At 48.1% G+C, this 288358-nt stretch overlaps 1 protein-coding gene across 1 annotated transcript; it reads left to right on the forward strand.

The window, feature by feature from the left end:
* Positions 1-77489: 77489 nt before the first annotated feature.
* On the forward strand, positions 77490-196307 carry LOC138279156 (vomeronasal type-2 receptor 26-like). Its single transcript, XM_069219378.1, has 5 exons — positions 77490-77510; positions 117447-117663; positions 121630-121640; positions 124951-125074; positions 195406-196307. The coding sequence occupies exons 1-5, from the start codon at positions 77490-77492 to the stop codon at positions 196305-196307; spliced, it is 1275 nt and encodes a 424-aa protein (XP_069075479.1).
* The last annotated feature ends 92051 nt before the right edge of the window (positions 196308-288358 follow it).

Raw genomic sequence — 288358 nt, forward strand, 5'->3', positions numbered from 1 at the left:
AGGAGACGATGGCAACGGTACTGGCCAAGTTTCAGGAGACCCAGTGGCTGCAGGAGGAACAGTATTTGGGGATCAGGGAGAACTTGAAGTCCATTAACACCACCCTGGTCACCATTGTAGGGGTGCTGAAGGACCTTGTGAACACCAGGAGGGACACTGTGGGACAGCAAGGGGCCCCTGACACTAGCCTCGATGATGAACTGCTCACCACCTCCACCGGCGCTAGTGGACAGGAGGCACCACCACAGGACCACGTCACCAGCACCCCACCCCCTGCAGATGGAGAACCACCCCGCAAGCGGTCCCTGAGATCCAGGACAAAGACAGAGAACAATGCCAAGACCCCTGCTAATAAATGAGACCACCCTGAATGTCATCCTTCTGTCCCACTTCGTCACCCTGTCCATCCATCAACTGCCCTAGCTCCACTTCCTATGCCCCTTTGGACAATGCACCTGTGAGACTAATAACTGGACTCTGCCATGGACATTCCTCCACCATCACCCCTGACCATTTTCCAACCCCCTCCACTAATTTGCACTGAAATAAACACCCTTGAATCACAAAACAATCTAGAGTCAGTCTGTGCTTTCACAAATGTGTATTTTTTGTAACTAACAAAAATAGCAATGTCCATTGAATTGTCAACATACCTATGTCACACAGCTCTAGTCCATGAGGTAACATAGCAGAAGTCACACAGTGGGACCCATATCTGTGAAATGGAAAGGCAAAGTGACAGGTCAGGGTCCATACACTGGGTGAAAGTGACAGACATATGATAGGTGTAACAATTGTATGAGATGTAGGAGGCAGTGCTGTATTCTTGCCTGTGTCTCACTGGAAGTATTGCTGGATCACGTTGTTTCTGTTGTCGATTCCTCTTCTTCTGCCTCCTCTTCTTCACTGTCCACAGGCTCCACAGCTGCCACGAGACCTCCTTCTGGACCATCCTCCTGCAGAAAAGGCACCTGTCATCACAAAGCCAGGTTGTGCAGCAGACAGAAGTCCATAATGATCTGGCACACCTTCTTTGGTGAGCAGTAGAGGGAACCACCTGTCATATGGAGGCACCGGAACCTGGCCTTCAGGGGGCCGAAGGTCTGTTCGATCACCCTCCTTGTTCGCCCATGTGCCTCATTGTAGCCTTCCTCTGCCCTTGTCCTGGGATTTCTCACTGGGGTCATTAGCCATGACAGGTTGGGGTACCCAAAGTCACCTGAAAATGTCGAGGGACAACTGTTAGACAGATACTAACCCTTAGGGACAACCCCAGACCCAGACAACTATTCACAGGGTATAGGGTCCTTGTCCTCACCTATTAGCCACAAACTGTGCCTCTGGAGTTGCCCCATCACATAAGGGATGCTGCTATTCATCAAAATGTAAGCGTCATGCACTGAGCCTGGACACTTGGCGTTCACATGGGAGATGTACTGGTCGGCCAAACACACCATCTGCACATTCATTGAATGATAGCTCTTCCTGTTTCTGTACACCTGTTCACTCCTCCGGGGGGGGTACCAATGTCACATGTGTCCCATCAATGGCCCCTATGATGTTGGGGACAAGTCCCAGGGCATAGAAGTCACCTTTCACTGTGGGCAAATCCTCCACCTGATGGAAAACGATCCCTGATGCAATGGCCATTGTTGTTTGAAAAGACCCACTTGCCAAGAAATGGAGTACTGACAGGACTTGAACTAGAGGGGGGATTCCTGTGGGTTGGCCGATAGCTGACATCAGGTCTGGCTCCAACTGGGCACACAGTTCCTGGATTGTGGCACGATCAAGTCTGTAAGTGATAATGATGTGTCTGTCTTCCATTGTCGACAGGTCCACCAGCGGTCTGTACACCAGAGGATTCCGCCATTTCCTCACCTGCCCCAGCGGACGTGCCCTATGGACGCGAACAGCGAGTACAGAGTCAGCCAACACTGAGGTAGTAAAAAAAGAATTTATTGCACACATTTGTCAATCTGCTATGTGCCTGTCACTGTGTGTATGCAAGGCCTAGATATGTGTGACATATTTAAAAATAATGCCATGTGGCCCCCTGAAATGGCGGCTGCCTGACCTGTAATGTGGGACAAGGGGATATGAGGTAACTGCGCTGGCGTTGTACACCATTGCGGTAGGCGGTCGAAGACCGCTGCGCTATCCTGCATTGGTTAACATTGGGCCCTATGGGTCCCAGGAGCCGATGACGATGTACGCCGGCGGTGATGGTACGCACCGCAGCGGACGTGATCGCCATTTCCTCTCTGTTCACTCACTTGATACCTGACCTTCGACAGGAGAGGACCTACACTGCAAGTGCTGCTGTGACCTGTGTCTAGAAGAGACGATGGCTCATGTGTCTGGGGAAAGGGCTCCAGCCTTCACTTTGGAGGAGTTGGAGAAGTAAGTGGATGGGGTCCTCCCCCAGTACACGCTACTCTACGGTCCTTCAGACAAACAGGTGAGTACACTGTGAGCATGCTGTATGGGCAATGCCTGTTTGGAGGGGTGTGGATGGAAGATACAGGGGGGGACTGAGGCCTGCATAAGCGGACGGTGAGTGTACATGCATCAGGACAAGGTTGGGAACGTGGGCCAATGACTGTGACGGTCCGAACGGTTAAAGATCATCCTTTTCCCTTGTACTATTCCTCAATGTCAGTGCCCACCGGAAGAAGGATAGTTGGCGTGCCATCGCCAAGGACGCTCGGACCCTGGGGGTCAACCACAGACGGAGCCCCCACTGCCGTAAAAGATGGGAGGACATTCGTTCCTGGAGCAAGAAGACGGCGGAGGCCCAGCTGGGGATGGCCTCCCATTGTGGGAGGGGTGCCCGTCACACCATGACCCCCCTGATGTTCCGGATCCTGGCGGTGGCGTATCCGGAGTTGGATGGGCACTTGAGGGCATCACAGCAGCCACAAGGGGGTGAGTACAGTCACATCCATCTTGTACGAGGCTGGCCTGGCTTGTAGTGGGTACCAAGGGGTACTTACACCTTGCACCAAGTCCAGGTATCCCTTATTAGTGTAGAGGGGTGTCTAGCAGCTTAGGCTGATAGAAAAGGTAGCTTAGCAGAGCAGCTTAGGCTGAACTAGGAGACGAGTGAAGCTCCTACAGTACCACTAGAGTCATATGCACAATATCATTAAGAAAACACAATACACAGATATACTAAAAATAAAGGTACTTTATTTTTATGACAATATGCCAAAGTATCTCAGTGAGTACCCTCAGTATGAGGATAGCAAATATACACAAGATATATGTACACAATACCAAAATATGCAGTAATAACAATAGAAAACAGTGCAAGCAATGTATAGTCACAAAAGAATGCAATGGGGGCACATAGGGATAGGGGCAACACAAGCCATATACTCTAGAAGTGGAATGCGAACCGCAAATGGACCCCAAACCTATGTGACCTTGTAGAGGGTCGCTGGGACTGTAAGAAAACAGTGAGGGTTAGAAACATAGCCCACCCCAAGACCCTGAAAAGTGGGTGCAAAGTGCACCTAAGTTCCCCAAAAAGCACAGAAGTCGTGATAGGGGAATTCTGCAAGGAAGACCAACACCAGCAATGCAACAACAATGGATTTCCTGACGAGAGTACCTGTGGAACAAGGGGACCAAGTCCAAGAGTCACGATCAAGTCGGGAGTGGGCAGATGCCCAGGAAATGCCAGCTGTGGGTGCAAATAAGCTGCCACTGGATGGTAGAAGCTATGGATTCTGCAAGAACGACAAGGGCTAGAAACTTCCCCTTTGGAGGATGGATGTCCCACGTCATGAAGAGTCGTGCAGAGGTGTTTCCGTGCAGAAAGACTGCAAACAAGCCTTGCTAGCTGCAAGGGTTGTGGTTAGGGTTTTTGGATGCTGCTGTGACCCAGGTGGGACCAGGATGTCACCAATTGCGAGAGGAGACAGAGGGGACATCCAGCAAGATAAAGAGCCCACTCAGAAGCAAGCAGCTCCTGCAGAAGGGCCGGAACAGGCACTACAAAGTGGAGTGAAATGGAGCTCACCCGAAGTCACAAAGGAAGGTCCCACGACGCCAGAGGACAACTCAGGAGGTCGTGCACTGCAGGTTAGAGTGCCGGGGACCCAGGCTTGCCTGTGCACAAAGGAAATCCTGGAAGAGTGCACAGGAGCCGGAGCAGCTGCAAAACACGCGGTTCCCAGCAGTACAGTCTAGCGTGGGGAGGCAAGGACTAACCTCCACCAAACTTGGACGGAAGAGTCACTGGACTGTGGGAGGCTCTTAGACAGAGTTGCTGAGTTCAAGGGACCTCGCTCGTCGTGCTGAGAGGAGACCCAGAGGACCGGTGATGCAGTACTTTGGTGCCTGCGGTTGCAGGGAGAAGATTCCGTCGACCCACGGGGTATTTCTTCGGAGCTTCTAGTGCAGAGAGGAGGTAGACTACCCCCACAGCATGCACCACCAGGAAAACAGTTGAGAATGCGGCAGGATCAGCGTTACAAGGTCGCAGTAGTCGTCTTTGCTACTTTGTTGCAGTTTTGCAGGCTTCCAGCACGGTCAGCAGTCGATTCCTTGGCAGAAGGTGAAGAGAGAGATGCAGAGGAACTCTGATGAGCTCTTGCATTCGTTATCTAAAGAATTCCCCAAAGCAGAGACCCTAAATAGCCAGAAAAGGAGGTTTGGCTACTTAGGAGAGAGGATAGGCTAGCAACACCTGAAGGAGCCTATCAGAAGGAGTCTCTGACGTCACCTGCTGACACTGGCCGCTCAGAGCAGTCCAGTGTGCCAGCAGCACCTCTGTTTCCAAGATGGCAGAGGTCTGGAGCACACTGGAGGAGCTCTGGGCACCTCCCATGGGAGGTGCATGTCAGGGGAGTGGTCACTCCCCTTTCCTTTGTCCAGTTTCGCGCCAGAGCAGGGCTGGGGGATCCCTGAACTGGTGTATATTGGCTTAAGCAGAAATGGGCACCATCTGTGCCCATGAAAGCATTTCCAGAGGCTGGGGGAGGCTACTCCTCCCCAGCCCTAACACCTTTTTCCAAAGGGAGAGGGTGTAACACCCTCTCTCTGAGGAAGTCCTTTGTTCTGCCTTCCTGGGCCAAGCCTGGCTGGACCCCAGGAGGGCAGAAACCTGTCTGAGGGGTTGGCAGCAGCAGCTGCAGTGAAACCCCGGGAAAGGTTGTTTGGCAGTACCCGGGTCAAAGCTAGAGACTCGAGGGATCATGGAATTGTCTCCCCAATGCCAGAATGGCATTGGGGTTACAATTCCATGATCTTAGACATGTTACATGGCCATGTTCGGAGTTACCATTGTGACGCTATACATATGTTGTGACATATGTATAGTGCACTCGTATAATGGTGTCCCGCACTCACAAAGTCCGGGGAATTTGCCCTGAACAATGTGGGAGCACCTTGGCTAGTGCCAGGGTGTCCACACACTAAAGGTTAGACATATAGGTGACTTATAAGTTACTTAAGTGCAGTGGTAAATGGCTGTGAAATGACATGGACGTTATTTCACTCAGGCTGCAAGGGCAGGCCTGTGTAAGAATTGTCAGAGCTCCCTATGGGTGGCAAAAGAAATGCTGCAGCCCATAGGGATCTCCTGGAACCCCAATACCCTGGGCACCTCAGTACCATATACTAGGGAATTATAAGGGTGTTCCAGTATGCCAATGTAAATTCTTGAAATTGGTCACTGGCCTGTTAGTGACAATTTGGAAAGAAATGAGAGAGCATAACCACTGACGTTCTGGATAGCAGAGCCTCAGTGAGACAGTTAGTCATAACACAGGGAACACATACAGGGCACACTTATGAGCACTGGGGCCCTGGCTGGCAGGGTCCCAGTGACACATACAACTAAAACAACATATATACAGTGAAACATGGGGGTAACATGCCAGGCAAGATGGTACTTTCCTACACTGTCCCTGAACATCTGACAGTATTTCTCAGGTGTCAGCCCAAACCTGGCAAGCAAAGCAGTTTTCATGGGTGTGTATGTGTGTTAATCCCTTGGATCCAATGCAAGGAGTGGGTCCCTCCCCACTACTGGTGCATACCAACACAAGGCTGTCCCCCATTGCTCTTCACAAACCCAGCGAGCCCTTATTGCCACTTCATAAGCTGCCAACCACTTATCAATGTCATCTCCCACCACGCAACTTGGCACCACATCTTTGGGTATACAAACCTTCCTTTCCCCAGCAGGTCCTGCATGTATGCTGCCACCATTGCTGCTGGACTCAGACTGCCTAGCTTTGATATCCAGCTCTTTGAGACTAAGTTCATGAACCAGAAGAATCTTCTTCTCAACCAAAGCCCTTTCAGCTTCAGCTTGTTTGGCTTCCATCTCTGCTTTCCTTTCCTCTGCCTCCATGTTTAACTTTGCCTTTTGCAGCTGAACTTCTCTCTCCTCCCTCCTTTCCTCTGCGGTCAGGCCATGACTAGAGACACTGCTCCCTGGTTTGGCAGGGGCACAATTTCATGGGTAACATCCCCCACTGCTGGAAACAAATCCTCTAAGGGGCCTTTATCTGGCTCCTCCTCCTCAACATCCTCCTCTGAATGGGCTTCTGCCCAGGCCCCCAGCGCCTGTTGGAACTCCGCCTTTCTGGAGGCGCCCCGGGTACGTACTCCCATCCCCTTGCAGAAACCCTTCAGCTGGTTAACAGTGCATGTCTCCAGCTTGGCTAGGTCAAAACCTTCAGCTCCTGCTTGAGACCCAGCCAGAGACATGTTAAATGAGGATTAAGTTTAAATGTCAGGTAGAAAACGAAATTGCAGAAAAAGATAAAAAATCAAGTTGACCTTCAACTGTGGGAAGGTAGTGTATGTCACTGCACAATTACAAGTCCTATCCTCACCGCTGATTTACCAGTGTTAGAAATGGGGTCTTTGGTTGGCAGTCAGGTTACCCCCTGTCCAAGCAAGGACCCACACTCTAGCCAGGGTAAGTTACACACAGTCCAAATGATCCTGTGTACACCCTCTGGTAGCTCGGCACTGAGCAGTCAGGTTTAACTTAGAAAGCAATGTATAAAGTACTTGTGCAATAAATCATGCAATAACAGAGTATAAACACAATAAAAATACAACACACAGGTTTAGAAAAATATAGAATATTTATCTGATTAAATGCATGTCAAAAAGATCAAGATTTGATAAGTACACGTTGAAATACCACTGTAGAAAATGATAAAAAGAGTCTTAAGTTCTTTAAAAACAACAAGTGTCTCTTGCAAGCAAAAAGTACCTGGTTTATGTCTAAGTTATCCGCAACGGGCGCAGAGGAGGAGATGCGTGGAAAAGGGGGAGGTGTGCGTGGGTTTTTCCGGGCTACACAGGTACATGTCCTGCTTTTACCTACATAACACCCTGCCCTAGGGGTTATCTAGGGCCTACCTTAGGGGTGACGTATATGTAGAAAAGGGGGAGTTAAGGCTTGGCAAGTACTTTTAAATGCCAAATCGAAGAGGCAGTGAAACTGCACACCCAGGCCTTGCAATGGCAGGCCTGAGGCATGGTTAAGGGGCTACTTATGTGGGTAGCACAATCAGTGCTCCAGGCCCAGTAGTAGCATTTAATCTATAGGCCCTGGGCATATGTAGTGCACTTTACTGGGGATTTACAGCTAGATTAAATAAGCCAATTGGGTATGAACCAATGTCACCATGTTTTAAGGGAGAGAGCATATGCACTTTAGCACTGGTTAGCAGTGGTAAAGAGTGTAGAGTCTTAAAACCAGCAAAAACAGTGTCCAAAAAGTGGAGGGAGGCAGGCAAAAAGTTAAGGGTGACCACCCTGAGGCTGTCAGGTCTAACACCCCTCATCTGCATTAACCATCTGAGGGGCCTGTGGTCGGTCTGAACACGGAAATGAATCCCAAACAAGTAGGGTCTTAGCTTCTTCAGCGCGCAGACCACAGCAAAAGCTTCATACTCTATTGCACTCTACCTACATTCCCTGGGATGTAAGTTCCTGCTAATGAAGGCTACAGGTTGATCTAGGCCCTCTCATTAAGCTGTGAGAGTACTACTCCTATACCATGCTCTGAGGCATCTGTTTGCACAACAAACTTCTTGGAGTAGTCAGGTGCCTTCAGCACAGGTTCTATGCACATGGCAGCCTTCAGGGCATCAAAAGCTGTCTCACAAGCCTCTGACCCCAGATCACCTTCCTTGGTTGCTTCTTGGAAGTCCACTCATGCAAGGGGGCAACATGGTGCCATATCCCTTGACAAACCTCCTGTGATAGCCAGTTTGGCCTAAAAAGGCCCTAACCTCAGTCTGGGTCTTGGAGGCTGTCCAGCCTGAATGGTATCAATTTTTGGCTGTAGGAATGACACCTGGCCACTCCCTACCTGGTGTCCCACATACACTGCAGAGCCCTGACCTATTTGGTACTTGCTTGCCTTAATAGTGAGACATGCCTTTTGCAGGGCCTCTAATACTCAGAGTTGCTGCAAGTATTCCTCCGAAGTGGAACTGAACACTGCAATGTCATCCGGGTAAGCTGCACTGAAGTCATCCAGCCCAGTCAACACCTGGTTGACCAGCCTCTGAAATGTGGCAGGGGCATTTTTCATCCCAAATGGTAGCACTGGAAGTGCCCAACTGGGGTAGAAAATGCTGATCTCTCCTTGGCTCCCTCATTTCTCGTTTAGGGAAATCTGCCAATACCCAGATGTCAAATCAAATGTGCTGAGGTATTTGGCAGCTCCAAACCGATCAATGAGGTCATCAGCTCGGGGGATAGGGTGTGCGTCTTAGTGACTGCATTGAGATCATGGTAAGGCGAAGCCGCGTCTGGAGCTCCCATCATGCTTCGCGGTTAATGCCGAAGTGACGGAGGCATTGGCACACCAACTCAGCCCCGGAGACTGCGGAATCTATGCTGCTGATAAGTTTTGACCTGGCAGGAGGTGGAAAGCTGTGGTTTAATGAGGAAAGGAACCGGTCAGGTTGCTATTGTCACTCAGAGGCGCCTTGTAGCTTTTATTCGACCAACAAAGCCTATGAAGGCCCCCCCTTGAACTCGTGCTGGAGCCGGAGCTCATTTGAAAAAAAAAGGGAGAGTGATTAAAGCCACGGAAGGCAGGAGTAATAACAGCATGATCCTGGTCACAGGCACGGAGACCTGGGGTGAGTGAAAAACAAATACTAAATAAAAAAGGAGAAAAATGTTTGCTCTTCCTCCTCAACTTGGTGGTGTCTGGGTTATCAATTAACTTGGACAAATTAATATAAAAGAGTTTCCATAGACTCTATTGGAATCCAGTTTTTACTGCATTTTGACAACATTTGGCACATTAGCTTCCATCAGCTTACTCCAGAAGATGCTCAACCTACTAAACAACTTTACTGATACTACTTGTGAGTGTTCTACACTCTCCCAATTGTTCTTCCACATATTCTCAGTGCCTGCTACTACTACTGCCACCTATGGTGTATCACCTTCTGTTGGCAGACGGAGACAGAGGGAGCCATTAGGGAACACTGCAATCATGGAAGCTGAGGGCAAGGAACAGGTAATTAGTAGCTGGATAGAACACCAGTGACAACCAGAATTGGCTGCGAGACCTGCACCCTTTCGAACTGACACAGCTAGGTCAGATTACCACCCAACAAAATAGCAATGTGCAACTACAGAGGTTTCCGTTATTTACCGTGGCTGAACCTAAGGAGCTCAAAGAACCACCAAACTAGCACTCCCAGCATAAGGTTTAAAGAAGTGGGGGCATGCAAGACTCAACTCAGTACCTATTTGCCAGTCTCCATCCCCCTATAATTTATTTAATACTCAGCGACATTCAGACCCTTACATCTCTTGCGGGTTAATATCTTATTCGCTGACGTCAGACTCAATTCAGATGGGGGTCACAGCAGGGCAACAGGAAGTTGGCAAAATAGTCAACAATATGAGCTCTTCATCTTATTCAGGTTCTGGGCATGCTGGGCTGACTTCTCATAATCAGGCAGAAGGGGGACAAGGTGATGAATGCTCCTCAGCTACGGAGACTATGCTTCTCCAGATTCTTACTGAATTTAAGGCAAATCGTAATCTGGAAACTCAATTTAGCTTCATAAATAATAACATACAGCAATTGAGAAGTCAAACAACAAGTATAAGACCTGGAGGACCGCAGATCACAGATGGAGTTGCCAGATAACAAGCGGAATCAACCAACCTTCAGATCCAAGTCGGTGATGTGTAGAATCGCTCCTGCCGCTCTAATTTGTTCCGAAGGATACCAGAAGGGAGAGACTTAGGTCAGACGGTTATTAAATTAGTCACAGATCTGATTAAACAGTACGTTCTAACGGAGCCAGCCGACAGCAAGGTGGTAACATACCAAAAAGAGGGTACTTTCCTACACAACCTCCCCAAACGAGGTAGAATAAGGCTAACTCTTCATTGTCTAAGTGCAAATATCTGGAGAGTCCATCTGCATTGGAGTGGTTACTCCCAGGTCTATGTTCCACTGTAAAGTCCATCCCCTGTAGGGAAATGGACCACCTCAATAATTTAGGGTTTTCACCTTTCATTTGTTTTAACCATAAGAAAGTTTTGTGGTCTGGCTGAACTATGAAGTAGGGTCTTAGCTTCTTCAGGGCCCAGACCACAGCAAAGGCCTCCCTCTCCATGACTGACCAACACTTTTCTCTAGGGGTCAACCTTCTACTAATAAAAGCAACAGTTTGATCCTGGCCTCTGAATTTAGTTGTGATAGCACAGCCCCAACCCCCAACTCTGAAGCATCTGTCTGGACAATAAACTTCTTAGAATAGTTTGGGCTCTTTAGGACAGGTGCAGGACACATAGCCTGCTTTAGCTCCTCAAAAGCTTTCTGACAGCTAGCTGTCCATAATACCTTTGTGGGCATTTTCTTGGAAGTGAGGTCATTAAGAGGGGAAACAATGGAGCCATGATTCTTAATAAAACTCCTGTAGTACCCAGTGAGACCAAGAAAGGCTCTGACGTGGGTCTGAGTAGTAGGGAAAGACTAGTCTAAAATAGTCTGGATCTTCCCCAATAGTGGTTCTATCTGTTCCCCACCAACTAGGTGTCCCAGATAAACCACCTTCCCCTGCACTATCTGGCACTTTGAGGCCTTGATAGTGAGGCATGACTTCTGCAAGACCTCCAAAACTTTCCATAGGTGGTCATCCCCGGTGGAGCTGAATACAGCAATATCATCTAGATATGCTGCATTGAAAGATTCCAGACCTTGGAGGACTGTTTTTACCAGCCTCTAGAAAGTGGCAGGTGCCTTCTTTAATCCAAAGGGCATAACTGTAAATTGCTTATGACCTCCAATGATAGAGAATGCAGTTTTAGATGTTGCATCTCCCTGTAGCTTGATCTGCCAGTACCCTGCAGTAAAGTCAAAAGTAATTAGATACTTGGCAGATGCCAGTGTATCTCTCAGCTCACATGCCCTGGGTATAGGGTGAGTATTAGTCTTTGTGACTGTATTGAGCCCTCTATAATCTACATAAATCCGCATCTTCCTTTTCCCATTGTGATGATGAGGCTTTGGTACTAGCACCACTGTGCTGGCCCAGGGGCTATCTGAGTGCTCAGTCACTCCTAAGTCCAACATTTTCTGAACTTCTAATTTAATGCAGTCCCTGACATGGTCAGGCTGTCTGTAAATCTTACTTTTGACATGTAAACTGTCTCCAGTATCTATGGTGTGTTCTCACCAAGTGGTCTGACCAGGTGTCAAAGAAAACAGATCAGAAAACTGCCTAGGAGGTTACTGCAGTCCTTCTTTTGCTCTTCTGTAAGGATGCCATCTGCAAGGACAACTCCTTCCAATGAGCCATCAGCTGCACTGTTGGAAAAGAGGTCAGGGAGAGGGTAACGCTCTTGTTCCTGTCCCTCATCAGTGGCCATGAGCAGGGTTAAATCTGCCCTATCATAGTAGGGTTTCAGGCGGTTCACATAAAGTAGTCTTAGAGGACTTCTGGGAGTGCCTAGCTCCACTAAATAAGTGACCTCACCCTTCTTCTCCACTATCAGATGTGGACCACTCCATTTGTCCTTGAGTGCTCTGGGTGCCACAGGCTCCAGTACCCACCCCTTCTGTCTTGGGCGGGACTCAGTCAGGACATCCTTCCGGTCATGCAACTCTTGGCTACCCTGAAGTTTTCTAGTGGCCTTTTCATGTACTCAGCCATTGTCAGGATCAAGGCTTTGCATGGTCCAGGTCCTACCCGAAGGTCCGCTGCGCGGATTTGCGGCGCTTTATGCGCACCACTGGTTATCTCTGCTTGTTTCAAGAACGGCCAGAAGTGCGTTTGCCCTGTGGTAAAGCTCACATGGCTGTGGGTTCAAGCCATTGGTGGTCAAGATGCACTTATCAGTGCTCTCCTATGAAGAGACTACATTTCCCATGTTTTTAGATGCAGCAGCCATCTTGGGGTGTGGCTGGCCTATAAAGCCCAGCCGCACCCAAGCTCGTGGCTCATTATTTTGAAGACTTCGATGCAGTCAGACGTCAAGGGACATTCCTCTGGAGCAAAGCAGAATTTCTTCAAAGGCAGCTTGCCAGAAACTCAAAGGTTTCTATTATTCCATTTGGAATTCAGACACGAGTAGGTCGTACTTGTGGGCGGTAAAGTCGTGAAGGGCCCAAGTCTGAAGGTGTAGGAGGCTGGACTGGCTTGTAGTGAGTACCAAGGGGTACTTGCACCTTGCACCAGGCCCAGTTATCCCTTATTAGTGTATAGGGTGTCTAGCAGCTTAGGCTGATAGATAATGGTAGCTTAGCAGAGCAGCTTAGGCTGAACTAGGAGACGTGTGAAGCTACTACAGTACCACTTAGTGTCATATGCACAATATCATATGAAAACACAATACACAGTTATACTAAAAATAAAGGTACTTTATTTTTATGACAATATGCCAAAGTATCTTAGAGTGTACCCTCAGTGAGAGGATAGGAAATATACACAAGATATATATACACAATAGCAAAAATATGCAGTATAGTCTTAGAAAACTGTGCAAACAATGTATAGTTACAATAGGATGCAATGGGGAAACATAGGGATAGGGGCAACACAAACCATATACTCCAAAAGTGGAATGCGAACCACGAATGGACCCCAAACCTATGTGACCTTGTAGAGGGTCGCTGGGACTATTAGAAAATAGTGAGAGTTAGAAAAATAACCGTCCCCAAAACCCTGAAAAGTGAGTGCAAAGTGCACTAAAGTTCCCCTAAGGACAAAGTAGTCGTGTTAGAGGAATAATGCAGGAAAGACACAAACCAGCAATGCAACAACTGTGGATTTCCAATCTAGGGTACCTGTGGAGCAAGGAGACCAAGTCCAAAAGTCACAAGCAAGTCGGAGATGGGCAGATGCCCAGGAAATGCCAGCTGCGGGTGCAAAGAAGCTTCGACTGGACAGAAGAAGCTGAGGTTTCTGCAGGAACGAAAAGGGCTAGAGACTTCCCCTTTGGTGGACGGTTCCCACTCGCCGTGGAGAGTTGTGCAGAAGTCTTTTCCCGCTGAAAGGACGCCAACAAGCCTTGCTAGTCGCAAATCGTACGTTTGGCGTTTTAGGACGCTGCTGGGGCCCAGGAGGGACCAGGAGGTCGCAAATTGGACCTGAGGAGAGAAGGGACGTCGAGCAAGACAAAGAGCCCTCAATAAAGCAGGAAGCACCCAGAGAAGTGCCAGAAACAGGCACTACGAGGATGCGTGAAATGGTGCTCGCCGAAGTTGCACAAAGGAGTCCCGCGTCACCGGAGACCAACTTAGAAAGTCGTGCAATGCAGGTTAGAGTGCCGTGGACCCAGGCTTGGCTGTGCACAAAGGATTTCCGCCGGAAGTGCACAGGGGCCGGAGTAGCTGCAAAGTCGCGGTTCCCAGCAATGCAGCCCAGCGAGGTGAGGCAAGGACTTACCTCCACCAAACTTGGACTGAAGAGTCACTGGACTGTGGGGGTCACTTGGACAGAGTCGCTGGATTCGAGGGACCTCGCTCGTCGTGCTGAGAGGAGACCCAAGGGACCGGTAATGCAGCTTTTTGGTGCCTGCGGTTGCAGGGGGAAGATTCCGTCGACCCACGGGAGATTTCTTCGGAGCTTCTGGTCCAGAGAGGAGGCAGACTACCCCCACAGCATGCACAAGCAGGAAAACAGTCGAGAAGGCGGCAGGATCAGCGTTACAGAGTTGCAGTAGTCGTCTTTGCTACTATGTTGCAGGTTTGCAGGCTTCCAGCGCGGTCAGCAGTCGATTCCTTATCAGAAGGTGAAGAGAGAGATGCAGAGGAACTCGGATGAGCTCTTGCATTCGTTATCTAAAGTTTCCCCAGAGGCAGAGACCCTAAATAGCCAGAAAAGAGGGTTTGGCTACCTAGGAGAGAGGATAGGCTAGCAACACCTGAAGGACCCTATCCCAAGGAGTCTCTGACGTCACCTGGTGGCACTGGCCACTCAGAGCAGTCCAGTGTGCCAGCAGCACCTCTGTTTCCAAGATGGCAGAGGTCTGGAGCACACTGGAGGAGCTCTGGACACCTCCCAGGGGAGGTGCAGGTCAGGGGAGTGGTCACTCCCCTTTCCTTTGTCCAGTTTCGCGCCAGAGCAGGGGCTAAGGGGTCCCTGAACCGGTGTAGACTGGCTTATGCAGAATTGGGCACATCTGTGCCCAACAAAGCATTTCCAGAGGCTGGGGGAGGCTACTCCTCCCCTGCCTTCACACCATTTTCCAAAGGGAGAGGGTGTCACACCCTCTCTCAGAGGAAGTTCTTTGTTCTGCCATCCTGGGCCAGGCCTGGCTGGACCCCAGGAGGGCAGATGCCTGTCTGAGGGGTTGGCAGCAGCAGCAGCTGCAGTGAAACCCCAAGAAGGGCAGTTTGGCAGTACCAGGGTCTGTGCTACAGACCACTGGGATCATGGGATTGTGCCAACTATGCCAGGATGGCATAGAGGGGGCAATTCCATGATCATAGACATGTTACATGGCCATATTCGGAGTTACCATTGTGAAGCTACATATAGGTAGTGACCTATATGTAGTGCACGCGTGTAATGGTGTCCCCGCACTCACAAAGTTCAGGGAATTGGCTCTGAACAATGTGGGGGCACCTTGGCTAGTGCCAGGGTGCCCTCACACTAAGTAACTTTGCACCTCACCTTTACCAGGTAAAGGTTAGACATATAGGTGACTTATAAGTTACTTAAGTGCAGTGTAAAATGGCTGTGAAATAACGTGGATGTTATTTCACTCAGGCTGCAGTGGCAGGCCTGTGTAAGAATTGTCAGAGCTCCCTATGGGTGGCAAAAGAAATGCTGCAGCCCATAGGGATCTCCTGGAACCCCAATACCCTGGGTACCTCAGTACCATATACTAGGGAATTATAAGTGTGTTCTAGTAAGCCAATGTAAATTGGTAAAAATGGTCACTAGCCTGTCAGTGACAATTTGGAAAGAAATGAGAGAGCATAACCACTGAGGTTCTGGTTAGCAGAGCCTCAGTGAGACAGTTAGTCACTACACAGGTAACACATTCAGGCACACTTATGAGCACTGGGGCCCTGGGTTACCAGGGTCCCAGTGACACATACAACTAAAACAACATATATACAGTGAAAAATGGGGGTAACATGCCAGGCAAGATGGTACTTTCCTACACAACCCCCCCCCAAACGAAGGACAATAAGACTAGCCATGACCTGATGAGTCTTCATTGTCTAAGTGGAAATATCTGGAGAGTCCATCTGCATTGGAGTGGCTACTCCCAGGTCTATGTTCCACTGTATAGTCCATTCCCTGTAGGGATATGGACCACCTCAACAATTTAGGATTTTCACCTTTCATTTGTTTTAGCCAAAGTAGAGGTTTGTGGTCTGTCTGAACAATGAAGTGAGTGCCAAACAGGTATGGCCTCAACTTCTTCAGAGCCCAGACCACAGCAAAGGCCTCCCTCTCAATGGCAGACCAACGCTTTTCTATAGGGGTCAACCTTCTACTAATAAAAGCAACAGGTTGATCCTGGCCCTCAGAATTAAGTTGTGATAGGACTGCCCCTACTCCTAATTCAGATGCATCAGTTTGGACATATAATTTTTTAGAGTAACAAGGGCTTTTCAGGACAGGTGCAGAGCACATGGCCTGCTTCAGCTCCTCAAAAGCTTTCTGACAGTTTGCTGTCCATAATACCTTTTTAGGCATTTTCTTGGATGTGAGGTCATTAAGAGGGGCTGCAATGGAGCCATAGTTCTTAATGAACCTCCTGTAATACCCAGTGAGGCCTAGGAAGGCTCTCACCTGAGTCTGAGTGGTAGGGGGGACCCAATCAATAATTGTTTGGATTTTCCCCTGAAGTGGTGCAATCTGTTCCCCACCAACAAGGTGTCCCAGATAAACCACCTTACCCTGCCCTATCTGGCACTTTGAAGCCTTGATAGTGAGGCCTGCCTTTTGCAGGGCCTCCAAAACTTTCCATAGGTGGACCAGGTGATCATCCCAGCTGGAGCTAAAGACAGCTATATCGTCTAAATATGCTGCACTGAAAGCTTCCAGCCCTTGCAGGACTGTGTTCACCAACCTTTGAAAAGTGGCAGGTGCATTTTTCAAACCAAAAGGCATTACAGTAAACTGGTAATGTCCTCCAATGGTAGAAAATGCAGTCTTAGATTTAGCATCTTCTGATAATTTGATCTGCCAATACCCTGCAGTCAAATCAAAAGTGCTTAGATACTTGGCAGATGCCAGTGTATCTATAAGCTCATCTGCCCTGGGTATAGGGTGAGCATCAGTTTTGGTTACCAAGTTGAGACCTCTATAGTCTACACAAAACCGCATTTCCTTCTTTCCATCTTTAGAATTGGGTTTTGGTACCAGTACCACAGGAGAAGCCCATGGACTGTCAGAGTGCTCAACTACTCCTAGTTCCAACATTTTCTGAACTTCTTGCTTTATGCAGTCACTGACATGGTCAGGCTGCCTATAGATCTTACTTTTGACAGGTAAACTGTCTCCAGTATCTATAGTGTGCTCACACCAAGAAGTGGTGCCTGGCACAGTAGAGAAGAGTTCTGAAAATTGTCCTAGGAGATTTATGCAATGGTCTTTCTGCTCAGCAGTAAGACAATCAGCCAAAACTACACCTTCCACAAGAGCATCTTGTTCTGTGGAAGAGAAGAGATCAGGTAGAGGATCACTGTCTTCTTCCTGTCCCTCATCAGTTGCCATGAGCAGGGTGAGATCAGCCCTGTCATAGTAGGGTTTCAGGCGGTTGACATGGAGCACCCTAAGGGGACTCCTGGCAGTGCCTAAGTCAACCAAGTAGGTGACTTCACCCTTCTTTTCAACAATTGTGTGGGGTCCACTCCATTTATCTTGGAGTGCTCTTGGGGCCACAGGCTCCAAGGCCCACACTTTCTGCCCTGGTTGGTACTGAACCAAAACAGCCTTCTGATCATGCCATTGCTTCTGGAGCTCTTGGCTGGCCTTAAGGTTTTTACTGGCCTTTTTCATGTACTCAGCCATCCTTGATCTGAGGCCAAGTACATAATCCACAATATCCTGCTTAGGAGCTTTTAAAGGTTGTTCCCAACCCTCCTTTACAAGTGTGAGTGGACCCCTAACAGGGTGTCCAAAAAGAAGTTCAAAGGGGCTGAAGCCCACTCCTTTCTGGGGTACCTCCCTGTAGGCAAAAAGGAGGCATGGTAGAAGGATATCCCATCTCCTGCGGAGTTTTTCAGGGAGACCCATAATCATGCCTTTGAGAGTTTTATTAAATCTCTCCACCAGTCCATTTGTTTGTGGATGATAGGGTGTTGTGAACTTGTACGTTACACCACACTCCTTCCACATGGCCTTTAAGTATGCAGACATGAAATTGCTTCCTCTGTCTGATACTACTTCCTTTGGGAAGCCCACACTGGAAAATATTCCCAGGAGGGCCTTTGCCACTGCAGGTGCTGTAGTGGTCCTTAAAGGAATAGCTTCAGGATATCTTGTGGCATGGTCCACTACCACTAAGATAAAACTATTGCCTGAAGCAGTAGGAGGGTCAAGGGGGCCAACTATGTCAACCCCTACCCTTTCAAAGGGAACCCCAACCACAGGCAGTGGGATAAGGGGTGCCTTTGGAGTGCCACCTGTCTTGCCACTGGCTTGATAGGTTTCACATGACTTACAAAATTACTTTGTGTCCTCAGACATCCTAGGCCAATGAAACAATGGAACCAATCTGTCCCAAGTTTTCATTTGACCCAGGTGCCCAGCTAGGGGAATGTCATGTGCCAGTGTTAGGAGGAACTTTCTGTACTCCTGAGGAATCACTAATCTCCTGGCAGCTCCAGGTTTAGGATCCCTATGCTCAGTGTACAAGAGGTTGTCCTCCCAGTAAACTCTGTGAGAGTCACTGACATCCCCATTAGCCTGTTTGACAGCTTGCTGTCTGAGACCCTCTAATGTGGGACAGGTTTGCTGTGCCACACTCAGCTCCTCTCTGGCAGGCCCCCCTTCACCCAAAAGCTCAGCAGTGTCTGCTTCCAGCTCCTCTGGTGTAGGTTCTGCACAGGGAGGGAATTCTTCTTCCTCAGAAGTTGAATCCACTGTAGAAGGAGGGATAGTAGGAAGTGGTTTGCTTCTACTAGCCCTAGCTTTAGGGAGCACTTGGTCCATTGTTCCAGGATCCAAGCTTCCCTGTCCTTTTTGCTTTTTGGCCTGAGCCCTTGTCAAAGCAAAAATATGCCCTGGGATGCCCAGCATTGCTGCATGGGCCTCCAACTCCACATCTGACCAAGCTGATGTCTCCAAATCATTCCCTAATAGACAGTCTACAGGTAAATCTGAAGCTACCACAACTTTCTTTGGACCAGTTACCCCCCCCCAGTTGAGATTTACAACAGCCATGGGGTGGCTTTGTGTTATGTTGTGAGCATCGGTTACTTGGTACTGGTGTCCAAGTATGTGTTGTTCAGGGTGTACCAGTTTCTCAATCACCATTGTGACACTGGCACCTGTGTCCATGTAGGCCTGGACCTCAACACCATTTATTAGGGTTAGTTGCTTGTACTTCTCCAAGTTATGGGGGCAAGCAACCAAAGTGGCTAAATCAATAGCCCCTTCAGAGACCAAAGTAGCCTCTGTGGTCTCCCTAATCAGACCAACCCCAACTAAATTACCAAAAGTGAGCTCAGCTACTCCCTTGGATTGGCTATTAGTAGGTTTGCTCCCACCACCACTGCTATTAGTAGGGACACTAGGTGTAGCAGTAGGGGTTGTAGTGGTAGGAGCTGTGGTGCCTTTCTTTGGACAACTGGGATCTGTTGTCCAATGGCCTTTTATTTTACATAAATAGCACCATGGTTTCTTTTCCTTGTTCTGATTAAAGGAGGATTTGGACCCACCACCCCCACCAGAGTGTTTTTGTGGGCCTGATGAAGACTCATTTTTAGATTTGTCCCCACCCTTGTCAGAAGACTTACCATCCTTCTTTTTGTTGCCATCTTTGTCACCCCCTGTATGAACTTTTCTGTTCACTCTTGTTCTGACCCATTTGTCTGCCTTCTTTCCCAATTCTTGGGGAGAGGTCAGATCAGAGTCCACCAAGTACTGGTGCAACAAATCAGACACACAATTATTAAGAATATGCTCTCTCAGGATTAAGTTATACAGGCTGTCATAATCAGTAACTTTACTGCCATGTAACCACCCCTCCAAGGCCTTCACTGCCTGGTCAATGAAATCAACCCAGTCTTGTGAAGACTCCTTTTTGGTCTCTCTGAACTTTATCCTGTACTGTTCAGTGGTTAAGCCATAACCATCCAGGAGTGCATTCTTAAGAACTTGGAAATTATTAGCATCATTTTCTTTCACAGTAAGGAGCCTATCCCTACCTTTTCCACTAAATGATAGCCATAGGATAGCAGCCCACTGCCTTTGAGGGACATCCTGTACAACACAGGCCCTCTCAAGTGCAGCAAACCACTTGTTAATGTCATCCCCCTCCTTTAAGGGGGAACTATCTTGTGCAGATTCCTGGAATCATGCTCTTTTGCAGGATGACTATGGGGAATACTGCTGCTGCCACCATGGGTATCCAAACCCAACTACTGTCTTTCCTTCTCTAATTCAAAAGACTGTCTATCCAAATCCAGCTGTTGCTTTTTAAGCTTCAGTCTGGTTTGTTCCACCCTCAACTTATTGAGTTCCCTCTCTAACATTCTGTCATCAGGGTTGGTGGGAGGGACATTTCTAGAAACAGAGCTATGATGGGAATGAACAGAAGGAGACCTGTCCCTTACAGAAGGCACCCTAACAGCTTGGTTTACAGAAACATTACTACCAGTATGGTGAGAATAAATGCTTTTGCTATGATGTGAGTGTAGGAAAGTACCATCTTGCCTGGCATGTTACCCCCATTTTTCACTGTATATATGTTGTTTTAGTTGTATGTGTCACTGGGACCCTGGTAACCCAGGGCCCCAGTGCTCATAAGTGTGCCTGAATGTGTTACCTGTATAGTGACTAACTGTCTCACTGAGGCTCTGCTAATCAGAACCTCAGTGGTTATGCTCTCTCATTTCTTTCCAAATTGTCACTAACAGGCTAGTGACCATTTTTACCAATTTACATTGGCTTACTGGAACACCCTTATAATTCCCTAGTATATGGTACTGAAGAACCCAGGGTATTGGGGTTCCAGGAGATCCATATGGGCTGCAGCATTTCTTTTGCCACCCATAGGGAGCTCTGACAATTCTTACACAGGCCTGCCACTGCAGCCTGAGTGAAATAACGTCCACATTATTTCACAGCCATTTTACACTGCATTTAAGTAACTTATAAGTCACCTATATGTCTAACCTTTACCTGGTAAAGGTTAGGTGCAAAATAACTTAGTGTGAGGGCACCCTGGCACTAGCCAAGGTGCCCCCACATTGTTCAGAGCCAATTCCCTGAACTTTGTGAGTGCGGGGACACCATTACACGCGTGCACTACATATAGGTCACTACCTATATGTAGCTTCACAATGGTAACTCCGAATATGGCCATGTAACATGTCTATGATCATGGAATTGCCCCCTCTATGCCATCCTGGCATAGTTGGCACAATCCCATGATCCCAGTGGTCTGTAGCACAGACCCTGGTACTGCCAAACTGCCCTTCCTGGGGTTTCACTGCAGCTGCTGCTGCTGCCAACCCCTCAGACAGGCATCTGCCCTCCTGGGGTCCAGCCAGGCCTGGCCCAGGATGGCAGAACAAAGAACTTCCTCTGAGAGAGGGTGTGACACCCTCTCCCTTTGGAAAATGGTGTGAAGGCAGGGGAGGAGTAGCCTCCCCCAGACTCTGGAAATGCTTTCTTGGGCACAGATGTGCCCAATTCTGCATAAGCCAGTCTACACCGGTTCAGGGACCCCTTAGCCCCTGCTCTGGCGCGAAACTGGACAAAGGAAAGGGGAGTGACCACTCCCCTGACCTGCACCTCCCCTGGGAGGTGTCCAGAGCTCCTCCAGTGTGCTCCAGACCTCTGCCATCTTGGAAACAGAGGTGCTGCTGGCACACTGGACTGCTCTGAGTTGCCAGTGCCACCAGGTGACATCAGAGACTCCTGCTGATAGGCTCCTTCAGGTGTTAGTAGCCTATCCTCTCTCCTAGGTAGCCAAACCCTCTTTTCTGGCTATTTAGGGTCTCTGTCTCTGGGGAAACTTTAGATAACGAATGCATGAGCTCAGCCGAGTTCCTCTGCATCTCTCTCTTCACCTTCTGATAAGGAATCGACCGCTGACCGCGCTGGAAGCCTGCAAACCTGCAACATAGTAGCAAAGACGACTACTGCAACTCTGTAACGCTGATCCTGCCGCCTTCTCAACTGTTTTCCTGCTTGTGCATGCTGTGGGGGTAGCCTGCCTCCTCTCTGCACCAGAAGCTCCGAAGAAATCTCCCGTGGGTCGACGGAATCTTCCCCCTGCAACCGCAGGCACCAAAAAGCTGCATTACCGGTCCCTTGGGTCTCCTCTCAGCACGACGAGCGAGGTCCCTCGAATCCAGCGACTCTGTCCAAGTGACCCCCACAGTCCAGTGACTCTTCAGTCCAAGTTTGGTGGAGGTAAGTCCTTGCCTCACCTCGCTGGGCTGCATTGCTGGGAACCGCGACTTTGCAGCTACTCCGGCCCCTGTGCACTTCCGGCGGAAATCCTTTGTGCACAGCCAAGCCTGGGTCCACGGCACTCTAACCTGCATTGCACGACTTTCTAAGTTGGTCTCCGGCGACGTGGGACTCCTTTGTGCAACTTCGGCAAGCACTGTTTCTTGCATCCTCGTAGTGCCTGTTTCTGGCACTTCTCCGGGTGCTACCTGCTTTAGTGAGGGCTCTTTGTCTTCCTCGACGTCCCCTCTCTCTTCAGGTCCAATTTGCGACCTCCTGGTCCCTCCGGGGCCCCAGCAGCGTCCAAAAACGCTAAAAGGCATGATTTGCAGCTAGCAAGGCTTGTTAGCGTTCTTTCAGCGGGAAAACACTTCTGCACGACTCTCCACGGCAAGGGGGATCCGTCCACCAAAGGGGAAGTCTCTAGCCCTTTTCGTTCCTGCAGAAACCTCAGCTTCTTCTGTCCAGTCGAAGCTTCTTTGCACCCGCAGCTGGCATTTCCTGGGCATCTGTCCATCTCCGACTTGCTTGTGACTTTTGGACTTGGTCCCCTTGTTCCACAGGTACCCTAGATTCGAAATCCACAGTTGTTGCATTGCTGGTTTGTGTCTTTCCTGCATTATTCCTCTAACACGACTACTTTGTCCTTAGGGGAACTTTAGTGCACTTTGCACTCACTTTTCAGGGTCTTGGGGAGGGTTATTTTTCTAACTCTCACTATTTTCTAATAGTCCCAGCGACCCTCTACAAGGTCACATAGGTTTGGGGTCCATTCGTGGTTCGCATTCCACTTTTGGAGTATATGGTTTGTGTTGCCCCTCTCCCTATGATTCCCCATTGCATCCTATTGTAACTATACATTGTTTGCACTGTTTTCTAAGACTATACTGCATATTTTTGCTATTGTGTATATATATCTTGTGTATATTTCCTATCCTCTCACTGAGGGTACACTCTAAGATACTTTGGCATATTGTCATAAAAATAAAGTACCTTTATTTTTAGTATAACTGTGTATTGTGTTTTCTTATGATATTGTGCATATGACACTAAGTGGTACTGTAGTAGCTTCACACGTCTCCTAGTTCAGCCTAAGCTGCTCTTCTAAGCTACCATTATCTATCAGCCTAAGCTGCTAGACACCCTATACACTAATAAGGGATAACTGGGCCTGGTGCAAGGTGCAAGTACCCCTTGGTACTCACCACAAGCCAGTCCAGCCTCCTACAGTGAGACAACACTATTTATTTGGTGTGGCTCATCATCATTACCATCTATGCAAGATTGTCTAGTAATGGGCAGGCTAGGAAGTTTCTTTCCTGAATCTTTTCCTGGGGGAGTCCCTGAATCAGATTGAGAACTATTAGGTACTTTTTCAACAGATGGGGCACCTATGGCCTTATCCTGTTCTCTAAGCATGTTAAGTAACAGTTCCAAGGAAGGATTCTTCCCTACACTCAAACCTCTCTCTATACAGAGACTCCTTTCTCTTTTCCAGCTAAGGTTGTCATATGCAAGTTTGGACAGATCAACACTTTGGCCTGTGCCAGACATTTTTTAGAGAGAGTTAAAGTGATAGAAAAAGAGAAAAAAGTTTTCAGAACTTTTTGGAAAGACAGAAAAAACTTTTTAAACTTTTAAGAACTTTTTGAAAGTTTAGAAGTACTTTTCAGCACTTAGAAAAGAGTGAAAAGAGGAAATGCAAAACTTTTTGGCTATGTGTATATACACTGACCTTGTTTTGTATATTTTTCTCTTATGAAAAGTACAATGACAAGAGTGGTAAGTAGTCTCAAGCACTCATCCCACCACTGCACAACCAATGTAGGAGGCTGGACTGGCTTGTAGTGAGTACCAAGGGGTACTTGCACCTTGCACCAGGCCCAGTTATCCCTTATTAGTGTATAGGGTGTCTAGCAGCTTAGGCTGATAGATAATGGAAGCTTAGCAGAGCAGCTTAGGCTGAACTAGGAGACGTGTGAAGCTACTACAGTACCACTTAGTGTCATATGCACAATATCATAAGAAAACACAATACACAGTTATACTAAAAATAAAGGTACTTTATTTTTATGACAATATGCCAAAGTATCTTAGAGTGTACCCTCAGTGAGATGATAGGAAATATACACAAGATATATATACACAATAGCAAAAATATGCAGTATAGTCTTAGAAAACAGTGCAAACAATGTATAGTTACAATAGGATGCAATGGGGAAACATAGGGAGAGGGGCAACACAAACCATATACTCCAAAAGTGGAATGCGAACCACGAATGGACCCCAAACCTCTGTGACCTTGTAGAGGGTCGCTGGGACTATTAGAAAATAGTGAGAGTTAGAAAAATAACCCTCCCCAAGACCCTGAAAAGTGAGTGCAAAGTGCACTAAAGTTCGCCTAAGGACAAAGTAGTCGTGTTAGAGGAATAATGCAGGAAAGACACAAACCAGCAATGCAACAACTGTGGATTTCCAATCTAGGGTACCAAGTCCAAAAGTCACAAGCAAGTCGGAGATGGGCAGATGCCCAGGAAATGCCAGCTGCGGGTGCAATGAAGCTTCGACTGGACAGAAGAAGCTGAGGTTTCTGCAGGAACGAAAAGGGCTAGAGACTTCCCCTTTGGTGGACGGATCCCACTCGCCTTGGAGAGTCGTGCAGACATGTTTTCCCGCTGAAAGGACGCCAACAAGCCTTGCTATTCGCAAATCGTGCGTTTAACGTTTTTGGACGCTGCTGGGGCCCAGGAGGGACCAGGAGGTCGCAAATTGGACCTGAAGAGAGAAGGGACGTCGAGCAAGACAAAGAGCCCTCACTAAAGCAGGTAGCACCCAGAGAAGTGCCAGAAACAGGCACTACAAGGATGTGTGAAACGGTGCTTGCCAAAGTTGCACAAAGGAGTCCCACATCGCCGGAGACCAACTTAGAAAGTCGTGCAATGCAGGTTAGAGTGCCGTGGACCCAGGCTTGGCTGTGCACAAAGGATTTCACCGGAAGTGCACAGGGGCCGGAGTAGCTGCAAAGTCGCGATTCCCAGCAATGCAGCCCAGCGAGGTGAGGCAAGGACTTACCTCCACCAAACTTGGACTGAAGAGTCACTGGACTGTGGGGGTCACTTGGACAGAGTCGCTGGATTCGAGGGACCTCGCTCGTCGTGCTGAGAGGAGACCCAAGGGACAGGTAATGCAGCTTTTTGGTGCCTGCGGTTGCAGGGGGAAGATTCCGTCGACCCACGGGAGATTTCTTCAGAGCTTCTGGTGCAGAGAGGAGGCAGACTACCCCCACAGCATGCACAAGCAGGAAAACAGTCGAGAAGGCGGCAGGATCAGCGTTACAGAGTTGCAGTAGTCATCTTTGCTACTATGTTGCAGGTTTGCAGGCTTCCAGCGCGGTCAGCAGTCGATTCCTTATCAGAAGGTGAAGAGAGAGATGCAGAGGAACTCGGATGAGCTCTTGCATTCGTTATCTAAAGTTTCCCCAGAGGCAGAGACCCTAAATAGCCAGAAAAGAGGGTTTGGCTACCTAGGAGAGAGGATAGGCTAGCAATACCTGAACGAGCCTATCCCAAGGAGTCTCTGACGTCACCTGGTGGCACTGGCCACTCAGAGCAGTCCAGTGTGCCAGCAGCACCTCTGTTTCCAAGATGGCAGAGGTCTGGAGCACACTGGAGGAGCTCTGGACACCTCCCAGGGGAGGTGCAGGTCAGGGGAGTGGTCACTCCCCTTTCCTTTGTCCAGTTTCGCGCCAGAGCAGGGGCTAAGGGGTCCCTGAACCGGTGTAGACTGGCTTATGCAGAATTGGGCACATCTGTGCCCAAGAAAGCATTTCCAGAGGCTGGGGGAGGCTTCTCCTCCCCTGCCTTCACACCATTTTCCAAAGGGAGAGGGTGTCACACCCTCTCTCAGAGGAAGTTCTTTGTTCTGCCATCCTGGGCCAGGCCTGGCTGGACCCCAGGAGGGCAGATGCCTGTCTGAGGGGTTGGCAGCAGCAGCAGCTGCAGTGAAACCCCAGGAAGGGCAGTTTGGCAGTACCAGGGTCTGTGCTACAGACCACTGGGTTCATGGGATGGTGCCAACTATGCCAGGATGGCATAGAGGGGGCAATTCCATGATCATAGACATGTTACATGGCCATATTCCGAGTTACCATTGTGAAGCTACATATAGGTAGTGACCTATATGTAGTGCACGCGTGTAATGGTGTCCCCGCACTCACAAAGTTCAGGGAATTGGCTCTGAACAAAGTGGGGGCACCTTGGCTAGTGCCAGGGTGCCCTCACACTAAGTAACTTTGCACCTAACCTTTACCAGGTAAAGGTTAGACATATAGGCGACTTATAAGTTACTTAAGTGCAGTGTAAAATGGCTGTGAAATAACGTGGACGTTATTTCACTCAGGCTGCAGTGGCAGGCCTGTGTAAGAATTGTCAGAGCTCCCTATGGGTGGCAAAAGAAATACTGCAGCCCATAGGGATCTCCTGGAACCCCAATACCCTGGGTACCTCAGTACCATATACTAGGGAATTATAAGGGTGTTCTAGTAAGCCAATGTAAATTGGTAAAAATGGTCACTAGCCTGTCAGTGACAATTTGGAAAGAAATGAGAGAGCATAACCACTGAGGTTCTGGTTAGCAGAGCCTCAGTGAGACAGTTAGTCACTACACAGGTAACACATTCAGGCACACTTATGAGCACTGGGGCCCTGGGTTACCAGGGTCCCAGTGACACATACAACTAAAACAACATATATACAGTGAAAAATGGGGGTAACATGCCAGGCAAGATGGTACTTTCCTACAGAAGGTAGTTGTTTCTCCCTAACTTTCAGCATTCCACTAGCCTAACGAGCATGGCATTTAAGGCCTTTTGAATTTAGCTGTCCAGTGCACACCAGTATCGCGCTCAGGAAAGGCGGTTCAGTTCATGGCAGCAACGCGCTCGGTAAAGCGTTTCAGTTAACGGCAGCAACGCGCTCGGTAAAGCGCTTCAGTTCACCGCAGCAACGCGCTCAGTAAAGCGCTTCAGTTCTCGGCAGCAAACGCGCTCCGTAAAGCACTTCAGTTCACGGAAGCAAATGCGCTCAGTAAAGCGCTTCAGTTCACGGCAGCAAACGTGCTCAGTAAAGCGATTCAGTTCATAGCAACAACGCGCTCAGTAAAGCGCTTCAGTTCACGACAGCAAACGCGCTCAATAAAGCGGTTTAGTTCACGGCTGCAAAACGCTCAGTAAAATCGCTTCAATTCAAGGAAGCAACACACTATTGATAAAGCGCTTCAGTTCACAATAATAACGCGCATTGACATAGCGCTCCCATCAAAAGGAAGGAACGCGATTTGGCATAGCACTTCAGTTCCAGAGGAGAAAAAGGCGCTTTGGCCACAATATTTGGAAGCACTTCATTTCACAGAAAGAAAAGTGTCCTTGGCCCAATACTTAAAGCGCTTTTCATGTATAGGAGAACATTTATTTGAAAAAGGGTTTCAAAGATAAAAAAATCACAGTTTCATTATTTTAGGATGCATAATATGTGAGATACATATTAAGGTGTTTTATATTATGGGAAAATACCTCTTTAAGGGTTTTATGAGTTTTCTAAAACTGAGATCAAATGTTTAGAGTTTTATCAATGCATACATGGTTCTGTGATTGATATTTAAGAGAGTGTCCATGGTCTAAAACTCTGGTCTTCTTTGCACTCTGAGGTCTCAGTTCATTCTGGTGTTGTGATTTACAGAAGGGGCTATTGCCCAATCACAAAGAGTTTCAATCTGGTGTTATGGAGATGCATGTACGCAAAGGCTCTAATGGTGAACTAGATTGTCATTAATGAGTATATGCATGTTCGTTCTAACCTTTTCCTTTTCAGATCTCTCTCCCAGCTGTTTGCTACCCTAATTCCCTTCCAACCACCTGGCTTCATCATAACTCTGTGCTATTAAAGCTTTCTGAGTTGGTGACACCAGGATGTGGGCATTCTTCTTCGGCAGCATGCAGATCGTGAGGAAAAGACACAGTGACAGACATGCTGGATATTAGGCCAAGTACATAGTCCACAATATCTTGTTTGGGGGCTTCAATGGTTGCTCCCACCCCTCCTTCACAAGTGCAAGTGGACCCCTAACAGGGTGACCAAAAAGGAGTTTAAATGGGCTGTAGCCCATTCCCCTCTGGGGTGCTTCCCTGTAGGCAAAAAGGAGGCATAGCAATAGTGTAGGAGGCTGGCCTGGTTTATAGTGGGTACCTGATGGTACTTACACCTAGTGGCAGATCCAGTTATCCCTTATTAGTAGATCAGTAGTGTTCTAGCAGCTTAGGCTGATATCGGTAGCTATAGCAGAGCAGCTTAGGCTGAACTAGGAGACATGCAAAGCTCCTACTATACCACTTATATCACATAGCACTATATCATAAGAAACACAATACTCAGAGTTACTAAAAATAAAGGTACTTTATTTTAGTGACAATATGCCAAAAGTATCTCAGAGGATATACTCCCTTAGGAGGTAAGTAAAATACACAAAATATACACACAAACCAAAATCAGGTAAGTAAACAGTTAGAAAAGTAGTGCAAACATTGTAGAATACAATTGGATGAAATAGGCCCAGGGGTGTAGGAGGCTGGACTGGCTTGTAGTGAGTACCAAGGGGTACTTGCACCTTGCACCAGGCCCAGTTATCCCTTTTTAGTGTATAGGGTGTCTAGCAGCTTAGGCTGATAGATAATGGTAGCTTAGCAGAGCAGCTTAGGCTGAACTAGGAGACGTGTGAAGCTACTACAGTACCACAAGTGTCACTTGCACAATATCATAAGAAAACACAATACACAGATATACTAAAAATAAAGGTACTTTATTTTTATGACAATATGCCAAAGTATCTCAGTGAGTACCCTCAGTATGAGGATAGCAATTATACACAAGTTATATGTACACAATACCAAAAATATGCATTATAGTCTTAGAAAACAGTGCAAACAATGTATAGTTACAATAGGATGCAATGGGAACACATAGGGATAGGGGCAACACAAACCATATACTTCAAAAGTGGAATGTGAACCACGAATGGACCCCAAACCTATGTGACCTTGTTGAGGGTCGCTGGGACTATTAGAAAATAGTGAGAGTTAGAAAATTAGCCCTCCCCAAGACCCTGAAAAGTGAGTGCAAAGTGCACTAAAGTTCCCCAAAAGACAAAGAAGTCGTGATAGAGGAATAATGCAGGAAAGACACAAACCAACAATGCAACATCTGTGGATTTCCAATCTAGGGTACCTGTGGAACAAGGGGACCAAGTCCAAAAGTCACAAGAAAGTCGGAGATGGGCATATGCCCAGGAAATGCCAGCTGTGGGTGCAAAGAAGCTTCTACTGGACAGAAGAAGCTGCGGTTTCTGCAAGAACTAAAAGGGCTAGAGACTTCCCCTTTGGTGGACGGATCCCTCTCTCCATGGAGAGTCGTGCAGAAGTGTTTTCCTGCCAAAAGAACGCCAACAAGCCTTGCTAGCTGCAAATCATGCGGGAAGCGTTTTTGGAAGCTGCTGCGGCCCAGGAGGGACCAGGAGGTCGCAAATTGGACCAGGAGAGAGAGGGGACGTCGTGCAAGACAAGGAGCCCTCTCAGCTGCAGGTAGCACCCAGAAAAGTGACAGAAACAGGAACTACGAGGATGCGTGAAATGGTGCTCGCCGAATTTGCACAAAGGAGTCCCACGTCGCCGGAGACCAACTTAGAAAGTCGTGCAATGCAGGTTAGAGTGCCGTGGACACAGGCTTGGCTGTGCACAAAGGATTTCCTCCGGAAGTGCACGGAAGCCGGAATATTTGCAAAAGACGCGGTTTCCAACAATGCAGTCTGGCGTGGGGAGGCAAGGACTTACCTCCACCAAACTTGGACTGAAGAGTCAATGGACTGTTGGAGTCACTTGGACAGAGTCGATGGATTCGAGGGACCTCGCTCGTCATGCTGAGAGGAGACCCAAGGGACAGGTAATGCAGCTTTTTGGTGCCTGCGGTAGCAGGGGGAAGATTCCGTCGACCCACAGGAGATTTCTTCGGAGCTTCTAGTGCAGAGAGGAGGCAGACTACCCCCACAGCATGCACCACCAGGAAAACAGTCGAGAAGGCGGCAGGATCAGCGTTACAGAGTTGCAGTAGTCGTCTTAGCTACTATGTTGCAGTTTTGCAGGCTTCCAGCGCGGTCAGCAGTCGATTCCTTGGCAGAAGGTGAAGAGAGAGATGCAGAGGAACTCTGATGAGCTCTTGCATTCGTTATCTAAAGTTTCCCCAGAGACAGAGACCCTAAATAGCCAGAAAAGAGGGTTTGGCTACTTAGGAGAGAGGATAGGCTAGCAACACCTGAGGGAGCCTATCAGAAGGAGTCTCTGACGTCACCTGGTGGCACTGGCCACTCAGAGCAGTCCAGTGTGTCAGCAGCACCTCTGTTTCCAAGATGGCAGAGGTCTGGAGCACACTGGAGGAGCTCTGGACACCTCCCAGGGGAGGTGCAGGTCAGGGGAGTGGTCACTCCCCTTTCCTTTGTCCAGTTTCGCGCCAGAGCAGGGGCTAAGGGGTCCCTGAACCGGTGTAGACTGGCTTACGCAGAATTGGGCACATCTGTGCCCAAGAAAGCATTTCCAGAGGCTGGGGGAGGCTACTCCTCCCCTGCCTTCACACCATTTTCCAAAGGGAGAGGGTGTAACACCCTCTCTCAGAGGAAGTCCTTTGTTCTGCCATCCTGGGACAAGCCTGGCTTGACCCCAGGGGGGCAGAAACCTGTCTGAGGGGTTGGCAGCAGCAGCAGCTGCAGTGAAACCCCAGGAAAGGCAGTTTGGCAGTACCAGGGTCTGTGCTACAGACCACTGGGATCATCGAATTGTGCCAACAATGCCAGGATGGCATAGAGGGGGCAATTCCATGATCTTAGACATGTTACATGGCCATATTCGGAGTTACCATTGTGAAGCTACATATAGGTATTGACCTATATGTAGTGCACGCGTGTAATGGTGTCCCCGCACTCACAAAGTTCAGGGAATTGGCTCTGAACAATGTGGGGGCACCTTGGCTAGTGCCAGGGTGCCCTCACACTTAGTAACTTTGCACCTAACCTTTACCAAGTAAAGGTTAGACATATAGGTGACTTATAAGTTACTTAAGTGCAGTGAAAAATGGCTGTGAAATAACGTGGACGTTATTTCACTCAGGCTGCAGTGGCAGGCCTGTGTACGAATTGTCAGAGCTCGCTATGGGTGGCAAAAGAAATGCTGCAGCCCATAGGGATCTCCTGGAACCCCAATACCCTGGGTACCTCAGTACCATATACTAGGGAATTATAAGGGTGTTCCAGTAAGCCAATGTAAATTGGTAAAATTGGTCACTAGCCTGTTAGTGACAATTTGAAAGAAATGAGAGAGCATAACCACTGAGGTTCTGATTAGCAGAGCCTCAGTGAGACAGTTAGGCACCACACAGGGAACACATACATATAGGCCACAAACTTATGTGCACTGGGGTCCTGACTAGCAGGGTCCCAGTGACACATAACAAACATACTGAAAACATAGGGTTTTCACTATGAGCACTGGGCCCTGGCTAGCAGGATCCCAGTGAGACAGTGAAAACACCCTTACATACACTCACAAACAGGCCAAAAGTGGGGGTAACAAGGCTAGAAAGAGGCTACTTTCTCACAAGGGGCAACACAAACCATATACTAAGAAAGTGGAATGCGAACCACTTAGGGACCCCAGGCCTGTTGTAGTGTATAGAGGGTCACTGGGAGTGTTAGAAAACACTAAGGGTGTCCAAGATACCCCACCCCAAGACCCTGAAAAGTAGGAGTAAAGTGACCCTACTTCCCAAGAACACACTAAAGTCGTGATAGGAGATTCTGCAAAGACCACAACAGTCTGCAAAGCACTGAAGATGGATTCCTGGACCTGAGGACCTGTAAAGGAAGAGGACCAAGTCCAAGATTCACAAAAGTGTCCAGGGAGCAGGATCCCACTAAACCCCGGATGAAGGTGCAAAATGGCTGCCTCTGGGTGGAAGAAGCCAAAGATTCTGCAACAACGGAAGATGCCAGGAACTTCTCCTTTGCAAAAAAGATGTTGCACGGCGTGCTGGAGGATGCAGAGTTGTTTCCACACAGAAAGACCGCAAAGAAGGCTTGCTAGCTGCAAAGGTCACAGTTGAAGAAAATGTGTGCTGCCTGGGCCCAGGAAGGACCAAGAGGTTTCCCCTGGGAAGAGGAGACAGAGGGGGCGCTCAGCAATACAGAGAGTCCACACTGAAGAAGGCAACACCTGCAGAGGTACATGAACACGGTTCAAGAAATCTGAGCACAGCGGTCGTCTCAACACTACAAAGGAGGGTCCCACGAAGCTGGTGGTCAACTCAGCGAGTTGAGCAATGCAGGACAGAGTGCTTGGGACCTGGTCTGTACTGTGCACAAAGAATTCCTTGTAAAAGTGCACAGAAGACCTGGCAGCTGCAGTTTACACAGTACACAGTATTACTGTCTAGCGTGGGAAGGTAAGGACTTACCTCCACCAAATTTGGACAGATGGACCATTGGACTGTCGGGGTCACTTGGATCTAGCTCCTGTGTTCTGGGGACCACCTCATCACGATGAGAGGGTGTGAGAAGGTAGCCTCTTTCTAGCCTTGTTACCCCCACTTTTGGCCTGTTTGTGAGAGTATGTCAGGGTGTTTGTCACTGTTTTCACTGTTTCACTGGGAGCCTGATAGCCAGGCCTCAGTGCTCATAGTGAAAACACTATGTTTTCAGTATGGTTGTTATGTGTCACTGGGATCCTGCTGGTCAGGACCCCAGTGCTCATAGGTTTGTGGCCTATATGTATGTGTCACTGGGACCCTGTCACACAGGGCCCCAGTGCTCATAGGTGTGCATGTATATGTTCCCTGTGTGGTGCCTAACTGTCTCACTGAGGCTCTGCTAACCAGAACCTCAGTGGTTATGCTCTCTCATTACTTTCAAATTGTCACTAACAGGCTAGTGACCAATTTTACCAATTTACATTGGCTTACTGGAACACCCTTATAATTCCCTAGTATATGGTACTGAGGTACCCAGGGTATTGGGGTTCCAGGAGATCCCTATGGGCTGCAGCATTTCTTTTGCCACCCATAGGGAGCTCTGACAATTCTTACACAGGCCTGCCACTGCAGCCTGAGTGAAATAACGTCCACGTTATTTCACAGCCATTTTACACTGCACTTAAGTAACTTATAAGTCACCTATATGTCTAACCTTTACCTGGTAAAGGTTAGGTGCAAAGTTACTTAGTGTGAGGGCACCCTGGCACTAGCCAAGGTGCCCCCACATTGTTCAGAGCCAATTCACTGAACTTTGTGAGTGCGGGGACACCATTACACGCGTGCACTACATATAGGTCACTACCTATATGTAGCTTCACCATGGTAACTCCGAATATGGCCATGTAACATGTCTATGATCATGGAATTGCCCCCTCTATGCCATCCTGGCATTGTTGGTACAATTCCATGATCCCAGTGGTCTGTAGCACAGACCCTGGTACTGCCAGACTGCCCTTCCTGGGGTTTCTCTGCAGCTGCTGCTGCTGCCAACCCCTCAGACAGGCAGCTGCCCTCCTGGGGTCCAGCCAGGCCTGGCCCAGGATGGCAGAACAAAGAACTTCCTCTGAGAGAGGGTGTGACACCCTCTCCCTTTGGAAAATGGTGTGAAGGCAGGGGAGGAGTAGCCTCCCCCAGCCTCTGGAAATGCTTTGTTGGGCACAGATGTGCCCAATTCTGCATAAGCCAGTCTACACCGGTTCAGGGACCCCTTAGCCCCTGCTCTGGCGCGAAACTGGACAAAGGAAAGGGGAGTGACCACTCCCCTGACCTGCACCTCCCCTGGGAGGTGTCCAGAGCTCCTCCAGTGTGCTCCAGACCTCTGCCATCTTGGAAACAGAGGTGCTGCTGGCACACTGGACTGCTCTGAGTGGCCAGTGCCACCAGGTGACGTCAGAGACTCCTTCTGATAGGCTCCTTCAGGTGTTAGTAGCCTTTCCTCTCTCCTAGGTAGCCAAACCCTCTTTTCTGGCTATTTAGGGTCTCTGTCTCTGGGGAAACTTTAGATAACGAATGCATGAGCTCAGCCGAGTTCCTCTGCATCTCCCTCTTCACCTTCTGATAAGGAATCGACCGCTGACCGCGCTGGAAGCCTGCAAACCTGCAACATAGTAGCAAAGACGACTACTGCAACTCTGTAACGCTGATCCTGCCGCCTTCTCGACTGTTTTCCTGCTTGTGCATGCTGTGGGGGTAGTCTGCCTCCTCTCTGCACCAGAAGCTCCGAAGAAATCTCCCGTGGGTCGACGGAATCTTCCCCCTGCAACCGCAGGCACCAAAAAGCTGCATTACCTGTCCCTTGGGTCTCCTCTCAGCATGACGAGCGAGGTCCCTCGAATCCAGCGACACCGTCCAAGTGACCCCCACAGTCCAGTGACTCTTCAGCCCAAGTTTGGTGGAGGTAACTCCTTGCCTCACCTCGCTGGGCTGCATTGCTGGGAACCGCAACTTTGCAAGCTACTCCGGCCCCTGTGCACTTCCGGCAGAAATCCTTCGTGCACTGCCAAGCCTGGGTCCACGGCACTCTAACCTGCATTGCACGACTTTCTAAGTTGGTCTCCGGCGACGTGGGACTCCTTTGTGCAACTTCGGCGAGCACCGTTTCACGCATCCTCGTAGTGCCTGTTTCTGGCACTTCTCCGGGTGGTACCTGCTTTAGTGAGGGCTCCTTGTCTTGCTCGACGTCCCCTCTCTCTGCAGGTCCAATTTGAGACCTCCTGGTCCCTCCTGGGCCCCAGCAGCGTCCAAAAATGCCAAACGCACGATTTGCGTGTAGCAAGGCTTGTTGGCGTCCATCCGGCGGGAAAACACTTCTGCACGACTCTCCAAGGCGTGGTGGATCCATCCTCCAAAGAGGAAGTCTCTAGCCCTTGTCGTTCTTGCAGTATTCACAGTTCTTCAGCCTAGTAAGAGCTTCTTTGCACCAACCGCTGGCATTTCTTGGGCATCTGCCCATCTCCGAGTTGCTTGTGACTTTTTGACTTGGTCCCCTTGTTCCACAGGTACCCTCAGTCAGGAATCCATCGTTGTTGCATTGCTGATTTGTGTTTTCCTTGCATTTTCCCTCTAACACGACTATTTTGTCCTTAGGGGAACTTTGGTGCACTTTGCACTCACTTTTGAGGGTCTTGGGGAGGGTTATTTCCCTAACTCTCACTATTTTCTAATAGTCCCAGCGACCCTCTACAAGGTCACATAGGTTTGGGGTCCATTCGTGGTTCACATTCCACTTTTGGAGTATATGGTTTGTGTTGCCCCTATCCCTATGTTTCCCCATTGCATCCTATTGTAACTATACATTGTTTGCACTGTTTTCTAAGACTATACTACATATTTTTGCTATTGTGTATATATATCTTGTGTATATTTCCTATCCTCTCACTGAGGGTACACTCTAAGATACTTTGGCATATTGTCATAAAAATAAAGTACCTTTATTTTTAGTATAACTGTGTATTGTGTTTTCTTATGATATTGTGCATATGACACTAAGTGGTACTGTAGTAGCTTCACACGTCTCCTAGTTCAGCCTAAGCTGCTCTGCTAAGCTACCATTATCTATCAGCCTAAGCTGCTAGACACCCTATACACTAATAAGGGATAACTGGGCCTGGTGCAAGGTGCAAGTACCCCTTGGTACTCACTACAAGCCATTCCAGCCTCCTACAGAGGGGACCCAGAGGACCAGTGAAGCAGATGTTTGGTGTCTGCGTTAACAAGGGGAAGATTCCGTTGACCCACTGGAGATTTCTCCTTGGCTTCGAGTGCAGGGTGAAGCCAGACAGCCCCCAGAGCATGCACCACCAGGAAACAGTTGAGAAAGCCGTCAGGATTAGGCGCTACAATGTCGCTGTTAGTCTTCTTGCTACTTTGTTGCAGTTTTGCAGGTGTCCTGGAGCAGTCAGTGGTCGATCCTTGGCAGAAGGCGAAGAGGGAGATGCAGAGGAACTCTGGTGAGCTCTTGCATTCGTTATCTGACGAGAAGCCCACAACAGAGACCCTAAAAAGCCCTCAGAGGAGGAATGGCCACATAGTCAGGTAAGCACCTATCAGGAGGGGTCTCTGATGTCACCTGCTGGCATTGGCCACTCAGAGGCCTCCATTGTGCCCTCATATCTTTGGATTCAAGATGGCAGAGGTCTGGGACACACTGGAGGAGCTCTGGGCACCACCCTTGGGGTGGTGATAGACAGGGGAGTGGTCACTTCCCTCTCCTTTGTACAGTTTCGCTCCAGAGCAGGGGCTGGGGGATCCCTGAACTGGTGTAGACTGGTGTAGGAGGCTGGACTTGCTTGTAGTGAGTACCAAGGGGTACTTGCACCTTGCACCAGGCCCAGTTATCCCTTATTAGTGTATAGTGTGTCTAGCAGCTTAGGCTGATAGATAATGGTAGCTTAGCAGAGCAGCTTAGGCTGAACTAGGAGACGTGTGAAGCTACTACAGTACCACTTAGTGTCATATGCACAATATCATAAGAAAACACAATACACAGTTATACTAAAAATAAAGGTACTTTATTTTTATGACAATATGCCAAAGTATCTTAGAGTGTACCCTCAGTGAGAGGATAGGAAATATACACAAGATATATATACACAATAGCAAAAATATGCAGTATAGTCTTAGAAAACAGTGCAAACAATGTAGAGTTACAATAGGATGCAATGGGGAAACATAGGGGTAAGGGCAACACAAACCATATACTCCAGAAGTGGAATGCGAACCACGAATGGACCCCAAACCTATGTGACCTTGTAGAGGGTCGCTGGGACTATTAGAAAATAGTGAGAGTTAGAAAAATAACCCTCCCCAAGACCCTGAAAAGTGAGTGCAAAGTGCACTAAAGTTCCCCTAAGGACAAAGTAGTCGTGTTAGAGGAATAATGCAGGAATGACACAACCCAGCAATGCAACAACTGTGGATTTCCAATCTAGTGTACCTGTGAAACAAGGGGACCAAGTCCAAAAGTCACAAGCAAGTCGGAGATGGGCAGATGCCCAGGAAATGCCAGCTGCGGGTGCAAAGAAGCTTCGACTGGACAGAAGAAGCTGAGGTTTCTGCAGGAACGAAAAGGGCTAGAGACTTCCCCTTTGGAGGACGGATCCCACTCTCCCTGGAGAGTCGTGCAAAAGTGTTTTCCCGCCGAAAGGACGCCAACAAGCCTTGCTAGTTGCAAATCGTGCGTTTGACGTTTTTGGACGCTGCTGGGGCCCAGGAGGGACCAGAAGGTCGCAAATTGGACCTGAAGAGAGAGGGGACGTCGAGCAAGACAAAGAGCCCTCACTAAAGCAGGTAGCACCCGGAGAAGTGCCAGAAACAGGCACTACAAGGATGTGTGAAACGGTGCTCGCCGAAGTTGCACAAAGGAGTCCCACGTCGCCGGAAACCAACTTAGAAAGTCGTGCAATGCAGGTTAGAGTGCCGTGGACCCAGGCTTGGCTGTACACAAAGGATTTCTGCCGGAAGTGCACAGGGGCCGGAGTAGCTGCAAAGTCGCGGTTCCCAGCAATGCAGCCCAGCGAGGTGAGGCAAGGACTTACCTCCACCAAACTTGGGCTGAAGAGTCACTGGACTGTGGGGGTCACTTGGACAGAGTCGCTGGATTCGAGGGACCTCGCTCGTCGTGCTGAGAGGAGACCCAAGGGACAGGTGATGCAGCTTTTTGGTGCCTGCGGTTGCAGGGGGAAGATTCCGTCGACCCACGGGAGATTTCTTCGGAGCTTCTGGTGCAGAGAGGAGGCAGGCTACCCCCACAGCATGCACAAGCAGGAAAACAGTCGAGAAGGCGGCAGGATCAGCGTTACAGAGTTGCAGTAGTCGTCTTTGCTACTATGTTGCAGGTTTGCAGGCTTCCAGCGCGGTCAGCAGTCGTTTCCTTATCAGAAGGTGAAGAGAGAGATGCAGAGGAACTCGGATGAGCTCTTGCATTCGTTATCTGAAGTTTCCCCAGAGACAGAGACCCTAAATAGCCAGAAAAGAGGGTTTGGCTACCTAGGAGAGAGGATAGGCTAGCAACACCTGAATGAGCCTATCCCAAGGAGTCTCTGACGTCACCTGGTGGCACTGGCCACTCAGAGCAGTCCAGTGTGCCAGCAGCACCTCTGTTTCCAAGATGGCAGAGGTCTGGAGCACACTGGAGGAGCTCTGGACACCTCCCAGGGGAGGTGCAGGTCAGGGGAGTGGTCACTCCCCTTTCCTTTGTCCAGTTTCGCGCCAGAGCAGGGGCTAAGGGGTCCCTGAACCGGTCTAGACTGGCTTATGCAGAATTGGGCACATCTGTGCCCAAGAAAGCATTTCCAGAGGCTGGGGGAGGCTACTCCTCCCCTGCCTTCACACCATTTTCCAAAGGGAGAGGGTGTCACACCCTCTCTCAGAGGAAGTTCTTTGTTCTGCCATCCTGGGCCAGGCCTGGCTGGACCCCAGGAGGGCAGATGCCTGTCTGAGGGGTTGGCAGCAGCAGCATCTGCAGTGAAACCCCAGGAAGGGCAGTTTGGCAGTACCAGGGTCTGTGCTACAGACCACTGGGATCATGGGATTGTGCCAACTATGCAAGGATGGCATAGAGGGGGCAATTCCATGATCATAGACATGTTCCATGGCCATATTCGGAGTTACCATGGTGAAGCTACATATAGGTAGTGACCTATATGTAGTGCACGCGTGTAATGGTGTCCCCGCACTCACAAAGTTCAGGGAATTGGCTCTGAACAATGTGGGGGCACCTTGGCTAGTGCCAGGGTGCCCTCACACTAAGTAACTTTGCACCTAACCTTTACCAGGTAAAGGTTAGACATATAGGTGACTTATAAGTTACTTAAGTGCAGTGTAAAATGGCTGTGAAATAACGTGGACGTTATTTCACTCAGGCTGCAGTGGCAGGCCTGTGTAAGAATTGTCAGAGCTCCCTATGGGTGGCAAAAGAAATGCTGCAGCCCACAGGGATCTCCTGGAACCCCAATACCCTGGGTACCTCAGTACCATATGCTAGGGAATTATAATGGTGTTCCAGTAAGCCAATGTAAATTGGTAAAAATGGTCACTAGCCTTTTAGTGACAATTTGGAAAGAAATGAGAGAGCATAACCACTGAGGTTCTGATTAGCAGAGCCTCAGTGAGACAGTTAGTCACTACACAGGTAACACATTCAGGCACACTTATGAGCACTGGGGCCCTGGGTTAACAGGGTCCCAGTGACACATACACCTAAAACAACATATATACAGTGAAAAATGGGGGTAACATGCCAGGCAAGATGGTACTTTCCTACACACCCCCCCCCCAAACGAAGGACAATAAGACTAGCCATGACCTGATGAGTCTTCATTGTCTAAGTGGAAATATCTGGAGAGTCCATCTGCATTTGAGTGGCTACTCCCAGGTCTATGTTCCACTGTATAGTCCATTCCCTGTAGGGATATGGACCACCTCAACAATTTAGGATTTTCACCTTTCATTTGTTTTAGCCAAAGTAGAGGTTTGTGGTCTGTCTGAACAATGAAGTGAGTGCCAAACAGGTATGGCCTCAACTTCTTCAGAGCCCAGACCACAGCAAAGGCCTCCCTCTCAATGGCAGACCAACGCTTTTCTCTAGAGGTCAACCTCCTACTAATAAAAGCAACAGGTTGATCCTGGCCCTCAGAATTAAGTTGTGATAGGACTGCCCCTACTCCTAATTCAGATGCATCAGTTTGGACATATAATTTTTTAGAGTAACAAGGGCTTTTCAGGACAGGTGCAGAGCACATGGCCTGCTTCAGCTCCTCAAAAGCTTTCTGACAGTTTGCTGTCCATAATACCTTTTTAGGCATTTTCTTGGATGTGAGGTCATTAAGAGGGGCTGCAATGGAGCCATAGTTCTTAATGAACCTCCTGTAATACCCAGTGAGGCCTAGGAAGGCTCTCACCTGAGTCTGAGTGGTAGGGGGAACCCAATCAATAATTGTTTGGATTTTCCCCTGAAGTGGTGCAATCTGTTCCCCACCAACAAGGTGTCCCAGATAAACCACCTTACCCTGCCCTATCTGGCACTTTGAAGCCTTGATAGTGAGGCCTGCCTTTTGCAGGGCCTCCAAAACTTTCCATAGGTGGACCAGGTGATCATCCCAGCTGGAGCTAAAGACAGCTATATCGTCCAAATATGCTGCACTGAAAGCTTCCAGCCCTTGCAGGACTGTGTTCACCAACCTCTGAAAAGTGGCAGGTGCATTTTTCAAACCAAAAGGCATTACAGTAAACTGGTAATGTCCTCCAATGGTAGAAAATGCAGTCTTAGGTTTAGCATCTTCTGATAATTTGATCTGCCAATACCCTGCAGTCAAATCAAAAGTGCTTAGATATTTGGCAGATGCCAGTGTATCTATAAGCTCATCTGCCCTGGGTACAGGGTGAGCATCAGTTTTGGTTACCAAGTTGAGACCTCTATAGTCTACACAAAACCGCATTTCCTTCTTTCCATCTTTAGAATTGGGTTTTGGTACCAGTACCACAGGAGAAGCCCATGGACTGTCAGAGTGCTCAACCACTCCTAGTTCCAACATTTTCTGAACTTCTTGCTTTATGCAGTCCCTGACATGGTCAGGCTGCCTATAGATCTTACTTTTGACAGGTAAACTGTCTCCAGTATCTATAGTGTGCTCACACCAAGAAGTGGTGCCTGGCACAGTAGAGAAGAGTTCTGAAAATTGTCCTAGGAGATTTATGCAATGGTCTTTCTGCTCAGCAGTAAGACAATCTGCCAAAACTACACCTTCCACAAGAGCATCTTGTTCTGTGGAAGAGAAGAGATCAGGTAGAGGATCACTGTCTTCTTCCTGTCCCTCATCAGTTGCCATGAGCAGGGTGAGATCAGCCCTGTCATAGTAGGGTTTCAGGCGGTTGACATGGAGCACCCTAAGGGAACTCCTGGCAGTGCCTAAGTCAACCAAGTAGGTGACTTCACCCTTCTTTTCAACAATTGTGTGGGGTCCACTCCATTTATCTTGGAGTGCTCTTGGGGCCACAGGCTCCAAGACCCACACTTTCTGCCCTGGTTGGTACTGAACCAAAACAGCGTTCTGATCATGCCATTGCTTCTGGAGCTCTTGGCTGGCCTGAAGGTTTTTACTGGCCTTTTTCATGTACTCAGCCATCCTTGATCTGAGGCCAAGTACATAATCCACAATATCCTGCTTAGGAGCTTTTAAAGGTTGTTCCCAACCCTCCTTTACAAGTGTGAGTGGACCCCTAACAGGGTGTCCAAAAAGAAGTTCAAAGGGGCTGAAGCCCACTCCTTTCTGGGGTACCTCCCTTTAGGCAAAAAGGAGGCATGGTAGAAGGATATCCCATCTCCTGCCGAGTTTTTCAGGGAGACCCATAATCATGCCTTTGAGAGTTTTATTAAATCTCTCCACCAGTCCATTTGTTTGTGGATGATAGGGTGTTGTGAACTTGTACGTTACACCACACTCCTTCCACATGGCCTTTAAGTATGCAGACATGAAATTGCTTCCCCTGTCTGATACTACTTCCTTTGGGAAGCCCACACTGGAAAATATTCCCAGGAGGGCCTTTGCCACTGCAGGAGCTGTAGTGGTCCTTAAAGGAATAGCTTCAGGATATCTTGTGGCATGGTCCACTACCACCAAGATAAACCTATTGCCTGAAGCAGTAGGAGGGTCAAGGGGGCCAACTATGTCAACCCCTACCCTCTCAAAGGGAACCCCAACCACAGGCAGTGGGATAAGGGGTGCCTTTGGGGTGCCACCTGTCTTGCCACTGGCTTGACAGGTTTCACAGGACTTACAAAATTCCTTTGTGTCCTCAGACATCCTAGGCCAATGAAACAATGGAACCAATCTGTCCCAAGTTTTCATTTGACCCAGGTGCCCAGCTAGGGGAATGTCATGTGCCAGTGTTAGGAGGAACTTTCTGTACTCCTGAGGAATCACTAATCTCCTGGCAGCTCCAGGTTTAGGATCCCTATGCTCAGTGTACAAGAGGTTGTCCTCCCAGTAAACTCTGTGAGAGTCACTGACATCCCCATTAGCCTGTTTGACAGCTTGCTGTCTGAGACCCTCTAATGTGGGGCAGGTTTGCTGTGCCACACTCAGCTCCTCTCTGGCAGGCCCACCTTCACCCAAAAGCTCAGCAGTGTCTGCTTCCAGCTCCTCTGGTGTAGGTTCTGCACAGGGAGGGAATTCTTCTTCCTCAGAAGTTGAATCCACTGTAGAGGGAGGGATAGTAGGAAGTGGTTTGCTTCTACTAGCCCTAGCTTTAGGGAGCACTTGGTCCATTGTTCCAGGATCCAAGCTTCCCTGTCCTTTTTGCTTTTTGGCCTGAGCCCTTGTCAAAGCAAAAATATGCCCTGGGATGCCCAGCATTGCTGCATGGGCCTCCAACTCCACATCTGACCAAGCTGATGTCTCCAAATCATTCCCTAATAGACAGTCTACAGGTAAATCTGAAGCTACCACAACTTTCTTTGGACCAGTTACCCCCCCCCAGTTGAGATTTACAACAGCCATGGGGTGGCTTTGTGTTATGTTGTGAGTATCGGTTACTTGGTACTGGTGTCCAAGTATGTGTTGTTCAGGGTGCACCAGTTTCTCAATCACCATTGTGACACTGGCACCTGTGTCCCTGTAGGCCTGGACCTCAACACCATTTATTAGGGTTAGTTGCTTGTACTTCTCCAAGTTATGGGGGCAAGCAACCAAAGTGGCTAAATCAATAGCCCCTTCAGAGACTAAAGTAGCCTCTGTGGTCTCCCTAATCAGACCAACCCCAACTAAGTTACCAAAAGTGAGCCCAGCTACTCCCTTGGATTGGCTATTAGTAGGTTTGCTCCCACCACCACTGCTATTAGTAGGGACACTAGGTGTAGCAGTAGGGGTTGTAGTGGTAGGAGCAGTGGTGCCTTTCTTTGGACAACTGGGATCTGTTGTCCAATGGCCTTTTATTTTACATAAATAGCACCATGGTTTCTTTTCCTTGTTCTGATTAAAGGAGGATTTGGACCCACCACCCCCACCAGAGTGTTTTTGTGGGCCTGATGAAGACTCATTTTTAGATTTGTCCCCACCCTTGTCAGAAGACTTACCATCCTTCTTTTTGTTGCCATCTTTGTCACCCCATGTATGAACTTTTCTGTTCACTCTTGTTCTGACCCATTTGTCTGCCTTCTTTCCCAATTCTTGGGGAGAGGTCAGATCAGAGTCCACCAAGTACTGGTGCAACAAATCAGACACACAATTATTAAGAATATGCTCTCTCAGGATTAAGTTATACAGGCTGTCATAATCAGTAACTTTACTGCCATGTAACCACCCCTCCAAGGCCTTCACTGAATGGTCAATGGAATCAACCCAGTCTTGTGAAGACTCCTTTTTGGTCTCTCTGAACTTTATCCTGTACTGTTCAGTGGTTAAGCCATAACCATCCAGGAGTGCATTCTTAAGAACTTGGAAATTATTAGCATCATTTTCTTTCACAGTAAGGGGCCTATCCCTACCTTTTCCACTAAATGATAGCCATAGGATAGCAGCCCACTGCCTTTGAGGGACATCCTGTACAACACAGGCCCTCTCAAGTGCAGCAAACCACTTGTTAATGTCATCCCCCTCCTTATAAGGGGGAACTATCTTGTGCAGATTCCTGGAATCATGCTCTTTTGCAGGATGACTATGGGGAATACTGCTGCTGCCACCATGGGTATCTAAACCCAACTTCTGTCTTTCCTTCTCTAATTCAAAAGACTGTCTATCCAAATCCAGCTGTTGCTTTTTAAGCTTCAGTCTGGTTTGTTCCACCCTCAACTTATTGAGTTCCCTCTCTAACATTCTGTCATCAGGGTTGGTGGGAGGGACATTCCTAGAAACAGAGCTATGATGGGAATGAACAGAAGGAGACCTGTCCCTTACAGAAGCCACCCTAACAGCTTGGTTAACAGAAACATTACTACCAGTATGGTGAGAATAAATGCTTTTGCTATGATGTGAGACAACACTATTTTTATGGTGTAGCTCATCATCATTACCAACTATGCTAGACTGTCTAGTAATGGGCAGGCTAGGAAGTTTCTTTCCTGAATCTTTTCCTGGGGGAGTCCCTGAATCAGATTGAGAACTATTAGGTACTTTTTCAACAGATGAGGCACCTATGGCCTTATCCTGTTCTCTAAGCATGTTAAGTAACAGCTATAAGGAAGGATTCTTCCCTACACTCAAACCTCTCTCTATACAGAGACTCCTTGCTCTTTTCCAGCTAAGGTTGTCATATGCAAGTTTGGACAGATCAACATTTTGGCCTGTGCCAGACATTTTTTAGAGAGAGTTAAAGTGATAGAAAAAGAGAAAAAAAGTTTTCAGAACTTTTTGGAAAGACAGAAAAAACTTTTTAAACTTTTAAGAACTTTTTGAAAGTTTAGAAGTACTTTTCAGCACTTAGAAAAGAGTGAAAAGAGGAAATGCAAAACTTTTTGGCTATGTGTATATACACTGACCTTGTTTTGTATATTTTTCTCTTATGAAAAGTACAATGACAAGAGTGGTAAGTAGTCTCAAGCACTTATCCCACCACTGCACAACCAATGTAGGAGGCTGGACTGGCTTGTAGTGAGTACCAAGGGGTACTTGCACCTTGCACCAGGCCCAGTTATCCCTTATTAGTGTATAGGGTGTCTAGCAGCTTAGGCTGATAGATAATGGTAGCTTAGCAGAGCAGCTTAGGCTGAACTAGGAGACGTGTGAAGCTACTACAGTACCACTTAGTGTCATATGCACAATATCATAAGAAAACACAATACACAGTTATACTAAAAATAAAGGTACTTTATTTTTATGACAATATGCCAAAGTATCTTAGAGTGTACCCTCAGTGAGAGGATAGGAAATATACACAAGATATATATACACAATAGCAAAAATATGCAGTATAGTCTTAGAAAACAGTGCAAACAATGTATAGTTACAATAGGATGCAATGGGGAAACATAGGGATAGGGGCAACACAAACCATATACTCCAAAAGTGGAATGCGAACCACGAATGGACCCCAAACCTATGTGACCTTGTAGAGGGTCGCTGGGACTATTAGAAAATAGTGAGAGTTAGAAAAATAACCCTCCCCAAGACCCTGAAAAGTTAGTGCAAAGTGCACTAAAGTTCCCCTAAGGACAAAGAAGTCGTGTTAGAGGAATAATGCAGGAAAGACACAAACAAGCAATGCAACAACTGTGGATTTCCAATCTAGGGTACCCGTGGAACAAGGGGACCAAGTCCAAAAGTCACAAGCAAGTCGGAGATGGGCAGATGCCCAGGAAATGCCAGCTGCGGGTGCAAAGAAGCTTCTACTGGACAGAAGAAGCTGAGGTTTCTGCAGGAACGAAAAGGGCTAGAGACTTCCCCTTTGGTGGACGGATCCCTCTTGTCGGGGAGAGTCGTGCAGAAGTATTTTCTCGCCGGAAGAATGCCAAGAAGCCTTGCTAGCTGCAAATCGTGCGGTTAGCGTTTTTGGACACTGCTGAGGCCCAGGAGGGACCAGAAAGGTCGCAAATTAAACCAGCAGAGAGAGGGGACGTCGAGCAAGACAAAGAGCCCTCTCTGAAGCAGGTAGCACCCGGAGAAGTGCCAGAAACAGGCACTACGAGGATGCGTGAAACGGTGCTCGCCGAGGTTGCACAAAGGAGTCCCACGTCGCCGGAGACCAACTTAGAAAGTCGTGCAATGCAGGTTAGAGTGCCGTGCACCCAGACTTGGCTTTGCACTAAGGATTTCCGCTGGAAGTGCACAGGGGCCGGAGTAGCTGCAAAGTCGCGGTTCCCAGCAATGCAGCCCAGCGAAGTGAGGCAAGGACTTACCTCCACCAAACTTGGACTGAAGAGTCACTGGACTGTGTGGGTCACTTGGACAGAGTTGCTGGATTCGAGGGACCTCGCTCGTCGTGCTGAGAGGAGACCCAAGGGACCGGTAATGCAGCTTTTTGGTGCCTGCGATTGCAGGGGGAAGATTCCGTCGACCCACGGGAGATTTCTTCGGAGCTTCTGGTGCAGAGAGGAGGCAGACTACCCCCACAGCATGCACAAGCAGGAAAACAGTCGAGAAGGCGGCAGGATCAGCGTTACAGAGTTGCAGTAGTCGTCTTTGCTACTATGTTGCAGGTTTGCAGGCTTCCAGCGCGGTCAGCAGTCGATTCCTTATCAGAAGGTGAAGAGAGAGATGCAGAGGAACTTGGATGAGCTCTTGCATTCGTTATCTGAAGTTTCCCCAGAGACAGAGACCCTAAATAGCCAGAAAAGAGGGTTTGGCTACCTAGGAGAGAGGATAGGCTACTAACACCTGAAGGAGCCTATCAGCAGGAGTCTCTGACGTCACCTGGTGGCACTGGCCACTCAGAGAAGTCCAGTGCGCCAGCAGCACCTCTGTTTCCAAGATGGCAGAGGTCTGGAGCACACTGGAGGAGCTCTGGACACCTCCCAGGGGAGGTGCAGGTCAGGGGAGTGGTCACTCCCCTTTCCTTTGTCCAGTTTCGCACCAGAGCAGGGGCTAAGGGGTCCCTGAACCAGTGTAGACTGGCTTATGCAGAATTGGGCACCTCTGTGCCCAACAAAGCATTTCCAGAGGCTGGGGGAGGCTACTCCTTGTAGGAGGCTGGACTGGCTTGTAGTGAGTACCAAGGGGTACTTGCACCTTGCACCAGGCCCAGTTATCCCTTATTAGTGTATAGGGTGTCTAGCAGCTTAGGCTGATAGATAATGGTAGCTTAGCAGAGCAGCTTAGGCTGAACTAGGAGACGTGTGAAGCTACTACAATACCACTTAGTGTCATATGCACAATATCATAAAAAGACACAATACACAGTTATACTAAAAATAAAGGTACTTTATTTTTATGACAATATGCCAAAGTATCTTAGAGTGTACCCTCAGTGAGAGGATAGGAAATATACACAAGATATATATACACAATAGCAAAAATATGCAGTATAGTCTTAGAAAACAGTGCAAACAATGTATAGTTACAATAGGATGCAATGGGGAAACATAGGGATAGGGGCAACACAAACCATATACTCCAGAAGTGGAATGCGAACCACGAATGGACCCCAAACCTATGTGACCTTGTAGAGGGTCAGTGGGACTATTAGAAAATAGTGAGAGTTAGAAAAATAACCCTCCCCAAGACCCTGAAAAGTGAGTGCAAAGTGCTCTAAAGTTCCCCTAAGGACAAAATAGTCGTGTTAGAGGGAGAATGCAAGGAAAACACAAATCAGCAATGCAACAACGATGGATTCCTGACTGAGGGTACCTGTGGAACAAGGGGACCAAGTCCAAACGTCACAAGCAGCTCGGAGATGGGCAGATGCCCAAGAAATGCCAGCGGTTGGTGCAAAGAAGCTCTTACTAGGCTGAAGAACTGTGAATACTGCAGGAACGACAAGGGCTAGAGACTTCCCCTTTGGAGGATGGATCCCCCACGCCTTGGAGAGTCGTGCAGAAGTGTTTTCCCGCCAGATGGACGCCAACAAGCCTTGCTACACGCAAATCGTGCGTTTGGCGTTTTTGGACGCTGCTGGGGCCCAGGAGGGACCAGGAGGTCGCAAATTGGACCTGCGGAGAGAAGGGACGTCGGGCAAGACAAAGAGCCCTCACTGAAGCAGGTAGCACCCGGAGAAGTGCCAGAAACAGGCACTACGAGGATGCGTGAAACGGTGCTCGCCGAAGTTGCACAAAGGAGTCCCACGTCGCCGGAGACCAACTTAGAAAGTCGTGCAATGCAGGTTAAAGTGCCGTCGACCCAGGCTTGGCTGTGCACGAAGGATTTCCGCCGGAAGTGCACAGGGGCCGGAGTAGCTTGCAAAGTCGCGGTTCCCAGCAATGCAGCCCAGCGAGGTGAGGCAAGGACTTACCTCCACCAAACTCGGGCTGAAGAGTCACTGGACTGTGGGGGTCACTTGGACGGTGTCGCTGGATTCGAGGGACCTCGCTCGTCGTGCTGAGAGGAGACCCAAGGGACCGGAGATGCAGCTTTTTGGTGCCTGCGGTGGCAGGGGGAAGATTCCGTCGACCCACGGGAGATTTCTTCGGAGCTTCTGGTGCAGAGAGGAGGCAGGCTACCCCACAGCATGCACAAGCAGGAAAACAGTCGAGAAGGCGGCAGGATCAGCGTTACAGAGTTGCAGTAGTCGTCTTTGCTACTATGTTGCAGGTTTGCAGGCTTCCAGCGCGGTCAGCGGTCGATTCCTTATCAGAAGGTGAAGAGGGAGATGCAGAGGAACTCGGCTGAGCTCATGCATTCGTTATCTAAAGTTTCCCCAGAGACAGAGACCCTAAATAGCCAGAAAAGAGGGTTTGGCTACCTAGGAGAGAGGAAAGGCTACTAACACCTGAAGGAGCCTATCAGCAGGAGTCTCTGACGTCACCTGGTGGCACTGGCCACTCAGAGCAGTCCAGTGTGCCAGCAGCACCTCTGTTTCCAAGATGGCAGAGGTCTGGAGCACACTGGAGGAGCTCTGGACACCTCCCAGGGGAGGTGCAGGTCAGGGGAGTGGTCACTCCCCTTTCCTTTGTCCAGTTTCGCGCCAGAGCAGGGGCTAAGGGGTCCCTGAACCGGTGTAGACTGGCTTATGCAGAATTGGGCACATCTGTGCCCAACAAAGCATTTCCAGAGGCTGGGGGAGGCTACTCCTCCCCTGCCTTCACACCATTTTCCAAAGGGAGAGGGTGTCACACCCTCTCTCAGAGGAAGTTCTTTGTTCTGCCATCCTGGGCCAGGCCTGGCTGGACCCCAGGAGGGCAGCTGCCTGTCTGAGGGGTTGGCAGCAGCAGCAGCTGCAGAGAAACCCCAGGAAGGGCAGTCTGGCAGTACCAGGGTCTGTGCTACAGACCACTGGGATCATGGAATTGTACCAATAATGCCAGGATGGCATAGAGGGGGCAATTCCATGATCATAGACATGTTACATGGCCATATTCGGAGTTACCATGGTGAAGCTACATATAGGTAGTGACCTATATGTAGTGCACGAGTGTAATGGTGTCCCCGCACTCACAAAGTTCAGTGAATTGGCTCTGAACAATGTGGGGGCACCTTGGCTAGTGCCAGGGTGCCCTCACACTAAGTAACTTTGCACCTAACCTTTACCAGGTAAAGGTTAGACATATAGGTGACTTATAAGTTACTTAAGTGCAGTGTAAAATGGCTGTGAAATAACGTGGACGTTATTTCACTCAGGCTGCAGTGGCAGGCCTGTGTAAGAATTGTCAGAGCTCCCTATGGGTGGCAAAAGAAATGCTGCAGCCCATAGGGATCTCCTGGAACCCCAATACCCTGGGTACCTCAGTACCATATACTAGGGAATTATAAGGGTGTTCCAGTAAGCCAATGTAAGTTGGTAAAAATGGTCACTAGACTGTCAGTGACAATTTGGAAAGAAATGAGAGAGCATAACCACTGAGGTTCTGGTTAGCAGAGCCTCAGTGAGACAGTTAGGCACCACACAGGGAACATATACATGCACACCTATGAGCACTGGGGCCCTGTGTGACAGGGTCCCAGTGACACATACATATAGGCCACAAACCTATGAGCACTGGGGTCCTGACCAGCAGGATCCCAGTGACACATAACAAACATACTGAAACCATAGTGTTTTCACTATGAGCACTGAGGCCTGGCTATCAGGATCCCAGTGAGACAGTGAAAACAGTGACAAACACCCTGACATACACTCACAAACAGGCCAAAAGTGGGGGTAACAAGGCTAGAAAGAGGCTACCTTCTCACACAACCCCCCCCCAAACGAAGGACAATAAGGCTAACCTTGGCCAGTTGAGACTTTATTGTCTAAGTGGTGATAAGTAGAGAGTAGCTCTGCAATAGACTGGTTACTCCCTTTATCATCCACTATATGGTTACTTCCCTGTGGGGATGTAAACCACCCTGTTTGAAGTTTTTTAGCTAAGCAACAATGTGAAGATGTATTTTCAGAGTTTCTATCAGTAAGTTTTAGTTTAGAGCAGTGGGAATTGTCCACTGAACCTATTTGTAGTGATGGAAATGCCAGACAGGGATGCTGTCTCAGAAAAGCCATAGCTGGGCAAAAACTTTGTCCATATGGCTGGAAGAGAGAACAGGGATGCTGTTTCTCTTGGGTTGGAGCAGGGCAGGGATGCTGTCCTATCAGCTCCACACTAGGGCAGGGATGCTGTCCTAAGTGTTGTGAGGCAGTGCAGAGTTTCTGCACTAAAGTTTCTCTGGGAGGGTTGGAGGGATGCTCCATGTTAACTAAAATGGTGCTCTTTTTCTCACCAATGTTAGTTATCCCACAGAGAGGTACTTCCACCTCAGGGAGTCCAGCTTTGCCAGCTGATGATTCCCTTGGAACAGGTGCCACCCCAGGAGAGGTTTCTCCCACCACAGGAATAGTATCCTGAATGGTAGGGTGGTTAGGGGATACTGTGATACCCTTTTTACCTGTTGATGGAGAGGGGTCCTGAGTTTTCAGGCCTTCTCTCCTTTGCTTTTTCATTTCACTTGAAATGAGAGGGAACAATTCCTCAGGGATGCCCAGCATGGCTGCATGGGCATAAAACTCTACATCAGCCCAACCTGAGGCCTCTAGGTCATTACCTAAGAGACAGTCTACAGGTAAGCTAGGTGATACCACCACTTGCTTAGGGCCAGTAACTCCACCCCAACTAAACTGAATTATAGCTAAGGGAAGAAACTTGGTGGAGTTATGGACATCAATAATCTTATACTGTTGTCCAATGATGTGTTGTTCAGGAGGCACTAGGTTTTCAGTCACCAAAGTGAAACTGGCACCTGTGTCCCTGTAGGCCAAGGCCTCAACACCATTTATTGAAACTGTCTGCCTGTACTTATCCATTGTAAGGGGACAAGCAGCCAGTGTGGCAAAGACAATGCCACTAGGTGTGACAGAAACTGTCTTGGGACTGATTACATCAGTTTCCACTATGGACCCATAAGTGAACCCAACTACACCCTTTGCTTGACTGTTGCCAGCAGTCCCACCACTAATACCACTACTGCTAGGGGCACTAGAGCTTGATGTATTAGTGGTGGTAGGCTCAGGGGGTTTACCTGGACAGGACTTATCCCCTGGCCTATGGCCTCTATTTTTACACACAAAGCACCAAGGCTTTTTAATGTGTGCAGGTTGGGAAGAAGAGGAAGAATTTGTTTTATCCCCACCCTCTGAAGAGTGTTTAAGATTTGAAGTGGGATCTTTGGTTTTACCCTTATCCCCATGCTTATCTTGAGATTTTTCACCATCTTTCTTCTTATTGCCATCTTTGTCACCCCCTGTATGAACTTTTCTGTTCACCCTTGTTCTGACCCATTTGTCTGCCTTCTTTCCCAATTCTTGGGGAGAGGTCAGATCAGAGTCTACCAGGTACTGGTGCAACAAATCAGACACACAATTATTAAGTATATGCTCTCTCAGGATTGTGTTATACAGGCTTTCATAATCAGTAACTTTACTGCCATGTAACCACCCCTCCAAGGCCTTCACTGAATGGTCAATGAAATCAACCCAGTCTTGTGAAGACTCCTTTTTGGTCTCTCTGAACTTTATCCTGTACTGTTCAGTGGTTAAGCCATAACCATCCAGGAGTGCATTCTTAAGAACTGTAAAATTATTGGCATCACTTTCTTTCACAGTAAGGAGTCTATCCCTACCCTTTCCACTAAATGATAGCCATAGGATAGCAGCCCACTGCTTTTGAGGGACATCCTGTACAGCACAGGCCCTCTCAAGTGCAGCAAACCACTTGTTAATGTCATCCCCCTCCTTATAAGGGGGAACTATCTTGTGCAGATTCCTGGAATCATGCTCTTTTGCAGGATGACTATGGGGAATACTGCTGCTGCCACCATGGGTATCTAAACCCAACTTCTGTCTTTCCTTCTCTAATTCTAAAGACTGTCTATCCAAATCCAGCTGTTGCTTCTTGAGCTTCAGTCTGGTTTGTTCCACTCTCAATCTATTGAGCTCCCTTTCTAACAATCTGTCATCAGGGTGGGTGGGAGGGACATTTCTAGATACAGAGGTATGATGGGAATGAACAGAAGGAGACCTGTCCCTTACAGAGGGCACCCTAACAGCTTGGCTACCAGCATAATGTGAGATCACATCATCAGTATGGTGTGATTCAACCTCTGTACCAACTATGCTAGACTGTCTAGTAATGGGCAGGCTGAGAAGTTTCTTTCCTGAACCTTTTCCTGGGGGAGTCCCTGGATCAGATTGAGAACCATTAGCTACTTTTTCTACAGATTGGGCACTTATGGCCTTATCCTGTACTCTAAGCATATTAATTAACAGTTCTAAGGAAGGATTCTTCCCTACACTCAAACCTCTCTCTATGCAGAGACTCCTTGCTCCTTTCCAGCTAAGGTGATCATATGCAAGTTTGGACAGTTCAACATTTTTTCCTGTGCCAGACATTTTTTAGAGAGAGTTAAAGTGATAGAAAAAGAGGAAAAAGTTTTCAGAACTTTTTGGAAAGACAGAAAAAAACTTTTTAAACTTTTAAGAACTTTTTGAAAGTTTAGAAGTACTTTTCAGCACTTAGAAAAGAGTGAAAAGAGGAAATGCAAAACTTTTTGGCTATGTGTATATACACTGACCTTGTTTTGTATATTTTTCTCTTATGAAAAGTACAATGACAAGAGTGGTAATTAGTCTCAAGCACTTATCCCACCGCTGCACAACCAATGTAGGAGGCTGGACTGGCTTGTAGTGAGTACCAAGGGGTACTTGCACCTTGCACCAGGCCCAGTTATCCCTTATTAGTGTATAGGGTGTCTAGCAGCTTAGGCTGATAGATAATGGTAGCTTAGCAGAGCAGCTTAGGCTGAACTAGGAGACGTGTGAAGCTACTACAATACCACTTAGTGTCATATGCACAATATCATAAAAAGACACAATACACAGTTATACTAAAAATAAAGGTACTTTATTTTTATGACAATATGCCAAAGTATCTTAGAGTGTACCCTCAGTGAGAGGATAGGAAATATACACAAGATATATATACACAATAGCAAAAATATGCAGTATAGTCTTAGAAAACAGTGCAAACAATGTATAGTTACAATAGGATGCAATGGGGAAACATAGGGATAGGGGCAACACAAACCATATACTCCAGAAGTGGAATGCGAACCACGAATGGACCCCAAACCTATGTGACCTTGTAGAGGGTCACTGGGACTATTAGAAAATAGTGAGAGTTAGAAAAATAACCCTCCCCAAGACCCTGAAAAGTGAGTGCAAAGTGCACTAAAGTTCCCCTAAGGACAAAATAGTCGTGTTAGAGGGAGAATGCAAGGAAAACACAAATCAGCAATGCAACAACGATGGATTCCTGACTGAGGGTACCTGTGGAACAAGGGGACCAAGTCCAAAAGTCACAAGCAGCTCGGAGATGGGCAGATACCCAAGAAATGCCAGCGGTTGGTGCAAAGAAGCTCTTACTAGGCTGAAGAACTGTGAATACTGCAGGAACGACAAGGGCTAGAGACTTCCCCTTTGGAGGATGGATCCCCCACGCCTTGGAGAGTCGTGCAGAAGTGTTTTCCCGCCGGATGGACGCCAACAAGCCTTGCTACACGCAAATCGTGCGTTTGGCGTTTTTGGACGCTGCTGGGGCCCAGGAGGGACCAGGAGGTCGCAAATTGGACCTGCAGAGAGAAGGGACGTCGGGCAAGACAAAGAGCCCTCACTGAAGCAGGTAGCACCCGGAGAAGTGCCAGAAACAGGCACTACGAGGATGCGTGAAACGGTGCTCGCCGAAGTTGCACAAAGGAGTCCCACGTCGCCGGAGACCAACTTAGAAAGTCGTGCAATGCAGGTTAAAGTGCCGTCGACCCAGGCTTGGCTGTGCACGAAGGATTTCCGCCGGAAGTGCACAGGGGCCGGAGTAGCTTGCAAAGTCGCGGTTCCCAGCAATGCAGCCCAGCGAGGTGAGGCAAGGACTTACCTCCACCAAACTCGGGCTGAAGAGTCACTGGACTGTGGGGGTCACTTGGACGGTGTCGCTGGATTCGAGGGACCTCGCTCGTCGTGCTGAGAGGAGACCCAAGGGACCGGAGATGCAGCTTTTTGGTGCCTGCGGTTGCAGGGGGAAGATTCCGTCGACCCACGGGAGATTTCTTCGGAGCTTCTGGTGCAGAGAGGAGGCAGGCTACCCCACAGCATGCACAAGCAGGAAAACAGTCGAGAAGGCGGCAGGATCAGCGTTACAGAGTTGCAGTAGTCGTCTTTGCTACTATGTTGCAGGTTTGCAGGCTTCCAGCGCGGTCAGCGGTCGATTCCTTATCAGAAGGTGAAGAGGGAGATGCAGAGGAACTCGGCTGAGCTCATGCATTCGTTATCTAAAGTTTCCCCAGAGACAGAGACCCTAAATAGCCAGAAAAGAGGGTTTGGCTACCTAGGAGAGAGGAAAGGCTACTAACACCTGAAGGAGCCTATCAGCAGGAGTCTCTGACGTCACCTGGTGGCACTGGCCACTCAGAGCAGTCCAGTGTGCCAGCAGCACCTCTGTTTCCAAGATGGCAGAGGTCTGGAGCACACTGGAGGAGCTCTGGACACCTCCCAGGGGAGGTGCAGGTCAGGGGAGTGGTCACTCCCCTTTCCTTTGTCCAGTTTCGCGCCAGAGCAGGGGCTAAGGGGTCCCTGAACCGGTGTAGACTGGCTTATGCAGAATTGGGCACATCTGTGCCCAACAAAGCATTTCCAGAGGCTGGGGGAGGCTACTCCTCCCCTGCCTTCACACCATTTTCCAAAGGGAGAGGGTGTCACACCCTCTCTCAGAGGAAGTTCTTTGTTCTGCCATCCTGGGCCAGGCCTGGCTGGACCCCAGGAGGGCAGCTGCCTGTCTGAGGGGTTGGCAGCAGCAGCAGCTGCAGAGAAACCCCAGGAAGGGCAGTCTGGCAGTACCAGGGTCTGTGCTACAGACCACTGGGATCATGGAATTGTACCAATAATGCCAGGATGGCATAGAGGGGGCAATTCCATGATCATAGACATGTTACATGGCCATATTCGGAGTTACCATGGTGAAGCTACATATAGGTAGTGACCTATATGTAGTGCACGCGTGTAATGGTGTCCCCGCACTCACAAAGTTCAGTGAATTGGCTCTGAACAATGTGGGGGCACCTTGGCTAGTGCCAGGGTGCCCTCACACTAAGTAACTTTGCACCTAACCTTTACCAGGTAAAGGTTAGACATATAGGTGACTTATAAGTTACTTAAGTGCAGTGTAAAATGGCTGTGAAATAACGTGGACGTTATTTCACTCAGGCTGCAGTGGCAGGCCTGTGTAAGAATTGTCAGAGCTCCCTATGGGTGGCAAAAGAAATGCTGCAGCCCATAGGGATCTCCTGGAACCCCAATACCCTGGGTACCTCAGTACCATATACTAGGGAATTATAAGGGTGTTCCAGTAAGCCAATGTAAGTTGGTAAAAATGGTCACTAGCCTGTCAGTGACAATTTGGAAAGAAATGAGAGAGCATAACCACTGAGGTTCTGGTTAGCAGAGCCTCAGTGAGACAGTTAGGCACCACACAGGGAACATATACATGCACACCTATGAGCACTGGGGCCCTGTGTGACAGGGTCCCAGTGACACATACATATAGGCCACAAACCTATGAGCACTGGGGTCCTGACCAGCAGGATCCCAGTGACACATAACAAACATACTGAAACCATAGTGTTTTCACTATGAGCACTGAGGCCTGGCTATCAGGATCCCAGTGAGACAGTGAAAACAGTGACAAACACCCTGACATACACTCACAAACAGGCCAAAAGTGGGGGTAACAAGGCTAGAAAGAGGCTACCTTCTCACACTCCTCCCCTGCCTTCACACCATTTTCCAAAGGGAGAGGGTGTCACACCCTCTCTCAGAGGAAGTTCTTTGTTCTGCCATCCAGGGACAGGCCTGGCTGGACCCCAGGAGGGCAGATGCCTGTCTGAGGGGTTGGCAGCAGCAGCAGCTGCAGTGAAACCCCAGGAAGGGCAGTTTGGCAGTACCAGGGTCTGTGCTACAGAATACTGGGATCATGGGATTGTGCCAACTATGCCAGGATGGCATAGAGGGGGCAATTCCATGATCATAGACATGTTACATGGCCATATTCGGAGTTACCATTGTGAAGCTACATATAGGTAGTGACCTATATGTAGTGCACGCGTGTAATGGTTTCCCCGCACTCACAAAGTTCAGGGAATTGGCCCTGAACAATGTGGGGGCACCTTGGCTAGTGCCAGGGTGCCCTCACACTAAGTAACTTTGCACCTAACCTTTACCAGGTAAAGGTTAGACATATAGGTGACTTATAAGTTACTTAAGTGCAGTGTAAAATGGCTGTGAAATAACGTGGACGTTATTTCACTCAGGCTGCAGTGGCAGGCCTGTGTAAGAATTGTCAGAGCTCCCTATGGGTGGCAAAAGAAATGCTGCAGCCCATAGGGATCTCCTGGAACCCCAATACCCTGGGTACCTCAGTACCATATACTAGGGAATTATAAGGGTGTTCCAGTAAGCCAATGTAAATTGGTAAAATTGGTCACTAGCCTGTTAGTGACAATTTGAAAGAAATGAGAGAGCATAACCACTGAGGTACTGATTAGCAGAGCCTCAGTGAGACAGTTAGTCACTACACAGGTAACACATTCAGGCACACTTATGAGCACTGGGGCCCTGGGTTACCAGGGTCCCAGTGACACATACAACTAAAACAACATATATACAGTGAAAAATGGGGGTAACATGCTAGGCAAGATGGTACTTTCCTACAAGGCCCCTCACTCTTGCCAGGCCAATGTTGATACACACTTAGATAACCCCTTCTCACACCCTTGTAGCTTGGCAAAAGCAGTCAGGCTTATCTCAGAAGCAATGTGTAAAGTATTTGTACCAACACACATAGTAATACAGGATGGCTAAATACATGGAAAAAGATTCCAAAAATCATTAGGCCAGCCAGGAGCTCTAGAAGCTCTGGTATGACCAAAAAGCTGTACTGGTGGAATTTCAACCTGGGCAGAAGGTATGGGTTCTGGAGCCTGTGGCTCCTAGAGCCGTCCAAGACAAGTGGAGTTGACACTACCCCATTCTAGAGAGATGAGGGGAAGTCACGTACCTGGTAGACTTTGGCTCTTGAAGAAGTCCCAAAAGTTTATCCATGTAAACTGCCTTAAACCCTATAATGACAAAGCTGAAATGACCATGCTCATTATCACTGATGAGGAACAGAAGGGAGAGAGTGAGCCTCTCCCTGATCTCCACTCCAGCAACCCAAAAGATGGCTCAGTTGCGGGAGTGGTGTTTTCAAACACCCTCTCTAGTCAACAGCCAGCTGACTGTAAGCAAGTCTTGCTGAGCTCTTCTCCTTGACCCCTGGTCGGACTGCCGTGTGCACACATGATGTAGACACTGGGGACAGCTTTGCCAGTCACAAACAAAATTTACAGACAGTCTGGCCATGTTACAGAGAGCATCAAAGCTGAAGTGAACAAGATGCTGGAACTGGGAGTCATTGAGCGCTCTGTTGTCCCCGGGTCAGTCTAGTGGTTTTAGCCCCCAACCCTCATTCCCAGGGTGGAAAGAAAGAACAGAGGTTTGGTGTGGAATGACCTGTTTGTGTGGTTCTGATCAGTGCCCAGTACTTTCCTTAACTCACTGAGATGGGCTTTGTAATACTTTGTTAACTCTGTGTGTGAGAAGGTAGCCTCTTTCTAGCCTTGTTACCCCCACTTTTGGCCTGTTTGTGAGTGTATGTCAGGGTGTTTGTCACTGTTTTCACTGTCTCACTGGGATCCTGATAGCCAGGCCTCAGTGCTCATAGTGAAAACACCATGTTTTCAGTATGGTTGTTATGTGTCACTGGGATCCTGCTAGTCAGGACCCCAGTGCTCATAGGTTTGTGGCCTATATGTATGTGTCACTGGGACCCTGTCACACAGGGCCCCAGTGCTCATAGGTGTGCATGTATATGTTCCCTGTGTGGTGCCTAACTGTCTCACTGAGGCTCTGCTAACCAGAACCTCAGTGGTTATGCTCTCTCATTACTTTCAAATTGTCACTAACAGGCTAGTGACCAATTTTACCAATTTACATTGGCTTACTGGAACACCCTTATAATTCCCTAGTATATGGTACTGAGGTACCCAGGGTATTGGGGTTCCAGGAGATCCCTATGGGCTGCAGCATTTCTTTTGCCACCCATAGGGAGCTCTGACAATTCTTACACAGGCCTGCCACTGCAGCCTGAGTGAAATAACGTCCACGTTATTTCACAGCCATTTTACACTGCACTTAAGTAACTTATAAGTCACCTATATGTCTAACCTTTACCTGGTAAAGGTTAGGTGCAAAGTTACTTAGTGTGTGGGCACCCTGGCACTAGCCAAGGTGCCCCCACATTGTTCAGAGCCAATTCACTGAACTTTGTGAGTACGGGGACACCATTACACGCGTGCACTACATATAGGTCACTACCTATATGTAGCTTCACCATGGTAACTCCGAATATGGCCATGTAACATGTCTATGATCATGGAATTGCCCCCTCTATACCATCCTGGCATAGTTGGCACAATCCCATGATCCCAGTGGTCTGTAGCACAGACCCTGGTCCTGCCAGACTGCCCTTCCTGGGGTTTCTCTGCAGCTGCTGCTGCTGCCAACCCCTCAGACAGGCAGCTGCCCTCCTGGGGTCCAGCCAGGCCTGGCCCAGGATGGCAGAACAAAGAACTTCCTCTGAGAGAGGGGTGTGACACCCTCTCCCTTTGGAAAAAGGTGTGAAGGCAGGGGAGGAGTAGCCTCCCCCAGCCTCTGGAAATGCTTTGTTGGGCACAGATGTGCCCAATTCTGCATAAGCCAGTCTACACCGGTTCAGGGACCCCTTAGCCCCTGCTCTGGCGCGAAACTGGACAAAGGAAAGGGGAGTGACCACTCCCCTGACCTGCACCTCCCCTGGGAGGTGTCCAGAGCTCCTCCAGTGTGCTCCAGACCTCTGCCATCTTGGAAACAGAGGTGCTGCTGGCACACTGGACTGCTCTGAGTGGCCAGTGCCACCAGGTGACGTCAGAGACTCCTTGTGATAGGCTCCTTCAGGTGTTAGTAGCCTTTCCTCTCTCCTAGGTAGCCAAACCCTCTTTTCTGGCTATTTAGGGTCTCTGTCTCTGGGGAAACTTTAGATAACGAATGCATGAGCTCAGCCGAGTTCCTCTGCATCTCCCTCTTCACCTTCTGATAAGGAATCGACCGCTGACCGCGCTGGAAGCCTGCAAACCTGCAACATAGTAGCAAAGACGACTACTGCAACTCTGTAACGCTGATCCTGCCGCCTTCTCGACTGTTTTCCTGCTTGTGCATGCTGTGGGGGTAGTCTGCCTCCTCTCTGCACCAGAAGCTCCGAAGAAATCTCCCGTGGGTCGACGGAATCTTCCCCCTGCAACCGCAGGCACCAAAAAGCTGCATCTCCGGTCCCTTGGGTCTCCTCTCAGCACGACGAGCGAGGTCCCTCGAATCCAGCGACACCGTCCAAGTGACCCCCACAGTCCAGTGACTCTTCAGCCCAAGTTTGGTGGAGGTAAGTCCTTGCCTCACCTCGCTGGGCTGCATTGCTGGGAACCGCGACTTTGCAAGCTTCTCCGGCCCCTGTGCACTTCCGGCGGAAATCCTTCGTGCACAGCCAAGCCTGGGTCCACGGCACTCTAACCTGCATTGCACGACTTTCTAAGTTGGTCTCCGGCGACGTGGGACTCCTTTGTGCAACTTCGGCGAGCACCGTTTCACGCATCCTCGTAGTGCCTGTTTCTGGCACTTCCCCGGGTGCTACCTGCTTCAGTGAGGGCTCTTTGTCTTGCTCGACGTCCCCTCTCTCTGCAGGTCCAATTTGCGACCTCCTGGTCCCTCCTGGGCCCCAGCAGCGTCCAAAAACGCCAAACGCAAGATTTGCGTGTAGCAAGGCTTGTTGGCGTCCATCCGGCGGGAAAACACTTCTGCACGACTCTCCAAGGCGTGGGGGATCCATCCTCCAAAGGGGAAGTCTCTAGCCCTTGTCGTTCCTGCAGTATTCACAGTTCTTTAGCCTAGTAAGAGCTTCTTTGCACCAACCGCTGGCATTTCTTGGGCATCTGCCCATCTCCGAGCTGCTTGTGACTTTTGGACTTGGTCCCCTTGTTCCACAGGTACCTTCAGACAGGAATCCATCGTTGTTGCATTGCTGATTTGTGTTTTCCTTGCATTCTCCCTCTAACACGACTATTTTGTCCTTAGGGGAACTTTGGTGCACTTTGCACTCACTTTTCAGGGTCTTGGGGTGGGTTATTTTGCTAACTCTCACTATTTTCTAATAGTCCCAGCGACCCTCTACAAGGTCACATAGGTTTGGGGTCCATTCGTGGTTCGCATTCCACTTCTGGAGTATATGGTTTGTGTTGCCCCTATCCCTATGTTTCCCCATTGCATCCTATTGTAACTATACATTGTTTGCACTGTTTTCTAAGACTATACTGCATATTTTTGCTATTGTGTATATATATCTTGTGTATATTTCCTATCCTCTCACTGAGGGTACACTCTAAGATACTTTGGCATATTGTCATAAAAATAAAGTACCTTTATTTTTAGTATAACTGTGTATTGTGTTTTCTTATGATATTGTGCATATGACACTAAGTGGTACTGTAGTAGCTTCACACGTCTCCTAGTTCAGCCTGAGCTGCTTTGCTAAGCTACCATTATCTATCAGCCTAAGCTGCTAGACACCCTATACACTAATAAGGGATAACTGGGCCTGGTGCAAGGTGCAAGTACCCCTTGGTACTCACTACAAGCCAGTCCAGCCTCCTACATTGGTTGTGCAGCGGTGGGATAAGTGCTTTGAGACTACTTACCACTCTTGTCATTGTACTTTTCATAAGAGAAAAATATACAAAACAAGGTCAGTGTATATACACATAGCCAAAAAGTTTTGCATTTCCTCTTTTCACTCTTTTCTAAGTGCTGAAAAGTACTTCTAAACTTTCAAAAAGTTCTTAAAAGTTTAAAAAGTTTTTTCTGTCTTTCCAAAAAGTTCTGAAAACTTTTTTCTCTTTGTCTATCACTTTAACTCTCTCTAAAAAATGTCTGGCACAGGCCAAAAAGTTGAACTGTCCAAACTTGCATATGATCACCTTAGCTGGAAAGGAGCAAGGAGTCTCTGCATAGAGAGAGGTTTGAGTGTAGGGAAGAATCCTTCCTTAGAACTGTTAATTAATATGCTTAGAGTACAGGATAAGGCCATAAGTGCCCAATCTGTAGAACAAGTAGCTAATGGTTCTCAAACTGATCCAGGGACTCCCCCAGGAAAAGGTTCAGGAAAGAAACTTCTCAGCCTGCCCATTACTAGACAGTCTAGCATAGTTGGTACAGAGGTTGAATCACATCATACTGATGATGTGCTCTCACATTATGCTGGTAGCCAAGCTGTTAGGGTGCCCCTTGTAAGGGACAGGTCTCCTTCTGTTCATTCCCATCATACCTCTGTATCTAGAAATGTCCCTCCCACCCACCCTGATGACAGATTGTTAGAAAGGGAGCTCAATAGATTGAGAGTGGAGCAAACCAGACTGAAGCTCAAGAAGCAACAGCTGGATTTGGATAGACAGTCTTTAGAAATAGAGAGGGAAAGACAGAAGATGGGTTTAGATACCCATGGTGGCAGCAGCAGTATTCCCCATAGTCATCCTGCAAAAGAGCATGATTCCAGGAATCTGCACAAGATAGTTCCCCCTTATAAGGAGGGGGATGACATTAACAAGTGGTTTGCTGCACTTGAGAGGGCCTGTGTTGTACAGGATGTCCCTCAAAGGCAGTGGGCTGCTATCCTATGGCTATCATTTAGTGGAAAGGGTAGGGATAGACTCCTTACTGTGAAAGAAAGTGATGCCAATAATTTTACAGTTCTTAAGAATGCACTACTGGATGGTTATGGCTTAACCACTGAACAGTACAGGATAAAGTTCAGAGAGACCAAAAAGGAGTCTTCACAAGACTGGGTTGATTTCATTGACCAGGCAGTGAAGGCCTTGGAGGGGTGGTTACATGGCAGTAAAGTTACTGATTATGAAAGCCTGTATAACACAATCCTGAGAGAGCATATACTTAATAATTGTGTGTCTGATTTGTTGCACCAGTACCTGGTAGACTCTGATCTGACCTCTCCCCAAGAATTGGGAAAGAAGGCAGACAAATGGGTCAGAACAAGGGTGAACAGAAAAGTTCATACAGGGGGTGACAAAGATGGCAATAAGAAGAAAGATGGTGAAAAATCTCAAGATAAGCATGGGGATAAGGGTAAAACCAAAGATCCCACTTCAAATCTTAAACACTCTTCAGAGGGTGGGGATAAAACAAATTCTTCCTCTTCTTCCCAACCTGCACACATTAAAAAGCCTTGGTGCTTTGTGTGTAAAAACAGAGGCCATAGGCCAGGGGATAAGTCCTGTCCAGGTAAACCCCCTGAGCCTACCACCACTAATACATCAAGCTCTAGTGCCCCTAGCAGTAGTGGTACTAGTGGTGGGACTGCTGGCAACAGTCAAGCAAAGGGTGTAGTTGGGTTCACTTATGGGTCCATAGTGGAAACTGATGTAATCAGTCCCAAGACAGTTTCTGTCACACCTAGTGGCATTGGCCTTGCCACACTGGCTGCTTGTCCCCTTACAATGGATAAGTACAGGCAGACAGTTTCAATAAATGGTGTTGAGGCCTTGGCCTACAGGGACACAGGTGCCAGTTTCACTTTGGTGACTGAAAACCTAGTGCCTCCTGAACAACACATCATTGGACAACAGTATAAGATTATTGATGTCCATAACTCCACTAAGTTTCTTCCCTTAGCTATAATTCAGTTTAGTTGGGGTGGAGTTACTGGCCCAAAGCAGGTGGTGGTATCACCTAGCTTACCTGTAGACTGTCTCTTAGGTAATGACCTAGAGGCCTCAGGTTGGGCTGATGTAGAGTTTTATGCCCATGCAGCCATGCTGGGCATCCCTGAGGAATTGTTCCCTCTCATTTCAAGTGAAATGAAAAAGCAAAGGAGAGAAGGCCTGAAAACTCAGGATCCCTCTCCATCAACAGGTAAAAAGGGTATCACAGTATCCCCTAACCACCCTACCATTCAGGATACCATTCCTGTGGTGGGAGAAACCTCTCCTGGGGTGGCACCTGTTCCAAGGGAATCATCAGCTGGCAAAGCTGGACTCCCTGAGGTAGAAGTACCTCTCGGTGGAATAACTAACATTGGTGAGAAAAACAGCACCATTTTAGTTAACATGGAGCATCCCTCCAACCCTCCCAGAGAAACTTTAGTGCAGAAACCCTGCACTACCTCACAACACTTAGGACAGCATCCCTGCCCTAGTGTGGAGCTCATAGGACAGCATCCCTGCCCTGCTCCAACTCAAGAGAAACAGCATCCCTGTTCTCTCTTCCAGCCAAATGGACAAAGTTTTTGCCCAGCTATGGCTTTACTGAGACAGCATCCCTGTCTGGCATTTCCATCATTACAAATAGGTTCAGTGGATAATTCCCACTGCTCTAAACTAAAACTTACTGATAGAAACTCTGAAAATACATCTTCACATTGTTGGTTAGCTAAAAAACTTCAAACAGGGTGGTTTACATCCCCACAGGGAAGTAACCATATAGTGGATGATAAAGGGAGTAACCAGTCTATTGCAGAGCTACTCTCTACTTATCACCACTTAGACAATAAAGTCTCAACTGGCCAAGGTTAGCCTTATTGTCCTTCGTTTGGGGGGGGGTTGTGTGAGAAGGTAGCCTCTTTCTAGCCTTGTTACCCCCACTTTTGGCCTGTTTGTGAGTGTATGTCAGGGTGTTTGTCACTGTTTTCACTGTCTCACTGGGATCCTGATAGCCAGGCCTCAGTGCTCATAGTGAAAACACCATGTTTTCAGTATGGTTGTTATGTGTCACTGGGATCCTGCTAGTCAGGACCCCAGTGCTCATAGGTTTGTGGCCTATATGTATGTGTCACTGGGACCCTGTCACACAGGGCCCCAGTGCTCATAGGTGTGCATGTATATGTTCCCTGTGTGGTGCCTAACTGTCTCACTGAGGCTCTGCTAACCAGAACCTCAGTGGTTATGCTCTCTCATTACTTTCAAATTGTCACTAACAGGCTAGTGACCAATTTTACCAATTTACATTGGCTTACTGGAACACCCTTATAATTCCCTAGTATACGGTACTGAGGTACCCAGGGTATTGGGGTTCCAGGAGATCCCTATGGGCTGCAGCATTTCTTTTGCCACCCATAGGGAGCTCTGACAATTCTTACACAGGCCTGCCACTGCAGCCTGAGTGAAATAACGTCCACGTTATTTCACAGCCATTTTACACTGCACTTAAGTAACTTATAAGTCACCTATATGTCTAACCTTTACCTGTTAAAGGTTAGGTGCAAAGTTACTTAGTGTGTGGGCACCCTGGCACTAGCCAAGGTGCCCCCACATTGTTCAGAGCCAATTCACTGAACTTTGTGAGTACGGGGACACCATTACACGCGTGCACTACATATAGGTCACTACCTATATGTAGCTTCACCATGGTAACTCCGAATATGGCCATGTAACATGTCTATGATCATGGAATTGCCCCCTCTATACCATCCTGGCATAGTTGGCACAATCCCATGATCCCAGTGGTCTGTAGCACAGACCCTGGTCCTGCCAGACTGCCCTTCCTGGGGTTTCTCTGCAGCTGCTGCTGCTGCCAACCCCTCAGACAGGCAGCTGCCCTCCTGGGGTCCAGCCAGGCCTGGCCCAGGATGGCAGAACAAAGAACTTCCTCTGAGAGAGGGTGTGACACCCTCTCCCTTTGGAAAAAGGTGTGAAGGCAGGGGAGGAGTAGCCTCCCCCAGCCTCTGGAAATGCTTTGTTGGGCACAGATGTGCCCAATTCTGCATAAGCCAGTCTACACCGGTTCAGGGACCCCTTAGCCCCTGCTCTGGCGCGAAACTGGACAAAGGAAAGGGGAGTGACCACTCCCCTGACCTGCACCTCCCCTGGGAGGTGTCCAGAGCTCCTCCAGTGTGCTCCAGACCTCTGCCATCTTGGAAACAGAGGTGCTGCTGGCACACTGGACTGCTCTGAGTGGCCAGTGCCACCAGGTGACGTCAGAGACTCCTTGTGATAGGCTCCTTCAGGTGTTAGTAGCCTTTCCTCTCTCCTAGGTAGCCAAACCCTCTTTTCTGGCTATTTAGGGTCTCTGTCTCTGGGGAAACTTTAGATAACGAATGCATGAGCTCAGCCGAGTTCCTCTGCATCTCCCTCTTCACCTTCTGATAAGGAATCGACCGCTGACCGCGCTGGAAGCCTGCAAACCTGCAACATAGTAGCAAAGACGACTACTGCAACTCTGTAACGCTGATCCTGCCGCCTTCTCGACTGTTTTCCTGCTTGTGCATGCTGTGGGGGTAGTCTGCCTCCTCTCTGCACCAGAAGCTCCGAAGAAATCTCCCGTGGGTCGACGGAATCTTCCCCCTGCAACCGCAGGCACCAAAAAGCTGCATCTCCGGTCCCTTGGGTCTCCTCTCAGCACGACGAGCGAGGTCCCTCGAATCCAGCGACACCGTCCAAGTGACCCCCACAGTCCAGTGACTCTTCAGCCCAAGTTTGGTGGAGGTAAGTCCTTGCCTCACCTCGCTGGGCTGCATTGCTGGGAACCGCGACTTTGCAAGCTTCTCCGGCCCCTGTGCACTTCCGGCGGAAATCCTTCGTGCACAGCCAAGCCTGGGTCCACGGCACTCTAACCTGCATTGCACGACTTTCTAAGTTGGTCTCCGGCAACGTGGGACTCCTTTGTGCAACTTCGGCGAGCACCGTTTCACGCATCCTCGTAGTGCCTGTTTCTGGCACTTCCCCGGGTGCTACCTGCTTCAGTGAGGGCTCTTTGTCTTGCTCGACGTCCCCTCTCTCTGCAGGTCCAATTTGCGACCTCCTGGTCCCTCCTGGGCCCCAGCAGCGTCCAAAAACGCCAAACGCACGATTTGCGTGTAGCAAGGCTTGTTGGCGTCCATCCGGCGGGAAAACACTTCTGCACGACTCTCCAAGGCGTGGGGGATCCATCCTCCAAAGGGGAAGTCTCTAGCCCTTGTCGTTCCTGCAGTATTCACAGTTCTTTAGCCTAGTAAGAGCTTCTTTGCACCAACCGCTGGCATTTCTTGGGCATCTGCCCATCTCCGAGCTGCTTGTGACTTTTGGACTTGGTCCCCTTGTTCCACAGGTACCTTCAGACAGGAATCCATCGTTGTTGCATTGCTGATTTGTGTTTTCCTTGCATTCTCCCTCTAACACGACTATTTTGTCCTTAGGGGAACTTTGGTGCACTTTGCACTCACTTTTCAGGGTCTTGGGGTGGGTTATTTTGCTAACTCTCACTATTTTCTAATAGTCCCAGCGACCCTCTACAAGGTCACATAGGTTTGGGGTCCATTCGTGGTTCGCATTCCACTTCTGGAGTATATGGTTTGTGTTGCCCCTATCCCTATGTTTCCCCATTGCATCCTATTGTAACTATACATTGTTTGCACTGTTTTCTAAGACTATACTGCATATTTTTGCTATTGTGTATATATATCTTGTGTATATTTCCTATCCTCTCACTGAGGGTACACTCTAAGATACTTTGGCATATTGTCATAAAAATAAAGTACCTTTATTTTTAGTATAACTGTGTATTGTGTTTTCTTATGATATTGTGCATATGACACTAAGTGGTACTGTAGTAGCTTCACACGTCTCCTAGTTCAGCCTGAGCTGCTTTGCTAAGCTACCATTATCTATCAGCCTAAGCTGCTAGACACCCTATACACTAATAAGGGATAACTGGGCCTGGTGCAAGGTGCAAGTTCCCCTTGGTACTCACTACAAGCCAGTCCAGCCTCCTACACTGTGTTTACTAAATATTGTTTTCTTCCATAGGATAACATTGAGAGGAACTCTGAAAACTGCACAATATTGATTTTTGGAACTGCAAAGTATTTATACTTAAAGGTCTACTTACCTGATTACAAATTTCTTGGGTTTGAAATATATATAAAAATAATTATTTTTACAAATTCTTCTTGGATTTATTTGTTGAGTGTGTGTCTCATTTATTGCGTCTGTGAGTCCAACACATGTTTAGCACTACGCTCTGATAAGCCTAACTGCTCGCCCATGATACCACTAAATAGAACATTGGTTCTTTCTACTTTTGCCTCTGCAAACCAATTCTGGATCCACTGGACGTTCTGCACAGTGTACTTTATTTGACTGCACTACATAGAGAACCAGCAAGGTTGTTACTATATCAATTGGAAATATTCAAGCACTATGTTTCAGTCATTCTCTTCATTCTTCTGCTTCCCTGCTCCTTCAGGTTCCTATGATTAGAAGTAGCCACCATTGTGCTCATTTCTTTGTTTACATTGCAGCCACACAAAGAGGTCTCATACTCTGGGATACTTCAGGAAATTAGCCAAGACCTAGCTATTTAATCAATTATGGATTCTTTAGTTGTTGCTCTTGACTGTTTGGTTTGATTCTACTCCCCACCATTGCCAGAACCTTCTCCTCCTCGGAGAGGGAGCTTTATAAAATTTTGTTCATTCAACAATTACTATTTGGAAATATTCCAGCTACCCCACATACTTTCCAAAATGGAACACACTGTCCAAAGTGAAATCTAAAAAAACAGAACTTTCATACGGAAAAAAGACAAAGAGGCCTTAGTAGGGAGACTTTCATGAGAAAATGAAAAATTCACAGTATTTGCAATATTTGCTCTCATGTATGCAAGTCTCTCTCTCTCATACACACGGTCTCTCTCTCACACACACTCTCTCTCAGACACACACACAACGCACACACACAAAACACACACATGCACAGAATGTACCAGTCAGACGGACACAGTAAGCAGATTCAAGGTTCTAGAATTCCATTTGACCATGCCCAAGCAAGGCCCACTGTCACCCCATGTGTGTTACTCTGCCAGTACAGATAAAACAGTTCTCCAATGGACACTGTATGTCTTTTGTGATTTCATTTTTAAATGGCAAATTTTGGCTCTGTGTGCAACAAATGAATACAGCCACAAAGTACATTCCATTTGAAAGATTTGTCAGAACAGATTAGACCTCAAGTGTAGTTCTAATGCTGATTTGGTGAATTTTGATGCTGTTATCAATGAGTAGAGTTTTGAGAGTTTTCATGTTGAGGTGAACATGACAAGGACACAATGGAACCATGAGCTGCCCCTCAGATGAAAGGGTTTATGTGCGACCTGGTAGAGCCCAGGGTAATAGCTGGATAGGTCTTAGAAGAAAGATTGAAGGATATTACCTCCAAATCCCATTTGAAACTTCACAGTGTGGATGATGGAGTGATGATTGACAGTGTTGATGGTACATGACAGATCCATCAGGAGTAAGAAGAAGACATTACCTACGATCTATGGTATAGTCATCTCCATGCTGTAGTTTACTTTAATGCTGGATTTGTAGTCATGCAGAAGATGCTTAACATATGTGGCCTTTCAGCTGTGTATATGCTGCTTTCTTGATGATTGTACTTATGAAGGACCATTGAGTGATGGGCTGGTAATTTCTTTTGTCATTGTGGTGTAGTGTTGGCTCAAGAGTGGGATGATCTGGCCCATCCTGAGATCCTACCATATTTAAGCATGACTCCCCCTTCTCCCCTTCTGGCTCTGCTTTATTAAACATCTGAGATCACATCACACTCCATATTATGCATAGTGCCTGCCATGTTTCATGTGTATGAATATCAACCTTTTTTGGTTTTACACAAACAAACTCCCAAAGCAGTGCCAATATGCCTTGTCAATGCAAGATCTCTAGCCGTTCTCAATGTTTTTGAGCCATGCTGTACAGCTGCGCGTTTGCGGGCAGCATGGTTGAGAGTGAAAACAAGCGCTAAGACATGGCTTGTTTTGATCATCTCATACCACTTTTTTACTTTCAGCTATGCTTCACAACAGCTGTGTTTCTGCACAGTATGGCTAAAAACATTTACAAAACCTCAATAGATCTCATGGAGGCGAGATCTATTGTCTTTGGAATGGCTGTTTTGGTATTAACGACCTGATAGTAATAAGGTGCCGCTTAAATCACTGGAGTACAATTCTGTGGATTAGTTTTGCACCCACACAAACTAAATCCTGCAGTATTGGAAACCCATCAGCGGTAATTCTCATCACTTTATATTGGAAGAGGAAAATCATCTCTTATAGCCTTAGAACCCGCCGTAGCTCCGTGAGGCTTTGTTCACAGCTGTTGCGGTGAACAAAGCGAACATTGGAATGTTGGCGCTGCGGGCTTTTACCGGCCAGTAAAAGCCCGCAGCACTCCATTGTTTTCAATGGAGCTGCCAACGTTCAAATGTTCTAATATAGGCTATGACATTTTTAATGCAGTAAACAAGATATCCGTCACTTTTGTGATTGAGTAACTCCTCCGTCAAACTCTAAAGCAGGCCCGTAGTACCTGAATCACAGTGTGAGCAGGGGATGGACAGTGCATGGACACTAATCAAACTAAATTGATCTTTGCTTGATCCAAACGCCACAGAAAGAAACGAAAGTGACTCATGGCAAGCGCTGTCCCATTAGAATACAGTAATGAAGATTGACGATAATGCCAATGAATGGCAAACGAAGGGTGGGTTCCAAGCCCATTAATGAACACAGAAGTCTTGCAAGCGAGAGCTCAAGCACAAGCTCATGGGCAAGCAGGCTCGATTAAAAAACGAGTAGTATGTTTAGCACTGCACGTGTCCATCCACAACCACTGGCATTCCAGCACTCTCCCATAGAAAACAATGGAGGTAGGACCCTAAGAGAATACCACTAAGGAAACAATGGTAAATTAAAGTATTTCAAATAGTTGAAATATAAATCCATATAAATGAATGTTAAAAAAATATAAAAGGCGTACATATTTAATATTTAATTATTACATATTTTAATACACTAATTTAAATGATAAATGAACATTAAAATATTTATTTTTCTATTGGTGTGTCTCTTTTTTACTGTGAATTTCAGAAAAATAATTCAAAATATTTCCGTAGTTTATTAGAATATGACGTTGAAATAAAATTATTTTCTGACTTTTAAATGAAAAACATTTCACCTTAAAAATATTGTGATGCATATTAATCATTATTATGAGTGGTGTAATGGAAAATATTTAACTATCACTAATAAAATGTAATGTTACATTATTGAATACATTATTGAAATATTTTATATACTACTAATAAATATGTTCAATAATTATAACTATATTTACTACAATAATGGATGTTTATTTATATTTTAACTATTTTATATAATTTCATTTCGCTCAACATTATTTCCTATGGGGTTTTATTTTAAGTCCCTCCCTCCATTATTTGCTGGTGGAGGGTGTTGTACGACCAGTTCTTGGCCATGTACTGTGGTGGACTCACTACTGTTGTTTGTTTTTACAAGTTACTTGCACTTGGAGTTTGTGAATACTAAATAAATTTTAAACTTACTCAGAGGTGTAAAGTTACTTACAAGTGTAAGTTATCATTATTAATCTGGGCCTAAATAAGGCCATAATCTATCCAACACACCATGATATTATATTCATGGTTTCAGCCCAGTTTATTCAGATTTTCTTTTTTGACAACTACACCTTTCTTTCTCAGTGTTGCCAGATTTCATCTCACTGTTCTTGCCTCATTTCTTTCTTCTTTGCAGATCAGTTATGGGGCTCAGGACCCTGTACTCAGTGACAGACTGAGATTTCCATCTTTTTACCGGACCGTCCCAAGTGAGCTCTCCTTCTTCATTGGAGTTGCTCAGCTGTTGAGACATTTCGGGTGGACCTGGGTGGGGATCCTGACAACGGATGATGACAGCGGGGAGCTAGCGCTGCGAGAACTTAGAGAGGTGATTGGCCAGGTCGGAGGCTGCATCGACTTTTTCCATATGATTCCCCCTTACCTCTCTAGCGCTGACCCCCTGAACCTGGGTAGAGTCATAGAGACTGTGAGGGCATCAACGGCGCAGGTCATCATTCTCTACTGCAGTTCACTAAATGCTATTCATTCTTTCTCCCCCACTGAATGGGAAACACTGCCCCCTAAAACTTGGATTTTGTCATTGGCTATATCTAATTTTTTTTAGTATAAATTTATGATAAATTTATTTCATGGAAGTCTGGCATTTTTTAATCCAAAAAGAAGAAATTAAGGGATTTAAAGATTTTCTCCATGATGTTACCCCATCAAAGTTTCCAAGTGATACAGCCCTGGAAAATCTATGGGAGATAAATTTTCGGTGTCTTCTAATGGATAAAAAAAATATCAATGAGACAGACGCTCCATCTGATGATTATTGTTCAGGAAAAGAGACATTTGAAATGTTGGATGGATATCAGAACATCAACTATAGTCTGATAAATTCGATTCGTACTGCTGCCTACTTATTGACACACGCGTTACATAACATGTACTCATCTGATCCCAGACCAGGACCAGGAGGTGCTGCTTGGAGCTTAATGAAGGAACAAAAGCCTTGGAAGGTAAAGTGCATCACATGCAAAATGGAGACAGAGATACGACTCCTACCCTTTTAGGTCTCACGTTAGCCAAGACATTTTGAATATATTACAATTACACATGTAATATACTTGTTTACAAATACTTCTCTTCATCTATTGGTATGTTGTTGTGTCTTTCACATTTGTATTCTGACCACTACAGCATGGGGTAGTGGGCCAGCCCAGTTTACCCATTGGTTAACCTCACTGTGAGTGGCGGCATCTTGCCCTCTCAAGAGGAGCACATCTGCACACAAAATAGCTCTCGCTATGCTAGTGGTCACAATAGCAGTGCGTGCTTTTTGAGCAGCAGATTAGTGAATTTACTGAAGCACAGCTGCCAAGTTTTCAGATATGTGTGTCATTTGCATGATTTCAAGGCACTTATAAGTGACATTTAACTGCTGAATGTGTCACACAAAGGGCCAGATGTCCACACATTTGGCTTTGCAATTTCCTAATTGCAAATTTTTGTAATTCGCAATTAGGAAATCACAAACATTCATGTATTAATGTGTCTTTGACACATTGTGCAAGTCGCAGTGGGTTGCAAATATGTCTACCTCATTAATATTCATGAGGTAAGTGTTGCTTTGCAACCCATTCTGAATCGCAAGAATCACAGGGATAGTGGCTTGCTGAGATCAGCAGCCCACCATGTGTGTGATTGCTTTTCCAATAAAGCATGTTTTTTAAATGCAGCCCATTTTCCTTAAATAAAAACAGGATCCATTTCATGAAGAAAACAGAAAGGTTCATTTTTAAGAGCAGGCAGTGGTCTTTAGGATCACTGCCTGCTCTTAAAAATGTTTACACCCACATTCATAAAGGGGAAGGAGTTCCTTGGGACCCCTTCCCAATTGTGAACAGATTACTACCTCCTTTAAGAAGCATTAAAATGTGAATATTTTGCAACCTCATTTAAGTTACAAAAGATTCACACATACCAATGCAACTCAGTGTTAGGAATGGACGCCCTAAACACTTCTCTTCCTAATATCGAATTGCAAAAGCGATTCAGTAACAAGTTATTGTGTCACATTTTCCTTCTGTACATTGCAAACATCATTTTTCTTTGTGAGAACAATGCTTTGTACATCTGCCCCCTAGAGTGAGACTTTCTCATGAGTAAAACCAAGCAATGAAGTTCATAGAAAAAGATAAGTATGATATATTACACCCTTTTAGGTAATGAGGTCTAAAACGTGAAACTGCTGGAAAATCCTAACCTAACCTACTGCCCTATTTTAATATCATGAGTTGCATGTTCATAGTGCAGTATTCAGTTATTCAGTTGCAAGCTGGTATCTCATAGCACTATAAATACACAAATCTCATTTCCCACTCTACCAACCCGGTGGGAATTCTGCTTCTCTCTGATTGCACACACATTCACCCCAGCAGAGATCGCAGGTTTCTAACGTAAAAGAGTCCATTAATCTAACTCAAGCTGACAGCGAGCTGGTAAATTCTAATGCCTGCATGTCTGAAGGTTCACTCCCCCAGTGGTGGGTCAAGCTAGATCCCTCCAGTTTTCCACCGTTGGAGGTGTAATAGAGTAGTGTGTAATACATATAGACTCACACGGGGTGTAATGATGCGCGGTGTGAGCCCGCCCCCACCCAGGCCAATTGTTGCTCTGTAGTAAGTCTCCTCCTCTAAGCGCTACACATTAGATATTAAAGATCCTCACCAGTGATTTGTCGCTCTTTGTAATTCCTGATTGATTGACCAAAAAGGTTAATTGAAAGCCAGCAGAATCATTTAACCCTCTGAAGCATTCCTAATGATGAAATAGAATTCAATATATTAAGAAAAACAGGTAATAACCTATTATATTCATTTTCTTCTAATTCTTTTATGTATCACAGTGGATGGGATTGAAACAGACGTTTGTGCTTCAAAAAGTTGAGACTAAGTGAAGAGAGCATCTCCCTCTGAGTACTTCTCTATCAGTGTAAAGTGTGTGCAGGGGTATTATATGCAGCAGTTCCACTGGTGGTCACATCTTTAAAGGGACCCTTCCGGCACCTCACACTACCCTCCGTACCCTCAGAGAGTGGCTTGTGCCGGACTCACTGCCGACTGAGGAGGTCGCTTTCAGTAATGACTCTGAGGGGGGTCACCAGATTCAAATAATGATTCAGTGGGGGTGCCCGTGCTCCAGTAATGATAAAATGGGGGTCCACAGAAGTCAAAAGGTTGGGAACCGCTGAGCTAAAGAATCCGAAAGGGATGATCTTTAAATGTTCTTCCCAAGGGCCTGATTACAACCTTGGCAGAGGGAATTACTCCGTCATGGATATCCCACCCGCCGTACTTCACGTTCCATTATATTCTATTGAACTACAATACAGCGGACGGGATATCCATCGCATTTGAGATGCAGTAATCCCCTCCGTCAAGGTCGTAATCAGGCCCCAAATGCCGCTCCTGTGTTTATTCTTAAAACCAAATCGCGATTCAGGACCATGTTACAGAATCACAGTGTGGGTTTGGTACATACAAAATGTTCAGAATTGTCCTTTGCCACAGTAAAATCACTGATATTTCAGGTCCAGCTTGTGCTGGTGCAGGTTCTTTTGCAGTGAGTACTTAGTACATCAATATTGATCCCATCTTCTGTGTGTGTCATTGGAATTGGCACACTTTGGATGAACTTCATATATATATATATAGAGGAGAACCCTGATGCAGGACTGCTCCCTCCTTCTTCTCCTTCAAACATATCTTTAGGATTTTCAGCGATGAGCACACTTCTAATGTCTTTGATGTTGAACCACCTTTTTATATGTTGTCATAGTCCCTTGCTGTTTTTACTCAACATTTCAAGTGCATTGTTTTGCTTTTAGTTTATGTTTAGCATGAACTTTGTAAATACAATAGCAAGCAACTTTGCTTAAAGATCCTAGAGAACCAGCTTTTATGTGGAGATTTTGATTTTGTTCATTGAATGCATATTTAGGAGCTATAGATTGACTTAAGTTTAGAGCAGACAGAAAAAATTCTATTTTGCTATCATTTAGGTGTTACAGGGCAGAATATATTTGATCGTGTACCTGAGTGCTCTCCAACCGAAGATGAAGTTATTGATAAATATCAGATGGCTCTGAAGCAGCTTCACATCTGTTTTGAGGGGATGGTCAATATAGGTGTCCATAAGTGTTATTTTTATTTCCAAGGTTACCAGTCGAACCAATGATTCTTAATTAACAGCATTAAATGATTTAGCATCATATAGTGACTTTGAGATTTTTACTTCACAACTATTAACAGATCAACACATTTCAATATGACATTTAAAGAAGGCAGAAGAAAGACTATTGCCTTGTAAAAATCATACTTTAGATGAGGTTGTACATTTTGCCAAGGGTATCGAAAGTTCATGGAAAAATGCTTAATAACTTGAAAGTTTCTATTTAATGATTCAGGTAGCAGCAATTCAGAAAATGTTCAGAGGCCCTATATATTTACTGAAATGTAAATTGGAGGATACAGATAATTGGGTGAGTTTGTTAATATACTTAGGGGGTCATTCTGACCCTGGCGGTCGTTGACCGCCAGGGTCAACGACCACGGGAGCACCGCCAACAGGCTGGCGGTGCTCCCAAGGGCATTCTGACCGCGGCGGTTCAGCCGTGGCCAGAAAGGGAAAACCGGCGGTCTCCCGCCGGTTTTCCGCTGCCCTAAGGACTCCTCCATGGCGGCGCAGCTTGCTGCGCCGCCATGGGGATTCCGACCCCCATACTGCTATCCTGTTCCTGGCAGTTTCGGCCGCCAGGAACAGGATGGCGGTATGGGGTGTCGTGGGGCCCCTGGGGGCCCCTGCAGTGTCCATGCCAATGGCATGGGCACTGCAGGGGCCCCCGTAAGAGGGCCCCACTCTGAATTTCAGTGTCTGCTTAGAAGACACTGAAATTCGCGACGGGTGCTACTGCACCCGTCGCACCCTTCCCACTCCGCCGGCTCTATTCAGAGCCGGCTTCCTCGTGGGAAGGGGTTTCCCGCTGGGCTGGCGGGCGGCCTTCTGGCGGTCGCCCGCCAGCCCAGCGGGAAACACAGAATAACCGCGGAGGTCTTCTGACCGCGGTGCGGTATTCTGTTGGCGGAACTTTGGCGGGCGGCCTCCGCCGCCCGCCAAAGTTAGAATGACCCCCTTAGTGTAGTAACGTTATGATGTTTTTGGAGTTTTATAAAGAAAATGTATTCTGTAATTTCAATAATTAAAATCTACGTTTCAGCCAGATATATGAAAGGCTTTGGAAATAATAGGGAGCACTGACCTATATATTCAGAATCCCGTTAGAGTTTGGAAGGTATGATTATTAAGAGACTTTTTTGATCACACAACTGGGATTATAATTGGAGATGAATAGGGTGTTTGGATTGCTTCACAGCTATGGTGTTTGTGTTATGCATGTTTACACACACATACGGAATGATTATGTATTACTCACTTTCTTGTGTTGAAAGGCCAATTTTGATCTATGTTAGGAATTATGGTGACATAAGGAATGTATTAATATGGTTCCCACTATCTAATACATAATTTATTTTAATTTAATTTAATATAACTTTGTAATATATTCTGGGATGTAATGTATTAATTGTTTATTATAATATTACTTATAAGAAAATATTATTATAGAAGGTCCTGATGAAATCCAGGGGTACGCCCCGGATGAAACATGTGTTGACGACGTTGGATGAACGGGAAATGGCAACTTTATGTAAAGGACTATACTGGAGGAATGGAGTAAATTTCTGGATTATTTAAACTTTGATTTATGATGGACTTGCAAATTCGTGGAGGACTGGATCATTTACATTTTGAAACTTTACCATCAGGAGAATACTAAGTTTGAAATTTTGTATAATGCAAATGTACAGGTGGCTTGTAAGAGAGTTTTAGTTACTTTTGGAGATTATAAATCTTCTCTAACAATTTGTGTTCACGTGTGCTAATACACATAGACCAAGGGTATCGAAAGTTCATAGAAAAATGTTTAATAACTTGAAAGTTCCTATTTAATGATTCAGGTAGCAGCAATTCAGAAAATGTTCATGTCTGGTCAAGGACGTACTTATAACACATCTTGAAATCAGACTTGTCAGGTGGCTAAATTCCTGTTTATTCGAAGGTTATCACTTTCAACTTTAAAAACTGTCCTACTTCAGTACAAGAAAGTTGGGAATGTAACAAGATTGGCCATTTTGGAAAATATGTAGATGTGGTAAGAGAATAAACATTGGGAGTGTATCAGTCGTAATTGAAACTGTCTTAGCAGAAAGGAAAGTGAATTAATTGATTCAGTTCCTTACTAACAAAGGTACTCTTTACAACTTTGGAGGTCTTTCGAAACGCCGCTCGAAGACTACCATATTACGACGTTGTGATGATGTCCGTCCAATTTCGGGCAGCAATCAGACCCCGTTGGGCTAGACAACTTCGTAACAGAGGCAGTTTCCACCGCCAGCACCACCACACCAACAGGACGCCGCCTGAAATATTACGGTCCGTAATAAAGTGCAGCGGTTTCCTGCATGGCGGTGTGTGCCGGTGGTGGAAAGCACAGGACCATCCCCTCCCGGATGGCCACCTTACGGAAGCAAGTAAGTTGATCTTCTGAAAGGGAGGTGGTGGGAGGGTGGGGGGTGTTGTGTGAATGTGTGTGTTAGCTGCATGTCTGTATGAATGTGGGGGAGTAAAGGGGTGTCTGTGTGTGCGTTTGTGAGTCTGTGTATGCCAAGGAGGGGGCGTTGTGTGTGTCTATGAGTGCTTGTATGTTTGTGTGAATGCAAGGGGGGTGCCTGTTTGAGTGCAGGCATTCAGGTGTATGTGTCTGTTTGAGTGCGTGTGTGCTACTGAATGGTGCGTGTGTGCGAGTGAATGGATGTATCTGAGTGCATGTTTGGGTGCAAGTGTGTGGGGGTGTATGTAAGCGAATGCGTGGGTGAGTGGGGGTACATGAGTGTAGGTGTGTGGTCATGTGGGTGTGTGTCTGCTAGCGACAGGAATGAAGATTCCTATCACCAGGTGCATGACCACCAACAGTTTCATGGTGGTGCAACCGCCACAAAAATTCCGGCGGTCTGCAGAGTTGTAGTACAGATGGTGCTTGTAGGAGGGTGGCCTGGCTTGTAGTGGGTACCAGAGGTACTTACAGCTTGTGCCAGGTCCAGTTATCCCTTATTAGTGTAGAAGAGGTGTTTCTAGCAGCATAGACTGATAGGAGGTAGCTATAGCAGAGCAGCTTAGGCTGAACTAGGAGACATGTTAAGCTCCCACTATACCACTGGTGTCATATGTACAATACCATAAGAAAACACAATACACAGATATACAAAAAATAAAGGTACTTTATTTTTATGACAATATGCCAAAAGTATCTCAGTGAGTACCCTCAGTATGAGGATGAGAAATATACACAAGATATATGTACAAAATATCAAAATTATGCAGAAATAGCAAAAGGAAGTAATGCAAGCAGTATAAAGTTACAATAGATTGCAATAGGAGCACATAGGTATAGGGACAACACAAAGCATATACTCCAAAAGTGGAATGCGAACCACGAATGGACCCCAAACCTATGTGACCTTGTAGAGAGTCACTGGGACTGTAAGAAAACAGTGAGGGTTAGAAAAATAGCCCACCCCAAGACCCTGTAAGGTAGGTGTAAAGAGCACCTATAACCCCAAGAGAACACAGAAGTCGTGATAGGGGGATTCTGCAAGGAAAACCAACACCAGCAATGCAACAACAGTGGATTTTCAGACCTGAGTACCTGTAAGACAAGGGGACCAAGTCCAAGAGTTGCAACAGTGTTGCGAGTGGGCAGGAGCCCAGGAAATACCAGCTGAGGGTGCAAGAAAACTGCCACCGGATGGAAGAAGCTTGGTGTTTTGCAAGAACGAAGAGGACTAGGATCCTCCCCATTTGAGGATGGATGTCACACGTCGTGAAGAAGCTTGCAGAGGTGTTCCCACGCAGAAAGACCGCAAACAAGCCTTGCTAGCTGCAAGGGTCGCGGTTAGGGTTTTTGAATGCTGCTGTGGCCCAGGAGGGACCAGGATGTCGCCACTTGGATGAGGAGACAGAGGAGGCACCCAGCAAGTCAGGGAGTCCTCACAGAAGCAGGCAGCACTCGCAGAAGTACTGGCACAGGCACTTAAAAGAAGAGTGAACCAGAGTCCACGCAGAGTTACAAAAGGGAGTCCCACGATGCCGGAGGACAACTCAGAAGGTTGTGCACTGCAGGTTAGAGTGTCAGGGACCCAGGCTAGGCTGTGCACAAAGGAAATCCTGGAAGAGTGCACAGGAGCCGGAGCAGCTGCAAATCACGCGGTACCCAGCAATGCAGTCTAGCGTGGGGAGGCAAGGACTTAGCTCCACCAAACTTGGACTGAAGAGTCACTGGACAGTGGGAGTCACTTGGACAGAGTTGCTGAGTTCCAGGGACCACGCTCGCCGTGCTGAGAGGGGCCCAAGAGGACCGGAGATTCAGTCTTTATTTGCCTGTGGTTGCAGGAGGGAAGATTCCGTCGACCCACCGGAGATGTCTTCAGAGCTCCTGGTGCAGAAAGGAGGCAGGCTACCCCCAGAGCATGCACCACCTGGAAACAGTAGAGAAAGCTGGCAGGATGAGCGATACAAGGTTGCTAGTAATAGTCTTTGCTACTTTGTGTAGTTTTGCAGGCGTCCTGAGCAGTCAGCGGTCGATCCTTTGGCAGAAGGTGAAGAGGGAGATGAAGAGGAACTCTGGTGAGCTCTTGCATTCGTTACCTGAAGAATTACCCAAAGCAGAGACCCTAAATTGCCAGAAAAGGAGGTTTGGCTATGGCTACCAAGAGAGGTAAGAGCCTATCAGAAGGAGTCTCTGACGTCACCTGCTGGCACTGGCCACTAAGAGCAGTCCAGTGTGCCAGCAACACCTCTGTTTCCAAGATGGCAGAGGTCTGGGGCATATTGGAGGAGCTCTGGGCACCTCCCCTGGAAGGTGCAGGTCAGGGGAGTTGTCACTCCCCTTTCCTTTGTCCATTTTCTCACCAGTGCAGGGCTGGGGGCTCCCTGAACCGGTGTAGACTGGCTTATGCAGAGATGGGCAGCATCTGTGCCCATCAAAGCATTTGCAGAGGCTGGGGGAGGCTACTCCTCCCCAGCCATCACACCTATTTCCAAAGGGAGAGGGTGTTACACCCTCTCTCATAGGAAATCCTTTGTTCTGCCTTCCTGGGCCAGGGCTGCCTGGACCCCAGGAGGGCAGAAACCTGCCTGAGGGGTTGGCAGCAGCAGCAGCTGCAGTGGAGACCCCGGAAAGGCAGTTTGGCAGTACCCGGGTTCTGTGCTAGAGACCCAGGGGATCATGGAATTGTCTCCCCAATGGCACTGGGGTGACAATTCCATGATCTTAGACATGTTACATGGCCATGTTCGGAGTTACCATTGTGACGCTATACATAGGTAGTGACCTATGTATAGTGCACGCGTGTAATGGTGTCCCCGCACTCACAAAGTGCGGGGAATTTGCCCTGAACAATGTGGGGGCACCTTGGCTAGTGCCAGGGTACCCACACACTAAGTAACTTTGCACCCAACCTTCACCAGGTGAAGGTTAGACATATAGGTGACTTATAAGTTACTTAAGTGCAGTGGTAAATGGCTGTGAAATAATGTGGACGTTATTTTACTCAGGCTGCACTGGCAGGCCTGTGTAAGAATTGTCAGATCTCCCTATGGGTAGCAAAATAAATGCTGCAGCCCATAGGGATCTCCTGGAACCCCAATACCCTGGGTACCTTAGTACCATACACTAGGGAATTATAGGGGTGTTCCAGTATGCCAATGTGAATTGGTGAAATTGGTCACTAGCCTGTTAGTGACAATTTGGAAAGCAGAGAGATCATAACCACTGAGGTTCTGGTTAGCAAAGCCTCAGTGAGTTAGTCATCACACAGGGAACACATACAGGGCACACTTTTGAGCACCGGGACCCTGCCTGGCAGGGTCCCAGCAACACATAGACTAAAACAACATATATACATTGAAATATGGGGGTAACATGCCAGGCAAGATGGTACTTTCCTACACAACCCCCCCCAAACGAAGGACAATAAGACTAGCCATGACCTGATGAGTCTTCATTGTCTAAGTGGAAATATCTGGAGAGTCCATCTGCATTGGAGTGGGTACTCCCAGGTCTATGTTCCACTGTATAGTCCGGTGTAGGAGGCTGGACTGGCTTGTAGTGAGTACCAAGGGGTACTTGCACCTTGCACCAGGCCCAGTTATCCCTTATTAGTGTATAGGGTGTCTAGCAATATAGGCTGATGGATAATGGTAGCTTAGCAGAGCAGCTTAGGCTGAACTAGGAGACGAGTGAAGCTCCTACAGTACCACTAGTGTCACTTGCACAATATCATAAGAAAACACAATACACAGATATACTAAAAATAAAGGTACTTTATTTTTATGACAATATGCCAAAGTATCTCAGTGAGTACCCTCAGTATGAGGATAGCAAATATACCCAAGATATATGTAAACAATACCAAAAATATGCAGTATAGTCTTAGGAAACAGTGCAAACAATGTATAGTTACAATAGGATGCAATGAGGACACATAGGGATAGGGGCAACACAAACCATATACTCCAAAAGTGGAATACGAACCACGAATGGACCCCAAACCTATGTGACCTTGTAGAGGGTCGCTGGGACTATTAGAAAATAGTAAGGGTTAGAAAAATAGCCCACCCCAAGACCCTGAAAAGTGAGTGCAAAGTGCACTAAAGTTCCCCAAAGGACAAAGAAGTCGTAATAGGGGAATTCTGCAGGAAAGACACAAACCAGCAATGCAACAACTATGGATTTCCAAACAAGGGTACCTGTGGAACAAGGGGACCATGTCCAAAAGTCACAAGCAAGTCGGAGATGGGCAGATGCCCAAGAAATGCCAACGGTGGGTGCAAAGAAGCTGCTACTGGACAGTAGAAACTTAGGATTCTGCAAGAACGACAAGGGCTAGAAACTTCCCCTTTGGAGGATGAATCTTCCACTCTGTGGAGAGTCATGCAGAAGTTTCTTCCTGCGGAAATACAGCCAACAAGCCTTGCTAGCTGCAAATACTGCGGTAAAGGTTTTTGCATGCTGCTGTGGCCCAGGAGGGACCAGGATGTCGCCAATTGCGTCTGGCGACAGAGGGAGCGTCGAGCAAGAAAAGGAGCCCTCTCAGAAGCAGGCAGCACATGAAGAAGTGCCGGAACAGGCACTTCAAAAAAGAGTGAAACAGTGCTCACCCGAAGTTGCACAAAGGAGTCCCACGCCGCCGGACGACAACTTAGAAAGTCGTGCAATGCAGGTTAGTGTGCCGTGGACCCAGGCTTGGCTGTGCACAAAGGATTTCCGCCGGAAGAGCACGGAAGCCGGAGTAGCTGCAAAAGTTGCGTTTCCCAGCAATGCAGTCTGGCGTGGGGAGGCAAGGACTTACCTCCACCAAACTTGGACTGAAGAGTCACTGGACTGTGGGAGTCACTTGGAAAGAGTTGCTGGAATCAAGGGACCTCGCTCGTCGTGCTGAGAGGAGACCCAGAGTACCGGTAATGCAGTTCTTTGGTGCCTGCGGTTGCAGGGGGAAGATTCCGTCGACCCACGGGAGATTTCTTCGGAGCTTCTAGTGCAGAGAGGAGGCAGACTACCTCCACAGCATGCACCACCAGGAAAACAGTCGAGAAGGCGGCAGGATCAGCGTTACAGAGTTGCAGTAGTCGTCTTTGCTACTTTGTTGCAGTTTTGCAGGCTTCCAGCGCGGTCAGCAGTCGATTCCTTGGCAGAAGGTGAAGAGAGAGATGCAGAGGAACTCTGATGAGCTCTTGCATTCGTTATCTAAGGAATCCCCAGAGACAGAGACCCTAAATAGCCAGAAAAGAGGGTTTGGCTACCTAGGAGAGAGGATAGGCTAGCAACACCTGAAGGAGCCTATCAGAAGGAGTCTCTGACGTCACCTGGTGGCACTGGCCACTCAGAGCAGTCCAGTGTGCCAGCAGCACCTCTGTTTCCAAGATGGCAGAGGTCTGGAGCACACTGGAAGAGCTCTGGACACCTCCCAGGGGAGGTGCAGGTCAGGGGAGTGGTCACTCCCCTTTCCTTTGTCCAGTTTCGCACCAGAGCAGGGCTAAGGGGTCCCTCAACAGGTGTAGACTGGCTTATGCAGAAATGGGCACCAAATGTGCCCATGAAAGCATTTCCAGAGGCTGGGGGAGGCTACTCCTCCCCTGCCTTCACACCATTTTCCAAAGGGAGAGGGTTTGGCTACCTAGGAGAGAGGATAGGCTAGCAACACCTGAAGGAGCCTATCAGAAGGAGTCTCTGACGTCACCTGGTGGCACTGGCCACTCAGAGCAGTCCAGTGTGCCAGCAGCACCTCTGTTTCCAAGATGGCAGAGGTCTGGAGCACACTGGAAGAGCTCTGGACACCTCCCAGGGGAGGTGCAGGTCAGGGGAGTGGTCACTCCCCTTTCCTTTGTCCAGTTTCGCACCAGAGCAGGGCTAAGGGGTCCCTCAACCGGTGTAGACTGGCTTATGCAGAAATGGGCACCAAATGTGCCCATGAAAGCATTTCCAGAGGCTGGGGGAGGCTACTCCTCCCCTGCCTTCACACCATTTTCCAAAGGGAGAGGGTTTGGCTACCTAGGAGAGAGGATAGGCTAGCAACACCTGAAGGAGCCTATCAGAAGGAGTCTCTGACGTCACCTGGTGGCACTGGCCACTCAGAGCAGTCCAGTGTGCCAGCAGCACCTCTGTTTCCAAGATGGCAGAGGTCTGGAGCACACTGGAAGAGCTCTGGACACCTCCCAGGGGAGGTGCAGGTCAGGGGAGTGGTCACTCCCCTTTCCTTTGTCCAGTTTCGCACCAGAGCAGGGCTAAGGGGTCCCTCAACCGGTGTAGACTGGCTTATGCAGAAATGGGCACCAAATGTGCCCATGAAAGCATTTCCAGAGGCTGGGGGAGGCTACTCCTCCCCTGCCTTCACACCATTTTCCAAAGGGAGAGGGTGTAACACCCTCTCTCAGAGGAAGTCCTTTGTTCTGCCATCCTGGGACAAGCCTGGCTGGACCCCAGGAGGGCAGAAACCTGTCTGAGGGGTTGGCAGCAGCTGCAGTGAAACCACTGAAAAGGCAGTTTGGCAGTACCCGGGTCTGAGCTACAGACCCGTGCGATCATGGGATTGTACCAACAATGCCAGGATGGCATATAGGGGGCAATTCCATGATCTTAGACATGTTACATGGCCATATTCGGAGTTACCATTGTGAAGCTACACGTAGGTAGTGACCTATGTGTAGTGCACGCATGTAATGGTGTCCCCGCACTCCCAAAGTCCGGGGAATTTGCCCTGGATGATGTGGGGGCACTCTGGCTAGTGCCAGGGTGCCCTCACACTAAGTAACTTAGCACCCAACCTTTACTAAGTAAAGGTTAGACCTATAGGTGACTTATAAGTTACATAAGTGCAGTGAAAATGGCTGTGAAATAACGTGTGCATTATTTCACTCAGGCTGCAGTGGCAGGCCTGTGTAAGAATTTGTCAGAGCTCCCTATGGGTGGCAAAAGAACTGCTGCAGCCCATACGGATCTCCTGGAACCCCAATACCCTGGGTACCTTAGTACCATACACTAGGGAATTATAAGGGTGTTCCAGTATGCCAATGTGAATTGGTGAAATTGGTCACTAGCCTGTTAGTGACAATTTGGAAAGAAATGAGAGAGCATAACCACTGAGGTTCTGGATAGCAGAGCCTCAGTGAGACAGTTAGTCATATACACAGGTAACACAGTCAGGCACACTTATGAGCACTGGGGCCCTGGCTGGCAGGGTCCCAGTGACACATACAACTAAAACAAAATATATACAGTGAAAAATGGGGGTAACATGCCAGGCAAGATGTTACTTTCCTACACAACCCCCCCCCCCCCCAAACGAAGGACAATAAGACTAGTCATTACCAGATGGGTCTTCATTGTCTAAGTGGAAATATCTGGAGAGTCCATCTGCATTGGAGTGGGTACTCCCAGGTCTATGTTCCACTGTATAGTCCATTCCCTTTAGGGATATGGACCACCTCAACAATTTAGGATTTTCACCTTTTATTTGTTTTAGCCAAAGTAGAGGTTTGTGGTCTGTCTGAACAATGAAGTGAGTGCCAAACAGGTATGGCCTCAACTTCTTCAGTGCCCAGACCACAGCAAAGGCCTCCCTCTCAATGGCAGACCAACGCTTTTCTCTAGGGGTCAACCTCCTACTAATAAAACAACAGGTTGATCCTGGCCTTCAGAATTAAGTTGTGATAGGACTGCCCCTACTCCTAATTCAGATGCATCAGTCTGGACATAGAATTTTTTAGAGTAACAAGGGCTTTTCAGGACAGGTGCAGAGCACATGGCCTGCTTCAGCTCCTCAAAAGCTTTCTGACAGTTTGCTGTCCATAATACCTTTTTAGGCATTTTCTTTGAAGTGAGGTCATTAAGAGGGGCTGCAATGGAGCCATAGTTCTTAATGAACCTCCTGTAATACCCAGTGAGGCCTAGAAAGGCTCTCACCTGAGTCTGAGTAGTAGGGGGAACCCAATCTATAATAGTCTGGATTTTCCCCTGAAGTGGTGCAATCTGTTCTCCACCAACCAGGTGTCCCAGATAAACCACCTTCCCCTGCCCTATCTGGCACTTTGAAGCCTTGATAGTGAGGCCTGCCTTTTGCAGGGTCTCCAAAACTTTCCATAGGTAGACCAGGTGATCATCCCAAATGGAGCTAAAGACAGCTATATCGTCCAGATATGCTGCACTAAAAGCTTCCAGCCCTTGCAGGACTGTGTTCACCAACCTTTGAAAAGTGGCAGGTGCATTTTTCAAACCAAAAGGCATTACTGTAAATTGGTAATGGCCTCCAATGGTTGAAAATGCAGTTTTAGCTTTAGCATCTTCTGATAATTTGATCTGCCAATACCCTGCAGTCAAATCAAAAGTGCTTAGATACTTGGTAGATGGCAATGTATCTATGAGCTCATCTGCCCTGGGTATAGGGTGAGCGTCAGTTTTGGTTACCTGGTTGAGACCTCTGTAGTCTACACAAAACCACATTTCCATCTTTCCATCTTTGGAATAGGGTTTTGGTACAAGTACCACAGGAGAAGCCCATGGACTTTCAGAGTGCTCAACCACTCCCAGTTCTAACATTTTCTGCACCTCTTGCTTTATGCAGTCTCTGACATGGTCAGACTGCCTATAGATCTTACTTTTGACAGGCAAGCTGTCTCCAGTATCTATAGTGTGCTCACACCAAGAAGTTGCGGCGCGAGCCGAGAGCTCGACTTCTGCCGGGCGTTCGGCTCGGGCCGCGCACCGCGTTATTAAGATGCGGCGCGCCCCCAGCCTCTCCTGCGCGTTTCGAGGCCCCAGATTTGCTTGGGGCCTCGTTCTTCCTTCTGCCTTTCACTGTCCCAGGGGTCTCTGAACCCTCTTACCTGTTTTTCTTCGTTTCTTTGTCCTTTCTTCTTTTTGCAGTCTGTTGTGTGCCTTTCTTTATGTTTTTTCCTCCTTCCCAGATTCCTGTGCTTTCCCAGCATTCCTTGTTCCCTATTCTCTATGGTTCCTCTACTATTCTGTTCTATGTATTGTTTCCCTATCTAAGATGGTGTCCTTTTACTTCCTGTGGGTCACTTCCTGTTTTTTGGTATATAAGGGCTGTGTTTTTCCTCTTTCTTTGCGCTGCAACACTTTCTGCTCAGTTAGTGTCTTCGCTCCTGATTTCCTTGCCTTTTGGTTTTGGATTCAGCATTCTGTGTTTTCTGATTTTTGCTCCTTTTGGATTCCTGTTTGTTTGTTCTTGTTTTTCTCCAGGAGTCTTCCTGTTTGGAGGTTTTTTCCCCTTTTTAAGGGGTTTTTTCCCTCTTAAACCTGGGCCTTCGGGAGGGGGACCTACTGTCGCGCCGCACCGCGCGGCGCGAGCCGAGAGCTCGACTTCTGCCGGGCGTTCGGCTCGGGCCGCGCACCGCGTTATTAAGACGCGGCGCGCCCCCAGCCTCTCCTGCGCGTTTCGAGGCCCCAGATTTGCTTGGGGCCTCGTTCTTCCTTCTGCCTTTCACTGTCCCAGGGGTCTCTGAACCCTCTTACCTGTTTTTCTTCGTTTCTTTGTCCTTTCTTCTTTTTGCAGTCTGTTGTGTGCCTTTCTTTATGTTTTTTCCTCCTTCCCAGATTCCTGTGCTTTCCCAGCATTCCTTGTTCCCTATTCTCTATGGTTCCTCTACTATTCTGTTCTATGTATTGTTTCCCTATCTAAGATGGTGTCCTTTTACTTCCTGTGGGTCACTTCCTGTTTTTTGGTATATAAGGGCTGTGTTTTTCCTCTTTCTTTGCGCTGCAACACTTTCTGCTCAGTTAGTGTCTTCGCTCCTGATTTCCTTGCCTTTTGGTTTTGGATTCAGCATTCTGTGTTTTCTGATTTTTGCTCCTTTTGGATTCCTGTTTGTTTGTTCTTGTTTTTCTCCAGGAGTCTTCCTGTTTGGAGGTTTTTTCCCCTTTTTAAGGGGTTTTTTCCCTCTGGCGCTACTTTCTGAAGGGCACGGTCTGTTCTTGGTGTCTCCATTGCCTACAGCACCGTGGCTACCAGAAAGAGTCGCCCCTTTTTGGGCCAAAGCCGAACATTGAAGATTCACGCCACCAGATCTGCAAATTCCAGGCGCAAGCAGCACGTGAGTCGTGACAGAAGTGGTACCTGGCACAGTAGAGAAGAGTAAAGAGAACTGACCTAGGAGATTTAAGCAGTGGTCTTTCTGCTCAGCAGTAAGATAATCTGCAAGTACAACACTTTCCACTAGAGCATTTTGTTCTGTGGAAGAGAAGAGATCAGGTAGAGGATCACTGTCTTCTTCCTGTCCCTCATCAGTTGCCATGAGCAGGGTGAGATCAGCCCTGTCATAGTAGGGTTTCAGGTGATTGACATGGAGCACCCTAAGGGGACTCCTGGCAGTGCCTAAGTCAACTAAGTAGGTGACTTCACCCTTTTTCTCAACAATTGTGTGGGGTCCACTCCATTTATCTTGGAGTGCTCTTGGGGCCACAGGCTCCAAGACCCACACTTTCTGTCCTGGTTGGTACTGAACCAAAACAGCCTTCTGGTCATGCCATTGCTTCTGGAGCTCTTGGCTGGCCTGAAGGTTTTTACTGGCCTTTTTCATGTACTCCGCCATCCTTGATCTGAGGCCAAGTACATAATCCACAATATCTTGTTTTGGAGCTTTTAAAGGTTGTTCCCAACCCTCCTTGACAAGTGTGAGTGGACCCCTAACAGGGTGTCCAAAAAGAAGTTCAAAAGGGGCTGAAGCCCACTCCTTTCTGGGGTACCTCCCTGTAGGCAAAAAGGAGGCATGGTAACAGGATATCCCATCTCCTGCGGAGTTTTTCAGAGAGACCCATAATCATGCCTTTGAGAGTTTTATTAAATCTCTCCACCAGTCCATTTGTTTGTGGATGATAGGGTGTAGTGAACTTGTACGTTACACCACACTCCTTCCACATGGCCTTCAAGTAAGCAGACATGAAATTGCTTCCTCTGTCTGATACCACCTCTTTTGGGAAGCCCACCCTGGAAAATATTCCTAGGAGGGCTTTTGCCACTGCAGGAGCTGTAGTGGTTCTAAGAGGAATAGCTTCAGGGTATCTTGTGGCATGGTCCACTACCACCAAGATAAACCTATTGCCTGAAGCAGTAGGAGGGTCAAGGGGGCCAACTATGTCAACCCCTACCCTTTCAAAGGGAACCCCAACCACAAGCAGTGGAATAAGGGGTGCCTTTGGAGTGTCACCTGTCTTGCCACTGGCTTGACAGGTTTCACAGGACTTACAAAACTCTTTTGTGTCCTCAGACATTCTAGGCCAATGAAACAAGGGAACAAGCCTGTCCCATGTTTTTATTTGTCCTAGATGCCCAGCTAGGGGAATGTCGTGAGCCAGTGTTAGGTGGAACCTTCTGTACTCCTGAGGAATCACTAATCTCCTGGCAGCTCCAGGTTTAGGATCCCTTGCCTCAGTGTACAAGAGGTTGTCCTCCCAATAAACTCTGTGAGAGTCACTGACATCCCCATTAGCCTGTTTGACAGCTTGCTGTCTTAGACCCTCTAATGTGGGACAGGTTTGCTGTGCCACACTCAGTTCCTCCCTGGCAGGCCCCCCTTCACCCAAAAGCCCAGCAGTGTCTGCTTCAAGCTCCTCTGGTGTAGGTTCTGCACAGGGAGGGAATTCTTCTTCCTCAGAAGTAGAATCCACTGTAGAGGGAGGGATAGTAGGTAGTTCTTTACTTCTACTAGCCCTAGCTTTAGGGAGAACTTGGTCCATTGTTCCAGGATCCAAGTTACCCTGTCCTTTTTGCTTTTTGGCCTGAGCCCTGGTTAAAGCAAAAATATGCCCTGGAATGCTCAGCATTGCTGCATGGGCCTCCAACTCCACATCTGACCAAGCTGATGTCTCCAAATCATTTCCTAGTAGACAGTCTACAGGTAAATTTGAGGCTACCAAAACTTTCTTTGGACCAGTAACCCCCCCCCCCCAGTTGAGATTTACAACAGCCATGGGGTGGCTAAGTGTGTTGTTGTGAGCATTGGTTACTTGGTACTGGTGACCAAGTAGGTGTTGTTCAGGGTGGACCAGTTTCTCAATTACCATAGTAACACTGGCACCAGTGTCCCTGTAGGCCTGAACCTCAACACCATTTATTAGGGGTAGTTGCTTGTACTTATCCATGTTAAGGGGACAAGCAACCAAGGTGGCTAAATCAATAGCCCCCTCAGAGACTAACACAGCCTCTGTGGTCTCCCTAATCAGACCAGCCCCAACTAAGTTACCAATAGTGAGCCCAGCTACTCCCTTGGATTGGCTATTAGTAGGTTTGCTCCCACCACCACTGCTATTAGTAGGGACACTAGGTGTAGCAGTAGGGGTTGTAGTGGTAGGAGGCTTGGTGCTTTTCTTTGGACAACTGGGATCTGTTGTCCAATGGCCTTTTATTTTACATAAATAGCACCATGGTTTCTTTTCTTTGTTTTGATTTGAAGAGGATTTGGGCCCACCACCCCCACCAAAGTGTTTTTGTGGGCCTGATGAAGACTCATTTTTAGATTTGTCCCCACCCTTGTCAGAAGACTTACCATCCTTCTTCTTATTGCCATCTTTGTCACCCCCTGTATGAACTTTTCTGTTCACCCTTGTTCTGACCCATTTGTCTGCCTTCTTTCCCAATTCGTGGGGAGAGGTCAGATCAGAGTCCACCAAGTACTGGTGCAACAAATCAGACACACAATTATTAAGAATATGCTCACTCAGGATCACGTTATACAGGCTGTCATAATCAGTAACTTTACTGCCATGTAACCACCCCTCCAAGGCCTTCACTGAATGGTCAACAAAATCAACCCAGTCTTGTGAAGACTCCTTTTTGGTCTCTCTGAACTTTATCCTGTATTGTTCAGTGGTTAAGCCATAACCATCCAGGAGTGCATTCTTAAGAACATGGAAATTATTGGCATCACTTTCTTTCACAGTAAGGAGCCTATCCCTACCTTTTCCACTAAATGATAGCCATAGGATAGCAGCCCACTGCCTTTGAGGGACATCCTGTACAACACAGGCCCTCTCAAGTGCAGCAAACCACTTGTTAATGTCATCCCCCTCCTTATAAGGGGGAACTATCTTATGCAGATTCCTTGAATCATGCTCTCTAGCAGGATGACTATGGGGAATACTGCTGCTGCCACCATGGGTTTCTAAACCCAGTTTCTGTCTTTCCGTCTCTAATTCTAAGGATTGTCTATCTAAATCCAGCCGTTGCTGTTTAAGCTTCAGTCTGGATTGCTCCACTCTCAATCTATTGAGCTCCCTTTCTAACATTCTGTCATCAGGGTGGGTGGGAGGGACATTCCTAGACACAGAAGTATGGTGAGAATGGACAGAAGGAGACCTGTCCCTTACAGAAGGCACCCTAACAGAAACATCAGTTCTACTGTGGTGAGAAACAATGCTCTTGCTATGATGTGAGATAACACTATCTGTATGGTGTACCTCTACATCAGTACCAACTATGCTAGACTGTCTAGTAATGGGCAGGCTGGGAAGTTTCTTTCCTGAATCTTTTCCTGGGGGAGTCCCTGGATCAGATTGGGAACCATTAGCTACTTTTTCAACAGATGTGGCCCCTTTGGCCTTATCTTGTTCTCTAAGCATGTTAAGTAACAATTCCAAAGAAGTATTCTTCCCTACACTCAAACCTCTTTCTACACAGAGACTCCTTGCTCCTTTCCAGCTAAGGTGGTCATATGCAAGTTTGGACAGATCAACAGCTTGGCCTGTGCCAGACATTTTAGAAAGAGTTTAAGTGACAGAAAAAGTGAAGAAAAAGTTTTTCAGAACTTTTAGAAAGACAGAAAAAACTTTTTAAACTTTTTAAGAATTTTTCGAAAGTTTAGATGTACTTTTCAGCACTTAGAAAAGAGTGAAAAGAGGAAATGCAAAACTTTTTAGCAATGTGTACACACACTGAACTTGTTTTGTATATTTTTCTCTTATGAAAAGTACAATGACAAGAGTGGTAAGTAGTCTCAAAGCACTTATCCCACCGCTGCACAACCAATGTAGGAGGCTGGACATGCTTGTAGTGAGTACCAAGGGGTACTTGCACCTTGCACCAGGCCCAGTTATCCCTTATTAGTGTATAGGGTGTCTAGCAGCATAGGCTGATAGATAATGGTACCTTAGCAGAGCAGCTTAGGCTGAACTAGGAGACGAGTGAAGCTCCTACAGTACCACTAGTGTCACTTGCACAATATCATAAGAAAACACAATACACAGATATACTAAAAATAAAGGTACTTTATTTTTATGACAATATGCCAAAATATCTCAGTGAGTACCCTCAGTATGAGGATAGCAAATATACACAAGATATATGTACACAATACCAAAAATATGCAGTATAGTCTTAGGAAACAGTGCAAACAATGTATAGTTACAATAGGATGCAATGGCGACACATAGGGATAGGGGCAACACAAACCATATACTCCAAAAGTGGAATGCGAACCACGAATGGACCCCAAACCTATGTGACCTTGTAGAGGGTCGCTGGGACTATTAGAAAATAGTAAGGGTTAGAAAAATAGCCCTCCCCAAGACCCTGAAAAGTGAGTGAAAGTGCACTAAAGTTCCCCAAAGGAGAAAGAAGTCGTGATAGGGGAATTCTGCAGGAAAGACACAAACCAGCAATGCAACAACGATGTATTTTTAAACAAGGGTACCTGTGGAACAAGGGGACCAAGTCCAAAAGTCACAAGCAAGTCGGAGATGGGCAGATGCCTAAGAAATGCCAACGGTGGGAGCAAAGAAGCTGCTACTGGACAGTAGAAACTTAGGATTCTGCAGGAACGACAAGGGCTAGAAACTTTTTCTTTGGAGGATAGATCCCCCACACCGTGGAGAGTCGTGCAGAAGTGTTTTCCTGTGGAAATACAGCCAACAAGCCTTGCTAGCTGCAAATCGTGCGGTAAGGGTTTTTGCATGCTGCTGTGGCCCAGGAGGGACCAGGATGTCGCCAATTGTGTCTGGGGACAGAGGAGGCGTCGCGCAAGACAAGGAGCCCTCTCAAAAGCAGACAGCACATGCAGAAGTGCCGGAACAGGCACTTTGAAGAAGAGTGAAACAGTGCTCACCCGAAGTTGCACAAAGGAGTCCCACGCCACCGGAGGACAACTTAGAAAGTCGTGCAATGCAGGTTAGAGTGCTGTGGAACCAGGCTTGGCTGTGCACAAAGGATTTCCGCCGGAAGTGCACGGAAGCCGGAGTAGCTGCAAAAGACGCGATTCCCAGCAATGCAGTCTGGCGTGGGGAGGCAAGGACTTACCTCCACCAAACTTGGACTGAAGAGTCACTGGTCTGTTGGAGTCACTTGGACAGAGTTGCTGGAATCAAGGGACCTCGCTCGTCGTGCTGAGAGGAGACTCAGAGTACCAGTAATGCAGTTCTTTGGTGCCTGCGGTTGCAGGGGGAAGATTCCGTCCACCCACGGGAGATTTCTTCGGAGTTTCTAGTGCAGAGAGGAGGCAGACTACCCCCACAGCATGCACCACCAGGAAAACAGTAGAGAAGGCGGCAGGATCAGCGTTACAGAGTTGCAGTAGTCGTCTTTGCTACTTTGTTGCAGTTTTGCAGGCTTCCAGCGCGGTCAGCAGTCGATTCCTTGGCAGAAGGTGAAGAGAGAGATGCAGAGGAACTCTGATGAGCTCTTGCATTCGTTATCTAAGGAATCCCCAGAGACAGAGACCCTAAATAGCCAGAAAAGAGGGTTTGGCTACCTAGGAGAGAGGATAGGCTAGCAACACCTGAAGGAGCCTATCAGAAGGAGTCTCTGACGTCACCTGGTGGCACTGGCCACTCAGAGCAGTCCAGTGTGCCAGCAGCACCTCTGTTTCCAAGATGGCAGAGGTCTGGAGCACACTGGAGGAGCTCTGGACACCTCCCAGGGGAGGTGCAGGTCAGGGGAGTGGTCACTCCCCTTTCCTTTGTTTAGTTTTGCGCCAGAGCAGGGCTAAGGGGTCCGTGAACCGGTGTAGACTGGCTTATGCAGAAATGGGCACCAAATGTGCCCATGAAAGCATTTCCAGAGGCTGGGGGAGGCTACTCCTCCCCTGCCTTCACACCATGTTCCAAAGGGAGAGGGTGTAACACCCTCTCTCAGAGGAAGTCCTTTGTTCTGCCATCCTGGGACAAGCCTGGCTGGACCCCAGGAGGGCAGAAACCTGTCTGAGGGGTTGGCAGCAGCAGCAGCTGCAGTGAAACCCCTGAAAAGGCAGTTTGGCAGTACCCGGGTCTGAGCTACAGCCCCGTGGGATCATGGGATTGTACCAACAATGCCAGGATGGCATAGAGGGGGCAATTCCATGATCTTAGACATGTTACATGGCCATATTCGGAGTTACCATTGTGAAGCTACACATAGGTAGTGACCTATGTGTAGTGCACGCGTGTAATGGTGTCCCCGCACTCACAAAGTCTGTGGAATTTGCCCTGGATGATGTGGGGGCACTCTGGCTAGTGCCAGGGTGCCCTCACACTAAGTAACTTAGCACCCAACCTTTACTAAGTAAAGGTTAGGCATATAGGTGACTTATAAGTTACATAAGTGCAGTGAAAATGGCTGTGAAATAACGTGTGCATTATTTCACTCAGGCTGCAGTGGCAGGCCTGTGTAAGAATTTGTCAGAGCTCCCTATGGGTGGCAAAAGAACTGCTGCATCCCATAGGGATCTCCTGGAACCCCAATACCCTGGGTACCTTAGTACCATATACTAGGGAATTAAAAGGGTGTTCCAGTATGCCAATGTGAATTGGTGAAATTGGTCACTAGCCTGTTAGTGACAATTTGGAAAGAAATGAGAGAGCATAACCACTGAGGTTCTGGATAGCAGAGCCTCAGTGAGACAGTTAGTCATAACACTGGTAACACAGTCAGGCACACTTATGAGCACTGGGGCCCTGGCTGACAGGGTCCCAGTGACACATACAACTAAAACAACATATATACAGTGAAAAATGGGGGTAACATGCCAGGCAAGATGGTACTTTCCTACATCCGGTCCCTGTAGAGATATGGACCACCTCAACAATTTAGGGTTGTGAACTTTCATTTGTTTTAGCCAAAGTAGAGGTTTGTGGTCTGTCTGAACAATGAAGTGAGTGCCAAACAGGTATGGCCTCAACTTCTTCAGTGCCCAGACCACAGCAAAGGCCTACCCCTCTATGGCAGACCAACGCTTTTCTCTAGGGGTCAACCTTCTGCTGATAAAAGCAACTGGTTGATCCTGGCCCTCAGAATTCAGTTGTGATAAGATTGCCCCTACTCCTAATTCAGATGCATCAGTTTGAACAATGAATTTCTTGGAGTAACATGGGCTTTTTAGGACAGGTGCAGAGCACATGGCCTGTTTGAGCTCCTCAAAATCTTCCTGAAAGCCGGTTGTCTACAATACCTTGTTAGGCATCTTCTTACTTGTGAGTTCATTAGGAGGGGCTGCTATGGAGCCATAGTTTTTAGTGAATCTCCTGTAATACCCAGTGAGGCCTAAGAAGGCTCTCACCTGGGTCTGTGTTGTAGGGGGATCCCAATCCATGATTGTCTGGATTTTCCCCTGAAGTGGTGCAATCTGTTCTCCACCTACCAGGTGTCCCAGATAAACCACCTTTCCCTGCCCTATCTGGCACTTTGAGGCCTTGATAGTGACACCTGCCGTTTGCAGGGCCTCCAAAATTTTCCAAAGGTGGACCAGTTGTTCGTCCTAGGTGGAGCTAAAGACAGCTATATCATCTAGATATGCTGCACTAAAAGCCTCCAACCCTTGCAGGAATATGTTCACCAACCTCTGAAAAGTAGCAGGTGCATTTTTCAAACCAAAGGGCATCACTGTAAATTGGTAGTGCCCTCCTATAGGTGAAAATGCAGTTTTAGGTTTAGCATCCTCAGCCAATTGGATCTGCCAATACCCTGCAGTCAAATCAAAGGTGCTTAGATACTTGGCAGATGCCAGTGTATCAATGAGCTCATCTTCCCTGGGTATAGTGTGAGCATCAGTTTGTGTTACCTGATTGAGACGTCTGTAGTCTACACAAAACCTCATCTCCCTTTTTCCATTTGTTGAGTGAGGCTTTGGTAGAAGCACCACACGACTCGCCCATGGGTTTCAGAAGGTTCAACCACTCCTAGATCAAGAATTTTACTGAACCTCTTGTTTTATGCAGTCCCTGACATGATCAGGCTGCCTATAGGTTTTACTTTTGACATGCAGGCTGTCTCCAGTATCAATTGTGTGTTCACACCAAGATGTGGTGCCTGGCACAGTTGAAAAGCGTTCAGAAATGTGTCCAAGGAGATTTATACAGTTGTCTTTCTGTTCTGCAGTCAGACAATCTGCCAAAACTACTCCCTCCACTAAAGCATCCTCTTCAGTGGAGGAGAAGAGATCAGGGAGAGGGTAACTCTCTTCTTCCTGTCCTTCATCTGTTGCCATGAGCAGGGTGAGATCATCCCTGTCATAGTAGGGTTTTAGGCGGTTGACATGAATCACCCTAAGGGGACTCCTGGCAGTGCCCAGGTCTACCAGATAGGTAACCTCACCCTTTTTCTCAACAATTCGATGGGGTCCACTCCATTTGTCCTAGAGTGCTCTTGGGGCCACAGGCTCCAATACCCACACCTTCTGTCCTGGTTGGTACTGAATCATAACAGCCTTCTGGTCATGCCATTTCTTCTGGAGCTCTTGGCTGGCCTGAAGGTTTTTACTGGCCTTTTTCATGTACTCGGCCATACTGGATCTTAGGCCAAGTAAATAGTCCACTATGTCCGGTTTGGGAGCTTTTAAAGGTTGTTCCAAACCCTCCTTCACAAGTGTTAGTGGACCTCTTACAGGGTGTCCACAGAGGAGTTCAAAGGGGCTGAAGCCCACTCCTTTCTGGGGTACCTCCCTGTAAGCAAAAAGGAGGCAAGGTAACAGGACATCCCATCTCCTTCTGAGTTTTTCAGGGAGTCCCATTATCATACCTTTGAGAGTTTTATTAAAGCTCTCTACCAGTCCATTAGTCTGTGGATGATAAGGAGTGGTGAATTTGTAGGTTACACTACATTCCTTCCACATAGCTTTCAAGTATGAAGACATAAATTTGCTACCCCTGTCTGATACAACCTCTTTTGGAAAACCCACCCTGGAAAAGATTCCCAGGAGGGCTTTTGCCATCGCAGGTGCTCTAGTGGTCCTTAGAGGAATTGCTTCAGGATATCTTGTGGTATGGTCCACAACCACCAAGATAAACCTATTGCCTGAAGCAGTAGGAGGGTCAAGGGGGCCAACTATGTTAACCCCTACCCTTTCAAAGGGGACCCCAACCACAGGTAGTGGAATAAGGGGAGCCTTAGGTGTGCCACCAGTCTTGCCACTGGCTTGGCAGGTCACAATAGACTTGCAGAAATCTTTAGTGTCCTCTGACATTCTAGGCCAGTGAAACAGGGGGACAACCCTTTCCCATGTTTTTATCTGGCCCAAATGCCCAGCCAAAGGAATGTCATGTGCAAGAGTTAGGAGGAACTCTCTGTACTGCAGGGGAATGACCAATCTCCTGGCTGCTCCAGGTTGTGGGTCCCTTGCCTCTGTGTACAAGAGGTTGTCCTCCCAGTAAACTCTATGTGAGTCACTGACATCCCCATTTTGCTGCCTGCCAGCTTGCTGTCTGAGACCCTCTAATGTGGGACAGGTTTGCTGTGCCACACTCAGCTCTTCCCTGGCAGGCCCCCCTCCACCCAAAAGCTCAGCAGTGTCTGCTGCCAGCTCATCTGGTGAAGGTTCTGCACAGGGAGGAAATTCTTCTTCCTCAGAAGGAGAATCATCTGTAGAGGGAGGGATAGTGGGTAGGGATTTACCCTTGCTACCCCTAGCTTTAGGGAGCACTTGGTCCATTGTTCCAGGATCCAAGTTACCCTGTCCTTTTTGCTTTTTGGCCTGAGCCCTTGTCAAAGCAAAAGTATGCCCAGGAATGCTCAGCATTGCTGCATGAGCCTCCAACTCCACTTCTGCCCAAGCTGATGTCTCTAAATCGTTCCCTACTAGACAGTCTACAGGTAAATCTGAGGCTACCACAACTTTCTTTGGACCAGTAAACCCCCCCCCAGTTGATATTCACAACAGCCATGGGGTGGCTAAGAGTGTTGTTATGAGCGTCTGTCACTTGGTACTGCTGACCAAGCAGGTGTTGTTCAGGGTGCACCAGTTTCTCTATCACCATGGTAACACTGGCACCTGTGTCCCTGTAGGCCTGAACCTCAACACCATTTATTAGGGGAAGTTGCTTGTACTTATCCATATTAAGGGGACAAGCAGCTAAGGTGGCTAAATCAATAGCCCCCTCAGAGACTAACACAGCCTCTGTGGTCTCCCTAACAAGACCAACCCCAACTAAATTACAAAAAGTGAGCCCAGCTTCTCCCTTGGATTGGCTATTAGTAGGTTTGCTCCCACCACCACTGCTATTACTAGGTGCACTAGAGTTTGCAGTAGGGGTGGTGGTGGTGGGAGGTTTGGTGTTTTTCTTTGGACAACTGGCATCAGTTGTCCAATGGCCTTTGACTTTGCACAAATAACACCAAGGCTTTTTAGGTTGATTTTAAGAGGATTTGGACCCACCACCCCCAACAGAGGATTTCTGTGGGCCCGATGAAGACTCATTTTTACTTTTGTCCCCACCCTTGTCAGAAGACTTACCATCCTTCTTCTTGCCATCCTTGTCACCCCCTGTATGAACTTTTCTGTTCACTCTTGTTCTGACACATTTGTCTGCCTTCTTTCCCAATTCTTGGGGAGAGGTCAGACCTGAGTCCACTAGATATTGGTGTAACAAGTCAGACACACAGTTATTCAGAGTATGCTCTCTCAGAATAAGATTATACAGGCCTTCATAGTCAGAAACTTTACTGCCATGTAACCACCCTTCCAAGGCCTTCACTGAACAGTCAACAAAGTCTATCCAGTCTTGCGAGGACTCTTTTCTGGTGTCTCTGAACTTAATCCTGTATTGTTCAGTGGTTAAGCCAAATCCATCCAAGAGTGCATCCTTCAAAACTGCAAGATTGTTAGCATCACTTTCTATACCAATAAGGAGCCTATCCCTACCCTTTCCAGTGAAAGATAGCCACAATATAGCAGCCCACTGCCTTTGAGGGTCCCCCAGTACCATACGGGCCTTCTCAAGTGCAGCAAACCACTTGTTGATGTCATCCCTCTCCTTGTGAGGGGGGACTATCTTGTGCAGATTCCTGCAATCATGCTCTCTAACAGGATTACTATCAGGACTCCTAGGCTCTTGTAATTTAAATTGTCATAAGTAGTATTGACCATTTTAAGAGCAGACTCTACATCAGACATGATAGTAAAAGGTTTAGAAATATTGAGAAGGAAGAAAAATGTTTCAGAACTTTTTAAAGATTAGAGAAAAAAACCTTTTCTAACTTTTTAGGAACTTTTTAGAAGTTTTAGAGTACTTTTCAGAACTTAGTAAAAAGTTTAAGAGGAGAAAAGCAAAACATTTTGGTTAGGTGTACATACACTGATCTTGTTTTGTATATTTATTCTCTTATGAAAAGTACACAATGACAAAGTGGTAAGTAGTTACAAGTTGAGGTACTGGGTTTTTCAGAACCGGTACTGATCCGGTAACCCAGCGGTGCCAGGGTACACCCAAAAACCTCGGGTACTTTCCTGATTCAGACCACAGAAACTCAGAGTCTTCTAGGTGAAGTCAAAGATCGAATTTATTGGCTGCAGCCAAGTAACAAGCCTCCTAGAAGTACAACAGCACGGTTTGTATGTTCTCAGGAGACTGTGTTTCAATGCAAAGTCAGGTTTCCTTATATACAGTTTTTTAAGCTTCAGGCAAACATTCTTGACATTTTGGTTGGTCATTCACATGTTTTCACTACAAAGGAAAAAACAGTAATATGATGAAACCTCATATTTCATGTCATCCAACCCATAATAAATTACCCGGCAAGGCCTAGTATTTTACATCAGATAAGTGTGGACCCCCAATAAAAACGGGCACCTCCCCCTCGTAAAGTAAGAAGAAGAAAAGAGCAGGTGCAGGTGTGAGTAAGATTAGGCAGGGTGTGTGAGCGATAATAAGGGTTTTATGGCATGGTGTGCCTTGATGCTATCTGATTCGGCCACTGGGAGAGGGACTGACCAAACAGGTTTGGCCTGAGGCAATGGTTCCAGCTTGCCCAGGTCAGAGAAAAGTCAATCAAGGTGTACGTGTCCTTGGAATCAAATCTGACTGTATTATAAGCCTATGTGAGGGCAACTTTTAAAAATGGCTGCCGTGTATAAAATGGGAGCCACGAGTGCAGGACGAAAATGGCGATTTCGAGGTGAAAACGCTGCTGGAATTGAGCGAAAATGCTCATGCTTAGTGTACTAGTCATTATCGGTCTTTTGATACTAAAATCGTACTGCTGTGGCAAAGTAAATTACATGGGTCCAGAATTTTTAGAACCACAAACCCTCCTTTTGCCCTTACATAGGCAATAAACCTATTCTCATGCTAATCTGAGTCCAGGTCTATGTTTATAAGGCCATGGAGATGTTGCTGGAGCAAAATTCTAGTACTTGGTAACTCTCTCTGGACAGGTCTCCTCGAACATGAAGTAGCACAAAAGGCCACATATGGCAGGACAAAATAAGGAATACCTCTATCTGCAGTAGGTGGCATAAGATCACACACCCAACAATTAGTGATGTTCACTACTAACTAGTGTTGATGCAGAAGCTGTACAAAAAAATTGCTTACGGATTCTGATCTTCTAACCTGCTCATGTTCAGGAAAAGGGTGAAAAGAGTGCAAAGAAACAATAGTAGGAAAGACATAGGTTGGGAAGTGGGTTCAGAAGTCAATTGAGTAGAGAAAAACAATCCCACCCATAAATGACAACGTCATGTTTAAAATACACTAGAAAACACGTTATTAAGAACATATAGACAACGGGAGAAAGTAGTGACCACTATTACAAATGAAATAATAATTTTTCACAACCCTAACCAAAAAGCAAATCCTAAAATTATCTAGTAACATTTTTAGGGCTCCTCTGCATTTCAGTAATTTTTGTATGTTCAGGTGGAACAGTGGTGACTCTCATCAATGCTCTAAGGTGAAAAGGGGGTACTCTTTCCACAGAAAATGGACTTTATTCTGCTTTTACTAAACAGAATAGTACTTTAAAACAATGCCAGCAAAACAATCAGTCTCCTAACACCTAGTCTATACAATCACACGGAAACCTCTTGTGAAACCAACTATGCCCAGAGTCCGTTCAAAAAGCCTCTCTGGCAGGCTTCTATTGTCCATCAAATTCTCTTTTGTTGTTTTCTTTCGCATGGGCCTCTCAATTCAAGCCTCTTCGTGAGAAAAGTACTGCTTAGTTGGAGTGCCCTCCTGGCAAACACCCACAGCTCACTCGAAAGTCTCAATGTCTTAAAGAAATGCACCAGTGTCTCTCCTCTGTGGCAGACACTACAAACAATGTGCTCTTCATTGATCAAGGGCACAAATCATCTCGTGCAGACCCAAGCACCATTAATTGGAAAATAGCTCAAGCTCAGCAGCACTTTCAGACTCCAACACTCATTATTTAGTGTCAGAGGACGCTCAAGCTGCTCTTTTATGGGCACCACAATATAGTGCCTTTTTCCAAACTTGAAATCTCCGGTGCACTGCCCTTCTTCCGTTGGAGCAAAGAAAAGGGTGTGTGTGGCCAAAACTCAGGCCAAGGGGCTCAAGGGATTGCACACTGTCAGAGGTTACCAGCACATGACAGGTAGAGAAATGAAACCTCAAAACAGCTCTGCTATCAACAACAGGAATCCTTCTCTTTAGCTCTTTTACACTGAAACTTTGGTTTTGTGATGTCCAACGCCGTCTGATGGAGCAAGTACGATACCATGCGCTGGCGATCGCTGTCCAGCTTTACTACTTTCTGGGTGCTGAGACTGTAGGGCCAAGACGTCCGTCTTTCATCTGTAGCTGTCACTGATGGGAATTAGGCTTAAATCAATGTCCTGCAGGTTATTATGACTTGATACCCGCAGAATCTAGTGACGTAGGAAATGTACCACAGTTGTTAGTTTCCTTCAATTTAGTACAAAAACAGTTCATGGTTTTTAACAAGGGGACTGCAAGCAGGTGGTCTGCAATCTTCAAAGGAGTAGCCATACACCATGGGCATAAAATACAAAGACAAAGGCAGAAGGGCAAAACAGGGTCTCTAGCATCTTTAATTGGGTTCTCTCCATTATTCTCTGCCATCTATAGCTACATGAGAATTCTATCTGAATGGATTTCCTCACACAGTGGCATTGTCTAATGGGGTAAACACATATTTGCCTCAATGATTAAGTCTAGGTGTTCCTCCTTACCTTAGAACATCTTAATAGAGAAATCGCATGATACCGATTATCAGGGACATGTAGAAACCTTCCTTTAAAAACTATGCATCAGGTGCACTATGCAATACACAGGCTAATAGTCAAATGTGCAAACAAAAAGACAAGAACTAAAGGGTCCTGATATTTGCATGATTAGGACACATCTGATCCCACCAAAAATTAAAGTAGCAGGAACAGAAGGGAACCGAAAACCAAATTAAAATAGACATTGAAAATTCGTCATGTTCAAAAAGGTAAACATAATATATCTCCTATTGAGATGGAAAACTTGTCTTACTATAATATTGAGTCAGTTAACCAGTCTATCGCTACCCTGACAGTCAGGCTGGAAAACATTGAAGCAGGCCTAAGGCAAATTCTTGAAAACCAGTCTGGTCATACCAAAGGGAATTATACATAACATGGGGGTCCCTGGTACATCACTGCAGTCTGGAAATGTGAACCTGAACAATACATCAATAATAATAAAAGGGCTGACTGGTGAAATTAGGCCACCTTGAGTCACAGATCTATAATTTCATCCTTAGGTCCAATCAAGGCTACATAAATGTAGGGCTGCCTGTTCCTTTAAGGGAAGGGGCAGTAACGTGACTAACTGCAGGTGATACACTTTGATCCTGTATATCTCTTTTTATTTTCCTTCAATACCATTATAGCCAAATAGACATGCACTGGTGAAGTGTTGTCTCTTATGTTCACAGCATGAAATATCATTATCTGTGGAATTTAGTAACCAGAACAAGTTCAACCAACTGTTGCGTAGCGATGGGCATCGTCATGACCATCCCCTCACAACACAGGGGAGCTTGTAATAGTATAAAAAGCAGCAACAAACATGCAAAAAACAAATAAAAAATAATAAAAACGCACAAAACGTCAAGCCATCAGATATACTTGCTGTGTATCAAGCACAAAAAGCAGAGACAAAACAATAGCATGTGTGAATAAGCGGTGACACACAACACCATGTCATGTACTTTATGCACTGTAAACCTGCAGCCCAAAACCCAATATTTGGGCCTGTTTAATTTGTCAGGTTTAAAATCATTACCCTCCTTTTGACAGTAGATCACCAGGCAATGGAAATCTGCTGTCAAACATAACTTTACTGTTTCTCTTCTAACATACAGGACCAGCAAGAACAATTCATGATAGGACCAAATACATGAAAATAAATTTCCATTACTTAACTGTTACCCTCTTGTCAGTTACTTCGCAACATCAAGCCACCTTAGTTTTACCTTTCCAATAGTAAAAATTGTTACACTGACACTCCATATTAATTTGGCACCTACAATTTCCACTGTGAAAAATAAGTCTTAATTGGCAAATCGTTCTCATTAAGGCATGTAGCCTTCAAAATTTTAGAAAAGGGCTGCATCTTATTTTCTGTCTAAGACTTAATGCAACACTTCGTTTTCTGTCAAATAAAAGCAACTAGCAGGCATCATTTTATTTTTTTAGAGCGGAGACACAAATGTATCAGTTCTGCAGAGCATTTAACATGATGTTGGGACTTTCGAAGAAACCCCTTTTTTTATATTTTCCCTTTGGAATTAAGTTCTTTAATTGTATTGATGTTCTTCTGGAGAAACCAGAAATCCCACTTTTAGAGGCCCGTAGGGTCATTCTGCATTTCACAGAGACAAGGCCCTAATTTAAAAGGTCACAAGTGTCAACATGACAGCCTCCTCCATTGTTTATGGGAAAACTAAAGATAGCATCTCAGCAGCGTGACTTGAGCCAGCCTCTGTAGCTCTCCTAGCTTCTGCCACTCTGAATCTGTCAAAGACAGTAGGCCTTCCTATTTTCCTTCTAACCTGCAATAATTCACTCTATTTAAAAAAAAAAAAAAATCCTTTTTAGGCGCTAAAAAAAAATGTATCTCTATTTCCAGATTATTAAACTACATTTACTGTGAATAATTCACAAACCTTAATAACACACATACCAGTTGTTAGAATAAATGCTTGTTGCAATCCCATGCAATGGTACATATTTCATCAACCTCGAATGAATGAACGTCTCAGTAGGCCCAGCTGAAGTTAGAACCTTCAACCTTGATATTAAAACAAGCCTTTGTACTGGCACATTGACTCATTGAATCATAAGAAGGCACAACCTGCAAATATATATCAAACCTAATTGTAAGCATTTACTGAAGCCTGAGACACTTTAAAAAGTACTCTGAATGAAAGAAAATGCAGTTTAAACAGTGCTTTTGCCCAAAATCGACTTTGATATTTTAGGCATTAAAAAATCAATATCCTACAATTTTCTTGCATAATACGCATTACCAGAATGTCTATTACACAATCCATGAGTCAGCCATTGAAAATATTAACTTATACTTTATAGAAATGAGCTTGTTTGCTCCTGCGCCAAGGGAAAATTGCACATACAAATGTCATTTTAGTGGTGCAACATAACTTGAATTAAATTTTAATGTTAGGAGGTCATAGTATAGGTATTAAGCTTTATAAATATTAAAAATCGATTTTGAAAGGCACTTATTTTTTTAAATAATTTTTCCATAATTAATAATTTTCTTTAAAAATAAAATAAAAACCCAATTATTCTTTTTTTTGTGATAATTCCACATATAAAAGCAAGCTGCATCCCTTGCCTATTATTTGGGATACATTAACTCACAAGCCTAAGCGCATAAGCCTAACTTGAAATGCGTCACATTTTTGCGCCACTTTCATTTAAAAGGAAGGTTATGCAAAATTCCACCCGTGTTTAACTGGGAAAGTGCTGGCTGAATTGAACATTCCTATCAAATATACTGCAGCTGAAAAGTTTGCCTGTGAACATCTAATACAATGCATCTAAGAAAAATGCTGTAAATGTATTTTTATTTTTTTTGCAAAAATAGATAATTTCGGTTTTTTTTTGGGGCCCTATTTATATCTATTGAATGTTTTTTCTAATTTATTAAGCATTTAACGGCAGTTTTGTATATGTGCACAATTGCTCATTCTATAAATTAAAGAGCAACATATAGCTATGTTAGCACATCACATGGTTCATTTCTGGATTTTTTCTAAGTTTCTACTTAATATTAATTAACCAACATTTTACTTAACAAACTGTAAACATCAAGAAGACCCACAAACACACATTGAGCTCATTTCAGATATAAACAGAAAACACTCAGGACACACAATACAGCGCGCTTTAGCCATTTTTCATAAATAGCGCCGTCGCAATTTACTTACAGAACCGTTTGCAGATCCTAGTTGTAAGTCATATTCACAAGAAAAGAAAAAAAACTTTTCTCAATTATTTCCAAGAATAGCGGACCCATACTTTATTAAACGTGATGGGGCCTACTCCGTGCTTCACATATAGTTCATAGGTTGGAGTTCCAGTCAGAGGAACCGGACATGAGTCCTCCAACCGGGAGTCCCTTTTACAACCAAGACAAAACAAATTTCCAAGTCTGCTAAGACCAGGCATCTTCGCTCACTAGTCTAGCTTCAAACTTCAAAGGATTATCGTTTACGATAGTCTCGTGAATACACGAGTCCTTCGGCTTTGGTACTTGCAAGTTCCAAATCAAAGTGATCCCGAAGGGATACCAAACCAAATGTCCAACTAAGGACCAAACCAAGTGTCCAACTAAGGACTGGGAGACGCTCCACTTATACTTAACTGAAAATATCGATGACGTCACCAGAAGACTCGTCTTATCGTTTCGCTCTACCAAACATCAAGGGTCCAAATCAGGGTGATAGCCAGGGCAGCAGTCCTTCGTAGCCGTCGGGAAGCGGGGAACCTCGCAGCAAAGACTTTCGGACCACGTCGACATGCAGGGGTCGATGAAGTGGCGGCCTTCCTCCAGAATTTTCACACAAAGCTCCCCACGGACCTCAGGCTTGGACCGGTACCGCTGGTATCGCCCCACGTTGGGCGCCAACTGAGGTACTGGGTTTTTCAGAACCGGTACTGATCCGGTAACCCAGCGGTGCCAGGGTACACCCAAAGACCTCGGGTACTTTCCTGATTCAGACCACAGAAACTCAGAGTCTTCTAGGTGAAGTCAAAGATCGAATTTATTGGCTGCAGCCAAGTAACAAGCGTCCTAGAAGTACAACAGCACGGTTTGTATGTTCTCAGGAGACTGTGTTTCAATGCAAAGTCAGGTTTCCTTATATACAGTTTTTTAAGCTTCAGGCAAACATTCTTGACATTTTGGTTGGTCATTCACATGTTTTCACTACAAAGGAAAAAACAGTAATATGATGAAACCTCATATTTCATGTCATCCAACCCATAATAAATTACCCGGCAAGGCCTAGTATTTTACATCAGATAAGTGTGGACCCCCAATAAAAACGGGCACCTCCCCCTCGTAAAGTAAGAAGAAGAAAAGAGCAGGTGCAGGTGTGAGCAAGATTAGGCAGGGTGTGTGAGCGATAATAAGGGTTTTATGGCATGGTGTGCCTTGATGCTATCTGATTCGGCCACTGGGAGAGGGACTGACCAAACAGGTTTGGCCTGAGGCAATGGTTCCAGCTTGCCCAGGTCAGAGAAAAGTCAATCAAGGTGTACGTGTCCTTGGAATCAAATCTGACTGTATTATAAGCCTATGTGAGGGCAACTTTAAAAAATGGCTGCCGTGTATAAAATGGGAGCCACGAGTGCAGGACGAAAATGGCGATTTCGAGGTGAAAACGCTGCTGGAATTGAGCGAAAATGCTCATGCTTAGTGTACTAGTCATTATCGGTCTTTTGATACTAAAATCGTACTGCTGTGGCAAAGTAAATTACATGGGTCCAGAATTTTTAGAACCACAAAGTACTTATCCCACCGCTGCACAACCAATGTAGGAGGCTGGCCTGGCTTGTAGTGGGTACCAGAGGTACTTACACCTTGTGCCAGGTCCAGTTATCCCTTATTAGTGTAGAAGAGTTGTTTCTAGAAGCTTAGGCTGATATAAGGTAGCTATGGCAACGCAGCTTAAGCTGAACTAGGAGACATGTAAAGCTCCTACTATACCACTGGTGTCATATGCACAATATCATAAGAAAACACAATACACAGATATACTAAAAATAAAGGTACTTTATTTTTATGACAATATGCCAAAAGTATCTCAGTGAGTACCCTCAGTATGAGGATAAGTTATATACACAAGATATATGTACACAAACCAAAATTATGCAGGTAATAGCAAGAAACGTAATGCAAGCAGTGTAAAGTTAAAATAGATTGCAATAGGAGCACATAGGTATAGGGGCAACACAAACCATATACTCCAAAGGTGGATTGCGAACCACGAATGGACCCCAAACCTATGTGAGCTTGTAGAGGGTCGCTGGGACTATAAGAAAATAGTAAGGGTTAGAAATATAGCCCACCCCAAGACCCTGAAAGGTAGGTGTAAAGTACACCTACTACCCCCAGAGAGCACAGAAGTTGTGATAGGGGGTTTCTGCAGGAAGAACAAACACCAGCAATGCAACAACAGTGGATTTCCGGACCTGAGTACCTGTAAGACAAGGGGACCAAGTCCAATAGTCGTGACAGTGTTGAGAGTGGGTAGGAGCCCAGGAAATGCCAGCTGAGGGTGCAAGGAAGCTGCTACCTGTTGGAAGAAGCTTGGAGTTCTGCAAGAAAGAAGAGGACTAGGAACTTCCCCTTTGGAGGATGGATGTCTCACGTCGCGATGAAGCTTGCAGAGGTGTTCCAACGCAGAAAGACCTCAAACAAGCCTTGCTAGCTGCAAGGGTCGCGGTAGAGGATTTTGGGTGCTGCTGTGGCCCAGGGGGGACCAGACTGTCGCCACTTGGAGGAGGACACAAAGGGGGCACCCAGCAACTCAGGGAGCCCTAACAGAAGCAGGCAGCACCCGCAGAAGTACCTGAACAGGCACTTAGAAGAAAAGTGAACCAGAGTCCACTCAAGTCACAAAAGGGAGTCCCACGACCCCGGAGGACAACTCAGAAGGTTGTGCACTGCAGGAAGGAGTGTCGGGGTCCCAGGCTTTGCTGTGCACAAAGGAAATCCTGGAAGAGTGCACAGGAGCTGGAGCAGCTGAAAATCACGCGGTACCCAGCAATGCAGTCTAGCGTGGGAGGAGGCAATGGGTGATCATAGGTCTAGGGGCAACACAAACCATATACTCCAAAAGTGGAATGCAAATCACGAATGGACCCCAGACCTATGGGAGTTTGTAGAGGGTCTCTGGGACTGTAAGAAAAGAGTCAGGGTGTCCAAGATACCCCACCCCAAGACACTGAAAAGTAGGAGTAAAGCACCCCTACTACCCCAAAAGGACACAATTGACGTGATAGGGGGATTCTGCAAGAACCACAAACACCAGCACAGCACTGAAGACGGATTTCTGGACCTGAGGACCTGCAAGGCAAGGGGACCATGTCCAAGAGTCGTGATAGTGTCCAGGGGGGCAGGAGCCCAGGAAACCCTGGAAGAAGGTGCAAGGAAGCTGCCTCCGTATTGAAGAAGCTTAAAATTCTGCAACAACAAAGAGGACTAGGAACTTCTCCTTTGGATGGTAGATTTCCAACATTGTGCTAAAGGTTGCAGTAGTGGTCCCACTCAGAAATACCACAAACAAGCCGTGCTAGCTGCAAGGGTTGTGGTAGAGGTTTTTGGGTGCTGCTGGGGACCAGGAAGGACCAGGATGTCGCCCCTTGGAGGAGGAGACAGAGGGGGTGCTCAGCAACTCAGAGAGCCCCTGTAGGAAAGTATCATCTTGCCTGGCATGTTAACCCATACTTCACTGTATATATGTTGTTTTAGTCTATGTGTCACTGGGACCCTGCCAGGCAGGGCCCCAGTGCTCATAAGTGTGCCCTGTATGTGTTACCTGTGTTATGACTAACTGTCTCACTGAGGCTCTACTATCCAGAACCTCAGTGGTTATGCACTCTCATTTCTTTCCAAATTGTCACTAACAGGCTAGTGACCAATTTCACCAATTTACATTGGCATACTGGAACACCCTTATAATTCCCTAGTATATGGTACTGAGGCACCCAAGGTATTGGGGTTCCAGTAGATCCCTATGGGCTGCAGCATTTCTTTTGCCACCCATAGGGAGCTCAGCCAATTCCTACACAGGACTGCCACAGCAGCCTAAGTGAAATAATGTTATTTCACAGCCATTTTTCACTGCACGTAAGTAACTTATAAGTCACCTATATGTCTAACCCTCACTTGGTGAAGATGAGGTGCAAAGTTACTTTGTGTGTAGGCACCCTGGCACTAGCCAAGGTACCCCCACATTGTTCAGTGCAAATTCCCCGGACTTTGTGAGTGAGGGGACACCATTACACGCATGCACTACATATAGGTCACTACCTATATGTAGCGTCACAATGCTAACTCCGAACATGGCCATGTAACATGTCTAGGATCATGGAATTGTCACCCCAATACCATTCTGGTATTGGGGGGACAATTCCATGCATCCCCGGGTCGCTAGCACAGAAACCGGGTACTGCCAAACTGCCTTTCCAGGGTTTCCACTGCAGCTGCTGCTGCTGCCAACCCCTCAGACAGGTTTCTGCCCACCTGGGGTCTGGGCAGCCCAGTCCCAGGAAGGACTTCCTCTGAGAGAGGGTGTTACACCCTCTCCCTTTGGAAATAGGTGTGAAGGGCTGGGGAGGAGTAGCCTCCCCCAGCCTCTGGAAATGCTTTGATGGGCACAGATGGTGCCCATCTCTGCATAAGCCGTCTTCACCGGTTCAGGGATCCCCCAGCCCTGCTCTGGTGCGAAACTGGACAAAGGAAAGGGGAGTGACCACTCCCCTGACCAGTACCTCCCAGGGGAGGTGCCCAGAGCTCCTCCAGTGTGTCCCAGACCTCTTCCATCTTGGATTCAGAGGTGTTGGGGCTCAATGGACTGCTCTGAGTGGTCAGTGCCAGGTGGTGACATCAGAGACCCCTCCTGATAGGTGCTTACCTCTTTCAGTAGCCAAGCCTCTTGTCTTAGTAACCAAACCTCCTTTTCTGGCTATTTAGGGTCTCTCCTCTGGGCTATTCCTCAGATAACGAATGCAAGAGCTCACCAGAGTTCCTCTGCACTTCCCTCTTCGACTTCTGCCAAGGATCGACCGCTGACTGTTCCAGGACGCCTGCAAAACCGCAAAAAAGTAGCAAGACGACTACCAGCCGGCTTTCTCCACTGTTTCCTGGTGGTGCATGCTCTGAGGGCTGTCTGCCTTCACCCTGCACTGGAAGCCAAGAAGAAATCTCCCGTGGCTTGACGGAATCTTCCCCCTGCCAACGCAGACACCAAATGTCTGTATCACCGGTCCTCTGGGTCCCCTCTCTTCCTGACGAGCGTGGTCTCTGGACCACAGGGGCTGGGTCCAAGTGTCTCCCACAGTCCAGTGGCCCTTCTGTCCAAATTTGGTGGAGGTAAGTCCTTGCCTCCCCACGCCAGACAGCACCCCTGTGTACTGTGTTATTTGCAGCTGCTCCGGCTTCTGTGCACTTGTCCAAGGCTTCCTTTGTGCACAGCCTAGCCTGGGTCCCCAGTACTCGGTCCTGTATTGCTCAACTCACTGAGTTGGACTCCGACATCATGGGACCTTCCTTTGTGACTCTGAGTTAACTGCTGTCCTCAGATCTTCTAAGTGCCTGCTCTGGTACTTCTGCAGGTGATTCCTGCTTCTGTGGGGGCTCTCTGAGTTGCTGAGCGCCTCCTCTGTCTCCTCCTCCAAGGGGTGACATCCTGGTCTTTCCTGGTCTTCAGCAGCACCCAAAATCCTTAACTGCAACTATTGCAGCTAGCAAGGATTGTTTGTGGTATTTCTGCCTGGAAACACTTCTGCGACATCCAGCACGCCGTGGGACATCTTTCATCCAAAGAAAAAGTTCCTAGCCCTTTTTGTTGTTGCAGAATCTTTGGCTTCTTCCACCCAGAGGCAGCCCTTTTGCACCTTCATCCGGGGTTTAGAGGGCTCCTGCCTCCCCTGGACACTTATGTGACTCTTGGACTTGGTCCCCTTCCTTTACAGGTCCTCAGGTCCAGGAATCCGTCTTCAGTGCTTTGCTGGTGCTTGTGGTTCTTGCAGAATCCCCTATCGCGACTATTGTGTCTTTCTGGGGTAGTAGGGTAACTTTACTCCTACTTTTCAGGGTCTTGGGGTGGGGTATTTTGGACACCCTTACTGTTTTCTCACAGTCCCAGTGACCATCTACAACTTCCCATATGCCTGGGGTCCATTTGTTATTCGCATTCCACTTTTGGAGTATATGGTTTGTGTTGCCCCTAGGCCAATGCCTACCTATTTCATCCTATTGTGATTCTACATTGTTTGCACTACTTTTCTTACTGTTACTTACCTGTTTTGGGTTTGTGTACATATAACTTGTGTATATTACTTACCTCCTAAGTGAGGGTATCCTCTGAGATACTTTTGTCACAATGTCACTAAAATAAAGTACCTTTATTTTTAGGAACTCTGAGTATTGTGTTTTCTTATGACATTGTGCTGTATGATATAAGTGGTATAGTAGGAGCTCTGCATGTCTCCTAGTTCAGCCTAAGCTGCTTTGCCATAGCTACCTCTATCAGCCTAAGCTGCTTTAAACACATCTATTCTACTAATAAGGGATAACTGGACCTGGCACAAGGTGTAAGTCCCACAAGGCACCCACTATAAGCCAGGCCAACCTCCTACATCTATGACATATTCTGCATCCCTAGCTTCCCCTATATTGTTGGTGTTGCCCTGCCACCTTTTTTTGTGTATGATGATGTATTGTGGGATTGTTAGTTCTCCATGCTGTGCATGCATTGGTGGTGGGTGTGCATGCAGGGCTGGAAGGGATGTGAATGCAGGTGTCATGGCACGCAGGACTTGGTATTTAGGTTAGTTAATTGTGGTGGTGCACAGGGTGGGATGGAGTGGAGTGATGGGTGTTAGGGTGATGGGTGGTGGGTGGTGGAGGCATGCCGGTATGAGGGTGATAGGTAGTAAATGTTGACTCACCAGTGTCCAGTCCTCTGGCAACTCCTGTAAGTCCTTCAGGATGCAGGATTGGCAAGACTTGCTCCTCCCATGCTGTCAGCTGTGGGGGAGAAGGTGGGGGTCCACCGTCAGTCCTCTGGATGGCAAGCTGGTACCTAGCTGCTATAGAATGCACCTTCCACCGTAGGTTGTTCCACCTCTTCCTGATGTCGTCCATTGTTCGTGGATGCTGTCCCACTGCATTCACCCTGTCCATGATCCTCCGCCAAAGCTCAATCTTCCTGGCAATGGATATCTGCTGGATCCGTGCTCCAGCATCTGTGGCTCTAACCTGACTATTTCCTCAACCATGACCCCCAACTCCTCATCAGTGAAACGGGGGTGCCTTTGTGGGGACATGGGTGTGGTGTGGTGTGTGTTGTGCAGAGGGTGTTGAGTAATGTGGTAGGGCATGGGGTGTGTGGTGCATGACGGATGAATGGGTGGTTGTGGTGTGTGTGAAGTTGTCTGTATGATTTGCGTGGCTAGCTATTGCGGTCTTTTCCTGTTAGCAAAGGATTGTGGGTGATGTGGGTGTGTGTTTTATAGTGCTGTTGGTGGGTGTGGGCTGTATGTATTTGTGTCAGGTGTGGTTTTTTTGTTCTGCCCAATATGGTATTGTTCTGTATTTGCGTGGCCTTTTCTGCTGCGCCGGTGTTCACTGCCAATGGCTTACCGTAGTTGAATGTCCGCTGTGGTGATTGGTGGGCCATTATTTGGAGGGAGTAGTATTGGTGGCGTAATGGTCTGGGTGGTAGCACTGACAGTTTATCACGTTCAGTGTGTCTTGCAGATTTGTGGTTGTGGCTGTTTTCTGTCTATTTTGTATGTATGTGTCATAATGTGTTGGAGGAATGTCCGCCTCCACGGCGGTATGCTGGCAGCAGTCAGCATGGCAGTAGTCAGTACTTACGGTCAAGGTCATAATGAGGGCTATAATCTTCCTCCAACTTGACCTCCTGTGGACACTCCCTAGTGGTGGCGGAACACAGAGGACCTTTACATGCTTCATCTTTGTCCACTACCACACCTACAATCTCCACTCTCCCGTTTGCTCCCCACCCAGTTGTTCGGGCCCGCTTACATAAGAGAGGGGCTGTCTTCTGTGCTTCAGACACATCACCCCCTGCCCATGTCACCCCTGCTGCGCTCAGTGCGGGGGGTATTGACCTCCCGAGGAACATCTCTGAGGGTCAGATTGTACTACTGAATGCCATCTAGGTTGAAGGCAGCCATGTGCAACTGATCGTGGCCTACCTGGGAGGCATCCACAGGGCTATATCTGGCCTACAGAGATCTTTTCAGGCTTTGGCATCCTCCCTTACAGCAGTCTTCCACTCATCCCAAACTTCCACTCACCTCTTGCCTCTTGCCCATTAAGATTCCCTATTCCCTTACCTGTCCAAATCACACATAACTGTGAACACACTTCAACTGTACCAAGCAGCCCATGCAAACATAAACATCACAAGACACACAAAACACAAGCACTCACTAGACACTTACCCCCTCACAATCACCACTCCCCAGCATTCCCCCAGGCACCACACCCACAGACCCATCAACCACCTCAGCATTCCACCAGAAACCATAACTACACCCACATGTCTATCAATCACCCTGCTACATCCCCAGACACCACACCCACTTCCACAGACACATCCACTACCCATTGAATTCCTCCAGGCGCCACACTCACAGCACCAGACCCATCCACAACACCCAGGATACCCAGCATGTCAACATCACACACTACCAAAAAATATAAATGCCCACACTCACCCTCACAACAGATACCTGCAAAACACAAACATGATACATCAGACACAAAGACACCTGTGCCAACAACAAACTCACCCACTCCTGACCCTTCCAATCCCTCAACCTCCCAACCCCTACTCCCTCCAGACCTCCTTACCCCTTTTCCCAAAGAAGGCTTTTTATTTACCCTTGCTCTTAACCCTGTCACACCTAAGCCTCCCTCTCCCAAGGCAAAAAGGATACCTTCCACACCCCAACCCATCCCTTCTGCATACAAATCCGTCCTTGGAAAACCTGACCCCCCTACCACTAAACCCACCCATAACCCTCAGAAAACCAAAACCCCTCAGAAAACCAAACCTACCCATCCTAAAACTGACACTACCCCTCTCAAGTGATATCATTGAGGTGCCTGGACTTTCCACTTGATGCCCCTTCCTGTGAGGTTCCCATGGCAGTGTCATGAGAGACAGGTTTAGTTGCAGAGGAGTGTGCTAGACCACGCAATTCCACATGGACTAGCCATTGGCCTTTATTTTATTCACACAAAAAGTTGCTTAGGCACAATAAACATGTGATTTGTTTTGGACACATTAGTCATGCCATTAATTTTCACCTATTTTGATGTTCATTGATACTTTGGGATGTTTGACTACAGTTGTGCTTGTTTCACCATGATTGATAATTCATTTAATGTGGTGCACATTATCCAACCTTGGAACCAGTGCTGAGGTCACCCAGGACAAAGGTAAAGTTAAATGGATGGATTTGTGGGATGAATTCCAATTGGGGCTGAGATTGCATTGGGTGATATTTCATAAGGTAAGTATTTCAGCTTGGCTTGGCCAATGTCAACATCATTTAGGTTTCAGTGCTACCTATGATGTAGGTGGACATGTGTATAATGTGTGCAAGCTAGGGATTTGTTTATAAAGACTTGGAGGGTATTTTTGTTATCATACATTTGTAGACAATTTAATGAACATGTGTCCATATTCTTCTGTGTAACTCATGCCTACTTTATCTACATGTGATACAAATGTTGTTACTGCTGTGGCCGGCTCTAACACATTGCACACATATGGATGGCACTTGGTATTGTTTGTCGCTGAAATACTTGAAATCACAGGGCCTATGTACATAGGTACATAGATGTTTTGAGGTACGTGCAAAGTGGATTGTGGCGCCAGGGTCCCAGCCTTTCGGGGGCCCCCAGGTGGAGGCATACCTATTCTGCAGAGAATCTTTACTTTGTGACCTTTGGATGTTTCACACTGGTTATTTCGAATCCCATTTCTCTAACATTACATGTAAATGTGGTTCATATGTGAGGCCATTTACAGAGATTGGGCAAAGAAGGTGTGTGTCAGCTTCGTGAAACATCCATATAGATGTATATTTGATATCACAACAGGACCTAGCATATGAGCAATGTGCGGGTGTTACAGAGATCAATAGGTGTGTATTTGATGAGGATGTGCTGTTGTTTAACACAATTTGATGCACACATCTCTATCCCTGATTCTGAGATGTGCACACATGTTGACTTTTGTAGAATGTGCCTGCACAGTGTGAGTGATCTGACCAAAGGCATCATGGAGCTATCATCGGATCTTACATTGAGTACAATTCCGGACAGGGGCCCACAATATATGTTTGGTCCAGGGACCACAAACCCCTTGCCAGGTTACTGGCAGGTCCTTAGTTTGTTGAGGAGTCGATGGGAATGAGTATGAGTTTAACTTACCGCTGGTTGCGTACATGATGGTGTCCATTTAGGAAGGAACATCAGTGGCATGAGGTGTATGATTGGCTCCATTGTGGGTCAGGATGTATGTACCTGACTACAGGTAAGTTTCAGGCTTATGTCCCTCCCTTTACACCAGTTCAGATGTGGTGGTTGGACCCTGACAATTACATCGGCGGAACTGCATTTCGTGATTGGGCTGGTGGTAACACTGGTGCTCTGCCATCTGAAAGATGCATTGGCCTATCCTGTAGCCACGGTGGACAAGTTTTCCTGGTGGTGGCGGCGGGCCTGCGGGACTGCGGGGGTCTTTCATCTGTGTAACCGCACGCATCGTAATAGGGTGGGCAGACCACCAACGGTGCAACAGTGATTCCAACGCCACCTCGTAGGCGGTACCAAGACTTCCTAACTCATAATCAGGCCCTAAATCTTTGGTTCATATGTTAACCAATAATTTCTCCCAAACTTCTCGGTAGCGAACTGGACCTTAAATTATTTTATTTCAGTTGGAGAAACTTTGCTCTGCAACCAAAAGGCTTGATTACAAGTTGCACAAAACTGGTGTAATGGTAAAATCCCATGTGCGTGAAGAAAGGGGAATCATTGCACCAGACCATTTTTTCTTGTTATAAATACATGCACAATTCACAATTCAATGGGGGTTTAATTCATATGTTTGCCATTTTTTCAGAGCAGGTGATAAACATATTCAGTGACCTGTGGGTGCGACTGGGAGTTGAGTTTGGGGCTGAAAGGGAGGAAGTAAGATGTTTCCTGGTGGGGGCATTGGATGCTCCCACAGTCGCAAAAAGGGGGAATGAGAGTTAGGTGCTCCTGGAGCTAAAGCCTCATGTATTTTCCATCCAAAATTAAAGGCTGGAAATGGGGTATGGTTCTCCCACATCAAAAAAGCCTGGCGTGGAAAAATCTAACCACTCTAATTCCTGCAGTGTTTTGGGCCAGATGTATGAAGCAATTTTTCTGGATGCAAAAGGCCCATCGGGCCGTTTGGGATTGGTAAAATGCTTTTAGGCATGTACCAACAAGATATTGCTAGTCCATAACCTATTACCGACTCGTAAAATGGGGTTTGCGACTATTAGAAAGGGGTGTGCCAAGTGCGTTCCTTCCTTATAGCAAGTTGGTGGCAAGCCATTCTCAAACAGGAAGGGGACCCGACGGTACCACTTCCCCTTTGGGAATGGGGGTGCAAACATTTTTTGGCCTGTGGACCACTGCCTGCTCTTTAAAAATTAAAAGAAATATTTTAATTTTTTTTATGTACTGCATCCCATTTTCCTTTATTTAAAAGCAATCACTGACATGGTGGTCTGCTGACCCTAGCAGGCCACCATCCCTGTGATTGTGGCCATTCCCAAATGGGTCGCATATTGTGACCTTCCTCATGAATAATAATGAGGCAGGTGTCTTGCGACCCATTTGGAAATTGCAAACAATATTAAATACTCTGTTGTACATAGCAGCTTGCGATTTACTAAAAGCGAATCACAAAAATATACTGTTAAAAAATCGCAAACCTTAAGCTACATGCATCTGGCTTTTAGTTCCATGAGGAAAGCTTGATCAGAGTGACTTAGAATATGGCCTAAAGAACGAAACCATCAACGTGTAGTTAGGTTTCTGCATCTATGTTTTGGAATGGGAATTATGCCTTCTTAATGAATATTGTTTGATGTCTGGACATGAGTTCATTCCTTGATCTAAGGATGCTGCGATGTAAGAGTCTTGCGAAGATATGACAAAGAGTCTGTTTACAATTTTTAGGAGCGCCCTTCTTACAGTCTCAGCTAAGTGTGATATATTAGTAACCAAAAAACGTAGGTATGTTCTAGAATTCGCACCTGAATGTCGTTGTCATCCTCTATTTTGGTCTCAATTATTTAAAAAAATTGGATGCCACACTGTTAGACCTGAATGTGACCTACTGATCTTGTGTTTTGTGTTTCAGGTGAACAGGTTTCTCCAGAAGATACATTTTAAGACTTCTTCTGGGCATGACATTGTTTTCGATGACAAAGGACAAGTACCAGCAAAGTATGACATTCTAAACTGGGCTTACGAAAGCTTATCTGTCTTGAAAGTTGTTAAGGTTGGACATTCAGATCTCACAGCACAACCAGGGCAACAACTTATCATCAACGAGAGCGCCATTACGTGGCATGTTAGTGGTGACCAGAAGAATCAGGTTAGTCTTCAGACATTCAACTCATGGCAGTCAGGTGGGGCAAATTTAAACTATTTTAACTTACAATCAACTGTTTTCATCCTGTCAGAAGCGTCGCACCAATTTTATGGATCAAATCTGTTTATTACTATTTTCAATTATAAACATCACATATGCATTATATCAAACAGGTACAATTGCCGTAAAATGAGGCATGCTCCATGTACAGTGACAATAAACATAAACAAAACTTTAACATTGTTTCCCTGCTACTGGCACATCATACAGCCATCACTCTGTCCCAAACCTAGATTCCACTCAACCTAGGTCCTGCGTATAGTTCTCTAATGCTCACTCCCTCCCTTTCACTCAAGTCAGTTCCAGCATCCTCAGATAGGCCGGGCATGCCAATTATGTGAATTCCGTGGAAAGTAGTTGTAAGAATGGTTGCCAGAGTTCTTTAAATTTGCCACTGTGTTGCTGTGAAACTAAAGTGAGCTGTTCCATAGCAAGAATGAACCACAACTTGTGGAGCCATGAGGTTACTGTTGGGATCCTGTCAGTCCCCCACACGGCCAACAACAGCTGCAGTGCTGCGTTCAAGGCCAAGGCCATCTGCTGCCCCCTCAGTGATCTCAGGGGGAAGGTAAGCGGGTTAGGTAAACCCAGCAAAGTATAAGCCGGGACTCTGGGGATCTGAGTATCAAACGCCAAATCAATAGCATCTATAATATTCTTCCAGTGCCGGTGAAGCTTGGGGCAATGCCATAGCAAGTGCACAAGCGATCCTCCACCCCCGCAACCCCTCCAAAAAAGGCTAGACTTAGTGGGATCCCAGGCATGGATCCTTGCTGGGGTGTAGTACCAATAGTAGGCCACCTTACCTGCCTGCCGCACTCTAGGCTGTATGGTGAGTCCTGTAGAAAACACCCTCCCATTCCGCATCAGACAGCTCTCTCTCCAGTTCCCTCTCCCACCTCAGCTGACCCTTAGTCTTAGGCGAACGGGTGTCCCCCCTTAGGAGGCCGTAGAGCTCCGAGATCACCCACTTATCGTCTTTTCCAACGGCGTAGTGCCTCCCGTTGCAGGCCCGGGCCAAAATCAGGGTTTGCACCTAAGGGAGTCATTGGGGACGCGAATGTCATCAAGCCCAGTCTGCCAGCTACCACATCCCATACCCTCATCGACACCTCCGTGACCGGGGACACATACAACCCCTGCGCTCTGTGGCGGCGGCGGAGCCAGGGCTCTTTCCATATATGGGAGCCGGCCACCGCTTGGTCCATGACACACCAATGTTTCTCGGAAGACGGGCGGCTCCATTCTAATAAAAAACGCAATTCTGCAGCCTAAAAGTATTGCAGAAGGCAGGGGACCGCCAGTCCTCCCTCCTGCTTAGGGCGATACAGCACCCGTCGCGGCAACCGCGGCACCCTACCTTCCCAAATACATTTTAGAATCGCTGTTTGGAGGGCTGCTATAGTTCGTGGCAGGGGCACCACCTGAAGTGCCTGGAAGAAGTAGAGAACACGCAGCAAGATGGTCATCTTCACCGCTGCCACTCTGCCTAGCCAAGACAGCTTAAGTCTCCCCCAGGTCTCTAGGTCACGCTGCACCTCCCGGGTCAGTTTTGTGTAATTCAGCGACGCCGTATGGGCAATAGTGGACCCTAAGTCAATCCCCAAGTACTGGATTTTTGAGGAAGACCATATAAAGTGGAATCGGGCCTTCAGATATCTTTCATGTTCAACACTAATAAACCTGCTCATGGCCTAGGACTTTAACATGTTTTTCCGGAATCCCGAGACCCGTCCAAATCCCTCCAGTATCTCCATTAGTGCAGGCAATGAGTTTGCAGGCTCCGAGAGGGTAAGAATCACATCATCCGTGTACAATGAAATGATGTGCTCATCTCCCCCGAACTTCACTCCCTTGATCTGAGGGTTATCGCGAAGTCGCTGCGCCATGGGTTCCATATAAAGCGCAAACAGGAGAGGCGAAAGCGGACACCTTTGCCGGGTCCCTCTTTGAATTGGGAACGGCAGCGAGCATGTTCCGTTGACCCGGACCGCCAGCCTGGGTGCCTGATAGATGCAACAAATCCATGCCTTGAAACCCGGGCCCAATCCAAAACGTTCAAGGACTCTGAACAGATGTGGCCAATGAACCCTATCGAACGCCTTTTCCATGCGTGAGCGATCCGTTTTATCCAATAGGTGAAGCAGTCTCTTAGTGTTATCACTACACTGTCTGTGTGGTATAAATCTAGCTTGGTCAGGATCTACTAGGCCCGGCATGTAATAATTGAGACGGTGTGCGAGAATACCAGTGAACAGTTTGGCATCGATATTCAAGAAGGAAATAAGCCTATAGGAGGCACACTCCTCGGATCCTTCCCCGGCTTCGGAATAACCACAATCGTGGCATCCAGCATGCTGGCTGTGAGAGCCCCCATCTGTTGAAAGGAATTTAAGAGTTGCACTAATATCGGTACAAGTTCCACACAAAAGGTCTTGTAAAAAAGTGCAGAAAAACCATCAGGGCCTGGTGACTTACCAACCTGCAACCGTGAAATCGCTGAAATGACCTCTTCCGCTCTTATGGGTTGATCTAATGAGGTTGCTTCTCTCTCGGTGAAAGAAGTAATTGTAATACCCTCTAGGAAGGCCTCCGGAGATGCATTGCCGGGGTCCTCTGCTCCATATAATCCCCGATAGAATTCCGCGAAGGCCTCCGCGATTTGGTCGCTTGTGCGCGCTTCTGCTCCCAAAGGGGAGCAGACCATTTTTATCATTGACGCCGCGCGCTGCGCTCGCAACCGATGCGCCAATAGCCTACCGCATCTGTTGCTCCCTAAGTAATACTTATGCTTAAGGCGCACCACCGCATACTCTGCCTTGTCCCAATCCAACCGCATCAACTGCTTCCTCACTTTCTCAAGCTCTCGCCAGACTCTCGGAGCACCAGTATGCTTATGTGAACGCTCCAATACTCTCACTCTCTGTTCTAAATCCTCCCAAAGCAATCTCCTTGCTTTATTATCCCTATCTGGCAGCGACATCACCTCACCCCTCAATACTGCCTTCAGTGCCTCCCACAGCGTCGCCATACAGGTGGCCCCATCATTGTTATGGCTAATATAATCTATTATTGCACTACGAATCGCATCCACTGTTGCAGCATTCTGAAGCATCGAGTCCCTGAATCGCCACTCTGATATGCCCACGCGCCCCATATTCATGGCAACCTGAACAGTAACTGGAGCGTGATCAGACAGGGATCAAGGCTCGATAGCTGACTCCCTAACCCGGGGAAGAAGCTCCTGCGAGGCCAAAAAAAGATCAAGCCTAGCATATGTCTTGGTCGCTGCCGAATAAAAGGAATAGTCCCTTAACTTGGGATGCGCCCTCCTCCACACATCCTCCAGGCCACACTCACTCAACCATTGACGCCCTGCCACTGTCATTGACCCCGTCTGCCCATACGGGTGGCCTGAGCGATCCAAATCCCCATCCATCACCAGACTAAAGTCGCCCCCCACCAGGATCGAACCATCTGGGGTTGGTAAGAGCGGGGTCAAAGCCTGTTTTAGAAAGACTTCCTGCTGAGAATTGGGCACATAGATGGAAGCAATAGTGAAGGAAAAACCCCCCATTCTAAATCTCATGGCTAAAAGCCTGCTTTGCACCTCATGCAATTTTGTCACCACCTCCCCAGGGAATGAGCGCGCCAACAATATTGCAACCCCTGCGTGTTTCGTTGATGCCGAAGACCAGAACTGTCTAGGGAACCACTTAGAGCGCATGCAGTAAATATCTTTCGGGACGAGATGTGTTTCCTGCATCAGGCATATATGACTCCCCGACCTCTCCAAGGCAGACAGGATGGCTAACCTCTTCGTAGGATTGTTAAGCCCCCGGACATTCAAGCTTGTACATTTAATAATCATACCCTATAATGAGAGAAGCATTCAAAAGGGTAGGGACCCAAAAGGAAGAGGTCCCCCGGGCCAGAAGATGAACCATCTGAAACACCAAGGCCTGAGACTATCTCCACAGAGAAGCCAGCGTCGCAGGGAAGCACAGCAACATTCAAACAATGTGCACAACAGGTGCTCAGTACCAAAAAGTCCTCGCACACCCAACTTCACGAGGAAGTGTGTCCACAGGGCAGTAGAACCATCCATGTTTGGTAAACCAGGTCCAATGCCCCCGCCGCCCGACCCTCCTCAGCGTCCGACAAGCCGTCAACATCAAGGCCATCCGCAGTTCGGGTCTGTCCCGCCCCAACCTCCACTAGGCTGAAGTTCCGGCGGCTACGCTGTTCAGAACAGATTCCCGCTCCGACCTCAGCTCTGAGGCCGTAGGGCGCTGCAGTTTCCTTCTTTTATCCTTCTGCCACCAACGTGGGGATCCCCCCCAGGCAGGACAGCCCTCTCGCTCGCATCTTGGGAGTTCTCCTCCAAACCCAAGATCCGAAATGCTTCTGAAACGGATCGCACCTGCCGTAGCTGTTCCTCCCATCGAAAGACCAAGTGGAACGGGTGGCCCCAGGAATAAGACACATCATGCGCCCGCAAGTACTCTGTGATAGGTCTAAATTCTCTTCGCCTCTGCAGGGTCTGCACAGAGAGGGCGTGGAATAGTTGGAGCTCATGTCCTCTAAAGAGTGCCTCCTGAAGATTGCGAGCCTGCCGCAGGATTGTTTCTTTAAGCACAAAATTGTGGAGACAGGCCAGGATATCCGGGGAACGGTCTCCAGGGCCTCTGGCGCGGTCTACCCAGTGTACTCTGTCCAAAACTATCTCCTGGGTGTCCTCCGTGCCCAGCAGAGAGCGAAACAGGCCACCACTTACTCTCTAAATGTCCTCCTTTTCCGCCCCCACCGGGGCCCCTCTGATGCGGATATTTTGTCTCCTTGAACTATTTTCCAAATCCTCGACCGCTATCTGGAGGGAGTCCTGCTGCTCTCGGAGACAAACGACCTCTTGCTGCAGGTCCGCCACCTCCTCACCCCGGGGAATTTCGCCATCTTCCAGCTGCGCTACACGATCTCCCAGGGAGGTAACCTCTCCGGTAGCTCCTTCACCTCCTGGGATATGTCCCTGCGAAGTTTCTGGATGTCGCTGTGGAGCGAATCAAACAGGGAGGTTAGAAAGTCCTTTGTGACTGGTGAGCCCTCATCCGACTCCATCTCCGTCCGACCGTCGAGTGGTCTCGTCGCCAGTGGATCCTCCGCCATGCAGCCCGATGCCATCCGGGTCCCTGTCAACATCTCTCTCACTGAGCGTTCCCGCTTGGATTTGGCCGCCGCCATGGCTTGCGGGCCCGGACTCAGCTCGCCGGGACACCCCCCCAAGTCTCTCCAAACGCTCCGTCTGGAAGCAAATCCCCAGTTGTCTTCGTAACAGATATTGCGTCTGGCCTGCGCGCTGTGTAGCCTCCTCCCACAAAACTTCGCCTTTTGTGGCTTCTGCCGCCTCGCACACTGGCCCGTACTTACTTGTGGTCCATGCTGGTAGGAATGAAAACCTCTGGATCAAACAAAGGCCTCTCCTCTATGTGGCCGCACCTCCAGGTCCCTCCACGGTCCTGGAGAGATCCAATGAGGGGGGGGGGGCTCTCATCCAGCCCCAACCAGGTCTTTCAAAGAGGCTCCTTCCACCCAAATGGCAATTACTCTTGGGGCCAAAGCCCCCTCCATGCCCCCGCGACTCACGGGGCCCAGCAGGATCCCTCTGAGGCTCTGATGCCTCCAGACGCATGCTCAGGCTGCCGTCGGAGAAAGGCACCACTTCGCGGCTCAGGGCACCGCCCAAGCCACTCCGCGGCCCCGAAGACGCTTCGGGCCGGCCACTCCTCTTTGCAGGGGCAGCGTCACATGCTGCAAAACCTCGATCGGGCTGCCCCCTACCTCCAGTAGCACCCATCAACTCGGGGGGGCGCTGGGACGCTCCTCGTCAGGCCAGCCAGCAGATTTTGGGGCCAGGGCAGCGGAGCGCAGGCAGGAACGTCCTAGCGCGCCGCCATCTCGGCCACGCCCCTCAGCACCAATTTTAAAGTTTAAACTGAGCAACAAGCTGCGGAACACATACTGCTAAGCACATTCAATCTAGGCACTCAGGGGCATATTTATGATCCCCGTTGTGTCTCTCTTGTACCACACATTGTAACGCAAGTGCAACACAAGTTAAACTAGAGATTTAGGAACCCATGTATGGCCACTTTGCGTGGCCATGAGTGGCTCCATAAATCTGAAGTAGGGCAACAGAGCTCAAATCGCTGGGTTGCCTTACTCTGCCCTGTGAAGGCGTTCCATGGTGGATGAATGAGTGTTCCTTCACAATTCCAGTGGCTAATGACGTATTCCCTGATTTACCAGAAGTGGGAGATCAGGGAACGCACCAAAAAGATACAACTTCTCCGCGGAGACGTGACTTGGAGAAGTATTTATTTTTCTCCTCGTTAGTTCCTCTTTCTATGTGTGCTGCATTCATCACAATGGTGACAGATATCCCGGCCACCAAAATCGAAACCACATTTTATCTCCTAGGATTTCGATTTCAGCGGTTAGGATATCTGTCACCATTGCAACAGAGGGACCGGGCCGCCAAGTTATAAATCAGGCCCTTAGTTGTTACATCAGTCATGAGAGAGTCTCTGGGCAGATTTCCTTGGCTTATTAGTAGGCAAGAACTGAGTTCACTCTCACCTTATGAATATATATACAGCTTACCCTTGCAGGCCCTTTCTTGATGCAAATGTCTAAAAAGGATTCCTCACTGTGTGAAAATTAACATATTAAAGTCAGAACCCTGTTAGCACAATCATATACCGTCCACATTGCATGCCTTTTCTTCTCTTATAAGTGTCTGGCTAAACCTAGTTTAGTCAAAACAGAAGCACATTCAAGAATTTGTTTGGCTTCCTTACAATGAGATATGAAATAAAAATGTGATTTATAACATATGTATTGCTGCATAGAACACATTTTAAATATAGGCATGTTTTACCCCACACAGCACATTTTTAATCCATACATATCTGAGGTTTCAGCCAAACAATGAATATTAAATTGATGACTCTCAATGATGTCCAAATGTGCCAAATCTTTTTAAAGCATACTAAAATCAATGAAAAAATAATGTAAACTAAAATGAATATTTTACCATGTTGTGACTAAGCAAATGAGTAGAAACAGACATTAGTGCTTGTGGTGAAGGATGCATGGTGGGCTACCACTGAACAAATTAAGCACAGTATCACCTTGATTCTACTTCACTTCACAGACTCCTCGCTCGGTCTGCAGTGAGAGCTGCCTCCCAGGGTCCCGCAAAGCTCCAAGAGGAGGGAAGCCTGTCTGCTGCTTTTACTGTGTGCCCTGTGCCAATGGGGAGTTTTCCAACAGGACCGGTATGTGAAAAACTGACTTCCTAAAGACTCACATTAGATAGATGTTAAATACTGGGAAACTTGTTCTGTTCTGGATGTCAGAAGATGAATAGTGCCTGCAACATAAAACCACCAATAATATGAGATAAAACAAAAAAAGGTTAATATAGTATGCTCAATGTAACATCTGCACCCTGCATTTTTTTCTTTGTAAACTTGCAGTTATTTTACACATAATCAAATATCACTAATAGAAATGGTATCATAATATCATAATATAAGTAATATGACGTATAATATAAGTAATATCCATTGCTGCTTGTGTGAAATGGTGCATGCACCCTTTCGCTGCCATTTACACTCCACCAGGTCACTTATAAGTCACCTAATGGGTGGCAAAAGAAATGCTGCAGCCCATAGGGATCTCCTGGAACCCCAATACCCTGGGTACCTCAGTACCATATACTAGGGAATTATAAGGGTGTTCCAGTATGCCAATGTGAATTGGTGAAATTGGTCACTAGCCTGTTAGTGACAATTTGGAAAGCAAAGAGAGAGCATAACCACTGAGGTTCTGGGGCAAGATGTCTATGAGTTACATCCTGGCTACATCTTTATCAAATTGCTATATGTGCTGGTTAAAGAAAGAATAGCTGAAATACAACCTATGACTCTAAGGTATCTGAACATTTCGCAACCTTCTGCCTTGTGGCAGTGCAGCAGCCCTGTGTGTATCGCCAAATGGTGTATCAACGCTCGGCTACCAGCAACGGATAAATACCGGCGCTCGGACAAAGATCAGGCTTGCGAGTTAAGACTTTCACCACTGACAGGACGACACAGGGATTTGAAGATCATGACTGAAGATTATTTCACAAATAAAGGTTCGGTATTGCCCGACCTAGAACTGTATGCACTGTTGAATGCTGTCAGTATCCTGAGCGTCCAGAGTTATAGGAGGGGGGAGCGGGAAGTCATGTCTAGAGCTATTGAGAGTATAACTATAAAAATATCAAAGTTTGTGACGCTGAGACAGGGTAAAAGGAACTGTGTTGAGTAATATGTGTAACATGTGTCGTACTATGTATACATCAGCAAAAGGCCTCTGTGTTCCGTAGCTTTGACAGTTATAAGCTATATACCGCAAAATGTCAAATACACAATGTCTAGGATGTTCCAACTCACATTTACCTTTTTATGTTTAATAAAACGACCTTACACAAAACATACGTCTTTCATTTCATGGGTGCGGAGGGTGACAGCATGACGGTGGCTGCTTTAACAAAGCTTTATTACGATACACTAGGGGTTGGGAGCTACGGAGGCTCCGAAGCTCTATTTAGAAGGGCTTGAGTTGAAAATGAATCTGTAAACAGAGCCGGGGTGAAGACTTGGTTAACTGGGGAAGAGGTTTATTCACTCCACAAATCTGCCAGGAGACGTTTTAAGAGGAGGGCAAGCATTGTTAGTGCGTCGCTAGATTATCAGTAGCAGGCTGACATAATCAGTCTTCAAGATCTAGTAAACCATAACAACGGTGCCATGTATATATTAACAGTCATAGCCGTCTTTTCCAAGTACGCCTATGCAGAGTCGCTAAAAGATAAAATTGGTACCAGCGTCACCGCCGCTTTTAAAGACATCTTCGCTAGAGGGCGCGTACCTCAAAAACTACAAACAGACGCCGGAAAGGAATTTTTAAACAAACCTTTTCAGAAATTATTAAAGCAACACTCTGCTCAACATTTGTAATGCACACAGAGGTAAAATCGGCGGTTGTAGAGCGTTTTAACAGAACTTTAAGATCAAAGATGTGGCGATATTTCACAGCCAACAACACCTACAGATACGTGGATGTTCTACAGGCTTTTATATATGTTTATAACACCCGTTATCATAGGACAATCAAAATGTCCCCGTGGAGGTAACGAGTGATAATCCGTTAATGGTGTGGAGAACTGTGTACGGGAATGTGGCAATTTCTAAAAAACATTTTGACACTATAACCATCATGGTCTACGACGACCAGTCGGAGCCAGTGGCCTTTAAATGTGGGAAAGTTATTGTTAAGCTTCATTTAAGGCCGCAACAGTGACTATTAGGCAGTTGTGATGGTCATCGTGAAAACATACGGGATCCCTCGATGTACCGAGACTATTATAGAGTTCAGGCCGGCTATGGAGGCCCCCGCCCTACTCTCAAGTGGCTCCGTTTATGTAGGGGGCCGGCTTGGGGGGCTTCTTTTGGAGTTTGTTTATGCAAGCCATTCCCTTTTTGAGAAGAGGGTTCAAAATTGCAAAACCGCATGTTAAAGCAGCCACTACGAACATAGTCCAGGACGTCGTGGGCTCTGTAACGTCGGCTGTCGCCGAACGCATGAACAGACAGCCCCAAGAAGGAGCGGGGTTGGTGTGCAATGCGCGTGCTGGTGTTAAAAGGAAACGAGAGGCATCGTGGCGTAGGGGGCCGCCAATGCCCTATAAGAAGCGGCAGACTTCTTCAAAAGGCCCACACAAAAGAAGAGCCGTAAGACGGAAGAGATCTTCCAAAGAAGAGAACACGGTCTACTGTGAATATTTTTTTAAATCACCTAGTATGGCCTTTGTACACTGCGCCTCGGGTGAATGCACAGAATCAGAGTTGGAGCTATTTTCTCTCAAACCCACACAGACCAGCATCGAGAACAGTTTTTTCATGGAAGTATTGCCTATGGCAGCTCTGACGCCGCTTTCACCGATAGAGTTTTATGTGTCGGGGTCCACGGATATGTATCTGGACCTCAACAACACTCTTCTACACCTCGTCTGTAAAATAACCAAAACGAATGGCGCCGACATCGATGATGATGCTAGAGTGGCCCCGACCGCCTACCCCATCACAACCATGTTTAATCAAGTGGACATTAACTTAGGTGATCGACTCGTCACACAGAGTGATAACATGTGTGCCTTCAAGGCCTACATAGAGAGTATTCTAAATTACAGTTGCAACGCCGTGGACACACAGCAGGACTCTTCTACAAAGACACCGAAGCGCATTTTGAGAAAACGGCTTTGGACGGGGGCAACAAGGGTTTTAAAAAAAGAGCCAGCTTTGCCGCAGGCAGTAGGCAGTTTGATCTCCTTGGGCGTGTACATTCAGACCTTTTCTTATAAGACAAGCTGCTAGTCAACGGTATAGATCTCAAGATCAAACTCAGTCGTAACAAGGACGCTTTCTGTCTCATCAGCGGCGATGCAAAGCAGTATAAACTGGTTATATTGTCCCCAAGCCTGTTTGTAAAGAGGGTGAAAGTGTCCCCGAGCGTCAGACTAGCCCATGCAGAAGCTTCACAATTATCGAACGCTAAATACGCTATTGAAAGAGTTGCTCTGAAGATATTCAGCATCCCCGCCGGTTGTAGATTAACGCAGCAGCAGAATCTATTTCTGGGGCAATTACCGAAATTCATCATCATAGGGTTTGTGGACAATACAGCTTTTAGCGGCCTCTACAACTCTAACCCTTTCAACTTCAAACACTATGACATCAACTACGCTGCTTTGGTTCACGAGGGCGCTGTGTTACCCGCAAAACCGTTCACGCCGAATTTTGGAACATCCAATTTTGTCCGGGAATATCTCGGTCTGGTCTCGATAACGGGGAAACATCTGCGGGACTTGGGAGTCGTGTTTCAAGAGAGGGATATGCGGCCAGCTACACGCTGTTTGCATTCGACCTGACGCCTGACATGGAAGACGGTGACCACTACAACCTGATCAAAAATGGAAATCTAAACGCTGAAATACGCTTTACACAGGCCTTGGCGACTAATGTGAACATGGTTGTATTCTTGGTCTTTGACAGCGTTATTCAGGTTAATCACGCCCGTCAACTTATGTTTGACTATCATTAAAAACTAGTAAAATGGACACTAATGAGATACAGGACTTCTTAAGTAGACATAAATACGCTAAGAAATACTTTTTAGGTGTGTTTCCTAGCGATGGGTTACCTGAAAAGATAGCCCCAGAAAGACCCCGCACCCTCGTCTTTAACACTGACCCACATTAGAAGGGCGGTAAACACTGGGCTGCAATGTTTCTTGATGTAGACAAGGTTATAGTGTTTTACAGTTTAGCGGAGTTCCCCGAGAATGACAGTTATAAAAAAACGATATTCAAGTATGTAAAAAAAGCATCACCCATGGTTGTGTATTACAAACTGTGTGTACAGGATTCTCTAGCCATCACATGTGGGGAGCGTTGTATATATTTCGTTAGTAAAATGTCTGAAGGTATGACGTTTAGAAATGTTTTAAATCTGTATTCCGCTGATCTAGTAAACAACGACGACATTGTTATGAAATATGTGAATGAAAAGACTAGGCCCATGTCTAGCATTTTTAAAACAGAATAAGGTATATGCCAAAGGTGTAGGGTTTGTAAAGCCTCTACTGTACTGATGACTAAAATAAAAAACATTGTAACCTGAAAACAGACTATACATTTTTTATCTCCCATCACACATTTTAAAACCCCCCAAAAAAAGATGTCAGACTACTGCTGAAACAGTTTTCACAACAAACATGTACAGGGGTAAAAAATAAATGATAAAAATCTTTCGACATGCAAACTTTTTAACAATACTGTACATGGGTTCAAATTTTGGGATCACATTCGAGCGGTGGCCAGGTGTTCATTTTGAACAGTCGCTTTTTAGGCACCAGAGGTAGAGCAACTCTGTTCCTAGATGGTGTTTGTAGGAAGTTGGCTCTGTATGTACTATTTCAAAGTAATAAATAGCATGCACAGAGTCCAAGGGTTCATCTTAGAGGTAAGGTAGTGGCAAAAAGAGATAATTCTAATACTCTATTTTGTGGTAGTGTGGTCGAGCAGTAGGCTTATCAGAGGGTAGTGTTAAGCATTTGTCGTAAACACACAGGCAATAAATGGGGAACACACACTCAAAGACAATTCCAGGCCAATAGGTTTTTATATAGAAAATTATCTTTTCTTAGTACTCCATAGGACCACTGCCTGCTCTGAAAAAATATTTTTATTGGCATTCACAAAGGGGAAGGGGTCCCATGGGGATCCCTTCCCTTTTGCGAATGAGTTACCATCCACTTCAAGTGGATGGTAACTGTGAGTTGGTTTGCGACTGCATTCGCGATCCCAAAGCAACTCAGCATGGCAATGCAGTCGCAAATAGGAAGGGAACACCCCTTCCTATTTGCGAGTCGCAGCCTCAAATTGCGAGTCGGTACTGACTCGAAATTTGCGGTTGTGCATCGCGTTTGGCTTTTTGCACCTCGCAAACTGCGTTTTTCGCAGTTTGCAAGGCGCAAAAGGCTTCCTACATCTGGCCCTTAGTCATTTTATTCCCACCAGCACACACAAGCTGGCAAGCAGTGTGTCTGTGCTGAGTGAGGGGTCTACAGGGTGGCATAAGACATGCTGCAGCCCTTACAGACCTTCCCTGGCATCAGGGCCCTTGGTACCAGGGGTACCAGTTACAAGGGACTTACCTGGATGCCAGGGTGTGCCAATTGTGGAAACAAAGGTACAGGTTAGGGAAAGAACATTGGTGATAGGGCCTGGTTAGCAGGCCTCAGCACACTTACAAATCATCACTTGGCCTCAGCAAAGGCAAAAAGTCAGGGGGTAACCATGCCAAGGAGGCATTTCCTTACACAACCCCCCCCCAAATGAAAGAGGATGAGACTAACCTTTCCCAAGACAGTCTTCATTTTCTAAGTGGAAGAACCTGGAAAGGCCATCTGCATTGGCATGGGCAGTCCCAGGTCTGTGTTCCACTATAAAGTCCATTCCCTGTAGGGAGATGGACCACCTCAACAGTTTTGGATTTTCACCTTTCATTTTCATTAGCCATCTGAGAGGTCTGTGGTCAGTCTGAACTACAAAGTGAGTACCAAAGAGGTATGTTCTCAGCTTCTTCAGGGACCAAACCACAGCAAAGGCCTCCCTCTCAATGACACTCCAACGCTGCTCCCTGGGGAGTAACCTCCTGCTAATGAAAGCAACAGGCTGGTCAAGGCCATCATCATTTGTTTGGGACAGAACTGCCCCTATCCCATGTTCAGAGGCATCAGTCTGCACAATGAACTGCTTGGAGTAATCTGGAGTTTTGAGAACTGGTGCTGTGCACATTGCTTGTTTCAGGGTGTCAAAGGCCTGTTGGCATTCTACAGTCCAGTTTTCCTTCTTGGGCATTTTCTTGGAGGTAAGTTCTGTGAGGGGTGTCACTATGGATCCATATCCCTTAACAAACCTCCTGTAGTACCCAGTCAAGCCAAGGAATGCCCTGACTTAAGTCTGGGTTTTTGTAGCTGCCCAGTCCAGAATAGTCTGGATCTTGGGCTGGAGTGGCTGAACTTGGCCTCCACCTACAAGGTGTCCCAAGTAAACCACAGTTCCCTGCCCTATCTGACATTTGGATGCCTTGATAGAGAGGCCTCCTGCTTGCAGGGCCTTCAAAACCGTCTTCAGGTGGACCAGGCGATCCTGCCAGTTGGAGCTAAAGACAGCAATATCGTCAAGATAAGCTGCACTAAAGGACTCCAAGCCAGCAAGGACTTGATTCACCAACCTTTGGAAGGTGGCAGGGACATTCTTTAAACCAAAGGGCATCACAGTGAACTGATAGTGCCCATCAGGTGTGGAGAATGCTGTCTTTTCTTTTGCTCCTGGTGCCATTTTGATTTGCCAGTACCCTGCTGTCAAGTCAAAGGTACTTAAGTATTTGGCAGCACATAGTTTGTCAATCAATTCATCTGCCCTTGGAATGGGCATCTGTCTTAGTGACAGAATTAAGTCCTCTGTAGTCCACACAAAACCTCATCTCTCTCTTTCCATCTTTGGTGTGAGGTTTGGGGACTAAGACCACTGGGCAAGTCTAGGGGCTGTCAGAGTGCTCAATGACTCCCAATTCCAGCATCTTGTGGACTTCCACCTTGATGCTTTCCTTAACTTGGTCAGACTGTGGGAAATTTTTGTTTTTGACAGGCATGCTGTCTCCTGTGTCCACATCATGGGTACACAGGTGTGTCTGGCCAGGGGTTGGGGAATAGAGCTCAGCAAACTGTTGCAGGACCTTCCTACAGTCAGATTGCTGTTGGCCAGAGAGGGTGTCTGAATAGATCACTCCATCAACTGAGCCATCTTTAGGGTCTGTGGAGAGGAGATCAGGGAGAGGTTCACTCTCAGCTTCCTGGTCCTCATCTGTTAACATCAACAGATTCACATCTGCCCTGTCATGGAAGAGTTTGAGGCGGTTCACATGGATCACCCTTTTGGGGGTCCTGCTAGTGCCTAGGTCTACCGGGTAGGTGACCTGACTCTTCCTCTCTAGCACTGGGTAAGTGCCACTCCATCTGTCCTGGAGTGCCGTGGGAGCCACAGGCTCCAGAACCCAGACTTTCTGCCCTGGCTGAAACTCAACCATAGCAGCCTTTTGGTCATACCACATCTTCTGGAGTTGTTGGCTGGCCTCAAGGTTTTTATTTGCCTTTTCCATATACTCTGCCATACTTGAACGTAGGCCTAGTACTTAGTCCACTATATCTTGTTTAAGCTCACAAAGAGGTCTCTCCCAGCCTTCTTTTACAAGAGCTAGTGGTCCCGTTACATGATGGCCAAACAGAAGTTCAAAGTGGGAAAACCCTACTCCCTTCTGAGGTACCTCTCTGTAGGCGAAAAGCAGACATGGCAAGAGGACATCCCATCTCCTTTTGAGTTTTTCAGGGAGCCCCATGATCATGCCTTTCAATGTCTTGTTAAATCTTTCTACACGACCATTGGTTTGTGGATGGTATGGTGTGCTGAATTTGTAAGTCACCCCACACTCATTCCACATATGTTTCACGTATGCTGACATGAAGTTGTTACCTCTGTCAGACACCACCTCCTTAGGAAATCCCACTCTGAAAAAAATACCAATGAGTGCTTTGGCTACTGCAGGGGCAGTAGTCGACCTAAGGGGAATTGCTTCAGGGTATCTAGTAGCATGATCCACTACTACTAGTATGTATTGGTTCCCTGAGGCTGTGGGAGGTTCAAGTGGACCCACTATGTCCACACCCACTCTTTCAAAGGGGACCCCCACCACTGGAAGTGGAATGAGGGGGGCCTTTGGGTGCCCACCTGTCTTATCACTGGCTTCACAGGTGGCACAGGAGACACAAAACTCCTTGACCTTCTGGGACATGTTGGGCCAATAGAAGTGGTTGACTAATATCTCCCACGTCTTGGTCTGTCCCAAATGCTCAGCAAGAGGAATATCATGAGCTAAGTTCAGAATGAACTCCCTAAACTCCTGAGGCACTACCACTCTCCTAGTGGCACCAGGTTTGGGATCTCTTGCCTCAGTGTAAAGGAGTCCATCTTCACAATAGACTCTAGGTGTTCCTGTTATTTTTCCTTTGGACTCTTTAGCAGCTTGCTGCCTAAGGCCTTCAAGAGAGGGACATGTTTTTTGCCCCTTACACAACTGTTCCCTTGAGGGCCCCCCTGGGCCTAGGAGATCAACCTGATAAGGTTCTAACTCCATGGGCTCAGTTCCCTCAGAGGGCAGAACTTCTTCCTGAGAAGAGAGGTTCTCTTTCTCTTGTTGTGTGGAAGCTGGTTCCCCAGTCTTCTTTCCTTTGTCTCTTGGAGGGTTGGGCCCTTTTTCCAGGCTCCAACACCACGTTTTCACCCTTAGCTTTGCACTATGCCCTTGTCTTGACACAGACCAGTTCAGGGATACCCAGCATGGCTGCATGGGGTTTGAGTTCTACCTCAGCCCACGCTGAGAACGCCAGGTCATTTCCAAGCAAACAGTCTACAGGGATATTTGAGGAGACCACCACCTGTTTCATGCCATTGACCCCTCTCCACTCTAAAGTTACCATCGCCATGGGACGTAATTTAGTCTGATTGTCAGCGTTGGTGACTGGATAAGTTTGTCCAGCCAGGTATTGACCAGGGGAAACCAGTTTCTCTGTCACCATGGTGACACTGGCACCTGTATCCCTCAGGCCTTCTACACTTGCCCCATTAATTAAGAGTTGCTGCCTGTATTTTTGCATATTAGGGGGCCAGGCAGCCAGTGTGGCTAAATCCACCCCACCCTCAGAGACTAATGTAGCTTCAGTGTGAACCCTGATTTGCTTTGGGCACACTGTTGATCCCACTTGGAGACTGGCCATTCCAGTGTTAGCTGGAGTAGAGTTATAAGTGGAACATTTCTTGGGACAGGCCTTGTCTCCAGTTTGGTGTCCTTGCTGATTACAGCTACGACCCCAGGCCTTTTTGGATCAAAGTTTTTACCCTTGTACCCAAAATTGGATTGTGAAGAGGCTCTGGGCCCTCCCTCCTGAGAAGGTTTTTGGGGCCCTATAGAAGACTCTTTACTTTTTCCCTTGGATGTCTCAACACTCTTCCCCTGGGGAGGCTTTGTGACCCCTTTCTTTTGGTCATCCCCTGTGGAAGTCTTGGTCACCCTAGTCTTGACCCAATGGTCCGCCTTCTTTCCCAATTCTTGGGGAGAAATTGGTCCTAGGTCTACCAGATGCTGATGCAGTTTATCATTGAAACAATTACTTAACAGGTATTCTTTCACAAATAAATTGTACAGCCCATCATAATCATTTACACCACTGCCATGAATCCAACCATCCAGTGTTTTCACTGGACAACCCATGTCTGGCTCGAGGATTTTTGAGCCCCCCTGAACCTAATTCTATACTCCTCAGTGGAGAATCCAAAGCCCTCAATCAGGGTAGCCTTCATGAGGTCATAGGATTCCGCATCTTTTCCAGAGAGTGTGAGGAGTCTATCCCTACACTTTCCAGTGAACATTTCCCAAAGGGGAGCACCCCAGAGAGATCTGTTTACTTTTCTGGTTGCACAAGCCCTCTCAAAAGCTGTGAACCATTTGGTGATGTCATCACTTTCTTCATATTTAGTTACAATCCCTTTTGGGATTTTCAACATGTCAGGAGAATAGCTGACCCTATTTATGTTGCTGCCACCATTGATGGGACCTAGGCCTATCTCTTGTCTTTCCCTTTCTATGGCTAGGATCTGTATTTCCAAAGCCAATCTTTTGACCATCCTGGCTAACTGGAGGTCATCTTCATTGAGGCTGCCCTCAATGCTTCCAGTGTTGCTGGACTCTCCTGTGAAAGTAGCAGCATCTGTAACTATCACTTGTGGAGACAGGGTTTGAGGGACCCTGTTCTCTCTAACTAGGAGTGGGGGTGGGAAATCCTCTACATCACCAGCTTCCCCCTCTGGGAAGGTATCGTCAGAGGGGTTGTTCTTAGCAAACTCTGCCAAAAGCTCCTGGAGCTGTACTTGGGTAGGGTTTGAACCAGTTTTAATCTTTTTGATTTTGCAGAGAGACCTTAACTCTGACATCCTAAGATGCAGGTAAGGGGTGAGGTTGAGTTCCATCACAATCTCTTCTGAAGCAGACATTAGGTTTCTAAAAGTTGGAATACTTTGTAAGAATCTAAAACTATCTCTAGAACTTAATTCAAACTTTTACAAAACTTTTAAACTCTAAAAGAAATGCTAACAGGGACTAACACAAGGCCCTAGCAGGACTTTAAATTTTTTTGAAAAATAGCTCAAATTTCAAAAATCAGTTTCTAATGACAATTTTTGGAATTTAGTTGTGTGATCAGGTATTGGCTGAGTAGTCCAGCAAATGCAAAGTCTTGTACCCCATCGCTGATCCACCAATGTAGGAAGTTGGCTTTGTACGTACTATTTCAAAGTAAGAAATAGCGTGCACAGAGTCCAAGGGTTCCCCTTAGGGTTAAGATAGTGGCAAAAAGAGATAATTCTAATGCTCTATTTTGTGGTAGTGTGGTCGAGCAGTAGGCTTATCAGAGGGTAGTGTTAAGCATTTGTTGTACACACACAGGCAATAAATGGGGAACACACACTCAAAGACAATTCCAGGCCAATAGGTTTTTATATAGAATATTATCTTTTCTTAGTTTATTTTAAGAACCACAGGTTCAAGATTTACAAACAATACTTTAAATGAAAGGTTTTTCACTTAGGAACTTTAAGAACTTTGAATTAGCAAAATAGCATATACAGTTTTCACACAAATGGCAATAAGCTATTTTAAAACTGGACACTGCAATTTACAACAGTTCCTGGGGGAGGTAAGTGTTTGTTAGGTTTGCAGGTAAGTAACCCACCTACAGGGTTCAAAGTTGGGTCCAAGGTATCCCACCGTTGGGGGTTCAGAGCAACCCCAAAGTTACCACACGAGCAGCTCAGGGCCGGTCAGGTGCAGAGGTCAAAGTGGTGCCCAAAATGCACAGGCTTCAATGGAGAAGGGGGTGCCCTGGTTCCAGTCTGCCAGCAGGTAAGTACCCGTGTCTTCGGAGGGCAGACCAGGGGGGTTTTGTAGGGCACCGGGGGGGACACAAGTCAGCACAACAAGTACACCCTTAGCAGCACGGGGGCAACCGGGTGCAGTGTGCAAACAGGCGTTGGGTTTGCAATGTAATTCAAATCTTCAGCGATGCAGGCAGGCAAGGGGGTGGGGGGCTCCTCGGGGTAGCCACCACCTGGGCAAGGGAGAGGGCCACCTGGGGGTCGCTCCTGCACTGGAGGTCGGATCCTTCAGGTCCTGGGGGCTGAGGGTGCAGTGTCCTTACCAGGCGTTGGGTTATTAGAAGCAGGCAGTTGCGGTCAGGGGGAGCCTCTGGATTCCCTGTGCAGGCGTCGCTGTGGGCGCGCAGGGTGGTCAACTCTGGCTACTCACGGGCTCGCAGTCGCCTGGGAGCCCTCCCTGTAGCGTTGGTTCTCCACAAGTCGAGCCGGGGGCGTCGGGTGCAGAGTGCAAAGTCTCACGCTTCCGTCGGGAAACGTGTGTTCTTTCAAAGTTGCTTCTTTGTTGCAAAGATGTTTCTTCTTTGGAGCAGAGCCGCTGTCCTCGGGAGTTCTTGGTCCTTTTAGATGCAGGGTAGTCCTCTGAGGCTTCATAGGTCGCTGGACCCTGTGGAACGCGTTGCTGATGCAGTTCTCTTGAAGTGGGGAGACAGGCCGGTAGAGCTGGGGCCAAAGCAGTTGGTGTCTCCGTCTTCTCTGCAGGTTTTTCAGATCAGCATTCCTTCTTCGTCTTAGGCTGCAGGAATCTAGTTACCTAGGTTCTGGGAGCCCCTAAATACTCGATTTAGGGGTGTGCTTAGGTCTGGGGGGGTTAGTAGCCAATGGCCCTGAGGGTGGCTACACCCTCTTTGTGCCTCCTCCCTGAGGGGAGGGTGGCACATCCCTAATCCTATTGGGGGAATCCTCCATCTACAAGATGGAGGATTTCTAAAAGTCAGAGTCACCTCAGCTCAGGACACATTAGGGGCTATCCTGACTGGCCAGTGACTCCTCCTTGTTTTTCTCACTATCTCCTCCGTCCTTGCCACCAAAAGTGGGGCTGTGGCCGGAGGGGGCGGGCAACTCCAATAGCTGGAGTGCCCTGGGGTGCTGTAACAAAGGGGGTGAACCTTTGAGGCTCACCGCCAGGTTATTCAGTTCCTGCAGGGGGAGGTGAGAAGCACCTCCACCCAGTACAGGCTTTGTTACTAGCCACAGAGTGACAAAGGCACTCTCCCCATGTGGCCAGCAACATGTCTGGTGTGTGGCAGGCTGCTAAAACTAGTCAGCCCACACTGGTAGTCGGGTATGGTTTCAGGGGGCATCTTTAAGATGCCCTCTGGGGTGTATTTTACAATAAAATTTACAATGGCATCAGTGTGCATTTATTGTGCTGAGAAGTTTGATACCAAACTTCCCAGTTTTCAGTGTAGCCATTATGGTGCTGTGGAGTTCGTGCATGACAGACTCCCAGACCATATACTCTTATGGCTACCCTGCACTTACAATGTCTAAGGTTTTGCTTAGACACTGTAGGGGCATAGTGCTCATACACTTATGCCCTCACCTATGGTATAGTGCACCCTGCCTTAGGGCTGTAAGGCCTGCTAGAGGGGTGACTTATCTATACCTATAAGCAGTGTGAGGTTGGCACGGCACCTTGAGGGGAGTGCCATGTCGACTTAGTCATTTTATCCCCACCAGCGCACACAAGCTGGCAAGCAGTGTGTCTGTGCTGAGTGAGAGGTCTCCAGGGTGGCATAAGACATGCTGCAGCCCTTAGAGACCTTCCCTGGCATCAGGGCCCTTAGTACCAGGGGTACCAGTTACAAGGGACTTACCTGGATGCCAGGGTGTGCCATTTGTGGAAAGAAAGGTACAGGTTAGGGAAAGAACACTGGTGCTGGGGCCTGGTTAGCAGGCCTCAGCACTGTAGGAGGCTGGCCTGGCTTGTAGTGGGTACCAAGGGGTACTTACACTCTGTACCAGGACCAGTTATCCCTTATTAGTGTAGAAGAGGTGTTTCTAGCAGCTTAGGCTGATAGAAGGTAGCTATGGAGAGCAACTTAGGCTGAAATAGGAGACATGCAAAGCTCCTACTATACCACTGGTGACGACATCAGAACCCTGATGGACAACGGTGAAACAGTCGCCCTCATTCTCCTCGACCTCTCGGCTGCCTTTGACACCGTCTGTCACCGCACCCTAATCACCCGCCTACGCTCCACCGGGATCCAAGGCCAGGCCCTGGACTGGATCGCCTCCTTCCTCGCTAACCGCTCCCAAAGAGTTTACCTCCCTCCGTTTCGCTCAGAACCCACCAAGATCATCTGCGGCGTACCTCAAGGCTCATCGCTCAGCCCGACACTCTTCAATGTCTACATGAGCCCCCTCGCCGACATCGTACGCAAGCACGACATCATCATCACCTCCTACGCCGACGACACCCAACTTGTACTCTCCCTCACCAAGGACCCCGCCAGCGCCAAGACCAACCTACAAGAGGGTATGAAGGACGTCGCAGATTGGATGAGGCTCAGCCGCCTAAAGCTGAACTCTGAAAAAACGGAAGTCCTCATCCTCGGCAACACCCCGTCCGCCTGGGACGACTCCTGGTGGCCCACGGCCCTCGGCACCGCACCGACCCCCGCAGACCACGCCCGCAACCTCGGCTTCATCTTGGACCCTCTTCTCACCATCACCAAGCAAGTCAACGCCGTGTCCTCCGCCTGCTTCCTCACTCTCCGCATGCTCCGTAAGATCTTCCGCTGGATCCCCGCCGACACCAGAAAAACCGTGACCCACGCCCTCGTCACGAGCCGCCTGGACTACGGCAACACCCTCTACGCCGGGACCACAGCCAAACTCCAAAACCGCCTGCAACGCATCCAAAACGCCTCGGCCCGCCTCATCCTCGACGTACCCCGCAACAGCCACATCTCCGCACACCTGAGACACCTGCATTGGCTCCCAGTCAGCAAAAGGATCACCTTCCGTCTTCTCACCCACGCACACAAAGCCCTCCACAACAAGGGACCGGAATACCTCAACAGACGCCTCAGCTTCTACGTCCCCACCCGCCCCCTCCGCTCCGCTGGCCTCGCACTTGCTGCCGTCCCTCGCACCCGCCGCTCCACGGCGGGTGGGAGATCTTTCTCCTTCCTGGCGGCCAAGACCTGGAACTCCCTCCCCACCAGCCTCAGGACCACCCAGGACCACTCCGCTTTCCGGAGACTCCTAAAGACTTGGCTGTTCGAGCAGCGATAACCCCCCCTTTCCCCCCTAGCGCCTTGAGACCCGCACGGGTGAGTAGCGCGCTTTATAAATGTTAATGATTTGATACGCACAATATCATAAGAAAATACAATACACAGATATACTAAAAATAAAGGTACTTTATTTTTATGACAATATGCAAAACTATCTCAGTGAGTACCCTCAGTATGAGGATAGCAAATATACACAAGATATATGTACACAATACCAAAAATATGCAGTAATAGCAAAAGGAAGTAATGCAAGCAATGTACAGTCACAAAAGATTGCAATGAGAGCACATAGGTAAAGGGGCAACACAAACCATATACTCCAAAAGTGGAATGCGAACCACGAATGGACCCCAAACCTATGTGAGCTTGTAGAGGGTCGCTGGGACTTTAAGAAAACAGTGAGGGTTAGAAAAATAGCCACCCCAAGACCCTGAAAAGTAGGTGTAAAGTGCACCTATGTTCCCCAGAGAACACAGAAGTTGTGATAGGGGAATTCTGCAAGGAAGACCAACACCAGCAATGCAACAACAATGGATTTCCGGATGAGAGTACCTGTGGAACAAGGGGACCAAGTCCAAGAGTCACGACAAAGTCGAGATTGGGCAGATGCCCAGGAAATGCCGGCTGAGGGTGCAAAGAAGCTGCCACTGGATGGTAGAAGCTGTGGATTCTGCAAGAACGAAGAGGACTAGGAACTTCCCCTTTGGAGAATGGATGTCTCACGTCGTGAAGAAGCTTGCAGAGGTGTTCCCACGCAGAAAGACCCCAAACAAGCCTTGCTATCTGCAAGGGTCGCGGTTAGGGTTTTTGGATGCTGCTGTGGCCCAGGAGGAACCAGGATGTTGCCAATTGCGTGAGGAGACAGAAGGGATGTTCAGCAAGATAGAGAGCCCTCACAGAAGCAGGCAGCACCCGCAGAAGTGCCTGAACAGGCACTACGAAGAAGAGTGAACCGGAGCTCACCCGATGTCAGAAAAGGAGATCCCATGACACCGGAGGACAACTCAGGAGGTTGTGCACTGCAGGTTAGAGTGTAGGGGACCCAGGCTTAGATGTGCACAAAGGAAATCCTGGAAGAGTGCACAGGAGCCGGAGCAGCTGCAAATCACGCGGTACCCAGCAATGCAGTCTAGCGTGGGGAGGCAAGGACTTACCTCCACCAAACGTGGACTGAAGAGTCACTGGACTGTGGGAGTCACTTAGACAGAGTTGCTGAGTTCCAGGGACCACGCTCGTCATGCTGAGAGGGGACCCAGAGGACCAGTGATACAGTTCTTTTGATGCCTGCGGTTGCAGGGGGAGGATTCCTTCGTCCCACGGGAGATTTCTTCAGAGATTCTAGTGCAGAGAGTAGGCAGACTACCCCCACAGCATGCACCACCAGGAAAACAGTCGAGAAGGCGGCAGGATCAGCGATACAAGGTTGCAGTAGTCGTCTTTGCTAATTTGTTGTGGTTTTGCAGGCTTCCTGAGCAGTCAGCGGTCGATTCCTTGGCAGTAGGTGAAGAGAGAGATGCAGAGGAGCTCTGATGAGCTCTTGCATTCGTTATCTAAAGAATTCCCCAAAGCAAAGACCCTAAATAGCCAGAAAAGGAGGTTTGGCTACCTAGGAAGGAGGATAGGCTAGCAACACAGGTAAGAACCTATCAGAAGGGGTCTCTGACATCACCTGCTGGCACTGGCCATTCAGAGCAGTCCAGTGTGCCAGCAGCACCTCTGTTTCCAAGATGGCAGAGGTCTGGAGCACACTGGAGGAGCTCTGGGCACCTCCCCTGGGAGGTGCAGGTCAGGGGAGTGGTCACTCCCCTTTCCTTTGTCCAGTTTCACGCCAGAGCAGGGCTGGGGGATCCCTGAACCGTTGTAGACTGGCTTATGCAGAGATGGGCACCATCCGTGCCCATCAAAGCATTTCCAGAGGCTGAGGGAGGCTACTCCTCCCCAGCCCTGACACCTTTTTCCAAAGGGAGAGGGTGTAACACCCTCTCTCTGAGGAAGTCCTTTGTTCTGCCTTCCTGGGCAAAGCCTGGCTGGACCCCAGGAGGGCAGAAACCTGTCTGAGGGGTTGGCAGCAGCAGCAGCTGCAGTGAAACCCTGGGAAAGGCAGTTTGGCAATACCCGGCTCTGTGCTAGAGACTCGGGGGATCATGGAATTGTCTCCCCAATGCCAGAATGGTATTGGGGTGACAATTCCATGATCTTAGACATGTTACAGGGCCATATTCGGAGTTACCATTGTGACGCTATACATAGGTAGTGACCTATGTATAGTGCACACGTGTAATGGTGTCCCCACACTCACAAAGTCCGGGGAATTTGCCCTGAACGATGTGGGGGTACCTTGGCTAGTGCCAGGGTGCCCAAACACTAAGTAACTTAGCACCCAACCTTTACCAGGTAATGGTTAGACATATAGGTGACTTATAAGTTACTTAAGTGCAGTGGTAAATGGCTGTGAAATAACGTGGACGTTATTTCACTCAGGCTGCAGTGGCAGGCCTGTATAAGAATTGTCAGATCTCCCTATGGGTGGCACAAGAAATGCTGCAGCCCATAGGGATCTCCTGGAACCCCAATACCCTGGGTACCTCAGTACCATATACTAGGGAATTATAAGGGTGTTCCAGTATGCCAATGTGAATTGGTGAAATTGGTCACTATCCTGTTAGGGACAATTTGGAAAGAGAGAGCATAACCACTGAGGTTCTGGTTAGCAGAGCCTCAGTGAGACAGTTAGGCATCACACAGGGAACACATATATATAGGTCAAAAACTTATGAGCACTGGGGTCCTGGCTTTCAAATTATAACTTGGCATCAGCAAAGGCAAAAAGTCAGAGGGTAACCATGCCATGGAGGCATTTCCTTACAGTGTTAGTTGTGGAAAGAAAGGCAATGTCGATACGGCAGGACTCCGTGTAAAAACACCAACGGTTGGATCTTTTAAACTTTCAAGCTTACGACGATTCTCTGCGTTACCGATAATCGTTGAGGGAATGTTGAGTTCCGCAGCTGGACTTAGGAACTGCTCCAAACCTCTAGGAGAGTCTTGTGTCGATAGTGTTTTACCGTGTGTGACACCCCTGACCAGATCATAGATGTTGGAACCAGCAACCGGCTGACCCTTGTAAACGAATTTACCCCGTTCGTTCCACGTGGTCAAATCATTAGTAGCAGTCATTTACTGAGCAACGTTTGAGCAGCCCCTCTATACTTCTGACATATTTTTTAAACGGTATATGACAAAGGCATCCGGGGTGGGTGAGGGCCCAAGGTCTTGAGGTGCCACAGAGGGTACTGGCTGCTGTTCAGCATCTGGGCTATACAGCGTATGTTTGTTTTTTTCAGAGGTTAGCTGCTTGTAGTACTGTAGAAGGTTTTAAAGGGCTCCTGAGTAAAGCCCTGCTTTGTTGTGTGGTTTTAAATCAGTTCGGTTCAAAATGGCTTTGATTTCAGCATCGAGCTGCTGCGTCTCATTTTTGCGTATGTCCCAGGCGTCGGTGGTAGAAGAGCCCATCTGTTCAAGCTGTTGGTGGGGTACAAGGTACACTTTGTGGGCGTGATCCATCAGGGCCTCGACAGGAGCCCTGTGAGTAGGGGTATAGCAGTGACCCTATAAAACCACCAGACTGTTTGACCAGTTTCCTTCTAGAAAGGAGCGATGACCTCTTATTGCTGAGCTTCTTAATAATGTGGCGCTTCTACTTCAGAACTCGGAACAGGCTTGTTGATATCGGGACATTATCTTTTAGGGTGTTTAGGGCTATTTCTGAAATGGCAGCCAATAAATAGCCTGAGGCAGCGCAAAGGATAGCCTTTCTTTTCGAGGGGTTGCCTGTGATCAGCATTTTTAGGAGGCCTAAATTACGCCGCAGCCTCGCAGACATGATGGTGACCTTATATTACAAGGTTTAGAATGTAAATGTTATAAAAGTCTTCTTACCAGGTCTTTTTATTGGCTTTGGGACCGGTTTTGGGTGTGTAAGCGACTGGGAAGTCAGGTGGCAACATACCGGCGCGCAGTCTGTAGTCTTCTAGAGTATCGGGTTTTAAATCTACCAGTAAGGAACCGTAGGGTTTTGCAGTAGCGTCGTTAAACGCTTCCATGAAAAACTGTGTGTTTCCGGGGTACATTTGTTTAGCTATAATTGATATCTGAAGCTTGTCTTGGGGGTTCTTAAATAAGACCAGGTATGAGGCGTTGAGAGTTAGGGAACGGCTGCTCTTACCCTTGTAAAACAAGTTCTGCACTATGTAACATATGCTCAGATTACGATGATGTGAATATTGAGTAAAAGCCTGCTCAATCTCAGGGTGGACTCCGCCTTCACGCATGAGGTCATCCACAACGATCATGTTTACAAGGTGTTTAGGTAACAAGTCATCGTCGTTGAGATTACCGGGGATGCCCTCTATAAATCTGATGTGTGGGAACTTTAGGGATAGCTCTGTGTAAAGATCCTGCCAGCAGGAATAAAGCCATATGATGTTGTTAGGGGTCTGAGATAAAACACCGGGGGGCGTTTTCCAGCAGTTTCTTTATAAAAAAACTTTTACCGCTATTTGAGGGCCCTGCTAAAACGCAGGAGAAGGGGTGTTGCAACCTGGTGTCCATAGCTGTTGGCGTTCAACCCTCTAATGTCTTTTAATAACCGTACGGTAGGGTTTTATAGTCTTCGGTGAGGACCCGTTTATCAAACACTACACTTAAGGTTTTATAAAGCGGCTGTGTTGTAATTTCCCAGGTTTTTTTTGGACCTGACTATGCTTGGGTGGTTTACGACTATTGATTTGGTGTTTTTGTGATCGCTCGATGTGTAGTACTCTTGCACCAGACCCTTCAGACTGTCAACGTTTATTTTAACTGTATTTTTGACATTTAAAGTGATACCTTTGACTTTCATGCAAACCCTGTTATTAGAGGGCTTGTAACTATAGGTCTTGGGTCCAGAGGAGGTGTAGTTGAGTATGTACTCCCCCTTTTTGAGCTCGCTGGTCAAATCCCCTAGATAATCACCCAGCGGAGGATCTTCATCAACCTCTTCACTCACAAAAATAACAGAGTCGGTGTTATGGTACAAACAACGATCCTGAAGCTTATCCAACAAACTGTAAAGCTCTAATCCTGCCTGAGCGGTTGTGAAGCACGCTATACAGATGTTTATATTGTGGGGTACTCTTTGGCGTATTTCCAACATAGAACGGCGGTCTCGTTGTCGATAAATTCACAACTGGAAATGTCATAAGCCGGTGTGAATATATACTTAAAAAGCTTGTCTGGATCTGTGACGATGGATGTGTTTGGCAAATTGGTAGGCTGTGCAAATTTTCCCCACAAGGAATTGAGACAGAGCTTAGCTAGCTGATGGCGGGCGGGGTTAACCTTAATGAATACCGGTCTCAGCTTAATACCCTCGCAAGCTTTGTAATCAGAGATATACTTTTTCTTTGAGGGCTCATCGACGCACCAGTCGGGATACCCCGAGGCCTCCTGTTTGTCTCTGAGAAACAAGTTGATGCACTCAGAAAAGAGCTGGGTTGTGGTGTTTGTAAAGTGTCAAATTTCCAGGACTTTACCTAGACGGTACCCTTTCTCGAGGGCCGTCTGCACCTCGATGATACACCATGTCCCCTCCAGCAGCCTCTGCTCATCACTATGCAGGAATTCGTGAGTCTGTTTACTTTCAGCGCATGTTCGACATAGGGGGAACATTAGCTTACCGTCGACTCTATACGGGAGCACCGGAAAGTAAAGTTTCCGCGGCCGGTGAATCTGGCACTTAATGAGTCCAAAGTACTCTTTGAGAGGCTTAAAGTTCCTGTATATGATCGTAGGATGCCCCACAGGGTACCACTTCACCTTGTTCACAAACGGATACAGACTAGTGAAATAGTAGTAGTGAATTTTCTCACCCTTCCCAGCTACGCGGTACAATTGTATGGCGTTTGTACGACCTCCGAATAAGGAGTCGCGAGGTTCCAACGGTGAAGGTAACTGCTGGCTCTTAATAACAGTTCCCAGCTAGCCATCTTTCGCTAGCTCCTCTACCCACTCGTGTTCCCAGAGAGTTCTCAGAACAAAGCCACAGCTCTCAATATACTGCGCCTTCGCCAGAGTCCGACGGTGCAGATGTTCAAATGTGGTGCCCTGCAGTCTATTAAACTCGTGGGGTTTGTAACACCGTGGACACCCATGGTAAAAGCAACTGTTGAACTCATCATCATTTAACTTTATTTCGGTAAGTAAAAAACAAACCATTAAAGTACAATACACGCAAAAGAGAAAGAGAGCTTCTTAAAAGCAGCGGGATACTAAAAAAGTAAAAAATAAAAACACAGTTAAAAAAGACAAAACAAGTTTAAAAACAAACAAAAAATAAACAGCCAGATAAACATCACTTAATATAATGAAAGGGTGCACTCAATAAGGAAACTGGTTCCATAAATCAGCGCTGGTTAAAAATATACTACACCAATATCTATATCCTGAGGAGCAAGCACGCATCCAATTTGATAAATATACATAAATAAGTCTAAAAATTATCTTACTCCTTAAAATTACTAATCTCAGATGTCACAATAATAAAAAAAAAATCCTCGGTGGATGAGTCTCATTTAAAAATTCTCACAACATAAAATGAGGGATCAGTTCCATAGATCTATAAATAATCCATAATAAACCGAACCAAAGTCTATATCCTGTACCACAAAGACTACAATCATACATCCGAGTTAAGTAAATATACATGAGTAGAACTAAACAATAACTACACAGTTCTGTTCCTTAAAATTGCTAATCTCAACCGCCAGATTGACTCAAGAAATCTTGCCACTGGTAGAGCTATCTGGACGGACGGGTCACATTTTAAAATTCTCTCAGCGTGGAGACAGAATCTAACCCCTAATTGTTTGCAAAGCGGGATGAGCCAAAGTGCTCTTTGTTTATGATACGCTTGACAGTGGAAGAAAACGTGTGAAACAGTTTCTTCACTTTTACAACCCATCGGGCAATATTTAGATCTATTCGTTGAGCTCGACCATTTATACGTAAAACAGCACAGAGGGAGAGACCCGATCCTAAACCTAATAAAAAGGGCACGAGCAAATGGAGATAGCTTTGCGTCCAAAAAGGGCTCAAATTCGTAATGACATTTAACAAGTAAAAAATTGTCGGACATAGACAATGGAATAGAACTAACAAATTGTCCAACCTGAACATTATGCCAAAAAGCATCCTTTAACAGCTGTGCAGCATTTTTAGGAATAGAAATAGGATCATGCCAATAGGACCCTAAGCCAAGCCGAGAAAAAGATTGTTCAACAAAGACACACCATTTAATTTTAATACTAGAATCACAGCCCACCACGTTAAGAAGGCCACACCAAAAAGGGGTTAGGGCATCTGTTGTCCACAACCGAATCCAAAACAGCAGGGGCCTTAGGGCAGCAATCTGTGAAACTGAAAAAAGATTTAGGTCCAGTGAATGGTCACTTAGATTCCTAGTCAGGGACAGCTGTAGGAAACGCATTCAGATTAGACCAACTCGTGGAGGCCTTAACCACAAGGCTGATGGGGTACTCGATGGAACCTTTAGCATCATTTTTAGAAACTGATTTTCCGCCCTAGCCAGATTCGCCAAATTACAATGACCCCAAAGTTCAGCTCCATATAAGGCGGCCCCCCTAGCTTGAGCTTTGTATATTTCCAGTGCAGGGGATATTGCAAATTTTGGAGAACTAGAGGCAAATCTGACAATTCCACCCGCCCTCTGCTTCAGGCATAATAAAGATTTTTGGCGTTGGGCATGCCAAAGATGTGAATCTTCCACCTTAATGCCTAAGTAATCAAAGGTACCCACCCTTTCCAAGGGGACACCATCTAGATATACAGGCCTCTTCATTTTTTGCCTAATATCTCCAAAAACCATGTATTTTGTCTTTGCTGAATTAATCGATAACTCATGGTCAATGCAAAACTCCAGAAATCTGGAGAGCAGCCTAGAAAGGCCCATGGCAGTACGTGATAACAATAGGGTATCATCTGCGAACAGAAGACAGGGAATCTTCTGCCCGCCCAGGCTAGGGGCATCGCTTTGACAGTCTCAGCATGAGAATTACCGGTTGTTGGAGAGCTCCCGTTGGTATCAACCACAGGTAGGTAGCTATGGTTAGCTGTAGGTGTGGTTTTAGACCTTTGGGTAATGTAGAGTCTGGCTTTCTTTAACTTTTTTATTACAAGCTTGCGGTTTCTAGCTCTACCAATCCACTTTGTCTTCTTATGGGTCCATCTGTTTTTTGGTAACCGGCCCCGCCTATCTGAACAATATTTGGGGTGTTTACAAGTGGTGCCACTGACACTTCACCTACTGTGGGTGGGGGTCCTTCAGATTGTTTAGAGCTGAGACTGCTCTGACCATCACCCCCAGAGGACCTGTAAATACCATCAGCAACTCCTAATTGTATATTTTGAGGCCTTATGGGCTGTGGTTTTGGTGGCTCACATGGCTTCTGACTTTTGAGCGCTCGTAAAACTCTTAGAGCTCTTCGACCTAAGGCCCATTGTATCGGTAAATGTTGCTCTTACAGTCCCCGGGTCTGCATGCTGGCTTAGTCACGCTGGTATGTTACCCATGTCTGCAACTGCTGAAGCGCAAGCTTGGACCACCATGCTTCTACACTGAGCCAGCAGCTGTATTAAAGCCTTTATGTTAGCTCTGGATGCCCCTGTATTACCCAATTTTAAAGTTTTTAGACGGAGTCGGAATTTTGACTGTCTAACTGACTGATGTATTTCTTTTATGAAGGTGTCCAGAACTCTAGTACGGTTTGAAGGGTTGGTTTAAAGGTCAGTATTTGAGACATTAGAGGAGTGATTGCCAACTCCCAGAGCAGCCCCTGGTATAGGACAACGGTTGACATGATCACCCCCATTCAGTGCTGATGGACCGGAGCAGGACGTAAAAACAGGGTCCCAGTTTGAACACCCCAGAGTTTGAGAGGCCTGATCATCGCTCGAGGGTGTTCCAAAACTTCGATTTTGCAATCCGCTACATCCTATACTGCTGGTGGGGTATATTGATGAGGATGGTGAAGATACCGGCGCACAGGCACTTGGTGCAGGACTGGTGGGGTTGTATGCCCCTGGTGGTGTATTGGGGGACATCAGACATGGGAGGCTAAATGTTTATAGTAATAACTGATGGTCGCGGATGTAGAGGCAGTGCTGTGGCAGGGTGATGCTGATTGAGACAGTTCTGATTTTAACCTTGAGGGGGTCGTCTTAGAAGTGTCACGGGGGGGTTAGGGGGCTTCAGAACTCTGTGCAGTACCAGCTAGAGCCTTAAGAAGTCCTATACAATGGGAATAAGGATCCTCTAAGGGGCGATCATTCTCCAATTGTGAGTCATGTAACCAGGGTGGGCTAGATGTACAGACTGGAGGGGTTAGGGCGTTGACAGACCCATCTGTATTAGAACGTTGGGACATAGGTAGAACCGGCTGCTCCTTAACAAAATTTTTAAAAGATAGGTCTAAAGGCACAGATTGTAGCTCAGGGGTCTGCAACTTCTTCCTACGATTCTTTAATGACAGCCAATGTATTTTAGGATTGCTGCACTGCTTTGGGGTCCCTCCAGAGGCCTCACATGGTACAAACTGCTGGGCGTTTGGGGTTGTAAGCACGACAATGTGCGAGTGTCCAAACCACCTCCCCGGGGTAGTTGCTGCAGAATTGTTCGTGGTACTGGTCATGCCCTTTATGACTGTTGGTGTGGTGTAGTTAAGCGCTGTACCTGGACCATGATCGGTGTCTGTAGAGCGGCTGCAGGGTTGGTCTTGGGGATCTGTGTGGTTCACGAGTACCGATGGTGCTATGGGGTTTCGAACTGTCACGGTGTTGACCTTTAAAGACGACCTCGGCAATGTAGGCGGATGGCTGGCGCCTCTGGAGCTCTTGTGGGCTGACTCTAGGATGTAAAGATAGCAAAACACATACTAGGGTTTGTTATAGCTACTATACCTGAGGGGTGGGGTGAAAGAGGTTTGAGACACACTAAGGCATGTAGACATCTAGTTCTACAGTTTCTAAAACTCACCAGGGGTTTTCCGACTTCATGGCCCCTTCTTAATGGGTGGGCCGTCTTTAGACGCTGGGGACTTCCTTTTGCGGACAGTGTTTTTAAAGCTCCCATCCAGATTCAGGGTCGCTTCTCCCTCAGGGGGACCTTGGGATAAAAAGAAAAAAATGTTACATTTACAATATAATACATAGACTATACAAACTCCCTGAGGGGTCCCAATATAGGGATGGTTGTTGGGTTTTTTAGGTTTTCAGGGTGTTTATAAAAGAACCCCATTATTTACCTGCAAAAGCACTATCCTGAGACACTGTGCATGGCCCGTCTTGAACCTGGAGGATTTGCTGTAGAGCGGCAACCATAACCTGCATCATAACCTGTACAAGCCCACAGACATATGGGAAGTTGTTAACGGTAAAATAAAAAAATAACAATCATGACAACTCTGTTTAGAATGCCCTGTAACTCACCCTGTTGCACTGTCTCCATTTCCACAGGGGTCGCAGCAGGCTCTTGGAGGTCCTACGTACACGAGAGACAGAATTGCCTTTAAAACACAACTCGTTTCATGTTATATGCGTGAGCCCTTCATAAAAGCATGCCAAGTGTTGAAAAAATAAATAAATAAATAAATAAACAAAAAAATAAAAAATAAAAAATATTAATAAAAATAAAATAAAAAAATAAAATAAATAAAAGCTCTCAAGATTCCAACTGTTGAGCCCCTATGTTCTGGAAATAAAATACACATCAACATTTGTAAAGCTTTTCTCAAAAACTATAAAAGGTTTAATAAACAGAGTCCACATGGTGGCACTCTAGCACAAGACAAACTCTAGGATTCACTCTATAAACCATTATTTATATAATTCTAAGGGCTCCACAAGCTTATTTTACACATATAACAAGGCATTCAAAGGTCTTTATAATGCTGTGTAATTACACCATTCGTAAAAATATATAACACAACCCTATTTAAAAAACATTACAGTTCCTAGAATTAATACAGTATATGTACAACAGACTGGAAACCGGATCCTAGGATCCAAGCCGGGTTTTCGCCATAGCTTAACAAGGCTATGAACCATGTGGGGGGGCGGAGCTCAGTCTAAACTCCAAGCTGAGCCAACTCCACCAACACATTTACAGTCTTTTTATTAAAAATGGCCGGCTGTGGAAGCAGCATGTGTGAGGCCCAGGGTTTTTCAAGGCATCAACCTAGGACACCAGATTCCCATGAACAATAGTGAGTGGCTGGGGGGCTTGTGGGCCTGAGACTGGTTGTAGAGTTTAGTTTTTAAATTATTATTATTTTTATGCCACATTTATTGTATTTTTTATGTATTTAAAAAAAAAATCTGCCCTACGGGGCCCTGGGGGTCCCAATCTCAAGGCCCCCAAAAGCCTAAATTAGTAATTTTTTAATATTTTATTTTATTATTATTATTATTTTTTTAATTTAAAACTGTAAGGTCCAAAGGGCCCAAGCGCGCGTGGCCAGGGCTCCATATGCCCTGACCTCGCACCGTTACCCTACTTCAAACAGGCGCCACACTCTGGTTTCAAACAACCTGCTCTCAGAGGCTTTGGGGAACACCACAAGGCCTCTGCATGCCGATCAGAAGAAGGTTTAATTACAGAGAATGCCACGCTGAAACGTGCGCGGCATTCTCTGTAATTACACCTTCCGGGCGGCTCTCAGAAGTTGCTGGGGTGCTCCCCAGCGGCTTCTGAGAACCTGCTTGCTCATTCCCAGACACGGGGTCTCGAAGGCTGCGGAGGTTCGGAGAACCCGTTATCAACTTCACAGATCTCTATTCCAAGGGCACGTGGCCCTCTGAGCAGAGATCTGTGAAGCTGAGAACGGGGTCTCTGGGCGTTTGCAGCCTCGAAGACCGGAGTAATTAACTCCACAGATCTCTGCTCAGAGGGGCGCGCGCCCTCTGAGCAGAGATCTGTGAAGCTGATAACGCGTTCTCCGGGTGTCCGCGGACGCTTGGAGACTGGTGTAATTATTAATTAATGCTACACTGCACTCAGAGACCGCATGGTCTTTGAGAACAGTTTAGCATTAGTTAATAATTACACCGGTCTCCGGGCGTCCGCGGACAATCGGAGACTGGTGTAATAATTAACTAATGCTAAACTGCTCTCAGAGACCACATGGTCTCTGTGAGCAGCGTGGAAAAAGTTAATAACGGGCTCCCCAGAGCGCAGGACTGCTCTTTGGAGCACTGTTATTAATATTACTCAGCGCTGCTCTCAGACACCGCATGGTCTCTGAGAGCAGCGTGGAAAAAAGAGCTTCGGGAGCTTCTATTAACTTTAGAGCTCTGTGCACCGCAACGCGGAGAGCGAAGCTCTAAAGTTAATAACAATGCAACCTCAATACAGTCCGTATAAACACCCCAATGCAGCAATTATTGGTGTGAACACATAATACTGAGGCAGAGTTAGACTGTCTCAGAAGCGCTCAGCGCTGGGAAACCTGCGTTATTAAAGCCTCAGAGCTGTTCCCTGAGGCCACTTTGTCTCTGAGAACAGCTCAGAAAAGTTAATAGCGTGTGGTCCCAGAGCGCTGGATATCTCTGGGGAGTACCAGAACCAGACAGTACAACTTAAACCCTACAGCCACCCCACAAAATACAGCCCCACAAAAATACCTACCCATGCATAACCCCAGAACCAGCCAGTACAAATTAAGCCCTACAGCCAACCCACAAAATAAGTGCAGACCATCACAAATACATACAGATGCATAACACCAGAACCCACATGTACAATTTAAGCCTGGCCAGCACCCCACAAAATAAGTGCAGACCCTCAAAAATACCAAGGGTAGGTCGCTCCCCCTGCCGCTGCAGCTCCTCCAGCTCCTCCAGCCCAGGTCCCTGAGACCGCCCAGCTACCTCGCAGTAAGTACCCCCCACCTCCCAGCCCCTCGCCCTGCCTCGCGCTACTCACCCTCTCTCCTGCTTCTTTTCTTCTTCTCTGTTCTTCCTCTGTGCTCTTCTTCTGTAGTCTTCTTCTGTACTCTTCTTTCCCTCCTGCTCCCCGTCTTCTCTCTTCATCTGTGTGCTTCTCACCCTCTCCTCTGCACCGCGACCCACGTGTGCCTCTTCTTCTCTGTCCCTCTTCTTGGCTCCTTCCTCTGCTGCTCGTCGCCCCTCTTCTTCTTCACCTTCATCTGTATTCTTCTGTCTTCTACGCTCCTCTTCTTCACCTTCATCTGTATTCTTCTGTCTTCTTTGCTCCTCTTCTTCACCTTCATCTGTATTCTTCTGTCTTCTGCGCTCCTCTTCTTCACCTTCATCTGTATTTTTCTGTCTTCTGCTCTCCTCTTCTTCTGTACCTTCTTCTGTGGCCTTCTGTCTTCTGTGTATTCGGCTCCTCTTCTTCTGTGGTCTTCTGTCTTCTGTTCTTCGGCTCCTCTTCGGCTCCTCTTCCTCTGTTAGCTCTGTTTCCTCTGCTACCTGCTTCCTGCTTCCTCCCGCTCCTGACTCGTCTCTCCCCCTCATTCGCCTCCCCCTCTCTATCACCCCTATCTACCCCCATCTCCATCTACCTATCTCTCTATCCTCTCTAGCTGTCTCCCTCACTCACCACCTCCTCCTATCTACCTATCTCTCTATCTGTCTCCCTCACTCACCACCTCCTCCTATCTACCTATCTCTCTATCTTTCCCCCCACTCGCCACCCCCTCTGTTACCACCCCTACCTTCCTATCCTTTCACTCTACCTCTCACCCTCACCCACCTCTACAACCCCCCTCCCATATCTTCCCAACCTTCCTCCTATCTCTCTCCCTAAACTCATAAACTTCCTAAAACTCATCCCCCACCACCCTTAACCCCCCTCCCCTCTACCTGTCCCCCCCTCCCTCCGCTTTCCTGCCGCCACCTCCTGCACGCCCCCGCCCCCAGCTCCCATTCGTCTCCCCACTCCCGTCCCCCGCCCCCTGCTGACCCCTCCCCCCCTCCTACCTCTTATGGCAGCAGCGGGTGTGCCGCTGGCGCGCCGGAGGCGCACCAGAGGCAAGCCCGTCTGCGCCCGTCCACGCCTGGCCCGCGCCCAGCACCACGACCCCTGGTCCTCCGCACTCCCAAACCCCGCTGCTCCGCTTCGACCCCACCACCCTCCACGCCCTCAACCCAGGGCGCTCCAACACCTGCTTCCAAGCTAACCCAAATCGTACCTGTTAGAAATGGGGTCTTTGGTTGACAGTCTGGTTACCCCCTGTTCAAGCAAGGACCCTCACTCTAGTTAGGATAAAAGAGAATCACCCTCAGCTAACCCCTGCTTACCCCCTTGGTAGCTTGGCAGAGCAGTAGGCTTAACCTCAGAGTGCTAGGTGTAAAGTATTTGTACCAACACACACAGCAACTTAATGAAAACACTACAAAATGACACAACACAGGTTTAGAAAAATAGGAAATATTTATCTAAACAAAACAAGACCAAAACGACAAAAATCCAACATACACAAGTCAAGTTATGATTTTTTAAAGGTTTAAAATAAAAAGAGTCTTTAGGTAGTTGTAACACCACACTAGCGCTGCTAGCGTGAAAATGTACCTGGTTTGCGTCAAAAATAACCCCGCACGGGCGGTGTGCGTCGAAAGTAACCCTGCACGGCTGTGTGCGTCGAAAACAACTCGGCACGGCGGTGCGCGTCGAAAAAGCCAGCCACACGACGATCCGAAAGTCCCGCGGCGCAGGGTGCGATCTCTCAGCCTCCGTCAGCGATGCTGCGCGTCGTTTCTCCTGCTCCGGGCGTCGGTTTTTCGGTCGCGTTTCCTGCGGCGTCGTTTCTCAGCTGCGGAACCGGCGTCGCGTCGTTTTCTCAGCCGCGATCGGATTCGCGTCGATCTTTTCTCCGCACGGTGCTCGGTGCGTGTATTTTTGTCCTTAGGCTGCCAGCCTCTCCTTTCAGGGTCCCAGGAACTGGAAGGGCACCACAGAGCAGAGTAGGGGTCTCTCCAGAGACTCCAGGTGCTGGCAGGAAGAAGTCTTTGCTATCCCTGAGACTTCAACAACAGGAGGCAAGCTCTACATCAAGCCCTTGGAGATTTCTTCTTCAAGATGGAAGGCACACAAAGTCCAGTCTTTGCCCTCTTACTCTGGCAGAAGCAGCACTGCAGGAAAGCTCCACAAAGCACAGTCACAGGCAGGGCAGCACGTTTTCCTCAGCTATCAGCTCTTCTCCAGGCAGAGGTTCCTCTTGGTTCCAGAAGTGTTTCTAAAGTTTGTAAGTTTGGGTGCCCTTCTTATACCCATTTTAGTCTTTGAAGTCACCTTTCTTCAAAGGGGACTCACACCTTCTTGTGAAATCCTGCCTTGCCCAGGCAAGGCCTCAGACACACACCAGGGGGCTGGAGACAGCATTGTCAGAGGCAGGCACAGTCCTTTCAGATGAGAGTGACCACTCCACCCCTCCCTCCTAGCAGAGATAGCTAATCAGGAAATGCAGATCACACCCCAGCTCCCTTTGTGTCACTGTCTGGTGTGAGGTGAAAAACAACCCAGCTGTCAAACTGACCCAGACAGGGAATCCACAAACAAGGCAAAGTCACAGAATGGTTTAAGCAAGAAAATGCTCACTTTCTAAAAGTGGCATTTCCAAACGCACAATCTCAAAATCAACTTTACTAAAAGATGTATTTTTAAATTGTGAGTTCAGGGATCCCAAACTCCACATGTCCATCTACTCTCTAGGGGAATCTACACTTTAATCATATTTAAAGGTAGCCCCCATATTATCCTATGAGAGAGAGACAGACCTTGCAATAGTGAAAACGAAATTGGCAGTATTTCACTGTCAGGACATATAAACCACATTACTATATGTCCTACCTTATCCATACACTGCACCCTGCCCTTGGGGCTACCTAGGGCCTACCTTAGGGGTGCCTTACATGTAAGAAAAGGGAAGGTTTAGGCCTGGCAAGTGGGTACACTTGCCAAGTCGAATTTACAGTGTAAGAATACACACACAGACACTGCAGTGGCAGGTCTGAGACATGATTACAGAGCTACTTATGTGGGTGGCACAACCAGTGCTGCAGGCCCACTAGTAGCATTTGATTTACAGGCCCTGGCACCTCTAGTGCACATTACTAGGGACTTACTAGTAATTCAAATATGCCAATCATGGATGAACCACTTACATACAATTTAAACAGGAGAGCATATGCACTTTAGCACTGGTTAGCAGTGGTAAAGTGCTCAGAGTTGAAAAGCCAACAGCAACATGTCAGAAAAAAATAGGAGGCAGGAGGCGAAAAAGACTGGGGATGACCCTGCATAAGCAAAAGTCCAACACGACCCCCTACCAGCCTAAAGCCAGGGGAGAACAATCAATACCTTGATGTACTTCCCTGATTGGGGCGATAGAACAGGGACCCAGGCCCACAACAGCAGGGGCATGTTCCAGTTCTACGCCGTCCTGACTCCAGTTGGATCCCTCTGTCCATACTCTCAGGGCCCACTAAGCTAACCCATGGGGAACCCTTCTCCACATCTACAGAGACCATCTGTGCAACACCTAACTTTACTTTGCTCACAGATGTATTGCAATGGGCAGATAGTACCACCAGGGCCAACACAGTGGTGTTGCCCACTCCACCCCCGGGGTGTGACTCTCGTCCTCCCCCCCCCAGGGGCAACTCTGTCCACCAGGACAGCAAGCCACAGTGGCCCCAGACAACTGTCAGGGATGAGAGCCCGACCTCAGGCCTCTCTAACCACTGTGACTGTGGAGAGTGGGGGGTGGTAGCCCCAGGTGCCTGGCACCCTTTGGCCACTCTCTCTTCCACCAGGTCAGGGATGACAACCTGACCCTGGTCCTCCCCTCTGGGGCTCTGTAACCTCCCTGCAGAAGCGGCACCCCCAGAGTCAAAAACTGTCAGGGTGCTTGTAGAAGCAGTCCTGCACAATTCTTCCACCAGTGCAGGGATGTTAACCTGCAACTGATCCTCCAACCTGGGGTCTGTACCTTCAGGTTGGACCAGGGCCAGGGGTGAGGCTTCCCTCCCCCTGCCCTCTCCTCTGGGGTCCTGAACCACCCAACTAGGAGTGGCCCCCCCAGAAGACAACATGGTAGGGGCACTGTTAGCAGTAGCCCCTTCCTCCAGGTCAGGGGGGACACCCTTAACCTGGCCTCCCAATCCAGGGTCTGTACCCACAGACTGGATCACTGCCTGGCAAACCAGGACTTCCTGGGGGGCATACCTACCCCCTACCAGGTCAGAGTTTACCCTCTGAACCTGGTCATCCAACCCAGGGTCACCACCCTGCGGTTGAACCACTGCCTGGCACACCAGGACTTCCTTGGGAGCACACTTACCCCCCATCAGGTCAGAGTTTACCCCCTGAACCTGATCATTCAACCCAGAGTCACCACCCTGAGGTTGAACCATTGCCTGGCACACCAGGACTTCCAGGGGGGCACACTTACCCCCCTCAAGGGACACACTGTCCCGAAGGGCCACACAAGAGTCTGGCTGGTGCAGGTCTCCTGACCTCTGCCCATCTGACAGAGTCTGGATTCCCCCCAACCCAGAAATGGTCTTACCAAGGTCATTCATGGGGGGCTCTGCTCTCAGAGCTGACCCCTGACCCTCCAGGTTCTCCACTGGGGTCCGCCACCCCCTCTCAACCCTCTGTCTGGACTTCTGCACCCCCTCACTAGGAGTGGTACTGCCAGACACCAGAACTGGTGGGACGCTGGCTACAGCCGCCCCCCCAAGTTCTCCTGACACTGTGGGGTCTCCCTCAACAGATGGCCCTATGGTACAGGCTAGGCTCCCCTCCTGGTGTTCCCGCAGGGAACCCTCCAGGACCTGGGACCGGATCTCGGGCACCTTGGGCCTCAACCCATCCCCATTCCCTCTCCTCTGAGACTGGACATGGGGTCCCTCACCCATCCCACTACACTGGGACCTACCTGGGACACTACAATCCTTCCCTACCTCACCTGGTTGGGAACTACCTAGACCACTCCTCTCAGGAGCACCCCCAAATGCCTCTTCAGACCCTCTGGTACTCACCCAGAAGTCTGCCTCCATTGTAAGCTCCCTGGGGTCAGAGAACTCACACTCCACCTGGTGTTGGCATAGCTCTGGAAAATAAGGACTAGACATATGCTCTCCAGCAATTACATCACTCAGCCCCTCACATGAATTAACCAAAGTACCCTTCACCCAACCATCCAGTGACTCTGCTTTGAAAAAGCACCCCACATCACCCTCCTGAGACTGGTGAGACAGTACCTGACTGTCCCTGACACTCAACCCACACTCTTCTGGGATGTTTTCACACTCCATAACCAGGACTTCTACCTGGGGGGAACCCCTCTCCCTGTCACTCTCACCTAGAGTCAGTAGAGTGTCCCTCCCACCAGTAGGAATATGACTCCCCATGCCAGTTCCCCAATCCACCTCAGGGACCCTGTGCATCACTGGAGCTACCTCATACCCCTGAACCTCCTGGCGTGTGTTAACTCCCTCCTTCAAGTAGGGCACCACCTCTCTGGGCATGTGCACTTCTGCAGCATCACTGGATATACAATTGTTGCTGCCACCATTCCAGCTGGACTCAGCCCTCATGACTTCCAGCTCTTTCAATTTAAGCTCGTAAGCATAAATCATTTTTTTAATCTCTAAGTTCCTCCTCCTTTCTTCCAACTCTTCCAACCCCCAATCGAGCTTTTTCAGCTCCCATTGGTACTCCCTCTCTGCCTGTCTGTCCTGTAACTTTTCAGGAGTCAGACCCTTGGGTGACACCCTGCCACCCCTCCTGGGGACCCTCCCCCCAGGCGTAACAGGTTCCTCCACTACACCACTGTGTATCCTCTGCACTTCCCCCCCCATATTCTCCTCCTCTGTGTGCCTTCCAGCCTTCTTGATTGTCACCCAGGCCCTCTGTGCCTGTTGCAGCTCCCCCTCCCTGGTGGAGCTCTCAGTGGGACAGTCAAGATCTTTAAGGAACTGTTTCAATTGAGCAACTGAGTACTCCTTCAGTTTCTCCATTTCAAACACAGCTCCAGCTGTTGCATCTCCAGATTGAGACATGATGGTCACAAGTGCAAAGTTCCAAAAGGCAGAAAAAATAATTTCCCAATGAAGTGAAAAGAATCAGTCAAGGGATCAGCAAAATCATGGAAGTAGAGTAAAAAGAGTCCTTAAGAGAAAAATCAAAAGATCACCAAACAAGTAGTATGTGGTCACGTAGTGGTCTGAGATCAAAACAGTAGTGTACACTTAATTACTGTATGTCAAGTACAAATACAAGTCCAATCCCACCGCTGCCACCAATGTTAGAAATGGGGTCTTTGGTTGACAGTCTGGTTACCCCCTGTTCAAGCAAGGACCCTCACTCTAGTTAGGATAAAAGAGAATCACCCTCAGCTAACCCCTGCTTACCCCCTTGGTAGCTTGGCAGAGCAGTAGGCTTAACCTCAGAGTGCTAGGTGTAAAGTATTTGTACCAACACACACAGCAACTTAATGAAAACACTACAAAATGACACAACACAGGTTTAGAAAAATAGGAAATATTTATCTAAACAAAACAAGACCAAAACGACAAAAATCCAACATACACAAGTCAAGTTATGATTTTTTAAAGGTTTAAAATAAAAAGAGTCTTTAGGTAGTTGTAACACCACACTAGCGCTGCTAGCGTGAAAATGTACCTGGTTTGCGTCAAAAATAACCCCGCACGGGCGGTGTGCGTCGAAAGTAACCCTGCACGGCTGTGTGCGTCGAAAACAACTCGGCACGGCGGTGCGCGTCGAAAAAGCCAGCCACACGACGATCCGAAAGTCCCGCGGCGCAGGGTGCGATCTCTCAGCCTCCGTCAGCGATGCTGCGCGTCGTTTCTCCTGCTCCGGGCGTCGGTTTTTCGGTCGCGTTTCCTGCGGCGTCGTTTCTCAGCTGCGGAACCGGCGTCGCGTCGTTTTCTCAGCCGCGATCGGATTCGCGTCGATCTTTTCTCCGCACGGTGCTCGGTGCGTGTATTTTTGTCCTTAGGCTGCCAGCCTCTCCTTTCAGGGTCCCAGGAACTGGAAGGGCACCACAGAGCAGAGTAGGGGTCTCTCCAGAGACTCCAGGTGCTGGCAGGAAGAAGTCTTTGCTATCCCTGAGACTTCAACAACAGGAGGCAAGCTCTACATCAAGCCCTTGGAGATTTCTTCTTCAAGATGGAAGGCACACAAAGTCCAGTCTTTGCCCTCTTACTCTGGCAGAAGCAGCACTGCAGGAAAGCTCCACAAAGCACAGTCACAGGCAGGGCAGCACGTTTTCCTCAGCTATCAGCTCTTCTCCAGGCAGAGGTTCCTCTTGGTTCCAGAAGTGTTTCTAAAGTTTGTAAGTTTGGGTGCCCTTCTTATACCCATTTTAGTCTTTGAAGTCACCTTTCTTCAAAGGGGACTCACACCTTCTTGTGAAATCCTGCCTTGCCCAGGCAAGGCCTCAGACACACACCAGGGGGCTGGAGACAGCATTGTCAGAGGCAGGCACAGTCCTTTCAGATGAGAGTGACCACTCCACCCCTCCCTCCTAGCAGAGATAGCTAATCAGGAAATGCAGATCACACCCCAGCTCCCTTTGTGTCACTGTCTGGTGTGAGGTGAAAAACAACCCAGCTGTCAAACTGACCCAGACAGGGAATCCACAAACAAGGCAAAGTCACAGAATGGTTTAAGCAAGAAAATGCTCACTTTCTAAAAGTGGCATTTCCAAACGCACAATCTCAAAATCAACTTTACTAAAAGATGTATTTTTAAATTGTGAGTTCAGGGATCCCAAACTCCACATGTCCATCTACTCTCTAGGGGAATCTACACTTTAATCATATTTAAAGGTAGCCCCCATATTATCCTATGAGAGAGAGACAGACCTTGCAACAGTGAAAACGAAATTGGCAGTATTTCACTGTCAGGACATATAAACCACATTACTATATGTCCTACCTTATCCATACACTGCACCCTGCCCTTGGGGCTACCTAGGGCCTACCTTAGGGGTGCCTTACATGTAAGAAAAGGGAAGGTTTAGGCCTGGCAAGTGGGTACACTTGCCAAGTCGAATTTACAGTGTAAGAATACACACACAGACACTGCAGTGGCAGGTCTGAGACATGATTACAGAGCTACTTATGTGGGTGGCACAACCAGTGCTGCAGGCCCACTAGTAGCATTTGATTTACAGGCCCTGGCACCTCTAGTGCACATTACTAGGGACTTACTAGTAATTCAAATATGCCAATCATGGATGAACCACTTACATACAATTTAAACAGGAGAGCATATGCACTTTAGCACTGGTTAGCAGTGGTAAAGTGCTCAGAGTTGAAAAGCCAACAGCAACATGTCAGAAAAAAATAGGAGGCAGGAGGCGAAAAAGACTGGGGATGACCCTGCATAAGCAAAAGTCCAACAGTACCCATGGACCTTTCGCTTGCCACTCCTGCAAACGTATCTTCCACCACGCAACTACCATGACCACAAGCCCACGCACCATCAACCACCTCAAATGCATCCTGGTCAATGCTCGATCCGTCCACAAGCACGCCGTTGAACTCTGGGACCTCCTGGACTCCACAGCACCGGACGTCGCCTTCATCACGGAGACCTGGATGAATGCCTCTTCGGCCCCAGACATCGCCATAGCCATCCCCGAAGGCTACAAGATTTCCAGGAAAGACCGCACCAACCAAGTAGGAGGAGGAATCGCCATCGTTTTCAAAGACTCCATCAGCGTCACCACCTCCACCGAAGACACCCCACTCGCCGCAGAACACCTGCATTTCCAGATTCGCACCGGCCCCAGGACCACCCTCAGAGGATCCCTCATCTACCGCCCCCCCGGACCGCGCGCCCCTTTCAGCAACTCCATCACCGACTTCGTCTCCCTGCACGCCCTTGCCTCGCCGGACTACATCCTCCTAGGCGACTTCAACTTCCATCAGAACAACGACCTGCTCGACAACCTCACCAACCTCGGCCTCAAGCAACTGGTGAATACCCCCACCCACATCGCCGGACACATGCTTGACCCCATCTTCTCCGCCAGCAAACACGTTTCCTTCAGCCACGCCTCCACTCCACACTGGACCGACCACAGCTGTGTCCACTTCACCTTCCGAAGAGGAGACCCGCCACCTCCGCACTAAACCCATCCCTCGTCGACAGTGGAACAAAATCCCCGAAGAACAGCTCTTCTCCACGCTCATCGACAACCAACCTACCTTTACCACCGATCACAACGAGGCAGCCCTCAGCCTCACGAACTAGATCACCTACTGCGCAGACAACCTTGCTCCCCTCAGATGCACGCAACGACAGGCCAACACCAAAAAACCTCTCTGGTTCTCTGACACCCTTAAGGAATCGAAGAAAACCTGTCGCGCCCTCGAGAAAGCCTGGCGCAAGGACCACACCACTGACAACATGACCGCCCTCAAGAACGCAACCCGCGAACACCACCACCTGATCCACGCAGCCAAAAGGAACTTCTTCACCGATAGACTGGACAAAAACAGCCACAACAGCAGAGAACTCTTCAGCATCGTTAAAGAGTTCTCCAACCCCAACGCCAACGCCATCACACCCTCACAAAACATGTGCAACTCCCTCGCCACCTTCTTCCATCGCAAGATCACCAACATTCACGACAGCTTAGGACACCAGACCCAGCCAAGCATTACAGAACCCACACCCCCTGCCATCTCCCTCAACGCCTGGACCCACATCAACAATGAAGAGACGAAAACCACCATGAACTCTATCCACTCCGGCGCCCCCTCATACCCCTGCCCTCACTACTTCTTCAATAAAGCCGACAACATCATCGCCTCGCACCTCCAGACCATCATCAACTCCTCTTTTTCATCTGCTACCTTCCGCGAAAGCTCGAAACACGCCGAAGTCAAAGCCCTACTAAAGAAACCTACGGCTGAACCAAGCGATCTGAAGAACTTCCGCCAAATCTCGCTCCTCCCCTTCCCTGCCAAAGTAATAGAGAAGACCGTCAACAAACAGCTTACCAACTTCCTGGAAGACAACAACCTTCTCGAACCCTCACAATCCGGATTCTGAGCCAACCACAACACTGAAACCGCCCTCATCTCAGTCACAGACGACATCAGAACCCTGAAGGACAACGGTGAAACAGTTGCCCTCATCCTCCTCGACCTCTCGGCTGCCTTCGACACCTTCTGTCACCGCACCCTAATAACCTGCCTTCGCTCCACCGGGATCCAAGGCCAGGCCATGGACTGGATCGTCTCCTTCCTCTCCAACCGCTCTCAAAGAGTCTACCTCCCACCTTTTCGCTCAGACCCCACCGAGATCATCTGCGGCGTCCCTCAAGGCTCCTCCCTCAGCCTGACACTCTTCAATGTCTACATGAGCCCCCTCGCCGACATCATACGCAAGCACAACATCATCATCACCTCCTACGCCGACGACACTCAACTTATTCTTTCCCTCACCAAGGACCCCGCCAGCGCCAAGACCAACCTGCAAGATGGTATGAAGGACGTCGCAGATTGGATGAGGCTCAGCCGTCTGAAACTGAACTCAGACAAAACGGAAGTCCTCATCCTCGGCAACACCCCGACCGCATGGGACGACTCCTGGTGGCCCACGGCCCTTGGCACTGCACCGACCCCCTCAGACCACGCCCGCAACCTCGGCTTCATCTTGGACCCTCTTCTCACCATGACCAAACAAGTCAACGCCGTGTCCTCCTCCTGCTTCCTCACCCTCCGCATACTCTGCAAGATCTTCCGCTGGATCCCCGCCGACACCAGAAAAACCGTGACCCACGCCCTCGTCACCAGCCGCCTGGATTACGGCAACACCCTTTATGCTGGGACCACCGCAAAACTCCAAAAACGTCTGCAACGTATTCAAAACGCCTCTGCCCGCCTCATCCTCGACGTACCCCGCAACAGCCACATCTCCGCACACCTGAGACACCTGCATTGGCTCCCAGTTAGCAAAAGGATCACCTTCCGACTTCTCACCCACGCACACAAAGCCCTCCACGACAAGGGACCAGAATACCTCAACCGACGCCTCAGCTTCTACGCCCCCACCCGTCTCCTCCGTTCCACTGGCCTCTCTCTCGCTGCCGTCCCTCGCATCCGCCGCTCCACGGCGGGTGGGAGGTGTAGGAAAGGACCATCTTGCCTGGCATGTTACCCCCATTTTTCACTGTATATATGTTGTTTTAGTTGTATGTGTCACTGGGCCCCAGTGCTCATAAGTGTGTAAGTATGTGTTCCCTGTGTGGTGCCTAACTGTCTCACTGAGGCTCTGCTAACCAGAACCTCAGTGGTTATGCTCTCTCATTTCTTTTAAATTGTCACTAACAGGCTAGTGACCAATTTTTCCAATTTACATTGGCTTACTGGAACACCCTTATAATTCCCTAGTATATGGTACTGAGGTACCCAGGGTATTGGGGTTCCAGTAGATCCCTATGGGCTGCAGCATTTCTTTTGCCACCCATAGGGAGCTCTGACAATTCTTACACAGGCCTGCCACTGCAGCCTGAGTGAATTAACATCCACGTTATTTCACAGCCATTTTACACTACACTTAAGTAACTTATAAGTCACCTATAAGTCTAACCTTTACCTGGTAAAGGTTAGGTGCAAAGTTACTTAGTGTGAGGGCACCCTGGCACTAGCCAAGGTGCCCCCACATTGTTCAGGGCCAATTCCCCGGACTTTGTGAGTGAGGGGACACCATTACACGCGTGCACTACATATAGGTCACTACCTATATGTAGCTTCACAATGGTAACTCCGAATATGGCCATGTAACATGTCTATGATCATGAAATTGCCCCCTCTATGCCATCCTGGCATAGTTGGCACAATCCCATGATCCCAGTGGTCTGTAGCACAGACCCTGGTACTGCCAAACTGCCTTTCCTGGGGTTTCACTGCAGCTGCTGCTGCCAACCCCTCAGACAGGTTTCTGCCCCCCTGGGGTCAAGCCAGGCTTGTCCCAGGATGGCAGAACAAAGGACTTCCTCTGAGAGAGGGTGAAACACACTCTCCCTTTGGAAAATGGTGTGAAGGCAGGGGAGGGGTAGCCTCCCCCAGCCTCTGGAAATGCTTTCTTGGGCACAGATGTGCCCAATTCTGCATAAGCCAGTCTACACCGGTTCAGGGACCCCTTAACCCTGCTCTGGCGCGAAACTGGACAAAGGAAAAGGGAGTGACCACTTCCCTGACCTGCACCTCCCCTGGGAGGTGTCCAGAGCTCCTCCAGTGTGCTCCAGACCTCTGCCATCTTGGAAACAGAGGTGCTGCCAGCACACTGGACTGCTCTGAGTGGCCAGTGCCACCAGGTGACGTCAGAGACTCCTTCTGATAGGCTCCTTCAGGTGTTGCTAGCCTATCCTCTCTCCTAAGTAGCCAAACCCACTTTTCTGGCTATTTACGGTCTCTGTCTCTGGGGAAACTTTAGATAACGAATGCAAGAGCTCATCAGAGTTCCTCTGCATCTCTCTCTTCACCTTCTGCCAAGGAATCGACTGCTGACCGCGCTGGAAGCCTGCAAAACTGCAACAAAGTAGCAAAGACGAGTACTGCAACTCTGTAACGCTGATCCTGCCGCCTTCTCGACTGTTTTCCTGGTGGTGCATGCTGTGGGGGTAGTCTGCCTCCTCTCTGCACTAGAAGCTCCGAAGAAATCTCCCGTGGGTCGACGGAATCTTCCCCCTGCAACCGCAGGCACCAAAGAACTGCATTACCGGTCTCCTGGGTCTCCTCTCGCACAACGAGCGATGTCTCTTGAATCCAGCAACTCTGTCCAAGTGACTCCCACAGTCCAGTGACTCTTCAGTCCAAGTTTGGTGGAGGTAAGTCCTTGCCTCCCCACGCCAGACTGCATTGCTGGGAACCGCAACTTTTGCAGCTACTCCCGCTTCTGTGCACTTCCTGCGGAAATCCTTTGTGCACAGCCAAGCCTGGGTCCACAGCACTCTAACCTGCATTGCACGACTTTCTAAGTTGGTCTCCGGCGACGTGGGACTCCTTTGTGCAACTTCGGCAAGCACCATTTCACGCATCATCGTGGTGCCTGTTTCTGGCACTTCTGTGGGTGCTACCTGCTGCTGAGAGGGCTCCTTGTCTTGCTCGACGTCCCTTCTGTCCCCAGACGCAATTGGCGACATCCTGGTCCCTCCTGGGCCACAGCAGCGTCCAAAAACCTTTTTTGCACGATTTGCAGCTACCAAGGCTTTTTGGCTGTATTTCCACAGGAAAACACTTCTGCACGACTTTCCACGGCGTGGGAGATCCATCCTCTAAAGGGGAAGTTTCTAGCCCTTGTCGTTCCTGCAGAATTCTAAGTTTCTACTGTCCAGTAGCAGCTTCTTTGCATCTACCGTTGGCATTTCTTGGGCATTTGCCCATCTCCGACTTGCTTGTGACTTTTGGACTTGGTCCCCTTGTTCCACAGGTACCCTCGTTTGGAAATCCATCGTTGTTGCATTGCTGGTTTGTGTCTTTCCTGCAGAATTCCCCTATCACGACTTCTTTGTCCTTTGGGGAACTTTAGTGCACTTTGCACTCACTTTTCAGGGTCTTGGGAGGGCTATTTTTCTAACCCTTACTATTTTCTAATAGTCCCAGCGACCCTCTACAAGGTCACATAGGTTTGGGGTCCATTCGTGGTTCGCATTCCACTTTTGGAGTATATGGTTTGTGTTGCCCCTATCCCTATGTGTCCCCATTGCATCCTATTGTAACTATACATTGTTTGCACTGTTTTCTAAGACTATACTGCATATTTTTGGTATTGTGTACATATAACTTGTGTATAATTGCTATCCTCATACTGAGGGTACTCACTGAGATACTTTGGCATATTGTCATAAAAATAAAGTACCTTTATTTTTAGTGTATCTGTGTATTGTGTTTCTTATGATATTGTGCAAGTGACACTAAGTGGTACTGTAGGAGCTTCACTCGTCTCCTAGTTCAGACTAAGCTGCTCTGCTAAGCTACCATTATCTATCAGCCTATGCTGCTAGACACCCTATACACTAATAAGGGATAACTGGGCATGGTGCAAGGTGCAAGTACCCCTTGGTACTCACTACAAGCCAGTCCAGCCTCCTACGTTGGTTGTGCAGCGGTGGGATAAGTACTTTGAGACTACTTACCACTCTTGTCATTGTACTTTTCATAAGAGAAAAATATACAAAACAAGTTCAGTGTGTGTACACATTGCTAAAAAGTTTTGCATTTCCTCTTTTCACTCTTTTCTAAGTGCTGAAAAGTACTTCTAAACTTTCTAAAAGTTCTTAAAAAGTTTAAAAAGTTTTTTTTCTTTTTCTAAAAAGTTCTGAAAAACTTTTTCTTCACTTTTTCTGTCACTTAAACTCTTTCTAAAATGTCTGGCACAGGCCAAAATGTTGATCTGTCCAAACTTGCATATGACCACCTTAGCTGGAAAGGAGCAAGGACTCTCTGTGTAGAAAGAGGTTTGAGCGTAGGGAAGAATCCTTCTTTGGAATTGTTGCTTAATATGCTTAGAGAACAAGATAAGGCCATAGGGGCCACATCTGGTGAAAAAGCAGCAAATGGTTCGCAATCTGATCCAGGGACTCCCCCAGGAAAAGATTCATGAATGAAACTTCTCAGCCTGCCCATTACTAGACAGTCTAGCATAGTTGGTACTGATGTTGAATCACACCATACAGATGGTGTGCTCTCACATTACACTGTTAGCCATGCTGTTAGGGTGCCTTCTGTAAGGGACTGGTCTCCTTCTGCCCATTCTCACCATACTTCTGAGTCTAGGAATGTCCCTCCCACCCACCCTGATGACAGATTGTTAGAAAGGGAGCTCAATAGATTGAGAGTGGAACAAACCAGACTGAAGCTTAAGAAGCAACAGCTGGATTTGGATAGACAGACCTTAGAAGTAGAGAAGGAGAGACAGAGGTTGGGTTTAGAAACCCATGGTGGCAGCAGCAGTATTCCCCATAGTCATCCTGCAAGAGAGCATGATTCAAGGAATCTGCACAAGATAGTTCCCCCTTATAAGGAGGGGGATGACATTAACAAGTGGTTTGCTGCACTTGAGAGGGCCTGTGTTGTACAGGATATCCCTCAAAGGCAGTGGGCTGCTAGCCTATGGCTATCATTTAGTGGAAAAGGTAGGGATAGGCTCCTTACTGTAAATGAAAGTGATGCCAATAATTTTACAGTTCTTAAGAATGCACTCCTGGATGGTTATGGCTTAACCACTGAACAATACAGGATAATGTTCAGAGAGACCAAAAAGGAGTCTTCACAAGACTGGGTTCATTTTGTTGACCATTCAGTGAAGGCCTTGGAGGGGTGGTTACATGGCAGTAAAGTTACTGATTATGACAGCCTGTATAACTTGATCCTGAGAGAGCATATTCTTAATAATTGTGTGTCTGATTTGATGCACCAGTACTTGGTGGACTCTGATCTGACCTCTCCCCAAGAATTGGGAAAGAAGGCAGACAAATGGGTCAGAACAAGGGTGAACAGAAAAGTTCATACAGGGGGTGACAAAGATGGCAATAAGAAGAAGGATGGTAAGTCTTCTGACAAGGGTGGGGACAAATCTAAAAATGAGTCTTCATCAGGCCCACAAAAGAACTCTGGTGGGGTGGTGGGCCCAAATCCTCTTCTAATCAAAACAAAGAAAAGAAACCATGGTGCTATTTATGTAAAATAAAAGGCCATTGGACGACAGATCCCAGTTGTCCAAAGAAAAGCACCAAGCCTCCTACCACTACAACCCCTACTGCTACACCTAGTGTCCCTACTTATAGCAGTGGTGGTGGGAGCAAACCTACTAATAGCCAATCCAAGGGAGTAGCTGGGCTCACTATTGGTAACTTAGTTGGGGTTGGTCTGATTAGGGAGACCACAGAGGCTGTGTTAGTCTCTGAGGGGGCTATTGATTTAGCCACCTTGGTTGCTTCTCCCCTTAACATGGATAAGTACAAGCAACTACCCCTAATAAATGGTGTTGAGGTTCAGGCCTACAGGGACACTGGTGCCAGTGTTACTATGGTAATTGAGAAACTGGTCCACCCTGAACAACACCTACTTGGTCACCAGTACCAAGTAACCGATGCTCACAACAACACACTTAGCCACCGCATGGCTGTTGTAAATCTCAACTGGGGGGGGTTACTGGTCCAAAGAAAGTTGTGGTAGCCACAGATTTACCTGTAGACTGTCTACTAGGAAATGATTTGGAGACATCAGCTTGGTCAGATGTGGAGTTGGAGGCCCATGCAGCAATGCTGGGCATCCCATGGCATATTTTTGCTTTAACCAGGGCTCAGGCCAAAAAGCAAAAAGGACAGGGAAGCTTGGATCCTGGAACAATGGACCAAGTGCTCCCTAAATCTAGGGCTAGTAGAAGTAAATCACTACCTACTATCCCTCCCTCTACAGTGGATTCTACTTCTGAGGAAGAAGAATTCCCTCCCTGTGCAGAACCTACACCAGAGGGGCTTGAAGCAGACACTGCTGAGCTTTTGGGTGAAGGGGGGCCTGCCAGAGAGGAGCTGAGTGTGGCACAGCAAACCTGTCCCACATTAGAGGGTCTGAGACAGCAAGCCGTCAAACAGGCTAATGGGGATGTCAGTGACTCTCACATAGTCTACTGGGAGGACAACCTCTTGTACACTGAGGCAAGGGATCCTAAACCTGGAGCTGCCAGGAGATTAGTGATTCCTCAGGAGTACAGAAAGTTCCTCCTAACACTGGCTCACGACATTCCCCTAGCTGGGCATCTAGGACAAATGAAAACATGGGACAGGCTTGTTCCCTTGTTTCATTGGCCTAGAATGTCTGAGGACACAAAAGAGTTTTGTAAGTCCTGTGAAACCTGTCAAGCCAGTGGCAAGACAGGTGGCACTCCAAAGGCACCCCTTATTCCACTGCCTGTGGTTGGGGTTCCCTTTGAAAGGATAGGGGTTGACATAGTTGGCCCCCTTGACCCTCCTACTGCTTCAGGCAATAGGTTTATCTTGGTGGTAGTGGACCATGCCACAAGATACCCTGAAGCTATTCCTCTTAGGACCACTACAGCTCCTGCAGTGGCAAAGGCCCTCCTGGGAATATTTTCCGGGTGGGCTTCCCAAAGGAGGTAGTATCAGACAGAGGAAGCAATTTCATGTCTGCTTACTTGAAGGCCATGTGGAAGGAGTGTGGTGTAACGTACAAGTTCACTACACCCTATCATCCACAAACAAATGGACTGGTAGAGAGATTTAACAAAACTCTCAAAGGCATGATTATGGGTCTCCCTGAAAAACTCCGCAAGAGATGGGATATCCTATTGCCATGCCTCCTTTTTGCCTACAGGGAGGTACCCCAGAAAGGAGTGGGCTTCAGCCCCTTTGAACTTCTTTGCGGACACCCTGTTAGGGGTCCACTCACACTTGTCAAGGAGGGTTGGGAACAACCTTTAAAAGCTCCAAAACAAGATATTGTGGATTATGTACTTGGCCTCAGATCAAGGATGGCTGAGTACATGAAAAAGGCCAGTAAAAACCTTCAGGCCAGCCAAGAGCTCCAGAAGCAATGACATGACCCAAAGGCTGTTTTGGTTCAGTACCAACCAGGACAGAAAGTGTGGGTCTTGGAGCCTGTGGCCCCAAGAGCACTCCAAGATAAATGGAGTGGTCCCCACACAATTGTTGAGAAAAAGGGTGAAGTCACCTACTTAGTTGACTTAGGCACTGCCAGGAGTCCCCTTAGGGTGCTCCATGTCAATCGCCTGAAACCCTACTATGACAGGGCTGATCTCACCCTGCTCATGGCAACTGATGAGGGACAGGAAGAAGAGAGTGACCCTCTGCCTGATCTCTTCTCTTCCACAGAACAAGATGCTCTTGTGGAAGGTGTTGTACTAGCAGATTGTCTTACTGCTGAGCAGAAAGACCACTGCATAAATCTCCTGGGTCAGTTTTCTGAACTCTTCTCTACTGTGCCAGGTACCACTTCTTGGTGTGAGCACACTATATATACTGGAGACAGCTTGCCTGTCAAAAGTAAGATCTATAGGCAGCCTGACCATGTCAGAGACTGCATAAAGCAAGAGGTGCAGAAAATGTTAGAACTGGGAGTGGTTGAGTACTCTGAAAGTCCATGGGCCTCTCCTGTGGTACTTCTACCAAAACCGCATTCCAAAGATGGAAAGAAGGAAATGCGGTTTTGTGTAGACTACAGAGGTCTCAACCAGGTAACCAAAACTGATGCTCACCCTATACCCAGGGCAGATGAGCTCATAGATACACTGGCATCTGCCAAGTATCTAAGCACTTTTGACTTGACTGCAGGGTATTGGCAGATCAAATTATCAGAAGATGCAAAAGCAAAAACTGCATTTTCAACCATTGGAGGCCATTACCAATTCACAGTAATGCCTTTTGGATTGAAAAATGCACCTGCCACTTTTCAGAGGTTGGTGAACACAGTCCTGCAAGGGCTGGAAGCTTTTAGTGCAGCATATCTGGACGATATAGCTGTCTTTAGCTCCAGCTGGGATGATCACCTGGTCCACCTATGGAAAGTTTTGGAGGCCCTGCAAAACGCAGGCCTCACTATCAAGGCTTCAAAGTGCCAGATAGGGCAGAGGAAGGTGGTTTATCTGCGACACCTGGTTGGTGGGGAACAGATTGCACCACTGCAGGGGAAAATCCAAAATATTTTAGAATGGGTTCCCCCTACTACTCAGACTCAGGTGAGAGCCTTTTTAGGCCTCACTGGGTATTACAGGAGGTTCATAAAGAACTATGGCCCTCATTCTGACCCTGGCGGTCGGTGATAAAGCGACGGCCATCCCGCCAACAGGCCGGCGGTCCAAAATATGCAATTCTGACCCTGGCGGGAACCGCCAACACAGCCTGCCGCATTAACACTCCGCCCGCTACGGCGGAACAAACAAACAGCGCGGCGGTCCCCGCCAACAGCCAGGCGGCAGACAATGTACCGCCCACCCTATCACGACCCACCAACCCGCCACCTTTTCCGGGGCGGGAGCACCGCCGATAAAAACACGGCGGAAACAGACTACGAACGGGAAAACGCTCACCTCCACATACTCCACGCGAGATTCCAGCAGTATGGAACCCGAGTTGCAGGTCATCCCCGCACTTCTATACCTGCTCCTGTACCAGGAGCACGCCCGGCGGCGCGGAAGACATCGGTGAGTACTGCACCTACGACACAGGGGAGGGAAAAGATTACCGGCACACACCCACCCACCCACACCCACTACAACACACACATCAATGCATTCCCACAGATCACTGTCACAACCCACAAACCCCCCCCTTCCGAAATAATGCAAAGACCAAAAGAAGAGATCTCAAACGGGCAGATATATTGAAAAATGGACAGCAGTAATCCAAATAAATAAATAAACTATGTACAAAATATATACAGCTACTAAATGTAGTCCAACCACTGTCCGTGGACCACAGGGGTCCTGAGCAAAGGGGCAAGGCCCAGTCCCACGACAAGAACTCCACAGAGAGAACACTGCAGGGGCATCAGAAAGAAAAAAGGACAGGCACCTCAGGGGGAAGGGAAGGGGGGGCACCTCAGCCACTTGAGTACACAACGCCAGATCCACGAGGGGACTCCATGACCACTGGGCCATCCTGGGGAGAGCAAAGCCACAGTCCAAACAGTCCATACAGTGGGTGGCCTGCCCACTGGGCCATCCTGGGGAGAGCAAAGCCACAGTCCAAACAGTCCATACAGTGGGTGGCCTGCCCACTGGGCCATCCTGGGGAGAGCAAAGCCACAGTCCAAACAGTCCATAACAGACTCCACTGCCACTGGAGGAGGCATGTTGGCCAGAGGACATCCTGCAGCCCTGCCCGAGACAGATCCTGCCCTGCCACGTTTGCCAAAGGGCCAGCGGTTCCTGCCTGGAAGGGCCCAGTTCAGCGGTTCTTGCCTTGAAGGGCCCAGTTCAGCGGTTCTTGAGACAGCGGTCCCCAGCGGAGCGGTGCTGGAGACGGCGGGGCCCAGTTCAGCGGTTCTTGCCTTGAAGGGCCCAGTTCAGCGGTTCTTGCCTTGAAGGGCCCAGTTCAGCGGTTCTTGAGACGGCGGTCCCCAGCGGAGCGGTGCTGGAGACGGCGGGGCCCAGTTCAGCGGTTCTTGCCTTGAAGGGCCCAGTTCAGCGGTTCTTGAGACGGCGGTCCCCAGCGGAGCGGTGCTGGAGACGGCGGGGCCCAGTTCAGCGGTTCTTGCCTTGAGGAGCCCAGTTCAGCGGTTCTTGCCTTGAAGGGCCCAGTTCAGCGGTTCTTGCCTTGAAGGGCCCAGTTCAGCGGTTCTTGCCTTGAAGGGCCCAGTTCAGCGGTTCTTGCCTTGAAGGGCCCAGTTCAGCGGTTCTTGAGACGGCGGTCCCCAGCGGAGCGGTGCTGGAGACGGCGGCCATTCTATGGCCAACTGCTCATTGCCTGGTGGTGCCCTCCTGGGCAGCGGGGATGGTGCTCCTTCAATGCCCACCTGGGCTGTGGGTGGTGGGGCCCTCCTGGCCAGCTGGGCTGGGTCCTCCCTGGGCAGCGGCTATGGGGGTGGTGGGCTCTCCCGGGGCAGCTGTGCCGGTTCCTCCCGGGGCAGCGGCTATGGGGGTTGCGGGCTCCTCCTGGGCAGCTGTGACGGGTCCTCCATGGGCAGCAGGCCTGCTGCCTGACTTCTCCGCCTTGCTGCCCTTGCCCTCCTTAGTCGGGAGTCTGTGGCCCTTTCCTCCCTTTGGAGCTGTGGCTGTTGACGGTGGCTGGCTAGTGTCCTGGGGGGATATCGAATCCGGGCTCCGGCGGCGGCCCTTCCGCCTTCTGCTCCTCTTCCCAGGGGGTGGGCTGGCTGTCCCCTTGCTGCTGGGCGAAGATCCAGACCTGCGGGCTGGTGGGCTCCAATACCCCTGCACCCTTGTCAAGGGGGCTGCAGGACTGGTGGTGGCTGAGGTGCTCTTTTTACCCCGACGAGAAGGAGGGGGGGGCTCAGGGTCAGGAAAGAAGGTAGCAGTAGAGAGATAGATTTTCTTGGGACAATGGAGAGTGGTAGGTACAGTGGGTTTGGGAGTGGAGGGAGAGGATGTGGTTGTAGGCGAGACAAGTTTGCTGTCTTTGGGTGCAGGTGCAGGAGCGGGAGGCTGTCGTGAGGTGGATGGCTGTTGGGTGGGTGGGTGGCTGCGTTTGTGTGGTGTGGAAGAGGGGGTGACAGACACAGTGGGAGAGGACACAGGGGACGTGTAAATGGCAGTGGGGGTGGTGACTGCACGTGTGCGGACTGTAGTGGAGGGTATGCTGGTGATGGAAACACTGGCTGATGGTGAGGTGAATGAAGGTGTGAGTGTAGACGTCACAGGGAGGGAGGAGGGAGACGAGGAGGTGGGGGTCACAGAGGTGGTAGTGACTGTTGGCATGTCTGCATCGGAATGTTGCTTGTGTGAATGTCTGCGTGATCTGTGGTGCTTATGTTTGGATGAGCTGCTCTTGGGTGTTGAGGTGTGTGCAGGCTGGTCTGATGGTGTGGGTGGGACAGGCAGAGGAACAGGAGACTGGGAGGAGGGAGTTAGTAGAGAGAGGCAGGAGACAGGGACAATGGCTGCCGTCAGTGCTGAGGCCAGAGCCTGGAACGATCGCTGATGGGCAGCCTGACCCGAATGAATGCCCTCCAGGTACGCATTGCTGCGATGAACCTCCCTCTCCACCCCCTGGATGGCATTCAAAAGGGTAGTCTGCCCAACAATGAGCATTCGGAGGAGGTCAATGACCTCCTCACTGAGGGCAGCGGGGGTAACAGGGGCAGGGCCTGAGGTGCCTGGGGCGAAGGAGATGCCCGGCTTCCTGGCAGAGCGGGCACGGGGCGAACGCTGAGGGGCTGCTGGGAGGGCAGAGATGGTGCGCTGGGTGGCAGCTGTACCTGTAATGGCGGGGGCACGGATGGGGCCACCCCCGCAAGGGAGCTCCCTTCCGAGGACGTGTCCGTGTCGCTGCAGGGTCCAGTCGTCCCCGTTGTGGAGCTCCCCTCGCCCTCCGTCTCACTGGTCCAGTCAGACTCTGTGGCATGGCCCTCCTGGGCCATGTGAGATGCAGCTCCCTCCTGCCCCGATGCCACTTCTCCTCCGCCTGATGATGCTGATGCACACAAGCACAGAAAGACAAACAAAAAGGGGGGGGGAGAGAGAAATAAAGAGATTTTGAGTACATGGATCACCGGTACAGTTAGCGGACATGACAGACACAGATGCCCCCTGCACTAAGTTGCGCACTTGGGGTCCGCTACGCATTCCGTGGAACATGCCCTACACGCCTAGAGTTGACAACTGCACCCATGGATGACACGGCCCAGGGATGGCTGTACTGACACACTACTGAGGGTGGTGGCTGGGGACACAGGGGCTTACGGGGGTGCCCAGCCTACAGATATCGCCCTGGCCTAGGGGGACCCACAGCCCTCCTCCCCCACCCAGACACCTCCACTGCGCGACAACAGAGTAGATAATGCTTGTACTCACCCCCTTGTGTCTGCTGTGCTGCCCTCACGCGCCCATCCAAATCAGGGTAGGCCACCGCCAGGATCCGGAACATCAGGGGGGTCAGATGACGGCAGGCACCCCGCCTACGTTGGGAGGCCATCCCCAGCAGAGACTCGGCGGTCTTCCTGGTCCCGCGGCGGATGTCCTCCCACCTCTTGCGGCAGTGGGTGCCCCGTCGATGGTGGACCCCCAGGGTCCGGACTTCCTTGGCCAAATCCCGATCTTCTCATGGGCGCGGACCTATGTGACACGTACAGGGAGGGAGAAATACCACGTTCAAGTTTGTCTGCATTTTCGTTGCCAGTGGCCCAACGCCCCCCATACCCGCCAGGCCCCCCGCCAGGCCCCCCGCCAGGCCCAACATGCCCCCCATCCCCGCCAGGCCCCCGCCAGGCCCCCCGCCAGGCCCAACATGCCCCCCATCCCCCAGGCCCCCCACCAGGCCCAACATGCCCCCCATCCCCGCCAGGCCCCCCGCCAGGCCCAACATGCCCCCCAACCACGCCAGGCCCCCCGCCAGGCCCAACATGCCCCCCATCCCCGCCAGGCCCCCCGCCAGGCCCAACATGCCCCCCATCCCCGCCAGGCCCCCCGCCAGGCCCAACATGCCCCCCATCCCCGCCAAGCCCCCCGCCAGGCCCAACATGCCCCCCATCCCCGCCAGGCCTCCCGCCAGGCCCCCCGCCAGGCCCAACATGCCCCCCATCCCCGCCAGGCCCCCCGCCAGGCCCCCCGCCAGCCCCAACATGCCCCCCATCCCCGCCAGGCCCCCCGCCAGGCCCCCAAGCCAGCCAGAGGCCCCAAATCCATATTGAATTAAACTCACTTGTTGGTCTGGATGACCGTAGAGTAGCGCATACTGGGGGAGGACTGTAGGAGGCTGGACTGGCTTGTAGTGAGTACCAAGGGGTACTTGCACCTTGCACCAGGCCCAGTTATCCCTTATTAGTGTATAGGGTGTCTAGCAGCTTAGGCTGATAGATAATGGTAGCTTAGCGGAGCAGCTTAGGCTGAACTAGGAGACGTGTGAAGCTACTACAGTACCACCTAGTGTCATATGCACAATATCATAAGAAAACACAATACACAGTTATACTAAAAATAAAGGTACTTTATTTTTATGACAATATGCCAAAGTATCTTAGAGTGTACCCTCAGTGAGAGGATAGGAAATATACACAAGATATATATACACAATAGCAAAAATATGCAGTATAGTCTTAGAAAACAGTGCAAACAATGTATAGTTACAATAGGATGCAATGGGGAAACATAGGGATAGGGGCAACACAAACCATATACTCCCAAAGTGGAATGCGAACCACGAATGGACCCCAAACCTATGTGACCTTGTAGAGGGTCGCTGGGACTATTAGAAAATAGTGAGAGTTAGAAAAATAACCCTCCCCAAGACCCTGAAAAGTGAGTGCAAAGTGCACTAAAGTTCCCCTAAGGACAAAGAAGTTGTGTTAGAGGAATAATGCAGGAAAGACACAAACCAGCAACACAACAACTGTGGATTTCCAATCTAGGGTACCTGTGGAACAAGGGGACCAAGTCCAAAAGTCACAAGCAAGTTGGAGATGGGCAGATGCCCAGGAAATGCCAGCTGCGGGTGCAAAGAAGCTTCGACTGGACAGAAGAAGCTGAGGTTTCTGCAGGAACGAAAAGGGCTAGAGACTTCCCCTTTGGTGGACGGATCCCGCTTGCCTTGGAGAGTTGTGCAGAAGTGTTTTCCCGCCGGAAGGACGCCAACAAGCCTTGCTACACGCAAATCGTGCGTTTGGCATTTTTGGACGCTGCTGGGGCCCAGGAGGGACCAGGAGGTCGCAACTTGGACCTGAAGCGAGAAGGGACGTCGAGCAAGACAAAGAGCCCTCACAGAAGCAGGTAGCACCCGGAGAAGTGCCAGAAACTGGCACTACGAGGATGCGTGAAACAGTGCTCGCCGAAGTTGCACAAAGGAGTCCCACGTCGCCGGAGACCAACTTAGAAAGTCATGCAATGCAGGTTAGAGTGCCGTGGACCCAGGCTTGGCTGTGCACAAAGGATTTCCGACGGAAGTGCACAGGGGCCGGAGTAGCTGCAAAGTCGCGGTTCCCAGCAATGCAGCCCAGCGAGGTGAGGCAAGGACTTACCTCCACCAAACTTGGGCTGAAGAGTCACTGGACTGTGGGGGTCACTTGCACAGCATCGCTGGATTCAAGGGACCTCGCTCGTCGTGCTGAGAGGAGACCCAAGGGACCGGTAATGCAGCTTTTTGGTGCCTGCGGTTGCAGGGGGAAGATTCCGTCGACCCACGGGAGATTTCTTCGGAGGCAGACTACCCCCACAGCATGCACAAGCAGGAAAACAGTCGAGAAGGCGGCAGGATCAGCGTTACAGAGTTGCAGTAGTCGTCTTTGCTACTATGTTGCAGTTTTGCAGGCTTCCAGCGCGGTCAGCAGTCGTTTCCTTATCAGAAGGTGAAGAGAGAGATGCAGAGGAACTCGGATGAGCTCTTGCATTCGTTATCTAAAGTTTCCCCAGAGACAGAGACCCTAAATAGCCAGAAAAGAGGGTTTGGCTACCTAGGAGAGAGGATAGGCTACTAACACCTGAAGGAGCCTATCAGCAGGAGTCTCTGACGTCACCTGGTGGCACTGGCCACTCAGAGCAGTCCAGTGTGCCAGCAGCACCTCTGTTTCCAAGATGGCAGAGGTCTGGAGCACACTGGAGGAGCTCTGGACACCTCCCAGGGGAGGTGCAGGTCAGGGGAGTGGTCACTCCCCTTTCCTTTGTCCAGTTTCGCGCCAGAGCAGGGGCTAAGGGGTCCCTGAACCGGTGTAGACTGGCTTATGCAGAATTGGGCACCTCTGTGCCCAACAAAGCATTTCCAGAGGCTGGGGAGGCTACTCCTCCCCTGCCTTCACACCATTTTCCAAAGGGAGAGGGTGTCACACCCTCTCTCAGAGGAAGTTCTTTGTTCTGCCATCCTGGGCCAGGCCTGGCTGGACCCCAGGAGGGCAGCTGCCTGTCTGAGGGGTTGGCAGCAGCAGCAGCTGCAGTGAAACCCCAGGAAGGGCAGTTTGGCAGTACCAGGGTCTGTGCTACAGACCACTGGGATCATGGGATTGTGCCAACTATGCCAGGATGGTATAGAGGGGGCAATTCCATGATCATAGACATGTTACATGGCCATATTCGGAGTTACCATGGTGAAGCTACATATAGGTAGTGACCTATATGTAGTGCACGCGTGTAATGGTGTCCCCGCACTCACAAAGTTCAGGGAATTGGCTCTGAACAATGAGGGGGCAGCTTGGCTAGTGCCAGGGTGCCCTCACACTAAGTAACTTTGCACCTAACCTTTACCAGGTAAAGGTTAGACATATAGGTGACTTATAAGTTACTTAAGTGCAGTGTAAAATGGCTGTGAAATAGTGTGGACGTTATTTCACTCAGGCTGCAGTGGCAGGCCTGTGTAAGAATTGTCAGAGCTCCCTATGGGTGGCAAAAGAAATGCTGCAGCCCATAGGGATCTCCTGGAACCCCAATACCCTGGGTACCTTAGTACCATATACTAGGGAATTATAAGGGTGTTCCAGTAAGCCAATGTAAATTGGTAAAAATGGTCACTAGCCTGTTAGTGACAATTTGGAAAGAAATGAGAGAGCATAACCACTGAGGTTCTGATTAGCAGAGCCTCAGTGAGACAGTTAGTCACTACACAGGTAACACATTCAGGCACACTTATGAGCACTGGGGCCCTGGGTTACCAGGGTCCCAGTGACACATACAACTAAAACAACATATATACAGTGAAAAATGGGGGTAACATGCTAGGCAAGATGGTACTTTCCTACACAACCCCCCCCCAAACGAAGGACAATAAGACTAGCCATGACCTGATGAGTCTTCATTGTCTAATTGGAAATATCTGGAGAGTCCATCTGCATTGGAGTGGCTACTCCCAGGTCTATGTTCCACTGTATAGTCCATTCCCTGTAGGGATATGGACCACCTCAACAATTTAGGATTTTCACCTTTCATTTGTTTTAGCCAAAGTAGAGGTTTGTGGTCTGTCTGAACAATGAAGTGAGTGCCAAACAGGTATGGCCTCAACTTCTTCAGAGCCCAGACCACAGCAAAGGCCTCCCTCTCAATGGCAGACCAACGCTTTTCTCTAGGGGTCAACCTCCTACTAATAAAAGCAACAGGTTGATCCTGGCCCTCAGAATTAAGTTGTGATAGGACTGCCCCTACTCCTAATTCAGATGCATCAGTTTGGACATAGAATTTTTTAGAGTAACAAGGGCTTTTCAGGACAGGTGCAGAGCACATGGCCTGCTTCAGCTCCTCAAAAGCTTTCTGACAGTTTGCTGTCCATAATACCTTTTTAGGCATTTTCTTGGATGTGAGGTCATTAAGAGGGGCTGCAATGGAGCCATAGTTCTTAATGAACCTCCTGTAGTACCCAGTGAGGCCTAGGAAGGCTCTTACCTGAGTCTGAGTGGTAGGGGGAACCCACTCAATAATAGTTTGGATTTTCCCCTGAAGTGGTGCAATCTGTTCCCCACCAACAAGGTGTCCCAGATAAACCACCTTACCCTGCCCTATCTGGCACTTTGAAGCCTTGATAGTGAGGCCTGCCTTTTGCAGGGCCTCCAAAACTTTCCATAGGTGGACCAGGTGATCATCCCAGCTGGAGCTAAAGACAGCTATATCGTCCAAATATGCTGCACTGTAAACTGGTAATGTCCTCCAATGGTAGAAAATGCAGTCTTAGGTTTAGCATCTTCTGATAATTTGATCTGCCAATACCCTGCAGTCAAATCAAAAGTGCTTAGATACTTGGCAGATGCCAGTGTATCTATAAGCTCATCTGCCCTGGGTATAGGGTGAGCATCAGTTTTGGTTACCAAGTTGAGACCTCTATAGTCTACACAAAACCGCATTTCCTTCTTTCCATCTTTAGAATTGGGTTTTGGTACCAGTACCACAGGAGAAGCCCATGGACTGTCAGAGTGCTCAACCACTCCTAGTTCCAACATTTTCTGAACTTCTTGCTTTATGCAGTCCCTGACATGGTCAGGCTGCCTATAGATCTTACTTTTGACAGGCAAGCTGTCTCCAGTATCTATAGTGTGCTCACACCAAGAAGTGGTACCTGGCTCAGTAGAGAAGAGTTCAGAAAATTGATCTAGGAGATTTATGCAATGGTCTTTCTGCTCAGCAGTAAAACAATCAGCCAAAACTCCACCTTCCACAAGAGCATCTTGTTCTGTGGAAGAGAAGAGATCAGGTAGAGCATCACTGTCTTCTTCCTGTCCCTCATCAGTTGCCATGAGTAGGGTGAGATCAGCCCTGTCATAGTAGGGTTTCAGGCGGTTGACATGGAGCACCCTAAGGGGACTCCTGGCAGTGCCTAAGTCAACCAAGTAGGTGACTTCACCCTTCTTTTCAACAATTGTGTGGGGACCACTCCATTTATCTTGGAGTGCTCTTGGGGCCACAGGCTCCAAGACCCACACTTTCTGCCCTGGTTGGTACTGAACCAAAACAGCCTTCTGATCATGCCATTGCTTCTGGAGCTCTTGGCTGGCCTGAAGGTTTTTACTGGCCTTTTTCATGTACTCAGCCATCCTTGATCTGAGGCCAAGTACATAGTCCACAATATCCTGCTTAGAAGCTTTTAAAGGTTGTTCCCAACCCTCCTTTACAAGTGTGAGTGGACCCCTAACAGGGTAGCCAAAAAGAAGTTCAAAGGGGCTGAAGCCCACTCCTTTCTGGGGTACCTCCCTGTAGGCAAAAAGGAGGCATGGTAGAAGGATATCCCATCTCCTGCGGAGTTTTTCAGGGAGCCCCATAATCATGCCTTTGAGAGTTTTATTAAATCTCTCCACCAGTCCATTTGTTTGTGGATGATAGGGTGTTGTGAACTTGTACGTTACACCACACTCCTTCCACATGGCCTTTAAGTATGCAGACATGAAATTGCTTCCTCTGTCTGATACTACTTCCTTTGGGAAGCCCACCCTGGAAAATATTCCCAGGAGGGCCTTTGCCACTGCAGGAGCTGTATTGGTCCTTAAAGGAATTGCTTCAGGATATCTTGTGGCATGGTCCACTACCACTTAGATAAACCTATTGCCTGAAGCAGTAGGAGGGTCAAGGGGGCCAACTATGTCAACCCCTACCCTTTCAAAGGGAACCCCAACCACAGGCAGTGGAATAAGGGGTGCCTTTTGGGGTGCCACCTGTCTTGCCACTGGCTTGACAGGTTTCACAGGACTTACAAAATTCCTTTGTGTCCTCAGACATCCTAGGCCAATGAAACAGGGGAACAAGCCTGTCCCAAGTTTTCATTTGTCCTAGGTGCCCAGCTAAGGGAATGTCATGTGCCAGTGTTAGGAGGAACTTTCTGTACTCCTGAGGAATCACTAATCTCCTGGCAGCTCCAGGTTTAGGATCCCTATGCTCAGTGTACAAGAGGTTGTCCTCCCAGTAAACTCTGTGAGAGTCACTGACATCCCCATTAGCTTGTTTGACAGCTTGCTGTCTGAGACCCTCTAATGTGGGACAGGTTTGCTGTGCCACACTCAGCTCCTCTCTGGCAGGCCACCCTTCACCCAAAAGCTCAGCAGTGTCTGCTTCCAGCTCCTCTGGTGTAGGTTCTGCACAGGGAGGGAATTCTTCTTCCTCAGAAGTTGAATCCACTGTAGAGGGAGGGATAGTAGGAAGTGGTTTGCTTCTACTAGCCCTAGCTTTAGGGAGCACTTGGTCCATTGTTCCAGGATCCAAGCTTCCCTGTCCTTTTTGCTTTTTGGCCTGAGCCCTTGTCAAAGCAAAAATATGCCCTGGGATGCCCAGCATTGCTGCATGGGCCTCCAACTCCACATCTGACCAAGCTGATGTCTCCAAATCATTCCCTAATAGACAGTCTACAGGTAAATCTGAAGCTACCACAACTTTCTTTGGACCAGTTACCCCCCCCCCAGTTGAGATTTACAACAGCCATGGGGTGGCTTTGTGTTATGTTGTGAGCATCGGTTACTTGGTACTGGTGTCCAAGTATGTGTTGTTCAGGGTGCACCTGTTTTTCAATCACCATTGTGACACTGGCACCTGTGTCCCTGTAGGCCTGGACCTCAACACCATTTATTAGGGTTAGTTGCTTGTACTTCTCCAAGTTATGGGGGCAAGCAACCAAAGTGGCTAAATCAATAGCCCCTTCAGAGACTAAAGTAGCCTCTGTGGTCTCCCTACTTAGACCAACCCCAACTAAATTACCAAAAGTGAGCCCAGCTACTCCCTTGGATTGGCTATTAGTAGGTTTGCTCCCACCACCACTGCTATTAGTAGGGACACTAGGTGTAGCAGTAGGGGTTGTAGTGGTAGGAGCTGTGGTGCCTTTCTTTGGACAACTGGGATCTGTTGTCCAATGGCCTTTCATTTTACATAAATAGCACCATGGTTTCTTTTCCTTGTTCTGATTAAAGGAGGATTTGGGCCCACCACCCCCACCAGAGTGTTTTTGTGGGCCTGATGAAGACTCATTTTTAGATTTGTCCCCACCCTTGTCTGAAGACTTACCATCCTTCTTTTTGTTGCCATCTTTGTCACCCCCTGTATGAACTTTTCTGTTCACTCTTGTTCTGACCCATTTGTCTGCCTTCTTTCCCAATTCTTGGGGAGAGGTCAGATCAGAGTCCACCAAGTACTGGTGCAACAAATCAGACACACAATTATTAAGAATATGCTCTCTCAGGATTAAGTTATACAGGCTGTCATAATCAGTAACTTTACTGCCATGTAACCACCCCTCCAAGGCCTTCACTGAATGGTCAATGAAATCAACCCAGTCTTGTGAAGACTCCTTTTTGGTCTCTCTGAACTTTATCCTGTACTGTTCAGTGGTTAAGCCATAACCATCCAGGAGTGCATTCTTAAGAACTTGGAAATTATTAGCATCATTTTCTTTCACAGTAAGGAGCCTATCCCTACCTTTTCCACTAAATGATAGCCATAGGATAGCAGCCCACTGCCTTTGAGGGACATCCTGTACAACACAGGCCCTCTCAAGTGCAGCAAACCACTTGTTAATGTCATCCCCCTCCTTATAAGGGGGAACTATCTTGTGCAGATTCCTGGAATCATGCTCTTTTGCAGGATGACTATGGGGAATACTGCTGCTGCCAGCATGGGTATCTAAACCCAACTTATGTCTTTCCTTCTCTAATTCAAAAGACTGTCTATCCAAATCCAGCTGTTGCTTTTTAAGCTTCAGTCTGGTTTGTTCCACCCTCAACTTATTGAGTTCCCCCTCTAACATTCTGTCATCAGGGTTGGTGGGAGGGTCATTTCTAGAAACAGAGCTATGATGGGAATGAACAGAAGGAGACCTGTCCCTTACAGAAGCCAACTTAACAACTTGGTTTACAGAAACATTACTACCAGTATGGTGAGAATAAATGCTTTTGCTATGATGTGAGACAACACTATTTATTTGGTGTGGCTCATCATCATTACCATCTATGCTAGATTGTCTAGTAATGGGCAGGCTAGGAAGTTTCTTTCCTGAATCTTTTCCTGGGGGAGTCCCTGAATCAGATTGGGAACTATTAGGTACTTTTTCAACAGATGGGGCACCTATGGCCTTATCCTGTTCTCTAAGCATGTTAATTAACAGTTCCAAGGCAGGATTCTTCCCTACACTCAAACCTCTCTCTATACAGAGACTCCTTGCTCTTTTCCAGCTAAGGTTGTCATATGTAAGTTTGGACAGATCAACACTTTGGCCTGTGCCAGACATTTTTTAGAGAGAGTTAAAGTGATAGAGAAAGAGACAAAAGTTTTCAGAACTTTTTGGAAAGACAGAAAAACACTTTTTAAACTTTTAAGAACTTTTTGAAAGTTTAGGAGTACTTTTCAGCACTTAGAAAAGAGTGAAAAAGAGGAAATGCAAAACTTTTTGGCTATGTGTATATACACTGACCTTGTTTTGTATATTTTTCTCTTATGAAAAGTACAATGACAAGATTTTTAAGTAGTCTCAAGCACTTATCCCACCACTGCACAACCAATGTAGGAGGCTGGACTGGCTTGTAGTGAGTACCAAGGGGTACTTGCACCTTGCACCAGGCCCAGTTATCCCTTATTAGTGTATAGGGTGTCTAGCAGCTTAGGCTGATAGATAATGGTAGCTTAGCAGAGCAGCTTAGGCTGAACTAGGAGACGTGTGAAGCTACTACAGTATCACCTAGTGTCATATGCACAATATCATAAAAAAACACAATACACAGTTATACTAAAAATAAAGGTACTTTATTTTTATGACAATATGCCAAAGTATCTTAGAGTGTACCCTCAGTGAGAGGATAGGAAATATACACAAGATATATATACACAATAGCAAAAATATGCAGTATAGTCTTAGAAAACAGTGCAAACAATGTATAGTTACAATAGGATACAATGGGGAAACATAGGGATAGGGGCAACACAAACCATATACTCCCAAAGTGGAATGCGAACCACGAATGGACCCCAAACCTATGTGACCTTGTAGAGGGTCGCTGGGACTATTAGAAAATAGTGAGAGTTAGAAAAATAACCCTCCCCAAGACCCTGAAAAGTGAGTGCAAAGTGCACTAAAGTTCCCCTAAGGACAAAGAAGTCGTGTTAGAGGAATAATGCAGGAAAGACACAAACCAGCAACACAACAACTGTGGATTTCCAATCTAGGGTACCTGTGGTACAAGGGGACCAAGTCCAAAAGTCACAAGCAAGTCGGAGATGGGCAGATGCCCAGGAAATGCCAGCTGCGGGTGCAAAGAAGCTTCGACTGGACAGAAGAAGCTGAGGTTTCTGCAGGAACGAAAAGGGCTAGAGACTTCCCCTTTGGTGGACGGATCCCACTCGCCTTGGAGAGTCGTGCAGAAGTGTTTTCCCGCCGGAAGGACGCCAACAAGCCTTGCTACACGCAAATCATGCTTTTTGCGTTTTTGGACGCTGCTGGGGCCCAGGAGGGACCAGGAGGTCGCAAATTGGACCTGAAGCGAGAAGGGACGTCGCGCAAGACAAAGAGTCCTCACTGAAGCAGGTAGCACCCAGAGAAGTGCCAAAAACAGGCACTACGAGGATGCGTGAAACGGTGCTCGCCGAAGTTGCACAAAGGAGTCCCACGTCGCCGGAGACCAACTTAGAAAGTCGTGCAATGCAGGTTAGAGTGCCGTGGACTCAGGCTTGGCTGTGCACAAAGGATTTCCGCCGGAAGTGCACAGGGGCCGGAGTAGCTGCAAAGTCGCGGTTCCCAGCAATGCAGCCCAGCGAGAGGAGGCAAGGACTTACCTCCACCAAACTTGGGCTGAAGAGTCACTGGACTGTGGGGGTCACTTGGACAGCATCGCTGGATTCGAGGGACCTCGCTCGTTGTGCTGAGAGGAGACCCAAGGGACCGGTAATGCAGCTTTTTGGTGCCTGCGGTTGCAGGGGGAAGATTCCGTCGACCCACGGGAGATTTCTTCGGAGCTTCTGGTGCAGAGAGGAGGCAGACTACCCCCCACAGCATGCACAAGCAGGAAAACAGTCGAGAAGGCGGCAGGATCAGCGTTACAGAGTTGCAGTAGTCGTCTTTGCTACTATGTTGCAGTTTTGCAGGCTTCCAGCGCGGTCAGCAGTCGTTTCCTTATCAGAAGGTGAAGAGAGAGATGCAGAGGAACTCGGATGAGCTCTTGCATTCGTTATCTAAAGTTTCCCCAGAGACAGAGACCGTAAATAGCCAGAAAAGAGGGTTTGGCTACCTAGGAGAGAGGATAGGCTACTAACACCTGAAGGAGCCTATCAGCAGGAGTCTCTGACGTCACCTGGTGGCACTGGCCACTCAGAGCAGTCCAGTGTGCCAGCAGCACCTCTGTTTCCAAGATGGCAGAGGTCTGGAGCACACTGGAGGAGCTCTGGACACCTCCCAGGGGAGGTGCAGGTCAGGGGAGTGGTCACTCCCCTTTCCTTTGTCCAGTTTCGCGCCAGAGCAGGGGCTAAGGGGTCCCTGAACCGGTGTAGACTGGCTTATGCAGAATTGGGCACCTCTGTGCCCAACAAAGCATTTCCAGAGGCTGGGGGAGGCTACTCCTCCCCTGCCTTCACACCATTTTCCAAAGGGAGAGGGTGTCACACCCTCTCTCAGAGGAAGTTCTTTGTTCTGCCATCCTGGGCCAGGCCTGGCTGGACCCCAGGAGGGCAGCTGCCTGTCTGAGGGGTTGGCAGCAGCAGCAGCTGCAGTGAAACCCCAGGAAGGGCAGTTTGGCAGTACCAGGGTCTGTGCTACAGACCACTGGGATCATGGGATTGTGCCAACTATGCCAGGATGGTATAGAGGGGGCAATTCCATGATCATAGACATGTTACATGGCCATATTCGGAGTTACCATGGTGAAGCTACATATAGGTAGTGACCTATATGTAGTGCACGCGTGTAATGGTGTCCCCGCACTCACAAAGTTCAGGGAATTGGCTCTGAACAATGTGGGGGCACCTTGGCTAGTGCCAGGGTGCCCTCACACTAAGTAACTTTGCACCTAACCTTTACCAGGTAAAGGTTAGACATATAGGTGACTTATAAGTTACTTAAGTGCAGTGTAAAATGGCTGTGAAATAACGTGGACGTTATTTCACTCAGGCTGCAGTGGCAGGCCTGTGTAAGAATTGTCAGAGCTCCCTATGGGTGGCAAAAGAAATGCTGCAGCCCATAGGGATCTCCTGGAACCCCAATACCCTGGGTACCTTAGTACCATATACTAGGGAATTATAAGGGTGTTCCAGTAAGCCAATGTAAATTGGTAAAAATGGTCACTAGCCTGTTAGTGACAATTTGGAAAGAAATGAGAGAGCATAACCACTGAGGTTCTGATTAGCAGAGCCTCAGTGAGACAGTTAGTCACTACACAGGTAACACATTCAGGCACACTTATGAGCACTGGGGCCCTGGGTTACCAGGGTCCCAGTGACACATACAACTAAAACAACATATATACAGTGAAAAATGGGGGTAACATGCTAGGCAAGATGGTACTTTCCTACAAGGACCCCATCCACAAGTTTCTCCAACTCCTCTCCAGTGAAGGCAGGGGCCCTTTCCCTAGTCGCAGCAGCCATTGTCCCTTCCAGACCGAAGTCACAGCAACACTTGCAGTATAGGTCCTCACCTGTGAAAGTTCAAGTCGCAAGTGGATAAGTAGATAGAAAATGGCGGTCACGTCCGCGGCGGTGCGTACCGCGGCGGTGCGTACCGCCACCGCCGGCGCCCTTCGCCATTGGCTCCTGAAACCCATAGGCTTCAATGTTAACCAATGCGGCTTCGTGCCGCGGTCTTCGACCGCCGCCCGCCGCGGTGTGCCACGCCAGCGCATTAACCTCACATCCCATTGTCACACTTCACAGGTCAGGCAGCCGCCATTTCGAGGGTCCACATGGCTCAATTTCAACTGCGTCACACAGGCCTAGGCCTTGCATAGCCACTCAGACACGCCATTCACTGCATAGAGAATCGTTTACTGTGCAAGCTGTGAGTACGTACCTGTGGGTTGCTTGACTCTGTGCTCCATGTTGTCCTTACCTAGGCACCATCCGCTGGGTTTGGCGAGGAGACGGATGAATCCTCGCGTGTACCGACCGCTGGTGGACCTGTTGACAATGGAAGAACGCAACATTATCCTGACCTACCGGCTTGACCGTGCCACTATACATGAACTGTGTGCCCAGCTGGAGCCCGACCTGATGTCCCCATCCGCCAACCCACAGGGATTCCCCCTCTGGTGCAGGTCCTGTCAGTACTCCATTTCTTGGCAAGTGGGTCATTTCAGACAACAGTGGGAATTGCTTCTGGGATGTCTCAGCCCATGTTTTCGAAGGTGTTATCCAGAGTGTTGTCTGCCCTGATGAAATACGTGAGGAGCTACATAATTTTCCCTGAGGTGGGCGAATTGGCTACAGTGAAGGGTGATTTCTACGCCCTTGGACATATTCCCAACGTCATTGGTGCCATTGGTGGGACCCATGTGGCTTTGGTTCCCCCAAGAGACAGGGAGCAGGTGTACAGGAACAGAAAAAGTTACCATTCCATGAACATCCAGGTGGTGTGTTTGGCTGACCAGTACATCTCGCATGTAAATGCCAAATTCCCAGGGTCAGTGCATGACGCCTACATCCTGAGGAATAGCAGCATCCCTTACGTGATGGAACAGCTAGAGAGACACCGTGTATGGCTATTGGGGGACTCTGGGTACCCCAACCTGTCGTGGCTACTGACCCCAGTAAGGAATCCCCGGACCAGGGCAGAGGAACGGTACAATGAGGCCCATGGGCGTACTAGGAGGGTGATCGAACGCACCTTTGGCCTCCTAAAGGCCAGGTTTAGGTGCCTGCATATGACAGGTGGATCCCTAATGTACTCACCTAAGAAGGTGTGTCACATCATCGTGGCCTGCTGCATGCTTCACAACCTGGCTTTGCGCCGCCAGGTGCCTTTCCTGCAGGAGGATGGTCGAGACGGTGGTGTTGTGGCAGCTGTGGAACCTGTGGAGAGTGACGAGGAGGAAGACGACGGGGCTGAAACAGACAACAGGGACAGAATCATTGAACAGTACTTCCAATAGGACACAGGTAACAATTCAAACATAATTTAGTAAATGTGAACTACTCTCCTGCATCTCTGCTGCCTGTCTATTTGCCCCAGTGTATGATGACTGAGTTGTGGCTTTTCCCTCCCTATTTCAGATCTGGGTTCCCCACTACGAGTCCTGTGCTTCGTTTCCCCATGGACTACAGGTTTGTGGCAGCTGTTTGTTGACTTCACTATGTACAAGGACATATTTGCACTGTCATGTCAATTACAATATTTTGAAATCACAGCCAGACTCCAGATAGTTTTGTGCAAAATAGGTGTTTATTTCAGTGCTCAAAATGGGATGGGTGGTTTCAAGTGGGTGGGGGCTATGGTGAAGGAATGTCCATGGCAGAGTCCAGAGTAACAGTCACACAGGTGCATTGTCCAGAGGCCTGTGGAGAGATGGAGCATGGGCAGTTCAAGGATGGACAGGGTGACAATGTGGGACAGTGGGATGACATCAGGTGTTATCCTTTGCTGGCGGGGGTCTTGACATCCTACTCTGTCTTCTTGCGAGATCTCAGGGCCCTCTTGCGGGGTGGTTCTTCTCCTGCAGGAGGTGGGGGTCTGGTGGGCTGCTGTTGTCTGGCACTTAAAACCAAGCCAATGCTGAGGTTGGGGCCAATTCTTCCCCTCCTGTAGTAGTGGGTGTTACTTGTGTTCTTGTTGCTGGTGTTGGCTGCTTTGTGACAAGACTGTCCTCTCTGGAAGTTGAAGGCGACACCACAGGACTTCTGCCCAGGAAAGGGACTCTAGTAATTTCCAGCCTTTCTTCTTCGAAGTCTCCAGCTTGTGCAACAATCCCCCTTGTGTATTTTGAAACATCCCTTCAGAAAAAGTAATGAAAGTGGAGAGAAATGTTTTGGACCGTGGATTAAGTAGTGTGGCATAGATGTAGTCTTTGGACAAGATGATGCCATTTTGCAGCTTTGCATTAACAACCAAGCAAAGGATTAAGCTCTCAACAAAGCCATGCCCTTCTGCGTTTTCGTTCACACCAGCGAGTGCAAACTATTAAGAACCCTTCTTTAGCTGATCTTGTAGCAGATGCAACAACGGGATAGTTTAGCCCATCGTACTGTCCTCCTTGCTATCTTCCTATCTGAAAATAAAAGGGAGTAGCATCAGTGTCAATTGCATTCCCTCCTCTTTGAATAACATAGTTACTCATTTATCAGTACAACTCAAACAGACATTGTAACATGTATACGTCAAGTTTCAATGTGTTGGCCTCAATGAGGGCTTTGACTGGAACTCTATTAACATGCTGAATATTCTGGAACTGCTTCTGGACTTCAAAAGAACGGCTGAAATGGGTGCAGATTCTTCTCCAGGTGGTCACTATTTTGCTGACTATGGGGGTCATTACGACCTCGGCGGTCTTTTTGCAAGACCGCCGTGCGGAAGACCGCCTGTGCAGATGGTTTGCCGCTCGGCGTATTATGACTGTTGGCTGCTCTCCGTCGTTATTCCGATGGAGAGACGCCAACAGCCATACTTGCGGGTGGTGGGGAAGTAGAGGTTGCTCCACCTCCACCGCCACGGCAACAGAACACCGGCCAGCGAATCACGTCCTGTGATTCGCCGTGGCGATATTCTGTTGGCGGTGTGGTGTCGGCGGAGCTGCCCCCATGGCTCCCGTCCCCTCCCGGAGGATCGACGGACCAGGTAAGTCGATCGTCTGTTAGGGGAGGGGGGTGGGGGGTGTTGTGTGTTGTGTGCGTGCATGGGGGTGTGCGCGTGTGTATGTAGAGGGGGTGTGTGGGTGCGTGTATGCTTGCAGGGGTGTTGTGTGTATGGGAATGAGTGCGTGTATGGCTGTGGGTATGGCTGTATGGATGTGTGCGTGTTTGTTTGAATGTGGGTGTGCGTGTCCGACTGTGTGTGTGGATGTAGGCATGTATGTCGGGGTGTGTGCATGTGTGTGTTGGTGGTGCCTGCATGCGTGTCAGATGTGTGTGAGTAATGTTATATTGGTGGTTCGGGTGGGGAGAGGGGCCCTGCCACCTTTGGGGGGTGGCAGGGGTGGTGGGGGTGTAGGGGAGGGAGTCGGGGTGGGAGTGGGGGTGGCTGAGACCCCTATCAGTGCCAGGGAAGGAATTCCCTGGCACTGATAGTGCTTACCGCCATGGATTTTATGGCAGTTGAAACCGCATGAAATCCACCGCGGTAAGCCGGGTCCAAATACCGCTGGCGGTATACTGACGGCCGCCCGGCTGGAGACCCAAGTCTCCAGCCCGGCGGTCGTCTCCGCCCTGGCGGGCGGGATGGAGAACCGGCGGATGACCATGGCAGGATCCGCCATGGTCATAATTCACGAATATAAGACAGCCAGCCTTTTGGCGGTCTTACCGCTGGTTCTCCGCCATCCGCCAGGGTTGGAATGACCCCCTATGTCTTCTTTTTTGAGAAAGTGCACAACCAGGTTGAATCATGCATTGTGCCACTTTGTAACCCTTTGTGCTACATTATGCCTGCGTCAGGCATACTGTATGCAAAGGGGGCGGTCTAAGAGATTTCCTTGCACCACTTTTTTTGGCACTTTTAATGCCTGCTTAGAGCAGGCGTTAAAAGGAGGCTTCAATTGCTTACAATGGGCCTCTAGGTGCTTTGTAGGATTAGCATCAGTACTTTTGGTGCTAATCCTGCAGCGGGCCGCACTAGCATAAAGAATTCTGACGGTAGTCCGCTAACTAACACCATGGTGCGCCGTATTTAAAATATGACACTCACATTGTTGCTTTAGGGTGGTACTAAGGGGTGCAGGAAAAGTGGCCCTGCACTGTGTGCAGCACCTCTTTTCATAAATGTGTTCCAGAGTGGCATATTTAAGAGCCCCTAGAGCCCTTCCAGTGCCACATTAGAATCATATTGTGACACTTATGAGGCTTTAGAAGGCCAAAAACACTGTGCCATATTTACAAAGTTGTACAATGCATGCATTATGCCTGCACTAGAAATAATGTATGCAAAGGGGGTGTTCCCCCATTTAGGGGGGCCTATAAAATGGCACAAAGAAATTTAAGAGATTTCTTAGCTTCATTTTTTTCGGCACTTTTAAAGCCTGCTCAGGGCAGGTGTTAAAAGGAGGCTCCCATTGGTTCCAATGGGCATCCAGGTGCTTTACAGGACTAGCGTCAACATTTTTTATGCTAGTCCTGAAAAGCGCTGAACTAGTGTAAAGAATTCTGATGCAAGTTACCTAACTAGCACTAGGGTGTGCGGTATGTTAGTTAAATATGCCCCACACATGGTAGCTTTAGGGGGACTTTAGGGGGCACAAGAATGCCCAAAGTACTTAAATCCAAAGGAATATATTCAGCAAACAAAGAGAGTGATCTTTCCAACACAAGATCAAAGCAAAAAGTCACCAGGAGATGGTCAAAGCATTGGGAGGAGACTGCTGGACAGGAACAGGAGGTCAGGGTCTCTTGGGCACGAAATGTTCCCCGCACGGCGGTCTGTGCGTGGATTTTTAGTCTTGGTCTTCCAGCTTCACCTTTTATGGGCCCTGGAACTGGATAGGACACCACTTGAGAGTCCAGGTGCTGGCAGGGAAAGTTTTTGATGGGCCTGAGACTTCAACAACAGAAGGCAAGCTCAGTTTCACACCCTTGGAGATTTGTTAACAAGCAGGAATGCACAACAAAGTTTACTCTTTGTCCCCTTCCACAGGCAGAAGCAGCAGCTGCACGATAGCCCAACAAAGCACAGTCACAGGCAGGGGCAGCACTTCTCCTCAGCTCTTCAGCTCTTCTCCTTGGCAGAGGTTCCTCCTGATTTCCAGAAGTGATCTAAATTTCAGGGGTTTGGGTGACCTTCTTATACCCATTTCTGCCTTTGAAGTAGACCTACTTCAAAGGAAAGTCTCTCTTGTTTGGGAGATACTACCTTGCCCAGGCCAAGCCCCAGTCACACAGGAGGGGGTTGGAGACTGCATTATGTGCGGGCCGGCACAGCCCTTTCAGGTGTAAGTGACCACTCCTCACGTCCCTCCTAGCACAGATAGCTCATCAGGATATGCAGGCTACACCCCAGCTCCCTTTGTGTCACTGTCTAGAGAAAGGTGCAAACAGCCCAGCTGTCAAACTGACTCAGACAGGGAATCCACAAACAGGCAGAGTCACAGAATGGTTGAAGCAAGAAAATGCCTACTTTCTGAAAGTGACATTTTCAAACACACAATCTCAAAACCAACTTTACTAAAAGGTGTAGTTTTAAATTGTGAGTTCAGAAACCCCAAGATCCACATGTCTATCTGCTCCCAAAGGGACTCTACACTTTAATTATATTTAAAGGCAGCCCCTATGTTAGCCTATGAGAGAGATAGGCCTTGCAACAGTGAAAAACGAATATGGCAGTATTTCACTGTCAGGACATATAAAACACATTAGTTTATGCCCTAAGGTTTAGGCCTGGCAAGTGGGTACACTTGCCAAGTCGAATTAGAAGTTTGAATCTGCACACAAAGACACTGCAGTGGCAGGTCTGAGACATATTTACAGGGCTATTAATGCGGGTGGCACAACCACTGCTGCAGGCCCACTAGTACCATGTGCATTACAGGCCCTGGACACCTCTAGTGCACTCTACTAGGGACATACCAGTAAATCAAGTATGCCAATCATGGAAAGCCAATTACATACTCATTTTATACATGAACACTTGCACATTAGCACTGGATAGCAGTGGCAAAGTGCCCATAGTAACAGAAACAGCAAAACCAGAGTCCAGCACACATCAACAACCTAGAAAACCGAGGCAAAAAGTTAGGGGAGACCACACCAAGGAAGCCAAGTCTAACAACCCCCACTGCTAAAACACTGTAACACTGAACAATGCCATGCTCCAGGCTCGTCCCCATGAGCTGTATCCACAGTCATCTCCATCACACTGCTTCTCTTCATATATTGTTATTTCACACAAAACATGACCCCAACCTCCTGTGGAGTTGTTATTGTGTTTTGCTTTACAGTTGTTGTCGGAACTACAGTGCCATCTCTCTCGGGCAATGAGGACCTGTTCATACAAACAAAGTTGATTGTAAAAGTATCTGTCACGATTTCTCAGTACTATGTAAATATCAATAAATATGGTTTTGAAAAGAAAGGAATAGATGTCCAGGCAGTTTGTTGATTAAGGACAATGTTTTTCTAAATTGAGGACCCAGATTTAACTCCATCTTCAAGTAGTTCCTCATTGATTCAATTCAGTCCTTCCCCATGGATTTTTTTTATGTCTGATCTCTCAGTAGGAATGCTATCTCGGTACCCAGCACAATTCCAGTCAGAGAATAAGGTTCCTCTTTCCATCTGAAAACCCTTATGGGGAAATTGCAGAGATTAGAGAATACAGAACATCCTCCAATTGACCTCGAACAACGAGATCTGAGGTTCAACATTCCCTGTGATAAGCATTGTCGCCGGGTCTGAGAGACCATAAATGATTCCCTATGTCTTGAGGTGTAATCTAGGTTCCAAGAACTTCTTTTGTTTGGGACTTGTGTCAACAGAGCAATCTGCGAAGATGGATTTAGTAATTTCTCTTTTAAGCTGCCTGGAGGATTGTTCTGACGTGCTGATGCTGCAGTAGACAGGCAGTGATGGGATGTGGTCTGCTTGAGGCCTTTTATAGTTGTCTGGTGGCTCCAATGCACCCTTTGGAACTCCACTGGGATTTTCAATCATATGTTTTCCCACACTGAGGAACAAATCTGCCAGGAAGTTTAACAAGTCATCTTTTTCTGTGGTTTTTACGACTCCATATATCATGATTTTACTTCAGAGTGAGCTGTCTTCTATATCATTAATCATGCATTTTATAAACTAGACATCCTGTCCGCAGTCTAGCACCCTCTGCATTTGATCATTGACTGCCTGCAAAGGTTTCTCAGTTGAGGCCATCTCTGTCTCTTTCTTTCCAGCCTGTATCCCTGCACTGAACACAATTTCACCATTTATGGAAGCAATAACTAGGATAATGGGTGAAATTTCTTTCATGTTAAATTTCATGATGAATTCTCATGTAAATTTAAGCATCTATAATGATGTTTTTCTAGTCACCTGTTTATTGCCTAGAAGTGCTTCTCGAAACAGAAGCTGACGTGCTGGTCACTGCACAGACATATGTTGCAGCTGAGAAAGGTTCCAGGTCTGTGGCAGGTAGTCGATTATGTTTTTATGTGCGGGCATATTTTGTTCATATGTTTTTACAATGAACGTTATGGTCTTTGATGTATGGTAGTCAATCCCATGGACTCATTATTATTGATTTGACTACTTTTGTATTCATAGTCAAAATATTCTTGAAATAATGTGAAAATAAATGTTTTATCACACTACCAAATATGCATTTCTAAATAGTTTGAAACAGCAGAAATTACTGATTTTGTTTGCTTTTTATTGTAGGCATGGAAAACTGTATGCAGTGCCCTGAGGACCAGTGGCCGAATGCCAAGAAGGTTGGATGCAACAAAAGGGTCATTGTTTTCCTCTCATATAGTGACATACTTGGCGTAATTTTGTTCACTGTGGCCATTATCTTCTCTGCTGTCACTGTTGGAGTGCTGGGAATCTTTCTCAGACACCGGGATACCCCAATAGTGAAGGCCAATAACCGTGATCTCAGCTACACACTCCTCACTGCCCTAATTTTGGCTTTTCTATGCTCCCTCCTATTTATTGGACGGCCTGCGACATGGACCTGTCTGATCCAACAAGCTGGATTTGGGATTATTTTTACTGTTGCTGTGTCTTGTGTTTTAGCAAAAACCATCACTGTTGTCATTGCCTTTAATGCCACAAGGCCTGGGAGCAGATTAAGTAGGTGGCTGGGATCCCGGGTGTCCGGCTCTATTGTCCTCTTCTGCACACTAGGAGAAGTGACAATCTGTCTCTCTTGGCTGCTCACAGCTCCACCTCACCCTGGCACTGACACACAGTCTGAGACTGGGAAGATGATCCTGCAGTGTGACCAGGGCTCTGTCACTGCCTTCTACAGTGTGATTGGTTACATGGGACTGTTGGCCTCGGCCAGCTTCATTGTGGCCTTCTTAGCCAGGAACCTCCCGGATAAATTCAATGAGGCCAAGCTCATCACATTCAGCATGCTGGTGTTCTGCAGTGCCTGGGTCTCTTTCTTTCCAGCCTATATCATCACTAAAGGCAAGTACATGGTGGCCGTGGAGATCTTCGCCATCTTAGCTTCTAGTGCTGGACTGTTGGGCTGCATATTCATCTCCAAATGTTACACCATTCTGTTCAGGCAGGATATCAACACCAGAGAACACTTAACTTTACATACTCATTAGTAGTTTCATGTTGGAGCTGAAATTGACCAAATTCAATATTAACCATTAAAATGCTGTATTTCTGGAGGGTTTTAAAGCAATGTATCATACGTTTGTACAACCATTTGACTGCTTGCTGTAAAGCATTAGTACCTCCAGTAATAGAAGCTAGTTTTTAAGGATAGCAGCTGTGGATGATTTTGGGTCCTTTCTGTACTTGCATGCTTCAATGGTTTTATTTGTTTTAATATCATTTTGGTATCTGAGTTTAGTTTGATTTCCACAAATGAACATCTGCACCATCCCGAAAGAGGGGAATTGTTAAAGATTTCAAAGTTACCAGAAGAGGAGCCCTCTGAACCACAGGCATCAAACATATGCAACCCAGAACATGCTCAGCATAGCATCAGTTCAGTGGTGGCTGGTGACATTTGAAAGTGGTGGGGTGTAAAAATTGTGAATGAGTGTTATGTTGCCAGCAAGTAAAGTAAGCAAGATGATGGACAAAAATGAGTTTAGGGGGTTCTTCCCCCCAAGAAAAGTTTGAAACAAGAGCAGCAAATGGAGCATTTCAAAATTTCAAAGTACATTTGAGAAGGTGAGATGGTTTATAAGGCAGTTGTGAACATGTAGTCTAAAAGTATTTAAACACATAAAAAATGGTCCCTTTCTCTCACTGCATTAAATATAGTCAACAGTTACTGTAGTCTGCAAATTGTAAAATGTGATAAATAGGGTTTTTAATATTCTTACGTGCACACAGAGCTGTCTCTCTGTACTACACCTGAAACTGAAAGATCTTCATGCCATATTGATGATCTCATAACAAGACTGGTCATTGGAGAATGATTCCCGGGCACAGATGCATCCGCGTGATGAGTGACACGAGTGAGGCGCCAATCCCAGGACACGAGACCCGCCCTCTGTACCCACTTACAGGACATCTGTTAGAGGTGAGCGAGCCAAGGAAATAACAGGGCGGGCTGAGCCAGGGGTCTGGCTTGTCCCCTGCATGTGACCAGCCCAGAAAATATTTGCTATGTAAATGATGGAACAAACAGGATGTAAAATATGAAATCTCGTCAACATTCAAAAAGTGTACTTTTTTTAAAATATGGAAACTTTGACACTAATAAGGCACATAGGAGTACTGTGTACTTATTAAAACTGTAAAACTGGTCATCTGATCTCACACATTTGAGAGTGCTATCATAAGCAATAATGAAGGAAAAAGAGTTCTGGTGAAATAAAACATTTACCCACAGTTGCACAGTTTAAGCAGGGAAGCCCTGATTCATCCAGCTTTTCTGGCTTCAGTTTGTACAAATCAGCCAGGAAACAGATATTTATTTGTCTTTCCTTAAGTTAAGCCTTTGCTTTTTCCCCAGTTCATTTTCCGCTTTGCCTCAGTGTTTAAATGCTGCACAAACTCGACCCCAAGCGTGGACGCTTGATTTAAGCAGCAGTTATAATACGCTTGGTCACATGCATTGTTTGTAGGGATAGGGGGTCAAGTGATGTGGCCAGAGTCACAGGGTGGTTGGCAATCGCTGTCTCTCTAACCTTGTGTTCCAATGCCACAGCCTGCAGCTCTGACAGTAATGCCACCTCCTGGATGGAGGGAGGGACGCAGGAGCCAGATGAAAGCTGGGCTCTTCGGGGTCTGAGGTCGCAGAGACTGGCTGGAGCTGAGCCCAGTTGGGATGCCTGGAAAACCTCAGAAAGCTGTAATGGCAATACTGTGGGTCCTCTAAGGAGCCCCCAGAGTGCATGGAATCATACAACCAATATTTGCAAAGGTATTGGGGTATGATTCCAACATGTTTGATTCAAAACATGCCTATGTTCAGAGTTACCATTAGGTAGCTGGACATAGGTATTGACACATGTCCAGTACACGCAAAAAATGGCATCCCCGCACTCATAAAGGCTTGGAAAAATGGGGCTGGAGTTTGTGGGGGCACCTCAGCTAGTGCAGGGGTGCCCTCCACACAGGTACTTTACACCCTGCCCTCTGGGCTAGAAGGGCCTGCCATAGCGGTGACTTACAAGGTTACAGCAACCAAGTTTAAACGGAGAGAGCATAATCACTGGGATCCTGTTTAGCAGGATCCCAGTCAACACAGGCAAGCACACTGACAAACAGGCACTTTTGTTTCTTGTATACAATTATGGAGTCAGTATCCTAGGATGGAAGACATTTTGTATTGTCTTCTGAAAACGCATGAGAAGGATAAACCATTAGGTCACATTGCACAAACAGTTCTGGCCAATGAATGAATTGAGTCAGCAATTCCTTTACCAGGTAATAGGCCATCTTCTAATTCACCCAACACATTTGGTTATATATTCCACTGTGGCGTAACATGAATGAGTCATGGGTGCTGCGTACAAGGTTAGTAATTATTCATGAGGCATCACACACTACCTGTAGATTGTGTGAATGGGTGTTTTTCTAATTTCTATAGATTAATCCATTTGCACAGGGGGGCATCAACACAGCCAAATACAATTGGAAACTGTGCTACCCTGTAAAACATTACTTTGGTCTGTTGCAAATATTGTGGCTTATTTGGTGAACATGTGTATTTGTTTTCTTTGAAAACCATGATGTCCAGAAACCTGTGACAAAACCAAGAAAATGCACTTTGTGACACCCCTCCTGTCACTGCTATGATGCCCCTGGTAACTGCCAGGAGCTAAGAAGTGTAGGCAACACACTACCTGTGTTGTATAGCCATTTTAGTGCTGCTTCTGGTCAGGTTAGTTTAGAACCTAGGCCTGCTGCTTGTGCCCTTTAGCCTAGTAATAGCTTATTCTGCTTCATTTTTATCATTTCAGAAGAGGCCACATCCATGGTGTTGTTTTATTTTCTTTATCTAGTTGTTCTTTTGCCTCGGGAAGCATTACGTTACTCAGCAAGATATTCTTTTCATTTTGTGCTTTCCTTAAGGCTGCTGCGAGATAGGATTGCCGGCACAAGCGGTACACTGTGCCGTCAATGTTCACAAAATACACACATCCTTATATGGGGACATTTTCTCAGAACATCAGCTATTTTGTTATAAAAACACTTCTCTGTCCCATGCACATTAGAGTGAGATTCCAACCAGGTCACAACAACCACATGCTGATTGACTTTGCTACATCTACTTGCTGAGACTAACGGTTCCCTGGCCTACATGGGGATGGTGTCTCTCTAGACAACAGGCTTCCTTGCTCAGGTATGGGGGGATGATCCCTTCCTAGGTGGGATCCTGAAGTATGGATTAGGGCTTCTCATGCTGTGCTCTAACATAGTTTAGGTAGAAATTGCATATATTAAGCATAGTGACAGTATGGTGGAACTTTTCCTGTGTTTCACTTTCCTTGTTACCATTTTGATTCTAGCATGTTTTATCATTCTAATTATTGCATTTCATGCCATTTTATCTAAGATGCAGCTGATTCAATCAATTCTTCAAACCATTTTCTATCTCTGTCTGTTCTTGCATGTGTGAGACTAATGTAACTGAGAGAAAACCATGAGATCTGATACAGCACGATTTCCACAAGAAGTTATCTTGTTATGCCCCTGGTCGCCACAAATCATCCCTGCTCTTGGGCAGACATGAGGTGCTGCTAATTGGCTAGAAACAGATTAGGCTGACAGTTGTCACATGGTGTGGGATTGGACTCAGTCCCCCACAATTAAGGTGATGCTGCTGCTCAAATCCAGCAGCCCCATTAGGATAATGAGAACCCATGCAACATGGCGCTGCCAATGTCTGGTCAGGCACTGAATTTTGGATCTTCCTGAGTATCTCTGTCTCACTAAGTGCTAAAGGCACCTCAATACTATGTACGGAGACGTCCTTGGTATTGAGGATTTCCTTCTCAGCTAGGTAGGTAGTACTTATCCAACGCTGTAGGTTGTTCAAGCTTGAACCTTAAAAGGATCAACCCCCATTTGGTGTCCTTACCTCTTAACAGGTATATCCACCATGGTGAACCCGCAACGGGTAGAAATTGCAGTAAATATGCGACCTCCCCTCACCGCTCATTTGGTAGCAAATGGCCTCACAACCCAGGGGCATCCTGAAACATTTGTCGTTGAGGCTCATCCAACCTACAAAAGAGAAACATTCGACTCTTGGGTCACCTTTCCAGCAGTCAATGGGAACACTAATACATTTAATCACTACACACCTGCGAATATACCTGCACAATACAGAGCTATATTTAACGATACCTCTATCTTTTCAAGACCATAATAACTGGCTTGATTTGGCCCTCTGGGTCCTCTAAGTAATGATGGTCCTACCTGGCCTTTATTGGCCACATATACACCGCATCCTGATGCAGCCACCTTGGTGCTAGCTGAGGTTCGCCACTTGTATGTTGAGCTTACAGCAACATACAGACTGTTAGTACAGTTCCTAATGTAATCATTAAATACTAACCCAGTACGAGCTACCCAGCACAACCACATAAAGTCACACCAGGCATTAACCCAGCGACTGTATATTCGATCATGGGTAAAGTACCCACCAAACGGGAGGAGATTCCGTTTCGGTTAGCTCAAAAAATAAATGCGCTGGAAGCAGTTTTTCCCCTTACGGGACCTCAGGATAAACATAGAGTACTCACTATGTGCTTGCCATTTGCGATGGTTCCCTCAGTAGATAACTATAATACTTGGGGCACGGAATTTGCCATGCTCTATACTGCCGCATATGGTAGACCAACACTTGCCAATCTCCCAGTGGTGTTAAAGCAAATTCAAGATGTATACAGAGCTGCCCTGGCCCTGGATTTGGGAATGCAATTAATGGGCAATGTTGCCACTGTATCTTCAGTAATATTAAGTAACCTTAAATGGGAAGCAGTTGCCTTAGCGCAACCTGCCAAAGATTATTGCTTAGACCTACTGTAGTACTGGTGGAGATAGTCTGGGAGCCAGACCAATTAAACCACAATTACAGGGTAAATCCAGTAAGGATTCTACCAAGCAAGCACCTGAGGAAAATGCTGGGATAAACAAAAACAGACACCTAAAAAAAGAAAGGGGATAATCTCCGTATTCAGAGACCACTCAAATCACTATAATCTTAGATAAAGAGATGATATAAAAACAACTGATAGAAATTAATATACTGATACACACCAATTCCATTTCTTTCAGGACTCACCGGATAAACCAGAGAGAGGTGGGCGGTCAGAGCAGCGAACTGTGAAACCGAGAAAGGAGGCACAATGCTAGTCAGAAGTTTCTGTTAAGAAAGAAGAGAAACTTCCCCAGCAACAAACTCAATTCAAAAACAAAAAAAGTGGCAGCTATTTCTATATGAGATGCCACTCAGGGTGAGAGCTCTTCTTAAGAACAGGAAGTGGGCACTAACACTGCTAGACAGCTCAGCAGAGGTCACAATAGTTTGCCAGAACATTCAATAACATCTGAAGGTGAAAGCAACTGATGACTTCTTACAAGTCGAGACTACAGACATGCGCTTCTCCACATCCCATAGGGTGTATAAATTAAAAACACAATTAGAAAGAGACATTGAGCGCACAATAGACGCTATCTTTTGGGATTGTTACCATTTATGAAATTCTATTGACTGAAAAGGATTGGCCACCAGAATTTGTCACTAATCTCCCATGCGGGAAAAAGGTAATTGAACCCTTTTTCTTGCCCCTTGTTTCCAGAGAGCTCAGAGATGCTTACTCCGTTGATTGGGCAAAGGCACAAGCAGCCACGTTATATCACGACCATGTAGGATGGGATGAAGATTCCCCCTACCATATACTACCAATTAGATCCCAACCTCAACCCCAATACCCAATAAATCATAAAGCTAGAGCATTTGTAAGGGAAATACTCACACAGCTAGAGTACCAGGACGTAATTGAACCCTGTGTCTCACCAATGAAGAACCTGTTGTTCCCCTTAGCTAAACTGGACCATTCACATGGAATAGTTTTAGACTACAGACATTTGAATAGTCATACATGCACATTTGCCTTTCACAATGCACACCGTACAGCACTTATTAACAATATGGTGCACATAAAAATACAAAATAACCTTGGATATTTCCAATGTTTTTTTCTGCCAAAATATAGAGCCTGAAAGTAGGGACGTAGCAAGTTTTAGCGCTTTAGGCTCACAGAAAATAATTTGCAGACTCCTACAAGGATATAAAGCAGTCCAAGATTGTTTCCAGCTCGTGCTACTTCAATTCTACACAACATTAACCTTGAGGCTCCTACGTAGACGATATCTACCTTACAAATGATCATCTCGTTCCACTTGTAAGACGGGTAAGCCACACTGTTGTGGGATTTGCCAAATTAGGCCACAAATAAACCCAGACCTCCCGGTAATCTTTATTTGAGCTCCTTTAATATGATGTCTCCAATGAGAAAATACATCTTTGACAGTCAAAAGCTCCCAATCATGGACAGGGTAGGTTTTCACTGTGTCCCTCAGTGTTGAAAGTGAAATGCCACTGGGTGGGGGTTTATCATCTTTGACCTCTTTGAAAAAGTACTTCTCCGGTGCAAAGGATGAGGCATCGGGTCCCACCATAAAAGGAGATAAATCACTGGGATCACCTACGATTGGGCCAAATGTAGACAGTTGTTCAGTTGGCTTCTTCCTCTTCTTCTCTCAAGTGAACCCAACCACCTCCCTTGTCAATTGTACATTTGGAAGAGGATTGGTGAACAAATGTTTATAAAGTAAATCACAAATACACAAAAGGAGAGCACTGGGAGTGTTGCTAGCCCACACCGCCTCCCTAAAGAAATCTATATAATATGTGAACAAATATCTATAAAGTGTTGGTTAAAATTTGTGAAGTGGAGAAGTGTGGCACAATGGTTAGGGCAGCAGGACCAGGGTTCAATTCCTGCCTTGGCGGGTCTTGGGCTCAATTCCCTGGGACCAGATAATTCTCACCTCAGTGCCTAATCTAATTAATGGGTCCCACTCTATAACTCTGTGCAATAGCTTGCTTAATCTCCACAACAACCCCAACAGTGCTTGGATGCCTGGGGGTGCCCAGGAGTGGGTACCTCACAGGGAAAAGCCAGGAGGGGTTCCACAGTGGTATGTGTACAGTGCCTTGACACCCTTACGGTGAGTAGTGCGCTATACACGTCTGAAGTTTACAGTTTAAACTAACAAATCACTCATTCATTCTGTTGAGAGGGCCATTCCAGAGCTACCATTACATTTGCTGGGTCAATCCCAATCCATTCCCAGAGAAGCCAAAAAAGGAGATAGCAGGCTTCAAAGAGCTGCTTTTGGCTTTTCTCGGTCATGAGTGCACTTCTCATGCTTCATATTGATGTTGTTCCAAAGTGGAAGAGTAAATCAGCATGTTGTCCGGATATAAAAACATAAACACATAAAAACATATTCCCCCACTAGATGTCACTAATTATATTGTCTATACATTTCTGAAAGGCTGCAGGTGAATTACATGGGCCAAGCGACGTGGCCAAGTATTTGAAATGTCCATCCTAGGTCTTATATTTTTCACTCATCTCATCACTAGTTCATTCAAGTGATCAGTCAGCCTCATCCGCTTTACTGCTACTGGGTAGATATTGACATGGGAAATGGATTCTCCAGATATCAAGCCAGTCTAGCAGTCATACACTGGAGGAGGTGGAAGAGCCTTCACTGCCTGTTTGCTGAACACATCTCTCAATGAAGGAAACAAGTTAAAGCCTGAGTCTTTTCTGTTGCTTTTTTCAGAAAAAAAAACTATTGAAAATGTATCTCGTGTGTGTTCCTATCAGTTCCAGGGTATGCTCCCTAAGCCATGTGAAGCTGCGAAAATAAAAAAGGTAAGGTCCAATAGGTCAATAACTTATAAGCATCAGGCCTTATTCACAAAGATAAACATGGACCAAAAGTCTAAACTTAGATCAAACGACTAAACTTTGACCAAAAGTCTAACTTTACTTGTAGACTTTTGGTCTACGTTTAGACTTTTGGTCTAAACATAGACATTTGGGGGCATATTTATACTCCGTTTGTGCCAAATTTGCGTCGTTTTTTTCGACGCAAAACTAACTCCATATTTATACTTTGGCGTTAGACGCGTCTAGCGTCAAAGTTCATGGAGTTTGTGTCATTTTTTAGCGTGAACACCTTCCTTGCGTTAATGATATGCAAGGTAGGCGTTCCCGTCTAAAAAAATTACTCCGATGCATATGCGTCGTATTTATACTCCCGGGCAAAAATGACGCCCGGGAGTGGGCGGGTCAAAAAAATTATGTGTACCCGTGTTTGCGCCGTTTTTTAACGCCTGGGTCAGGGCAGGCGTTAAGGGACCTGTGGGCTCGGAATGAGCCCACAGGTGCCCTCCCATGCCCCCAGGGACACCCCCTGCAACCCTTGCCCACCCCAGGAGGATGCCCAAGGATGGAGGGACCCACCCCAGGGACATTAAGGTAAGTTCAGGTAAGTATATATATTTTTTTTTTTTGTGGCATAGGGGGGCCTGATTTGTGCCCCCCTACATGCCACTGTGCCCAATGACCATGCCCAGGGGACAGAAGTCCCCTGGGCATGGCCATTGGGCAAGGGGGTATGACTCCTGTCTTTGCTAAGACAGGAGTCATTTCAATGGGGGTTGGGCGTCGTAAAAAATGATGCAAATCGGGTTGAGGCGAAAAATTTGCCTCAGCCTGACTTGCCCCATTTTTTGACGCCCAATCTCCATTTTCCCCTACGCCGGCGCTGCCTGGTGTACGTCGTTTTTTTTCACGCACACCAGGCAGCGCCGGCGGCTAACGCCGGCTAACGTCATTGAATAAATACGACGCCCGCATGGCGCTTCAGAATGGCGTTAGCCGGCGCTAATTTTTTTGATGCAAAACTGCGTTAGCGCAGTTTTGCGTCAAAAAGTATAAATACGGGCCTTGGTTTGTTAACCTTTATGAATCGGGCCCACTCTGTCTCAGTGGCCATGAATAAAGGAAGAGTCTCAAAACACATTACTCATGAAGTGAGGTCAGGTCTGGGAAACAATTTAATCTCTTCCTTTACTGCTTGTGTCTTGATTGAAGTCTGTCGGGCTGTTTGAACTCAACTGGCCATAAAACATTTGGATGCACAGGTGTCAAATAGAACAAGGACCTTAAACAACCCTTGAGGTGCAACAATAATGATGTACAGGAAGTAATGAGCTCAGACCGTCAAGGGCGCTTTTGTAATCCGCGAGCCCACCAAGGCTCATCCATTCAGGGGCAAGCAAACCTCAAAGTTCTGATTTCTTTGGCACTCCTTTTCATCTGATGCAGAGGATCTACGTTCAACAACTAGACTGCAAAAGCCCTGGTTGAGCACTGAATTGCAGTGTTCAATCATTTATCATGATGGATGTGGCCAGTTAACTTATAACTAATTACAAAGACATCCTCTCAAAAATATCCTAGTCCCAGATAGAATGATGGATGTGGCCAGTTAACTTATAACTAATTACAAAGACATCCTCTCAAAAATATCCTAGTCCCAGATAGAATGATGCACCTCCTGAGTCATCTGCCCAGGCAACTTTCTGATGCCAGGTGTTGCCAAGATGGCTGACTATAGGAGGCTGGCCTGGTTTGTAGTGGGTATCTAAGGTAGTTACACCTTATACCAGGTTCAGTTATCTCTTATTAGTAAAATGTAGTCAGTGTCTAGAGGTAGCTATAGCTGAGCAGCCAAGGCTGAACTAGGAGCCATACAAAGCACTTGCAATACCACTGTAGTCACACAGTACTCACACACATGAAAGACAATACTCAGTGTTTCAAAAATAAAGGTACTCTATTTATAGTGACACACTGCCAAAAATACATTAGAGACAATACTTCCTAAGGAGGTAAGTAATATACATAGTATATGCACTAGAATTCAGAAATAGCAGTAAACCAGTCAGAAAACAGTGCAAATAGTGAAAATCACAATAGGTTGCAATGGGTCTGGGGGAACACAAACCATATACTAAAATAGTGGAATGCGAATGTCGGTTTCCCACCTAGGCAAGTGTAGTGTGTAGAGGGGTGCTGGGTGTAGGAGGCTGGCCTGGCTTGTAGTGGGTACCAGAGGTACTTACACCTTGTGCCAGGTCCAGTTATCCCTTATTAGTGTAGAAGAGGTGTTTCTAGCAGCTTCGGCTGATAGAAGGTAGCTATAGCAGAGTAGCTTAGGCTGAACTAGGAGACATGCAAAGCTCCTAATATACCACTGGTGTCATATGCACAATATCATAAGAAAACGCAATACACAGATATACTACAAATAAAGGTACTTTATTTTTATGACAATATGCCAAAAGTATCTCAGTGAGTACCCTCAGTATGAGGATGCCAAATATACACAAGATATATGTACACAATACCAAAAATATGCAGTAATAGCAAAAGGAAGTAATGCAAGGAGTGTAAAGTTACAATAGATTGCAATAGGAGCACATAGGTATAGGGGCAACACAAACCATAAACTCCAAAAGTGGAATGCGAACCACGAATGGACCCCAAACCTATGTGAGCTTGTAGAGGGTCGCTGGGACTGTAAGAAAACAGTGAGGGTTAGAAAAATAGCCCACCCCAAGACCCTGTAAGGTAGGTGTAAAGTGCACCTACAACCCCCAGAGAGCACAGAAGTCGTGATAGGGGGATTCTGCAAGGAAAACCAACACCAGCAAAGCAAAAACAGTGGATTTCCGGACCTGAGTACCTGTGAAACAAGGGGACCAAGTCCAAGAGTCGCGACAGTGTCGAGAGTGGGCAGATGCCCAGGAAATGCCAGCTGAGGGTGCAAAGGACCAGCCACCAGATGGAAGAAGCTTGGTGTTTTGCAAGAACGAAGAGGACTAGGAACTTCCCCTTTGGAGGATGGATGTCCCATGTTGCGAAGAAGCTTGCAGAGGTATTCCCATGCAGAAAGACTGCAAACAAGCCTTGCTAGCTGCAAGGGTCGCGGTTAGGGTTTTTGGATGCTGCTGTGGCCCAGAAGGGACCAGGATGTCGCCACTTGGATGAGGAGACAGACGGGGCGCCCAGCAAGTCATGGAGCACTAACAGAAGCAGGCAGAACCCGCAGAAGTACCGGAACAGGCACTTAGAAGAGGAGTGAACCGGTCTCCACCCAAAGTCAGAAAAGGGAGTCCCACGACGCCAGAGGACAACTCAGAAGGTTGTGCACTGCAGGTTAGAGTGTCGGGACCCAGGCTTGGCTGTGCACAAAGGAAATCCTGGAAGAGTGCACAGGAGCCAGAGCAGCTACAAATCACACGGTACCGAGCAATGCAGTCTAGCGTGGGGAGGCAAGGACTTACCCCCACCAAACTTGGACTGAAGAGTCACTGGACTGTGGGAGTCACTTAGACAGAGTTGCTGAGTTCCAGGGACCACGCTCATCGTGCTGAGAGGGGACCCAGAGGACCGGTGATGCAGTCTTTTGTTGCCTGCGGTTGCAGGGGGAAGATTCCGTCGAACCACGGGAGATTTCTTCAGAGCTCCTGGTGCAAGAAGGAGGCAGGCTACCCACAGAGCATGCACCACCAGGAAACAGTCGAGAAAGCCGGCAGGATGAAGCGATACAAGGTTGCAGTAGTTGTCTTTGCTACTTTGTTGCGGTTTTGCAGGCGTCCTGAGCAGTCAGCGGTCGATCCTTTGGCAGAAGGTGAAGAGGGAGATGGAGAGGAACTCTGGTGAGCTCTTGCATTCGGTATCTGAAGAATTCCCCAAAGCAGAGACCCTAAATAGCCAGAAAAGGAGGTTTGGCTACCTAGGAAGGAAGAAAGGCTAGTTAGAAAGGTAAGAGCCTATCAGAAGGAGTCTCTGATGTCACGTGCTGGCCCTGGCCACTCAGAGCAGTCCAGTGTGCCAGCACACCTCTGAATCCAAGATGGCAGAGGTCTGGGGCACGCTGGAGGAGCTCTGGGCACCTCCCCTGGGAGGTGCAGGTAAGGGGAGTGGTCACTCCCCTTTCCTTTGTCCAGTGTCGCGCCAGAGAAGGGCTGGGGGATCCCTGACCCATTGTAGACTGGCTTATGCAGAGATGGGCACCACCTGTGCCCATCAAAGCATTTCCAGAGGCTTGGGGAGGCTACTCCTCCCCAGCCCTGACACCTTTTTCCAAAGGAAGAGGGTGTAACACCCTCTCTCTGAGGAAGTCCTTTGTTCTGCCTTCCTGGGCCAGGCCTGGCTGGACCCCAGGAGGGCAGAAACCTGTCTGAGGGGGGGGGGCAGCAGCAGCAGCTGCAGTGAAACCCTGGGAAAGGCAGTTTGCCAGTACCCGGGTTCTGTGCTAGAGACCCGGGGGATCATGGAATTGTCTCCCCAAGGGGTGACAATTCCATGATCTTAGACATGTTACATGCCCATGTTCGGAGTTACCATTGTGACGCTATACCTAGGTAGTGACCTATGCATAGTGCACGCGTGAAATGGTGTCCCCACACTCACAAAGTCGGGGGAATTTGCCCTGAACAATGTGGGGGCACCTTGGCTAGTGAGAGGGTGCCCATACACTAAGTAACTTTGCACCCAACCTTCACCAGGTGAAGGTTAGACATATAGGTGACTTATAAGTTACTTAAGTGGAGTGGTAAATGGCTGTGAAATAACGTGGACGTTATTTCACGCAGGCTGCGCTGACAGGCCTGTGTAAGAATTGTCAGATCTCCCTATGGGTGGCAAAAGAAATGCTGCAGCCCATCGGGATCTCCTGGAACCCCAATACCCTGAGTACCCCAGTACCATATACTAGGGAATTATAAGGGTGTTCCAGTATTCCAATGTGAATTGGTGAAATTGGTCACTAGCCTGTTAGTGACCATTTAGAAAGTAGAGAGAGCATAACCACTGAGGTTCTGGATTGCAGAGCCTCAGTGAGACAGTTAGTCATAACACAGGAAACACATACAGGGCACACTTATGAGCACAGGGGCCCTGGCTGGCAGGGTCCCAGTGACACATACACTAAAACAACATATATACAGTGAAATATGGGGGTAACATGGCAGGCAAGATGGTACTTTCCTACACAACCCCCCCCCCACCAAATGAAGGACAATAAGACTAGCCATGACCCGATGAGTCTTCATTGTCTAAGTGGAAATATCTGGAGAGTCCATCTGCATTGGAGTGGGTACTCCCAGGTCTATGTTCCACTGTATAGTCCATTCCCTGCAAAGATATGGACCACCTCAACAATTTAGGGTTTTCACATTTCATTTGTTTTAGCCAAAGTAGAGGTTTTTGGTCTGTTTGAACAATGAAGTGAGTGCCAAACAGGTATGGCCTTAACTTCTTCAGTTCCCAGACCACAGCAAAGGCCTCCCTCTCTATGGCAGACCAACGCTTTTCTCTAGGGGTCAACCTCCTACTGATAAAAGCAACAGGTTGATCCTGGCCCTGAGAATTGAGTTGTGATAAGACTTCCCCTACCCCTAATTCAGATGCATCAGTTTGAACAATGAATTTCTTGGAGTAACATGGGCTTTTTAGGACAGGTGCAGTGCACATGGCCTGTTTGAGCTCCTCAAAAGCTTTCTGACAGCTGGCTGTCCACAATACCTTTTTAGGCATCTTCTTGGAAGTGAGATCATTAAGTGGGGCTGCAATGGAGCCATAGTTTTTAATGAATCTCCTGTAATACTGTCGTAGTTTGGACTCTTGCTCTGAGCAAGACTGCTGGTCTCAGGATGACAGTACTTTCGTTTGTAGGTGACGAAGTTTCTTCCTACAACTAGTTGTAACTGTTGTCCAAACCTTACCGGCTTACTAGCAGTACCTCACCAGAAACACAATAGTAAAAGGTGATTTGTAGCAGTCGCTTACACATGGACTCAAAGTAAGATCTCTCAGGGTTGTCGTGGTTAAACGGAAATTACCCTTTTCTCACAGATTTATTATGTCTCATACAAACAAAGGCAATAACACAGATGCAGTGAAGTTATAATAATTTGTATTCAACATAACTGCAAATTCTGATACGTTGCATGAACTGCAATGATTAGGATAATGAATATACCAAGCAACAGTATTGTGAAGAGGAGAGTCATTGTTATAAAGACCCCCACCATTATGCAATATATGAAAGAAATATATGTATATGTATAAAATGGAATAAGCCCTAATACCCTAAAGAGAGTAGGTCTAACCTCCTACCTGAAAAGGAAAGCTGGGTTTGTTAAACCTAATCTGCCAAAGCCGTGTCCATGAGAGGAGCCCCCAACCCTCGTTACCTTGGAATGAGGTCTCTATCTCAGACTCCGCAGGGACACGAAGACTGGGTCAGCGTCAAGATGACTGCAGCATCGGTATCAGCGATGGTGGCGATGCCCTCTGGTCGGAATCCCTCTGATTATCTGTCTAAAAGTGTGATGTATTTATACAGATCTACAAGGTCCCCTGACATAAGTGTTGTTCATAACAATAGATAACAGGCATGCTTGGGACGGCAATTAATATCAACAATCCCTCGAAAGTATAGAGAGGGAAAATCCCTAAGTGTGAATGCCTACTGTATGTTTGTCTTTCGTGCTTGATCTTGACGCCTTGGCGCAGTGACACTGATAATAAAACCCATAACAAGTGGCCTAACTATAAAAAAGGCCGCCATCTTAAAGGAAATAAATATTTAAATGGACTAAGACAGAGCAAGCTAAGTAGGTTAAAAGTCACTGGGTGACGGGGCACAAGTTTACAAGCCTACGGCTAAGCTAACTCCTGTTACCCCGTTAAAACAAACTAGGATTCACTACAATACCCAGTGAGGCCTAGGAAGGCTCTCACCTGGGTCTGAGTTGTAGGGGAACCCAATCCATGATTGTTTGGATTTTCCCCTGAAGTGGTGCAATCCGTTCTCCACCTACCAGGTGTCCCAGATAAACCACTTTCCCCTGCCCTATCTGGCACTTTGAAGCCTTGATAGTGAGGCCTGCCTTTTGCAGGGCCTTCAAAACTTTCCACAGGTGGACCAGGTGACCATCCCAGGTGGAGCTAAAGGCAGCTATATCGTCCAGATATGCTGCACTAAAACCCTCCAACCCTTGCAGGACTGTATTCACCAACCTCTGAAAATTGTCAGGTGCATTTTTCAAACCAAAGGGCATTACTGTGAATTGGTAGTGCCATCCAGTAGTCGAAAATGCAGTTTTTGCTTTAGCATCCTCTGATAATTTGATCTGCCAATACCCTGCAGTCAAATCAAAAGTGCTTAGATACTTGGCAGATGCCAGTGTATCTATGAGCTCATCTGCCCTGGGTATAGGGTGAGCATCAGTTTTTGTTACCTGGTTGAGACCTCTGTAATCTAGACAGAACCTCATCTCCCTTTTTCCATCTTTTGAGTGAGGCTTTGGTACAAGCACCACAGGAGAGGTCCATGGGATTTCAGAATGTTCAACCACTCCTAAGTCAAGCATTTTCTGAACTTCTAGTTTTATGCAGTCTCTGACATGGTCAGGCTGCCTATAGATTTTACTTTTGACAGGCATGCTGTCTCCGGTATCAATTGTGTGTTCACACCAAGATGTGGTGCCTGGCACAGTTGAAAAGAGTTCAGAAAACTGACCTAGGAGATTTATGCAGTTGTCTTTCTGCTCAGCAGTAAGACAGTCTGCCAAAACTACACCTTCCACTAGAGCATCCTTTTATGTGGAAGAGAAGAGATCAGGGAGAGGGTCACTCTCTTCTTCCTGTCCCTCATCTGTTGCCATGAGCAGGGTGAGATCAGCCCTGTCATAGTAGGGTTTTAGGCGATTGACATGGAGCACCCTAAGGGGACTCCTGGCAGTGCCCAGGTCAACCAAGTAGGTGACCCCGCCCTTCTTTTCAACAATGAGATGGGGTCCACTCCATTTGTCTTGGAGTGCTCTTGGGGCCACGGGCTCCAATACCCACACCTTCTGTACTGGTTGGTACTGAATCAGAACAGCCTTCTGGTCATGCCATTGCTTTTGGAGCTCTTGGCTGGCCTGAAGGTTTTTACTGGACTTTTTCATGTACTCCGCCATTCTGGATCTTAGGCCAAGTACATAGTCCACTATATCTTGCTTAGGAGCTTTTAAAGGTTGTTCCCAACCCTCCTTCACAAGTGTTTGAGGACCTCTTACAGGGTGCCCAAATAGGAGTACAAAGAGGCTGAAGCCCACTCCTTTTTGGGGTACCTCCCTGTAAGCAAAAAAGAGGCGCGGTAACAGGACATCCCATCTCCTTCAGGGAGTCTCATTATCATTCCTTTGAGAGTTTTATTAAACCTCTCTACCAGTCCATTTGTTTGTGGATGATAAGGTGTGGTGAATTTGTATGTTACACCACATTCCTTCCACATAGCCTTTAAGAATGCAGACATCAAGTTGCTACCCCTGTCTGATACAACCTCTTTTGGGAAACCCACCCTGGAAAAGATTCCCAGGAGGGCTTTTGCCATTGCAGGTGCTCTAGTGGTCCTTAGAGGAATAGCTTCAGGATATCTTGTGGCATGGTACACTACCACCAAGATAAACCTATTGCCTGAAGCAGTAGGAAGGTCAAGGGGGCCAACTATGTCAACCCCTACCCTTTCAAAGGGAACCCCAAGCACAGGTAGTAGAATAAGGGGAGCCTTTGGAGTGCCACCAGTCTTGCCACTGGCCTGGCAGGTCACGCAAGACTTACAAAAACTTTTGTGTCCTCTGACATCCTAGGCAAGTTAAACAGGGGGACAAGCCTTTCCCATCTTTTAATCTGATCCAAATGTCCAGCCAAAGGAATGTCATGTGCCAGAGTTAGGAGGAACTTTCTGTACTGCAGGGGAATGACCAATCTCCTGGCTGCTCCAGGTTTTGGGTCCCTTGCCTCTGTATACAAGTTGTCCTCCCAGTAAACTCTATGTGAGTCACTGACATCCCCATTTTGCTGTTTGAAAGCTTGCTGTCTGAGACCCTGTAATGTGGGACAGGATTGCTGTGGCACACTCAGCTCCTCCCTGGCAGGGCCCCCTCCACCCAAAATCTCAGCAGTGTCTGCTGCCAGCTCCTCTGGTGAAGGTTCTGCACAGGGTGGAAATTCTTCTTCCTCAGAAGTTGAATCATCTGTAGAGGGAGGGATAGTGGGTAGGGATTTACCCTTGCTACCCCTAGCTTTAGGGAGCACTTGGTCCATTGTTCCAAGATCCAAGTCACCCTGTCCTTTTTGCTTTTTGGCCTTAGCCCTTGTCAAAGCAAAAATATGCCCAGGAATGCCCAGCATTGCTGCATGAGCCTCCAACTCCACTTCTGCCCAAGCTGATGTTTCTAAATCATTTCCTAATAGACAGTCTACAGGTAAATCTGAAGCACCCACTACTTTCTTTGGATCTGTAACCCACCCCCCACCCCCCCACCCCCGGTTGAGATTCACAACAGCCATGGGGTGGCTAAGCGTGTTGTTATGAGCGTCTGTCACTTGGTACTGGTGACCAAGTAGGTGTTGTTCAGGGTGTACTAGTTTCTCTATTACCATGGTAACACTGGCACATGTGTCCCTGTAGGCCTGAACCTCAACACCATTGATTAGGGGAAGTTGGTTGTACTTATCCACAAGCAACCAAGGTGGCTAAATCAATGGCACCTTCAGAGACTAGCACAGCCTCTGTGGTCTCCCTAACAAGACCAACCCCAACTAAGGGCCAGATGTAGCAATATTCCAAATTGCGAGTTGCAATTTGCGAGTCCCAGCGACTCGCAAATTGCAACTCACAATTTGGAATGCAGAAAGGTGTCTCAGACACCTTCTGCGAGTCGCTATGGGGTCGCAATGACCCACCTCATTAATATTAATGAGGTGGGTCGCAATTTGCGACCCCATAGCGAGTCAGGGCACTCACGGGGATGGTGGCCTGCTGGGAACAGCAGACCACCATGTCTGTGACTGCTTTTAAATAAAGCTGTTTTTTTTTTCAAAGTGCAACCCGTTTTCCTTAAAGGAAAACGAGCTGCACTTTGAAAATTAAACCAAAACCTTTTGTTTCAGTATTTTTCAGGGCCGGTAGTGGTCCATTGGACCACTGCCTGCTCTGAAAAATTATTTTTTGTGCCAGACACAAAGGGGAAGGGGTCCCATGGGGTCCCCTTCCCCTTTGCACCTGGGTTAACATCCACTTCAAGTGGATGGTAACTGCGCTTTCATTTGCGACCGCAAACGCGGTCTCAAATGAAAATGCATACCATTGCGACTCGCAAATAGGAAGGGAACACCCTTTCCTATTTGCCACTCGGAAATGCATTTTGCGAGTCGGTTCCGACTCGCAAAATGCATTTCAACATAGCAAAGTGTCTTTAGCGACTCGTAAACGGCGTTTTTCGCCGTTTGCGAGTCGCTAAACCTTTGCTACATCTGGCCCTAAATTACCTAAAGTGAGCCCAGCTACTCCCTTGGATTGGCTAGTAGTAGGTTTGCTCCCACCACCACTGCTATAACTAGGGACACTAGAGGTTCCAGTAGGGGTTGTGGTAGTGGGAGTTTTGGTGTTTTTCTTTGTACAACTGGCATCAGTTGTCCAATTGCCTTTTACTTTACATAAATAACACCACAGCTTTTTTACTTGATTAGAAGAGGATTTAGAAACCATAGTGTTTTTGTGGGCCTGATGAAGACTCATTTTTAGATTTGTCCCCACCCTTGTCAGAAGACTTACCATCCTTCTTCTTGCCATCCTTGTCACCCCCTGTATGAACTTTTCTGTTCACTCTTGTTCTGACCCATTTGTCTGCTTTCTTTCCCAATTCTTGGGGAGAGGTCAGATCTGAGCCCACTAGATATTGGTGTAACAAGTCAGACACACAGTTAATCAGAATATGCTCTCTCAGGATTAGATTGTACAGGCTTTCATAGTCAGAAACTTTACTGCCATGTAACCACCCCTCCAAGGCCTTCACTGAATAGTCAACAAAGTCTACCCAGTCTTGTGAGGACTCTTTTCTGGTTTCTCTGAATTGAATCCTGTATTGTTCAGTGGTTAAGTCAAATCCATCCAAGAGTGCATCCTTCAAAACTGCAAAATTATTGGCATCACTTTCTCTAACAGTAAGGAGCCTATCCCTACCCTTTCCATTGAAAGATAGCCATAGGATAGCAGCCCACTGCCTTTGAGGGACCCCCTGTACCATACAGGCCCTCTCAAGTGCAGCAACCCACTTGTTAATGTCATCCCCCTCCTTGTAAGGGGGAACTATCTTGTGCAGATTCCTGGAATCATGCTCTCTCACAGGATTGCTATCAGGAATACTGCTGCTGCCACCATGGGGTCCAAACCCCAACCTCTGTCTCTCCTTCTCCAGATCTAGGGATTCCCTGTCTAGAGCCAGCTGTTGCTGTTTAAGCTTCAGTCTGGTCTCTTCCACTCTCAACTTGTTGAGTTCCCTTTCTAACAATTTGTCTTCAGGGTGGGTGGGTAGGGAATGCTTGGACACAGAAGTTATATTGGATTCAACAGAGGGAGACCTGCCCCTAACAGCTTGTGCTCTAACAACCTGGCCTTCAGGAACAAAAACATCCCTACTATGATGAGAGCTTCTATTACTACCAGCATTGCTATGAGGTCTGCTAGGGGGCAGATTTGGAAGAGAACCCTGTACACCTCCCTCAAGGGGCTCCCCTGAGTCAGAGTGTGAGCTATCTCTAACTTCTCAATTGAAGTGCCACCCTGGGCCTTATCATTCTCAATGAGCATGTTAGACAGAAATTCTCTAGAAGGGTTTTTTCCTACCACTAAACCTCTATTAATGCAGAGACTCCTTAGGCTCTTAAAGTTAAGATTGTCATATGTTGTATTGACCATTTTAAGAGAAGTTCCTACATCAGACATGATAGAAGAAGGTTTAGGGGCAGTGAGAAGAGATACAAAGTTTCAGGACTTTTTAAAGAACAGGAAAAAAAATATTTTTCAAACTTTTTCAAACTTTTAGAAAGTTTAGGAGTACTTTTCAGCACTTAGCAGAAAGTGTAAGAGAAGAAAAGCTAAACTTTTTGGTTAGGTGTACATACACTGAACTTGTTTTGTATATTTTTCTCTTATGAAAAGTACAATATGACAAAGTGATAAGTAGTTACAAGTACTTATCCCACCGCTGCACAACCAATGTAGGAGGCTGGCCTGGCTTGTAGTGGGTACCAGAGGTACTTACACCTTGTGCTAGGTTCAGTTATCCCTTATTAGTGTAGAAGAGGTGTTTCTAGCAGCTTAGGCTGATAGAAGGTAGCTATAGCAGAGCAGCTTAGGCTGAACTAGGAGACATGCAAAGCTCCTACTATACCACTGGTGTCATATGCACAATATCATAAGAAAACACAATACACAGATATACTAAAAATAAAGGTACTTTATTTTTATGACAATATGCCAAAAGTATCTCAGTGAGTACCCTCAGTATGAGGATGCCAAACATACACAAGATATATGTACACAATACCAAAAATATTGAGTAATAGCAAAAGGAAGTAATGCAAGCAGTGTAAAGTTACATTAGATTGCAATAGGAGCACATAGGTATAGGGGCAACACAAACCATATATTCCAAAAGTAGAATGCGAACCACGAATGGACCCCAAACCTATGTGAGCTGGTAGAGGGTCGCTGGGACTGTAAGAAAACAGTGAGGGTTAGAAAAATAGCCCACCCCAAAACCCTGTAAGGTAGGTGTAAAGTGCACCTACAACCCCCAGAGAGCACAGAAGTCGTGATAGGGGGATTCTGCAAGGAAAACCAACACCAGCAAAGCAACAACAGTGGATTTCCGGACCTGACAAGGGGACCGAGTCCAAGAGTCGCGACAGTGTCGAGAGTGGGCAGATGCCCAGGAAATGCCAGCTGAGGGTGCAAAGGAGCTGCCACCGGATGGAAGAAGCTTGGTTTTTTGTAAGAACGAAGAGGACTAGGAACTTCCCCTTTGAATGATGGATGTCCCACGTTGTGAAGAAGCTTTCAGAGGTGTTCCCACGCAAAAAAAAAACAAACAAGCCTTGCAAGCTGCAAGGCTCGAGGTTAGGGTTTTTGGATGCTGCTGTGGCCAAGGAGGGACCAGGATGTCGCCACTTGGATGAGGAGACAGAGGGGGCACCCAGCAAGTCAGGGAGCCCTCACAGAAGCAGGCAGCACCCGCAGAAGTACCGGAACAGGCACTTAGAAGAGGAGTGAATCAGAGTCCACCCGACATCAGAAAAGGGAGTCCCAAGACGCCAGAGGACAACTCAGAACGTTGTGCACTGCAGGTTAGAGTGTCGGGGACCCAGGCTTGGCTGTGCACAAAGGAAATCCTGTAAGAGTGCACAGGAGCCGGAGAGTGGCTGGCAGGGTCCCAGTGACACATACACTAAAACAACATATATACATTGAAATATGGGGGTAACATGCCAGGCAAGATGGTACTTTCCTACACTGGGAGTATTAGAAAAACACCAAAGGTAAGTAATAGAACCCACACCAGAGCCCAGGAAAACACGAGTTAATCACAGTAAGTTTCCTGAAACACACTAGGAGATGTGATAGAAGATTATGCAAGAACCAGAAGAGACTGCAAGACACCAATGATGGATTCCGGGACCTGGAGACCTGTGGAAAAAGGGGACCAAGTCCAAGAAGCACTGAAGAGTTCAGGAGCCCCTGCTAACCCGGATGAAGGTGCAAAAGAAGAACCACCGGTGAGAAGACAAAGTCAGTAATGCTCCCAAGAAGGCAGATGTGAGTTCCTAGTTGGTGCAGAAGATGTCCCACGCAGAATGGATGATTGCAGTCTGGTTTGCATCACTGGATTCCGCCAACAAGCCTTGGCACACACAAAGCATGCAATTGGAGGAAAATGGCGCTGCCTAGGCCCAGGAAGGACCAGGTGGACTCTACCCAATAGGGGGATTTAGAGGGGGCCCTCAGCAACTCAGAGAGCCCTCAGAAGGCCAGGCAGCACACACATGAGTCCCACAGCACGGGGACACAGGAGATGCAAATGGAGGCCCATGCAGCTTGACACAAAGGGATCCCTCGCCACTGGAGAACCACTCAGGAAGCTGTGCGTCGCAGGAAGGAGTGCTGGGCGCTGGAGCTGTGCTGTGCACAAAGAACTTCATGGAAGGTCACACACAAGCCTTGGCAACTGCAAATCACGTAGTGCACGGGGGTACTGTCTTGCGTGGGGATGCAAGCTCTTACTTCCACCAAAGTTGGACAGCTGGACCTTGCGACTGTCGGGGTCACTCTAGTCCACCACCCGTGTTTGCTAGATCGAAGCTCATCATCTCGAGAGGGTACACACACTTCCGGTTATCGCTGCAGAGAGGTGCCTGCTGAAGCAGGGAAGTGACTCCACAGGAGATTCCTTTAGTTCCTCTGGTGCAGGCTAAAGACAGGCAGTCCTCGGAGCATGCATGAACTGTAAACTGTTGTAGACTGTTGCAGTTGCTGGCAGGAGCTGAAGTTACAAGTTTACAAAAGTCGTCCTGGCTTCTTTGTTGCAGGAGGGTTCAGTTGAGGTTCCGTCAGTAGAAGATGAAGTAAAGGATGCAGAGGAATCCTGCTGGAGTCTTGCAATCTGAATCTGAAGAACCACCCAAAGGAGAGACCCTAAATAGCCCTGAAAAGAGGATTCCTCACCTAACCAGGTAAACACATATCAAGGGAGGGCTCTGACGTCACTTGCCTGACCTGGCCACTCAGAGGCTCCCAGAGTTCCCTGCCAACCTTGGATTCAAGATGGCAAAAGCCAGGGACCTTCTGGAGGAGCTCTGGCACCACCCCTTGGGGTGGTGATGGACAGGGGAGTGGTCACTCCCCTTTCCGTTGTCCAGTTTTGCGCCAGAGCAGGGGCTGGGGGATCCCTGAACCGGTGTACACTGGCTCATGCAAGGAGGGCACCTTCAGTTCCAGGGTATGCTCCCTAAGCCATGTGGTGCAGAGAAAATAAAAAAGGTGAGGTCCAATTGGTCAATCACTTATACACGTCAGGCCTGATTCACAAAGATAAACATGGACCAAAAGTCTAAACTCAAACCAAAAGTCTAAACTTAGACTTTTGGTCTAAATGTAGACTTTTAGTCTAAACATAGACATTTGGTCTAAGTTTACCTTTGTGAATCGGGCCCACTCTGTCTCAGTGGCCGTGAATAAAGGAAGAGTCTCAAAACACATAACTCATGAAGTGAGGACAGGTCTGGAAAACGATTTTATCTCTTCCTTTACTGGTTATGTCTTAATTGAAGTCTGTCAGGCTGTTTGAACTCAATTTTCCATAAAACATTTGAATGCACTGGTGTCAAACAGAACAAGGTCCATAAACAACCCTCAAGGTGCATCATTCATTACTTGCAAGACGTAATGAGCTCAGACCGTCAAGGGCAGTTTTGTAATCCGCGAGCCCACCAAGGCTAATCCATTCAGGGGCAAGCAAACCTCAAAGTTCTGATTTCTTCGGCACTCCTTTTCATCTGATGTAGAGGATCTAAGTTCAACAACTGGACTACAAAAGCCCTTGTTGTGCACTGAATTACAGTGTTCAATCATTTAACACCGTGGACGTGGCCAGTCAACTTATAACTAATTACAAAGGTATCCTTCAAAAAATCTCTTAGTCCCAGATAGAATGGTGCACCTCCTGAGTCATCTGCCCAGGCAATTTTCCGATGCCAGGTGTTGCACCTTATACCAGGTCCAGTTATCCCTTATTAGTGAAATGTAGTCATTGTCTAGAGGTAGCTGTAGCTGAGCAGCCAAGGCTGAACTAGGAGACTGTAGGAGGCAGGCCAAGCTTATTTTGGGTACCGTGCGGTACTTACATCTTGTGCCAGGTCCAGTTATCCCTTATTAGTAGGTTAGTAGTGTTCAAGCAGTTTAGGCTGATAGAAGGTAGCTATGGCAAAGCAGCTTAGGCTGAACTAGGAGACATGCAAAGCTCCTACCATACCACTTTTATCATATAGCACTATTTCAAAAGAAACACAATACTCAGAGCTACTAAAAATAAAGGTTCTTTATTTTAGTGACAATGTGCCAACAATATCTCAGAGGATATACTACCTAAGGAGGTAAGTAAAATACACAAAAATACACACAAACCAAAATCAGGTAAGTAAACAGTTAGAAAAGCCGTGCAAACACTGTAGAATACAATAGGATGCAATAGGACACAATAGGCCTAGGGGCAACACAAACCATATACTCCAAAAGTGGAATGCGAACCACAAATGGACCCCAGGCCTAGTGTAGTGTGTAGAGGGTAGCTGGGAGTGTAAGAAAACACTAAGGGTGTCCAAGATACAACACGCCAAGACCCTAAAATGTAGGAGTAAAGTTACCCTACTACACCAGAAAGACAGTAAATTTAAGATAGGGGATTCTGCAAAGACAAAGGGGGTCATTACGACCCTGACGGCCGGCGGTATGTTGGCGGTAACACCGCCAACAGGCTGGCGGTGTTCCGCCAGCAATTATGACAGTGGCTGAATTGCTACGGCCATACCGCCTGCCCCTCCATTTTCCCGCCAGGATTCCACCTGGCCATCATAATCCCCTGGGCAGCGGTGCAAGCACCGCTGCCCTGGAGATTATGAGTCCCCGACCGCCGGCCTGTCCATGGCGGTACACACCACCATTAAAAGGCCAGCGGTAAGGGGACTTGGGATGACCTGGGGGCCCCTGCACTGCTCATGCACTTGGCATGGGCAGTGCAGGGGCCCCCAGGCATAGCCCCGTCGCGCATTTCACTGCCTGAATTTCGGGCAGTGAAATGCGCGACGGGTGCTACTGCACCCGCTGCACATCAGCATTGCCGCCGGCACTATTACGAACTGGCTGCAATGTTGATGTGACATTTCCGCTGGGCCAGCGGACGGTAACACTGTTACCGTCCGCTGGCCCAGCGGAAATGTCATAATAGGGAGACAGGAATACCGCCGGTAATGGCGGTATTCTGTCTCCCGCGGCCTCGGCGGTCTTTTCAAAAGACCGCAGAGGTCGTAATGACCCCCAAAATCTGACTGAAAAGCACTGAAGATGGATTCCTGGAGCTGAGGTCCTGCAAAGGAAGGGAATCAAGTCCAAGAGTCACGCAAGTGTTCAGTCGGGCAGGAGCCCACTAAACCCCGGATGAAGGTGCAAAAGGGCTGCCTCCGGGTGGAAGAAGCCAAAGATTCGGCAACAACAGAAGGTGCCAGGAAATTCTCCTTTGGTCAGAAGATGTGCCACGGTGTGCTGGAGGATGCAGAGTTGTTTCCACGCAGAAAGACCACAAACAAGCCTTGCTAGCTGCAAGAGTCGTGGTTGAAGATAATGTGTGCTGCCCGGGCCCAGGAAGGACCAGGAGGTCGCCCCTTGGAGAAGGAGACAGAGGGGGTGCTAAGCAACGGAGAGAAACCAGGCAGAATCAGGCAGCACCTGCAGAAGCACTTACAGAGGTGTTCAAGAAATCTGAGCACGGCGGTCATCTCAGCACAACAAATGAGGGTCCCACAAAGCCAGTGGTCAACTCAGCGAGTTGAGCAATGCAAGAAAGAGTGCTGGGGACCTGGGCTGTGCTGTTGTGAGAAGGTAGCCTCTTTCTAGCCTTGTTACCCCCACTTTTGGCCTGTTTGGGAGTGTATGTCAGGGTGTTTGTCACTGTTTTCACTGTCTCACTGGGATCCTGATAGCCAGGCCTCAGTGCTCATAGTGAAAACACCATGTTTTCAGTATGGTTGTTATGTGTCACTGGGATCCTGCTGGTCAGGACCCCAGTGCTCATAGGTTTGTGGCCTATATGTATGTGTCACTGGGACCCTGTCACACAGGGCCCCAGTGCTCATAGGTGTGCATGTATATGTTCCCTGTGTGGTGCCTAACTGTCTCACTGAGGCTCTGCTAACCAGAACCTCAGTGGTTATGCTCTCTCATTACTTTTAAATTGTCACTAACAGGCTAGTGACCAATTTTACCAATTCACATTGGTTTACTGGAACACCCTTATAATTCCCTAGTATATGGTACTAAGGTACCCAGGGTATTGGGGTTCCAGGAGATCCCTATGGGCTGCAGCATTTCTTTTGCCACCCATAGGGAGCTCTGACAATTCTTACACAGGCCTGCCACTGCAGCCTGAGTGAAATAACGTCCACGTTATTTCACAGCCATTTTACACTGCACTTAAGTAACTTATAAGTCACCTATATGTCTAACCTTTACCTGGTAAAGGTTAGGTGCAAAGTTACTTAGTGTGAGGGCACCCTGGCACTAGCCAAGGTGCCCCCACATTGTTCAGAGCCAATTCCCTGAACTCTGTGAGTGCGGGGACACCATTACACGCGTGCACTACATATAGGTCACTACCTATATGTAGCTTCACCATGGTAACTCCGAATATGGCCATGTAACATGTCTAAGATCATGGAATTGCCCCCTCTATGCCATCCTGGCATTGTTGGCACAATCCCATGATCCCAGTGGTCTGTAGCACAGACCCTGGTACTGCCAAACTGCCCTTCCTGGGGTTTCACTGCAGCTGCTGCTGCTGCCAACCCCTCAGACAGGCAGCTGCCCTCCTGGGGTCCAGCCAGGCCTGGCCCAGGATGGCAGAACAAAGAACTTCCTCTGAGAGAGGGTGTGACACCCTCTCCCTTTGGAAAATGGTGTGAAGGCAGGGGAGGAGTAGCCTCCCCCAGCCTCTGGAAATGCTTTGTTGGGCACAGATGTGCCCAATTCTGCATAAGCCAGTCTACACCGGTTCAGGGACCCCTTAGCCCCTGCTCTGGCGCGAAACTGGACAAAGGAAAGGGGAGTGACCACTCCCCTGACCTGCACCTCCCCTGGGAGGTGTCCAGAGCTCCTCCAGTGTGCTCCAGACCTCTGCCATCTTGGAAACAGAGGTGCTGCTGGCACACTGGACTGCTCTGAGTGGCCAGTGCCACCAGGTGACGTCAGAGACTCCTGCTGATAGGCTCCTTCAGGTGTTAGTAGCCTTTCCTCTCTCCTAGGTAGCCAAACCCTCTTTTCTGGCTATTTAGGGTCTCTGTCTCTGGGGAAACTTTAGATAACGAATGCATGAGCTCAGCCGAGTTCCTCTGCATCTCCCTCTTCACCTTCTGATAAGGAATCGACCGCTGACCGCGCTGGAAGCCTGCAAACCTGCAACATAGTAGCAAAGACGACTACTGCAACTCTGTAACGCTGATCCTGCCGCCTTCTCGACTGTTTTCCTGCTTGTGCATGCTGTGGGGGTAGTCTGCCTCCTCTCTGCACCAGAAGCTCCGAAGAAATCTCCCGTGGGTCGACGGAATCTTCCCCCTGCAACCGCAGGCACCAAAAAGCTGCATTACCGGTCCCTTGGGTCTCCTCTCAGCACGACGAGCGAGGTCCCTCGAATCCAGCGACACCGTCCAAGTGACCCCCACAGTCCAGTGACTCTTCAGCCCAAGTTTGGTGGAGGTAAGTCCTTGCCTCACCTCGCTGGGCTGCATTGCTGGGAACCGCGACTTTGCAAGCTACTCCGGCCCCTGTGCACTTCCGGCGGAAATCCTTCGTGCACAGCCAAGCCTGGGTCCACGGCACTCTAACCTGCATTGCACGACTTTCTAAGTTGGTCTCCGGCGACGTGGGACTCCTTTGTGCAACTTCAGCGAGCACCGTTTCACGCATCCTCGTAGTACCTGTTTCTGGCACTTTTCTGGGTGCTACCTGCTTCAATGAGGGCTCTTTGTCTTGCTCGACGTCCCCTCTCTCTGCAGGTCCAATTTGCGACCTCCTGGTCCCTCCTGGGCCCCAGCAGCGTCCAAAAACGCCAAACGCACGATTTGCATGTAGCAAGGCTTGTTGGCGTCCATTCGGCGGAAAAACGCTTCTGCACGACTTTCCAAGGCGTGGGGGATCCTTCCTCCAAAGGGGAAGTCTCTAGCCCTTGTCGTTCCTGCAGTATTCACAGTTCTTCAGCCTAGTAAGAGCTTATTTGCACCAACCGCTGGCATTTCTTGGGCATCTGCCCATCTCCGAGTTGCTTGTGACTTTTGGACTTGGTCCCCTTATTCCACAGGTACCCTCAGTCAGGAATCCATCGTTGTTGCATTGCTGATTTGTGTTTTCCTTGCATTTTCCCTCTAACACGACTATTTTGTCCTTAGGGGAACTTTAGTGCACTTTGCACTCACTTTTCAGGGTCTTGGGGAGGGTTATTTTTCTAACTCTCACTATTTTCTAATAGTCCCAGCGACCCTCTACAAGGTCACATAGGTTTGGGGTCCATTCGTGGTTCGCATTCCACTTTTGGAGTATATGGTTTGTGTTGCCCTATCCCTATGTTTCCCCATTGCATCCTATTGTAACTATACATTGTTTGCACTGTTTTCTAAGACTATACTGCATATTTTTGCTATTGTGTATATATATCTTGTGTATATTTCCTATCCTCTCACTGAGGGTACACTCTAAGATACTTTGGCATATTGTCATAAAAATAAAGTACCTTTATTTTTAGTATAACTGTGTATTGTGTTTTCTTATGATATTGTGCATATGACACTAGGTGGTACTGTAGTAGCTTCACACGTCTCCTAGTTCAGCCTAAGCTGCTCTGCTAAGCTACCATTATCTATCAGCCTAAGCTGCTAGACACCCTATACACTAATAAGGGATAACTGGGCCTGGTGCAAGGTGCAAGTACCCCTTGGTACTCACTACAAGCCAGTCCAGCCTCCTACAGCTGTGCATAAAGGAATCCTTGCAATAGTGCACCGAACCCCTTGCAGCTGCAGATCACGCAGTACACACGATTACTGTCTGGCGTGGGGAGGCAAGGATTTACCTCCACCAAATTTGGACAGAAGGACCTCTGGACTGTCGGAGTCACTTGGATCCAGCTCTTGTGTTCCAGGGACCACGCTTGTCAAGATGAGAGGGGACCCAGAGGACCAGTGATGCAGAAGTTTGGTGCCTGCGTTAGCAGGGGGAAGATTCCGTCGACCCACAGGAGATTTCTTCTTGGCTTCCAGTGCAGGGTGAAGGCAGACAGCCCTCAGAGCATGCACCACCAGGAAACATTTGAGAAAGCTGGCAGGATTAGGCGCTACAATGTTGATTGTGGTCTTCTTGCTACTTGGTTGTGGTTTTTCAGGCGACCTGGAGCAGTCAGCGGTAGATCCTTGGCAAAAGTTGAAGAGGGAGACGCAGAGGAACTCTGGTGAGCTCTTGCATTCGTGATCTAAAGAGAAACCCACAGGAGAGACCCTAAATAGCCATCAGAGGAAGATTGGCTACCTAACCAGGTAAGCACCTATCAGGAGGGGTCTCAGACGTCACCTGCTGGCACTGGCCACTCAGAGGCCTCCATTGTGCCCTCACACCTCAGCATTCAAGATGGCAGACGTCTGGGACACACTGGAGGAGCTCTGGGCACCACCCCTGGGGTGGTGATTGACAGGGGAGTTGCTGGAAAGTACCATCTTGCCTGGCATGTTACCCCCATATTTCACTGTATATATGTTGTTTTAGTTGTATGTGTCACTGGGACCCTGCCAGCCAGTGCCCCAGTGCTCATAAGTGTACCCTGTATGTGTTACCTGTGTGATGACTAACTGTCTCACTGAGGCTCTGCTAACCAGAACCTCAGTGGTTATGCTCTCTCATTTCTTTCCAAATTGTCACTAACAGGCTAGTGACCAATTTCACCAATTTACATTGGCATACTGGAACACCCTTATAATTCCCTAGTATATGGTACTGAGGTACCAAGAGTATTGGGGCTCCAGGAGATCCCTATGGGCTGCAGCATTTCTTTTGCCACCCATAAGGAGCTCTGACAATTCTTACACAGGCCTGCCATTGCAGCCTGAGTGAAATAACGTCCATGTTATTTCACAGCCATGTACCACTGCACTTAAGTAACTTATAAGTCACCTATATGTCTAACCTTTACCTGGTAAAGGTTGGGTGCTAAGTTACTTAGTGTGTGGGCACCCTGGCACTAGCCAAGGTGCCCCCACATTGTTCAGGGCAAATTCCCCGGACTTTGTGAGTGTGGGGACACCATTACACGTGTGCACTATACATATGTCACTACATATGTATAGCGTCACAATGGTAACTCCGAACATGGCCATGTAACATGTCTAAGATCATGGCATTGTCCCCCCAATGCCATTCTGGCATTGGGGAGACAATTCCATGATCCCCCGAGTCTTTAGCACAGACCCGGGTACTGCCAAACTTCCTTTCCCGGGGTTTCACTGCAGCTGCTGCTGCTGCCAACCCCTCAGACAGGTTTCTGCCCTCCTGGGGTCCAGCCAGGCTTGGCCCAGTAAGGCAGAACAAAGGACTTCCTCAGAGAGAGGGTGTTACACCCTCTCCCTTTGGCAAAAGGTGTCAGGGCTGGGGAGGAGTAGCCTCCCCAGCCTCTGGAAATGCTTTGATGGGCACAGATGCTGCCCATCTCTGCATAAGCCAGTCTAGACCGGTTCAGGGATCCCCTAGCCCTGCTCTGGCGCGAAACTGGACAAAGGAAAGGGGAGTGACCACTCCCCTGACCTGCACCTCCCCTGGGAGGTGCCCAGAGCTCCTCCAGTGTGCCCTAGACCTCTGCCATCTTGGAAACAGAGGTGCTGCTGGCACACTGGACTGCTCTGAGCGGCCAGTGCCCGCAGGTGACGTCAGAGACTCCTTCTGATAGGCTCTTACCTGTGTTGCTAGCCTATCCTCCTTCCTAAGTAGCCAAACCTACTTTTCTGGCTATTTAGAGTCTCTGCTTTGGGGAATTCTTTAGATAACGAATGCAAGAGCTCATCAGAGTTCCTCTGCATCTCTCTCTTCACCTTCTGCCAAGGAATCGACCGCTGACTGCTCTGGACGCCTGCAAAACTGCAACAAAGTAGCAAAGACGACTACTGCAACCTTGTATTGCTGATCCAGCCGCCTTCTTGACTGTTTTCCTGGTGGTGCATGCTGTGGGGGTAGTCTGCCTCCTCTCTGCACCAGAAGCTCCGAAGAAATCTCCCGTGGGTCGACGGAATCTTCTCCCTGCAACCGCAGGCACCAAAAGACTGCATCACCGGTCCTCTGGGACCCCTCTCAGCACGACGAGCGTGGTCCCTGGAACTCAACAACTCTGTCCAAGTGACTCCCACAGTCCAGTGACTCTTCAGTCCAAGTTTGGTGGAGGTAAGTCCTTGCCTCCCACGCTAGACTGCATTGCTGGGTACTGCGTGATTTGCAGCTGCTCCGGCTCCTGTGCACTCTTCCAGGATTTCCTTCATGCACAGCCAAGCCTGGGTCCCCGACACTCTAACCTGCAGTGCACGACCTCCTGAGTTGTCCTCCGGCATCGTGGGACCTTCTTTTGTGACTTCGGGTGAGCTCCAGTTCACTCCTCTTTGTAGTGCCTGTTCTGGCACTTCTGCGGGTGCTGCTTGCTTCTGAGGGGGCTCTTTGTCTTGCTGGATGCCCCTCTGTCTTCTCACACAATTGGCGACATTCTGGTCCCTCCTGGGCCACAGCAGCATCCAAAAACCCTAACTGCAACCCTTGCAGCTTGCAAGGCTTGTTTGCGATCTTTCTGCACAGAAACACCTCTGCAAGCTTTTTCACGACGCAGGACATCCATCCTCCAAAGGGGAAGTTCCTAGTCCTCTTCGTTTTTGCAGAATCCACAGCTTCTACCATCCGGTGGCAGCTTCTTTGCACCCACAGCTGGCATTTCCTGGGCATCTGCCCACTCCCGACTTGAGTGTGACTCTTGGACTTGGTCCCCTTGTTCTACAGGTACTCTCGTCTGGAAATCCATCGTTGTTGCATTGCTGGTGTTGGTCTTCCTTGCAGAATTCCCCTATCACGACTTCTGTGCTCTCTGGGGAACTTAGGTGCACTTTACACCTACTTTTCAGGGTCTTGGGGTGGGCTATTTTTCTAACCCTCACTGTTTTCTTACAGTCCCAGTATATGGTTTGTGTTGCCCCTATACCTATATGCTCTCATTGCAATCTATTGTGACTGTACATTGCTTGCATTGCTTTCTATTGCTATTACTGCATAATTTTGGTCTTGTGTACATCTATCTTGTGTATATTTGCTATCCTCATACTGAGGGTACTCACTAAGATACTTTTGGCATATTGTCATAAAAATAAAGTACCTTTATTTTTAGTATATCTGTGTATTGTGTTTTCTTATGATATTGTGCATATGACACCAGTGGTATAGTAGGAGCTTTACACGTCTCCTAGTTCAGCCTAAGCTGCTCTGCTAAGCTACCCTTTTCTATCAGCCTAAGCTGCTAGACACCTCTTCTACACTAATAAGGGATAATTGGACCTGGTGCAGAGTGTAAGTACCCCTTGGTACCACTACAAACCAGGCCAGCCTCCTACAGGAGTGGTCACTCCCCTTTCCTTTGTCCAGTTTCGTGCCAGAGCAGGGGCTGGGAGATCCCTGAACCGGTGTAGACTGGCTTTTGTAAGGAGGGTGTAGTGTGGTTGGTTTTATATATCCTTTGCGCGTTAGCTTTAGGCATTAGGCCTTTGTGCACTCTGCCCTGGATGTATTTTATTTGTTTGCTAGTAGCTTAGAGCCTCTGTGCACTTTGCTCTACATGCTTCTTATTTGGCTTCGTATTGTCATTTTCAGATAGCCAGTTCTACGGTGTTGTTTTTCTATCCATATCACACTGTTTTGCATACTTCAGCACTGATGTTCTCCATAACATATTCACTCTGTGCTTTAGTCAAGGATACAGTCTGGTACATTGGCGATAGACGTGGTTGGAGTTTAGACTTGGCATTTCTGCGTAGGGACATTTTGTGATCACGCTGACATATAGGTTATAAAATAACTTCATTGTCCCAATACACGCAAGAGGGAGATTCTGACCAGGGAACCACAACTAGATGCTGACTGCCTCGTTGCAGATGCTGAACCAAGATCACAGGCCTTTGCTCAGGTATGAAGGCTGATGTCTCCGCAGTGATACAGACAGGCAAGCTAGGCGCTTAACATGCTGTGCTAGAAATAGAACAAAGCGGAGGGAGAGTAGAAACTAGAATATACAATGATTGCTTTATTCTTATGTTTTACTCTCCTGGTAACTATTTCAATCCTACTGTGTTGTATGGTTCTGGTTATCGCAGCTCATGCCTTATTCTCTAAAATACAGTTGTTTTATTAAAACATTATATAAAACTTATACTGTCTTTGTCATTTGTATATGAGATCATATTGTAAATGAGAGAGTTGGCTTGGATCTGAGTGACCACGACTTCCCTGAGAAGTTCTAAAGATGTCATGCGCTCGGCTGCCCAATCATCTCTTCCCCGTGGGAGGAATGAGGCACTGCTAGTTAGCCGGAGCAAAAACCGGATTTAGGGTGACAGAGTTCTTTACACGTGGGTCAGACTCAGTCCCCCACACCGTTATAGATCCTGCCGCCTAGAAATCCAGTAGTCTCATTTAGGATAATGAGAGCCCACGCGACAAGGGCACCATCTGTGCCCTTCAAAGCATTTCCAGAGGCTGGGGGAGGCTACTCCTTCTCAGCTCTTAACACCTATTTCCAAAGGGAGAGGGTGTAACACCCTCTCTCAGAGGAAATCCTTTGTTCTGCCTGTCTGTGGGTTGGCAGCAGCGGTAGCTGCAGTGAAAACCCCAGAGAGCTTGTTTGCGGTACCCGAGGTCCATGCTGGAGCCCCGGGGATGCATCGGATTGGCACCACAATACCAGATTTGGCATGGTGGGACAATTCCATGATCTTAGACATGTTACATGGCCATAGACGGAGTTACCTTTGTGAAGCTACATATAGGTATTGACCTGTATGTAGTGCACGCCTGTAATGGTGTCCTCGAAACCACAATTACGGGAAAATTGCCCTGAATAATGTGGAGACACCTTGGCTAGTGCCAGGGTGCCCTCACACTTAGTAACTTTTCACCTAACCTTCACTAAGTGAGGGTTAGACATATAGGTGACATATAAGTTACTTAATTGCAGTGTAAAATGGCTGTCATATAGCGTGGACGTTATTTCACTCAGGCTGCAGTGGCAGTCCTGTGTAAGAATTGTCTGAGCTCCCTATGGGTGGCAAAAGAAATGCTGCAGCCCATAGGGATCTCCTGGAACCCCAATACCCTGGGTACCTTGGTACCATATACTAGGGAATTATAAGGGTGTTCCAGTGTGTCAATCAGAATTGGTGAAAATGGTCACTAGCCTGCAGTGACAATTTTAAAAGCAGAGAGAGTATAAGCACTGAGGTTCTGGTTAGCAGAGCCTCAGTGACACAGTTAGGCACCACACAGGGAACACAAATAGGCCACAAACTATGAGCACTGGGGTCCAGGCTAGCAGGATCCCAGTGACACAGGCAAAAACAAACTGACACACAAGTAAAAATGGGGGTAACATGCCATGCAAGATGGTACTTTCCTACAATGCTATCTCAAACTCCTACCCCTATCCTCACCCCCATCACTCCAACACCTTACATATACCCGACTATCACAACCCACCCAACCCCAAAACCAAGCCCTGCATGCAACACCAATGCATGGACACCCATCACAGACCTGCATGGACACCCATCACCACAGCAAGCACACCGCTGGCTGATATGGGCGAGACCATGAGGGAGGCAGTGACTCAACAAAGGGCCCCTGACTCTAGTCAAACCGAGGAACAGCCTTCCACCTCCGCCAGCACTATTGGACAGGAGGCACCGCCACAGGACCAACAGGCCACCAGCACCCCACCCCCAGCAGAAGGAGAACCACCCCACAAACGGTCCCTGCGAACCAGGCAAAAGACAGGGAACATTGCCAAGACCCCCGCCAGGAAATAAGACTCTCCTGATTGTCACCCTTCTGTCCCGCTATGTCACTCTGTCCACCTTGAGCTGCCATTACTCCTCTTCCTATGCCCCATTGGACAATGCACCTATGATACCAAGAGACTGGACTCTACCATGGACCGTCCTGCACTATCACCCCAGCCCCTTCCACATACCCCTATTCCCATTAGCACCTAAATAAACACCCTTTCATAAAAAACCAAGCTGGAGTCCGTCTGATCTTTCACAAATGTATAATTACAATATTAGCAACAAATTGCAATGTAAACGTTCATTTACTCATACCAATGTACGCCAGTTGCTGGGCACCAGTACGCATAGCAGAAGGCAGAATGGGGCACTCAGATCTGCAAAAAGGAAATCCAAAGGGAACAGTCAGTGTCCATAGACAGAGGTTAAGAGGCCGACATGTACAATGTCCTAAAGTATACTGAAATGTGAGGAGGAGTTACAGTCTCTTACCTGTGTGTCACTGGAAGTACTGCATGATGATGTTCGTTCTGTTGTCAATATCTTCTTCCTCTGCCTCCTCTTCCCCCCTGTCCCCAGGCTGCACCGCTGCCACAAGACCATCACCAGGCTCATCCTCCAGCAGAAAAGGCACCTGGGCCCGTATTTATACTTTTTGACGCAAAACTGCGCTAACGCAGTTTTGCGTCAAAAAAATTAGCGCCGGCTAACGCCATTCTGAAGCGCCATGCGGGCGCCGTATTTATTCAATGACGTTAGCCGGCGTTAGCCGCCGGCGCTGCCTGGTGTGCGTGGAAAAAAACGACGTACACCAGGCAGCGCCGGCGTAGGGGAAAATGGCGTTTGGGCGTCCAAAAATGGGGCAAGTCAGGCTGAGGCAAAATTATCGCCTCGTCCCAATTTGCGCCATTTTTTACGACGCCCAACCCCCATTGAAATGACTCCTGTCTTAGCAAAAACAGGAGTCATGCCCCCTTGCCCAATGGCCATGCCCAGGGGACTTATGTCCCCTAGGCATGGTCATTGGGCATAGTGGCATGTAGGGGGGCACAAATCAGGCCCCCCTATGCCACTAAAAAAAAAAGAAAAAATATACTTACCTGAACTTACCTTAATGTCCCTGGGGTGGGTCCCTCCATCCTTGGGTGTCCTCCTGGGGTGGGCAAGGGTGGCAGGGGGTGTCCCTGGGGGCATGGGAGGGCACCTCTGGGCTCATTCTGAGCCCACAGGTCCCTTAACGCCTGCCCTGACCCAGGCGTTAAAAACCGGCGCTAAAGCGGGTTTTTTTGACCCGCCCACTCCCGGGCGTCATAAATACGACGCATATGCATCGGAGTCATTTTTTTTAGACGGGAACGCCTACCTTGCATATCATTAACGCAAGGAAGGTGTTCACGCAAAAAAATGACGCTAACTCCATGAACTTTGGCGCTAGACACGTCTAACGCCAAAGTATAAATATGGAGTTAGTTTTGCGTCGAATTTGCATCGAAAAAAACGACGCAAATTCAGTGCAAACGGAGTATAAATATGACCCCTGGTGTCTCAATGCCAGGTTGTGCAACATACAGCACGACACGATGATCTGGCACACCTTCTTCGGTGAGTAGTACAGGGAGCCACCTGTTAGATGGAGGCACCAGAATCTGGCCTTCAGGAGGCCAGACGTCCTCTCAATAATATGCATAGTTCACCCATGTGCCTCATTGTAGCGGTTCTCTGCCCTTATCCTAGCATTCCTCACTGGGGTCAGTAGCCATGAGAGGTTGGGGTAACCAGAGTCACCTGCAAATTTTGAGGGATACCTGTTGGACACACACTAACCCTAAGGGACTATCCCATACCCAGACACCTACTCATACTGTGTGGGGACCTTGGGCGCACCTAGTAGCCACACCCGGTCCCTCTGGAGTTGGCCCATCACATAAGGGATACTGCTATTCCGCAAGATATAGGTGTCATGCACAGAGCCAGGATACTTGGCATTCACATGGGAAATGTACTGGTTTGCCACACACACCATTTGCACATTCATTGAATGGTAGCTTTTTCTATTTCTGTACACTTGTTCATTTCTACGGGGGACACATATGCCACATGTGTACTATCAATGGTACCAATGATGTTGGGGATATGTCCCAGGGCATAGAAGTCAGCTTTCACTTCCAAATACTTCACCCGGGGGAACATGATGTAGCTGCACATGTGTTTCATCAGGGCAGAGAACACTCTGGTCAGCACATTGGAAAACATTGGCTGAGACATCCCTGATGCCATGGCCACTGTAGTTTGGAAGGAGCCACTTGCCAGGAAATGGAGCACTGACAGGACCTGCACTAGAGGGGGTGTACCTGTGGGCAGGCGGACAGATGGCATCAGGTCTGGCTCCAATTGGGCACACAGTTCTTGGATTGTGGCACGATCAAGTCTGTATGTGATTATGATGTGTTTGTCTTCCATTGTCGACAGGTCCACCAGGGGTCTGTACATCAGAGGATGCAGCCATCTCATCATCTGCCACAGCAATTGTAGCCTATGGAGGAGAACGGTGAGCAGAGGGTTATTTACCATGTAGGTAGCACAATTGTGTCAGAAGTAATGTTAGTGAATCCGTGTGTGAAATAGTTAGTCCGTAAATGTGGCAATATGTGCTGTGACACAGGTACCGTGCCATATGCACCCCTGAAAAGGAGGTTGCCTGACTTGTGAGGAGGGACAAGGTGAAATGAGGTAACGGCGCTGACGTTGTTCAGCGTCGCCATAGGCGGTCGAAGACCGCCGCACAACTCAGCATTGCTTATCATTGAGCCCTATAGGTTCCAGGAGCCAATGGGCATGTACGCCAGTGGTGACGGTATGCACCGCCGCGGACGTGAGTGCCATTCTCTATCTGTTCACTCACTTGATACCTGACCATCAGCAGGAAAGGACCTACACTGCAAGTGCTGCTGTGACCTGAGTCTGGAAGCGACAATGGCTACAGTGTCTGGGGAAAGGGCCCCTGCCTTCACTGCGAAGGAGTTGGACAAACTGGTGGATGGGGTCCTCCCCCAGTACACGCTACTCTACGGTCCTCCAGACAAACAGGTGAGTACACTGTTTGCATGATGCGTGGGCAATGCCTGTTTGGAGTGGTGTGGATGTAAGGCACATGTTGGGGGTGAGTTGAGTGCTGCATGTGAGGATGGTCAGTTTATGTGCATCAGGGAATGGGTGGTAACTGATGGGCAGTGAGTATGACGGTCCGGACGGGTGAGTAATTTCCTTTCCCTCTAGGTCAGTGCCCACCAGAAGAAGGGTATTTGGCATGCCATCGCAAAGGAAGTGCAGACCCTGGGGTGTCTATCACAGACGGAGCATCCACTGCCGCAAGAGATGGGAGGACCTGCGCCGCTGGAGAAAGAAGATGGCGGAGGCCTAGCTGGGGCTGGCCTCCCAACGTGGAAGGAGTGCCCGTCGTACCCTGACCCCCCCTGATGTTCTGCATCCTGGCGGTGGCCTATCCGGAGTTGGGTGGGCACTTGAGGGCATCACAGTAGCCAAAAGGGGTGAGTACAGTGTCATAAAGCTGACTCTGCGTGGTTTAGGAGGTATCTGGGTGGGGTGTGTGGGCTGTGGGTGCCCCTAGGCCAGGGCGGTCATGCCACAGTGAGTCCCTTGTTTGCAGGCTCAGAAGCACCCCTACCCCAATAGTACAGTTGGGCAGCTTCTAGTGTGCAGGGTCCTGTGGGTGTCAGGTGTGCATGTATTGGCGTTAGGCATTGTACCCCATGGGGTGGTGACTACCATAATGACTGGTTGGGCAAGGCCTAGTGCACAGGGCAGCTCAGTGTGTGTTATGTCCGCCAACGGTAGTGGTGTTGCTGGCATTGACCGTGTGTATCCTCTTTTTGTTTTGTCACCTTGTCCTTGTGTGCATTAGCATCATCTGGAGGAGGAGCAGAGGCACCGGCGACTGAGGGAGCTGCATCCCACATGGCCCATGAGGGTGAATCCACCGAGGGTGAAGGCACCAGTGGGACGGAGGGCGAGGGGAGCTCCACAACGGGGAAAGGAGGGGATACCAGCGACAGCGACTCCTCCTCTGGTGGAAGCTCTCTGGCGGTGGCAGACACCTCTATGCCCACCCCAACTACAGGTACAGCTGCCACCCCCCACTATCAGCACCGCCCTCCCAGCAGCCCCTCAGCATGCTTCCCATGCCCGCTGACCCAGGAGGGTGGGCATCTCCTTCGCCCTAGGCACCTCAGGCCCTGCCCCAGTCAGCCCTGCTGCCCTCAGTGAGGAGGCTATTGACCTCATGAGATCCCTCACTGTTGGGCAGTGTGAGAAAGTAGCCTCTTTCTAGTCTTATTACCCCCACTTTTGGCCTGTTTGTGAGTGCATGTCATGGTGTTTTCACTGTCTCACTAGGATCCTGCTAGCCAGGGCCCAGTGCTCATAGTGAAAACCCTATGTTTTCAATATGTTGGTTATGTGTCACTGGGACCCTGCTAGTCAGGACCCCAGTGCTCATAAGTTTGTGACTTATATGTATGTGTTCCCTGTGTGATGCCTAACTGTCTCACTGAGGCTCTGCTAACCAGAACCTCAGTGGTTATGCTCTCTCTGTACAAATAGTCACTAACAGGCTAGTGACCAATTTCACCAATTCACATTGGCATACTGGAACACCCTTATAATTCCCTAGTATATGGTACTGAGGTACCCAGGGTATTGGGGTTCCAGGAGATCCCTATGGGCTGCAGCATTTCTTTTGCCACCCATAGGGAGCTCTGACAATTCTTACACAGGCCTGCCAATGCAGCCTGAGTGAAATAATGCACACGTTATTTCACAGCCATTTACACTGCACTTATGTAACTTATAAGTCACCTATATGTCTAACCTTTACCTGGTAAAGGTTGGGTGCTAAGTTACCTAGTGTGTGGGCACCCTGGCACTAGCCAAGGTGCCCCCACATCGTTCAGGGCCAATTCCCCGGACTTTGTGAGTGCGGGGACACCATTACACGCGTGCACTACACATAGGTCACTACCTATGTATAGCTTCACAATGGTAACTCCGAATATGGCCATGTAACATGTCTAAGATCATGGAATTGCCCCCTCTATGCCATCCTGGCATTGTTGGTACAATCCCATGATCCCACGGGTCTGTAGCTCAGACCCGGGTACTGCCAAACTGCCTTTTCAGAGGTTTCACTGCAGCTGCTGCTGCTGCCAACCCCTCAAACAGGTTTCTGCCCTCCTGGGGTCCAGCCAGGCTTGGCCCAGGAAGGCAGAACAAAGGACTTCCTCAGAGAGAGGGTGTTACACCCTCTCCCTTTGGAATAAGGTGTGAAGGCAGGGGAGGAGTAGCCTCCCCAGCCTCTGGAAATGCTTTCATGGGCACAGATGGTGCCCATTTCTGCATAAGCCAGTCTACACCGGTTCAGGGACCCCTCGGCCCTGCTCTGGCGCGAAACTGGACAAAGGAAAGGGGAGTGACCACTCCCCTGACCTGCACCTCCCCTGGGAGGTGCCCAGAGCTCCTCCAGTGTGCTCCAGACCTCTGCCATCTTGGAAACAGAGGTGCTGCGGGCACACTGGACTGCTCTGAGTGGCCAGGGCCAGCAGGTGACGTCAGAGACTCCTTCTGATAGGCTCCTTCAGGTGTTGCTAGCCTATCCTCTCTCCTAAGTAGCCAAACCCTCTTTTCTGGCTATTTAGGGTCTCTGCTTTGGGGAATTCCTTAGATAACGAATGCAAGAGCTCATCAGAGTTCCTCTGCATCTCTCTCTTCACCTTCTGCCAAGGAATCGACTGCTGACCGCGCTGGAAGCCTGCAAAACTGCAACAAAGTAGCAAAGACGACTACTGCAACTCTGTAACGCTGATCCTGCCGCCTTCTCAACTGTTTTCCTGGTGGTGCATGCTGTGGGGGTAGTCTGCCTCCTCTCTGCACTAGAAGCTCCGAAGAAATCTCCCGTGGGTCGACGGAATCTTCCCCCTGCTACCGCAGGCACCAAAGAACTGCATTACCGGTACTCTGGGTCTCCTCTCAGCATGACGAGCGAGGTCCCTTGATTCCAGCAACTCTGTCCAAGTGACTCCCACAGTCCAGTGACTCTTCAGTCCAAGTTTGGTGGAGGTAAGTCCTTGCCTCCCCATGCCAGACTGCATTGCTAGGAACCGCGTATTTTGCAGCTACTCCGGCCCCTGTGCACTTCCAGCAGAAATCCTTTGTGCACAGCCAAGCCTGGGTCCACGGCACTCTAACCTGCATTGCACGACTTTCTAAGTTGTCCTCCAGCGGCGTGGGACTCCTTTGTGCAACTTCGGGTGAGCACCATTTAACTCCTCTTTCTAGTGCCTGTTTTGGCACTTCTTTGGGTGCTGCCTGCTTCTGAGAGGGCTCCTTGTTGTCCTTGACGCCCCCTCTGTCCCCAGACACAATTTGCGACATCCTGGTCCCTTCTAGGCCACAGCAGCATCCAAAAACCCTAACTGCACGATTTGCAGCTAGCATGGCTTGTTGGTGGGCTTTCTTCAGGAAAATACTTCTGCACGACTCTCCACAGCGTGGGGGATCTATCCTCTGAAGGGGAAGTCTCTATCCCTTGTCGTTCTTGCAGAATCCTCAGCTTCTACTGTCCAGTAGCAGCTTCTTTGCACCCACAGCTGGCATTTCCTGGGCATCTGCCCATCTCCGACTTGCTTGTGACTTTTGGACTTGGTCCCCTTGTTCCACAGGTACCCTCGACTGGAAATCCATTGTTGTTGCATTGCTGGTTTGTGTCTTTCCTGCAGAATCCCCCTATCACGACTTCTGTGCTCTTTGGGGAACTTTAGTGCACTTTGCACTCACTTTTCAGGGTCTTGGGGTGGGCTATTTTTCTAACCCTCACTATTTTCTAATAGTCCCAGCGACCCTCCACAAGGTCACATAGGTTTGGGGTCCATTCGTGGTTCGCATTCCACTTTTGGAGTACATGGTTTGTGTTGCCCCTATCCCTATGTGTCCCCATTGCATCCTATTTTAACTATACATTGTTTGCACTGTTTTCTAAGACTATACTGCATATTTTTGGTATTGTGTACATATATCTTGTGTATATTTGCTATCCTCATACTGAGGGTACTCACTGAGATATTTTGGCATATTGTCATAAAAATAAAGTACCTTTATTTTTAGTATATCTGTGTATTGTGTTTTCTTATGACATTGTGCAAGTGACACTAGTGGTACTGTAGGAGCTTCACTCATCTCCTAGTTCAGCCTAAGCTGCTCTGCTAAGCTACTATTATCTATCAGCCTAAGCTGCTAGACACCCTATACACTAATAAGGGATACCTGGGCCTGGTGCAAGGTGTAAGTACCCCTTGGTACTCACTACAAGCCAGTCCAGCCTCCTACATTGGTTGTGCAGCGGTGGGATAAGTACTTTGCAACTACTTACCACTTTTGTCACTGTACTTTTCATAAGAGAAAAATATACAAAACACGTTCAGTGTGTGTACACATAACCAAAAACTTTTGCATTTCCTCTTTTTCACTCTTTTCTAAGTGCTGAAAAGTACCTCTAAACTTTCTAAAAGTTCTTAAAAAGTTGTAAAAGTTTTTTTTTTCTGTCTTTCCAAAAGTTCTGAAAAACTTTTTCCTCACTTTTTCTATCACTTGAACACGGTCTAAAATGTCTGGCACAGGCCAAACTGTTGATCTGTCCAAACTTGTTTATGATCACCTTAGCTGGAAAGGAGCAAGGAGTCTCTGCATAGATAGAGGTTTGAGTGTAGGGAAGAATCCCCCCAGAGAACTGTTGGTTAACATGCTTATAGAACAGGATAAGGCCAGAGGTGCCCAATCTGTTGAAAAAATAGCTAATGGTTCCCAATCTGATCCAGGGACTCCCCTAGAAAAAGATTCAGGAAAGAAACTTCCTAGCCTGCCCATTACTAGACAGCCTAGCATATTTGGTACTGAAGTAGAGTCACACCATACTGATATTGTGGTCTCACATCATAGCAAGAGTATTCCTTCTCACCATAGTAGAAGTGATGTTTCTGTTAACCAAGCTGTTAGGATGCCTTCTGTAAGGGATGGGTCTCCTTCTGTTCATTCTCACCATACTTCTGTTTCAAGGAATGTCCCTCCCACCCACCCTGATGACAGATTGTTAGAAAGGGAGCTCAATAGATTGAGGGTGGAACAAACCAGACTGAAGCTCAAGAAGCAACAGCTGGATTTGGATAGACAGTCCTTAGAAGTGGAAAGGGAAAGAGAGAAATTGGGTTTAGAAACCCATGGTGGCAGCAGCAGTATTCCCCATAGTCATCCTGCAAAAGAGCATGATTCAAGGAATCTGCAAAAGATAGTTCCCCCTTATAAGGAGGGGGGTGACATTAACAAGTGGTTTGCTGCACTTGAGAGGGCCTGTGTTGTACAGGATGTCCCTCAAAGGCAGTGGGCTGCTATCCTATGGCTATCATTTAGTGGAAAGGGTAGGGATAGGCTCCTTACTGTGAATGAAAGTGATGCCAATAATTTTACAGTTCTTAAGAATGCACTCCTGGATGGTTGTGGCTTAACCACTGAACAGTACAGGATGAAGTTCAGAGAGACCAAAAAGGAGTCTTCACAAGACTGGGTTGATTTTGTTGACCATTCAGTGAAGGCCTTGGAGGGGTGGTTACATGGCAGTAAAGTTACTGATTATGAAAGCCTGTATAACCTGATCCTAAGAGAGCATATTCTTAATAATTGTGTGTCTGATTTGTTGCACCAGTACTTGGTGGACTCTGATCTGACCTCTCCCCAAGAATTGAGAAAGAAGGCAGACAAATGGGTCAGAACAAGGGTGAACAGAAAAGTTCATACAGGGGGTGACAAAGATGGCAATAAGAAGAAGGATGGTAAGTCTTCTGACAAGGGTGGGGACAAATCTAAAAATGAGTCTTCATCAGGCCCACAAAAACACTCTGGTGGGGGTGGTGGGCCCAAGTCCTCTTCCAATCAAAACAAAGAAAAGAAACCATGGTGCTATTTATGTAAAATAAAAGGCCATTGGACAACAGATCCCAGTTGTCCAAAGAAAAGCACCAAGCCTCCTACCACTACAACCCCTACTGCTACACCTAGTGTCCCTACTAATAGCAGTGGCGGTGGGAGCAAACCTACTAATAGCCAATCCAAGAAAGTAGCTGGGCTCACTATTGGTAACTTAGTTGGGGTTGGTCTGATTAGGGAGACCACAGAGGCTGTGTTAGTCTCTGAGGGGGCTATTGATTTAGCCACCTTAGTTGCTTGTCCCCTTAACATGGATAAGTACAAGCAACTACCCCTAATAAATGGTGTTGAGGTTCAGGCCTACAGGGACACTGGTGCCAGTGTTACAATGGTAATAGAGAAACTGGTCCACCCTGAACAACACCTACTTGGTCACCAGTACCAAGTAACCGATGCTCATAACAACACCCTTAGCCACCCTATGGCTGTTGTGAATCTCAACTGGGGGGGGGGGTTACTGTCCCAAAGAAAGTTGTGGTTGCCTCAGATTTACCTGTAGACTGTCTAGTAGGGAATGATTTAGAGACATCAGCTTGGGCAGAAGTGGAGATGGAGGCTCATGCATCAATGCTGGGCATTCCAGGGCATATTTTTTCTTTGACCAGGGCTCAGGCCAAAAAGCAAAAAGGACAGGGTGACTTGGATCCTGTAAGAATGGACCAAGTGCTCCCTAAAGCTAGGGCTAGTAGAAGTAAAGCACTACCTACTATCCCTCCCTCTACAGTAGATTCTTCTTCAGAGGAAGAGGAATTTCCACCCTGTGCAGAACCTACACCAGAGGAGCTGGAAGCAGACACTGCTGAGCTTTTGGGTGAAGGGGGGCCTGCCAGGGAGGAGCTGAGTGTGGCACAGGAGACCTGTCCCACACTAGAGGGTCTAAGGCAACAAGCTGTCACACAAGCAAATGGGGATGTCAGTGACTCTCACAGAGGTTATTGGGAGGACAACCTCTTGTACACTAAAGCAAGAGATCCAAAACCTGGAGTTGCCAGGAGATTGGTGATTCCTCAGGAGTACAGAAAGTTCCTCCTAACTCTTGCTCACGACATTCCCTTAGCTGGACATTTGGGGCAAATGAAAACTTGGGACAGGCTTGTTCCCTTGTTTCATTGGCCTAGAATGTCTGAGGACAGAAAAGATTTGTGTAAGTCCTGTGAAACCTTTCAAGCCAGTGGCAAGACAGGTGGCACTCCAAAGGCACCCCTTATTCCACTGCCTGTGGTTGGGGTTCCCTTTGAAAGGGTAGGGGTTGACATAGTTGGCCCCCTTGACCCTCCTACTGCTTCAGGCAATAGGTTTATCTTGGTGGTAGTGGACCATGCCACCAGATATCCTGAAGCAATTCCTCTAAGGACCACTACAGCTCCTGCAGTGGCAAAGGCCCTCCTGGGAATCTTTTCCAGGGTGGGCTTCCCAAAAGAGGTGGTATCAGACAGGGGAAGCAATTTCATGTCTGCTTACTTAAATGCCATGTGGAAGGAGTGTGGTGTGACATACAAGTTCACTACACCCTATCATCCACAAACAAATGGACTGGTGGAGAGATTTAACAAAACTCTCAAAGGCATGATTATGGAACTCCCTGAAAAACTCCGCAGGAGATGGGATATTCTTTGACCATGCCTCCTTTTTGCTTACAGGGAGGTACCCCAGAAAGGAGTGGGCTTCAGCCCCTTTGAACTCCTATTTGGTCACCCTGTGAGAGGTCCACTAACACTTGTTAAGGAGGGTTGGTAACAACCTTTAAAAGCTCCAAAGCAAGGCATAGTGGATTATGTACTTGGCCTCAGATCAAGGATGGCTGAGTACATGAAAAAGGCCAGTAAAAACCGTCAGGCCAGCCAAGAGCTCCAGAAGTAATGGCATGACCAGAAGGCTCTTTTGGTTCAGTACCAACCAGGGCAGAAAGTGTGGGTCTTGGAGCCTGTGGCCCCAAGAGCACTCCAAGATAAATGGAGTGGACCCCACACAATTGTTGAAAAGAAGGGTGAAGTCACCTACTTAGTTGACTTAGGCACTGCCAGGAGTCCCCTTAGGGTGCTCCATGTCAATCGCCTGAAACCCTACTATGACAGGGCTGATCTCACCCTGCTCATGGCAACTGATGAGGGACAGGAAGAAGACAGTGATCCTCTCCCAGATCTCTTCTCTTCCACGGAACAAGATGCTCTAGTGGAAGGTGTTGTACTGGCAGATTGTCTTACTGCTGAGCAGAAAGACCACTGCATAAATCTCCTGGGTCAGTTTTCTGAACTCTTCTCTACTGTGCCAGGTACCACTTCTTGGTGTGAGCACACTATAGATACTGGAGACAGCTTGCCTGTCAAAAGTAAGATCTATAGGCAGCCTGACCATGTCAGAGACTGCATAAAGCAAGAGGTGCAGAAAATGTTAGAACTAGGAGTGGTTGAGCACTCTGAAAGTCCATGGGCTTCTCCTGTGGTACTTGTACCAAAACCTCATTCCAAAGATGGAAAGAAGGAAATGTGGTTTTGTGTAGACTACAGAGGTCTCAACCAAGTAACCAAAACTGATGCTCACCCTATACCCAGGGCAGATGAGCTCATAGATACACTGGCATCTGCAAAGTATCTAAGCACTTTTGATTTGACTGCAGGGTATTGGCAGATCAAATTATCAGAAGATGCTAAAGCTAAAACTGCATTTTCAACCATTGGAGGCCATTACCAATTCACAGTAATGCCTTTTGGATTGAAAAATGCACCTGCCACTTTTCAGAGGTTGGTGAACACAGTCCTGCAAGGGCTGGAAGCTTTCAGTGCAGCATATTTGGACGATATAGCTGTCTTTAGCTCCAGCTGGGATGATCACCTGGTCCACCTATGGAAAGTTTTAGAGGCCCTACAAAAGGCAGGCCTCACTATCAAGGCCTCAAAGTGCCAGATAGGGCAGGGGAAGGTGGTTTATCTGGGACACCTGGTTGGTGGGGAACAGATTGCACCACTGCAGGGAAAAATCCAAACTATTTTAGATTGGGTTCCTCCTACTACTCAGACTCAAGTGAGAGCCTTTTTAGGCCTCACTGGGTACTATAGGAGGTTGATAAAGAACTATGGCTCCATTGCAGCCCCTCTTAATGACCTCACTTCAAAAAAATGCCTAAGAAGCTATTATGGACAGCAAACTGTCAGAAAGCTTTTGAGGAGCTGAAGCAGGCCATGTGCTCTGCACCTGTTCTGAAAAGCCCTTGTTACTCTAAAACATTCTATGTCCAAACTGATGCATCTGAATTAGGAGTAGGGGCAGTCCTATCACAACTTAATTCTGAGGGCCAGGATTAACCTGTTGCTTTTATTAGTAGGAGGTTGACCGCTAGAGAAAAGCGTTGGTCTGCCATTGAGAGGGAGGCCTTTGCTGTGGTCTGGGCACTGAAGAAGTTGAGGCCATACCTGTTTGGCACTCACTTCATTGTTCAGACAGACCACAAACCTCTAAATTGGCTAAAACAAATGAAAGGTGAAAATCCTAAATTGTTGAGGTGGTCCATATCCCTACAGGGAATGGACTATACAGTGGAACATAGACCTGGGAGTACCCACTCCAATGCAGATGGACTCTCCAGATATTTCCACTTAGACAATGAAGACAAATCAGGTAATGACTAGTCTTATTGTCCTTCGTTTGGGGGGGGCTTGTGTAGGAAAGTCCCATCTTGCCTGGCATGTTACCCCCATTTTTCACTGTATATATGTTGTTTTAGTTGTATGTGTCACTGGGACTCTGCCAGCCAGGGCCCCAGTGCTCATAAGTGTGCCTGAATGTGTTACCTGTGTTATGACTAACTGTCTCACTGAGGCTCTGCTATCCAGAACCTCAGTGGTTATGCTCTCTCATTTCTTTCCAAATTGTCACTAACAGGCTAGTGACCAATTTCACCAATTCAGATTGGCATACTGGAACACCCTTATAATTCCCTAGTATATGGTACTGAGGTACCCAGGGTATTGGGGTTCCAGGAGATCCCTATAAGCTGCAGCATTTCTTTTGCCACCCATAGGGAGCTCTGACAATTCTTACACAGGCCTGCCACTGCAGACTGAGTGAAATAATGCACACATTATTTCACAGCCATTTTCACTGCACTTAAGTAACTTATAAGTCACCTATATGTCTATATGTCTAACCTTTACTTAGTAAAGGTTAGGTGCAAAGTTACTTAGTGTGTGGGCACCCTGGCACTAGCCAAGGTGCTCCCACATAGTTCAGTCCAAATTTTGTGAGTGCGGGGACACCATTACACGTGTGCACTACACATAGGTCAATATCTATGTGTAGCTTCACAATGGTAACTCCGAATATGGCCATGTAAGATGTCTAAGATCATGGAATTGCCCCCTCTATGCCATCCTGGAATTGTTGGCACAATCCCATGATCCCACGGGTCTGTAGCTCAGACCCGGGTACTGCCAAACTGCCTTTTCAGGGGTTTCACTGCAGCTGCTGCTGCTGCCAACCCCTCAGACAGGTTTCTGCCCTCCTGGGGTCCAGCCAGGCTTGGCCCAGGAAGGCAGAACAAAGGACTTCCTCAGAGAGAGGGTGTTACACCCTCTCCCTTTGGAAAAAGGTGTTAAGGCAGGGGAGGAGTAGCCTCCCCCAGCCTCTGGAAATGCTTTCATGGGCACAGAGGATGCCCATTTCTGCATAAGCCAGTCTACACCGGTTCAGGGACCCCTCATCCCTGCTCTGGCGCGAAACTGGACAAAGGAAAGGGGAGTGACCACTCCCCTGACCTGCACCTCCCCTGGGAGGTGCCCAGAGCTCCTCCAGTGTGCTCCAGACCTCTGCCATCTTGGAAACAGAGGTGCTGCTGGCACACTGGACTGCTCTGAGTGGCCAGGGCCAGCAGGTGACGTCAGAGACTCCTTCTGATAGGCTCCTTCAGGTGTTGCTAGCCTATCCTCTCTCCTAGGTAGCCAAACCCTCTTTTCTGGCTATTTAGGGTTTCTGCTTTGGGGAATTCCTTAGATAACGAATGCAAGAGCTCATCAGAGTTCCTCTGCATCTCTCTCTTCACCTTCTGCCAAGGAATGGACTGCTGACCGCGCTGGAAGCCTGCAAAACTGCAACAAAGTAGCAAAGACGACTACTGCAACTCTGTAACGCTGATCCTGCCACCTTCTCGACTGTTTTCCTGGTGGTGCATGCTGTGGGGGTAGTCTGCCTCCTCTCTGCACTAGAAGCTCAGAAGAAATCTCCCGTGGGTCGACGGGATCTTCCCCCTGCTACCGCAGGCACCAAAGAACTGCATTACCGGTACTCTGGGTCTCCTCTCAGCATGACGAGCGAGGTCCCTTTATTCCAGCAACTCTGTCCAAGTGACTCCCACAGTCCAGTGACTCTTCAGTCCAAGTTTGGTGGAGGTAAGTCCTTGCCTCCCCACGCCAGACTGCATTGCTGGGAACCGAGTCTTTTGCTGCTACTCCGGCCCCTGTGCACTTCCGGCGGAAATCCTTTGTGCACAGCCAAGCCTGGGTCCACAGCGCTCTAACCTGCATTGCACAACTTTCTAAGTTGTCCTCCTGCGGCGTTGGACTCCTTTGTGCAACTTCGGGTGAGCACCATTTCACTCCTCTTTGTAGTGCCTGTTTTGGCACTTCTGCGGGTGCTGTCTGCTTTTGAGAGGGCTTCTTATCTTTCTCGATGCCCCCTCTGTCCCCAGACACAATTGGCGACATCCTGGTCCCTCCTAGGCTACAGCAGCATCCAAAAACCCTAACCACATGATTTGCAGCTAGCAAGGCTTGTTGGCAGTCTTTCTTCAGCAAAACACTTCTGCACAACTCTCCTCGGCGTGGGGGATCCATCCTCCAAAGGAAAAGTCTCTAGCTCTTGTCGTTTCTGCAGAATCTTCAGCTTCTACTGTCCAGTAGCAGCTTCTTTGCACCCACAGCTGGCATTTCCTGGGCATCTGCCCATCTCCGACTTGCTTGTGACTTTTGGACTTGTTCCCCTTGTTCCACAGGTACCCTCGACTGGAAATCCATCGTTGTTGCATTGCTGGTTTGTGTCTTTCCTGCAGAATCCCCCTATCACCACGTCTGTGCTCTTTGGGGAACTTTAGTGCACTTTGCACTCACTTTTCAGGGTCTTGGGGTTGGCTATTTTTATAACCCTCACTATTTTCTAATAGTCCCAGCGACCCTCTACAAGGTCACATAGGTTTGGGGTCCATTCGTGGTTCGCATTCCACTTTTGGAGTATATGGTTTGTGTTGCCCCTATCCCTATGTGTCCCCTTTGCATCCTATTGTAACTATACATGGTTTGCACTGTTTTCTAAGACTATACTGCATATTTTTGGTATTGTGTACATATATCTTGTGTATATTTGCTATCCTCATACTGAGGGTACTCACTGAGATATTTTGGCATATTGTCATAAAATTAAAGTACCTTTATTTTTAGTATATCTGTGTATTGTGTTTCCTTATGACATTGTGCAAGTGACACTAGTGGTACTGTAGGAGCTTCACTCGTCTCCTAGTTCAGCCTAAGCTGCTCTGCTAAGCTACAATTATCTATCAGCCTAAGCTGCTAGACACCCTATACACTAATAAGGGATACCTGGGCCTTGTGCAAGGTGTAAGTACCCCTTGGTACTCACTACAAGCCAGTCCAGCCTCCTACACTCAGACACCCAGGTGAAATGATATTAACTGCCACACCCCAGGTGCAGCATCACTGGGCACAATGTCCCCTCCAGTGGAGAGATGCATCCACTCCCCCTATCCTTGGCAGGATCAAGCACTCTGGGCACAAGGCCCCCTCCAGAACCAGTGGAGAGATGCATCCACTCCCCCTATCCTTGGCAGGATCAAGCACTCTGGGCACAAGGCCCCCTCCAGAACCAGTAGACCATGTCACCGACTTGAGAGATTGTGGCTTTGAAGTCCCCAGGACCAAGCAGTGGGCAAACCACCCACTTGAGTGACTGTGGCTTTGCACACCCCATGACCAAGCAGTGGGCAAACCACCCACTTGAGAGACTGTGGCTTTGCACTCCCCAGGACCGAGCAGTGGGCAATCCACCCACTAGAGAGACTGTGGCCTTGCACTTCCCAGGACCGAGCAGTGGGCAAACCACTCACTTGAGAGACTGTGTCCTTGCACTCCCCAGGACTGAGCAGTGGGCAAACCACTCACTTGAGAGACTGTGGCTTTGCACTCCCCAGGACCGAGCAGTGGGCAAACCACCCACTTGAGTGACTGTGGCTTTGCACTCCCCAGGACCAAGCAGTGGGCAAGCCACCCACTTGAGAGACTGTGGCTTTGCACTCCCCAGGACCAAGCAGTGGGCATGGAGCCCCCTTGAGGGGCAGTGGCGTCGTACCATCTTCCCCCTGAGGTGCCTGTGTTTTTTTCAACCTGATGCCCCTGCAGTGTTCTCTTCATTTTGAGGCAGGTGTCATGTGTGGGCTTCCCCCATGCTTTTTGGGACCACTGGTCCGCGGACATTTACACGGTACAGTGTACGGCCTTGTGTATATTAGGTGAACTTTAGTATAGACTGATTATTTGATTTTCTCTTGATATATCTGAATGTTCCAATGTAACACTGGTTAGATTAATTTCCTATTTCCTTGCATTCTTCCAGGGGGTGACAGGGTGTATCTGTATTGTTGTTGGATGTGTTTGTGTGTATGTTGTTCTAGGTGAGGGTGGGGGGTGGGGGTGTTACGTGCCACGTGTGTGTGTCACTCTCTTTTCCCTCCTCTCCTTCCCTGTGTGCTAGGTGCAGTACTCACCGTCGTCGCCGCTGCCACCTTCTTTCTACTTCCTGGTGTATTAGTAGATACACCAACATGGGGATGATCTGCAATTTGGGCTCCATGGCGTCCTGGTTCTTTGTGGAGTGTCGAAAGGTGAGTGATTCCCATTCGTTGAACAGTTTCCGCCGTGCTTTTGATGTTGTTGGTACCGCCCCGGAAAAGCTGGCAGATTGGCCTCTCATAATAGTGTGGGAGGTACATTGTCTCCCGCCTGTCTGTTGGTGGTGACCGCCGTGATGTTTGTTGCTACCGCCGTGGCGGTCAGAGTGTTAAAGTGGCTGTCTATGTTGGCTGTGTCCGCTGTGGGAGTGATCTCCTCTTTTTTTACCGCCGGCCTGTTGGAGGTGTTACAGCCACTTTAACACCGACTGCCAGGGTTGTATGAGGGCCTGAGTTTTGCCAAGACAGTTAACTAGTGCCAAGACACCAATTGGTGGATCTTCACTCTTGAAATCTCTGCAACATAACAGACCATATGGGAAGATGCACCAATGGCCAGAGCTCAGCAGGCTGGCAATAGAGTATCTGTCTTGTTCTGTAGCCAGCATGTCTGAAGAATGTGTGTTCAGTGCAGCTGGTGCAGTTGTTGCAGTGAGAAGGACCAGTCTCTCACCTCAAAATGTGGAGAGATTAACCATGATGAAAATGAACCCGCATTTTATACCACCTGATTACGCTGTTCCCTCAACAGCACAGGAGGAAGAGGATGATCGGCTGACCAACTTCTGGGTCAGTTTGAGGATGAACTTTACTTCCTGGACTAAGTATGCCATTGCCACCATAGAACTTTTTTATTTTTTCTCATTGAACTTGATTCTTCTTTCTTTGCTAAAAACATAGCTAGTGGAACATTGCTTGTGTCAGGTTTATGCTGCCCCACCATTTTTTAGTCACATATGGCCGGATTGGAGTTGGACCCGTGTGCAGTGAAGAAGCCCCCACATTCCCTTCAGGACATTGGAGGCAATGCCTGACTCCCTCATAAACCATTGCCTATCCCTTATTACATCATCAAGCAGGGCTGCCCCAGAAGATCATTAGTTAAAGACTGAAGGTGCCAATGACAAATCCCAATGTGTTGCTAACATCAAAGAGGAGATGTCAGGAAACTATTGCCAGCGTTATAAGGTTCTTCCCTCAGCAAAACCGATTCCCCTTTTCCTTGTACCCACGTTAGTTGCAGCAGGGTCCTCACACCCGGAGGCTCTTGTGGAGGCTGTTCCTAGAACTAGCCTCCTCAAGATTAATTGCCACTCAAGATAGTGGCCGCAGATCCTTGTGAGGTCAGCGCTCTAGTGTTTCTACTTTAGTCTCGTGCTGAAGCTTCCCTCCAGCTGTTTCTCTCCGGGAGCCCTGCACTTCAAGTGTCATCCTGAGGAGAAAGACCAGTGTTCCTGAGGCTCTTCGTTTCATAGAGAATTCTTCCAGTTTTGAGTAAATAACTTTTTTTCTTGTTATGGTATTCACACCAGCTAATTTGTTCCTGAATTTGGAGAAGCTGAATTCTTTCCTTTTTCCATCAACTGGATTTCTGAGGAGAATTCATTCATTTGAGTTTTATTTCGGCAGCAACTACCAAAAAAGCAATACAAATACAAACATAAAACCATAATTCACAAGACAACATATAAAAATTGAATACTAAAATCCTTAGAATAAAAGCATTTCACATTACCAGTGTGCAGATCAAACACAAAATTACTCTATTTGAGGATTCATTTGGCTTTATTTTCCTTAAAATTCATGAGCCTATAACATTAAACGGTTAGCCAACCTTGTGTTTTTAAATCAAAGAGCAACACAATAGGTCTTAATAAATAAATGTAGGTTCCCAAAACTTAGAAACTTTTCCTCCCCAATTGGAAGGAATTCTGGTATGATAAAAATGTAAATTCACATTTCTTTAAAAATGACAATATTAAATCAGTTAAAACACAGTCTCTGCCCTTAAATAAATATTGTGTCAGTGTAAACAACTAGCTCTAATGCGACAAATAGATGCTAAAAACTTTGCCACAGCACACAACACCGGCCCATGGGTACTTGTACCACAAATCCTGAGAGCCAGATGGCAATCCCTAATGCCCATGGTGTACAAACAGGTCTTATCCAACGAGCCATTTGCTTTTTATAAACAGGGCAATGGAATAAAAGATGGCTGATTGTTTCCCTAGTATTACACCCCATACGGCAGAGGTTTAGCGGTTTGGGAATTCTCTGCTCTTTCCATATCATGGAGGTTGCCATGACCCAACAACTCAGCGCCGTACAAGACACCCGTTCCGGCCTGCACTTTATAAATATCCACTGCCGGTGTGATGGGAAAGGTGAGCGCTCTGGCAGCGAATCTCAAGATGCCCCCTGTCTTTTATTTAAGGGACATAATACACTTTCTCAGATGTGATGTCCATTTATGGGAATTTTCTAATCTAATTCCCAGATAATCGAAATCGCTAACACGTTCAAGAGCCACACAATCCAACACTTTGTTTTTCTTTATTTTTGTGTTTTTAGTAAGATTATCAATCATGAAATTGTTGAAATGTGTCTTTTTCTAGTTGTATTAATGTATAAAAATAATGGTTTTATAATGTATTTTTATTGGCAGGATATTGGATTTTAAGGGTAAATGGATGAGGAGATTTTTCAAAAGAGGATATTTTTATATAAATTAATGTGAATTATTGTAAATTTTACATTCTATATTTTTAAAGTGCATTTTCTTTCACTAATACTTTTTTTTTATAAATTACAATGTATAATTAACTAAAACTTATTCATTTTAATAAATGTTGAATAATGTTAAATAATAATTATTATATTGTAAATATTAAAATAAATATTAAAAAAAAATCTTTAAAGATATATAAAAAATAAATGTATTCAATTAGGATAATTTTAACTTTTCATAATAAAAAGTTTCACGTTTATCAAAAGCAAAAGCAAATATCATACTTAAGATATTTTAAAACAAATGTTGAATGCTCTGTCATTGTAAAAATATTTTGTTTAAAATTTTTATTTTAAAAATCGGTTTTATACATTCTTTTAGTTTTATTATTGTTAAATTTGGATTATGAATTCAGCATCCTCCTGTGAACGGGCTTCTGTCCAGGCCCTCTGTGCCTTTTGGCATTTCTCCTTCCTGGGGGCGCCCCGGGTAGTTACTCCCACCCCTTGCAGAACCCTTTCAGCTGGCTAACAGTGTATGCCTCCAGCTTGGCTAGGTCAAACTCCCCAGCTCCTCCTTGAGACCCAACTAGGGACATGTTGTTATGATTAGATTGAAATGTAAAGAATAAAAAAATTGTAGCAAAAGAGAAAAAAATCAAATTGACCTTTCAGTGTGGTTAGGTAGTCTGCACGTAGCTATTGTATGCCACTGTACAGACACAAGTCCAATCCTCACTGCTGATCACCAGTGTTAGAAATGGGGTATCTAGTTGGCAGAGGTATACAGCCTTGCCCAAGAAGGGACCACAATCCTAGTCAGGGTAAGTCACACACAATCCAAATGATCCTGTGCCCACCCTTTGATAGCTTGGCACTGAGCAGTTAGGCTTAACTTAGAAGGCACTGTGTAAAATATTTGTGCAACAAATCATACGGTAACACAGTAAAAACACCACAAAAATACCACCACACAGGTTTAGAAAAATATAGGATATATATCTTGTTAAATTAAGGTCAAAATGATAAAGATTCAGTAAGAACAAGTTGAAATATCACTTTTGCAATGTTAAAAAGAGTCTTGGATCCTAAAAATCAGCAGTTGTCTCTTGTGTGCACAAAGTACCTAGTTTGCTTCGAAATGATCATGCACGGGGACCGCAAGGTAGGAGATGTGTAGAAAAATATAGTGTGGCGGATTTTGGGCGTGGTAGAGACAATGTTTTGTTCTATTTCCATGCTTAAAGGGGCTGTGCATCAATTTCTGGCACCCATTCTTGGTTCCTCACTGCGAAACAGCCCAGGTGAGTCCTTTGTGCAGCCAAGCAGTTCCTCTTGACTGGTTGCAGGTTCAGGTCCAGAAGTGTCTGAGTTGGTGGGGTCAGGGACCCAGTTTATATACCCAAAAATGCCTTTGAAGTAGGGGAGACCTTAAAGAGTGGTTTTGAAGTGCACAAGGTCCCTTTTCAGTACAGGTCTGTCTGCCATGGTCCCAGTAGGGGGGTTGGCAGTCCATTGTGTGAGGGCAGGCCACTAGCCTTCGAAATGTAAGTGTCAGGCCCTCCACCCTTCCAGTTCAAGAAGACCAATTCAGTATGCAGATGAATGGAGATGTGTCTGAGTGTCCTTTGTTTGTCTGGGTGGAACGCACAAGGGATCTGTCAACCAGACCAGCCCGACGGGGATTGGAGACAGGCTGTAAGGCACAGATGTATTTTAAGTGTAGGGAAATGCTCACTTTCTACAAATAGCATTTCTAAAACAGTAATATAAAATCGACCCTCACCAATAAGTAAGATTTTGTATTACCATTCTGGCCATACTAAACATGACCTGTTTAGCCCTCTCTGATCAAAATCTACCACTCTAACTGAATATGAGGGCAGACCTAATGCTAGTCTATGGAAGGAGCAGGCCTCACAGTGGTGGAAAATGAATTTCGGAGTTTTCCACTACCAGGACATATAAAACATACCTGTATATGTCCTGCCCTCATAGCACCCCCCCTATGGGTTATCTAGGGCCGACCTTATGGGTGACTTATATGTAAAAAAAAGGGGAATTTTAAAGCTTGGCAAGTACTTTTAAATGCCAAGTCAAAGTGGCAGTGAAACTGTACACACAGGCTTTGCAATTGCAGACCTGAGACATGGTTATGGGGCTACTTATGTGGGTGGCACAATCAATGCTGCAGGTCCACTAGGATCATTTAATCTACAAACTCTGGGCACATGTATTGCAACTTTACTAGGGACTTACAAGTAAATTAAATATGTCAATTGGGCATGAGGAAATGTTGTCATGTTTTAAGGGAGAGAGCAGGGAGAGCAGTCTGTCCCTCTCCCAATCACCTGGCAAAGGGTCAAGCATGTATTAGCATTGTACTCGCCACCTTGTGGCTGCTGTGCTGCCCTCAAACGCCCATCCAACTCCAGGTTGGCCATCACAAAAATGCGACCCATTAGTGGGATCATGGTCCGATGGGCGCCCAGTCCTCGTTGGGAGGACAATCACAGCTGGGCCTCTGCAGTTTTTCAGACCCAACCTCTCAGCTCTTCCTACCTCTTTCTACAGTGAGTGCTCTGCCAGCTGTGGACCCCCGCACCTTCTTGAGGATGGCAAAGCAGACACTGAAAATCGCGACGGGTGCCACTGCACCCGTCGCACCCCAGAAAATCCGCCGGCTCCATTCGGAGTCGGCTTCATCTTTGCTGGGGCTTTCCCGCTGGGCCGGCGGGCAATCTGCTTGAGATCGCCCGCCGGCCCAGCGGGAAAGTTGTGAACACCGCCGCGGTCATTTGGCTCCCTATGTCAAAAGTATCTCAGAGGATATACTCCCTTATGAGGTAAGTATATTACACAAAATATACACACAAACCAAAATCAGGTAAGTAAAACACTTAGAAAAGTAGTGCAAACACTGTAGAACACAATAGAATGCAATAGGAGACAATAGGCCAAGGGGAAACACAAAACATATACTCCGAAAGTGGAATGTGAACCACCAATGGACCCCAGGCCTAGTGTAGTGTGTAGAGGGTTGCTGGGAGGGTAAGAAAACACTAAGGGTGTCCAAGATACCCCACAGCAAGACCCTGAAAAGTAGGAGTAAATTTACCCTACTACCCCAGAAAGACAGTAAAGTCGAGATAGGGGATTCTGCAAAGAAAACAACTGACTGCAAAGCACTGAAGACGGATTCCTGGACCTGAGGACCTGTAAAGGAAGGGGACCAAGTCCAAGAGTCACGCAAGTGTCCGGGAGGGGGCAGGAGCCCACTAAACTCCGGATGAAGGTGCAAAAGGGCTGCCTCCAGGTGGAAGAAGCTGAAGATTCTGCAACAACGGTAGGTGCCAGGAACTTCTCCTTCGGCCCACAGCGTGCTGGAGGATGTAGAGTTGTTTCCACGCAGAAAGACCACAAACAAGCCTTGCTAGCTGCAAGGGTCATGGTTAAGGATTTTGGATGCTGCCAGGGCCAAGGAAGGACCAGGAGATCGCCCCTTGGAGGAGGAGACAGAGGGGTTGCTCAGTAACACCGAGAGCCCATGCAGAAGCAGGCAGCACCCACAGAAGTACCTGAACAGGTGTTCAGAAGATCTGAGCACGGCGGTCATCTCAGCACAACAAAAGAGGGTCTCACGAAGTCGGAGGTCAACTCAGTGAGTAGAACAATGCAGGATGGAGTGCTGGGGACCTGGGCTAGGCTCTGCTTGAAGAAATCCTTGCAAGAGTGCACAGAAGCCCTATCAGCTGCAGTTCACGCAGTACACAAGATTACTATCAGGCGTGGGGAGGCAAGGACTTACCTCCACCAAATTTGGACAGAAGAACCACTGGACTGTCGGGGTCACTTGGATCCAGCTCCTGTGTTTCAGGGACCACGCTCGTCAAGATGAGAGGGGATCCAGAGGACTGGTGATGCAGAAGTTTGGTGCATGCAGTAGCAGGGGGAAGATTCCGTCGACCCACAGGAGATTTCTTCTTGGCTTCCAGTGCAGGGTGAAGGCAGACAGCCCTCAGAGCATGTACTACCAGGAAACAGTCGAGAAAGCCGGCAGGATTCGGCGCTACAATGTTGCTGTTAGTCTTCTTGCGAATTTGTTGTGGTTTTGCAGGCGTCCTGGAGCAGTCAGCAGTCGATCCTTGGCAGAAGTCAAAGAGAGAAGTGCAGAGGAACTCTGGTGAGCCCTTGCATTCGTTATCTGAAGAGAAACCCACAGGAGAGACCCTAAATAGCCATCAGAGGAGAATTGGCTACCTAACCAGGTAAGAGCCTATCAGGAGGGGTCTCTGATGTCACCTGCTGGCACGGGCCGCTCAGAGGTCTCCATTGTGCTCTCACACCTCTGCATCCAAGATGGCAGAGGTCTGGGACACACTGGAGGAGCTCTGGGCACCACCCCTGGGGTGTTGATGGACAGGGGAGTGGTCACTCCCCTTTCCTTTGTCCAGTTTCGCGCCAGAGCAGGGTCTGGGGGCTCCCTGAACCAGTGAGACTTGCTTATGCAACGAGGGCACCATCTGTGCCCTTCAAAGCATTTCCAGAGGCTGGGGGAGGCTACTCCTCCCCAGCCCTTAACACTTATTTCCAAAGGGAGAGTGTGTAAAACCCTCTCTCAGAGGAAATCCTTTGTTCTGCCTTCCTAGGACTGGGCTGCCCAGACCCCAGGAGGGCAGACACCTGTCTGGGGGTTGGCAGCAGTGGTAGCTGCAGAGAAAACCCCAGAGAGCAGTACCTAGTTTGGCAGTACTTGGGGTCCATGCTGGAGCCCCGGGGATGCATGGAATTGTCACCCCCAATACCAGAATTGTATTGGGGTGACAATTCCATGATCCTAGACATGTTACATGGCCATGTTCGGAGTTAACATTGTGAAGCTACACATAGGTATTGACCTATATGTAGTTCACACATGTAATGATGTTCCTGCACTCACAAAGTCCGGGGACTTTGCCCTAAACAATGTGGGGACACCTTAGCTAGTGACAGGGTGCCCTCACATTAAGTAACTTTGCACCAAACCTTCACTAAGTGAGGGTTAGACATATAGGTGACTTATAAGTTACTTAAGCACAGTGTAAAATGGCTGTGAAATAACGTTGACGTTATTTCACGCAGGCTGCAGTGGCAGTCCTGTGTAAGAATTGTCTGAGCTCCCTATGGGTGGCAAAAGAAATGCTGCAGCCCATAGAGATCTTCTGGAACCCCAATACCCTGGCTACCTAGGTACCATATACTAGGGAATTATAAGGGTGTTCCAGTGTGCCAACAGGAATTAATGAAAATAGTCACTAGCCTGCAGTGACAATTTTTAAATGCAGAGAGAGCATACACACTGAGGTTTTGGTTAGCAGAGCCTCAGTGATACAGTTAGGCACCGCACAGGGAAAACATATAGGCCACAAACTTATGAGCAATGAGGTCCTGGCTAGCAGGATCCCAGTGACATATATCAAACACACTGACAGCATAGGGTTTCCACTATGAGCACTGGGGCCCTGGCTAGCAGAATCCAAGTGAGACAGTAAAAACACCCTGGCATACACTTACAAACAGGCCAAAAGTGGGGGGTAACAAGGCTAGAAAGAGGCTACCTTCCTACAGGTCCTCTTTATCCTCAGACAAAATTAGGGAATAGATATATCCTAGTGCTATTGGATCATGCACCTAGATACCCTGAAGCCACCCCCGTTAGGAGCATAGCTGCTCCTCCTGCAGTGGCCAAAGCCATTCTAGGTGTTTTTACCAAAGTTGGCTTCCCTAAGGAGGCAGTATCAGATAGAGGTTTCAAGTTCTTGAAACACATTTGGAAGGAATGTAGCTTAACCTATAAGTTCACTATCCCATACCATCCACAGACCAATGGGTTGGTTAAAAGATTTACTCACACCACAAAAGGAATGATTGGAGGACTCCCTGGAAAACTCAGAAAGTAATGGGTTGTCTTTCTTCCAAGTCTGCTTTTTGCCTACAGGGACATGCCACAAAAGGAACACCATATCCACCTGGGAAAGGTTCTTGAGGTCCTTCAAAAGGCATGCCTCACTATCAATGCCAGTAAGTGCTAGAAGGGGCAGGGAAAGATTTTATACTTGGGCCACCTGGTAGGTGGAGGCCAAATCGAACCTGTATAACCCAAGATCCAGAAAATTCTGGCTCGGGAAACTCCCAAACCCCAGACTCAGGTCAGGGCATTCCTTGGCTTGACTGGGTATTATAGGAGATTTGTGAAGGATTCTGGCACTATAATGCCCCTCTCAGAAGTGACGTCCAAGAAAATGCCCATTCAGGTTAACTTGACACTGAGTTGTCAAAGGCCTTTTGCACGCTGCATAATGCAGTGTGCTCTTCTCCAGTCCTACAAGCTCCAGACTACTCCAGGCAGTTAATTATCCAAAATTATGTCTCAGAACTGGGGGTAGGAGCGATCCTAGCCCAGAAAAATAATGATGGTCATGATCAGCCTATTGTTTTTAGAAGAAAAAGACTACTGCCTAGGGAACAGAAATTGAGTGTCATAGAGAGGGACGCTTTTACTGTGGTTGGGGCCTTGAAGAAGTTGAGGCCAAAGTTGTGTAGTTAAAACATATCATAGGCCTCTCAGATAGCTCCAACAAATGAAAGGTGAAATTCCCAAACTGCTTAGATGGTCTATATCCCTACAGGGAATGGCCTTTAAAGTGGAACACAGACCTTGGACTGTGCATGTTAATGCAGATGGCCTTTCCAGATTCTTCCACGTAGATGATAAAGACTCACTAGGGAAAGGGCAGTCTCATTGTCTTAGTCCCTCTTTTGACACAGTAAGCCCCCCACATTTTGCCTAGTATATGATGTGTTTCAAAGTTGTGAGTGCCCTGGTCCACTGCTAAACAGGTTCCCAGGGCCAGATCCCATCCCAAAAACTGTTTTGATGTATTGTAACAATTGGCAACACCTTTAGCTGCTACTATAAGTCCCTAATAAATGGTACTTATGCACCCAGTGCATGGGATACTAAGAGTGTGCTCCTGAGGGACATGCCACAAAAGGAAGTAGGGTTTTCCCCTTTGAGCTTTTGTTTAGGTATCCTGTTAGGGGACTACTGAGTTTTGTGAGGGAAGGCTAGAGAGACCCCAACGAGCAGCCCAAGCAAGTCATAGTGGTCTATGTACTTGGTCTATGTTCCAGTGTAGCTGAAAAATGGAAAAAGCAAGATAAAGCCTTCAGGCCAGCCAGGGGCTTCAAAAGCACTGGCATGAGCAAAAAGCTGCATTGGAGAATTCCAAACAGGGCAGAACGTTTGAGTATTGGAGACTCTACTCCTAGGGCTCCCCATAAGAAGTGGTCTGGGCCCTACCCCATATTTGAAAAAAGAGGAGGTCATATATTTAGTTGACCTGGGCAGTTGCAGAAATAAAAAGAGAATCATCCATGTCAACTGCCTTAAACCCTTCTATGATAGAGCAGATGTACCCATGCGCATGGTTACAGATGAGGGTCAGGAAGATGAGAGTTAGCCTTTCCCTGATCTCCTCTCCAGCAACCCCCAAGATGGTTCTATGGACGGATTGGTCTTATCAGACATCCTCAAAGACCAACAACAGGCTGATTGTAGGCAAGTCATCAACCAGTATGCTGAGTTATTCTCTGTGACCTCTGGTAGAACTAACTTGTGTATACATGATGTGGACCCTGATGACAGCTTACCTGTCAAAAACAAAATCTAGAGGCAGTCAGATCATGTTAGAGGGAGCATCCAAGTAGAAATAAAGAAAAAGTTGGATTTAGTTTTCATTGAACCCTGAGAGAGCCTCTGGGCTAGCCCAGTAGTTTTAGACCCCAGGCCCCACTCCAAGGGTGAGAAAAAGGAGATGACTACAGGGGCCATTATTCAGGCACAAAAACAGAATCCCGCCCACTTCCAAGAGTTGATGAGCTCATAGACAGATTAGGGGAAGCCAAATATCTGAGTACTTTTGATTTAACATCTGGGTACTGGCAGACTGGCCTGACTCCTGGAGCAAAAGCGAGGTCTACATTCTCTGCTCCAAATAGACATTATCAGTTTACAGTTATACCATTTGGATTAAAGAATGCCCCTGCCACCTTCCAAAGGTTGGTGAACCAAGTCCTTTCTGGACTGGAATCCTTTAGTGCAGCTTATTTGGATGACATAGCTGTCTACCTCTCAACCTGGCAGGAACACCATATCCACCTGGGAAAGGTTCTTGAGGTCCTTAAAAAGGCATGCCTCACTATCAATGCCAGTAAGTGCTAGAAGGGGCAGGGAAAGATTTTACACTTGGGCCACCTGGTAGGTGGAGACCAAATCGAACCTGTATAACCCAAGATCCAGAAAATTCTGGCTCGGGAAACTCCCAAACCCCAGACTCAGGTCAGGGCATTCCTTGGCTTGACTGGGTATTATAGGAGATTTGTGAAGGATTCTGGCACTATAATGCCCCTCTCAGAAGTGACGTCCAAGAAAATGCCCAGAAAGGTTAACTTGACACTGAGTTGTCAAAGGCCTTTTGCACGCTGCATAATGCAGTGTGCTCTTCTCCAGTCCTACAAGCTCCAGACTACTCCAGGCAGTTAATTATCCAAAATTATGTCTCAGAACTGGGGGTAGGAGCGATCCTAGCCCAGAAAAATAATGATGGTCATGATCAGCCTATTGTTTTTAGAAGAAGAAGACTACTGCCTAGGGAACAGAAATTGAGTGTCATAGAGAGGGACGCTTTTGCTGTGGTTGGGGCCTTGAAGAAGTTGAGGCCAAAGTTGTGTAGTTAAAACATATCATAGGCCTCTCAGATAGCTCCAACAAATGAAAGGTGAAATTCCCAAACTGCTTAGGTGGTCTATATCCCTACAGGGAATGGCCTTTAAAGTGGAACACAGACCTTGGACTGTGCATGTTAATGCAGATGGCCTTTCCAGATTCTTCCACTTAGATGATAAAGACTCACTAGGGAAAGGGCAGTCTCATTGTCTTAGTGCCTCTTTTGACACAGTAAGCCCCCCACATTTTGCCTAGTAAATGATGTGTTTCAAAGTTGTGAGTGCCCTGGTCCACTGCTAAACAGGTACCCAGGGCCAGATCCCATCCCAAAAACTGTTTTGATGTATTGTAACAATTGGCAACACCTTTAGCTGCTACTATAAGTCCCTAATAAATGGTACTTATGCACCCAGTGCATGGGATACTAAGAGTGTGCCCCTTAGGGACATGCCACAAAAGGAAGTAGGGTTTTCCCCTTTGAGCTTTTGTTTAGGTATCCTGTTAGGGGACTACTGAGTTTTGTGAGAGAAGGCTAGAGAGACCCCAACGAGCAGCCCAAGCAAGTCATAGTGGTCTATGTACTTGGTCTATGTTCCAGTGTAGCTGAAAAATGGAAAAAGCAAGATAAAGCCTTCAGGCCAGCCTGGGGCTTCAAAAGCAGTGGCATGAGCAAAAAGCTGCATTGGAGAATTCCAAACAGGGCAGAACGTTTGAGTATTGGAGACTCTACTCCTAGGGCTCCCCATAAGAAGTGGTCTGGGCCCTACCCCATATTTGAAAAAAGAGGAGGTCATATATTTAGTTGACCTGGGCAGTTGCAGAAATAAAAAGAGAATCATCCATGTCAACTGCCTTAAACCCTTCTATGATAGAGCAGATGTACCCATGCTCATGGTTACAGATGAGGGTCAGGAAGATGAGAGTTAGCCTTTCCCTGATCTCCTCTCCAGCAACCCCCAAGATGGTTCTATGGACGGATTGGTCTTATCAGACATCCTCAAAGACCAACAACAGGCTGATTGTAGGCAAGTCATCAACCAGTATGCTGAGTTATTCTCTGTGACCTCTGGTAGAACTAACTTGTGTATACATGATGTGGACCCTGATGACAGCTTACCTGTCAAAAACAAAATCTAGAGGCAGTCAGATCATGTTAGAGGGAGCATCCAAGAAGAAATAAAGAAAAAGTTGGATTTAGTTTTCATTGAACCCTGAGAGAGCCTCTGGGCTAGCCCAGTAGTTTTAGACCCCAGGCCCCACTCCAAGGGTGAGAAAAAGGAGATGACTACAGGGGCCATTATTCAGGCACAAAAACAGAATCCCGCCCACTTCCAAGAGCTGATGAGCTCATAGACAGATTAGGGGAAGCCAAATATCTGAGTACTTTTGATTTAACATCTGGGTACTGGCAGACTGGCCTGACTCCTGGAGCAAAAGCGAGGTCTACATTCTCTGCTCCAAATAGACATTATCAGTTTACAGTTATACCATTTGGATTAAAGAATGCCCCTGCCACCTTCCAAAGGTTGGTGAACCAAGTCCTTTCTGGACTGGAATCCTTTAGTGCAGCTTATTTGGATGACATAGCTGTCTACCTCTCAACCTGGCAGGAACACCATATCCACCTGGGAAAGGTTCTTGAGGTCCTTCAAAAGGCATGCCTCACTATCAATGCCAGTAAGTGCTAGAAAGGGCAGGGAAAGATTTTACACTTGGGCCACCTGGTAGGTGGAGGCCAAATCGAACCTGTATAACCCAAGATCCAGAAAATTCTGGCTCGGGAAACTCCCAAACCCCAGACTCAGGTCAGGGCATTCCTTGGCTTGACTGGGTATTATAGGAAATTTGTGAAGGATTCTGGCACTATAATGCCCCTCTCAGAAGTGACGTCCAAGAAAATGCCCAGAAAGGTTAACTTGACACTGAGTTGTCAAAGGCCTTTTGCACGCTGCATAATGCAGTGTGCTCTTCTCCAGTCCTACAAGCTCCAGACTACTCCAGACAGTTAATTATCCAAAATTATGTCTCAGAACTGGGGGTAGGAGCGATCCTAGCCCAGAAAAATAATGATGGTCATGATCAGCCTATTGCTTTTATAAGAAGAAGACTACTGCCTAGGGAACAGAAATGGAGTGTCATAGAGAGGGACGCTTTTGCTGTGGTTGGGGCCTTGAAGAAGTTGAGGCCAAAGTTGTGTAGTTAAAACATATCATAGGCCTCTCAGATAGCTCCAACAAATGAAAGGTGAAATTCCCAAACTGCTTAGGTGGTCTATATCTCTACAGGGAATGGCCTTTAAAGTGGAACACAGACCTTGGACTGTACATGTTAATGCAGATGGCCTTTCCAGATTCTTCCACTTAGATGATAAAGACTCACTAGGGAAAGGGCAGTCTCATTGTCTTAGTGCCTCTGTTGACACAGTAAGCCCCCCACATTTTGCCTAGTATATGATGTGTTTCAAAGTTGTGAGTGCCCTGGTCCACTGCTAAACAGGTTCCCAGGGCCAGATCCCATCCCAAAAACTGTTTTGATGTATTGTAACAATTGGCAACACCTTTAGCTGCTACTATAAGTCCCTAATAAATGGTACTTATGCACCCAGTGCATGGGATACTAAGAGTGTGCAGTAGCACAGCTTGTGTCACCCTCAAGGACCCTGCATCCAAGTTCACTTAGCCCTGCCAGTGCATGCTGAGTGTCCTGGTGCAAACGTAAAATGCAAATGTGACATGGCACAAAGCCTATGTGGCCTGTCCACTACCCACTGCATCTTATATAAGTAAGTCACCCTTCTGGAAGGTCTCACATCTCTAAGGGTGATTGCACTATAATGCATGTGTGCGCATAGGTGCATGAGCAATATTCCGCTACTGTGTCCTTGCCAAACCTGGTACATAATAAGTGTACAAAGCAGTCATTTTAAATGAATGTGCTGGACACTTGTCAGTACAAGTTTAAGAGTTGCAGGATAGTCACTCTGAACTTGGGTTGTTTGGTACCAAACAATTCTTAACAACAAATCTAAACTGGTACTAGTATTGGATTTATTGCAAAAAGTGGTGACCCCTGCAAAGCTAACTTGCACTGTCATGGTTGCTAAGTGGTCCAAACCAGCCTGCCACCACCAGGCAAGATTCCGGATCCCTGGGGAGAGAGCCTTTCCTCTCTGGGACCAGAAAACAAAGCCTTTCCTGGGCAGAGGTGTTCCACCTTCTCCCCCAGGAATGTGCACTGCCATGCCTGCGAGCTTCAAAGGGATTGCCACCCTTGAAAGTTGTTAGAACTGGAGTTTCTGGCTGTCTGAGGTATGCACCTAAACCAGGCAGAAGCCACAGACAGTCAAGGCAAAGGAGTTACACACCCAAGATACCCCCTGCATAACCCCTTGGTAGCTTGACACAAGCAGTCAGGCTCATCCCAAAGGCAATGTATAAAGTGTTTGCACAACACACGCAATACAGTAAATACATCACAACATTCAGTTATTTAAAAATAAATAGTATTGCATAAAACATAATTAGAACAAAAGCAACATGTATTAGTAATACCCTGCTACACAAGCAGTTGTCAGAACATCACACAGGTTACTAGTACTCTGCAAAAGTAAGCAGTAGTCAATAAACATATAGGTTACTGGTATTCTGCAACACAAGCAGTAGTCAGATCATCATTATTACCAGGAATGAACATATCATAGAATACACATTATCATGAATACCCAGATATCACTCTGGACCACCTATCATGGAAACATTCCTCTATACATTGCTCAGTACCGTCCTGTAGAGTACAGTACACCTCATATCATATCACCATGAATCAGGGGAACACATAAACCAATGATGGCCATCTTATATTACACAGAACGCAGTGCCTATGCGTGCCAATTGCAGGTAATGAGATAAAGCATCTAACCACTCTAGCAGGATCAGGGACCTCTGTTGAGGATCTCACAGAGGTGTGTTGCACCTGAAAAGTAGGCACTCATGGAAGCCGCATCAAGCATGCAACCCTCTGCCAGGCGGAACTTCCATTGAGGCTCAGCTCCTGACTAGCAAGGGATATAAGATGATCAGAGAGGCACTCCTGATTGCCACTGCAGGGAGAAATGCCAGAAAAAGAATGCCCCAGCGTGGAGACAACACTCTGCTCCCTCCCACATACCTGTGTGGGCCACCACCCCCCGACAGGCTGGACCTCTGGCAGCAGTCTCCTGGGAGGCGTTGGAGAGCTGTACTTCTCATCTTCTCTAGGCCATCTGGGTCGTGGCAATGACTGCAACGGAGAAGGTGCCGGCTTGTGCCCTAGGGGCATCTTTAGGAGTGCACTTCGTCTGTGCTTGATGATTCACTGCTGGCGGCTCTCCTACATTTCTCCTGCGCAGAGGGGCATCCACAAGGTGCACCCAGAAGGACAAAGTAAAGAGCTCTTTACGCACCTGGGATGGAAAAAGAAAATAAAGCGCTCTTCACACACTTGGAAAATAAAAACAAATTGAAGCACTCTTCACGCTCTGCTACCCTTGAAGCCACTCCAAGAGTTTGACAAGAGGCCAATGGGGCACTCCACTTGTGCCCCTCAGAGAGCAGCCCCAGCAAAGCAGAAATGCAGGGGAGACAGGGGGAGGTCACCACCCAGCCCCTGGAGACAGTTTATGGAGCCCCACAGGGATGCAGGACCCAGCAACAGTCCAGCACAAGGTGTCAGATTGAGCAGTGTCAGTTATTCTCAGTAACCTAGTGTAGGAGGCTGACCCTCTATGTTGTGTGCACATGTAGGCACAGTGTGCAGGGGGTCCGGGGCAATCACACATTGCTTTACAGGGGTTAAAGGGAGATCACCTAATGCTCAAATTGTTTAAGGTAGCTTGGTTGAGCAGTTAGACCAGTCTTGGAGAAATGCAAAGCCATTTATTGTACTCACAACATCAATCCTGCAACTCACACACTCAAAGGAATAACTCAAGACCAATTTATAAAAATACTTCACGTTTTTACATACATTTTACATCTAAGATCATCAGAATAGGGTTAGTAGTTCTTGGGATATGAATTTTTGACGTTTAATAAAAATAGTCTTTTTCTGCGTAATTATGCACCATAGGAATCAATGGAGGATCACCTTTAAAAATACATATAAAATCGTACAGTTGGTTTACCAAGTTCTTCTTTTCCAGGTCATCGATGGGCACACTGTGCCAGCTGGAGAAGTTCAGTTGGCTCCCGGATTTGGCAAAGCAGCTGGAGAAAGTCTCTGGAGCTGGTGCAGGGCCGCTGCGTGGGACCACTTGGAAAAGAGCTGCACAGGTAAGTTTGAAGATGGATCTTTGGGTACCCTTGGAGTGGTGAGGTGTAAAGGGTGGGGTGCCCTTAAGGCACAGCAGGAACTACAGGGCACAAGGAGGCCAGGTGAACAGTGAATCAGTGAGCCAGGAGCCCTCCCGAGCAGGAGGTAAGTTGCTTCTGGAGTCCCTTGACTGGGGCTTCCTCCTAGTCATTTTTCAGCTTTGGGCAGGCTGGTTTTCTTGATGTCTGACATCAGCTGACCGATACCTCTGGTATTGGCAAGGTTTGGACATCGGAGGTTGCAGTGCCACCAAACATGGCACACTGGCAGGGTTTGCCCTCACAGTTTGGTCCAGCTGTGATGTCTTGTTTGGTAGTGAGTGGTTGGTCAGTGAAGTGACCCTCACTGGCTTGCTGGTTCTTTAATGTTTTAGAGTGGTGCCTCCACTCTGGAGGGAGTTCTCTGGTGCTTGGTGAAGCCTGGAGGTCCTCTAGTTATTTTTAATGTTGTCTAATTGGCCAGCAGCTCCTCAGTGGTGATTGTCGGGGTGTAGCAGGCAGGATTTGGTGCCCTTTCTTTGGTGCAGCAGGTCCACAGTTCTCCTAGTTCGGATCTTCTTGGTGCTGGGCAAGTTACAGGGAACCTGGTAGTTACCAATGGGTCAAATACCTTAGGGTGGCTACACCCACTAAGTGACCACCTCCAGTGGGGAGGGATTACATCCCTATACCTGGTTAGTTATTTTCCAGGCCCAATAGATGTGTCTAGTGTTAAAGTATAAATATGGAGTTGTTTGCGCTGGATTAGCGTAAAAACAAATGACGCTAATCCAGCACAAAGTATGTAAAAATATGCCCCTTAGTGTCATGCCAATTGAACTATACAAATTTGTCTTTGTATGTTTTGGAACTCCCCACTGACGGAGTTGGGCAATATTCCCATTATGTGTAATTATAAATTAATATTGGTGTACTAGCTCGGTGCAGAAATTAATGTCTCTAATGATGATAACAGAACATTTCCCCATAATTCTCAGTTGTCATGTAAACATCTTCACTTTCATATACAGTGAAATATTTAAGCTCAGAAACCATAGAATGAGCTGTTTTTATAACCCAGGCATCGGAAACAACCCTCAGTGTAGTAATATAATTCATAGGTACTTATAAAAAATATTTAATATAAATAATTTCTTTGGAGCCAAACATATCATATGGCACTTGCTGAGAATCCCATCTGGAACAGCTGAAATGTTCACAAGGGACAAGTCTCTTCGGACCTTATGTGATGACAGGTAAGGTTTTAAACCTTCATCCACCAATTCAACAACAGAGATTTCAGGAAGATGATGACCATTTATCGGGAGAAAGGAAACAAGGATGACACCAATCCAAAGCAGAAAGGCAAACAGTATCATTAGTCCCCACAGATAGTACCACGGATGAACCAAATAATAATTTTTAAGCCAGTTGAAATGATTATGTGCTCTTGATACTGGTACAGTATCAGGAGCTGAAGAATTTGAAGAAAAGGTATTGTTGTTAGCAAAATAACCAGAAGTAGTCTGGAGCCGATGCAGAACTGGGAGATGTTCCCAATGGTGGTTCTTAATAAACAATTGCATTGGTTTGCTTTGCACAGGAATGATACCTATCTAAATCTTGTACATTTCTTGTTGATGAAGTGGTGACAGGAATCAACAAAAGTTTATTCTCCACCCTCCCCAAGCTCAGGAAGACAACTGCAACATAAATGAATGTTGAAGCATTATTCAGTGCTTGAAGTGATATGTCCCATGGAATATTGAGAGAGGCAAGGGAACTACCCAGAAATCCTCTTGGTCTACCATGAAGGATCATCCACATGGCGCAATTTGACATTGCCAATTGAAACAAAGTGGTTTTCTATAGAACCAGGCAGCGATGGTAAAATAATAGTTCTGGTACAGTGTCTCCAAACTGGAACGGGTGCTTGATAGGATGGGCCAAACTCCTTCTTCACAGATATCTTTTCCCCAACCAGATCCTCAAATTTAGGAATCCAACCTGTGGATAGTGACGAATTCCTCATTCCCAAGGTGGTGGCATATGCAGATTAATTTTCTTCATGGAATTGTTGTGTTTCCTGTAAAACAGCAACACGTTCATGTATGTCAAAAGGTATGTCTGCCAACACTACACTAGGGCCATCAAGATCTTGGACAACCATAGGTATCCCAGGCAAGACCTCATAAGGGGTACGTCCTCCCAAAGACCTTCTGGACAAAAAAAAGGCACTAATGTGGCATTGGAATGGGACAAAGCCACCATAAACCTGGCCTTTAGTGCTCTCTGGACCCCACGTAGGAGATGAAGCTAGCTACAGCCACAGCCTGATACCCTTGCTGTTAAGGATTGATTTAAGTCTCCGTTCCTCCTCTCCTCAACCAAATTTACCTCAGGATGGTAAGATGAGGAGTAATGCACCCCAATACCCTGCCATGGTATCTCTGAATTCCCTGGCGGCAAACGGAGGGCTCTGGTTTGAATAGAATGGTGCAACTTCATATTTACTGATGAAGTCTTGCAAATCTGTAATAACAATTCAGGCATCAGCCAACTGTTGTGGCCATACACACAGAACTCTGGAGCAAGAATCTACAGCAACTAATATATATTTATGTGCACCATCTGGTTGTAAGGGATTGCAATGGTCGAGGTACACATATTTTAGCGGTTTGTAAGAAACTAAGAGGGGTGTCTGTGGTGGGGGTTTAATAGCAGATCCTTTAAAACATTTTAATGAATCTCATAACAAAGGGTGTATTGCTTGGTCTGTTTGTAAAGACCTGGCCACCAGCAGCAATAAGGAGATGGTAGCCACCACACCAGCATGGGCAGAAGCAACACCCATGTGCACTGCTTTGATGAGATCTAGTCTCTGGTCTTGGTTGGGGATCACATGATCACCCACACCTGGTATTGTTGCAAATGCAATGTTTTTGGCACTTAGGCCCATATTTATAAAACGTTTGTGCCACCTTAGTGTAATTTTTTATGATGCTAAAGCAGCGCTAACTTATCTCCATATTTATATTTTTATTCTAGACTCATCTAGCATCAAAATATCTGTGTTAGCATCGTTTTTTGAGAGCGTGTAGGAGGCTGGACTGGCTTGTAGTGAGTACCAAGGGGTACTTGCACCTTGCACCAGGCCCAGTTATCCCTTATTAGTGTATAGGGTGTCTAGCAGCTTAGGCTGATAGATAATGGTAGCTTAGCAGAGCAGCTTAGGCTGAACTAGGAGACGTGTGAAGCTACTACAGTACCACAAGTGTCACTTGCACAATATCATAAGAAAATACAATACACAGATATACTAAAAATAAAGGTACTTTATTTTTATGACAATATGCCAAAGTATCTCAGTGAGTACCCTCAGTATGAGGATAGCAATTATACACAAGTTATATGTACACAATACCAAAAATATGCAGTATAGTCTTAGAAAACAGTGCAAACAATGTATAGTTACAATAGGATGCAATGGGGACACAGAGGGATAGGGGCAACACAAACCATATACTCCAAAAGTGGAATGTGAACCACGAATGGACCCCAAACCTATGTGACCTTGAAGAGGGTCGCTGGGACTATTAGAAAATAGTGAGAGTTAGAAAAATAGCCCTCCCCAAGACCCTGAAAAGTGAGTGCAAAGTGCACTGAAGTTCCCCAAAAGATAAAGAAGTCGTGATAGAGGAATAATGCAGGAAAGACACCAACCAACAATGCAACAACTGTGGATTTCCAATCTAGGGTACCTGTGGAACAAGGGGACCAAGTCCAAAAGTCACAAGCAAGTCGGAGATGGGCATATGCCCAGGAAATGCCAGCTGTGGGTGCAAAGAAGCTTCTACTGGACAGAAGAAGCTGCAGTTTCTGCAAGAACGAAAAGGGCTAGAGACTTTCCCTTTGGTCGACGGATCCTTCACGCCGTGGAGAGTCGTGCAGAAGTGGTTTCCCGCCGAAAAAACGCCAACAAGCCTTGCTAGCTGCAAATTGTGCGGTTAGCATTTTTGGAAGCTGCTGCAGCTCAGAAGGAACTAGGAGGTCGCAAATTGGACCAGGAGAGAGAAGCGACGTGGAGCAAGACAAGGAGCCCTCTCAGCAGCAGCTAGCACCTGGAAAAGTGCCAGAAACAAGCACTACAAGGATGCGTGAAATGGTGCTCACCGAAGTTGCACAAAGGAGTCCCACGTCGCCGAAGACCAACTTAGAAAGTCGTGCAATGCAAGTTAGAGTGCCGTGGACCCAGGCTTGGCTGTGCATGAAGGATTTCTGCCAGAAGTGCACAGGGGCCGGAGAAGCTGCAAAAGTCACGGTTCCCAGCAATGCAGTCTAGCGAGGTGAGGCAAGGACTTACCTCCACCAAACTTGGACTGAAGAGTCACTGGACTGTGGGAGTCACTTGGACAGAGTTGCTGGATTCGAGGGACCTCGCTCGTCATGCTGAGAGGAGACCCAAGGGACCAGTAATGCAGCTTTTTGGTGCCTGCGGTTGCAGGGGGAAGATTCCGTCGACCCACGGGAGATTTCTTCGGAGCTTCTGGTGCAGAGAGGAGGCAGACTACCCCCACAGCATGCACAAGCAGGAAAACAGTCGAGAAGGCGACAGGATCAGCGTTACAGAGTTGCAGTAGTCGTTTTTGCTACTATGTTGCAGTTTTGCAGGCTTCCAGCGCGGTCAGTAGTCGATTCCTTATCAGAAGGTGAAGAGAGAGATGCAGAGGAACTCTGATGAGCTCTTGCATTCGTTATCTAAAGTTTCCCCAGAGACAGAGACCCTAAATAGCCAGAAAAGAGGGTTTGGCTACCTAGGAGAGAGGATAGGCTACTAACACCTGAAGGAGCCTATCAGAAGGAGTCTCTGACGTCACCTGGTGGCACTGGCCACTCAGAGCAGTCCAGTGTGCTGGCAGCACCTCTGTTCCCAAGATGGCAGAGGTCTGGAGCACACTGGAGGAGCTCTGGACACCTCCCAGGGGAGGTGCAGGTCAGGGGAGTGGTCACTTCCCTTTCCTTTGTCCAGTTTCGCGCCAGAGCAGGGGCTAAAGGGTCCCTGAACCGGTGTAGACTGGCTTATGCAGAATTGGGCACATCTGTGCCCAAGAAAGCATTTCCAGAGGCTGGGGGAGGCTACTCCTCCCCTGCCTTCACACCATTTTCCAAAGGGAGAGGGTATAACACCCTCTCTCAGAGGAAGTCCTTTGTTCTGCCATCCTGGGACAAGCCTGGCTTGACCCCAGGGGGGCAGAAACCTGTCTGAGGGGTTGGCAGCAGCAGCAGCTGCAGTGAAACCCCAGGAAAGGCAGTTTGGCAGTACCAGGGTCTGTGCTACAGACCACTGGGATCATGGAATTGTGCCAACAATGCCAGGATGGCATAGAGGGGGCAATTCCATGATCTTAGACATGTTACATGGCCATATTCGGAGTTACCATTGTGAAGCTACATATAGGTAGTGACCCATATGTAGTGCACGCGTGTAATGGTGTCCCCGCACTCACAAAGTTCAGGGAATTGGCCCTGAACAATGTGGGGGCACCTTGGCTAGTGCCAGGGTGCCCTCACACTAAGTAACTTTGCACCTAACCTTTACCTGGTAAAGGTTAGACATATAGGTGACTTATAAGTTACTTAAGTGCAGAGTAAAATGGCTGTGAAATAACGTGGACGTTATTTCACTCAGGCTGCAGTGGCAGGCCTGTGTAAGAATTGTCAGAGCTCCCTATGGGTGGCAAAAGAAATGCTGCAGCCCATAGGGATCTCCTGGAACCCCAATACCCTGGGTACCTCAGTACCATATACTAGGGAATTATAAGGGTGTTCCAGTAAGCCAATGTAAATTGGTAAAATTAGTCACTAGCCTGTTAGTGACAATTTGAAAGAAATGAGAGAGCATAACCACTGAGGTTCTGATTAGCAGAGCATCAGTGAGACAGTTAGTCACTACACAGGTAACACATTCAGGCACACTTATGAGCACTGGGGCCCTGGAGAACAGGGTCCCAGTGACACATACAACTAAAACAACATATATACAGTGAAAAATGGGGGTAACATGCCAGGCAAGATGGTACTTTCCTACAGAGCGCCAACCCACCTTGCGTCGTATTGCGACAATGATATGTAAGGTAGGGGTTCCATTCCAAAAAATGACGCTAGCCCCCAGCGCCATATTTACCTCCTGATGCAAAAACAACACACATTTAGGAAGCGGTCCCAAACATTGACCTGAAGGCTGATTAGTGTCAAATTTTAATGCCTAATCAGACCAGGCGTTAAAGTGATGGTCGCCACAATTCCAAAGGGAAACACAGTGCCAACACCATGAAGTCCACCATGGTGTCACTATTTTGGGTACATGGGGAACCTTGGTTTGGCACTGGTTGTTTTGGGGTTGTCGTGGGGGCACAGGTCCCCTGCATTGGACATTGTGGTGGTGGTAATGGCTCTTGTCTATTCTTAGGCAGCGGTCATTATATGGCTGCTTGTGCGATCAGAAATAATACTAGGCTGACTAGTCGTCAGATTTTTTGCCACTAATCAGTCTAGCGTCATTTCCAGCCCACTAGCACCATTTTATGTAACGCCATCCATCACCAGAAAGCACCATTTTCTATGATGCTGGCCATTCCTCAGCGCCATCGCATGTAATTTTTAAATAAGGTGCACGGATGCCGCTAGGGAATGAAAGTAGCCCGCTTTAATTATTTTGACGCACAACTGCGCTAACGCAGTGGCGAGTCTTTTCACATAAATATGGGCCTTAATTGGTAGGAATTTTTCACAGGGTAAATAATTCCAGGATTTGTAAAGCACAACAAATCACCAATCAGGATCTCAAGGTGCTGAATTGTAGGCATTGGGAGATTAAGGTGGTCATTACAACCCTGCCGGACGGTGTTAAAGTGGCGGTAAGACTGCCAACAGGCCGGCGGTAAAAAAATTTAAATTACGACCATGGCGGAAACCGCCAACAAAGACAGACACTTTAACACTCCGACCGCCACTGTGGTACAAACAAACAGCTTGGCGGTCACTGCCAACAGACAGACGGGAGACAAGGTACCGCCCACACTATTATGACAGGCCAAGCCACCTTTTCCGGGGCGGATTCACTGCGGATTAAAACACAGCGGAAACAGGAATTCCAAAGGGAAAAAGCTCACCTCTACACACCCCACGAGGAACGAGGACACCATGGAACCGGAACTCCAAATTCTACCTGCGATAGTCTTCCTGCTCCTCTACCAGGAACACGAACTCCGGCGCAGAAGACCAAGGTGAGTACTGCACCTACGACATAGGGGAGGGGGGAGGCAAAAAACAGGGACACACACACGCAACACCCCCACCCCCACCCTCACCCACTACAACACACACACTAATACATGTCGATACATTACAGTTACACCCCCAAACCCCCCGGAAGAATGCAAAGACAAAAGGAAATGATAGTAACGATTGTAATCCATTAAAATCCAGTACTCCAAAATATATATACACTATAAACAAATATATACACCAATAATACAAGTCCAGGTATTGCACCATTTATAGTCTGTGGACCACTGGGCCCAAATGGCATGGGCGAGGCCCACACTCAATACCCGATCAAAACAGAGAGAACACTGCAGAGGCATCAGATAGAAATACAACAGGCACCTCAGGGGGAAGTGAAGGGGGGGCACCTCAGCCGGATAAGTGCACGACGCCAGATCCATGGAGGGGGCTCAATGCCCACTGTTCAATCCTGGGAGTGCAAAGCTACAATCTCTCAAGTCTCTACAGTGGGTGGTTTGCCCACTGCCATATCCTGGGGAGTGCAAAGCCACAGTCTCTCAAGTCTGTCCAGTGGGTGGGTTGCCCACTGCTTTATCCTGGGGAGTGCAAAGCCACAGTCTCTCAAGTCTCTACAGTGGGTGGTTTGCCCACTGCCATATCCTGGTGAGTGCAAAGCTACAGTCTCTCAAGTCTCTCCAGTGGGTGGGTTGCCCACTGCTTTATCCTGGGGAGTGCAAAGCCACAGTCTCTCAAGTCTCTACAGTGGGTGGTTTGCCCACTGCCATATCCTTGGGAGTGCAAAGCCACCGTCTTTCAAGTGGATAACAGTCTCCACTGGTTCTGGAGGGGGACTGGTGCCCAGAGTGCTTCATCCTGTGAAGGACAGAGGTAGTGGATGGATCTCTCGACTGGTTCTGGAGGGGGACTGGTGCCCAGAGTGCTTCATCCTGTGAAGGACAGAGGTAGTGGATGACAGTCTCCACTGGTTCTGGAGGGGGACTGGTGCCCAGAGTGCATCACTCACCCCGTGACGGACCGAGTTGCGTCAGTGCACCTGCCGCTCATGGGCTAGCTGTGCTTCAGATGGCGGTGCCATGTTCAGCGGTGCTTGTGATGGTGGTGCCCTGTTCAGCGGTGCTTGGGTTGGCGGTGCCCTGTTCAGCGGTGCTTGAGTTGGTGGTGCTGTGTTCAGCGGTGCTTTAGTTGGCGGAGCCCTGTTCAGTGGTGCTTGAGTTGGCGGTGCCCTGTTCAGGGGTGCTTGAGTTGGCGGTGCCCGGCCCAGTGGTGCTTGAGTTGGCGGTGCCCTGTTCAGCGGTGCTTGTGATGGCGGTACCCTGTTCAGCAGTGCTTGAGTTGGCGGTGCCCTGTTGAGCGGTGCTTGAGTTGGCGGTGCCCGCACAGCGGTGCTTGAGTTGGCGGTGCCCTGTTCAGCAGGGCTTGTGATGGTGGTGCCCTGTTCAGCGGGGCTTGATTTGGCGGTGCCCGGCCCAGCGGTGCTTGTGCTGGCGGTCCTTCATGGCCCAGCGGGGCTTGTGCTGCCGGTCCTTCGTGACCCAGCGGTGCCTGTGCTGGCGGTCTTTCATGGCCCAGCGGTGCCTGTGCTGGCGGTCCTTCATGGCCCAGCGGGGCTTGTGCTGGTGGTCCTTCATGGCCCAGCGGTGCTTGTGCTGGCGGTCCTTCATGGCCCAGCAGTGCTTGTGCTGGCGGTCCTTCATGGCCCAGCGGGGCTTGTGCTGGCGGTCCTTCATGGCCCAGCGGTGCTTGTGCTGGCGGTCCTTCATGAAACAGCGGTGCTTGTGCTGTCGGTCCTTCATGGCCCAGCGGTGCCTGTGCTGGCGGTCCTTCATGGCCCTGCGGTGCATGTGCTGGCGGTCCTTCATGGCTCAGCGGGGCTTGTGCTGGCGGTCCTTCATGGCCCAGCAGTGCTTGTGCTGGCGGTCCTTCATGGCCCAGCGGGGCTTGTGCTGGCGGTGGCCTCCTGGGCAGCTGGGCTGGGGCTGGTAGGGCCCTCCTGGGCAGCTGTGCTGGGGCTGGTGGGCCCCTCCTGGGCAGCTGGGCAGCTGGGCTGGGGCTGGCGGGGCCTTCCTGGGCAGCTGGGATGATGGTGGTCTTCTCCGCCGTGCAGCTCTTCCCAGACTTGCCGGGTTTCTTGTGGCCCTTACCCACCTTGGGAGGTGTAACAGCTGACTCCACACTCCCACCGGGACCCCTGGGAGCGGCTTTGGTGGCTGGAGTCTTCCTCCTCTCCAGCCGAGCACTGGCCAACTTCTGATGCTTCACAGGGGCGGGGACTGGCTGTGCTGTGGCTCCGTGCCACACTGGCTGTCCTGGTGGCCGGTGCACTCCAGATACCTGTTCCCGTAGATGTTGTGGCTGAGGTGCTACTTCAGGACCTATGAGATGGACGGGGTGGGGGAGGTGAGGGAAAAAGGTCAAGGCTGGACAGGAAAATTCTTTTGGACACACTGGGACGAGTAGCTGGAGGGGATTTGGGAGTGGAGGAAGAGGTGGTGGTAGTAGGAGGTGTACGTTTGGTGACTTGCAGGTGCATGCGCTGGAGGCTGTTGTGAGGTGGATGGCTGTTGGGTGCGTGTGTGCCTGAGTTTGTGTATCTTCGGAGGATGCGTCACAGACACACTGGGAGAGGACACAGGGGACGGGTGAATGGTAGTGGGGGTGGTGACTGCACGTGAGCGGGGTGTGCTGGTGGGTGTGCTGGTGAGGGACGTAGTGGCTGTAGAGGTAGTGCATGCAGGTGTGAGTGTAGACGAGCCTGGGAGGGAGGAAGGAGACGACGAGTAGGGGGACACAGTGGAGGCAGTGGATGTTGGTGTGTCTGCATGTGTATGATGCTTGCGTGAGTGCCTGTGGGATGTGTGGTGCTTATGTTTTCCTGAGCTTCCCTTGTGTGGTGAGGTGTGTGCAGGCTGGTCTGGTGGTGTTCTTGGGAAAGGCAGAGGTACAGGGGATTGGGTCTGGGTGGAGGAAGTTGGAGGGGGGAGGCTAGAGATGGGGACAATGGCTGCCATCAGTGCTGAGGCCAGAGTTTGAAAAGCTCGGTGAAGGGCCACCTGACCAGAATGAATGCCCTCCAGGAATGCATTCGTTTGTTGCAACTGCCTTTCTACACCCTGCATGGCATTCAAAATGGTAGACTGCCCAACAGTGAGTGACCTGAGGAGGTCAATGGCCTCCTCACTGAGGGCAGCAGGGGTGACTGGGGCAGGGCCTGAGGTGCCTGGGGCGAAGGTGATGCCCACCCTCCTGGGTGAGCAGGCACGGGGTGAAGCCTGAGGGGCTGCTGGGAGGGCGGTGCTGGTGGGGGGGGCGGCTGTACCTTTAGATGCTGGGGCACAGATGTTGCCGCCACCACAAGGGAGCTCCCATCAGAGGACGAGTCCGTGTCGCTGGTGTCAGCTCCTGTCCCCGCTGTGGAGCTCCCCTCGCCCTCCGTCTCACTGGTGAATTCCGAGTCCGTAGTCTCGCCCTCCAGGGCCATGTGGGATGCAGCTCCCTTGTGCTCCGGTGCCACCTCTCCTCCGTCTGATGATGCTAATGCACACAAGAACAGGAAGACCACAAAATGGGGGGGGGAAGAAGAAAGACGTGTTCAGTGCATGGATTACCGCTACCGTTGGTGGACAAGACAGACACAATGGCCTAGAAAGCTATGGACGACATCTGCACACATAGATGACACAGGGGCATGAATAGCTGTACTTGGCACTCTACACAGGTGGGGTGGGGGGCCACAGGGCCATGCCTTATGGAGGGGCCTAGCCTACGGAACTCGCCCTGGCCTAGGGAAACCCACATCCCTCCTCCCCCACCCAGACAACTCCACTGCGCGCAAAGTCAGCAGAATGAGAGTGTACTCACCCCCTTGTGTCTGCTGTGATGCCCTCAAGGGCCCATCCAACTCCGGGTAGGCCACCGCCAGGATCCTGACCATTAGGGGGGTCATGGTTCGACGGGCACCCCTCCCACGTTGGGAGGCCATCCCCAGCTGAGCCTCCGCCGTCTTCTTGCTCCAGCGTTGAATGTCCTCCCATCTTTTCCGGCAGTGGGCGCTCCGTCTGTGGTAGACCCCCAGGGTCCAGATGTCCTTGGCGATGGCACGCCAAATATCTTTCTTCTGGTGGGTGCTGACCTACATGAAATGTACAGGGGAAGAAGAGAAGTCATTACCAACTGCACCGTCAAAGTGAGTGGCCCCCATCCCTACCCTTGCCATGTGGCACATGCACTTACCATCTTACATGCATGCATCAATCTGCCCCCTTCCTTCTTACATCCAGCCCTCTCCACACAGGCATAGCCCATACAACATGCTCCCTGTGTACTTACCTATTTGTCTGGAGGACCGTAGAGTAGCGTGTACTGGGGGAGGACCCCATCAACAAGCTTCTCCTACTCCTCCGATGTGAAGGCAGGAGCCCTTTCCCCAGACGCACGAGCCATTGTCTCTTCCAGACTGAGGTCACAGCAGCACTTGCAGTGTAGGTCCTCTCCTGTCGAAGATCAGGTATCGAGTGATTGAAGTGATTTTGAGGTTTCTTTTTTCAATGCTCGTTCCAAGGCTAGAAAAGTATTTTTGGCTAACATTGGATTAGATAGGTTAGATCTTGTAGTGTTTATACCCCTGGTACTAAATACTTGATCCAGTTTTGCATTTCGTGATTCACGTCTACTCATCTGATTTTCCATAATTGTCTCTTGTTGTGGAGTGTTTTTAGATTTAAACTGTTGCTGGTTGGTTAAGAGTATAAGGCTTTATAGGAGGGAAATTGAAAGTAATTCTTATATTATGCCATTAGGTCAGAGACCCCCTCTAATAGGCTCTTACCTCTCTTGGTAGCCAATCCTCATTTCTTGGTAGCCAAACCTCCTTTACTGGCTATTTAGGGTCTCTCCTCTGGGAAATTATTCAGATAACAAATGCAAGAGCTCATCAGAGTTCCTCTGCACTTCCCTCTTTGACTTCTGCCAAGGATCGACCGCTGACTGCTCCAGGACGCCTGCAAAACCGCAACAAAGTAGCAAGACGAATACCAGCAACATTGTAGCGCCTCATCCTGCCGGCTTTCCCGACTGTTTCCTGGTGGTGTATGCTCTGGAGGTCACCTGCTTTCACCCTGCATTGGAAGCCAAGAAGAAATCTCCCGTGGGTCGATGGAATCTTCCTCCTGCTAACGCACGCACCAAAAGACTGCATCACCGGTCCTCTGGGTCCCCTCTCATCCTGATGAGCGTGGTCCCTGGAACACAGGAACTCTATCCAAGTGACTCCCACAGGCCAGTGATCCTTCGGTCCAAGTTTGGTGGAGGTAAGTCCTTGCCTCCCTACGCTAGACTGCAAACCTGTGTACTGCGTGATTTGCAGCTGCTCCGGCTCCTGTGCACTCTTCCAGGATTTCCTTTGTGCACATCCTAGCCTGGGTCCCCAGCACTCCGTCCTGCAGTGCTCAACCATCTGAGTTGGCCTCTGGCATCGTGGGACCCTCCTTTGTGACTCTGAGCCAGCTCTGGTTCACAAATCTTCTAAATGCCTGTTCAGGCACTTCTGCGGGTGCTGCCTGCTTCTGTGTGGGATCTCAGAGTTGCTGAGTGCCCCCTTTGTCTCCTCCTCCAAGGGGCGACATCCTGGTCCTTCCTGGTCCCCAGCAGCACCCAAATACCTCTACCACAACCCTTGCAACTAGCAAGGCTTGTTTGCGGTATTTCTGCATGGGAACACTTCTGCAACCTTCATCGCGACATGTGACATCTTCGATCCAAAGGAGAAGTTCCTAGTCCTCTTTGTTGTTGCAGAATCCCAAGCTTCTTCCATCCAGAGGCAGCTTCCTTGCACCTTCATCTGGGTTTTCTATGCTCCTGCCCTCCTGGACACTATTGCGACTCTTGGACTTGTTCCCCTTGCCTTGAAGGTCCTCAGGTCCAGGAATCCATCTTCAGTGCTTTGCTGGTGTTTGTGGTTCTTGCAGAATCCCCTTATCACGATTATTGTGCTCTTTTGGGGTAGTAGGTGTACTTTACTCCTACTTTTTAGGGTCTTGGGGTGGGGTATCTTGGACACCCTGACTGTTTTCTTAAAGTCCCAGCGACCCTCTACAAGCTCCCATAGGTCTGGGGTTCATTCGTGATTCACATTCCACTTTTGGAGTATATGGTTTGTGTTGCCCCTAGACCTATGTTCACCTATTGCATCCTATTGTAATTCTACACAGTTTGCATTACTTTTCTTACTCTTACTTACCTGTTTTGGGTTTGTGTATATTACTAACCTTCTTACTTAGGGTACTCACTGAGATACTTGTGGCATATTGTCATAAAAATAAAGTACCTTTATTTTTAGTAACTCTGTGTATTGTGTTTTCTTATGATATTGTGCATATGATATAAGTGGTATAGTAGGAGCTTTGCATATCTCCTAGTTCAGCCTAAGCTGCTTTGCCATATCTACCTTCTATCAGCCTAAGCTGCTAGAAACACCTCTATTCTACTAATAAGGGATAACTGGACCTGGCACAGGGTGTAAGTACCACAAGGTACCCACTTTAAGCCAGGCCGCCTCCTACATTGGTGGTGCAGCGGTGGGATAAGTACTTGCAACTGCTTTATCACTTTGTCATGTTGTACTTTTCATAAGAGAATCATATACCAAACAGTTCAGTATATGTACACTTAACCAAAATAAATTACTTTTATATTCTAAAACTTTTTGCAAAGTTCTGAAAAGTTTCACAAAACTTCTAAAAGTTTTCTCAAAGTAAGAAAAAGTTTTTTTCTGTGCTTTCAAATGTTTTAAAACTTTTTCTTTTCTCACTATCCTTAAACCTCACTATCATGTCTATTGTAGAGTCCACTCTCAAGACTGTTAATGCAACGTATGAGAGTTTGAACTATAAAGGTTTGAGGGGTCTCTGCCTTGATAGAGGTTTGAGTATAGGAAATAACCGTTCAAAAGAGTTTCTCTTTAATATGCTTGTTGTAAATGACAAGAACCAGTCTGGACCATCAAATGAGAGGTTAGAAAAGGAAGAAGCTTCCCAGTCTGATTCAGAGGAGTCCCCTGGAGAAGCTGGGAAGGGTTCTGACAATGGTCTGCCCCCTAGCAGGGCACCTAGTGATGCTGGTAGTAGAGGTTCCCATAACAGTAGGGCATCCTTTATCCCTAGAGGCCAGGTTACCAGGGTCCAGACAGTTAGGGACAGGTCCCCCTCTGAAACTTCCCATATTTCATCTGTGTCAAAGCATTCCCAATCCACCCACCCTGAGGATAACTTGTTAGAAAGGGAACTCAAAAAGTTGAGGGTTGAAGAGACCAGACTAAAGCTTAAACAGCAGCAGCTGGCCTTAGATAGGGAATCCCTAGACATAGAGAAGGAAAGACAGAGGTTGGGGTTAGTTCCCCATGGTGGCAGCAGCAGTATTCCTAATAGCAATCCTGTTAGAGAGCAAGATTCCAGGAATCTGCACAAGATAGTCTCCCCTTACAAAGAGGAAGATTGCATTAATAAGTGGGTTTCTGCACTTGAGAGGGCCTGTGTGGTACAGTTGGTCCCTCAAAGGCAGTGGGCTGCTATTCTGTGGATTTCTTTCACTGGAAAGGGTAGGGATAGGCTCTTTACTGTTAGCGAAAATGAAGCCAACAACTACAAAGTTTTGAAAGATGCACTCTTGGACGGATTTGGCTTAACCACTGAACAATACAGGATTAAGTTCAGAGACACCATAAAAGAGTCTTCTCAAGACTGGACAGATCTTGTGGACTGTTCAGTGAAGGCCTTGGAAGGGTGGTTACATGGCAGTAAAGTATCTGACTATGAAAGCCTGTACAATCATATTCTGAGAGAGCATACTCTGAACAACTGTGTGTCTGACTTGTTGCACCAATACCTAGTGGACTCGGATCTGACCTCTGCCCAAGAATTACTAAAGAAGGCAGACAAGTGGGTCAGAACAAGGGTGAACAGAAAGGTTCATACATGGGGTGACAAGGATTGCAAGAAGAAGGATGGTAAGTCTTCTGAGAAGGGTGGGGACACAAGTAAACATTCTCAGTCTTGATCAGGCCCACAAAAATCCTCTGGGGGTGGTGGGTCCAAATCCTCTTCTAATAATCAACCTAAAAAGCCTTGGTGTTATTTGTATAAAGTCAAAGGCCATTGGGCAACTGATTCCAGTTGTCCAAAGAAAAACACCAAACCTCCCACCACCACAACCCCTGCTGCAAATTCTAGTGCCCCTAGTAATAGCAGTGGTGGTGGGAAATCTACTACTAATAGCCAATCCAAGGGTGTAGCTGGGCTCACTACTGGCAATGTAGTTGGTGTTGGTCTTGTTAGGGAGACCACGGAGGCTGTTTTAGTCTCTGATGGTGGCATTGATTTGGCCACCTTGGTTGCTTGTCCCCTTAATATGGATAAGTACAAACAACTTCCCGTAATAAATGGTGTTGAGGTTCAGGCCTACAGGGACACAGGAGCCAGTGTAACCATGGTGATAGAAAAACTGGTCCACCCTGAGCAACACCTACTTGGTCAGCAGTACCAAGTGACAGATGCTCATAACAACACTCTCAGCCATCCCATGGCTGTTGTGAATCTCAACTGGGGTTGGGGGGGTTACTGGTCCAAAGAAAGTTGTGGTTGCCTCAGATTTACCTGTAGACTGTCTACTAGGGAATGATTTGGAGACATCAGCTTGGGCAGAAGTGGAGTTGGAGGCCCATTCAGCAATGCTGGGCATTCCTGGGCATATTTTTGCTTTAACCAGGGCTCAGGCCAAAAAGTAAAAAGGACAGGGTGACTTGGATCCTGGAACAATGGACCAAGTGCTCCCTAAAGCTAGGGGTAAAAAGGGTAAGTCCCTACCCATTATCCCTCCCTCTGCAGATGAATCCCCTTCTGAGGAAGAGGAATTTCCTCCCTTTGCAGAACCTACACCAGAGGAGCTGAGAGCAGACACTGCTGAGCTTTTGGGTGGAGGGGGGCCTGCCAGGGTAGAGCTGAGTGTGGCACACCAAACCTGTCCCACATTAGAGGGTCTCAGACAGAAAGCAGTCAAGCAGCAAAATGGGGATGTCAGTGACAGTCATGGAGTATACTGGGAAGATAACCTCTTGTACATAGAGTCAAGGGACCCAAAACCTGGAGCAGCCAGGAGATTGGTCATTCCACTGCAGTACAGAGTTTCTTCTCACTCTAGCACATGACATTCCTTTGGCTGGGCATTTGGGCCAGACGAAAACTTGGGAAAGACTTGTCCCTTTGTTTCACTGGCCTCATATGTCAGAGGACACCAAAGGTTTTTGCAAATCTTGTGTGACCTGACAAGCCAGTGGCAAGACTGGGTGCACTCCAAAGGCCCCTCTAATTCCACTCCCAGTGGTTGGGGTCCCCTTTGAAAGGGTAGGGGTTGACATAGTTGGCCCCCTTGACTCTCCTACTGCTTCAGGCAATAGATTTATCTTGGTGGTAGTGGACTATGCCACAAGATTTCCTGAAGCCATACCTTTAAGGACCACTACAGCTCCTGCAGTTGCAAAGGCCCTCCTGGGAATCTTTTCCAGGGTGGGTTTTCCTAAAGAGGTAGTATCAGACAGAGGTAGCAACTTCATGTCTGCATACTTAAAAGCAATGTGGAAGGAGTGTGGTGTTACCTACAAGTCCACCACCCCTTACCATCCACAAACAAATGGTCTGGTTGAGAGATTTAATAACACTCTCAAAGGAATGATAATGGGACTCTCTGAAAAACTCAGGAGGAGATGGGATGTCCTGTTACCTTGCCTCCTTTTTGCTTACAGGGAAGTACCCCAAAAAGGAGTGGGCTTCAGCCCCTTTGAACACCTCTTTGAGCACCCTGTAAGAGGTCCACTTACTCTTGTAAAGAAGGGTTGGGAACAACTTTTAAAAGCTCCTAAACAGGACATAGGTGGTCATTACAACCCTGGCCGATGGTGTAAAAGCGGCGGTAAGACCACCAACAGGCCGGGAGTAAACAAATTGAAATTATGACTGTGGCGGAAACCGCCAACAAAGACAGCCACTTTAATACTCCGACTGCCAAGGTGGTACAGACAAACAGCTTGGCGGTCACCGGCAACAGACAGACGGAAGACAAAGTACCGCCCACAGTATCACAACCTACCAATCCGCCACCTTTTCCGGGGCGGATTCACCACGGACAAAAACACGGCAGAAACCGGACTTCAAAGGGAAAACGCTCACCTCTACACATCCCACGAGGAATCCGGACGCCATGGAACCCGATCTGCACATCCTGACAGCCCTCATCTTCTTGCTCCTCTACCAGGAGCACGAACGCCAGCGGCGAAGACAACAGTGAGTACTGCACCTACGACACAGGGGAGGGGGAGGGAAAAAACAGGGACACACACACGCAACACCCCCAGCCCCACCCTCACCCACTACATCACACACACTAATACAAATTTATACATTATAGTTACACCCCCCAAACCCCCCGGAAGAATGCAAAGACAAAAGGAAATGAGTGTAACCATTGTAATATATTAAAATCAAGCACGCAAAAATATATATATACACCATAAACAAAATATACACCAAGCTTAATAGTCCAGGTAGTGCTCCAATAAATTCCGTGGAACACTGGGCCCACACGGTATGGGCGAGGCCCACACAAGATCCCTGACCATGATGGAGAGAACACTGCAGGGGCATCAGATAGCAAGAAAACAGGCACCTCAGGGGGAGGGAAAGGGGGGCACCTCAGCCGGTTGAGTGTGCAGCGCCAAATCCACGAGGGGGCCACATGCCCACTGTTCAATCCTGGGGAGTGCTAAGCCACAGTCTCTCAAGTCTATACAGTGGGTGGGTTGCCCATTGTTCAATCCTGGGGAGTGAAAAGTCACAGTCTCTCAAGTCTATACAGTGGGAGGGTTGCCCACTGTTCCATCCTGGGGAGTGCAAAGCCATAGTCTCTCAAGTCTATACAGTGGGTGGTTTGCCCACTGTTCAATCCTGGGGAGTGCAAAGCCACAGTCTCTCAAGTCTCTACAGTGGGTGGTTTGGTCACTGTGCAATCCTGGGGAGTGCAAAGCCACAGTCCCTCAAGGCTCTACAGTGGGTGGTTTACACACTGTGCAAACCTGGGGAGTGCAAAGCCACAGTCTCTCAAGTCTATACAGTGGGTGGGTTGCCCACTGTGCCATCCTGGGGAGTGCAAAGCCCCAGTGTCTCAAGTGGATGACAGTCTCCACTGGTTCTGGAGGGGGCATGGTGCCTAGAGTGCTTCATCATGCTAAGGACAGAGGTAGTGGATGTATCTCTCCACTGGTTCTGGAGGGGGCATGGTGCCCAGAGTGCTTCATCCTGCTAAGGACAGAGGTAGTGGATGTATTTCTCCACTGGTTCTGGAGGGGGCATGGTGCCTTAGAGTGCTTCATCCTGCTGAGGACAGAGGTAGTGGATGACAGTCTCCACTGGGTCTGGAGGGGGCATGGTGCCTAGAGGCTTCATCCTGCTAAGGACAGAGGTAGTGGATGGCAATATCCACTGGTTCTGGCGGGGGCTCTGTGCCCAGAGTGCTTCATCCTGCTTGTGACAGACTCAGTAGCGTCAGTGCCCTTGGTGCTCATGGGCCAGCGGTGCTTGTGGCGGCGGTGCCCTGTTCAGCGGTGCCTGTAGCGGCGGTGCCCTGTTCAGCGGTGCTTGAGGCGGCGGTGCCCTGTTCAGCGGTGCTTGAGGCGGCGGTGCCCTGTTCAGCAGTGCATGAGGCGGCGGTGCCCTGTTCAGCGGTGCTTGTAGCAGCGGTGCTCTGTTCAGCGGTGTTTGTAGAGGCAGTTCCCTGTTCAGCGGTGCTTGAGGCGGCGGTCCTCTCTGTCCCAGCGGGGCTTGTGCTGGCGGTCCTCTCTGTCCCAGCGAGGCTTGTGCTGGCGGTCCTCTCTGTCCCAGCGGGGCTTGTGCTGGCAGTCCTCTCTAGCCCAGCGGGGCTTGTGCTGGCGGTGGCCTCCTGGGCAGCAGGGCAGGTGCTGGCGGTGGCCTCCTGGGCAGCGGGGATGATGGCGGTGGCCTCCTAGGCAGCGGGGACGATGGCGGTGGCCTCCTGGGCAGCAGGGTGATGGTGGTGGCATCCTGGGCAGGGGATGATGGCGGTCTCCTCCGCCGTACTGCTCTTCCCAGACGTTCTGGGTTTCTTGTGGCCCTTCCCCACCTTGGAAGGTGTCGCAGCTGACTCCACACTCCCACCGGGACCCCTGGGAGCGGCTTTGATGGCTGGAGTCTTCCTCCTCTTTCGCCGGGCACTGGCCAACTTTTGATGCTTGACAGGTGGGGGACTGTCCGTGCTGTGGCTCCGTGCCACACTGGCTGCCCTGGTGGCCGTTGCACTCCAGATTCCGGTGACTACAGGCACCACTGGTCCCGGAGATGTTGTGGCTGAGGTGCTAGGTTGGGACCTAGAGAGTCAGGCCCTAGGAGACGGATGGGGTGGGGGAGGTGTGGGAAAGAGGTCAAGGTTGGACAGGAAAAGTGTTTTGGAGACACTGGGAAGGGCAGCTGGAGGGGGTTTGGGAGTGGAGGAAGAGGTTGTGGTTGTAAGAGGTGTCCGTTTGGTGACTTTGGGTGAAGGTGCATGCGCTGGAGGCTGTCGTGAGGTGGATGGCTGTTGGATGGGTGTGTGCCTGCGTTTGTGTATCTTGGGAGGTGGTGTCACAGACACACTGGGAGAGGACACAGGGGACTTGTGAATGGTAGTGGTGGTGGTGACTGCATGTGAGCTGGGTGTGGTGGTGGGTGTGCTGGTGATGGCAGTAGTGGCTGTAGATGTAGTGCATGCAGGTGTGAGTGTAGATGAGACTGGGAGGGAGGAGGGAGACGAGGAGGAGGGGGACACAGTGGAGGCAGTGGATGTTGGTGTGTCTGCATGTGTGTGATGTTTGCGTGAGTGCCTGTGGGATGTGTGGTGCTTATGTTTGCCTGAGCTTCCCTTGTGTGTTGACGTGTGTGCATGCTGGTCTGAAGGTGTGCTTGGGATAGGCTGGGATACAGGGGATTGGGTCTGGGTGGAGGAAGTTGGAGGGGGGAGGCTAGAGACAGGGACAATGGCTGCCATCAGTGCTGAGGCCAGAGTCTGAAAATCTCGCTAAAGGGCCGCCTGACCAGAATGAATGCCCACCAGGAATGCATTGGTTTGTTGCAACTGCCTTTTGACACCCTGGATGGCATTCAAAATGGAAGACTGCCCAACAGTGAGGGACCTGAGGAGGTCAATGGCCTCCTCACTGAGGGCAGCAGGGGTGACTGGGGCAGGGCCTGAGGTGCCTGGGGCAAAGGTGATGCCCACCCTCCTAGGTGAGCGGGCACGGGGCAAAGGCTGAGGGGCTGCTGGGAGGGCGGTGCTGGTAGTGGGGTGGCGGCTGTACCTGTAGATGCGGGGGGAACACATGTTGCCGCCACCACAAGGGAGCTCCCGTCAGAGGACGAGTCCATGTCGCTGGTGTCAGCTCCTGTCCCCGCCGTGGAGCTCCCCTCGCCCTCTGTCCCACTGGTGAGCTCCGAGTCCGTAGTGTTGCCCTCCAGGGCCATGTGGATGCAGCTCCATTGTGCTCCAGTGCCACTGCTCCTCCACCTGATGATGCTAATGCACACAACAACAGGGAGACCACAAAAAGTGGGGGGGGGCGACAGAAGAAAGACATGTTCAGTGCATGCATTACCGCTACCGTTGGCCGACACAACAGACACAGAAGCCCCCTGCACCATGCCGCGCTCTTGGGCTCCACTGTTCAATCGCTGGGAAATGGCCTACTAGGCTATGGACGACATCTGCACACATGGATGACACAGGGGCATGACTAGGTGTACTTGGCACTCTACAGAGGTGGGGTGGGTTGCCACAAGGCCTGCCTTACGGAGGGACCTTGCCTACTAAACTCGCCCTGACCTAGGGAAACCCACAGCCCACCTCCCTCACCCAGACACCTCCACTGCATGCAAAATCAGCAGGATGAGATTGTACTCACCCCCTTGTGGCTGCTGTGATGCCCTCAAGCACCCATCCAACTTCGGGTACGCTACCTCATGGATCCTGAACATAAGGGGCATCATGGTGCGACAGGCACCCCTCCCACGTTGGGAGGCTATCCCCAGCAGAGCCTCCGCCGTCTTCTTGCTCCAGCGGTGAATGTCCTCCCATCTTTTCCAGCAGTGGGTGCTCCGTCTGTGGTAGACCACCAGGGTCCGGACGTCCTTGGCGATGGCATGCCAAATATCTTTTTTCTGGTGGGCGCTGACCTACATGAATTGTACAGGAGGAAGAGAAACTTATTACCAACTGCACCATCACAGTCATTGGCCCCCATCCCTACCCTTGCCATGTGGCACATGCACTCACCTTCGTTTCATGCACCCCGCAATCTCCCCCCCCCTTTCTTACATCCACCCCACTCCACACAGGCATAGCCCATAAAGCATGCTCCCAGTGTACTTACCTGTTTGTCTGGAGGAACATAGAGTAGCGTGTACTGGGGGAGGACCCGTCCATGAGTTTCTCCAACTCCTCCGATGTGGAGGCAGGGGCCCTTTCCCCAGACACTCGAGCCATTGTCTCTTCCAGACCGAGGTCACAGCAGCACTTCCAGCGTAGGTCCTCTTCTCTTGAAGGTCAGGTATCGAGTGATTGAACAGATAGAAAATGGCGGTCACGTCCGCAGCGGTGCGTACCGTCACCACCGGTGTACATCGTCATTGGCTCCTTGGACCCATAGGGTCCAATGTTAACCAATGCAGCATTGCGCTGCGGTCTTCGACCGCCTACCGCGACATGGTACAACGCCAGCGCAGTTACCTTACATCCCATTGTCCCACTTTAGAGGTCAGGCAGCCGCCATTTCAGGGGCTCACATGGCTTCATTTTTAACTGGGTCACACATACCTAGGGCTAGACTCTACACACATACAGGCAACTTTTCGGATTAGGATTTGGTTCTGTGTAAGCTGTGGGTACGTACCTCTGAGTTGTTTGACTCTGTGCTCGCTGTTGTCCTTCATAGGCACCGTCCGCTGGGACATGTGAGGAGATGGCGGCATCCTCCGGTGTACAGACCGCTGGTGGACTTGTCGACAATGCAGGAAAGACATGTGATCATCACATACAGGCTTGACCGTGCCACAATCCAGGAACTGTGTACCCAGCTGGTGGCCATAGCATCAGGGATGTCCCAGCCTATGTTTTCAAACGTGCTGTCCAGAGTGTTGTCTGCCCTGCTGAAACACATGCGGAGCTACATCATTTTCCCTCAGGTTGAGGATTTGCCTAAAGTGAAAGGTGATTTCTATGCCCTGGGACATATCCCCAACATCATAGGTGCCATTGATGGGACACATATGGCTTTGGTACCCCCCGGCAGGAGTGAACAGGTGTACAGAAACCGGAAGAGTTATCATTCGATGAATGTGCAGATGGTATGTTTGGCAGACCAGTACATCTCCCATGTGAATGCCACGTTCCCTGGCTCAGTGCATGACGCCTACATCCTGCGGAATAGCAGCACCCCTTATGTGATGGGTCAACTCCAGAGGCACCATATGCGGCTATTAGGTGAGCACCTGGAAGCAAGACAGTGGGAATGGTTGTCTGGGTCTGGGGTTATCCCTACAGGTTAGTGTGTGTCCAACAGTTGTCCCTCGCCATTTGCAGGTGTGAGAAAGTAGCCTCTTTCTAGCCTTGTTACCCCCACTTTTGGCCTATTTGAGAGTGTATGTCAGGGTGTTTTCACTGTCTCACTGGGATCCTGCCAGCCAGGGCCCAGTGCTCAGAGTGAAAACCCTATGTTTTCAGTATGTTTGTTATGTGTCACTGGGACCCTGCTAGTCAGGACCCCAGTGCTCATAAGTTTGTGGCCTATATGTATGTGTTCCCTGTGTGGTGCCTAACTGTCTCACTGAGGCTCTGCTAATCAGAACCTCAGTGGTTATGCTCTCTCATTTCTTTCAAATTGTCACTAACAGGCTAGTGACCATTTTTACCAATTTACATTGGCTTACTGGAACACCCTTATAATTCCCTAGTACATGGTACTGAGGTACCCAGGGTATTGGGGTTCCAGGAGATCCCTATGGGCTGCAGCATTTCTTTTGCCACCCATAGGGAGCTCTGACAATTCTTACACAGGCCTGCCACTGCAGCCTGAGTGAAATAACGTCCACGTTATTTCACAGCCATTTTACACTGCACTTAAGTAACTTATAAGTCACCTATATGTCTAACCTTTACCTGGTAAAGGTTAGGTGCAAAGTTACTTAGTGTGAGGGCACCCTGGCACTAGCCAAGGTGCCCCCACATTGTTCAGAGCCAATTCCCTGAACTTTGTGAGTGCGGGGACACCATTACACGCGTGCACTACATATAGGTCACTACCTATATGTAGCTT

The sequence above is a fragment of the Pleurodeles waltl genome, unplaced genomic scaffold, assembly GCF_031143425.1.
Source record: "Pleurodeles waltl isolate 20211129_DDA unplaced genomic scaffold, aPleWal1.hap1.20221129 scaffold_68, whole genome shotgun sequence".
Taxonomy (NCBI): domain Eukaryota; kingdom Metazoa; phylum Chordata; class Amphibia; order Caudata; family Salamandridae; genus Pleurodeles; species Pleurodeles waltl.

Bases quoted from the DNA above. Each gene is read 5' to 3' on its own strand.
- LOC138279156 (XM_069219378.1), top strand. From the start codon at position 77,490: ATGGCCACCTTACGGAAGCAA. The intron at 77,511-117,446 runs GTAAGTTGATCT...TTTGTGTTTCAG, and splicing joins TGGCCACCTTACGGAAGCAA to GTGAACAGGTTTCTCCAGAA. The intron at 125,075-195,405 runs GTATGTGAAAAA...TTTTTATTGTAG, and splicing joins GGAGTTTTCCAACAGGACCG to GCATGGAAAACTGTATGCAG.